The sequence below is a fragment of the Felis catus genome, chromosome A2 (assembly GCF_018350175.1).
Source record: "Felis catus isolate Fca126 chromosome A2, F.catus_Fca126_mat1.0, whole genome shotgun sequence".
Taxonomy (NCBI): domain Eukaryota; kingdom Metazoa; phylum Chordata; class Mammalia; order Carnivora; family Felidae; genus Felis; species Felis catus.
The window spans coordinates 39,585,131-39,816,223 of NC_058369.1; the positions used below are offsets into that span (position 1 = coordinate 39,585,131).

The window sequence follows — 231,093 nt, forward strand, 5'->3', positions numbered from 1 at the left end:
TGGAATTTGGTTTTTGACACTGGGGCACAAGCCTGTACACAAATATGCTGTCAGGACTGAGGTCACTCCTGGGTGCTGTGTTGGCTGGCCCGTGTTAAATGGTAAGAGAATAAAGGATGAACCAAATTGTCATTACCAAGTTAATACTGCTTGGAATCAGCCATTAGTATTTCAATTTGGGGGGTAGCTCCCGGTGGTTTGACCATCATTAAGATTTAGGAATTACAGAATTTGGACTTTAGCCGTATCATAAATATGGATAAAATGCTCGCTCACATTTATTTCCCGTAAACCTGGAAATAACAACTTTCCAGCTCAGTGGTTCTCCAATCTCACTGTGTATGCGAATCACCTGGGAGTGTTTAAAAATGTCCTATTGCCCAGCCCTGACTGTCCAGAGCTCAAGAAATAGAATCAAGGGCCAAGCCCGGTCATTCATTCATTCATTCGTTCATTTATTTATTTGTATTTTTTCAGGCTTATGTATTTCTGAAATGAAGCTCCTAACTAAAGCTCCCCCAAGTTATTCTGATGCATAGCCAGGGCTCACACCCACTCTTCTTGTAGCCACGTAAGTGTCTAATAAAATGAGAATAATTAGAAAACTTTTAAGTTTCCCGTTATATTCTGAGAAACATTTTCACCCTGAACGGGCTCGTGAAGGATCACGTTCCGGGATCCCTGGGAATTCTAATCAGTAACATTTGTCCCCTGCTTTATAATTTACTAAGCGCTTTCACACACATGGCGCCACCCGGTTATGATTATTTATTAAGTGTCTATCATGCCTTTTCTGCTAGAAGTTCAAGGTGGTGGATTCTCCTGCCCATTCTTAAAAGAATTCCATTGATGAGGCTTTTCTTTTTAGAATTTTAAATAAGGCAGAGGAAAAAAAATGTCAGAAAACGGGGCAGAAATCTCACTGGAAAATTGTGCTTTATGTAATGACACCAGGACTCCTTGCACATTATATTCGGAGATTGGGCTAAATTCAGCCTCAGAGGGTCACAGACCCTCGGGGTTGAAGTAATGATGAGAAAGGAAATGGGGAAAATGTGAGTTCTAAACCAGAGCTTTTCAGATTCTAAACTGCATGTGAATCACCTGGGATCTTGTTAAAATGCAGATTCTGTTTCGCCCGGTCTCCTATGGATTTGAGATTGCGCATTTTTAACAAGCTTCCAGGTAACACCAGTGCTGCTGGTCTGCAGATTACATATTGAATGTAAAGAGTCTAGAATTAGGGACAGGCAGAGGGAAAGAGGTCGGGAGATTTGCCCCCCAACCCTATTCCCCCAGGTTCTGCGACAAATTTAGATTTCTCATTCAGAAAATGGGGCCGGGGGATTGGTCTAGATCAGAGATAAATAAATACTTACCCCTTATGACCACTCTCCCAGATGTCGTGGAAAGACAGAAGATCCTGGAGACAGAATGGGCATGATTTCTAGTCCTACAGCCCAGAAAATGCAGGTGGTATCTTCAAGAAGCACGTAGTTAATTTAAGTTGTCACGTATTGCAAACCATGACCCCCATAACTCTTTCACACGGATGTGATTGTCAAAGCAATTGGGTTCAGAGTTCGTCCAGGTATGGTTAAGTTTTGATGGGGAAAGAAGTGGCCGTAGTGAGAAAGCCTGATGTACCAAAAGCCCCTTTGAAGAGAAAGACGCAAAAAGGGAGGGAAGGAGTCCAGGAGGAGATCGGCAGGGGAGCCACAGGGAACACACTTAACCCTCTCCCTAGTGTGCTGGCCCTTGTATTATCATCTGGAGCCTTGATCTTCCTAGGATTTCTACTTCAGCTCCTAAACCTGGACTCCTACCATGGAAGGGACCTCTCTGGCCCATCCCAAGCAGAAGAACAAAGACCCCTACGGGAGAGCCTGCCCACATTCTCCATTAGAACCCTGGAGGTTCAGTTGGTTAAGTGACTTTGGCCCAGGTCATGATCTCACGGTTCTTGAGTTCAAGCCCCGCGTTGGGCTCTGTGCTGACACCTTGGAGCCTGGAGCCTGTTTCGGATTCTGTGTCTCCCTCTCCTTCTGCCCTTGCCCTGCTCAGCTCTGTCTCTCTCTCTCTCTCTCAAAAATAAAAATAAACATTAAAAAAAACTAAAATAGAACCCAGTATCCTTTCCAACCTTGATTAGTCCTGTCTAGTGCTGGGAGTGTGCTCCTAGGACTCCTGGATGGACTTCTCTGCCTCACTGCCTGGAGTTAGGCTATAGCATCTCCTAATCTCACAGGGAGATGATTTTTATATCAATTGAATAGAGACACTATTCAGTGGGCAGCCGTCCATGGGCAGAATTTATCAATGCTCTCCTCATGCGAATACCTTGGGGATTACATGGCTGGCACTGCTTTTAGACTTTCAAGGTTAAGGAAGATATTCCCAGCGGGAAGAATATATATGCTTCAGAGACAGACAATGTGCCAAAGCACTGCCCTAGCCACTTTAACTTTTACCTCATTTAAGCACTGCAACACTGCAAATTTAATGTTGTTGTTCCCACTTCACAGATGAGGAAACTGAGGTTCACAGAGGTCAACAAAACTCCCGCAGCTCACAGAGCTGAAAAGTAGATGACCTGCCATCTGATTCCTGGTTCATCAGACTGCAAGCCTGGGGCTCATAACCCCTCACCTCACTGCCTCCTAGACACTGGACTTGAAGGGAAAAATCTTTGGAAGCTGAGAATGAGTGAGAATGATGAGGCAGAGTCAATTTTCTTCTGTCTTCCTAATTTGGAACAAAACAGGTGCCCAGGGCATTGGAACACTTCTTACAGTTCGTGGAAGAAAGGATGTGGCTCTTCTGTTTCCAGGTGCTGGCAACCTCATTTTAGAGGTCCTGAGTTACAAACAGATGACATAGAGAGGGTGCCTGGGACTTTGACTACCCCCTTGAGTCGGGTCTAGGTCCTTGTACATAAAAGGAGGGATGCCCTTAGCAACTATCTTGTGCATACCCCCAAACTCTGCAATCAATTCAAACATGTTTTGAGTACTACAACCTGCCAGACAGTGAGACAGGCGCCGAGAGGTAGATGCAGGTGAGCAAGGCCGATGAGCCCCCCTCTGTGGGGCTGGCCCTCTGGCTGGAGGAGGGGCGGGGCAGACGGTCACAAATAAGACACTTCATGTGTAAGGAAAATAACGAAAGGGGACGTCGCCCTGTCCTGGGGCCTGAGGGACCCCATCTCTCAGCAGCAGCCCCATTGGACTGAATTAAACTTAATCAACCCTCCCTTGCCTACGGGAGCTTGAACCAAACTAGAAGGCAGGCCACTTTTGTCACTTGCAGTCATGGCTGCTCTGCGTCTCACTTGCAGAACCACTGTCTACGAAGTTGTAATAAATTCCCTACCAACTTGGCTAGCCGCTGATGTGCCAAGCGCTCTCTTGGGCCCGGCAGAGAAGGGCCAGGCACGTACACGCGTGTGCACACGAGCACACACCCACGCACATGCACACGCACACCGCCTGCTGCACTCATTACTTTCCCATTCCACGTCCTTCCTCCTCTCGGGTGAAGCCCGAGGATGGGATTTCTTTCACAGCTTGCCCTGGAGATGCCGTTAATGCAGTGTATTTTAAAACCATTTCCGGGGCACCTGGGTGGCGCAGTCGGTTAAGCGCCTGACTTCAGCCAGGTAACGATCTCGCGGTCCGTGAGTTCGAGCCCCGTGTTGGGCTCTGGGCTGATGGCTCAGAGCCTGGAGCCTGTTTCCGATTCTGTGTCTCCCTCTCTCTCTGCCCCTCCCCCGTTTACGCTCTGTCTCTCTCTGTCCCAAAAAATAAATAAACGTTGAAAAAAAAATTAAAAAAAAACCAAAAAACCATTTCCTTTGTTCTTAGGGGAACACACTAAGATATTAACGGTGGTAGATTCGGGTGGGTGGAATTATGGGGGGGGATACCTTTTCTTCTTCCTTTTTTTTAAGTTATTTTTATTTTGTGGTTTTTTCACAATGGGCATGAATCACCTGTGTAATAAGTTTTCTTAAAGAAAGAAAGAGGACATCTCTTCTACTACAATTGCTTTCTAATTCGCCTAGAATTTGCCCTGGAAGACAATGAGGCACGTGGCATGTTTAAGGCTTGTTGGCACTGTGTGGTGTGATAGCAAGGACCCTGGACTAGGCACTACAACGCGCAAGTTCAATTCCCAGCCTTCCAGAACTTTCTCACTTTGAGACACTGGGCAAGTCATTTAACTTCTCTGAGCCTTCATTTCCTCATTTGCGCCATGGAGCAGTAATAGCTCCCAGAAGATGAAATTGATCCAGTAATGTCAAGTGGGATCATCATTATTATTATTCATGTAACTGAAAATCAGCCAATTTCACACTCACGTAGAAAGAAGAGAAAAGCCATGATTCTGGGAAGTGTAGCCTGGTCAGTCTCAGCTGGTATCAGGGTGGGGGGAGTGGGAGGATGGGAGCCAGCACCGGATGGTCTCCTGTGAGTCTCACGGACCCGTATTCATGCCTTTGGATGGTCCTCTCCCCCAGGGAGTACAGCTGACCCGTGCAACCAGTAGGACATTGCAGAAGCGACAGCATGTGACTCTGAGGCTGGCTCATAAAAGGTATTATGATTCTGCCTTACTCCCTCTTGGACCACTCATTCGGAGGGAAACGGGAAACTAGCTGTCGTGGCATGATGACATTCAAGTGGGGCCGTTGGGGCGAGGAACTGAGGCCTCCTATGAACTGCCATGCACCATCTTGCCAGCCACGTGAGCGGGCCATCTTGGAAACAGAGGCTCTCAGCCCCGCCTACATCTTGACTGTAACTTCTTGAGCAACTCTGGACCACAACCACCCAGCTAAGCCACTCCCTATTTCCTGACCCACAGAAACTGTGTGAGAGAATAAAAGTTGACTGTTACTTAATACTATTAAATTGTGGGGAGATCTGTGACGCAGCCACAGACGATCAAGCCTTCAGCGGGCAGCTACGTAGGAAGGCTAGGGACCTGCACGCATGGCTTCGGGAGGAGTAATTCATTCCGAGCCCATTTAACTTCCTACCATGATGAAGTGACCCCGTGTGTGGATAGAGGGGGTGTGGGCAGTAAGTGTATCTCTCTGGTCTCAGGAGGGCTTTTAATTTGATACCACATGCCACTCTCATCAACACGAGGGGAGGCAGGGTCTTAGTGGCGGTTCATTGATTTGGCCTCAGGAGAATGGATGCAAGAACTAATTCAAGACTTGAGCGAGGGAAAGGAATATACTAATAGCAATACAAATATCAGTAATAATAGTAATACTCTTGACTACTACTCATTTTAACACTGCTGATACTTGTCATCAAGACACCTCCCCATTGGAGAGCCCAGGTTCTTCAGAATTCAGTAATTATACTTTCCTTTGATAAACAAACTAGTTTCAGCCCCCACTGCAGTGCTTTGACAAGTCTCCTTCAGAAACTCCACAGATTTCCAGAAAGGTCTGCCTTGTCTGATCAGTGGGGGCTGCGGCCTTGGTCTGTACCGCTCCCTAGTCCTTCTCCATCACCCTCTGCTCTTGAGGCTCCATCCCTGGTCTCCCGCTCTGTACCTGCTGGACCAGCTCACTTCCTCCATGCCTCAGAGCCTTATGAACACAAGGTGGGGTCCTAAAAGTTTGTGGATAATGGGAGGGATATTACAGCCCGGCACAGGGGATTGATTAAAATGGAATCTACAGCAGCTTGGTCCATGAGCTTCTTGGTGATGCCCGCGACAGGGGTTCCCGTCGCTCTGTGCACACCCTTGCTGACTGCTGCTTTCCTGAGCCACGTCCCTTTTTCTCTGGACCCCCTCAATCTCCCTTCCTCCCATTCCCAGCCACCCCTCGCTTCCTTCTCACAGGCTTGCCGCCCCCACCTCCAAAAAAACCTGTCACCTGTTCTGCAGACAAGCTTCCTCTGTGTGATGTGTTCCCACCAGGGTGGTACAGACATGGTTAAACACCCGGGCTGTGACGCAGGACAAGATGGCCCCTGCTGGACTCCCAGTTCTGCATTTTCCCTTCAAATCCTTCCCATCCCTGTTTTACGGGTGACAAAACTGACTTCCAGGGGGATTAGGTTTTGTGCAAGGACCAGGGTGAATAAAAAAGATCTGGGACAATTCCCAGGCCTCTTCCAGGCAGAGGGAGAACTAGGTTGGAGATCGTTAGTTGAGGGCACCTGCAAAAGCTAAATTGAGGCTGCCTGAAGCTTAGGAGGAAGGAAATGTATGTAGAGTTAGTTCCTAGAGGGCTTATAAATAGGACCATTGCTCATGAGTCCTGAAAAGTCCCAGGGCCAGCCTTCCCGAGGAGAGGGAAGGGGGCGGGGTCACATGCCCTCCTGAGGTCATTTCTAGCTTAATGATTCAGGCGGCAAAATCCCAGTGTGGGTTTGGCTCTCCTGAATGTACTTTCATTTTGCATTATGATTTGCCACTCGAGCTGATGAGAACCAAATTGATGTCATTTCCCTCCCAATAAGCTCTTGACCAGAAAACATCTATTTCTCCACCTAACAGGGATTTTTTTTCCCCCACCCAGTTTCTACAAAATCATGTTGCCTTAATATTTGCCTTCTTTTTTAAAGATAGCATTTGTCAGGGCTTCTCATCTGGTTATAAAAGTCATGTGTGTTCACTGCAAAAGAATCTGTAAGGCATAGCACGCTAAATGAAAAAAATAAAAATTATACATACTGTCACACCCATAGACAAACAATAAAAACTGTAGTATGTTTTATGTTTTCTTCCAGTCTTTTCCTCATGGGTAGGATAATTTCTTCACCCTAATTGGATCAAATGCCTTAAAAAAATTTTTTTTTAAGTTTTTATTTATTTATTTTGAGAGAGACAGAGACAGCGCAAGCAGGGGAGGGGCACAGAGAAAGGGAGAGAGAGAATCCCAAGCAGGCTCCACACTGTCAGTGCACAGGCTGGCACGGGGCTCAAGCTCACGAAACCAGGAGATCATAACCTGAGCAGAAACAAGAGTCGGATGCTTACCCGACTGAGCCACACAGGCACCCTTGGATCGACTGCCTTTTTTTAAGACTTCTATTAAAAGTGGGGAAGGGGGGCACCTGGGTGGTTCAGTTGGTTAAGCGTGTGACTTCGGCTCAGGTCATGATCTCGCGGTCTATGGGTTCAAGCCCCGCGTCGGGCTCTGCGCTGACAGCTCAGAGCCTGGAGCCTGCTTCGGATTCTGCGTCTCCCTCTCTCTCTGCCCCTCCCCTGCTCACACTCTGTGTCTCTCTCACTCAAAAATAAAAATAAAACATTAAACAAATTAAAAATAAAAATAAATAAGCTTTAAAAAAAAGTAGGGGAGGGAAGGATTATATGTCCTGGCTTTAGGGGAAAATGAGTGTTAATAAATAGCTTACATTTATTATGTACTGACAATGATCCAGGCACTTTATATGCATTGCCTTAATGCATGTAAGTCCTTTATATGAATTGCCTAACTGAATCCTCACAACAATCCACTGAGGAAGATGCTAATACCGTGCCCACGTTACAGATGAGGAAACTAAGGCTCCAAGAACCTTAAGTAACGTGCCCAAGAATAGCTAGTTCATGGCGCGGGTGGGATGGTAGATTTTTTTGCCTCTACAGCCTGGGAATATTAACCTTTATAGTACACAGAGAGTTTAATCTCTTTTTTAGCAATAACTGCCACAACCGGAAAGGCCATAATGGAAATACTGGCGTGCTTCTTGTTTAACTGGGAATATTTTAATGGAACCACAATACATTGATGGAACAAAGAGCATGCTCCCTGCTGACCTTTCATCACACTTTGCTCTTAAACCATAGAGGGAGAAAGGAGATCCAAGGGAAAGGTCAGAAGTTTATTAGCTAGTGCTGCTACAAGCTTACACAGGCTTTCCTATAAGCTGTTGCTATTTTAGTATTTGATGGCTGTCTAACATGTCCCTGGGCACGGGGGCAGCTGACACATGCCAGGGCTCAGTGCACATGCTGTGAAGTGACTGCTCATTCTTGCTAATGGCCATCCATGGAGCACCGACTGGGTTTCTCTCAGGCACCGTGCTAGGCATGGACTCCAAATGGCGATCTGTAAAACCAGCCACCGTAGGTGCAGCCAAAGTGGTGAAGTGGTATTATAATTATCACCACCCTGCCACCTATCCCCCCGCCCCCAGTCAGGAAATGAAACACTGTTTCAAAATAATAGCTCAAAATGTTATATTGGTTAAATAGCATATCTGTTAGGGTGCTTTGATTGCAAGCAACAGAAACTGACTCTGGCTGGTCTAGGCAAAAAAGAGGATATCTTGGAAGCATAGTGGAGAGTGCACTAGAGCAAAGGGAAGGCTAAAGACTCGGGCGTGGAGCCATCAGGCACCCAGCATCTCCAGAAGGTTCTTGGCAGCAGAAAGTGCTCAAAAATCTCACCCAGCTGCCTTGGCTGGAAAGAGAACACTCCAACTGTTCTCTGTTTTGGGCCTGAATCCATGATTCAGATTTCAGAGCCGGAGCCCTCATTGGGCTCACTGGCAGTCACGTGCCGGGGGAGGGACGGGCACCTGGCTAACCATTCCGTCAGACAAAAATGGAGAGCTATTAGCAGAAGACAGGCTAGAGGCTGGGCAGCTGACAAACAATGAATATCCTTGCATTTCTTGAGAATGAGGAGGGTCAGCTACAGAGGCTATGGTAACACCTATTTAAAAAACAAAAAAAAAAACAAAAACCTTTTCTATCCATTTCTCTCACATGCTGAAGCTGCTCTAATCTCTCCAGTTACGTGCAGACCTCCCAGATATCCAGCCCCGTGTACCCTTGCCGGGCGAAATGTGATCTGAACACCAGCAGCAACTTCGTCACCCGGGAGCATGTTAGAAATGCAGAGTCTCAGATCTACTGAATCAGAATTTGCAAGATTTTAGATCAGAATTTTAGATCAGAATTTAGCAAGATCCCCAGGTGGTTCTGATGCAGGCTAAGATTGGGACGCACTCTTACATGCATTTTCCTCTCCCTCTCCCCCCCTTCTTTCTTTATTATAGATCAACCTAGTTTCTCACCAACCTAAAACAATACCACCTCTTCAGCAAGAGGGACGACGTGGGCTGTCAACTACAAGCTTGCCTCTGATAGAGTGACAGAGACGAAATGAGAACATATGCATGCTAATAATTTTTGTCCTGTAAACAAAAGGACCAAACAGACACAGTCTGTGACCTTGGAGTGCACGTGTTCTAGAGGGAGGAGCCGGCCAGGCAGTCCAAACAGATACTGAGGGCTTCCAAAGGCCATGGCACGGTTCTCAGGGCTGAGCTGGCTTCGGCACAGCCTGATCTAGTGTGGATCCCGGGGACAAAGGGACAGAATGGGAACTTAAGTTTTACTGGGCTGGACAGATACATTGGAGGTCCCGCGGTACTTTGCGTGCCCTCCCAAATGCCACGCTGAGATATAAAACTGTGGCTGGCTTGTCTTCTACTCAAAGAGAGCGAACGGGGAGTGGGTCCCAAAGAATCACAGGGTGGGGCGTGCACGGGCCTCTAAAATGTTGTTCTGAATGTTGAGTTTTAAAAGCTCTGGAGTTCAGGTACTGCTTTGTGGCCTCTCATCATGCTGGTCTTCACACCATGCAAATAAAACAGGCACGAGATTTCCCCCAAAGTTAGCAATCTCCTGTGAGTCATTTCGCAGGAACTTGGTGGCAGCCACTTGGCTGAAAGCAGCTGTGAGGAGGAATGTCCAGGCGGAGTGGCCGCAGCCACGGGTGTGGTTGTGAGTGTGGCTGGAGCCTGGAGACAGGCTGTGGGTGTGGTCACAAACAGGGGCGTGGCAGTGGGTGTGTCCGGGCCGGGGCATGCTGTGGGCGTGGCTATCGGGCTCAAGGGGTTAACCCCGGGAGACCCTGCTGGCTGGCCTCATCTCAGGAACCGCAGGGACTTGAAAAACCGTGCTCTTGGTCCCCCAGAGCAGGTAGAACTCTAGGCAGAATCAAAGTAGAACTGAGCTAAGGATGGACACAGGCCCTGAGTGGGTGAGGGGGGGGGGGGGGAGGCGGGCAGCAAAAGATCAGAGAAGAGGTCCCAGTCACATACCTTGGTGCTTTCTGGGTCCTCTGGTGAGAGTGGGGTTTGGCATGCAAATGACCTGAAACCACCCGGACTCCTTTCTACAGGATACGCGCATTCAGGAAGCCCAAGCTGACAATGTCTGTGGCAGAGAGCCTGACGTTAAGGTTGCCCCTCCCGTGCATGGGGCAGCAGTATTCTGCACCAGGATCCTAAGCCCCCTCTCATCATCCAGATCCCTCAGGATGCATGAAGGGACCTACACTATCCCACCCTCTTTTCCATCTTCTGTCTTCTTCAGGTCTCCCAGCCCACGGGGTAATCTTGTCCCCTTCACCAGGAAGAAATAGCACCCATTTCCCCTCTCCCCCTATTGCTACTCCCTCCCCGCCATGCCCCCATCCTCCCCCCACCACTGTGGCACACGGACCCTGTGAGCTGTCACCCGACCAGGGTTTCCCCTCCACCCCGCAAACAACAAAGCTAGTAATTCCGTTTAGGCTCAGCTAGAACACGCTATGGTGGCGTCCAATGAGTTAATGGTTGCAAAAGCTTTAGAAAAAGACACTCCTGCTCCTAGAGAGTATGATTTACATTTCTTTGACATTCTCCACTTTCAAAAGCCACTTGCAAATGCCAGTACTTCTAAGTTTTATTTCTGATACTTGTACCTATAAGGAAAGGCACCTCTCATAAGAAAAAAAAATCCCTTTAAACCATGGCACTTTACGAAGGAAGAAGAGAAAATGCAAAGAGTAATAGTGATGAAATAAACAAGCAAATTGGTTTGTGAAGTAGCCCCGGCCACAAGTTCACATCTTTCTAGGAGCTCCTCCGACACCGATGGTTAAGGTTTACTGAGTACTTGCCGCCAGAAACTCTTCTAAGCACTGTACCTATGGTATCTCAGGTGATACTTGTAGTAAATCTAAGCCACTGCTCCTCAAAGGGGAGTTATATTGCTTTCCCCCTCAACCCTTAGACATATTTGGCAATGTCTAGATACACTTTTGCCTGTCACAACTTTAGGGGAGGGTGTTGTTACTGGCATCTAGTGGGTCACACATCCCATGATGCTCAGGACAGCCCCACCACAAAGAATGAACTGGCCCAAAATGTCAATAGTGCTGAGGCTGAAAACCCCTGCTGTAAGAGATAGGGGAATCATCATTCAACCCATTTTACAGATGAGGAAACAAGTACAGAGAGGTACTTCCAGATACTTAGGTTTATGATCAAACATAATTGGCAAAATGAATGCAAACAAGGGACTGAGAAAAAGTTTGCCAATATTTGAGATGAACTAAGAGAGGGAGGAAATGGAAAATCGTTCGCTTTGCACCTGTCCTGTGATTTTCTTTGTCGGGGTGATGTGCATCCATGGATCCCACTGAACTGATTCGCTGATATCGTTCACACGCAGGTTGAGCTGCCCAAGAAGACACTTTGGGTGAGGGAAGGGACTGCTTTCCAAACTCACTCCTCGCTTCCCTCGTTACTATCAGACTGTTTTCCAGGTTCACAGCTGCACGTCTCATTCTCTTCTCAATCTGCAGCCTCTACTTTCACCTTGTTAGGTCCATTTGTGATTGCTCAGGGCAGAGGTGATGGAGAGAGGCATCTGCCCTCCTGACCCGGCGCATTCTCACACTAGACAGCCTGCATCTACCTGGGGATTGTGGTGGACAGGGTAGGTGGCCAGCTGTCTCCAGGTCTCTCCTGGGTAAAACCTCAGAATCATCGCAAATGTTAGCTGATGGCCTATCAAGGAACAAGGCCAAATGGAACTAAAAAGAGGGTAAGAGCCTTCCATACGGAGTATGATGAAAAAATGCTCATGATATTTGCAGTGCAAAAGCCAGGTCGGGGGCACCTGGCTGGCTCAGTCAGTAGAGCACACTGCTCTTGATCTTGGGGTCATGAGTTTGAGCCTTACACTGGGCACAGAACCTACTTAAAAAAATTAAAAAAAAAAAAAGCCAAGTACAAAATTGAATGTACATTGATGACGACTTGTTAAAAAAACTTTGTATTTTTGGATGTTCCATTTTCTAAATGAATATATATATAACATTTATCAGAAATAAAAAATAATTACTTTGACAAGAATTTTTTCAAGAATGTCCACGGAAAGGCATGAACAAAAATGTTCATGGCAGATTTTGTGTGTGATAACTGAAATGGAAACGAACCAAATGGAGGGTAGAAAGGCAAGATAAATTGAGGGTATTTTGCTACAACAGAATACGACATAGCAACGAAAAAGAACATCCACAGCTCCATGGATGAGTATCGGAGACGGGATGTTAAACAAAGGAACTCAGAACACAGGGAACACGCGCTGTAGCATCTGATTTATAGGAAATTCAGAAACAGGCAAAACTTATCTGTGGTGATGACTGTTGACGGGGAAGGGGCACAGGACAGTCTTGCAGGGACAGGTAGCTGGAAAGGAAGGTCTGGGTGCTCTCCCCTTTCTCACCCAGAACCACTGGGCTGGCTCTATATTTGCATAAGCCACTCAGCAAAACAAAACCCCTGGAGGTGACAAGAATCTGCTCCCTTAGAAGGCAGTGTAGCCACAATTTATTCAAGCCTGCTGATAAATTCAGTGTATTCAAACTCAAGCCTAATGCTGCCTTGAGGTCTTACCCAACAACCCTAAACCCATATTACCCCCCCGCCCCCCACCACACACGCTGCCAGAGGAGTTCCTATCATTACAACTGTATTGGGGATCCTATTTCACCAACACTTTGCCTGTGTATTTTAGTTTCCCGCTTGAAACTATATTTTCTTGCCGCTTCCCAGCTCCAGGGCTGAGCCCGGAGTTTTAGTGCCCTAGGGAAAAAGAAAGATCAAAGAATAAAGAGACCATTGATCAGCATTAGTCTCCAAACTGAGGTTCTTGACCTCTGCAGAGAGACAATGGCCTTGAAAGCAGGCTTTTTGGTGGGGAAAAGGGATTTCTCAACCACACAGTTCCGCTCTAATAAAGCCAGGCTGAAGGTTCTAGAGAGGACTGCCTAGCCAGAGTGCTTCCACACATCCCAGGGGACTTGATCCCCACTGCTCTTGGAGCAGCCTGGTTAGGATCTTGGTGGTTGGGATTCCCGCCGCACCCCCCCCCCCAACCGGCTTAATCCTGCAAAACAGCCCGCTAGGGTACCAGGTCTCCTCCAGGTCACCCAGTGGGCCATACACATATTCTTTTCTAGAGGTGCTACCAGAGGAAAAAGGTAGACAGGTGCCACCCCAGATCACGGAGTTTTATCATTCCCAGATATGCCCCAGACCTATTCATGCCACTCTGGGAAGATGGCAGGCAGGAAAGGAAAAGCTGAAGGCCACCGATAAGGTCAGATGCCTCTAGGGAGAGGAGATTTAGAAACATCTAGAAAATAAGGGGGGGGGGGGTGTGTGTGAGAACATCAGGCTAAGTGCCTCACATCCCAGGGCAGGGTAGAAGGAAGTCTGCCACCCCTGGGGGACTCGCCTCTGGCTTAACGCCCTGTGTCCCTCCTCCCAGGAGCGATGGTGTGCAGGTGGTAGCAGGAGGGTGTGGAGGAGTCTGAGGAAGATACCCTGGGCCCCTGGAGCCTGTTCGGGGCATGCGGGGGGCCCAGAATTTCCATGGTAATGGCAAAGCTGGCCTGTAATCGGGAGCAGCAAGCTGCCACAGGCAAAGAATGCGAAGCCAGGAGCACATAACCTGGACGCTGGGTGCTGGCCAGGGTCTGTCCTGGCCCACAGAACGCCTTTGTGCTAACCAGCAAAAGCCTCCTTCTTCTGGCAGACACAGCCTTACGGGCTCATAGCTTGGTTAGCAAAGCAGTGGCTACATGTCAAACCCTTGGTGGGTGCGCTTGTGTAGGAGGGAAAGCCACACCCACGAGAGATGGCTCTGGTTTCAGAACACTGCCACAAAAAGCTAGGCAGATAGCCCTTCAACCATCCCCCAGTCCAGGTATTCGCTCAGACCAATCATTCTAAAGGAAACCTTGTGAGGATCTTGGTTCCCAGTCCACTTCCTACCTATCCCCCATATGCCCTGGTTCCGTCTTAAACGGCGAGGAGGAGGGTTTCCAATCATGGGGATGGAAAGACAAGGCTCAGAACCCTGGCCGCATTCTCCCCCTGCTCAGCCAGGTGCTGATGGAACAATCTCACAAACTGTTTAAATTATCTGGCATAGGGGTACCTGGGTGGCTCAGTAGGTCAAGTGTCCGACTTCAGCTCAGGTCATGATCTCCAGGTTCATGAGTTTGAGCCCTGCATCAGGCTCTGTGCTGATGGCTCAGAGCCTGGAGCCTCTTTCAGATTCTGTGTCTCCCTTTCTCTCTCTCTGCCCTCCCCCGCTCATGCTCTGTCTCTCAAAAATAAATAAACGTTTAAAAAAATTTTTTTAATTAAAAAAATCGTATTTCATCCCCTCACTATCTAGCTGGGTGGAGATATGCAAGGCAAAAGACCTATTACAGAAAGATAAAGAAGTTACATTTTCTTTGTACCTCCAAGCATCCGACAAGCAAAACTGTAACCATGCTAAACAATATTCTCACTTTTGTTATCTTTCTGGGAGAGGCATTGGCGCCTCTCACAGATAGGGTGAATGGATGTTATAGTCTGCCCTAGAGCTATCTTGGATTTTGCTGATTACCATGATCATTATTTTTTTTTAATTTTTTTTTAACATTTATTTTTGAGACAGAGAGAGAGCATGAACAGGGGAGGGTCAGAGAAAGAGGGAGATGCAGAATCTGAAACAGGCTCCAGGCTCTGAGCTGTCAGCACAGAGCCCGACACGGGGCTCGAACCCACAGACCGTGAGATCATGACCTGAGCCGAAGTCGGACGCTTAACCGACTGAGCCACCCAGGCGCCCCCCCCATGATCATTATTAATAGCACCCCCTTCACTCTCAGAAGTGTCTCAGTGCAGACTATCAACTACATGGTCACTTACTAATAAAGGCACAACACATGTCAGGCCTGGCTGATCTATCCTTCCTTCTTGTAGCCTAATGCCACATAAGAAGGACAGGCATGGTGGGGCGCCTGGGTGGCGCAGTCGGTTGAGCATCCGACTTCAGCCAGGTCACGATCTCGCGGTCCGTGAGTTCGAACCCCGCGTCGGGCTCTGGGCTGATGGCTCAGAGCCTGGAGCCTGTTTCCGATTCTGTCTCTCTCTCTCTCTCTCTGCCCCTCCCCCGTTCATGCTCTGTCTCTCTCTGTCCCAAAAATAAATAAACATTGAAAAAAAATTTAAAAAAAAAAAAAAAAAAGAAGGACAGGCATGGTGACTGGGCTTGGAGAAAGGGAGATCATTCCAGGCTGGAGAATCCAGACAGGATGAATTTGACCTGAGCCTTGAGAGAGTGAATTTAGAGGGCAAAGGAGTAAGCCTTATACATAGACAGGTGAATGTATAAATTACCTACTGCTGCATCACGAATTACTATAAAACCTAGCAGCTTAAAACAAACGATGAATCCTAGCTTGCACAGTTCTGTGGATCAGGAATTTGAAAGTGACTTAGCTGGGTGGTTGTGGCTCAGGGTGTAGCCAAGATACAGGCTGGGGCTGTAGTCATGTGAAGGTTTGACTGGGGCTAGAAAATCAGCTTCCACGATGGTTCACTCATATGTCTGTGGGCAGGAGTTCCCCACCATGTGGCCCTCCCCCAGAGCAAGCGTTCCAAGAGAGAGCAAAGCAGAAACTGCAATGACTTCCGTGACTTTGCTTCGACGCCACGCTCCATCCTTTCTGCAGTATCTCATTGATTACCTAAGCCAGCCCTGTACAAACGTGTGACCACCAAGAGGTGAGGATCACTGAGGGTTAGCTCAGACTATGGCTGCGACACAGACTATGCGCTAAGTCACAGAGGCAGGAATAGGGAGCGTCTGCTCAGAACATTAGTGATGGGGCAGTTGTCCGGAACAGTTACCGACTTCCCACTATATTCAACACCAAACAGCGCTCTCCAGCCAAAGTCCAGCAATCCAACCTTGGAGAGTATTGATCTACCGACATGTGTGAGGAAATGGGAATTTGGATTCCCCTTATCCATAGCTGAAATCTAGAGCAAAGCACTAAGAAACATTTTAGTTTTGTTAGAACGAGAACGCACTCTATGTAAAGCACATTGTGGTCCTATATAGGAGTTGAAGATGACTGCTTTTTAAAAGTACACTCCTGGGGGGGTGAGGGGTGGGAGGGGAAGCCACACTGGAAAACAATCTTTGAAAATTCATTTTTCTTTTTATTTATGGACATTTTTCCCATTAAAAAAATGATGTAGTGCTTGTGTAATTTTTAAAAGATTAAAAAGCATGAAAAATATGCTCTGCACAGAGCTACAATCATTCTCCTCCGAAATATGTGACTCTCCTGAAATAAAGGAGAATGAGTTTCTAGGAGTCTGCACTGAGCAATGAAATGCAGCAAAGGGGGAATCCACCGTGGTTACTGGCTGCTGGCTCTGGCTAGGTCAGCATTTTAAGCAGGTTAAGGTAAGGCCTGGGCATTTGCGTTTTGGAGTTGCAATTGATTTTTGTTTTACTCTGTGATCCTAGAAATACTAGCCCTTTTCTAGATTTTTCTCCATTCTTAGCTAATGTGTGACATGTCTTATATCCTTGTTTTAAAATGCTTTACTACTTGAAATTGGCTTGGATGTCCTTTTAGAGAATAGTTTCTCCATGCTCAATGTTTATTTATTTAATAATTATTTTTTGGTAATTCCCTAGGGATATCATGATGCCATGGCAGACACAGCCCAGCAGCCCACATGGACCTTCCAACCTGGGGGGCAAGTAAGTGAAGGGAATACTGCCTTGTGATTTCATTTACAGAAGATGGGCCTGAAGGGAAAACCAGCTATCTGTAAATCTTATGGGGCGTGGGGGGGAGGGTGTTAGAATTAACTGGAAGGAAGCCAGGATGGAGATATTAGATTAGCATATAAACACCATATAAGTCTAGCAAATAGCTACATAATCCCTGGCATCATTTACATCTTATGTGTCTCTATGGTTTCCCTCTTGTTTTTCTTTCCTCTATTTCTATTGCAAACACATAATGAAACAATGTGAGTTATTAGGAATACATCATTCTGGAGGCTCCTGGGTGGTTCAGTTGGGTGAGCATCCGACTTCGGCTCAGGTCATGATCTTGAGGTTCATCAGTTCCAGCCCTGCCTTGGGCTCTGTGCTGCCAGCTCGGAGCCTGGAGCCTGCATCTGATTCTGTGTGGGTGTCTCTCTCTCTGTCCCTCCCCCACTCCCACTCTGTCTCTCTTTCTCTTTCTCTCTCAAAAACAAAGAAACACTAAGAAAAAAATTTTGGGGGTCGCCTGGGTGGCTCAGTTGGTTAAGCGTCTGACTCAGTTTTGGCTCAGGTCATGACCTCATGGTTTCATGAGTTCAAGCCACGTATCTGGCTCTGTGCTGACAGTGGGGAGCCTGCTTGGGATTCTCTCTCTCTCTCTGCCCCTCCCCTACTCATGCTATCTCTGTCTCTCTCAAAAAAATACATAAACTTAAGAAAATGTTTTGAAAACAATTTTTTTAAATAATAAAAGAATACATCATTCTGCAGGTTAAAAACCAACCCACACATGTCCTGGGTGCTTACTGTGTGCCAGGCACAGAGCTGATGGCCTCACTTACATTATCTCAAGTAAGTCACACAACAACCCTAGCTGTGGAGTAAGTTCTGTTTTTATTCCCATTTCACAGATGGGGAAACTGCCACCTCTGGAAGGTCAGCACACACTTTCAAAGTCACCAGGTTACTAAATGGCAGAACAGGGATTCAAACCCCCGCGGGCCAGAAATTCTTATCCCCCACGGTGATGGTGCCAGTTCTAACTTTTGGCTTCAGTTGCTTCGGGGGTCTGTCTCGACATCACCCAGAAAAGAACTTTAGTCGTAGCTCCTATGAACTGAAACGGCAAACTGAAAAAGAGGAAAGAAAACAGCTTGAAACCTGTTTCAGACCCTGCATGAGGCGAGGAACAGAGTCAGCGGAAATGAGAAGCCAGCTGGATTCAGCGACTCCTCAAGTAAGGGGGGCCGTGTGAACTAACTTAATTGGATGATTATTTCAATTATCTAATTAAGAAAGATTACAGCTGAACAAAGACAGAGAGGGCCTCCAAGGTGATAAAAAAAAAAAAAAAGTTGATTAGCTGGGTTGGCCCTTGGCAACCCTGGGAGGTGGAAGGGACTCCCCGTTGGATGCCATGGCCCTTGGGACAATTAGCCACAGAGAGCCCCTCCTTTCTGCCCCCATTCCTCCCCAGCTGAGAGCTGTCTTCCACTTTACTGCCTGAGACTCAAGTGGTCAAGTAGCCGGCATTCTCCTCCCTTCCTTCTTTCTTCTTCCTTTTCCCTGCCTATTTGTTTTGTACTGGTTTAGTAAACAAAAACAGTATAGATTTCCCTGTATAGTTTAGGACAGAGGTTATAGTCTGGTTACTACTATCCATCCCCCAGTTCCGCTTCCCCATGTATGGCCCGCGCACTTAAAATAAATTAGGGGTGACTGGGTGGCTCAGTAGGTTGAGTGTCGAACTCTTGGTTTCAGCTTAGGTCATGATCTTACGATTTGTGGGTTTGGACCCTGTGTAGGGCTCTGCACTGGGAGCACAGAGCCCGCTTGGGATTCTGTCTCTCCCTCTCTCTCTGCCCCTCCCCCACTCGCATGCATGCGTGCACATGCACTCTCTCTCAAAATAAATAAATACACTTAAAAAAAATTAAATTATTCATCAATATTTAAAAGTCAAGGATTTCACATAAAAGTCCAGATCTCTGGCTTGATTTGAACAAATCAGATCTGACAACACTGGGTCCACCTTCTCGGAGGCCAGGTTCAAAATATTTAACACAGTGTGTATGTGTTGGTGCTGTCTTATCAGAACAGACGCCAGGCATAAGCCACCCAGACGCCATAACCATGAACACTGGTGGGAAGGTGGGGGGTCTGCCCTCTCAGACCAGCCATGTTCTCCAGCTCCCAGGGCCTCTTTCGGTCCTATTGTCTCCTTGACATTGAGGTGAAGGTCACCTGCCATTTATCGTACCTGCTTGACCCACTTATAGTAAAGAGGGAAGAGACTCTTTCCTTAGCTTGACCTTTGTCTCTCAGTTATATCATCAGCCTGGCCCAAGTTGGCTTGTTTTAGGGAGCCTGTGGCTTTTATTCTTTAATTTAACAAATATTGGTTGAAAGACTTCATTATGCAACACGATAGAGCAGAGAGAGCTATTAAGAACTAGGCCAGAGAGCCAACAGTTCTGGACTCAAATCCTGCCTCAATCATTTGCTAATTATGTAACCCTGCTTCATTTCCTGATTTTGAAAGGAAGAATTTAGAACTTGTCTCAATACCTGAATTTTCAAAACACCTGTTTCATTGCTACAGCTGTGAGCTTTACTGTGAGGACTACATGGGAAGAAATAACAAAGGACCTAGCACGGTGCTAGGTAAGCACAAAATGGCAGCCAGTTTAGGGGGAGAGCACTAGCTGTCATGATGGTGCATCTATGATATAATAGGCACTGTGCTGTGCACCCACGTGTGTTATTTGTTCCAGTCCTCATGAGCTCCCTTCTAAGGTGAATAACATTATCTCCATCTTATGGAAGAGGACACTGTCCATCAGACATTGGATTCTCTCCTTCAGGACCCAAGAGTGGTGGGGAAAGAGAAGATGTGCACACAAAATACATAAGGTGGTTAAAAGATAAACGTATCCTACCAAACAGGGGGCGGGGGAGTGTAAATTCACCTAGCAGATGAGAAGAAAGATTACTTATTGCTGGGAAATAAATTATACTAGAATAGTGCTTCTCAAATTTTAATGTGTATACAAATGACCTGGAGATCTTGTGAAGAGAGAAAACAGATTCTGAGTCAGAGTCTAGAGAAGGGCCAAGATTTGGGGTTTCAAACAAGGCCCAAGATGATGCTTTCCTGCCGGTCCATGGACTACACTTTGAAAAACAAGTTAGTTGTGGCCAAGGTACTGGTGACCAGTCATATTTCCCCATTTCTCTAGCCACAGTGAGTGGCTAAGACACAGGCATGGGGACCAAACTTGGCCAATTATAGTATTTCCTAGGAATATACGTGACTGTTGGGGGAGAGCAGTCCTGTGCTTCTCTTATGGTCATTAAGCTGGAATGAAGAAACCCTGGGTTGCCTCTGGCTGGGCTAACCCATACTGTATAGAGAAGTGTCTTTTTTTTTTTTTTTTTTTTGAGAGAGAGAGAGAGCATGCACACATACACAAGCAGGGGAGGGACAGAGAGAGAGAGAGAGAGAGAGAGAGAGAGAGAGAGAGAGAGAGGCAGACAGAGGATCCAAAGCGGGCTCTGTGCTGACAGCAAAGAGCTCAATACAGGGCTTGCACTCATGAACTATGAGATCATGACCTGAGCTAAGGTTGGACACTTAACCAACTCAGGTGTCCTGAGAAAGTGTCTTTGTGGAGGGAGTGAATGATCCCATCAGAGTGAAGTCACAAAAGAGAAACCAACAGAGAGACGATGAGAAAAAGAATCCTGATGACATCATTTGACAACATGGCGTCTCTAAAGCTAGTCTCTGGTTTTCCCAAGGACCAATAATTCTCTCTCTCTCTCTCTCTCTCTCTCTCTCTCTCTCTCTCTCTCTCTCCCTCTCTCTCTCTCTCCCTCTCTCTCTCTCTCTCTCTCTCTCTCTCTCCCTCTCTCCCTCTCTCTCTCTCTTTCCCTTTCTCACCAGTGAGCTGGATTTTCATCACTTCCAACTCAAAAAGTCCTGGGTAAATATTAGTGTTAAATTAAATATTAGTACTAATTACTGTAGCATATTAGTTACCTGGTACAGCTTAACGATTACCCCAAAATGTAATAGCTTAGGGTAATAATAAACATGCAGCATCTCCCACAGTTTCTGTGAGACAGGAGTTGGAGAGAAGCTTGACTATGTGGTTCTGACCTGCCATCCATCTCCCATGAGGTTGCAGTTAGGATTTCCACCCGGGCTAATGTCATCTGAAGGCTTGACTGGGACCAGAAGTCAACTTCCAAGGTAGCTCAATCATATGGCTGGCAAGTTGGTACTGGTTGTTGGTGACAGGCCCAGTTCTTGCCCAGCAGACCTCCCCTTCAGTGTCCTTGAAACATGGTGGCTGGACATAGACAGAAACAGAGAGAACCAGGAAAAATTATGTTCTTTTTATGACCCAACCTCAGGAATCACACAGTGTCACTTTTTCACATTCTATTCATCAGAAGTGAGTCCCCATATGGCTGGTTAATTATAGAACCAGGATCTGGATTCTTGTTCTGGCTTTGCCACCAATAGACTGTGTGGCCCTGGGCAGATCATTCCATGTCTCTGAGTCTTGGTTTCCTCATCTGGCAAATGAGGAGGCTGGATTTGACCCATTTAGTCTTAAAATCCTTCAGTGTCTCTACCAAAGACACAGAAGGCCATGTATATCCTAGCAGGAGCCTAATTATCTTTGTCTTCTGTTGGGCCTCCTATCTTTTGAAAAACAACTCTCGGACATAAAAAACCAAGACGTCTTTCAACTATGAATGTAACTTGCCTCATATCGCAAGCCCTGAACCTCATGAACCAGGACTTGTTTCAACTAGTCACCTTATTACACAAACGTGACCATGTAAGAGCCAGAGGAACATGTGAGTTTTAGCCAGGGCCAGTGGGGAATAATTACCACCACACTGTTGCTTAATGAAGTCAAGCTTCAGGTGGTGGAGATTACAGCCCAGAATAAAGGATGAGCAGGCACATGACAACCCAGTTTGTGAAGTATTGGGAAGGAAGGGAGACCCTACTACCGTTAATAATAACAGTGATAATGATAATGCCTTTAATTGAGTGATTATGGATGGCAGGAACTGTGCTAAACATGCCTTTTTATCTCTTTTTGCCCATAACAACTTCATGAAGAAAGAAATATTAGCACCATTTTATGGGTGAGGAAATACACATTAAGAAGAGTAGGATGAATTGTACAAATCCACATAGCTAATAAGGGGTGGAAATGGTATTAAACCTGGGCCCACTAGATTTATAAGACTGTGCCCTCTATCATTATCCTTAACTGCTTGTTTCTTGTGGGTGGCCAAATAGACTCTCAAAACCCAAAGAAAAGTCTTAAGAACAGGTCTGATTTTTTTGTTGTTGTTGCCATTTTCAATTTCTTTTTTATCATAAACTTTGGCTCTCTACATTTTAAAGGAAGATTAAAGTCTAAGAGTTACTCATTAGTATAAAACAACCGTGAGGTCCCCCACAGTGTGATTCTGTATCTGACCAAGGTAATTAAATAGACTCAGCCTTAAGTCCATCTACTTAAAATATTCAATCAAGGGAAGCCTAAGGTGGTGCCATGAACCAGGTAGGTGATGCCAAAGCAGCAGGTGACTCTAGAAAGGAAAGCAGAATTAATCAGAAGAGTCAAGGCCAGATGGGTAGCCAGGATATTATAAAGAAGGGAGGCGTGGGGCCCCTGGGTGGCTCAGTCGGTTGGGTGGCCGACTCTTGATTTCGACTCAGGTCATGATCTCACGGTTCATGGCTTCCAGCCCCATGTCCGGCTTCACTCTGTGCTGTCAGTGAGAAGCCTGCTTGGGATTCTCTCTCTCTCTCTCTCTCTCTCTCTCTCTCTCTCTCTCTCTCCCTCCCTCCCTCCCTCTCTGCTCCTCTCCCGCTCATGCACATTCTCTCCCTTTCCCTCTCAAAATAAACAAGTAAACTTAAAAAAAAAATAAAAAAGAAGCGAGGCACTTGAGGGGCCAATGTTGGCAAATATAAGGTGCTGGATCCAGACTCAGCTGAGGCGTCAAGAGCTGGGTGAGTAGCTGGGACCCTATTATACCCAAGTCAGCACAGAAACCCCCAGTAGAAGTCGGAATGAATAAGTGCCAGGGGTCAGGGCAAGCAGAAATCAGGTTGAAGGCTAGAAATCAGGAGGGAATTTCACTATATACTCACTAATTTGGATGTAAATTTTAAAAAATAAAAAATTTTGCAAAAATCAGGAGGGAAGCAAAATCAAGAGTAAGACCAAGCAGTCAGAAGAGACAGGCAAGGAAATGCCAGGCCCATGGACAGGAAAAACCAACTGATGAGGACCCTGAAGACACAGTTTCGTCATCGACAGAGAACTTGGCAAAAGGACAAAGAAAAACTTGCAGTTCTGCTCACGGTGTGTTAGTTTGGACCAGCCCTCCTCTGGAAAACAAGAAAACTTGCTGAATAAATTGAGTATCTTAAAAGCACTTAAGAGTTAATGATACGGTAAGAAACCAGCAGGCCAAAACTGAAGGGAAAACAGGACCCTAAACAGATAAGGGGAGCACAGAAGTCACTTGTGAACCAAGAGCATTAGCTGATTCCAGCAATGTGAATTTTTGTTTTGATGGTCTTGTGGGAAAAAGGAGGCAGAAATCAAAAGGGCAGGCTAATTAGAGACCGTCTCTATAATAACAGAGACCTGTCCCCCCTCTCCCCCCACCCCCCACCCCGCCATGGGCCTGTACCCTCAGGGAAGAGGTGAACCAGAAGTAACCTATGCTTTGTGGATTTGCAGCCAGGAACCAGTGTCTGGTGTTCTGGGAAACCTCAAGCCTCGAACCTGGCTTAAGATGATCCCCAAACACCTGACAAATTCAGACACACATCCTCTCTGGAGGAAGGTACCTTTACCCAAGACTTCAAATTACTCCTACAATTATTCTTCAGGTACAATGAACAGCATATAATCAAAGATAACCAGGGATAAAAAGAAGCAAGGCTCTATGAAGAACAAGCAGAAATAGCAGCCAGCAGAAATAATCCTGCAATGAGTTTATAGAGTTATCAGGAACATCTTATAAAGTAGGCATGCATAATATATTTACAGAAATAAAAGACAAGGTCAAAGATAGCTACATGGGACAGGAAAGTATCAAGTCACCCACTAGATTTGAAAAGAACCAAATAGAACCTCCAGCAATTAAAAAAAAAAGCAAACTAACATTAAAAAACTCTCTATTTTAGAGACAAAACTATATTCCATTAAGGATACTTCTTAGAAACAAGTCTGAGACATGGTAATAGAACGATTTGGGGTGTCAAGAAAGGAAGCACCCAATTAAATGTGGCTTATATGATAAAGAATATTCACTATCTTATATAACAAGAAATCCAGTGGTTGGGCCGTACTAGGGTTATTTCTGTACAGAAACAGTGTCATCTAAGACCCTGCGTCTTTGCAGCCTTCCATATCATAAACTTCAACGTGGTGGCCTTTGTCTTAGACATATCTCCTCATGATGGCAAGATGGCTGCAACAGCTCCAACTATCATGTCTCTGTGTTACCACATTCAAAAGCAGAAATAAAAGAGATTTCCCCCTGTGCACCTCTCCTTTATCAAGGAGAAAAGACCCTCCCAGAAGCAACGCCACCAGAGTCTCCCTGATGTCTAACTGGTCAGGCATAGATCACATGCTCTAGCTGCAAGCAAACTGGGAAAGTGAGTTGCATTTTCAGCCTTTGAAGCAGGAGGTAGATTCTGCAGCTTTGGAGAAGAGGAGGGAACTGCTGCAAGCTCAGCAGTTTTGACTCCATGTAGGACCACAAAGAAGGGAGATATGGTGATGGAGAGAAGAGGAAGATTCTAAAAGTGAAGCAGTCTGTCTTCAGGAGCACCGAATTCCCCTTTGTATACCATTTTCCTTCTTTTGGACTCTTTCCCATACATTATGCCCTTCTCTAATCCATTCTCCCAAGATACGGGAAGCCCTTTTCTTTCTTTTTATTCCTGATGAAAGAGGGTCTTAAAAGGAATTCATCCAGTAGTTTAAATTAGTTTTCTGTATTACCACTTCCGTAAGAAGCACCAAGAAAAGAGCTGAAAGGAATCAGTACCACAGTGGTATTCCAGACACCGTTGGATTGATGAGGGGTAGAGAGCAAGATAAGAAGGATTTGGGGACAGTGAGGTGAGGGAGACACCATCTAGTCACTTGGGAATCATGCTCATACGCAGCCTGTGAGTCACTTGACTAGCCTAACAGAAAGCTGAGATACCACTGTGGCCACGAAGCCAGGAGCTCCAGCCTTCAAGTCCAAAGCCTGCACTGTCAGTCCTGCCTTAGAAGCCGGAGGCTTGAGGGGAGGTACTGCCTCCCTTGACCCCATTTTATTCATCTGGAAAACAACAAAAGTTGACCCAGCAACCTTTAAAGATCCTTTTGTTCTAACGCAGTACCCAAGCCAAAATCAAAATCAAAATCAAAAAGTAGTAACAGTTACAAAAGAGGATTCAAAAGAAACTTAAACACCTGCTGTTGCGCTTCCCTCCTTACAGATCTGCTTCTGAGCTTTGGCTTGATTCCCGCCCCCCTCCCGCCCCCCTACCCCAGGAGCGAGGAGGGAGGGGAAGGGTGGAATCTTAGAAGGACAGGGAGCCTCTACCCAGAAATCCAGACTTTCATCCTTTCACTTCGGCAGAGGGAAGGGAGAGGGTCTCTCTTCCAAGAGGCATTTGTACACAAAATCCTACGAAGGAGCCCTGCCTCGTTCAGATGTCCCTATTTTACTGGCCACTGAAGGAAGGGGGAGGTGGCAGGTGATGGATATTTCTATGATTGGCACCTCCACCAAAACAACAGGAAATAGGATCTGCTATTCCCGTAATTTTCTTTGGAAAGACAAAAGAAACGAAGAAAACGGGAGAAAAGACGTCTGCATGGTATAATTTGCCCCACTTACAAGACCCAGAGAAGTCAAGCACGTTGTCCAAAACACACAGCAAGTAACTGTTGCTGCTAGATGCAACCTCAGATCTTTTGTGCCTCCCGGGCGCGGTCTCCTTCCCCTGTGCCTCGGTTCATCTCCGTAATCACAAAACCGTCTTCTTTCTTTACTATATATGAAAATTCTCTGTCGTCATTATCTACTAAACTAGATCAAGAGGTAACTTTTATTCATTTGTAGGTCACCTCCTGTTACTGGAAAACTGCCCCAATTTAACCAGTGATGTGCTCAACAAGGCATGGGAGGGGGCACTCACAGACAGGGGGCCGGGCAGTCACTGGGCAGGTAGCACCAACAACCTCGATTCACGCCCTGCTTTTGAGGAGAGACGACAGGACAGAGAGGGAAACGGGGAGGGGGTTTCCAACAGCCATCATGGTCTTGGGTTCTCATAAACTACTCCGTTGCCTGGGAAGTTGAGAAGCATGATAATGAATGGTGATTTTTTTTAATGTTTATTTTTGAAAGAGAGAGAGAGAGAGAGAGAGAACGTGAGCTGGGGAGGGGGAGGAGAAGAGAGAGGGGGGACAGAGAGTCTGAAGTGGGCTCTGCTCTGTCAGCACGAAGACTGAGGTGGGGCTCGAACTCATGCACCATGAGATCATCACCTGAGCTGAAGTCGGATGCTCAACCAACTGAGCCACCTAGGCACCCAGAAAGGTGGGTTTTCAACAGAGACATTCCCCAACCTGACTGATGATTCACATGGGGGAGGGGGCACTTACATGTAATGGGCAGAAAATCTGCTAATTGTGCAGGAGATACAGAACTTTTTACCGTCACAGGAGATGTCAGAAGCGGAGGGCACATCCCAGCTGCTCCTTGTAAAAGCATCCAAACGCCTTCTGTTATTAACCGACATCTATTGAACCCACCTGTCTCCAGTCCCGAAAATCGCCCCTGCCTGTGCTCAGTGTTCCCAGTGCTAGTCAGGGCCTCTTGCCTTTATCCACCAGGTCAGCTTTAGAATTGGTCCCTTCTGGTGACAAGCGGGAAAATTCCAGCAAGGAGGAAAGAGTGGTAGGAGAAGAGGAACGGGTCCAGTGGAAAGAGAATAGTCCTACTGTTAGCCCAGAATGTGCTGTCGTTGGTCCAGATTTAGTGGAAAACAGGGGATTTGAAAGGTTTTATTAACCAGGTTGCTCCTGCATCTCTGAGTGGGCAGGGGACATTTTAGCATGTCTCAGCCAGGATTGGGAGACTTCAAGTAGCCTTAGAATTGGGGTATAAGCATGTGCGTGTGTGCGTGTGTGTGTGTGTGCACGTATGCACGGGTGTGATGGAGACCAGAAGGTGGACCAGACTTCACTTTTCAGTAACTATCAGTTAATAATTCCCTAGTCACGCTGTCTGCCCTTGACCAGTGACACCTCAGGATACTTTTGGATACTTTTGGATGCTTTTACAAGGAGCAGGATGGATCTCAAAGAGGAACATTTCCTGAGCTCTTATGTTATGGCAGACAATGTGATTTCACTGCCCTTGGTGACCCATACCTTGATCCTCAGCAGACTTGAGGGGACCCTAAAGTAGGGGGAAGGTCAGCCTGGCTCCTCAGGGCCTCATTACTTGGGGCTACCAGAACAGTCCAGTACCTTGCTTCACCCCAAAGAGCTCCGTCCTTGATATCAAAGTCAAATCCAAAATTCCAGATCTGGAACAGAAAATGAGCACAGCCCCCTGAGCCTGAAGGCACAAGACAAGCAGCCAGGAATCATAGGAGCCTTTCACTTGACTCAGCCCCCTTGTCATCTACCACACGATGACCCTGTCCACACGCCTGCCCTTTCAGCAGCCAGCTTTTGCTTGCACACTTCCCTTAATGAGGAGCTCACTACCTCACTTAGCCAATCAATTTTCACACATCTCCAACTATACCTTCCTAAAGGGTTTTCTGCGACAAACCAATCCCCACGGGCTCCCTAGAGTCAGGAAACGACTGGTAAATACATCTGGAAAGGGCTGTTTGTGATAATACCTGCTTAGTGATCTATATACCACAGCAGTATATTCAGGGCTCTAAAAAATACAGCCGTTGAGAAACTTGTTTAATTTTGCTTAACTGAAAATTTCTCAAATTTATTTTACTACACAATACATCCTTCAGGAATCTACAACCTTCCCATAAGAACCCTGTATCTCGGAAGTGCTGGGTCAGCAAGCTTCCCCTGGGGTTGGAATCTCTCTTTCCCAGGGTTCCATCAACTGGCTTCATTGCTAAGCTCTGGGGGTGTGGAGAACAAGCCTGGCCCCTCTACAGATTCGAATAACAAAGGTCTAACTCTTACCAAGCACTTGGGTGGGGGGCAGACACTGTGCTGAGTGCTTTTCATGGGTTACGCCACAGCCCCTGTTTAACAGATGGAGAAACTGAGGCTTGGAAGGGTGAAGCGGGGTCACACAGCTAGAAGGTGGCTGGGCTGGAAAGCAAACCCAGCACCACACACGATAGTTAGAAAAACACCTGGCGGAACATTTGGCACGTGGTAAGCCTTCAGCGAATGTTATCCGCGTTACCTTGCTGTTACTATTATTGTCATTATCTGACTGAAGAGGAAGTACTCCTCACGACGCCTTGTGCCTTGCTGGAACCTTCTGTTCTCCGCATTAAACGTTTTTGACGTCCTGAATGTTTTCCCTTGTTCGTCTGACGGCTCTCTCCCACCACTTCTGCACCCAAAGTAGGAAGGACGGAGCACCGAGGCTGGGAGGCCTTTCCTAGCTGAAAGCAATCTTCCATTTGCTGTTTCCACAGAACCATTTTCTCTGTCTGTCAAATCCTCTGAAATATGGTGGAAATAAATCCTTCAGGAAGACCAGTGAAGGAGAGCAGAGGGAGCTGGGGAGAAGCCGTAGGGAAGATGATCATCTATCTCCTAGACCAGGGGTCAGCCAACTACAGACCACAGGCCGGATCCGGCCAGCCCCCTGCTTTTTGTACCTAAGGTTTTATTGAGACACGGCTATGCTCATTCATAGATGTATCAGCTACAGCTGCTTTCTGCACCACAAAAGAGTTGAGGAGTTAGGAGAGAGACCTAAAATATTTACTAGGAGGTTCTTTACAGAAAAAGCTGGCCCACTCCCGCTTTATCTTGTGGGGAGGAGAAAGGTAGGCTGGAAAGGTTTTTGATGAGCCAGGTGTCTGCCTTTCCTTACGTTCCAGATGCTCTCGGAAAAGCCAGCTGGGAGCTGCTGGGGCCCAGAACACTACAGCTTAAAAGAACTTGCAAGTAAGAAAGGTACAGCTCTCCACCAAGGTTAACCTTGAAACCTATTCGTGAAGGATCAGGGACAAGATAGGTGGATGTGGAGTCCTCTGAAGGCCACCATATCACTCCAAGGCTAGGGATGTTGGCTCTCTGTGGATCAGGGTATTGACCTATCTGAAGACAGATGCGTCGGCCAAGTGGGGTTTGGTCAGCTTTGTTCACTTAGAGGAGCGAGGTTAATGCTGGCAGGACTCCATTCAGGCATCGCTCCAGGTTAGGGGAGACCCCCAACGGATGGAGTATCTCAAGTGGCAAAGCCGCTTATGACACGTTGTGGGCGATCTTAGCCTAATGTTCTCGAACACTCAATTCACCCAAATAACACCCTTGTTTCAACTCCATGATCTCGAAGCAAACTTCGGGCTGTGACTTGGCCGCTTCCCATGTAGCTCTGCCAACAGAGGGGGGTATGCTGCACCCTAATTCCCCACATGGGTTTCAGAGTGACTGAGAACCTCCTGAGATTGTGTGCATGGTGTTGTTTATGTTTGGGAGTGCCCACAGTCCCGAGGACAGGAGCCTTCATGGTCACTATCATCAAAAAGGTCTCCACGAACCTCAGAGACCTGGCATTTATTCGCACAAGTGTTTCGATTAGGGTTTCCTTCTACTTCTCCGACTGAGGGCAAGAACTCTTTTGGTTCCATATGCCACTTTCTCCAGCTCTCAGCCCTGTGCCTGGCTCATGGGACATGCTCACTAAGTGTTGGTCACAGCAGGAAATGAAGTAAGGGAAGAGGAGAGGCCAGGAGGAGGGGGAGGAAGGTTAGGGTTTGACATGCCAGCCTGAGCGTCCCGGTCCCCGTGATAGTTAGGATTTTCATTGTAAATTAATAAACTGACCTTCTGGTTTATGTAAGAGTCTCATGAGTGTGGTTAATAGATTCTCCCTTGGGGCATAGATTGCTCTTGGTGTGCTGCCTACAAAGCTCTATGACCAGAACCTGGACCTGGATGAATCCACAAGTCACCCTGTGGGGCTCCTTGGAGACAGATTGCTGGCTTGTTCGCCCCACGGAAAAGGAGGGTTTTAGCGTCCCCTAATTGTGTTACTACTGCAACAATGGCATTTGCTCCTCTTCTGGCAGTGCTGAGGACATTTGAAGCCCGTTCCAGGGCCTGGGCCAGGGTTGGAACCCAGTAGTTCTCTTTTAATGTTTACTGAACAAATGGGTGCTGTAATATCTTGAATAACTGAAAATAAATGTACATTTGTTTTTGTTATTACATCTAAAAATACGACTGAATAACCCACAAGGTACTTGTTATAGTCTGTGACAACAGACTTTCTAAAGCAATAAGCCTAACAAGAAATTAAAAAACAATCATTGCTACTTTAAAAAAATTTTTTTGTTTGTTTGCTTAAGAGAGCAGGGGAGGGGCAGAAAGAGAGGGAAAGAGAAAATCCCAAGCAGGCTCTGCACTGTCAGCACAGAGCCTGATGTGGAGCTTGAACTCACGAACCATGAGATCATGACCTGAGCCAAAATCAAGAGTCCAACAGTTAACCCACTGAGCCACCCAGGTGCCCCAATTGTTGCTACTTTGGAAGCACAGGACCCATTAATATATAAAGGAGCCCAATATGGCCCCATTTTGAGGGAGGGGGTCCCAGGCCTTGCTTGACACAATCTTGGTGGCAGCAAGTTACAGCTTGGTCAGTAGCAGCCTCCAGCCTTAAAAAAGAATAATTTCAACCTAAGATTTAGCTGAGAATTTCTAGGGGGCTAGTGACATATCTGAATACTCTCTGAGAACTGAAAGAGCGTCATGCCTGCCTTTGCTGAGTTAAGTAGAACTATATTTTATTCTCACACTCTCTTTTCAAGGCACACACACATGCACATGCACACACTTATACACACACACTTTCACTACACATACACACATGCAAACCTTTATTTCTTCTGGGAAAAAATAGTGCTACACGTATGGTAATATATTGGTTATCTATTGCTGCATTAAAAAATTACCCCAAAATGTCAGCAACTTAAAGCAACAAACAGTATCGCACGAAGTCTCTACAGGTCAGGAATCCAGGCGCCAGTTAGCTGAATGGTTCTGGTTCAAGGTCTCAAGAGGACTCATAAGGGTGCAAACTGTCACGTGGAGCTGCACTCTTCTGAAGGCTCTGTTTCCAGCTTGCTCATACGATTGGTGGCCGGCCTCAGCTCCTTGCTGGCTGTTAGCCAGAGGCTTTAGTTCATGGACCACTCCATAAGGCTGCTCACAGCATGGTTGCTCGCTTCCTCCAGAGCAAGGGAGGCAGGGAAACAGCAAGAGAGTGAAAGAGACGCAGGTTTTTATAGCCTAATTTTGGTAGGGGCACACCCCCACTTCTCCAGAGACCATTGGTCAAAGAGAACAACTGTAATAGAGTATACGACAGACATACACAAGGGTGTGACTATCAGGAGGTGAGGATCGTTGGGGGGCCATCTTGAAAGAGACAACATAGAAAATTTAAAAATACAACTACAAATTCTTTTGCACCCCCTCCTTCAAAACGTAGAAACTAGGGGCGCCTGGGTGGCACAGTCGGTTAAGCGTTGGACTTCAGCCAGGTCACGCTCTCGCGGTCCGTGAGTTCGAGCCCCGCGTCAGGCTCTGGGCTGATGGCTCAGAGCCTGGAGCCTGTTTCCGATTCTGTGTCTCTCTCTCTCTCTGCCCCTCCCCCGTTCATGCTCTGTCTTTCTCTATCCCAAAAATAAATAAACGTTGAAAAAAAATTAAAAAAAAATGTAGAAACTAATGTTCCTCCCTCTGAGTAAGAGCTGGACCTAACGACTTTCTTGTAACAGACAGAATGCAGTGGATTGAGAGCATGTGATTTCACACAGCCAGGGTCATAAAAAGCATTGTTGCATCCACCTTTCTCTCTCGGATCACTCTTTCTGGGGAAAGACAGCCTATATGCTGAGAACACTCAAGCAGCTATATGGAGAGGCCCACACAAGAAGAACAGAGTCATCTTTCTAACAGCCAGAACCAACTGGCCAACCATGTGAATAAGCCATCTTGAAAGTGGATCCTCCAGCCCCTGTCGAGTCTTCAGATGATTATGGCAATGGCCAACAAATTGACTACAACCTCAAGAGAGACCCTGGGCCAGAATCACCCAGTGAAGCTACTTACAAATTCTGGATCTACAGGGGCTCCTGGGTGGCTCAGTTGGTTAAACAGCCGACTTCGGCTCAGGTTATGATCTCGCGGTCCGTGAGTTCGAGCCCTGTGTCGGGCTCTGTGCTGACAGCTCAGAGCCTGAAACCTGTTTCAGATTCTGTGTGTCTCTCTCTCTGACCCTCCCCTGCTCATGATCTGTCTCTCCCTGTCTCAAAAATAAATAAAACGTTAAAAAAATTAATAAAAAAATTAAAAAAAAAACAAATTCTGGATCTACAGATAATGTGGGATATAATAAATGTTTATTATTGTTTTAAGCCATTAAGTTCCGGGGTAATTTGTTATGCATTAGTAATTAATACAACATGTTTACTGAATTTCAGGGTTCTTAGTTGCAAACAACAGAATCCACCTAGTTTAAACAAAAGAGGGATGAATTCAAGGAACTAAGCAGTTCACTGAATTTCTGGGAGGACTAAAGAATGAAACTTGATTTAACAAAGCCATGACACTTTCTGTGGAGACCCTTCTGCTATACACTCTAGCGACAAGTGCTGCCACCAGAATTGCTGCCATCTTGCCTCTGTAAGCTGGATATCTTGACCAACCCCACATGAAGAATGGATTTTACATGCGCTTACTTGCAAACCAAAGCCTGTGTAAGGATTAAGTCAAATGTCTATACCTCATTGTGATGTTTAATTTTATGTCTCAACTTGGTTGGGCCACAGTGCCCAAATATTTGGCCAACCATTATTTTGGATTTTTCCATGAGGGTATTTTCAGATGAGATAAACATTTATTTGTTTGTTTTTTTTTTAAGTAAGTATGGGGATATTGTATTGTATTGTATTTTTTTTCCCCTAAGAATTTATTTAAATTCAGGTTAGTTAACATATAGTGTAGTGTTGGTTTCAGGGTAGAATTTAGTAATTCATCACTTACATATAATAGCCAGTGCTCAGATGAGATAAACATTTAAATGAGCGGCATCTGATGAAACCAGATTGTCTCCCATAATGTGGAAGTGGGCCTCATCTAATCTGTTGAAGGCCTGAATACAACAAAAGTCTGACATCCCCCAAGCAAGAAAGAACTCTGCCAACAGATGGCCTTTGGACTTGCATTGCAATATTGGCTCTTCCTGGGTATCCATAATCAGGTAGGCCAATTCCTGAAACTTCTTCCTTCTCTTCCTTCCTTCTCTCTCTTTCTCTCTCAAAACAAAACAAAGCAAACAAACAAACAAAAACCCAGAACCTATTTGTTTTATTTCTCCTGAAAATTCTATTACTACATCTAGTTACAAGGGAGGTTCAGAAAAATGAGTTTCTGGCTTAGACATTTTCAGACCCGTAAGATGAGAAATTCTACAAATAGACAAAAGGTGTTCTAGTTGCTGGGTGGCCAAAGAGTCTAACCAATATTTGCTATATTTATTATTTAAATAACCAAACATAAGCCATCTCTTCTATCAAGTTAAACTTTTCCTCCATAACCATCTCTCTTCTCAATCCACAGAGAAGCACACAAAAAATAGTTTGATGTATGTATCTCAAGCTATTTTTTTCCAAGCTGTAGACTTTATTTTATTTGTTTGTTTACTTATTTACTTATTTATTCTAAGTAGGCTCCAGACTCCATGTGGGGCTCAAACTCACAACCCGAGATCAAGAATTGCATGCTCTACCAACTGAGCCAGCCAGGTGCCCCCAACCTGTAGACTTTAAATTAATGTATTTCAGGCGTGCACCTGGTAAGATTCCAGGGAATTCTACTTATATTTAAGCCTTTGCTCTACAGACACTTCAGTCTTTCTTCTGTATATAACTTCTTCCTTTAATTATGTACATTTGTAAATAATGAATGACATTTCCCTCAAGAGACTTTCTAATTTTATCTGTTGATCCAAATTAAAGTCTGACCATAATTCCTTCTCTAGGGAATGATATTGTAAGCCTGTAAGTAAAGTTATAAGCATCATAGACCCAAGGGAGGAAGGTGGTAGTTCTTTCTTGGCAAGAAAAATCCCATGAAATCTCATTAATTCAGATTCCTTAAGGTTGGAATTTGTGATTATTCAACCTTCCCTGGTTTGGAGTTTGCCTTTTCATTTTCTCTGAGCAAAGTGATTAAATAAAAAAGTCAAATTGCAAGGGGAATGTTTCAGTAGCTACAGCTTTAGATGGCTTTAGCACACAATTTATTTGGGCCCAAATGGAATCTGCTATGTGGAAGTAATTATTTTTTTCCTAAGTTGAAAAGCAATGATGAGGACTGATTCTATCATAGAATCTTCAAGAGTTTTCTGACAAGATTGCGGTAAAATTTTGTTCCTTGCTTTAAACAGCAAAGCTGGAATCTATGTGGGTCTTTGGACTCTTCTAAGAAACAGCATTCACCTAGGATTATGATTCAGGAACAATCCATGATCTAATGGAAGTGTCCAAGAGAAAAGAGACGCCAAAATGATTGCCAAAGTTGTTCTCTAAAAAGAAATTTACTAAAGAGAGAGCAAGCAAAATTAAAGCACAAGAAGATTATAATTATGAGTTCTTTGAGTATTTTATTTTATTTTTTAAAGATTTTATTTTATTTATTTATTTTTTAAATATATTTTTTAATGTTTTTATTTTTGAGACAGAGAGAGACAGAGCATGAGCAGGGGAGGGGCAGAGAGAGAGGGAGACACAGAATCCAAAGCAGGCTCCAGGCTCTGACCTGTCAGCACAGAGCCCGACGTGGGGCTCAAACTCACGGACTGTGAGATCATGACCTGAGCTGAAGTCTGCCGCTTAACCGACTGAGCCACCCAGGCGCCCCTAAAGATTTTATTTTAAAGTAACCTCTACATCCAATGTGGGGCTCAAACTCAGAACCCTGAGTCACACACTCCACTGACTGAGCCAGTCAGGTGCCCCATAAGTTCTATGGATATTAAAAAAAATTTTGTTATATTTATTTTTGAGACAGACAGAAAGACAGAATGTGAGCAGGGGAGGGGCAGAGAAAGAAGGAGACACAGAATCTGAAGCAGGCTCCAGGCTCTGAGCTGTCTGCACACAGCCCTACACAGGACTCGAACTGACAAACTGCGAGATCATGACCTAAGCCGATGTCGGACGCTTAACTGACTGAGCCACCCAGGCGCCCCAGTTCTATAAATATTTTAAAATTTAAAAAGCAGCTATAATAATGCCTGTCAAGATTCTGAACTTTGAAATAGATATAATTCCTTAGGTATGAAAGAGAAGCACTTAAGACTCATGCATTTCTTTTTAAGTTAACTCTATGCCCAACATGGGGGTCAAACTCACAACCCTGAGATCAAGAGTCATAGGCCCTGCTGACTGAGCCAGTCAGATGCCCTGAGGAATCATGCATTTCCAGTAGAAAGAGCCCCTGTCCTGTAATCACGGCCTGCTGTTGCTCAGTGAATGGGTTCCCATGTAAAGAAATGGATCCCTTCAGCTCTTAGGAGAACTGGGCAGGGTCTGGGGCCAAAAGAGTGCCCAGGAAAATCTTTTGGCTTCATATGGCCTTATTTCTTTATTTTATGAGCTATACAGACATTTTCATCTTTTAGCCGCCCCTACGGACAAGAAAAACATTGGGAGGCTCTGTAGGAAAGAGAGCACAGTGGCCCCTTCTTTCCAAAGTAGCCCCCAAGAATAGCCTCTCTTGGTAGCTACGTGGAGTAACAGCCCGACAACACCTCATTTTACATGCTATGGGCATGGTGTTGGGGGCCCGATTCACTACTATTCCACAGGCTTCTCAGTCCACACCCTTCTAGATCTGCAGGTTTGTTTTTTTTTATATTAGAAGTGATTCATTCTTGCTTTTCAATGCAAACATTCTAGAAGTTAATAATTAAAAAGTGAAACCCCCCACCGCTCATCTAGAGTGTTAACTATGTGAAGAGTTGAGGGTGTATCTTTCTGATCCGTTTCTCCACGCATGGGCAATCAGTAACTTGTATCTTTTCTAGATCAATCAGCCTGTGAGCTACCTACCTCTTTAGCCATCTGCTTATCTATCCAAAATTTACTCACATCTGCCAGGGGTGAAGGGGGTTCATATGCCAGGCAGTGATTAGTCTGAACATTCAGTGGTACAACGTGAGATTCTTTCTGGTATGAGACACATAAAACATAAAATGAAGGAATCTTATTAAAGAAAAAAAAAACCATCTATAGGCTCCCCTGGCATACAAGTTTAGAAACCCGGTCTCACTTCACTTACAGCATGATTCAGAGGCTCTAAGAGATCCTCAGGACCCTATTTCTCTCTCTCTCTCTCTCTCTCTCTCTCTCTCTCTCTTTTCTCTCTCTCTCTCTCTCTCCCCTCTTCTCCATCCTTCCCCCACATTGACTTCATTCTCAGACTCCAAGGATGGGCAAGATGGCTGGCTACCAGCAGTCTGAGGGGTCCCATGCCCTTCCAAGTTCAAGTCAGGTAGAAAGGGGACCCAACACAAGTGCCATCACCTCTCCCTGACTCTGACCACCTTCTTAAAAAGAGTCTGGATATCCTTATTGCTTGTTACTCTTATACCCCATAACCCTGTTCTTTGTTTTTTTTTTTTAAATATTTATTACCAATTGAAATTAGGCTGAGGATTTGCTATAGTTGATTCTCTGCCTGCCCCCACTAGAAAATAAGCTTCCCCACAGCAGCATTCTCACCTATCTTGATTCCTACCTTATGTCCCAACTCCTCTCAATAAATGTCCCAACTCCTCTCAATAAATATTTGTTGAATGGATGAAAGAGTTAGTCACTGTAGCAAGAGAAATATCAGGCACTGATTGGCCAGGTTCGAGTCACATGACCCCCCCCCCCCCCCCATATACCTGGAATGACAGCTGGGGAGAAGATAGTACTTCAGAGGAATATCAGTGGACTGTTAGCAGCAGAAAGGTGATTGGAATGGATGTGTTGAGCGGCAAAACCACAGAGGTCCACCATGTCAGTGAAGCATTATACGTGGATTTCCCAAAAGTGAGACAAAATACCGTAGTGCTATATTTGAATGTGGGGTTTGCCGCTTATTAGATGAATGACTTTTTGCAAGTCACTTTGCTTCTCTTAGCCTCGGCTTCCCTCATTAGTAAGATAAGATAGACCTAACTCTTCATGTGACAATTAGCAATAACGTATGTAAGGGGCGCCCTGGGTGGCTCAGTCAGTTAAGGGTCTGATTCTTGGTTTTCAGCTCAGGTCATGATCTCACGGTTTGTGGGCTCAAGCCCCACATTGGGCTCTGTTGCTGACAGTGTGGAGCCTGCCTGGGATTCTCTCTCTCCCTCTCTGCCCCTCCGCCATTCATACCCTGCCTCTCTAGCTCTCAAAAATAAACACTAAAAGAATTTAAAAAAAATGAAAGAAAGAAAGAAAGAAAGAAAGAAAGAAAGAAAGAAAGAGAAAGAAAGGAGGGAAGAGGAGAGGGAGGGGGAAAAGAAGGAAGGAAGGACGAAAAAGAAGAAAGAAAGAAAGAAAGAAAGAAAGAAAGAAAGAAAGAAAGAAAACATGTAAAATGGCCAATAAACAGATTTACTGTCGTTTTTACTATTTTTTGTGGCCCTGGTTATCCACTTCTAGTGATCTCAGTCTTTTGATATTTTAGACAAAATCCAATGAAAACACATTCAAAAGCCCCAAGTGTGAGGGAATAAGGAGTTGGTTAAATGGCCACTCTACTTTTTTTTTAATATGAAATTTATTGTCAAATTGGTTTCCATACAACACCCAGTGCTCATCCCAACAGGTGCCCTCCTCAATGCCCATCACCCACTTTCCCCTCCCTCCCACCCCCCATCAACCCTCAGTTTATTCTCAGTTTTTAAGAGTCTCTTATGCTTTGGCTCCCTCCCTCTTTACCTTTTTTTTTCCCCCCTCCCCTTCCCCCATAGTCTTCTGCTAAGTTTCTCAGGATCCACAGAAGAGTGAAAACATATGGTATCTGTCTTTCTCTGTATGACTTATTTCACTTAGCATCACACTCTCCAGTTCCATCCACGTTGCTACCAAAGGCCATATTTCATTCTTTCTCATTGCCATGTAGTATTCCATTGTATATGTAAACCACCACTTCTTTATCCATTCATCAGTGGATGGACATTTAGGCTCTTTTCATAATTTGGCTATTGTGGAAAGTGCTGCTATAAACATTGGGGTACAAGTGCCCCTATGCATCCGCACTCCTGTATCCCTTGGGTCAATTCCTAGCAGTGCTATTGCTGGGTCATAGGGTAGATCTATTTTTAATTTTTTGAGGAACCTCCACACTGTTTTCCACTATACTTTTTTAAAGCAAATTCTCAGAAATTTTAACCCTAGGGTGGTATCACTCAGATACTGAAGGCTGCTGGCAAACAGTGATTTGGCTGAGCGACTTTATAAAAATATTTATCTACTGGCCAGGCTGGGCATTAACCAATCGGAATGACCAAACGGCTGACATGGAATGGACGCTGGCCTTACGCAACATGTCTAACTGTCCCAGGTTGCACTAGTTGGAGGCAGGTCTAGCCAGGAGTCACTTTTGGTCAAACCATCATTGGCATCTGGTTACACAGCTTCACATCAGGTACGGTCAGTGGATGTTCTTCATCACCATTTCCGACTGGGGTATAACTTGGCATTTGTGATGTCATGGATGAGAGAAGCCCATCCCACTTCCCCGGGCTTTCCCACGGAAAACCAGACCCTGGTCTTTAGGGCGTGCCTGCTTAGCTAACCTGACCAGACAGTCAGGGGAGTCTATGCACACGCTTGGTGGCTTGGGGGAGCTGAGAACTGCCCAGCAGCTGGAGCCAACACTCAGTCCTTAAATGATGTGGGCGATGGCCACAGTCCTGGTGGGTTATTAGAAACCAAGCAAATTTTACTGAAATCAGATTTGTAAGTGCAGCATGCAAATAGTGAAAAGTCAGATCACTGTTAATACCACTAATGACAGCTCTGACTTTTCCTTTAGACCATTCTCTTGGCATTATTATAAAACCACTGAACTGGAAGAATCAAGTTTCTGATTTCCCAGGCAGACCTATTCCCGGACCTTCACACAGAAAGCAAACTCGCATTGCCAGCCCAGAAACTTCACATCGTCTCCTCATTAGTAACCACCTTTAAGCATTATATTAATCTGCAGCCTTAAGACTGTTCTCAGTTAATTGAACTCTTTGCTGCTAAAGTTTAGCTTCTTTGCTTTTTATTACCACTTTTCAACTACTTGAAATTTAAGTCATTCTTTAAAAAAATTGTTGTAAAACACACACAGCATGAAAGTTACCACTTAAATCATTTCTAAGCTTACAGTTCAGTGGCATTAAGTACATTCACACTGTTGTGCAACCATCACCACTGTCCGTCTCCGGCACTTTTTCACCTTCGCACACTGAAACCCTGTCCCCATAAACAGTAACTCCTGCTGCCTCCTCCCCCCAGGTCCTAGAAACATCGTTCTACTTTCACTCTTTGAATCTGACAATTGGAGGGACCTCATGTAAATGGAATCACACCACATTTGCCCTTTTTTGAATGGCTTATTTTTTTTTAAGTTTATTTATTTATTTTGAATGGGGGGGCAGTGAGAGAGAGAGGGGGAGAGAGAGAATCCCAAACAGGATCCACACTATCAGTGCAGAGCCCAACGAGGGGCTTGAACTCACGAACAGCAAGATCATGACCTGAGACAAAATCAAGAGTCGGAGGAGACTTAACCAACTGAGCCAGCCAGGTGCTCCCTGGCTTGTGTTTCACTTAGCATGATGTCCTCAAGGTTTATCCACATCGCAGCATGTGCCAGAATTTCCTTCGTTTTTAAAGCTGAGTTGGGGGGCGCCTGGGTGGCTCAGTCGGTTAAGCCGCCGACTTCAGCTCAGGTCATGATCTCGCGGTCCATGAGTTCAAGTCCCGCATCAGGCTCTGTGCTGACAGCTCAGAGCCTGGAGCCTGTTTCAGATTCTGTGTCTCCCTCTCTCTGACTCTCCCCCATTCATGCTCTGTCTCTCTCTATCTCAAAAATAAATAAACGTTAAAAAAAAAAAAGTTAAAAAAAAATAAAGCTGAGTTGGTATTCCATTGCATGTTTACATACATGCCATATTGTGTTATCCAGTCATCTGGATGGACATTTGGGTGGCTTCTACCCTTTGGCTAGTGTGCTGCTAGAACATGAGTTAAGTCAGCTTTAAAGGTTGTTATTTTTGGGGTGCCTGGCTGGCTCAGTTAGTGGCGCATGCAACTCTTGATCTCAGATTTGTGGTTTCAAGCCCCATGTTGGATATAAAGATTACTTAAAAATAAAAACTTTTAAAAGCAACTAAAATAAAATATTGGTATTTTTCCCCCACAGGAATTTGTTAACTGGATTCACACCTTGAATATCGGTTCTCACTTCTGTGTTGAACGTTCCCTACAATGCCCTCCCAACAGGATTTACTATACATGAGTTTTAAGATGCTATGGAAAGTTAACCGTACAATTTATTTTTTTATTTTTATTTTTAAAAATTTTTTTTAATGTTTTTATTTATTTTTGAGATAGAGACAGAGCATAAGCAGTGGAGGGGCAGAGAGAGAGGGAGACACAGAATCTGAAGCAGGCTGCAGGCTCCAAGCTGTAAGCACAGAGCCTGATGCGGGGCTCGAACTCACAGACCACGAGATCACAACCTGAGCCGAAGTCAGAAGCTCAACCGACTGAGCCACCCAGGTGCCCCTATTTTTATTTTTTAATGTTTATTTATTTCTGAGACAGAGAGAGACAGAGCGCAAGCATGGGAGGAGCAGAGAGACAGGGGGACACAGAATCCGAAGCAGGCTCCAGCTCTGAGCTGTCAGCACAGAGCCCGACTTGGGGCTTGAACTCACAGACCGTGAGATCATGACCTGAGCCAAAGCCGGACGCTCAACCGACTGAACCACCCAGGCGCCCCTTACCGTTCAATTTAAATCCAACAAGATCCCAGGTGGCCTCTCTCAAAGCCTTTCAGGCGCCTCCCTCTCCCAGCAAATGTTTGCTTGCAGCCGTTGTCCACAGAGGCACCAGAAAGACAATCCTTACTTTTTCCTGAAACTGGAGCGATTTTCATTTTGTCAGTAGTTGGTCAATAAAAGCTACAAGGGAAGATTTTAGAAATGGGTAGCCAGGGGATGATTTTCTTCTTTCTTTAAATACATTTTTTTTAAGTTTATTTATTTATCTTGAGAGAGGAAGAGAGGGTGCAAGCAGGGGAGGGGTAGAGAAAGAGGGACAGAGAGAATCCCAAGCAGGCCTCCGCTGTCAACATGGGGCTCCAACCCATGAACCATGAGATCATGACCTGAGCCAAAATCAAGAGTCAGACACTTAACTCACTGACTGCCCCTGATTTTCTTTTCTTTAATTTTAATTTAATTTAATTTAATTTAATTTAATTTAATTTATTATTATTTTTTTTTATTTAAGTCTTCTCTATACCCAGTGTGGAGCTCAAACTCATGACCCTGCTCTCAAGAGGCATATGCCCTTCAGACTGAGCCAGCCAAGCGCACCCTCAGTCGATGACTTTCATTTTTTCATACTCTGGTATGTTCCATATTGTCTACAATGGTCTTGTTTTACTTTCCTAATGAAAAAAGAAAATATGGGTTTTCTTTTTATTGGTTTTCAAAAACACACTTATGCATGAATAAATCCCCTTCTGAAATAGGGGCCAGCAGGGACACTTGGGTGGCTCAGTCTGTTAAGTGTCCGACTTCAGCTCAGGCCATGATCTTGTGGTTCACCAGTTCAAGCCCCGTGTCTGGCTCTGTGCTGATAGCTCAGAGCCTGGAGCCTGCTTCCTATTCTGTGTGTGTCTCTCTCTCTGCCCGCCCCCCCCCAACTCTGTCTTTCTGTCTTTCAAAAATAAATAAACATTAAAAAAAATCAAAAAATAAATAAAAAGTTGAAAAACAAAATAAAATAGGGGCCAGCAAACATTTTCTATAAAGGGCCATACAGTAAATATTTTGTGTTTTGTGGCCCATCTTAGGTTTCCTGGTCTCTGTCACAGGACTCAATTCTGCCTTTGTAGTGTGAAAGCTGCCACAGGCAAGATATAAACAATGGGTGGGGCTAACGTAACAATAAAACTTTATTTACCAACATTAAACTTTGAATTTCATGCAGTGGGCACTTTTTTAATTATTAAAAACCATTTATAGCTTATAAGCTGTACAAAAACACTTGTACTACTGGTCACAGTTGGAGAATCCCTGCTCTAGAATGAAAATAGCATAGATAAGATAAAAAGTGGCTTTTAAATTTCATACCAGTTCCAGTCTTTTCCAGGCCTTCTCATATTGCTGTTGAGTTTTTTGTTTGTTTGTTTGTTTTTTACATTGTATTATGGAACATTTCAGACACATAAACAAGCTAAGAGAATAACATAATAACCCCCATGTATCCACCACCCAGCTTTGACAATGACAAACTTATGTCCAACCATGGATTATCTACACTGCCACCCACCCACTCCCTCATCTCCCTCATTACCTGAAGCAAATCCCAGACATGACAAATCCGTAAATATTGTAGTGTGCATTTCTAAAGATAATACTACATTTAGAAATATCCTTGTTACACCTAAAAACAAATAACAATAATTCTAACTTTAAACATGCTAAAGCACAATTTCAAAAACGTCTTACATAACAAAACACCACCAGTGACATTTAGAAGTTCAAAAAAAAATTTTTTTTAAGTCTATTATTAAAAAATGGGGCATCTGGATGGCTCATTCCCAAGGGCATGCAATTCTTGATCATGGGGTCTTGAGTTCAAGCCCCACGTTGGGTGTAGAGCCTATTTAAAAACAAACAAGTAAGGGGCACCTGGGTGGCTCAGTGGGTTAAGCAGCCGGTTCTTGGTTCCAGCTCAGGTCATGATCTCACCCTCCCTGAGTTCCAGCCCTGCATCGGGCTCCCTGCTGACCGTGTGAATCTGCCTGGGATTCTCTCTCTCCCTCTCTCTCTCCGCCCCTCCCCTGCTCATGATCTCTCTCTCTCTCTCTCAAAATAAATAAACTTTAAAAAAAATCAAAAATCAAAAATAAAGAAACACAAATGAATTAATTAAATAAACAAAAAGTCTATCTAGAAGCTCATTAGAGTGTAGCGGTTTAAGGTCTGAAATCTACAACTGGACACCACTTAGTAGTGATATGGCATGGGAAAGGTGCTCAACCTCTCCACGCCTCAGTCTCCTTATCTGTAAAAAAGAGAATGCTGCCAGCACGTGCCTCATAATATTGCTCTGAGAAGGAGACGAGCTAACGCGCCTGACGTGCCTACGGCAGTGCCTGGCGCACAGTGAGCGTTGGCCGGGTGTTGGCAAGTGCCATTCACTTCCTTCTGCTGTTTCTACTTCGTCCTCATTAAGGTTGTTGGAAAGCACAGAAGCACCCTGGACTCGTTCAAGCGGGCAGAGGGGGGTGTGTTTGGGAGTTAGTGTGAGTCTCCAGGGATCTTACAGAAACTAAAAACAGGAAACAAAGCACTACCAGCCCTTTAGGGATGAACTGGAAAGTCAAAACTGGGACTACTTGGGGGCTGTACCGCATTTCTCGGTTTCCTTCTCTCGCCTCAGTCCCTCCACTTGCCACTCTTGCTGGGCAGCTGTCCTCCATTTGCCTTGTGCTTGGCCCAACATGGCCCTGCAGTGCGGAGTACCCTTCATATCTGCCTAGCTGCAGCTTCTACTACGGACTGCCAATCGTCTCTATTATCTCTTGGCATTCCGAGTCCTGGGAAAGGACCGATGGGCTGGCATTTGATCCGAGGCCCTTGGCTTCCAGTTAGGTGTAAGAGGCCACAGTCATAAGAGCACAAGTGACCATTTTTGGAGACTCTGGTAAGCAACTTAATCATTGAGGATAGGCCAGCTTATGCTGTGATAACAGGTGATCTCAGCGACTTGAAGGTCGAGCAGGTTATTTCTCATCCGCAAAAGGGTCCATCGAGGGTGGGCTCGGGGTCTTGCTCCCTCTGGAGCCCAGGCTGCTGAAGCAGCCCCTCGCTGGAACCATGGCAGAGGGGAAACAAGTCCTTGGAGAGAAATCACGCTGGCTCATGCAACTTCTGCTTTAAACATGTTATTGGCCAGAGGAAGCCCCATGGCTGTGCTTAACTTCAAGTGGGCAGGAAAGGACGATCTTACCATGTGGCGGAAGAAAGCAAGAGCCGAAGTGTGTGTGGACGCCTCCTGCATACCGCAGAGGGGAGGGCACCCACCTCTCACCTGTGTCCTCTTCTTACCGTCCAGTCGTGTGTATAAAGGCACTCAGGGAGAGCTACACCTAGTTTACTGCAAAAGGATGCCAACACTTTCCTTCCTGGACTGAAATACTCATTCTAAGGGCAGCAAAGTCTCTGTGAAAGCAGAAACAACCCTAACTCCATTAACTTTTTCGCCCTGGACCCATTTTTCATTTCTTAAATCACTGAGATTATTTCATTTGAGACCTCTCCAAGTGCCTCCCATTTTTCTTGAGAGAAACAGGTTGAAATTAGTCAGAACAGCCAGAACAGCCCTTGACCACTGCAGGGTGACTAATTGCGCACCTTTCTGAATTAGGCTGGTGTTTTCTTTGACAACTGTTGTACCGCTGACTTAAATTCTGTCAGAGCCCTCCGTGACCCTGGCTCTGCTCCCCCAGTGGAGGTGTTCACTCAGATTTTCCACATCTTCTGAATACTTTCCACTAGAACTCATCTTGTTTTTAATGTACCACCTCTCAAATATATCTCTTCCAAGTTGTTAGTGTTCAATAGTAAGGCAGCAACTTGTCTGCTGCCTCAGAAAGCCTAAAGCCAGCCCTGAGCACCATGTTTTCTTATTACAAAGTCGGAGTAGCAGGGCCAAAATTTACACCTCAAGTCAGATGTACAAAATGCGATTTAGGGGCGCCTGGGTGGCTCAATCGGTTATGCGTCTGACTTCCGCTCAGGTCATGATCCCGCTGCTCATGAGTTCGAGCCCTGCACTGGGCTCTGTGCTGACATCTCAGAGCCTGGAGCCTGCTCTGGATTCTGTGTTTTCCCCTCTCTCTGCCCCTCCCCCGCTCACGTTTTCTCTCTCTCTCTCTCTCTCTCTCTGTCTCTCAAAAAAAAATAAACATTAAAAAAAATTGTTTTCAAATGTGATTAAAAAAACCTTCCATTACCTGACCTCATTTAACCCTGGAGTCCCCATTTCTATAGACGGTGGACAAAAATGTAAACTTGATAAGAGAAGGTCACTCCCCTACTTCTGGCTTAAAATGGTCTCTTTCAGGGTTCAAATTCCCTACACAGACTGTCTTTCTCATCTTAAGAGGATTCCATACTTCTTACTCTTTCTCAGGACGGCACCTATAAACAACCACATGTCCTGCCACAGTAGGGTGAACACACACACCGCGGCATAATCATACAATGAAATAGTAGCCAGCAGTGGAGAAAAATTGAACTCCTACCTACAACAGCATGGATGAATCCCCAATGGATGACTATTGAATAAAGAAAGCCAGACAACAAACAGCACACATTGTATGATTCTACTTACATGAAATTCAAAAGCTACTCTTTGGTAATCAGGTGAAAAAGTGATTATCTTTGGCAGTGATGAGGAGGGAGCACAAGATACTTTTCTAGGGTGCTGGCATGGTCTGTATCCTAATTTGGGTGGTGGGTACATAGGTGTCTACACAGGTAAACATTCATCGAGCTCTATGCTTAGATCTGTATATCTATGCGATATCTCAATAAAACGACACCAACCAGGACGGCATCTGGATATGTGGGAAAGCTTAACTCCTTCTGGGTAGTGGAGAAGGAAGTGCTCATCTGTGGAAATCCACTGGCCTTCTGCAGGGGGAGGGGTGGGGGTGGGGTGCTATGGAAATGAGTCCTTGGCAAGTATCTGCTGAGGAGTATTTGGTTCCACTTCTTGTAGAAGACTCACTGCTGAAGTCTGTGCCTTGGCGTTCTGTTGTGAGCCCCTCATCAACCCCAGACCTCTGGCTCAGTATTCTCTGAGCACTTCAGCCCCTCCTCCCCCCCAGGTGGGAAAGCCCCAGGCCCTAAGGAACTCTTCTCAGGCTCATGGCCCTGCTGCCTCTCTCAGCCCTTTCTATACCACGGACCTGGAGCCCACTCCAATCAGAGCCTTCTAGAGGAGGGACTTTTTTTGCAGCGCCAGAAAGGGCTTTTTGCTTACCCTTCCTTTATGATAGCAACTGCCTAGGACATTTCTTGTCTGGGCCCAGCTCCCTCCTGCTTCCTGGGACAATAGTGAGACGCACCACAGGTAAACAAATGGTACTGACATTCACAAGAGGTACATTGGAACACGTTTGGAAATGTAGTATATCCATTACTTCTGGTTTCTTTTACACAGAATCTCATTTCTCTTCATCATGTGACTTGGATGATTCAAATCAGTGTAGCTAGAATAGAATCACAGTATTTTAGCAATGAAGCGGTTCTTAATTATCATTCCAGATTCTAAGTGGGACAGTTTCTCATTGTGTGGTCTTAAGCACTGCATACATTTAGCATCCCCGCTCCACCCCCCACAACATACACATAAATGCTACTCATCAATCACATGGTCACCAAAAATACCACCCCTCCCACCTCCCCCCCCCCCCCCCCCCCGCCGCCCCCGGAAGGAAAGGGTCTTGGTCTAAATTGTTTATTTTAGAGATAAGGAAACTAAAGTCCAAAGGAAAAAAGATGACTCGGCCAAGTCAATGACAAAGCAGGGATTAGCCCCCCGATCTGATTTTCAGTGCCGTGAGATTTTTAGGACACCCCTCTGACTTTCAGTTCAGGTTTGCGGAACTAAAACAAGGCACTGCCAGGGAACTTCTGTTTCTTACTGAATTTCTGCTTTCCTTTCTTGCAGTGGAACTGCCCATCACTTCCTCTTTCCCTCCCTTGACACTGGAGGTCCAGAGCCCTCCGTTTTCTCAACAAGAGCAGCGATGGCAACACGTGTGAGAACTTGCTGGCGGCCGTACCTAGAGCGGACCTGCCCTTCTATCCACACTTTCCACCCTGATCACTTCATACAGGTAGGCAAACACACAGTCTCGCCGTTCCTTCGCTGCCCGCTGCTTCCCACCAAAAATTGACAAAAGAAGGCAAGAACACACCTACGTCTGACTTATTCTACCTTAGATGCAGAAAACACTCATTCCTAATGCCTGTGTTACTCAGATACCAAGAGCATGATGCTGGCAGGTGCACAGCAAAATGAGAAGGAAGTTTAGCAGAGCTATTGAGAATACAGGAGTTAGAGCCATTCATTCACTCACTCACTCATTCATTCATTCATTTTTCATTTCAGGGTTTATTGAGCACTTGCAAGGAAGAGCCCCATTCTGGGCATCCGGTAACAACCTGGCAAACAAAGCCTCTGTCCCCTTATGGATTCTACACTCTGGAGTCTTAGTTCAGAACCTGGCTGTGCTGCTTACGAGCTGTGTGACCTTGGGTGAGTTGCTTTATCTCTCTGAACTTCTACCTCTACATCAATAAAATGAAAACATGGAAAACAGGATTGTGATGATTAAGAGTAAAACATGTGGGAGAGGACTCGCCCAGCTCCTGACACAGTGCTATGTGCTATGCAAGAGATAGCTACTATTATTCCTAAAAATGTAACCTTCCCTGGGAGAAGTCTCTGCATCCTTATACCTACAATCTGAACATGAAGTTTTGGCTGAGAATTCTCCAATTTTCTCCAAATTATGTATAACCAACCTACTTTCTCCAAAGTTGTTTAGTTGTAGAACAGAAACCAAAATATGTATACACTACACATGCATGTTTATATTTAAATTTGTATTTAAATTTAAATCTGTATTTAGATTTACATTTATAGTGTGTGTGTTTTATCTGGCCTTGCATCCCAATGTCTGTATTATAAGGTGAGGACAGCAATGATTTCTATTTGCAGCACACTTTCAAAAGAGCCTCGGGTAAAGAAAAACATGACATGAACCATGAGTTTTTAAATATTCTATTCTCTTCCCTGGGCCTCCGCTCTTGACAGACACTTTACCTTATTTAGCCTCTGCCGCCTGGTCTTCAAACCTCTAAATAGATCGGTTATTTCAGGCTAGCCAAACCCTCGAAATTATTTGCCAGCAGCCCTTTAGAAACATATCCCCCTACTGGGAGCAAAAGCAGCCAGAGAAGGACTGTGTGTTTGCTCTCAGCCCCCTCCCCTCTAAGCCTTGGCTTAGGAAGGAACTACAGGCGAAGGAAGGAGCCCGGCTTCGAGGTCATTGCCAAGTTTGCCACATCCCCGGTAAGCTACAAAGCCTGAAGAGCCTCCGTTTCCCCGTTTCCCCATTGGTGAAGTCGGGGGCTTACACTTAACTTTGGAGAGTTATTGGGATAATTGACTGATGATTAAAATAGTCACTCATTAATGACAGTTAACAATAGATAAGACCACGGGTCGTGAGATTACACCCCAGGGATTAGCTTTAAAAGCAAACTCCCTGGGAGAGGTGGTGGGTTTTACAGTCACATGATGGTGTAAGTACAGGGCATACCTGGACAATTTCTGTAAGTCTTTTACAAGGAGGGAAGGAACAGGGAGGCCTCTCCAAGCCCTCAGGTGCAGACAGAGAGGAGCACAACACCGAATTGGCTAGCGCCCCAAGCAACTGACCAGAGCACTTCCATCATGGTTGGCTTTGTCTCCCTCTGGCACTGGTAGGACTCCTTAAAGCCCATCACAAACCAACAGAAGAAGGTATGGTTCTAAAAAGATGCCTCTCTCAGCAAAGCTGAACATTTTAGCTGAACATGTCCACTTGCTGATTTCAGTCTGCAGACCTTTCACATTGTTCTCCAGATGGCCCAGAAACTAGCTGCCCACACTTACGGCTCTAGATCTCTGTACAATTTGAAAAGACTTCCTTACACGATTTTCTCTTTCAACAGTGTTCACTGAGAGTGAACTATGTCCTAGGTGCTATCTAGGATTTGTGACCGTGTCAAGGGAGGCTCTCTGGGGAGATGGCATTTGAGCAGGGACCTCGATGAAAAGAGGAAGTGAGCCATGAAGAGCTCTGGCAGGAACATCCAGGCAGAGGGAAAGGCAGTGCAAAAGCCCAGAGGCAGCAGGAGGTTATGATTCCCACTCTATGCATGAGGACACTGAGGCTTCAGAAGATTAACCTGCCCAAGGCCCCCTGACAGGTAAAAAGAAGACCTTGATCTTGAACCCAGCTACTCATCAGTTATTTCAGACCTCTTAGTACTCAAGTAACTGAATTACATTAACCCAATTATAAAGTTACTTGTTCCAGCTTTCTCCTGAACCAGGGGCCATCCATCATTGCGGGGGTAGTCATTATTATCAATGGCAAATATTTACTGAATGCTTACTACGTGTCAGATGCTACGCTAAGAGTTTTACAAGTGCTATCTCATGTTAGCCTATCAAAAAATCTATGAGATGGGGCACCTGGCTGGCTCAGTCCGTAGAGCATGTGACTCTTGATCGCAGAGTTGTGAGTTCAAGCCTCATGTTGGGCTTAGGGATTACTTAAAAGTAAAAAGGAAATTAAGAATTTCTTTTTAATGGTTATTTATTTTTGAGAGATGAAGAGAGACAAAGCACGAGTGGGGAAGGGGCAGAGAGAGACACACACACAAAATCTGAAGCCAGCTCCAGGCTCTGTGCTGGTAGCAGAGAGCCGGATGCGAGCTTTGAACTCACCCACAGTGAAGTCACGACCTGAGCTGAAGTTGGACACTTAACCGACTGAGCCACCCAAGCACCCCCCCCCAAAAAAAGGAGAACTTAAAAAAAAGCAATAAAAAAGAAATCTATGAACAAGTACCAGTGATATCGTCATTTTAAAGATGAGCAAACAGGCCTGAGGCTTTCCACTGAAACCGGGCTCCAAGAAACTTTTGCGAGGCCCAGCATTGGGGCAAAGTTGGTAGTAAGGGAGATGGGAAAGGAACACTGGGAGACACAGAGACAGTGTCACCGGGGCCCCCGAGAGCCATCAGCTCTGCTTTTACAGTGTGTTTCCCCTCTGTGTGCGCCTCCCCTCTCGGAGGAAGGTCATCCTGCTTCTTTGCAAGAAGGTTTTCAGAGACGCAGAAGGAAAGCTATCTTTATTCAGGAGGGCTCCAAGAAGCAAAGACGATGCGGCACATTTTTAAAGTTTTTTTTGTGAAATCATTGCGCGCTGAGAGTTCCACCCAGCAGTGGAAGCCAAGGGCTCTGGAGTGAGACAGACCTGGGTTTGAATTCCAATTCCACTTGGGAGCTGTGGGGCCCTGAGTAAGTCATTATGCCCCTAAAACTTCTGTTTATTCCTCTTAAAGCTTCCATTCATTCTTCCGTAAGATGGGGGTTAAAAACATCTACATTATAGTATGATTAAGATTAAATTCAATAAGTTATTATATATCAAGTTCTTAGTCCAGAGCAAGTACCCAACAAATGAAAGAGATGATGATGATGATGATTTCTATCATTTTAAAAGCACCTCTGGTAGTTTGGCAGGTTTTTCAAACCTAAACATAGTCTGGGCCACCTGGGTGGCTCAGTTGGTTGAGCATCTGAATTCAGTTCAGGTCGTGATCTCATGGTTCGTGAGTTAAAGCCCCACATCGGGCTCACTGCTGACAGTGCACAGCCCACTTCAGATCCTCTGTCCCCTCTCTCTCTGTCCCCCTCTCCCCTGCTTGTGCTCTCTCAAAAATAGACATTTAAAAAAAAAAACACTAAACATAGTCTTACTATGTAATCCAACTGTTGTACCTCTTGATATCTGCTCATACAAAATTAAAATGGTGTCCATAAACAAACCTGCCCATAGATGTTCATAGCAGCTTTCATAATGCAGTGCATAACTGACAAAACTTGGAGCCAAATAAGATGTCCCTCAGTAGGTGAATGGATGAATAAACTGTGGTACATCCCAATAATGGAATATTATGCAGCACTAAAAAGAAAGGGGCTAGCAAGCAATGAAAAGACACGGAGGAATCTTAAATGCACATTACTAAGTGAAAGAAGCCAATCTGAAAAGGCTACATACTAGATGATTCCAATTATATGGTATTCTGGAAAAACCAATCTATGGAGACAGTGAAAAGATCAGTGGTTCCCCGGGGGTAGGGGTGGACAGACCAACAGGCAGAGAGAATTTTCAGGGCAGTGAAAATATATGTATGACACTATAGTGATAGATACATGTCCTTATACTTTTGTCTAAAACCTCAGAATATAGAACATCAAGAGTGAACCCTAATGTAAATTATGGCCTTTGATTGATTATGACGTGTCCATGTAGGTTCACTGATTGTAACAAATGTCACCACTCTGGTGGGGGGATGTTGATAACTGGGGAGGTTATGCGTGCGTTGGGGCAGTGGGTATACGAGAATGGTATAATTTTCCTCTCAGTTACCTGTCCTCGAAAATAAAGTATACCTTTTTTTCTTTTTTTTTTTAACATTTATTTATTTTTGAGAAGAGAGAGACAGAGCATGAGCGGGAAAGGGGCAGAGAGAGGGAGACACAGAATCTGAAACAGGCTCCAGGCTCTGAGCTGTCAGCACAGAGCCTGACGTGGGGCTTGAACTCACGGACCATGAGATCATGACCTGAGCCGAGGTCGGATGCTCAACCGACTGAGCCACCCAGGCGCCCCTAAAGTATACTTTTTAAAAACTCCAAAAAGATAAAGAATTTAAAATAAAATAACAAAAGCCATGGTTCCTTTAAAAAAAAAAAAAGTACCTTTTGATGTAATCTTCTCCATCAATCCACTTCTGACCATCCTAACCACATTATTAAAAATATATCTCCCTTTTCAGAATTCTCATTGCACTGCAATTTGTCTAGCAATTACCATTTTGGTTACACTGAAATTATTAGGGGATTTATCTTATTTCTTTTACTATAATACACTGGAAGGTTCTGGCAGGAATGACAGCATACTACTCAGGTTTCTATATTGCATAGGGATGGTGCTTAAAAAAACATAGCTGTGGAATTTAATCACTGGAGTCTAGATTTCTAGTGCTGATAAGGTATTAATTAGCCACACATGACTATTTAAATTTAAAATTAAATCAGTGTAAAATTAAATTTAAAAATCAGTTCCTCAGGTGCACTAGCCACACTCCAAGCTCTCAACAGTCACGTGCAGCTACTGGCCGCCATATTAGATAGCTCAGGTACAGGATATGTCCATCACTACAGAAAGTTCTACTGAACAGTGCTCTATTCTAGAGCATCCTTGTTCACCTTTTTCATATAGTCCTTGAATTAAAATTGTGTTTACAATGCTTATACTTTATTTTCAAATTAAATAAAAACATTTTCTAAAATCCTGGTTGAATTACCCCGACTGTGCTCTCAAAATACAAATGACCCCTAAGACAACCTGGCTCTTTAGAGAAGTGGCTGATTCCAAGTCTAGGGCAAGAAATTTTTAAGATAAGCCTGGCCATCGAGTCATATCAGAAAATAAGGCAGATATCAAAGACTAGTGGGGTCCTGTCAAAAGGATTCAGGAGTCAACTTAGAGAAGATCCCAGTGGCCAGAGGATGTGAGGATTAATAAGAATTAACCACAAAGGACTGAATCACCCTGCATATGTAAAAATTCATAAGTTCATAAAGAACAAAACAAAAACCCTTTCAGTCCTTCTGGAAGATGAGAGGGAAACAATTTCTTATTTTTGAAATCTGGTAAATAAAGGGGAAGAGTCTTTCCTGTAGGAATTGTTCCTCAGGGCAACCACAAACAGATGTTTATGGAAGCAATTCCAGGGGAGAAAAAAAAGAACAAGTGGAAGATTAGAAGATCCCATTTTGCAAACCCCTGCTGCAATAATGGCTGGGGCAAACAATCATCAGCGTCTGCTAAGAGCACAGAGGGACCTTGAGGCACAATGGGCCTCCTGCTGTAGGAACACACACTTATATGAAGTCACATCTAACGTGAATGAGACCTGTAGGCCACCAAGAGGCAGGATCTAGCAGCCAATCTTAAGGAAACGCAGGCAGTGAGGAATGTGTTCAAGGACACCAGGGAATCCAGACCTTGGAAAACTTTATGGTATAAAGGGGGAAAAACAGAAGAGGTGGGAAGCTGGAGATTAAAATAAATTGTAGAGACACCTGACATAGCAACCAAATGCAACAAGCAGACCTTGTTTGGATCCTGATGTAAACAAATCAATTGTAAGAAAGTGAGAGACAGAGAGACAGAGAGAGAGAGAGCCCTCATGCATCTGCAAGAACTGGAGAAAGTTCAACAACGAGGAACTATTCGGTTATATTAGGGAATTATTACTGATTTCTAAAGTGTGATTATGCATTTTGGTTATGTCTTTTGTAAAAAAGTTCTTACCTTTTAGAGACACACACTGAAATATACAGATAAAAATGACACAATTCTGGGATTTACTCAAAATAATCCAGGGGGAAGACAGGAAATGGATGGGGGGATACAGACAAGATTGGCCAGGACTTGGTGGTTCCTGAATATGTGTTACATTTTTCCCAATGAAAAGTTCATCTCTCTAACTCAGTCTCTGTTTTCCCCGGCTCCATCCTGTAATCGTTTAAAATAAATTCTCCAGGGGCGCCTGGGTGGCTCAGTCGGTTAAGCGGCCGACTTCGGCTCAGGTCATGATCTCACGGTCCGTGAGTTCGAGCCCTGCGTCGGGCTCTGTGCTGACAGTTCAGAGCCTGGAGCCTGTTTCCGATTCTGTGCCTCCCTCTCTCTGACCCTCCCCTGTTCATGCTCTGTCTTTCCCTGTCTCAAAAATAAATAAAATGTTAAAATAAATTCTCCAGGATGGCATTCTTCTGGTCTAATTTTGACGAGTGGAGGGGCTTAGGCATAAAGGTTCTGAGGAAAAGGCAGTCTCTGAACTTATCAGAGGGCTGTTGCATTAGAAAGCTCTGCAGCCAAGTTCCCCCCAGATGGTAACCGGGTTAAAAGCCTCACTATCTGCTGGGGTGTTCTCTCTCTCCCTGCATATTCTAATTCACCAACCAGATTGTCATTCAAGTCACATGCAAATTACATTGTTCCAGAAATTTGCAGGTCAGCCTAGAGGGGCTTTCAAGTGCAGGCGGAGGTGTCTCCACCTCCTCTCCTCCCCCTCCGGTGCTACCCCCTTCTATTCTTTCCACTTTAACAAAACGTACAGAAGTACAGAAACTCCTCTTTCAGTGTATAACTGAGGCTACCCTCTGGGAGAGCTTCTTCTGCCCCCGCCCCGGCCTTCCCCCTTCCAAGGATGAGTCAAGATCAAGAGCTCAAAGTTCAAACCCCCAGCTGGAAGGAAGGAAGCTTCTTTCACAAATCAAACTCCTGGGCACAGGTGAGCACTCTTTTCTAGGAATCTTTCAAAGAGGTTACAAGGCCTCAGTGGCATAGGACTAGTTTCTATGTTCACATTTTCTTCCAGGACGCCTGGCCTTTCTTCTGATTCCTATTCCGTAAGTTAGGATCACATTTCACACCGACTCCTGTGATTATTCCCAGTGAGGCCACCGGGGTTTCGGATGTTCCGGCACTCTTCAATTACACGTTTGCAGGCTCTCTCAAGGATGGTGTGGCAGACAGCTAGTTATCCCCCTGCCGATCTATCCTGTCCTTTCAGGGTAAAGACTGTCCAGGTAAAGACGACATTTCCCAGCCTCCCTTGCAATTTGGCAGGGTCATTAGACTTAAGTTCTAACCAGTGGGCTAGAAAGACCAATTATGGTACCAGTTTGGAATTCTGTCTTGAGAAAAAAGTCGATGAGTGCTCCTGGTCCTTCCCCCCTTCTACTGGCTGGAGAAGATGAGAAATGGACTCACAAGAAGGAAGCATGAGTTGAGAATGGAGTGGTCCCACAGCCCTGAATTGCCACCTCTGCACTGTGACACTGTGGCATGAGGGATATGACTTGTATCTTGTGGAAGCCCGGAGAACTCTTGGTTTGGCAGTTTACCCTGTATCTTAACAAATACAGACGGCTACCTACGACCTCTGGGAACCAATTCTACTTGGACAACTCTAAACACGACTTTATTTCCAAGAACCTGAAGCAGCTCCTTCCCATCACTTTCTTGTCCCAATTTCCTGTCCCTGAAGCCATGCGGTGCAACGCAGTCACTTTGATGATGTGTCTGTCCATGGCTATAAACTCAAGATTCACTTTGGGAGGCTGAAATTTTTCCATAGAGCACTCCACACGAACCTCTCCTCTTGAACGTCAAATGACAAGGAAGGTTTGGAAACATCAAGGAGCAATGGGCCTCTACTCCTACTTTCCGAGGTCCCTAGAGCTCGTATCTTTATGGTTCTTCCTTGGAAAGAGCATTTCCTTCCCACCAAGAGCCAACAGCTCGGCCAACACTGGCAGACATACTCCATTACAAGTAATAATGGGACTCAAGCACTTTAGAAGCTTTTACTAATTGAGCTGCTGAATATCCCTGTGAAGTAGGTAACTATTATCATCCCCAATTACTGTCAAGAAGCTGAGCTGCAGAGATATTAAGTGGCTTGCCAGAATCGTGCAGCAGAGTTGCAAGCAGAGTAAGTTCTCTGGTAGAGGCTGAATTTCAGCCCTAGTCAAAGGAACCAGAACTGTCCTGGAAATCAGGAGACCTGTGTTCCGGTAGTGGTTCTGTCATCAACCACTGAGTAGAAGTCATTTCCTCTTTCTGTGCTCAAGTGTGTGCACGCGCGGGTGTGGGTGTGGGTGTGTGGGTGTGTGTACGTGCACGCATTCGTGTGTGGGTGTGCATGTGTGTGTGTGTGTAGTCTGAATAATCTGCCCACCCTCCGGGCTTTTTCCCACTGAAGGCGGAAGCGGAATTTCAAAGGAACAGACATCCCACTGCTGATTCTCCCAGGAAGAAGTTAATCCTGAGACAGGAAATGAAGATTTAAAGGAGAAAACTTTCTCTTTAATGGGGAAGACTCCAAGGTGAAGAAAGGCCTGTGTTGGGTTAAAGTACGGTTCCCAGGATGTTCAGGGGAGTTAGGGGCTGGCCCGGGACACACGGTGAAGTGAGGAGCGGTAGGGAGTTCAGGGCCCCTTTCCAGGCCAAGGTGGGGCTGCTGAAGAAGGTGACGAAGGGAACACAGCCCAGCCTGGCAGTGCTCAGTTGAGGCCAAGTTTATGGAGTGATGGGGCAAGGCCAGCAGCCCAGGAAGGAAAAATGTGAAAGACTGTGCTCAGAGGTGCAAAGTGGTACTTTGGGAAATGTCCCTAATCCACAGGGACACTGAGAAGAGCAAATTTCTCAGCATGAATGTTGTGTGCGCTGTGCTGTAAATATTTAGAAACAAACAGGAGGGGCGCCTGGCTTGCTCAGATTCGTTAGAGCATACAGCTCTTGATTTTGGGATTGTAAACTTGAGCCCCACCCTGGGCTCAGAGTTTATTTAAAAAAAAAAGCAAAAGAACAAAAACAAAATACTTTGGGAACAAACAGAAGTCACAGGCTGCATGGCATGGGACACTCAGAGATCTGTAAGCCTCCTTTTCACTGAGACACATGAGCCAGAGCCCTGTGTGGCTGGAAATCCGGCCCAAGGCCTCGGGAGGAAGTCTCACTCAGGATTTTCACCCCCACCGCAGTCCACACTGGCCCCAGCTTGTAGGTAATGGCTGAGGTTGTGCTTAGGGCACAGTGCCTTCATTCATTGGAGGTCTGGTGAAGTCCCAGACTAAGAAAATGGGAAGGGGTGTCTGTGGTCTCTCTGTTCTATTCCCAGCTTTTGTTTTAAAGGAATTAAACTCAAGTAAAGTTTGGCTGACTCACTGCACACTCAATGCATCGTGACAAAGGTCAACACTACCCCAATCCATATCTGTCCCCCTGGAAAGTTCTGTCACTCTAGAAAATTTCCTCAAACTCCTTTCCAGTCAATCTCCTCACCCTTCAACAAGCAACTGATCTTTTGCTTTCCATCATCTTTGTGTAGTTTGGTCTGTTCGAAAACTTGTTAGAAATGGAACCATACCCGGGCGCCTGGGTGGCTTAGTTGGTTGAACACCTCACTTCAGCTCAAGTCATGATCTCACGGTTCATGGGTTTGAGCCCCACATCGGGCTCTATGCTAACAGCTCAGAGGCTGGAGCCTGCTTCAGATTCTGTGTCTCCCTCTCTCTCTGCCCCTTCCCCACTCCCACTCTCTCTCTCTCAAAAGTAAATACATTAAAAAAATTAAAAAAAAAACCCTGGAACCATATTGTTTGTACTCTCTACCCATTTTTAACATGCAAATGCTGTTTTCAATTATGTGCCAGGAGTAAACATGGCATGCCTAGAAGATACCAAGACCCAGAGGCTATGCAACTCCCCTAGCACACCTGACGAGGCAGAAACAAGCTGGCAGAGATTAAATTTCTCAACCTTCATCTTTTGCTGAGTGTCCAGGCTGATCTCTTGCTTCCCTCAGTCCAAAGTCCTGAAACCTCAGGGCTTGCTTTGACCTCAACTCCCCTCCACCTGGCCCCAACACAGACCAGTCTCTGTACCCTGAGGGTCCCGGCATCCTGGGCTATATTGGGCTAGAGTAACAATCCTGATGCAGGCATAGAGCTTTGCTAAAGCTTTAGAGCTAATAATATTTACTACCATTTATCGAAAGCTCTCCAAGACACCATGCTTTATGTTTGCATGTATCATCTCAGATAATTTTCACAGCCCCTCCCCCACTCCTGAATTATTTCAATTTTACACATGAGGAAACTGAGGCTCACAGAAATTAGAATGGGGCTTCTAAGACTTTCATGTGCAAATGATTCACCTGGGGGGTCTTGTTTAAATGCAGATCCTTATTTAGTAAGTCTGGGGCTGGCCTGAGGGTCGGTATCTTGTAATAAGCTGCCAGTCAACACTGACGGTTGTTGGCTCCTGGATCATACTTGGAGTAGCAAGGGGTGACATAACCCCTCTGAGGTCACATCCAGCCTATGAACTCTGAATAGCTGCTTGCAAAGCTGGTGCTCTTAACCGTTCTGCTTATGTGGTGCAAAGAAGAAGAAGGAGGAGAAGGAAGAGAAGGACGGGAGTGGGAGGAGGAGCTAAAGAACACTGGGGTGGTGGTGTGGGCAGATTGAACAAGTGAATCTGGAGGTTGGGACCCAGGGAGAGGAAGCATGATGGTGGGCCGCTGGGGCCAGATTAGAGAAGAGGAATGGCCACCAGTCCCTGGAGGTGAGATGGATATAAAGTCTGGCCATTTAAATGTGTTTGCTATGTTTTGCTATAGGTCCTTTGATATAGCCCTGACCCTTCAGCAGCGTCTTTCACTCACATAACCTTGAGCTTGAATTGGTGCAAGTTTGGCCAGATGAGAACCGGGCTAGGATAGAACATATGTGGTAGGCAAAGATGGAGAAGGGAATCTAAATGGAAAGTCAGAGCCAAAGGAGGTTAGGGGAGGGGAGGCCCCCTTTGCCCCTGCCCCAATTTTCCATGAGAGAAAATCTGGGTCTCTCACTGTGCTTGAGCTGGGCACTCAAGCTCATCTTGTTCATAATTTTAAGAGCAGTTACAAGATTTCACATCTGTTACTTCATTTATTACACATAACAGTCTTGGGGGGCCAGAGGCTACAAATCACCACTCCTTTTTCAAAGACTCAGAAATCAAGGTGTGGTGGGGGTGGCCACTGGAATTTTCTCCGTCACCCAGTTGCAGGGTGTCAGAGAGGGGCCAGAAATGTGCTTCTCAACCCCCTCTGGGAATCAGAATCAGCTGGGAGTGTTTAAAGAGAACCTGTTGGGGCACCTGGGTGGCTCAGTCGGTTTAGCGTCTGAGTTCGTGGGTTCGAGCCCCAGGTTGGCCTCTGTGCTGACAGCTCAGAGTCTGGAGTCTGCTTCGGATTCTGTGTCTCCCTCTCTCTCTCTGCCCCACCCCTGCTCATGCTCTGTCTCTCAAAAAAACAATTTTTTTTTTAATTAAAAAAATAAATAAATAAAGGGGATCTGTTGCCTGGATCTCCACCAGCAACCTGATTCTGTTCATTTAGAGTTGGGCCCGAGCATCAGGACATATAAGCCCCCCACTTATCCGAGGAAGATACATGTCAACACCCCAGGGGATGTCTGAAACCACAGACAGTACCGAGCCCTGTATCTACTGTTTGTTCCTGTACATACATACCTATGATAGAGTTCAGTTCATAAATTAGGCACAGTGAGAGAATAACAATGACTACTAATAAAATAGAACAATTCTAGCAATGTAATGTGATAAGTTATGTGGATATGGTCTCTCTCTCTCTCAAAATACCTTTTTGTACAGTAGTAATCCCTCATTTCCTGGTGACAGGGAGATGACAAAATGCCTGTGTAGGAGATGCTGTGAGGTGAATGATGTAGGCGCTGTGACGTAGCATCAGGCTAGTAATGACCTTCTGACACTTGGTGAGAAGGAGAATCATCTGCTTCCAGACCACAGTTGGCCCTGGGGTAACTGAAGCCACCGAAAGCGAAACCACGGGCAAGGGGGAACTACCGTATTTTTCAAAAGCTTCTCATTGATTCTAATGTTCAGTCAGAGTGAGAGCCCCTACGCTGGCTGATACACATAAAGTGCTCACCTCAGTCAGCCCAAGGTCAGCCACAGCTAATGTCAGCAGCTGGGAACACTTTCACCATACAAACTCAAACCCCATGATGCCATGCTGTCAACCATGGTTCTCAGACGCTACTAATCCTAAGGATCACCTGGCTTGTTAAGACAACTCCCTGGTCCTCACACGCACAGTTTCTGACCTAGTAGGTCTGGGCTGGGAACTTAGAACGTGCCTTTCTCACAGGTAGGCTTTCCAGGTGCTGTTGGCCCAGGGATCACACTTTGAGAACCGGTTCTACAAACCAAGTAAGGGAAGGGGACTCTTTTCCATCTTTCTGGGTGAAATGGCCAGGCTGGGGCTCTTCCAGTGGCCTGCCATGACAGGTGGAAGGATCTGCTGTCCAGGCCACCTTTCACCAGGTGCATTATCTAGTTAGGTGTGACTAAAAATGGCTCGCTGGTGACTGACCTTCCAGGACGGGGGCCTACATTTGATGGCTAAGACTGAGAGAAAACACCCATAGCCTAGGCAATGCCGTCTGGCTCACATGATTAGGGACTACTTGAAAAAGAAAGGGACTAGGAGGGGGGAGGAAATGAAAATCTGTAAAAGAAAATCTCTAGTGTCAAAGGTTCTGAACACTCTCACAGACACAGAGAGACATAATGATATACTATCTATCCTTTCAGTCCAAGGGAAGCGTTCTAGAACCTTCTTGGGATTTTCTGCTCTGATGGAAAAAACCAGACGCCACCCCCATTTGAAGCCATGAGTTGCATTACGTGCAACCTCCCACCACCTCCACCCTGACCACAGCCTGATCAGTCCTATTAGCCCCAAACTGCCACCTGTAGGCCTAAGGGAGTCCAGCAGCCAATGAGGAGGCCCGGTGCAAGAACTCTGACCAATAGGGAAGCTCTGTGGTGGGCAGTGGCTACCTGTCCAAGTTAGAGCTACTCTCTGGGGGACACACAGGATGACGGTAAAGCAGCAGCAGTGGTTAGGAGGTGAGACAAAAACAGAGGGAGGGCTGAGAAACTGGGTTACCAGGAGGACAGAGTCTTCAGAATAAGCAGCCCTTGTGAGGTGCTGACAGGGTGGCCAGGTCACTAGTACTGCTGATGTTCTCAGCCATGTTCCCTACTGGTTTCTTGCCCACAAAGTTTGTTGGCTAAGTAGAGCTAATGACCTCCTCCCCCTTTCGCCACCCCACAGACCAGCGATGGAAGTCCGGGTTTAATTCAAAGACCCTCATGGGCCACAGTCCCCAAAGGTCATGCATCCATGTGTTTTCTCCTTGACTTCTTCCATGTGGTTAAGCAAAAAGACCGAGGACAACCGCAGCCATTTCTGCCTCCACACGTTTGCTCTCCTCTGTGGAAGTGCCTTCATCTTACCTTCAGACAGATATTCTCACCCCCCACTGTCTCTCTGGTCATTGAGGTGTAAGACTGGAAAATCAAATATGAGCTACTTTGGTGCTATGTCATAGGTATCCTATGAATTCAGGGAAAAAGGTTCTACAGCATAACTCACCAGAGCTTTCTGCACTGAGATGCAGGTGGAGTCCCAGTTAAATATGGATATTTGATCCACAACCCTTTTGGTTCCCAGTGAAAAAGAATTCCAATTCAAATTGGCCAAAAAACAAAGGGCAGGCATGGGGTAAGGCACACGGTGGGAGGGGAGAAAGGAAGGGGGAGGGTACCTTTTCTTTAGAACATCCCACTGTCGCTGCATTCGGGAGCTCCAACACTCTCATTAAGACTCAATATTTCTCGGGCACCTGGGTGGCTCAGTCGGTTAAGTGTATGATCTCACGGTTTGTGGGTTCGAGCCCTGCATCCGGCTCTGTGCTTAACACTTGCTCAGAGCCTGGAGCCTGCTTTGGATTCTGTGTCTCCTTCTCTCTCTGCCCCTCCTCTGCTCATGCTCTGTCTCACTCTGTCTCTCAAAAATAAATAAAAATAAAAACAAAAAATTAATAAAGAAAAGACTCAATATTTCTCCATTCCTCACCTCTAGTTCTCTTCATTCTTGAGTGGTAAGTACCACCATTAGTAACTCAAGGCTTACGTTCTACCAGTAGAAATAAATGGACGCCTTCTTTTCTCTTAGATCAGGCAGGAGTCCTGGCAAGCCTCCATTGGTCACAAGTCTATCACAGCACCTGCTTATGGACTGGTGATGCCTAGGTTTTGTGCCTACCTCTGGACAGAGAGTAGGCAAGGGCTGGTCCCCAAAGGAGGGTTGGGATCCTATTATCAGAAGAATGGAGAATGAATGCTGGGAAGGCAAAACCTATAAATGCCTTCTTCAGTATTTTCCTTGGTTTCATTCTCTCTGTCTTTATCTTTGCCAAGGAAAGGTGGCCCAAAGCAGGATTTGGATAGGTTGATGTCTTGGCCAAAAAGCATCTCCATAACACCACCCAACATCACCAGTTCCTGTGAGGCTGGCCATGTGTTTTCTGGCATGGATTCTCTTTTGTCCTTGCTTCTTTCTATAATCTAGAACACAAGTATGAGGATCTAACATTCCCTTGCCAGTTCTATCTCTAATTTGTAAAAGGGCACTCCGTCTCCCTGACTTCTCTCCAAAGAGACTGAAGACTGTCCCCCATACATGGTCTCAGGGCACAAAGCACCTGTACCAACAAGGCCCCTGGACACTTCCCAGTAACATTGTTTCCTTGAGCCCCACCCTGAGGCTTCTAAAGCTACAAGGGAAATCCAAGATTTCCCTACATTCCAAATAATGTCTGCCTTTCCGTTTTCTGCTGTAACAAAGCTTAAAACAAAGGCAAAGATATAGGGAATCCTTTTTGATAAATTCTTCAAGATAATGTCTTCTATCTATCCTGAAGGAATTAATCATGCATACAAATCTTATTAAATTACAAGCATATTAATCCCTCTATCATTTATAAAGGAAAAGAGTTGGAGACCATTTAAATATCCAACCATACAAGAATCAGTAAACAGCTAAGGTACATTCACCGCCATTATGCAGCTATCACATAGGAATACGATGCAACCAATAAAAATAATGTAGAAGGATATCCAACGATGTGAGAGAATAGGATATGCTGCTAAGTGAAAACAGAAGAAAATGCTACCTTCCATTTTTAAAAACTGTGAGCACACTGTTATTGGCCGAACTGTGTCGCCCTCAAAAATCATAAGTTAAAGCCCCAATGCCAATGTGATTGTATCTGGAGATCCAGCCTACAGGGAGGTAATTAAGGTTCAACGAGGTCATAAGAATGGGGCCCTGATACAACAGGATTGGTTCCTTGTAAGAAGAAACATCAGAGAGCCCACCGTCTCTATCTCTCTGCCATGGGAGGACATGGCGAGAAGGTGACCGTCTACAAGCCAGGAGGAGAGTCCTCACCAGAACGTGGCCACCCAGATCTGGGACTTCCAGCCTCCAGAAATGTTGTTTACGCCACCCAGGCTATGATATTTTGTTCTGGCAGCCTGAGCTAAGATACTCATGTGTACAGATGGCATGAAGCCATGTTAACAGGGATTATCTCTGTGAGTAAGATTACTGGGGACTTTCAGCTTCAGCATTTTAGTTTTGTAGGCTTATTATAGGGAACAAATATGATTTTTATAAATGCACAAAATCAATGCTATCTTTCTATACGTCAGTAATGGTCACTTATGGGTATGACAGAATTAATACATGTTCAGTGAAGAAACTGGTGGTTTTATGTTCTTTTTGCCGATCTGTACTTTCTAAAATATCTACGATAAGTAGATATTAATTTCATTTTTCAAAAAGTTATTTTCACACAGATTTTCCCCTTACACAGTAAATCATCTCTAAGGGATGCCTGAGGCGCATTTGTGTGTGTTTGTGTGTGTTTGTGTGTGTGTGTGTGTGTGTGTGTGTGTGAGACAGAGAGAGAGAGAGAGAAGGAGAAGAGGAAAGAGAGAGATAGAAAGGGAGAGTGAGACCTTGAAAACCCATATCTTAGAATTCTTACACTCAACAAGCTTCAACTGACAGCCACTGCAGGTCAGGTGCCGATCTGTATTTTTTTTCTTTACTACTGCAATAGTTTCTTTTTATCATGGTGTAACAGTATTACCACACACTTAGCAGTTTAAAACAACACACATTTATTCTCTACCATTCCATGGGTATCAGGAACCCTGGCACGGCTTGGCTGGGTCCTCTGTTTAGGTTCTCACGAGAGTACAGTCAAGGTGTCAGCTGGGGCTGCATTCTCATTAGAGGCTCGACTAGGGAAGGACCTGCTTTCAGCCTTCTTCAGGCTGTTGGCAGAAATCAGTTTCTCATAGTTTAGAGCTAAGATTTCAGATTCTTGCTGGCTGAATCTTGTTGGTCAGAGGCCACTGTCAGCTGCAAGAGACACCACAAGGTTTGTCCTTTCTACAGATGTTCCCCAGCATGGATGCTTGCTTCCTCCAAGCCTGCAAGGAACGTAGAGACTACAGCAACACCTGACGTCCGGTAATCACATACACGTAATCATGTGTACTAGTGTGTAGAAGCAAGTCACATGTGGGGCGCCTGGGTGGTTCAGGAGGTTGAGCAACCGACTTTGGCTCAGGTCGTGATCTCACAGTTTGTGAGTTCGACCCCACATCAGGGTCACTGATGTCAGTGCAGAGCATGCTTCAGATCCTCTGTCTCCCTTTCTCTCTGCCCCTCCCCTGCTCTCTCTCTCAAAAATAAATAAACATTAAAAAAATAAAAGAAGGGGTGCCTGGGTGGCGCAGTCGGTTAAGCGTCCGACTTCAGCCAGGTCACGATCTCGCGGTCTGGGAGTTCGAGCCCTGCGTCGGGCTCTGGGCTGATGGCTCAGAGCCTGGAGCCTGTTTCCGATTCTGTGTCTCCCTCTCTCTCTGCCCCTCCCCCGTTCATGCTCTGTCTCTCTCTGTCCCAAAAATAAATAAAAAAAAGTTGAAAAAAAATTAAAAAAAAAATTTAAAATAAATAAATAAATAAATAAATAAATACATAAATAAATAAAAGAAGTGAGTCACAAGTTCTGCCCAGTCTCACGGGGATGGGACCCACAAGGGCATAACCACAGGCAGATCACAGGGCCACCTTAAGCATCTGCCACAAATGCTATATTTAATTTTATCGAATTCGATGCATTTGAAAAAATGAAACAATGTAAGATTTTTTTCATATTCTGTCTGAGACCATTATTTTTACAGGGCTTTAATTCTCTGCTTATCATATTTTTTGAGATTCTCATTCATCTTCTCTTTAAATTACTACGTAAAATTTTTAATGAAGTATAAAAATATCTCCAGGAAAGAGAACAAATCATAGATGTATACAGTTTGAAGACTTTTCATAGGGACACCTGGCTGGCTCAGTCAATAGAGTGTGAGACTCTTGATCTCAGGGTTGTGGGTTTGAGCTCCACGTTGGGTATGGAGATTCCTTAAAAATCAAAATCTTTATTGAAAAGAAAAAGATTGTTCATGAAATGATTGCCCCCACATAACTGGCACAATGGATCAAGAATCACCACGTTCCTGGCTTTAGAAGCCCCCTTGTGCTTCCCGGCAGGGCTACCCTCTCCTCCTCTGCTAACTTGTTCATGCCTGTCGACCCCACTTATTGAGTTGTCCCAGAATAGGGATTTTTAGGCTTAGGAACAAGACCGGCTCAGCCAACCAGGACCAAAAAGAACTTTTGCTACAGACCCAGTGCTGATAGAAATGATGCTTTGGCTCAAGCAGGATTGAGCCGCTGGCATTTACAGGCTGATGACTTCCTCCCCACCGGAGAAATTGGAAGGAAAAAAACAAAAAACAAACTGTGTTGGAGGGAATCAAAGGCCAAGAGAGGAAGAGCTACTGTGGGGTGTTCTTCGCCCCTGGAGATGTTTCTACTTCCAGACTCACGTGAATTACTCCCCAGGGAAGCAAAGAAAGTTTGCAGATGTGAGTGGGGGAACTAAGACTTCTCTGGGGCAGCACTGTCCAAGAGAAATATAATGCAAGCCATAGTATGCTTGCATTAAATTTTCTGGTGGCTGTGTAAAACAAAAGAAGAGGAAATAAGCTTTAATCCTTTTAATGATTAAATATTAAATAATAATTTAATTTTAATAATTTTTTTATTAAAAATATCCAAAATAATATCATTTTAACCTAAATCAGTGTAAAATTATACATGAGATATTAATGAGATATTTTATATACAATGAGATGTTTTACTTTTTTATTTTCATACTAAGTCAAGGAAATCCAGTGCCTTAGGTCTAGAGTTTCACAGGCCAATTCAGACTAGCCACGTTTCAGTGGCTCAGTAGCTTATGTGCCTGATGACTATGGTATCGGTGGCCCGCAGAGTTCTAAGGATATGAGAAAATAAAAAATGCTGATTTTTCAAATGCTTCAAAGGTAGGTTCCAATGATAATCAAGACCCATGCATTCATTCATCAAACATTTTTGCATACAGGGGCTAGAAAGAACTCAAAGCTTCTGCCCTTAAGGACCTTAAAATGGAGCAAAGGAGACAGACGTGAATAGACCGTTATACCATCAGGGGGTGAATGCAGTGCCAGAGAAAAGCAGGAGGGAGCAAAGAGATGACCATCTACATGGCAAGGTGACTGGACAAACAGGCACCCTAATATTACCACCCATTACAATCAGTTAAGATGCCTCAAACTCTCATCATTCAGTGGGCTCTGTGTCACGAAAACAGCCAGGTTCGAATACAAACACCTATTCGGGCAGGGGAACATGGAAACTCACGCAAGCCCATTTACGTGCATTATTGTTTGAAACAAGATTTATTTGTGTTATTTAGCAGAAAACAAAGCCGGAGGGTGGGAGAAAGATCTAAGACTAAAGGCTCAACTGTGGAACACTCGGATCCTAGAAGGCTCCTAAAACACGACAGTAAAAGGGGAAAATGCATTGAAAGTGCAGATTTAAATGTCAGGAGGAAGCAGGAAAGGTACATGACTTTACACACGGAGAAAGTAGCCCAGACCAATGTCTTTCTTTTTCCTAACATGTCCTATCCACCTAAGTATGCATCCCTAAATAATAGACGACTGTACTTTTGAGAATCTCATTATTAAAAAAAATTTTTTTTTAATGTTTATTTTTGAGACAGAGAGAGAGAGCGCAAGCTGGGGAGGGGCAGAGAGAGACAGAGGGAGACACAGAAACTGAAGCAGGCTCCAGGCTCTGTCAGCACAGAGCCCGACACGGGGCTCGAACTCACGAACCATGAGATCATGCCCTGAGCCGAAGTCAGACTTTTAACTGACTGAGCCACCCAGGCGCCCCTGAAAGTCTCATTATTAAAAGAGAACTGACATACAAAAAATGGCACATATTTAAAGTGCAGTTTTTGAGGTAGATATCATTGTTGTCTCAGTTTGTCAGATGAGGACAGTGAGGCTCACAGAGGGGAGGCTGGCCTTTCCAGGGTCCTACACCTGTGAGGGCAGGTTTGTCTCCAGGGCTCCAGCCCAGGCCCTGTCCTCCCTCTCTGTCTCCACTCCAACTCCCCTGTAGGAAACCAGAGGTGACACTATCATGGCCCTGGTGAGGCTGGGATGGGAGACTTCCAGGCGGGCAGGAAGACTCGGGGTGACTGGGGGTGCCCAGAAGTCTGGGAGACTTTATTTGGGCTTTGTGTTCAGCCTTCTTCTTCACGCTCATTTTCCTTTGGCCCCTCCCCCAGCAGGGAATGGAGTGTAGACCCCAGGAACGGAGGGGAGGCACCCATGGCTGAGAAGCCCAGGTAACAACCACTCATTCTCCCAGGTAAAGTGCCAATGAAAGTCTGTTACAGTTTCACTAACAAATGAGTGTGAAAACATGTTGGGAATTTTCTGGTTATCCTCATAGTATGCTGGAAGAGAGAGGCAGCGGGGTGCAGTGTTTAACCATCAGCCTGTGGGTTCGAATCCCACGTGTCCCTCTTCTTCTGATGACCCTGGGGAGGCTCATTACCTCCCTGATCTGCCCGAGTTTCTCCCTCTACTGTGGGATCCCAGCATTACCTACTCATGGAGTGGCTGGGAAAACCCACTGAGAGGAAGCCTGTAGAGCATTTAACTCCGTGCCTGGCCCACGAGAAGGTTTTCAGAAGGACCAGCTGCTATCAGTAATGAAAAATAACACTACATGAGACGGAAAGCAAGAGGAGAGACCTCGGTCTCCATCAAACCTTCAAGCATGTGCCCCACTGCCTCTGTTCTGGAGTATTCCAGCAGGCATGGAAGGAATTCTTATGGTGGTGGTGCCTGTCAGGATGCAGGGGACTCCTCAGGAACCTAAGGTGGAGTCCTCAGAAGAACCACGGGCCATGGGTATGGACACTCGGGAGGGGCCGAGAGGGGCAGGTGCATTCTCTCTCCAGTTCCCTGAGACCAGATGCCGCCACTCTGACTTTCTCCTTCCTTCCCACTTTGGCTCTGCTTCCCTCCCTTGCCCTTCCATCCTCCTCCCTCTCAGTCCTTTCTCCCTCTCTGGATTTGTTAAATTCCCATGGCTGCTGTAACAGCTCACCACAGACTTGGTGGCATAAAACAATGGAAATTGATTCTCTCCCAGTTCTGGAGCTGGATCTGAAATCAAGGTGTCCACAGAGTTGGTTCTTTCTGGAGGTTCTGAAGGAGAATTGGTGTCTTGTCTTTCTCCTTGTACAGGCCACCAGCAGTCTTTGGCATTCCCGATGCCTTGGTCTGTGGACACATCACTAGGACCTCCGCCACACTCTTCACATGCACCCCCACCCCCGGTCTCTGTATCAGAGACCCTCTCATCTCTGAGGACACCACTCATTGGATCTAGAGCCTCCCCTCAAACCCAGGGTCATCTCATCGTAAAATTCTTTTTTTAATGTTTATTTTTGAGAGAGCGAGGGAGGCTCAGACAGAGAGAGAGGGAGACAGAGGATCCAAAGTGGGCTCTTTGCTGACAGCAGAGAGCCCCACGTGGGGCTCGAACCCGTGACCTGGGAGACCATGACCCAAGCTGAAATCAGACGGCTAACGGACTGAGCCACCCAGATGTCCCAGTTATCTCATCTCTAAATCTTAACTTAATAACATCTGCAAAGACCCTTTTTCCAAATAAAATCCTATTCTGAGGTTCTGGGTGACTGTATATCTTTTGGGGCCACTATTTAGCTCACTAAACGCTTTTTCTATTTTCTCTCCAACCCCCAATTTTGTATATCCACCCCCTTTTCCTCTCCCCACTCCTTTGCCCACCCTCCTTGTTCCTCTTCCTCTCCCTCTTCTTCCCCTTCTCTCCCCTCTTTCCCCTCTCTTTTCTCTCTCCACTGCCTTTTTAAAATAAAGCTTCTCTGGGGTGCTTGGGTAGCTCAGTTGGTTGGGCGTCCGACCTCGGCTCAGGTCATGAACTCGCGGATCTAGGGTTGGAGCCCCGTGTCAGGCTCTGTGCTGACAGCTCAGAGCCTGGAGTCTGCTTCGGATCCTGTGTCTCCTTCTCTCTCTGTTACCCGCCTCCCCACTACCCCACCACCCACCCCCACCCACTTGCACTCTCTCTCTGTTTCTCTCTCAAAAATTAAAATAAAGATTAAAAAAAATTTTTTTAAATAAGACTTCTCTTCGGTGCTTCCTCATCATTTAGCTTGTACTGGCCAGAACTTCACATAAATTGTCAGACCGGATGCCCAGCAATAGCTAGTCTAGAATTTTTAATTTAACATTCTTGGGAGGACAGTTTTGACTGGGTGAGCCTGATCAGGTGTCCAATCAGCTGTGGGCTTAGAGGCAGGGTTAGTTACCAGGTGCAGGCAGGTCAGTCTGGGCCCCCAAGGAGGACCCGCCTGTCAATGGGTCCACTGTATGTGTAATCAGAACTCGCTGCCCAGTCGCTGCGGGTCATGGGGCATCAACAGAGCTTTCAGATACCTTTTTCTGCCAAGATTTAATAAACCTGCTCCATCTGGGCCTGTATTCAATGCCATGAGGCATAGTTTTTGTAACTTGCTTGATTGTGAGAATCATATGATAAAGGAGGGTGTTTTGTTAAAAACAGAGATTACCAGGCCCGCCTTCTCTGGACCGCATTCTAATAAACACTCAAGGAGATTCTTACCAACAGAAAATTGTGGAAAACAGAACCATAGCGCAAAGTGTCTTTCTTTCTTCTTTTTTTTTTTTTTAACGTTGATTCATTTTTGATAGACAGAATATGAGCAGGGGAGGGGCAAAGAAAGAGGAAGACACAGAATCTAAAGCAGGCTCCAGGCTCTGAGCTGTCAGCACAGAGCCCAAGGTGGGGCTCGAACCCAAAACCGTGAGATCATGACCTGAGTCAAAGTCAGATGCTTAACTACTGAGCCACCCAAGCTCCCTGAGCACAATGTCTTTCTTTAAAAATTTTTTTCAATGTTTATTTTTGAGAGATAGAGAGAGACAGAGCATGAGCAGGGGAGGGGCAGAGAGAGAGGGAGACACAGAATCCAAAGCAAGCTTCAGGCTTTGAGCCATCAGCACAGAGCCTGACGCGGGGCTCTAACTCATGAAAGGTGAGATCATGACCTGAGCCGAAGTCAGACACTTAACCAACTGAGCCACCCAGGTGCCCCACAATGTCTTTCTAATGTCAAAGAGTTTGTCTCACTGTTCCCAGCAAATCTATCCCCTGATAACAGATTGCTGTGAGGTTCAACCAACCTGAAGAGAAAACGTGGTAACAACGCACAATGCCACAACTGGAAGCGTGGCATGGCGTGGTGAGGAATGTGGGCTTGGGGCTGCTGCACAGACCAAAAGTTGCTGGCCAGTGGCCCGCGGCTACGTGACTTCTCTAAACCTCACGTCCACTTGTAAGATGGGGGACGACGATATTCTCGTTGGTCTTTTTGTGAAGATGAAGGACTGTAATGAACATGAGGCGTGTGTTTTGAGCATGTCCTCTACGGAACACGTCACATGGGCCATGTCTTAAAGCAGCCAGCACAGCACATGGCTGTGGCGGGGGGCAGCCACCTTCTCTGCTGGGTCCGGAGCTGCTGCAGCCGCCCTGGCCAGGTAGAGAGCACCCTCTCTTGAACAGAATTGTTCTCTCTGCGGAAGAGAGAGATGGGGTGTCAGGGAATGAACACTGGGTTAGAAGCGACCCACTGTGTCTGCCACATCTTCTTAGGGGCATTTCCAGCAGCGTTTGGTTTTGTTTAATTTTTGTCATAGAAATTCTCAAATCTACAACAAAAGAAGAGAGGATCATACAACGAACCCCGTGTCCCCATTGGCCAGCTGCAACGATCGTCTTCCGCCATTGTGATTTCACATCTCTCCCTTCCTTACCACCTCCCCACTGCCCCCACTAGAATACTATAAAGGAATCGCTTCACTTTTTTTTTAATTAAAAAAAAATTTTTAACTTTTTTTTATTATTTTTGAGAGACAGGGAGAGACAGAGCATGAGCGTGGAAGGGGCAGAGAGAGAGAAAGGGAGACACAGAATCTGAAGCAGGCTCCAGGTTCTGAGCTGTCAGCACAGAGCCTGATGCAGGGCTCAAACTCACAGACCGCGAGATCATGACCTGAGCCGAAGTCAGGCGCTTAACCGACTGAGCCACCCAGGTGTCCCTTAATTTTTTTAAATATTCTTTGAGAGAGACAGACAGAGCATGAGTGGGGGAGGGGCAGAGAGAGAGGGAGACACAGAATCTGAAGTAGGCTCCAGGCTCCTCCTGGCTGTGAGCACAGAGCCTGACGTGGGTCTTGAACCAAGGAAGATCATGACCTGATCATGTAAGATTGTAAGATCATGACCTGAGCCAAAGTCAGACACTCAGTTGACCAAGCCACCCAGGCACTGCTCTTCTCTTTTTTTTTTTTAAATAGACTTTGTTTTTTTAGAGCAGTTTTAGTTTCACACCAAAATGGAGCAGAAGGTACAGAGATTTCCCATATAACCCCTGTCCCCATACACACAGCCTCCCCAACTACCAACATCCCCCCCCCCCCCGGCAAACAGAGGCACATTTGTTACAATCCATGAGCCTACACTGACACATGGTTATTACCCAGAACCCAGAGTCCACACTCAGTCTTGATTGCACCTTCTACGTGTTTGGACAAATGTATAAGGACATGTAATTGTTTCTCTTTTAAATACCCCGGTATTTCTGAAAGATACAGGCCCTCATTACATTATGAGCACCTCACGTGATGCAGTAGAAAGCATAGGCACCACCTATAAAGGAATGTTGCCACAGGTACTGAGCCTGACACAAGATCTGGACTTTACGGGAGCTACAGGGAATTGGGGTGTGTTCACTGTCACCCCCAGATTACAATCAGTTACGTCCATTAACGTGCCATGTTCACAGGGCAAATAACCCACGTTTTCTTTTTTTTTCTGTATTTATGTATTTTTTATGTTACACAAGTTTTTCAGGGCACCTGGATGGCTCAGTTGGTTGAGCGTCTGGCTCTTGATATCGGCCCAGGTCATGACCCCAGGGTCATGAGATCAAGCCCTGCATTGGGTTCCAAGCCGAGCATGGAGCCTATTTGAAATTCTCTCTCTCTCTCACTCTGCCCATCTCTCCTGCTTCCATGCTCTCTTTCTCTGTCTTAAAAAAATATATATATTTTTTTACAGTAAGCTCTAACCCCAATGTGGGGCTTGAACTCACAACCCTGAGATCAAGAGTCACATGCTCAGGGCACCTGGGTGGCTCATTAGGTTGAGAATCCCACTTTAGCTCAGGTCATGATCTCACAACTCATGGGTTCAAGCCCCGCATCGGGCTCTGTGCTGACAGCTCAGAGCCTGGAGCCTGCTTAGGATTCTGTGTCTCCTTCTCTGTCTGTCCTCCCTGCTCATGCTCTGTCTCTCTCTCTGTCTCTCAAAAATAAATACAAACATTAAAAAAATTTTATTTTAAGAGTCACATGCTCTACTGACTGAGCCAGCCAGGTGCCCCCAACCCCCACTCTGGGGTTTCTTTTTTCACCTAATGAATAGCCTTTAAAAAGAGAGAGAGGTGGGGCGCCTGGGTGGCGCAGTCGGTTAAGCGTCCGACTTCAGCCAGGTCACCATCTCGCGGTCTGTGAGTTCGAGCCCCGCGTCGGGCTCTGGGCTGATGGCTCAGAGCCTGGAGCCTGTTTCCGATTCTGTGTCTCCCTCTCTCTCTGCCCCTCCCCCGTTCAAGCTCTGTCTCTCTCTCTCCCAAAAATAAACGTTGAAAAAAAAAATTAAAAAAAAAAAAATTAAAAAAAAAAAAAAAAGAGAGAGGAAATTGTTAAAGACCATAGCAGACTCAAGCAGATGCAGTGTGGGGACTGACAGAAGAATTTAGCCCCTGATTTGAACGAACCAACCATGAAGCTATGTTTTTGAGATGATTGGGGGAAATTGAACAGGCACTTTGTACTAGATGATGAGAGTGGATTGCCATTAGTTTGGGGGGATATTATAAGGGCATGTGGTCAGTATTATTGTTGAAGTCCTAACTGGCATTTCCTTTGACATAAACACACAGGGAAGAACTTTGGAGTGACTGGTTCAAGACCTTGAGCCCAGTCTGAGCTCCGCCAGTAAATTGCTGGTTGTTGGGCCTCAGTGTTCTCATCTGCAAAATGTGTAGGCTGGAAAGGATTTCATCACCTTCTACCATCCCAACCTCGACAATTTCAATTCCAATGTCATCTCCACCCTCTTTGTGCTGATACCATCATCAGGTCAGAGAGGTCAGCTAGGATGAGCTCATGGTTTACACAAACCATGCTTCTATTTATGTGTCACGGTAACTTCATTTTTTTTTTTTAGAGACAACGTTATTGATTCCCATTTAGCTTGTGGGCCACTCTGAGATTCTTATCTTCCTTCATCCTAAGAGCCTGCCTCTGCTCAACCTGGATCCAGGGAATGACATTCCTCTCTATTAAATGCCTCTCTGATTCACACCTCCCCACTTTTCCACATTGTCAAGGTTATTTTAGCTAATATGCTGCATTTATTATTTATTATTCAAATAGCTGTGATTGCTCTAACTCAAGATGGGTAGATCCCAGCCTGGCTCTGGTGGCCATGGACTCACAACAACAAAAGTGCTTTCTAGGGGCACCTGGGTTGTTCAGTCAGTTAAGCATCTGACTCTTGATTTCAGCTCAGGTCATTATCTCACGGTTTCACAGTTTGAGCCCCGTGTCAGCCTACGTTGGCAGTGCGGAGCCTGCTTGGGATATTCTCTCCTTCTCGCTCTCTCTCTGCCCCTCCCTCACTAGCACACGCACTCTCTCTCTCAAAAATAAAATAATAATAATAAAAGTGCCCTCCCATTCCATAGAGTGGCTCAATCTTTTAAAGCACATTTTTCATGGAAGATGGTCTCCTTTTATATTCAGTCACTCTGGAGTGACATAGGCATTCTTATTCCCATTTCACAGGCTGAATAATTAAGGTTCTGGGGAAATGAAGTGACAACTCAAGAGACGGGAGCTTGGATTCCAAGTCGTGAATCACCTTCATGACCTTGGGCAGGGCTGAGGCCCCATGAGGCTACGGTGGAATTGACTACACACGGGGATATGCCCAGGCTAACCCAGGCTGATACCTGTCGCGCCTGTGTGGTTATCACCTGTGACCCCTTTCGCTCTAAAATGTCTTCCAGCTTGGTAGATAAATTATGCAGTTCCCTACCTGGAGCCCTGGAAGAGGAGGTACATGGACCAAACCAGTGGTTTTCAATCCTGGTGGCTCAACAGAGTCACTGGGAGAGAATGAACTTGGAATACACAGACCTCACCCTAAACCAATTAAATCAGAACATTTGCCGGGATGGGCCCTGAAATTGTATTTGGTTCGAGCTCCCCGGGGGATTCTAAGGTGCAGCTGGAGTTGCAACCACGGCAGGTGGTCTTGCCCCCAGGCAGCAGCACCAGGGAGTCCCCGACAAGGATGAGGCTCGGGTCCCATCACAGACCCCCTGACGGCACCGCAGCCTGCATTTGCGCACATCCCCTGGGCACTCACGCCATGCTCCAGCCTGAGCAACACTGCTGTATGGGCGCTCGGAGCTAAACGACTTGTCCCGTACCGCTTGGCTCCTGGAGCCTCACTGGAACAACGGCTCCCAGTTCTGTGTTACCTCAGCAGGTGGCTCATGGCCTGGGTAACCGAGAGGGCTGAGGTCTGGACAGACCATGATGTAGGCTGGAAGGGGAGCCCAGATGTCATGAAGGGATAACATGGCCAACTCACTCTCCAGAATGCGTGTACCAGCAAGAACAACACTCTGGTCAACTGACTTGACCATCTCCAGCAGCTTAGGACACACAAAAAAGGACACACCCGTTCTTAACACTCACATTACTGATTCCAAGCCTCCTCCTGTCTGATCAGCAGCATACCTATTACCTAACTTTCTCTTTTGCCCTATCTGTGCCTCCTGTTTTCTAGAACCCCAGGCCCTCACCACTCCAGAGGGATCAGCATATTGCATCTCTGGCTGCTGCCCACACCAGCCATGCTGAATCTTGAGAGGGAATATCACAGTGTCTGTATAGTCACTGCTGGCCAGAGAGCCCCAAGCGGGGTTCCATGTTCATAGAGCTGAACCTTAAACTCAGAAAGTGGCTGACACTCCCTCTTGCCCCGAGGTGATTTCCTCTTGGGCGGGGGGGGGGGGGGGGGGGGGGGGGGGGTCCTTGGGATCTTTCCTGGGTAGTTGACCTCAGGTGTCATCTCTGCGATCAACATAGCGCTTGCTACTGCTAAGCCTCAAACGTGTCCTCGTGTTCTCCCAAGAGGCTCCATGGCCGTCATGCAAATGTGCCCGCCCACTCCCTGGAGCTGTGTATACAGAGAAGTACAGAGGCGGACAGGCATATTAGCAGCCCTGCAACGGCCTCGGGCAGGGGCATGGGGCCCACACCTTACATTCCTCAGAGGGGCCCTACTGTCTCCTTTGAGACACCCACACTTCTGTCTGCTCTAAAACTATGGAGGCCTTATTCCAGGCCAGGCACCGTGCTGGTCAACAGCAAGCTTGATCTCTCTGACCAAAGCCCTCCACTGGCTGCCCATTTTACTCAGAGTAAAACCCAAGGCCTGGGCTCCCCAAGCAATCTCCCTGCTCCTTTTCTCTCCGCCTGCTTTTCCTGCTGCTCAGGCCCCGCACTCCCCTCCGGACACATGCACTTCTCAGGTTCTTTTTTTTTTTTTTTTAATTTTCTTTTTAATGTGTATTTATTTTTGAGAGAGCAACAGAGAGACAGAGTGTGAGCGGGGGAGAGGCAGAGAGAGAGAGAGACACAGAATCCGAGGCAGGCTCCAGACTCTGAGCTGTCAGCACAGAACCTGATGTGGCGCTCGAACTCACGAACCGTGAGATCATGACCTGAGCCGAAGTCGGATGCTTAACCGACTGAGCCACCCAGGCGCCCCATTTCTCTGCTTCTTCAACACACCAGGCATACTCCTGTCTCGCGGTCTTTTCCCCGGCTGTCCCCCGCCTGCACCTGTTCTTTCCTCAGATCCCACAAAGCTGTCACCTCTTTAAAGCCTTGTTTCAAGTATCATTTCAGTAAGACCTACCCTAACAATAGTCTATTTAAAATTGCAATCAGGACCCACACTGCCAGTCCCCTCTCCACCCTCCCAATCCTCCTTGTCCAGATTTAATTTTTGTAATTGTACTTAACTTTCAATCACACTACATAATTTTCTTCTTCTATGCATTCTTTATTGTCTGTCTCCCTCTGGTAGACTGTAAGTTTCATAGGATTAAGACTATTTCCCCCTCTATTTGCTCACTGGTACGTCCCTCAGTAAGTATTCATGGAATGGATGAAATTTCAAAGCCCCTAGATGTAGGCAGAATTGTAGTGCCCATTTTACAGACAGGAAAACTGAAACTCAGAGAAGTCACCTGACTCGCGGAGGTCATGGAGGACCCAGATACTAGCACCAGGTCACACACACTTCAGAGCCAGTCACTGGGCTAGTTTTAAGGATCTCAGAGCAAGCAACATGTGGATCCTTTAGGCAGAGTCCAGGGAGGAGGAAGTAAATTGAAATTTGCTTTGTGTTTAGGGGTGGAGGTGGAAGATGCTAGAAGAGTGACGATAAGAAGGCTGAAGGAGGGTTGCGGTGACCTGGAGTCTTCGAAGTAGTAACCTGCGGTTGGAGGGAGAGTGTGTCGCTTGAGGTCAGCAACCAGGAACAATACCAACACCTGCGGTAACAAACCACCTTCCCACCTGGGCGTTTACAACAGCAAGCCTTTGTTACTGCTCCCCAGTCTGTTTGTCAAACTAGGCATGCCCAGTGATCTGGGCCAAGATCTGCTGATCCCCACTGAGCTCACTCCGGTGTTAGACCGTCTGTGGGGCTGCCTGGGGCTGAGTCTCTCCCGGGCTTATGTGTCTGGCGGCCGGCAGGCTGTGGGATGGGGCGGTGGGGGTCTCTGGAGCTGTGTCTCCCATCCTCCGGCAGGCCAGCTCGGGCTTGTTCACACGGCGGCACAGCCGTTCCAAAAGAGGAATGGAAGCATTCGAGGCCACCCAGACTAAAGCAGAACCAGCCCCATTCCATCCACTGCAGGCTATTAATCAGGCGGTGGCACGGGCTCAACAGGTGGGGAAATAGGTCCCCCATAGGATGTACTGCAAGGAAAGGGACGTTGTGACCATTTCTGAAAACCAATCTCCTACAGGTTGGCTTAGCGTAACTGAAATGCACTCTACAAAGCAACAGGGACAAGCAATAGATAAATAATGAGGATGAGGGAGAGGGGGTGGACGGAAGGAAGAGATGTGGTGCCAGAAAACTAGTTTATTCATTCCTTTGACAAATATTCAGGGAACATCTGCTGCAGGCCCAGCACTGTGCTGGCCCTGTGAGTGCAGCAGGAGACAGACCTGGGATCAGGCCCTCTCGGGACTGCATGTTGGAGCAGGACACAGATAAAGACACCCACCCTGCAATTCACCATGAGCGAGGCTGTGTCAGGAGAACTGTGGGCAAGTGTCAAAACTCCCAGGGGAGGCACCTGGCCATTGTGGGAGAAGGGACCAGGGATGGCCTCCAGGAAGAAACCCTTAAGCAAGGTTCGTGGCACTAACCATGCCAGAGAGGGTTGGGGAAGAGAGAAGGGCATTCGAGGCAGGGGAACAGGATGTGTAGAATCCCAGACACGAGAGGTGGGTGTGCCCTGTTGACTGAGCGTGGCTGGAGTCAAGGAAGACCGGAGCTGAGAGAGGCAGACGGGGACATATGCGAGAGAGGCTGAGGGGTCGAGACTGCACGTGTAAAGATTTGTAACTGAGAGGTTACAAGATCAGGCTGGCATGTAAGAAAGACCACTTCCCTGTTAGTACAGAAGGTGAACTTTTGGTTTTGGCTAAGAGGGTGGGTGGAGAAGCAGGGCAAGGTGAGATTCGGGAAGTCTTGTTAGACCCTTTGAGTAATTCAGGCATGAAATGGCAGATGGAGAGATTAGAGAGAGAGGTTTCAAAGAAAAAAGCTCCCGGATGGATAAGTGCCACAAGGAGACAGAAAATTCTAGAATGTTGTCTGGGGTTTCTGGCTTCAGCCAGAGAGATAGATGGTGGTACTATTTAACAAGACAGAAAAACTTGGCTAAAGGAAGTCCCCTTTAATTGAGCACAAAATTTGATTCTAAGCTTCCCAGCAGCAAAGGCAAAGAGAAACCAAGATAAATAACCTCATTTCGATGTTTCCTAACAGGAAGCACTGCCGTGCACTGTGGAAACCAAACTTCCTCATAAGGTATACAAGGGGAATCTACCAAAGGGATCTCCATGGAAAGTACCATGAGCCAAATACAGACAAGATCCTTACAAAAGGTGCAGAAATATTCTTTGCAGGCCTGTTCTGTGTATATAGAGAACCTGATATGAGCTGAGAGCCAGTGACCATGTAGAGTCACTTGTGGGAAGACATTGTAATGGCCTCTGAGTATCCCACTTGCCAAAGATTTTTGAGCTCCTGGCATTTAGAAAAGTGAGAGATTGGATACAAACAGAAGGAACTTACAAATACATTTTATTTCATAAGCTGAAATTAAGAGTCCATGACCTTAGTGTATAAATTAATGCCCCAGGATCCATTTTTTTTTTTTTTTTTTTTTTTTAGAAAAAGAGAGAGAATGGGAGAGAGAATCCCAAGCAGGCTCCATGCTCAGCATGGAGCCTGACGCAGGTCTCGATCTCATGACATTGGGATCATGACCTGAGCCGAAATCAAGAGTCAGACCCTCAACAGACTGAGCTAACCAGGCGCCCCTTAAAGGGAATAATGGGGAAGTCCCAATTCCCGCAAATGCCATTAACACCGCAATCAAATAACTTAGAGCTCTGTTTTTAAATGTCGAAGCAATTAGAACAAAACTACTGTATTTTTTCCCCGGATACTAAAGTAACTCAGCCTTACTATAGAAAATTCGGGAAGTTCAGAGAAGCCAAAAAAAAAAAAAAAAATTAAAGTCACTTCTAGTCGCAGCAAAGATGACAAACCACTGTTGATATCGTGGTGTACTGGTCTTCACAGGTATTTTTCTGGAGCTAACTATAAGGAAATATTTTTCTCCTTAAAAGGTTGGGATAAGGTGAAGCTGCATCAACTCTCTTACATCCTGCTTCTTCCACTCACGTTTTCCAATGACAAACAGAAGCCTTTGTTTTAAGGAAACCTAGTGTTTCAATGACCTCACTTAATGTGTCCAAATTTCTATGTGTTCTGTCTCTTGTGTGGACATTCGTGTACTTGTTCTGCTTTGTGCTCACTAGCTTCCTGAAAATGAGAAGAAAGGTTAGTGAACTTGACTTTTTCTTGCCAAGTACTTAATTGTGTCATTTATAATAGAAATCTTGGGGCCTGGTATTTGAGCAGAAAGAGAAAGAAATATGCTAATGCGTTGTGCTTCACAGAGAGCACAAGAATAATTAGCCAGCCCAAGGCCACTCCTGAACAGGTTGTGGCCTTGCCGCCTCCTTTCCTGGGGAACATTCTCCTCTGATAACTGTTCCACGGGGATGCAACCTCCATTCTGCCTTTCTCTTCTATCATGGTACATGGCAAAAAGGCCACAATGCTTTATTGCTGCTCCCATCAAGAGATGAAGTCTGTCTCCTTACCTCTTGAGTCAGGGCTTGCGATCTGCTTGGGTCAATGGGAGGGACAGATGTGACAGTGTGTCGGTTCTGAGCCGACAACTTACGAGACCTTGCAACAAGGTGCTTCCTTCTTCCAACATGCGAACAGTCCTGGGCAACATGCTGGATGATGAAAACCTCATGGAGAGAGGCCCCAGGCATCCCAGCCACGGCCATTATAAACCAGCATCCCCAGCTGACCATGGCCCCGATGTAACCACCCATGTCCAGCCCCGCCCAGAAGAACAAGAATTCGTGACTTATAAAATTGAGAGCTAAATAAGTAGTTGTTTTGAGGTTGGTAAGCTTTGGGGTAGTTTGTTACACAGAAAAAGCTGACTGATGACGGTCACTGAGCATATTTGAAATAGATTTAAGCATATCATGGTGCATAAGAATCTGAGAGTTCAAATGTTATGCTGATGAGACTGGAGAAGTCCCACAATGGCAGGTACCACATCTGTATGTTTTGTTTTCTAAAATATTTATTTATTTATTTATTTATTTATTTATTTATTTAGAGAAAGAAAGAGAAGAGCAGGTGGGGGGGGGCAGGGAGAGAGGGCGAGAGAGAATCCCAAGCAGTCTCTGAGCTATAAGCACAGAGCCCAATACGGGGCTCAAACCCACGAACCAAACCATGAGATCACGACCTGAGCCAAAACCAAGAGTCGGACACTTCACCGAGGCACCCCAGGCACCCCGCCACATCCGTTTTGATTGCTGTGGTAGCTTCATGTCTAGCACAGTGCTGGGCACACAGTAGGTGGTGCCTCCATGATAATAATGGCATTTATTGAATGCTTACTACGTACCCATCACCATGCAACATGCTTTCATGTTGGTTATATTATTTTGTGATACAAAGAAAATGTCCTTCCCAGAGGCGCCTGGGTGCCTCAGTCAGTTAAGCGGCCAACTTTGGCTCAGGTCATGATCTCATAGCTCGAAGGCTCATGAGTTCGAGGCCTGCGTCAGGCTCTGTGTGGACAGCTCAGAGCCTGGAGCCTACTTCTGATTCTGTGTGTCTCTCTCTCTGCCCCTCCCCTGCTCACGCTCTCTCTCTCTCTCTCTCTCTCTCTCTTTCTCTCTCAAAAATAAACATTAAAAAAAAAAGAAAATGTCCTTCCCAATGTAAAAAAAAAAAAAAAAAGACGTCTACATCCTAATCTCCAGAACCTGCGGATATGACACCATATGTGGCAGAAGAGACTTGTAAGATGTGACTGAGTTAAGAATCTTGAAAGGGAGGGATTATCCTGTATTATCTGGCTGAGTCCAGTGTCATCTCCAGGGCCCTGACATAGGGAGGCAATAGGGTCAGGGTCAGAGAAAGGAGATGTGACTGTGGAGTCAGCGTGGAGTGAAACATTCTGGGAACGGAGGAGGGGCCACCAGCCCAGGAACGCAGGCAGCCTCTAGAAGGTAGAAGAGGCCAGGAGATGGATTCTCCCCTAGAGTTGCCAGAAGGGACACAGCCGTGCAGGTATCTTGGTCTCAGGCTTCATCCCTCCAGGCCTCTGAGGCAATAAATGCGTGTGCTTGGTTTAAGTCACTCAAGGTGTGCGTGTTTGTTACAGCAGCACTTGGAAACTCATACAGATTCCATCCTCACCGTCCCTTATAAAGTAAGCTCTACTGTCAACATTGCTGCTCGACATAAGAAGGAACTGAGGCTCGGACAGTCTAAGTCATTTGCCGGGCTGTGAAGTTGCAGAACTGGATCATACCTGGTCTTCCAAAATTTACCTGTAGAGCCTCCCAGTGAGTCAGAGAAAGAACACTGACTATGGAATCTGGGTGGGAAAAGCACCTCTATAAAAATAAGGATGAGGAACTGGACCAGATGACTTCAAACCACCCCTTCCTATTCTGATTTTCTAGGATTCTAAAACATTGAATTGGCACTTTTCAGTGTCAGATTCACAACTCACAAGAGGACCAGGCAGGACTCAGGGGCTCAATCATCTCTGGAGAAAGAGTTGGAAGAAAGCTCTGGAAATACAGTATGGACCATATCAAACGAGGACTTCTGACAAATATAGGATTGTCGCAGGGCTGGTAGATCATGCCACAGCCCCTGAAATCCACGGAGTGAGCCCTGTGGCTGCCTCCCCACCACCTATCCACCCAGCTCCACTGTGTGGCAGCTCAGGGCTTGCATCGAATTGACCCAGCCCCAGGCCCAGGATGGGCCGTGACTGGCCCAACCCTTCAGTGTAATCTCATCTCCTCTGCCACAGTGATTGATCCAAGTACTGATTAGAGCATTAACTGGGACTTTGGTTCAGTGAATGGAGAAAGAGAGGCTATGTGTTTTGCATTTGTTCTTGAGAGCACCGTGTACAGGTATGAGACCTGGGGTTGTTGTACCCACTTTGCTACAGTGAGGAAGCCAGTTTGAGCGCAAGACCAGCCCCAGAGAAGGGCAGAGCTGAGACAATTACACAGAAACTGAGCCAGGTCTGTGCTCAGACTGTACCTGAAGTCTAACCTATCTCTGGACTTTGAAGTTACAAAACCCGATAAACTCCCTTGATGGTTCTAACATAGTTTTGGTGTTTTGGTTTTTATTTCTGTGTGTTTTAAAGCAAACCTATCCTAACAGACACCAATCAGTCACTTCTAAGATACCTACGTAAAAAAGCAGCCACGGCCATCTTTCCTACAATTTAGCTTCCTGGGAGAATCATTTGGTTCTCGGTACCTCTTTCCTCGTACCTCGCACCTTCCCTATCATCAACCCCAGCTCCGTGTGTCCTTAAAACCTGGCCTGAGCCTGGTCAGCTCGTGTTGAAGACAATTTTCCTACTTTATACAGCACGTATGTCTTTGCTCTCTGTTCCACCACTGATGTCTCTTTTCGTCTTGTAGTTCTTCATCATGAATCCCAGCTGGCCTAACATGCTGGTCTTAGCTCAGCTTGAAGCCTCTACCTACAACCCACATATTGTTGGTCAAAGACTCTGAGCCCAACCCACCCCTCAAAGGGGGAATGGGAAGGCCGGACATTCCCCCTCTTTGAAACTGGACGAAATGGCCCCACCAGAGAGGACACTGCTCAACAGTCCAAACTTGGGTGAAGTGTCAAGCAGGCTAGAGACAGGAAGTGAGGGTTCATCACAAGCAGAGACTAGGCTGGCAGATTTGGGATGCTTATGGGGAACAGTCTCATCTGGGGATGGAACCAGGGATGGAAGAATAAAGAGATCTGGATTCTACTCCCAGCTCTCCCACTGGCTGGTGAGATCTCAGCCAGTTTGCTTCCCTTCAACCGAGCCTCATTTTCCTCATCTATAAAATGGGTTTAAACTAGATTAGGGAGGGGCTCCTGGGTGGCTCAGTCGGTTGGGCATCCGACTTCAGCTCAGGTCACGATCTCGATATCGCGGTCCGTGAGTTAGAGCCCCGCGTCGGGCTCTGGGCTGATGGCTCAGAGCCTGGAGCCTGCTTCCGATTCTGTGTCTCCTTCTCTCTCTGCCCCTCCCCCATTCATGTTCTGTCTCTCTCTGTCTCAAAAATAAATAAACATTAAAAAAAAATTTAAACTAGATTAGGGATTTTAAAACCTGGAACTCATGTTCAGGGGGCCAAAGTTTTCTTTAGAGGATTTCTGTTGTTTTCATTATATTATCAAAGGAATATGTAACATCAATTTTAAGAACTACAGGCCTAGATGACTTTAATTGGCCACTGGCCATCTGTGGTTCTAGATGAGGGACTACAGTGGAATCCCTCTAAGGATCACAGCCATACGCAAGCGCAAACAGTGCAAGTCACGGAAGTCAAATCGCCCTAAGGTGTTAAGGCCACAGGGAGCTGAGGGTGATTATAAGGAAGGTGAGTTTTTTCAATTGTATAAAAAGTTCGCGGTTGTATTTCCTTTCAGATTGCATATACCACCGTGTACAGGAATTCTTAGGCACGCTGACGTTGAGACCCACTGAGCTAGACTTGAAGTAGAAACAAAGAGCAATTCTCCATGCAGGTGTTTAAGTGCTCAAACTCCTCTTCTTTAAAAGAATTATTACCTAGACCCTCCCCCCCCCCCCCCCGCCCCGCTGCCCCAAAGCAAAATTTACTCTGTAAAATAAGTTTTGCACCATTTCTTGGGTATGGAAAGTGCTGGGGGAGTGGAGGACAAGTCCCAACACTGATGTGGGGAAGTGGAGAAAGGCTCCAGAGCAGGTGATACAAGTGTGTGGAAGGGCGCCCTGGGCAGAGGGGAGTGTGAGCAGAGGCATGCAGGCATGGATGTTTGGGTGCTAGGGGAACACGGGGAAACTTCTGGTGTGTAAATAAGCAAAATGCTGGGAGATTTGAGTGGGGAGAGGGGTGGGGCTGAATGTTCCAGGTTTTGTGAGCTTTGTTAAGGGCTTAAGAGCCCCTGCAGGGACGCAGGGCAAAGGGTATATACACACAGGTGGGATGTCAAACAAAACTCCTCTGGGCAAACACAGCTCTGGGCTTCCTGCAAGGACCTCAGCCTTGCTGGGTCTCAGATGCCTTGGGGACCACCTGCCTGCAGAGTCTTTGCTGGCTCAGACTGGAGGATGGGCTGGGAGAAAATTAGGTCCTCTTCTCAGAGGAGTTAAACTCACTCATCCAGGGCTGGCTGACTAGGTTATCAGGGTAGCCCTGCGAAGATCAGTGGAAACTGTCTTTTTACTCATATGACAGTTCTCTATTTGCTGTACCACAAATAACCCCAAAACATAGAGGATTCAAACAATACACACTTACTATCTCAGTCTCTGCGGGTCAGGAGCTTGAGAGCTGCTTAGCTAAGAGCTTCTGGTTCGGGGTCTCTCCTGAGGTTGTGCCCAAGATGTCAGCTGGGGCTGCTGTCATCTGAAGGCTTGACCGGGGCCTCCTGATGGCTCACTCACGGGGCTGTCGGCAGCAGGCCTCAGGTTCTCTTCACGTGGGCCTCTCTGTATGGCTGCTTGAGTGTTCTTATGACCTGGGAGCTGGCATCCTTCAAAGAAGTGAGCCCAGAGAGCAAAGAGGAGGCCACTTGCCGTTAGGCCCTAATCTTGGATGTCACATATTGTCACATCCTGCACATTTATTCATTAGAAATAAGTCTCTAAGTCCGGCCCACACTTAAGGGGTGGGAATCAGACTCCACCTTTCCAAGGGAGGAATATTAAAGAATATTAGACGTATTTTAAAACCACCACATCCCATTAGAGATTTTAAGAATGTTCCTCATTGTTCCAGGTAGAAACAGTATCTCTAGAATAATGGTTCTCAGATTTTGATGGACATACAGACCATCTGGGGGTGCTTGTTAAGAGAGAAGGCTCCTGTATCCAGCTCTGGAGTGAGGCCCAGAAGATGGCAATTTAGGATAAGTCTCGCAGGGCGTTCTAACGCAGGATATCGAGGTCCAGGAATCTGTATGTGACAAGCTCCCACAGTTACTCTGTTGCTGGTGAGCCATAAAATTCCTACCATTGGAGTGGCAAGATCACAAATTCCAGTACAGTTGGGAATAACCACGTGGATAAGTCTGGTCAAGGGCTAAAGCAGGGACGGAAGGGCACTTGGGCACAGCTCCCCAGACATACGCCCGTGACAGGCAGAGCTCAGCAGTCACAGCTCATTCCTCACTTTCTTGGATGCAGTCCCAGGGAGCTTCTCGACCCAGCCCTGCAGACAGCCTCCTCCCATCATTCAGAGACTAGAAGCCTATTTGCCATACTTGATCTACAGCCACAGGTCCGGGAATCTGCTTAGTTCAGACGCATAACACTGATTTGGAAAATCTTGGCAAGAAAGAGATTTCTCTAGCATGCATGGAGAAAGAGCTGAGCATAGCTATTATCTATTCCATAACTGGATGGGGATGATGGGATGGGCGGGGGGATAGGACCTCGGGGGCGGGAGGGGCACTTGACCGGCACCGAGCCCTGGGAATGCGTGGTCTGAATCAAAGGTTGGAACAGTTCAGTGAGGGGCTCGGCACAGAGGCATATGCTTCCGCCTTGATGAGGAGCTGGGGGTTTATGAGATGGCCCCGGGGGTGGCCCTTTTGTTGAGCTCTGTCTGGTTCTTCACTGGCGCTTTCAGGAAACTTGCCAGGAGCCCCTCTGCGTTTCCAGTCATTGTCTGGGCCCCTCTTGCCCTCTTTATGTGGGATGGTTTATGTCTGCCCCTCAGCCCCGGGAGGAAGCCGACACAAGAGCGGCTAAGCAGCTGTCGGGGCCTTTCTGTTTTGAGCTGGGACACTATTGTCTCTCTCTTTATTTCCCATAAGGAGCCGTGACCCAGGTGGCTATGGAACGGCTGCTCGGTGGCTCAGGGCAAAAGGCAAACGCAGCCATCACACAGCATGAGGGGCAGGTGAGGGCACTGCAGACCCATCATTAGCAACTGCAACAAAGCCCAGGCCTCCCTCCCAGAGCCTCCTGCAAGTTCACCTCCACCGCTCTGGGTCTGACCTCCCCAAGGTGGGTGTGGCCTCCCCTGCGGGGACTCTCGCCCTCAGATGCATTTCCCCACGGCTTTCCTCGTGCTGGGTTTTTACCCCAGCTTCAGATCAGAGAAACTGTTACAGGCCTGGCTTCACATGGCATCGGCTTGAACCCCTGGAAAACTTCCCCCCAAACCTTCCTCCCCTCTTCTGCTCCAACTAAACTGTTTCTAAGGCAGTTGTAACTATATAATACCCATTCTGGCCGCCCCTCCCCCCACACACTTAGTCATGTTCCTTGTTTAAAAAAAAAAATAGAAAATGCACCTTACACCCAAAGATAGAGATTTTTATTCTGAAATATTCCTTCCAGACTTTCTTTCTCTCTGCATGTGTACATGTGTGTATGAAACCATTGACATTTTGGGTTTGTTTGTTTCTTAAGGTTTGTTTGTTTTTTTTTAAAGATTTGTTTATTTTTGAGAGAGAGCACAAGCTAGGAAGGGGCAGCAAGAGAGGGGGACAGAGGATCCCAAGCAGGCTCTGCTCTGACAGCAGTGAGCCTGGTGCAGGGCTCGAATTCATGAACTGTGAGATCATGCATGACCTGAGCCGAAGTCGGACTCTCAACTGACTGATCCACCCAGGCGCCCCAAACTATTGACATTTTGGTGGGATAATTCTTTGTAGTGAGGTCTGTCCTGTGCATCACGGGATGTTGAGCAGCATCTTGAACCTCCTCCGCCACATTTGTGATAGCCAAACCTGTCTCCCGACATCGCCAAACGTCCCTCGAGGGGCAAAATCACCCTCAGTTTAAAAGCACTGTTTACAGACACACACACACACACACACACACACACACACACTGCAGTCAGTCATATTGCAAACACTGCCTCTTCTCTCCTCCTTCTTCTCCTCCTTCTCCTTTCTTTTTTAATTGACTCAGCCACTAACCCCTTCCGTATCAACTATTAGAAATCAACAGTGTTATTTGCAATGATGGTAGAGATGCCCATCAGCTGGTTCACATGTGACATAATTTGTAACATCAATCCCCGTCATCGGCCCTTGTATACAAAATTGAAATGAGTCAGTACACCCTGAGTTAAGCATTTTAATTTTTTTAATTTTTAAAAATTTTATTTTATTTTTAAGTAAACTCTACACCCAATGTGGGGCTTGAACTCACAACCTGAGATCAAGAGTCACATGCTTTACTGACTGAGCCAGCAGGTACCCTATAAGCTGCTTTAAAAAAAATTTTTTTTTTAGTTTATTTATTTTTGAGAGAGAAAGAGTGTGTGAGTGAGGGAGGGGCAGAGAGAGAGAGGGAGAGACAGAATCTCAAGCAGGCTCCACCCTGACAGCACAGAGCCTCACGTGGGGCTTGAACCCACAAACCTGAGATCACGAGCTGAGCCCAAATCAAGAATCATATGCTTAACCTAATGAGTCACCCAGGCGCCTCCTATAAGCTGCTTTTTAAATTTTAAGATGTCACGAACATCTTTGCACATCACAGCTGTGGGATGTTGACCAAGTGATTCTACCTCTCTGAACCTCCATTTCCTCATGTGTAGGAGGGGCATGTGCTGTGGGAATGAGTCACCAGAATGGGTACCTGTGCACCCCCCACCGAACGCCCTCAACCCAGGGCCACGACTGCAGTTAAAGTCCTTGTTATGTTTGCTATGTCCTGGCTTTTCAAAGGCTTTTAGTGCCCACCCTTTATTTGGAGACGCCGTACATTTTTTAGTTTGCCCCTACTGATGGACTTTTAGGTGGTTTCCTAATTTCCAGCATCATAAATGACCCTGCCATTAATATAATCATAGACAGTTTCCCCTGACGCCTTGGGAAACCAGTGAAAGAGAATGTAGTCACCCACCTGTCCTCACTGGAACCTGTGAAGCAAAAGACAAATTGTTTTCTTCATGGCCTGGTTCTAGAAACTTTCCTAAATGTGAGGCCCCACCCACCCTGCCCCTTCAGGGCCTGCCAGGCAATTAGCCCGTCTGCTCTCCAGTTGGGGTGCTAACGCCAGGCTCCCCTAGGCCAAACCCGGGATTTTTTTTCCTTGCTTTTAAGTCAAGCTTAATCCTCTTCTTCCTGCCTTGAGATCACCCGGGCTTGTATTTAAACACCTGTGAGATTTCTATTCTTTTCTATTTGTTTTTAAGTTATGGATGTGCAATATTTTGATGGATGCAGTGTGTGCGTGAAAACATTTGCACAGTTTAAAGAGCAATAGTAAAATAAAGACTCCTATATCCAGCACCCTGGTCAAGCAACAGTACATTTGCTACCCATTAGCACCCACACATGCCTGTCTCTCCCACAGGGAGCTTTCCTGAGGGCCGTGGAACAGAAGGGGATGGTCCACTGGGGACCGTGGAGTCGGGGAACCAGATTCGGCGCCAAATTCCGTTCTGCCCCTGCTTGTCCTTTGAGGTTCTGACGCCTTGGGCACATTACGTAACTCTGAGAGCTTGGGTTTCTTGTCACTGAAGTGGAAGATTGTTATGCAGATTAAATGAGATGCTTCTTTTGATAAACCCCAAGTCTGGTGTCTGGCACCAAGTAGGTGCCAAAGCACAGAAGCTGTTGTTTTTGTTATGGTGAGAGTTTCTGAACAGGGGATTCAGAACCGTGCCCCCCTCCCCCACCACCTCGCTCTGCCAGCCCTGAGCCCTGTGATTCCAGGCAGGGCACGTCCTGGGGCTCAGCTTCCTCAGGTGGGAAGTAAAGAGGACAGACTCACTGGAAACTCTAACTTCCTTTTTTTCCAGCTCCAGCCCTTTGTTATCAAGCCAAGGAGAACAGGCTACGTTGAAGCAAGAACTTAATACCAAGGACTCAGTGAACAGTGCCCTTAGCTGGACCCTAGAAAAAGATAAAGCGGCCCAAGGTGAGTCACATGGCCAGGAGGTAATAATCTGGTTAATAATGACAATATTGTAAGCACTTACTCTGGGGACCCTGTGGTAAGAGCTGCACGGGGGGCCATTTATGTCCTCACTGTGTGTGATAGATTCTATTCTTTGATGCCTATTTTACAGATGTGGAAACTGAAGTTCAGAAAGGTCGTGCGGATGGTCCACAGTCCTACAGCCCACGACTTTCTGATTGGCAACCAGCACCTCTCATAATGTGCGCCGAAATCACGTGGGGGTCTCGTTGAAAGGCAGACTGTGATTCTGCAGGTCTGGGGTGGGGCTCAAGGCTCTGCATTGCTAACACGTTCCCAGCAGTGCTCATGCTATCGGTCTTCTCAGCAACTCACATGCCCCCCCGCCCCAGAGCCAGGCTGAGGAAGGAGTGGGGCCTTCAGATTCCCTGGTTTCGACGAGCATAAACTTCATTTTCCGGAATCTGCCTCCACTTGGTGACCTGCAAAGACCAGGTGAAGAATGGAAGAGAGTCTGGGGGTACACACGCGGATCGTGCAAGGTAAAGGCAGAGCAAAACCGTGAAGAGCTGAAGGGCAGGGCCTCGTCCTCAATCTCTCCTGGCCTGGCAACCGCCAGTCCCCAGCATCCAGGCACAGAGCGTGTCCTCAGGGCTGGCCTGCGACAGGCTACCGTAGAAGACTGCTCAGAATGAGCTCGGCTTCCAGTTCCAGACTGCTCCAGGGCCCACCTGCCCCAGCCTGATGATCTGGGCACCACCTTTCTGTCGAGGTGAGACTGGGATACAGTGATGTTTTTGAATTTTAAATATTTATTGTTTTAAACATTTATTGTTTAAAATATTACTTGAAAATGTTTCGGGGCACCTGGGTGGCTCAGTGGGTCAAGCGTCCGACTTCAGCTCAGTTCATGCGTTCGAGCCCAGTGGTGGGCTCTGTGCTGACAGCTCAGAACCTGGAGCCTGCTTTGGATTCTGTGTCTCCCTCTCTTTCTGCCCCTCACTGACTTGTGCTCTCTCTCTCTCTCTCTCTCCTCTCTCACTCTCTCACTCTTGGCTTCATCTCCCATTTGGGGTTTGCTTCTCTACCCCTTCCCAGAGTATAAGAACTTTGTGGGCAGGGATTCTGCCTTGCTTCTCTGAGTCTACCTTAGAGCACCAGCATGGCCCTGCTAAATGCTCAAGAAACGACTCTGGTTAACGTGACCATTACCCATGTGGGAATCCTCGAGCAAGTGACTACACATGTGGTCTTACAGTGGCATCTCTGTCTCCTCCCCTCCCAACCCCCTTCCTCTTTGCTTGCACCCCTGTCCTCTGCAGCCTCTGGGACTTCTGGGGGTTATTGGGTTTCTCAGTGTGGGAGGTCAGATGGCGAGCATGCCTCTCCTTTAGTAGGATGGGATTCTCTTTCTGCCATGGCTGAGGTTGTACAGTCTCTGCTATCATAATCTTGGCTCTCATTCACACATTAGCTATGAACTTGTCCACTCTCTTGCTCCTCTGGGCTCAATTGCCCACCTTTCCTGAGGTCAGCTGGCTTTCAGAGGCAGAGGACTCTCAGGTGTGGTGGAGGTCTGCCAGTGGCCGGAAAACAACACTGGGGGACAGAGTTCCCAAAAGGAAGGGTCTAGAAGCGTGGTAAGGTCTTGCTGTGGATCCAGTGATAACATCTGTTTGTCCCCAGGTCTCTCTTCACTCTGAATCCCTGGAGACCTCCTCTTCTCCATTTCAGTCACAAATTCCTTCCAGTCCCACAGAGACGGACGACACGTTGGAAATCTCCCTGCAATAGAAAATGGCAGCACGTCTTTGCAAAATTCCAGCTCACAGCAGCATTCGGTCCTGATTATTGCTCTACATGGTGGTGATGGTGCAGGGAGGAAGAGTCATTTATTCACACCCAAAGAGTGGCTATTTTTATTACATCCCGGGACAAGAAAAATTAGGGCTCGGCACACTGCTCGGGACTGCTTCTGACAGACGAAAAGGGAAACGTTTCCTGTTGACGAGAAGAAGTTTCGAGTTTCTCCCGCTGGCAATGTTTATTTTTTTCCAGACTTTTGTTGAAACCTCTGCTTTGTACTGCTCCCTGCAGAGGACAAGGACTCGCGACAGGAACTCACCGTTCATTTTTGACCACACACCTGCGTGAAGGCGCTGGACCTCCGCTCTCCACAGATTCCCATCTTGGGATAACATTTATTTTGGCAACCACCGCACTTCATCCCGTAGGTTGTACCTGGCAAGTCTGGGGGCGGGGAGAGGAATTTACATAAAGACTATTACAAGAAAGGCGATCTTACAACCAGGTGGACCGTCCGGAGGAACAGCAAAACACGATTTCTCCCCAGCACATCATCCTCTGGCGCAGAAACACAGGCATTTGGAACCCCTCATGGCTCCAGTCCCCCTGGATCCCTTCCTCCCACTGCTCTCGGCTCCCAGCCCTGCCAGTTCCCCCAAGTATTCTCCCCCTTCCTGCTCTCCCCCAACCAGGGTCCCGGCTTCATGCTGAAATAGTGGCAGCAATTCTGTCCTCCTGGAGTCCTGGGAGGGAAAACAGCTCCACGGAGAGGCAGGCCTTTCTTTGACAAAACTGTGGTGTGTTAGCGGACAGGGACACCGCAGTCTCCTTTCCCGGGAATTGTATCGCTGCAGAAAGGAACTGGGGAGGCAGAACACCTCACCTGCCCCTGATGCTGCTTTGGCGATATCCATTGACATGTGGAGCTCAAGCGTCGGACACCGTGACAGGGAACGGGAGGCAGCTTGTCCAGGGAACAGCGGGGAGGAAGGGCCGTGCCTCAGAGCAGCCCCGATGGGAGGGGGGCTATGGTATTCAGGAGAACGCTTGTCTGATGAGTGTTCAGATGAGCAAGGTTACGGCGGGAAATACTCTCAGATCTGCCACGTGCTCCGAGGTGACCGGGTATGGGACAGCCGCAGAGGCCACAGAGGCTGTGGGGTATAATCGCCGCTGACCAGTTGGTGTTGGGTGAAATTATGTAGTTTTAATTCCACGAGACTTTTAAGCCTTCGGTCCATATTCACTGCTTTTGGTGTAAAACCTTCAAGCTCAAAAAAGGCCTTCAGTGAATGCAGCCCTTGCCTAAGTGCTGACACAGGCACCTTCATGTGCATGTATCCTGATGTGTGGGGGGGGGGGGTCTTCAAAGGGCCCTGCGACGTGGTTTAGTGCCCAGTGTCGCTTTTCGAAATTCGTAACGATATCTGATCAAGCAACTTATATTTTCATTCTGTACTGGGTCCCGCAAATGACGTAGCGGGTCCTGAAAACCAAGGACAGCCACTGGACCTCCCTGACCTCACTTTTCGGTTATGCTTTCTTTTCCTTTCAGTGAAAACAAAATTCTGGAAAGAGCAGGACCAACCGAAATGAGTAACTGAACCAACAGTTACCTGCGCGGTGGGCCCGGAGGGGAGGATCACCCCTGCCTGCTCCAGGGTTCTCTGGGAAAGGAGTGTGGCACTGTGGTAGGACCCAGCTGCGTACCCTCAGCTATCTGACCTAGGATTCAGGGAACCTGCAAGCCCCCCAACCGGGGTCAATATTCGTCCCTCTGCCAGAAACACGGGACTAAAACTTCTCCACCCCTTAATATTAAGGAACCCGTTCCATTCTGTTCATTCGGCCTGAATTTAATGGCTATTCACTGTGCCCACAGGGTACTGTGTTAGGGCCAGGGCGGGGAGGGCCAGTGGGATGGTATATATATATATATATATATATATATATATATATATATATACTCCCACTGCTACAAAGGATGTTATTGGGACAGGAGGAGAGATGTGAGTATGAACTGAGGAGAGTACTATTATGTCAGTGTTAGGTTTCTTGGGTGTGATCACGGAATTTCTGATTACAAAGCAGAGTGCCCCTTTTACTGGTAGACACATGCTAAGGGTTTACAGGTGAAATTTCATGAAGTCTACAACTTATTTTCAAATGGTTCCAAAAAATACATGCACACACATGCACACGCGCACACACACACACACACACACAGACATAAAATGTATCCGTTTTGTAAGAGAAAGGTATGTTCAACTTATAAATGTTTCCCAATGTAGACTCTAAATACATGTTTGTCCTGAATATATTATAAAATATAATAAAATAGAATTATAATAAAAGTATAACATAATTATATACATTATATAATTACAGTCTTTATAAAAGTACAAACATATATATTGAGAAAGATTGAGAGAGAGGAAGAGGGCGAAGAGGAGTGAAAACAATTGTGGGAAAGTGTTATTGATTGGTGAAACTGATTGAAAATGTTCAATTTTCTTTGGTTTGATATTTTCCTAAAAGAAACGTTGGAAGGGGAAGTGCACTATCTATCCTGGTAAGGTTATCATCATGGGGAGGCAGGATGTGGTCTATCTGTCTTACTTTGGGTTTTCTCCAGCAGCGGATCCTGAGATAAAATTTGGAGTGCAAGTCAGGCCAATGGGGAAAGGCCAATGGGGAAGTGAGATAAGGCGAGGCGGCCAATAAAGAGAATGTTACCAAGCCAAACATTACTGGGGAGCAGTGGGGCCGTGCGGAACATCCCAGAAGAGAACTGGGGCATTTCCACATCAGGGCAGTCACAGGCTGGAGGCTGCAGCAGCCTGAGAAACGCTCCCCAGACGTTGGCAATCAGGCTGGGCATGGCCACAAGGCCTGGCTTCTCCTCCTCTTTCATCCATCTGTGCGGTCATCCAACCTCAGGGCCAGGCCCTGTTGTAGGCGCTGGGGAAATCATGTTCATTAAGACAGTTATAATCCCCACTCCCACAGGGGGTAAAAAAGTGGGGAAGAAAAATAAAAGCTGGGTATACAGAAATCTACAACAGTGGCAGGAACTACAATTCATCCATTCATCTAGTCCTCAAACGGTTACTAAACACCTACTCTGTGTTGGTCATAATTCTTAACGTGGGGATGTGCAGATGGAGTAAAAACTGTGAGTCCTTAAGCAACTCACAGTTTGCTTGTTTGTTTGTTTTTAGGATTTTTCTTTTTTTTTTTTTTTAAGGAAAAAAAAGTCTCATCAAAGTCCTTACTGCTCCAGATGGGTGATGAGGCATGGATATCCCGCTGCAGGGACAATTAATGAATGGGCCCATCATTTACATTTGGTTAGAGAAGCCCCTCTCCTCCCTGTCCCCTTATCCTCACGGCACCCAGCATGCTAACTCTGCCTGTGAAATGACCTTGAGGGACATCCTTCAGTGAACTGCTCCTGAAGGAGATGCAGCAGAAAAGGGTACTCTGGCTCCGCTCCTGAGACCCTGGCTTTTCTGGGTGGCTTGGCACCTGCAAGAGCCCAGGTGGCCCCAGGTGGAGAAGGGGTACCCACGTCCACCTGCAGAAATCACACCCCCTCCATTTCTGCCCAGCTACCCCTGGCACTCCCAAACATTGCCCCCTTAACATGTAAAAAATGGAGATGTCAATAAAATGTGGCTCAATCCCCTCCTAAACAGCAGATGAACCATTTGTACAAGAGTCGTCATTTAACTGGTGTTGGCAGAATGTTGTGTGATTTCAGCATCGAACACTGCTCTTCAGTCATAGCATCTGTCCGTCAGGAAACAAGGACAGAGACGCCCTTGTGGCACCCATTACAGACATCAGGCCCTGGGCTTTGGGCTATTATTAAACAAACAAAAAGCAAAAACAAAACAAAAAAGTCAGGCAGAAGGTACAGCTTTGAGGATTGCAAACCTACTAGTCTGGGTTGGTTTTTTCCCAACATGGTGTGGAGTGAATCCTTTACTCTTGGTCAAGCCTTCTCTGCTTTCCTGTAATTTGGATCAGGGGTGGGTGGATCTAGCAGTTTTTAAAAAGAAGCTTGAGGAAAGCCATCCATCTGAGTCAGGCCGGTGGTTTCGGATGGTGCCAGGCTGGTGGCAGGAGAAGCAGCCGTGGGAGGTCAGGTCAGCCCCCTCCTTCACTGGGCCAGCTCTAGGCAGTCCACACGCAATAGTGTTCTGGGCTCCACCATCTCCTTGGAGGTTTTTTGCCTTCCATTTGCAAACAATTTGCCTTGAGTCTTACGGGCTCTGCATCTAGATGTCCAGGCTGTGCGCCTCCTCTCAGCAACTCCCCCCCCCCCCCAACAAAGCTGGACCAGGACCATCACCTCAAGCTGGGTGTCAACAGCAGCCCCCAGCTGGCCTTCTCCTCCCTCTAACTTCTGCACACATAGCAGTCTTGGGAGCCTCCTGAAATGCACATCTGCCTCTGGGGCTCCCCTGCCCGGGGCCTGCAGCATTTCCTGTGCTCCTTGGGATGAAGCCCTCCACCCCCACCCCGTGCTCTAGCTCCTAGCCTCATTTCTTCCTTTCTCCACCTCTGCACGCAGGCAAACCCAGCTCCCTGCTCTGCCCTGAACACACCGAGACGTCCACCAATGCCATTCCCTCTACTGGGAAAAGACTTCTTCTGTCCAGTCCCTCTTAACACTTTGAACCCCTGTTTTCCATTGAACCAATTTTTCCTACTGTTTCAAGACCTGGCTCAGATGCCACCTCCTCCAGGTAGCCTTCCCTGAGCCCTCAACACTTGGGTGAAGTGCTCCTCCCACCATCAGTGACCTGGTCCCTGCCTTGTTCCCGTGTTCCCCCTCGACTTGACGGGCTCTTTGTCTTATCTTTAACTGGCAATGTTTCACAGAGCTCCTGATGGAACACAGGCTCAATAAACGCATTCAGGATAAGCGGGTGAATAAACGAACATCAGGCATTCAGTCCACCCCTGAAATGGGGGTTCTCCATCAGTGCTGTGTGGAGTGTCCTCGACCCACTGGTTACCAGTTTGCAACAAATTAAGTATAGAAATTGAGAGTCAGTATTCAGAAACCTTTATAACAACTTAACTGAGCACTTTCATGCCTGCGCAATCTAACAGTAAAAATGTCGGCTTGTACTTTGTATGCCTTTGTTATATCTGCTTCTATAGACATTTTTTTTCTTCTATTTTAGGAAAGTATTTGTCTGCAAGGGATTAGACATCTAAAACAAAAGAATTCTTTACCAGATAATTTGAGAAGTGCTGTTCTATACCCTTCCTGGGGTGACAACATAGAAGTGTGGGGAGCAGAGACAGATAATGTAGGCACGTGTGTGTGTGTGTGTGTGTGTGTGTGTGTGTGTGGTGCTTCTGGGGTGGGGGAACAACAGGAAAGGGAAGGATTAGAAGCTAAAACATGGTTGAACGTGAGACTGCAGGGAATGCTTTCCCATATGATGCCACCCAAGAAACTTTCTCAGAATCCAGCATTCCGGACAATAAACAGCTCATAGAACAGTCTTCTGAACCCTGAGCCCCAAAAGGGAGAATCAATCACGACTATTAAGATCATCTCATTCGCCTAACTGACCCAGACAGCCCCCTGTCATGGGGTCCACACCATCAAAATGTGTCCCTCTCACTCACACCGGAGACATGATTTTTAAATGTTTCCTCACTTTCCCCAAATCTGGCTTCCATTAGAGAACTATTTCCCAAATTAACCTCTGCACCCTCTCAAGTAAAGAATGCAGGAGATTTCCACCAACTATTTTCTCCTGTTTGGAACATGCCACATGCGTTTAGAAGGAGGCAGAGATTTCCAGGAGAAAAGCGGTAGCGAAGGCATCATTCCAGTAACTGCTCTTTGGAAATCTGCACAAAGTTTTTGTAATGATAGGCACCTCTCCGCTCCCCAAGTGGTCCCTCACGGTGCCATCCTGAGGCTAGCCTGTAATTGATGCTAAGGAATTTCACATTAAATCACCCTCGAAGTGCTGAGCAAGTAGAAAAATGATGTCCGTGGAGCCAAGAGGCTATGTGGTTGGGGACCCAGGTAACGGTTGAACTTTATCTGTGTTCGTGAGGAGAGATCGAATGAGTCACTGGTGGCCCCAGGAACACTGAGTTATCATTCTCCACACTTGTTAAGAAAAAGGTCAGAACACAGGGTAGTGATCATGCATTCGAGGCTCACATTCAGTCTCCCCAGAAACGCTTTTCTTAGCCATGCCTCCAGAATCAGACACATTGGGTTAAACACATGTTAGTGGAAAAGTTCAGGGCCCAAAGTGTAATTTCAGAAACTCTGAACCAAGTTCCCAGCTCGGGCATTTAGATAAACGGGCACAGACAACGAGCTTGGAATCACAAGCAATCCTATTCTGGATGGGCTTCTGTTCCCAGCCCTATATCCACACCCTTCTGTCCTAATCTGCGTGTGGCCATGAGACTTCATTTGAGCAAAGGGACGAGAGCAAGTGTGACCAAGTCAAGATCTGAAAAGTGCTTGTGTCCTGGCACTTGCCCTCCTCTGCTGCTCTTTGGGACTCCAAGGCTAGCCCCATGTGAACGGGCTGAGGCTAGCCCACAGGAGGATGTGAGACAATGTGGAGCAGAGATGAACCATCCTGGATGAGGCCCTTCAAGACCAGCTAGCCTGTGCACTGCCAGATATGTGAGGCCACACTAGCCCCAGCGGAGCCTGGGGAGAGCAGGTAGTCCAGCCCAGACCAGAGGAACCACACAACTCACTCACAGAATCCTCCAAAATGACAACTGTTTGTTGTGTTAAGCCAGTAAGCAAAAGCCAACTGATAACACGTTCATTCATTCATTCATCCGTTCATTTATCCATTTGTTCAGTTAACAAATACTTGTTGAGTGCCTCCTGTTGAGTCACTGTGCTAGGCACAAAGGCAAGTGGGCTTTGGCCAGGAGCTTTTTTGAAGCCAAGGATGTAGCTTATTTGTCTCTGTATCTTGGGCCTAATATAGTCTGGGATATAGGACATACTCGAAACTGTGGTCTTATACATACATGACTCGGATAAATCCTTGGGGGAGAATTATAGACCCCACACCTTAAAAGCACATATTACTTAACTCAGCAGTTCCACGTCTGAGAATTTAAGGAACTATTTTTTGATGTGTGCAAAAATTTAATTACAAAAATGTGCTATCATAGCCTTGTTTACAGTAGCTTCATTTGTTTTGACTGAAAACACATCGGTTGCAACTGTGGTTTCATCTCTGGCCATCTGATTGAAAAGAATATCACCAATCATAGGTATATGGATAATCTGTATTCATGGTGAGGGAGATTTATGGCTTTTTTGTATCTTTAGACACAAAGTATTTAAATATTTTTCATAAATATTAGGGTTTTTTTTATACCTTTGACATTCCTTTTTTTTTTTAAGTTTATTTTTATTTATTTTTTAAGAGAGAGATAGAAAGCAAGTGGGGGAGGGTCAGAGAGAGGGAGACAGAAGCCCAAGCAGGCTCCGCATGGTCAGCGCAGAGCCCGATGCGGGGCTTAAACTCACGAACTGTGAGATCATGACCTGAGCCGATCTGAGCCGAAGTCAAGATTCAGACGCTTAATTGACTGAGCCATCCAGTTGCCCCTCTACTTTTAAAATTTCTAAAACCCTTTCAGCCAATTAAGCCTGTTTCTGGGCTGCTAATAAGACAAAGCAAAAAACAAGTTCTGTGTCCATCAGTAAGGCATTAAGTGGCCACAGAAGCACACAATGGACGTTTACATTGTATATAATATGGTAGAGACAGGGTCGATAACAGTGCTTCTGTTTACATCAAAAGACGGTCAGGGTTCTCCAGAGGAACAGAAAGAGGGGGAAGGAGGGGTGGGGGGGAAGGGAGAAAAGTTTTTAAGGAATTGGCTCAAACGATTTGCGGCGGCTGTCAAGTCTGAAATTTGTACGGCAGGCTGAAAACTGAGGCGAGTGTTACAGTCTCAAGGCAGAATTCCTTTTTCTCCAGGAAATCCCACTTTTTTGCTCTTAAGGCTTTCCACTGATTGGATAAGGCCCACCCAATCAAGGGCAATCTCCTTTACTTGAAGTCAACTCCTTGTAGATACTGATCACAGACACAACATACCTCGACAGCAGCATCTACACTAGTGTTTGACCAAACACCTGGGTTCACGGCCTCACCAAGTTGACACATAAAATGGAACCAATAATGTCATGATGTAAGTTGAAAAAAAAGGCTTTTAAAATAGAATACTTAAGGCTTATTTTTAAAGATAAAAATAATAACCTATATGTACAGAAATCAGGAAAGGTCTACACACAGATGTTAACAATGGTTGTCTCTGGGAGGGTTGAGTAATTGTTGGGTCTCTCTCTTTTTACCTTGCCTGGTTTTTTGTTTGTTTCTTGTTTCTTTTTTCTTTTTTTTTTTTTTTTCCTGGAAAGAGAAGGCTTTGCTATCGAATGAGAACAAATATAGAAAAGAAACACCAAATTAAAGAAAAGAATGTTGCCGATGCCTTTTAGCCAAAGCGCCACCAGGAATACACTTGTCATTGAAGAAGTGGGCTTACTGTTGCCCTGAGGAAAAATGCACACCGTGTGTGCTACAAAGAACCCAGTGCAGGATCAGGGCTTCGGATGGGTAATTTGGGTGAAGGTGAAGGAAGCAGGCTCCCTCAGAGGGCAGGGGTGACTCTGTGATTGGGCATGACAGTAAATTCTACCTCTGTGGACAGCACACGACAGCTGTAATGGATAAAGAAGCAGCGGTCACTCCTGCTCGCTGAGAGAGGGGAGGTCTGGTATTTTGTGGGTTGCACAGTGACCGTGTTTTTCGGTTCACTTTATTACGGTCACAGTGTGACCTTGGCTGATGTCGGTGTTCTGTGAGACCGTGTCTGCCCAATAGGAGAACAACATAGCCTAGCTGTGAATGGCAGACCAGTGCCCGGATGTCAGAAATTGCTTTTTTCTTTTCTCAACCCAGCTAGGAAAAAGAGTAGGAGCTTTATTTGCGCTTTTAAAAAAAGAACAGTTTTATTTTTAGCAACAGATTCTTTCTCTGTTGGTTCAGCCATGTTTTCCTGAAAGTTTTTATTTAGCAAAGTGAACCAACCAAGACTAATTTTTTGATCACTGGTGCACATGTCATAAACTTTGAGGGCTCTATTCGAGGCATGCAATGACAAACACTTAAATTGTTTCCAGCATGCAGGGGATGGTAGCTTATGTTGTTTCCTTCTCAGTCTGATCCCAAACAGAGCAGCCCTCTGTGATTGGAAATATGGAGACATTTAAAAGTAGAAAAGTAAGAAACAAACTAAAACTTCACATGAAAAAAAAAATGGAGAGAGGAATTGCTGAAAGATGCATAAAAAACTGCAAAATCATTCCAGACAAAATTTCCCCTTGGCACACATAAAATCTCCTCTTTGCATAAACATAGTGACTAAAACTTTTCATTATCAGTGGATTCAACATCTCAACCACACTGGCAGCTTAATCAATTTACTTTTGGCCACACTGCTTCTGACCAGATTGTCTGCTCTGATGTGTAACAGTAAAATACCCAAGATAAACGAAACATCCAACAGGAAGGTTAGGAAAGAAAGTGACATAAATCACAGCTCATCAGTACGACGACTGTCAGGCGTGCCTTGAAAGCAGTGCATACACATTTATTTTGAAAGGAGGAAATGAATCCTTGTAAACAGTAAGGAAAGAGTTACAGGTGCAAGTAAGCCTGATTTAGTTGCCCAAGTAGCCAACTCTAGGACTTTGACCAATAGGGACGGACACTCCTTTCTCTTAAAAATCGCCCACATTTCTACCGTTTATTCAGTTCATCAAACCTAATATTTCCTATTAGGCTGGCTATCTCAGAGCATGAATATCAGGTGGAAAAAAGCAAATCCACTTAGTTCCAAAAGGGTAAGGGTGGTTCCAATGGTATTCCACCCAGTCAAGTCTCCACAAAGAAGAGGACGAAGCGTCAACTCACGTCAACTCAGGAATGAAGTGCTTTCTTTCTCCCCGAGAGAGATTTGACTCTTTATGTAAGCCATGATGCCCTCCTCCCCCTGGACTGTGGTTTAAAGAAAATGTCTCTGAACAGCTTTACTGAGATATTGTAACTGACATACAATAAACCGCGCATTTGATGAGTTTTGATATATTCGTATAACTGTGTAACTATTGTTACTGTCAAGGTAAGGAACATATAGGGCGCCTGGGTGGCTCAGTCGGTTAAGCGGCTGACTTCGCTCAGGTCATGATCTCACGGTCCGTGAGTTCGAGCCCCGCGTCGGGCTCTGTGCTGACACCTCAGAGCCTGGAGCCTGTTTCAGATTCTGTGTCTCCCTCTCTCTGACCCTCCCCCATTCATGCTCTGTCTCTCTCTGTCTCAAAAATAAATAAACGTTAAGAAATTTTTTTTAAAAAGATAAGGAACATATATATCCGTTCTCTCCCAAAGTTTCGTTCTGCCCTTTTATTCTCTCCTTCCCGCTGCCCCCCACTTCAGGAAACCACTGAACTGCTTCCTGTCACTACAGATTAGTTTGCTTTTTCTAGACTTCTATATTGTTGTCAATGTCAGCAATTCTTTCCTTTTGATTGCTGAGTACTATTCCATTGTAGGGAGGTACCACATTTCGTTTACGCATGCACTGGCTGAAGGACACATGGATTATTCCCAGTTTGGGGCTATTAGAAGTAAAGCTGCTATGAACATTCATGCACAGGTCTTTGTACGGACATAGGCTTTCCTTTCTCCTGGGTGAATACCTAGGAGTGGAATGGCCAGATCATATTTAAGTATGCTCTAACCTTTTAAGAAACCTCCAAAGTGCAGGACGTGAGGTCTTGACCTTGTGTTAAACCAAGGGAGAAGTCCACAGGAGGGCTGCCCCTTACGTGTAAAGGTATGCTATGAGCGTGTTGAAGAGGAGCCCTGGGTGGAAATAGGGGATTGGTTATGATTATGTGGGGACCAGCAGAGGTCCACAGGGAAGTGGGGGGCGCCAGTCTGATCGGAGAGCTGGGGGCCCTACACCTATTCCATGCTGCCTTTAGCCCAGCCTGCGGATGGGGGTGCACGTAGAGGGGGAGAATTCCAGCGAGCTGCTCTGACAGCGCTGTTTTGCTGGTGTCAGTCAGTACTTGTTGAATTAGTAAATAAGTGTCAAGGGAGGCTGAAAGGGAAGAGGCAGAGGGCTCAGGTTCTGAAGACAGAGAAAAGAGCCCGTGAAAGAGAAGAGCAGAAACGTGTTGGCAGGGCTGACACAGGCTGTCATTTTACAAAAGGCCTAGAATCGGTATTGCAGTGCCTTTTCGATGCTGGAGAAATGACATCTCTAAGGCTTGCCGTCTCAACCCCGCAAAACAAATTGCTTTCTTTAAATCTCAGGGTAAAAGAGGTAGTTGAGGTCTCTTGGGCCTGTGGCCAGTGGGTTTTCTGATGGGAATCCGTGATTGGATGTAACAGAGAATAAGCCAAATAAAGAGGCTACCTGATAGGCTATCTTCTCATGGCCTGCCATCTTTCCCGGCCCAACTTCCAGACCAGCTGTACCTGTCGACACTCTCTCTGCCTCTCCCATGAACTGGGATCACTGGCTTGGGGATCTCTGCTGCCTTCCTAGTCCGATAGCCTTTCTCAGATCTTGTTCTCCAGGTCTCATGGCAGCATCTGGTCCTGCCACCTGTCCCTTCCCGGCTTTCTGTCTTTCCAAGGCCTGCAGGCCACTGCCCTCCTACCTGGCTCTACCCTCACAAGCCACCTGCCCTGGGAAGCCAGACTCTGAGGTGGAGAGGATTAGGGAAGACTCTCAACACCAACACTCATGAAAGGGAGGGGAGCAAAGTGAGATTAGGCCAAGGGAGAAGTTGAGCTGTGACTAGGTCTTGGCAAAGTCCTCAGCCAGCCTCACGGGGAGCTGGGGAGCTGGCACGGACCTTCAGCACCTCGAGCTGGAGCAGAAGAGCCAGATCCTTGCAGTCTGTGGAGATCAACCACCGGATGGGGGGGCGGCCCCTGGAAGCAGGCGAGGGCTTGGGTGAAGCAGTGTTCAGCCAGAGGCCATTCTGACAGCAATCCCAGCAGCTGGGACAACCAACTCTTCCCTAATGGGGGGGGCAGTGGGTGGTACAGGACAGCATCCACTGTCCCTGCCTGCTCTCCAACTGCTGCTTCCTGGTCATGGTTGACCCCTTAACCCTGGCCTCCACCTCTGGTCTTCTGCTCTTCTCTGTTTACAATCTCCTTTTTTTGCAAATCAACCACTAAGAAGAACCAAGAACAGTAGCTAACATTTATTGGGTGCTTGCTATGATAGAAGGCAGGTGCTGTTGTCCTGCCCATACATAATATCTCATTTAAGTTCTCAGAAACCCAATGGTTTCAGTGGCATTTAAACCTCATTTTATGGCCAAGGAGCGTGCCAGAAGTCTTCCTAAGAGAATCGTTTCAGCCATGACCCCTCCTAGCTCAAACACCTCTGATGGCTCCCAGTTACAGTCAGAGTAAAAGCCCAGTGTCCTAAGCCAGCATCCAGCCCTCCACTATCTACCCTGAGCCTGCTTTTCCACTCTTGCCAAACCGCTCCCTTTGGTAGTACCTTAACCCAGTCTGCTCCAGCCTGCTTCTAGACCATTAGGCTTAGCTGCCTATGCCTATCCGCTCATTCTTCCCTCATTTCCTTATTCACCTGCTCTTTACTATAGACCTCATAAATGTGATGTTGTGTGCTTGGTGCTCTGGACACAGTGCTGACCACACACGGCCTGTCTGCCCCTTTGGAGCCTTATAGTCTAACAAGAAACTTGGACAGGATTCAAATATTTGCCAGAACTTTGAGCAGTGCCAAGACAGAGCCTCAAGGTGTGTTTAGAGCTTAAGAAACATCCAACAGAGCGGTATTAAGCACCCTCCAGGAGCTGGCCACTCTTGGAAGGTCATGGATATGCCTGCTTATATTAACCACCCTGTCTTCATATCCTACTTTCTTTCTCTCTCTCTCTCTCTTTTGAAAGTTCATTTTTATTTATTTTGAGAAAGAGAGAGAGCACACACATAGGCACATGCAAGGGAGGGGCAGAGAGAGGGAGAGAAGGAATTCTGAGCAGGCTCCAGCTGTCAGTGCAGAGCCCGACACAGGGGCTCAAACTCAGGAACTGGGAGATCGTGACCCAAGCCGAGATCAAGAGTCAGATGCTTAACCAACCGAGCCACCCAGGCGCCCCCTATATCCCACTTTCTTCATGGGTCTCTATCCAAGCATTCCTGCCTTTTAGGTCCTCCATATCCTCCTCCAAGCAACTAAACCACTCCATCACGTGCAGGCTTGCTTTCTTATTGTTAAGCACCGACTCTCTCAGATCAATTTTCAGACTCTTGTTCATAGTAGTTATTTACCTGGGGCCTCACTCTGTGTCAGGTTCTCCACATGCATTAGCCCTGCTCACTAATTACAGCAACCCCACAATAACCCGCTTCTTCTCATCTTTTCCTCCCCCTCCCCCCCCCCCCCCCCCCCCCCACTGTGTTAGTTCCCTCAGAAGCTGATCCGGGAGCAGCTACTCGGGTACAAATAGTTTATTTGGGAATCGAAAGAAATATGGGCAGGGCGGTGAGGAAGGTGGTCAGTAAAAGGCGTGGTATTAAGCAAGGTAACCTCAGGGGAAGCTGGGAGCTTGACACTGCTGGGGACATTCTGGGGAATGGTGTGGAATACCTATACTCAGAGTCATCATACCCACGGGGGCAGGGAGTCAGGGCACAGACTCACCAGCTCCCATCAGACGCTGGGTGGTTGAAAGCTGTGTGTGAAGGTGGGATCGGCATTAATTCCTGGGCACTTCTGGCCCCTGCAGGGCAGATACAGGGGCAGTGAGCAGCTAGAGAAAGCCCTCGGGTGAGGTAGTGCAAGCACGGGGGTGCACAGAAGTGGTTAGAGTTCGGGGCCTATTGCCCCATATTACAGACAAGGAAACTGAGGCTTGGGGAAGCTGGCCCAAGGGCACCTGGCTAGGAAGTGTCAACGCCAAGATTCGCTGGAGTCTTTCTGGCCCTAAAGCAACACCACCTGCCACTTGAGAGGCATTATCTTGTCTTATCCTTCAGTATCCCTTCCAGCCCTTTGCACAAGACTACAAACCCAGTGGAGATTCCACAGCCGCTTCCTGATGGACGAGCCTTAGTGACCAGGAGCTTATTAGAACCACAGAACAACGAGTTCCTAAATGTGCCTCCTTCCTTCATAATCGCGGGTTTTATCTCCCGGCTTCCCTTTTTTATCCTATCGTCTCTTAGGCTTCGTCATTTGAAAATGGGGAAACTGAGGACCCAAGCGTGGGCAGGTCCTTCTCACGAAGCCGGGGCCAGAGCGGGAGTTGCTACTCTTGGCCTCCAACAAAATCTAAAGGCCCGGCCGATCCTTGTTTTCCTTCCATGAAATTTCCCCTAACTCGATTAAAGAAAAAAAAAATCAATCAATTTACATGGTAACAGAAAAGGACAGGGTCATGTATAAAATATTCCCCCATCTGCACTGGAGGGCACGGCTTACACGCTTCAAGAGCACAGCCAAAGGCTCTGGGGATTTGTTTTTCTTTCCCTGACCCGAGGACTCTGATCTCTCACTTAACCTCTGACCTCTTCAATTCAGATAACCAGGGAACTGGCAGCTGGGGCTGGGGGCGCTGGGAATGCCACCCTGCCCCGCTGGCTCCTCCGTCTGGCCATGGTGCCAGAACAAAGGGAGGCAGCGCCCCCCCCCGCCCCGCCCCCAGCACTTCAGAGCCCCGCCCCCAAGACTGCAACCAGCTCTGTGGAGACCCCGGCTTGTAACCACTTCCCCACCAGGCCCCCCACCTGGCAGCACAGGGGGCCGCCTCATTACAGCTAATGCCATTTAGAGCCTGCTTTGTGCAGCAGAAAAATAATAAACAACACGAAGCCCTTGCTTTGACTCCATTTTCAAAACTCAAGCTAAAAAGGGCTTCACTGAAGATGATGACCTCGCCTCCCTATAGGCCTTTTTTTTCTTTCTCAGGCTTCATTTCAAACAAGGCCAGAGCCTGGATTTTTAACAGCAGCTACTTAGAGGTGGGGATGAGCCACTTGTTTGAAATTGAATCAGCTGTTTTTATTAAACCATATATTTTCATTCTTGCCAGCGAAGCCGGGAGAGGACTTTCGAGCCCCTCTGGTATACTCTGCGGCTCATTTTCATTGGAAGGACAGCGGCAAACCTGGCCCCGCAGCCCCCAATCACCGCTCTCCAATCCCACAGCGCCGGCCGGCCCCAACCCTGTTGTAACCCCAGAGACGATGCATCTGAAAGACCACTACCCCCAAAACTCTTCTTAAAAAAATTTTTTTTAATGTTTATTTATTTTTGAGACAGAGAGAGACCGAGCATGAATGGGGGAGGGTCAGAGAGAGGGAGACACAGAATCTGAAACAGGCTCCAGGCTCTGAGCTGTCAGCACAGAGCGCGACGCGGGGCTCGAACTCACAGACCGCGAGATCATGACCTGAGCCGAAGTCGGCCGCTTAACCGACTGAGCCACCCAGGCGCCCCCCAAAACTCTTTTTTAAATGAGAGGCCCTTTGGCCCCTTACCCCCACTACCCAGCCCCTACATCTCAGCTCCCCCATGTTTCCAGCTCGGTGGCCGCTACCAGAAGTGACTTGCTGGTGACTTGGCTCAGCAGTGACCACCACGGTTGTTCCCGAGAGCTACATGACTACTTAATCTCTGCTTTGGCAAGAGGGTATACGCTGCCTGCTAGACAATTAGATGTGGTAGCAACAGACATTTCTTTGGAGGTTCCAGTTCTCAGATGTACACCGTGGGCCATTCATTCATTCATTCATTCATCTTCTTAGAACAGTGCCTGGCACACAAGGACAGCATGTCTGTGTCATTCATATTCACAGGCAACATTTACCAGGGGCTTCCTATTATGTGCTGGGGCCTAGAGATAAAATGAGACCCAGCCCCTACTTTCATGGAAATCATACTATCAGAATATGGAACATACACTGGAATCACCAACACACTGGAATCACCAAGGGAGCTTTTAAGAAAAGCTGATGCTGGGCCCCACCCCCAGAGGTTCCAATGTAATTGGTCTGCAACGTTTCCAATGCACCATCGGGCCTCAGAACCACTGTTCTCTAGGGAAGGGCAGACAACAAACAGCTATGCCCCAGGGTGAAGAGGGGAGGAGTAGGGGTGGGCGGGGGGTGGGGGGGCTCTACACAGAGGAGCAGGTTCTGACCCCGAATGGAGTGGGGAAGGCTCTCTAGGGGAACTGAGACCTAAAAACATAAGTCAGCATGGGCCATGCCAAGATACTGGCAAAAGAGAATGGGGGAGAAGAGTCTAGAAGATGTGAGCAGCACAGGTAATGGCCCAGGTGGAAGGTGAGCATCGAAAGTAGGAGACTCTCCAGTAATTACATGTGGCTGGAGTTTACAGGGAGAGAAGTGATAGGGGATTCGGGGGCGGGGGGGACTATGCCAGAAGGGTAAGTGCACAGGGACTGGTAGGGTCTGTCACCTGCATAAGGGGTTTGAACTTGCTCAAGATCAGTGGGGAGGACTGGAGGGAAATTATTAGCTTTGCATTTTAGAAAGCTCCATGTCTATGGAATGGACTGGCGGGCAGCCAGACTGGAATCCAGGTGAGAAATGACAGTGGCAGAACAAGGGATGTACTGGTCTGACTTCGGTAAGGCTCTCCCAGGCGCAGACCATGAGAGACAGTGTAGGACGGTGTCAGAGTTGTCCTACTTAAGGAATGAAGAAGCTGGGGTATTTGTCTGCCAACTTTTGCCTGGCATGGGCACGAGGCTGCTCCTTTCGGGGTTTAACTCGGCACCATTCTGGCTTGCCCCATTCCTGCCCTCAAGAATGGTCTGGCCAAAGAAAGCTCCCTGGCTAAGAGTCCCAGGCACTAGCTATAGGAAGCCATCCGTGTGGGTGAGAACAGGGAGTGCCAAGGGGGACACGCGCAGAGCTTCCACAGCGGACTTCACCCAGGGAGCCAGGGAACGAAAGACTGAGGCCAGTTACTCCTGGAGAGGCTGGTGAGTGTGGTGTGATTGATGGGTGGGGATGGCAGTGAGGAGGGGCGGGGGAGGGGGCCAACCTCACAGATGCTGGTTGAGTGCTCGAGCAATTAGAAGGGAAGCTTCAATAAAACCCAGGGTAAGATGAGCACAACCATGGGCAGGTGCCAACCAACACTCCCCTGAGTGTCAGCGCAGGGCGAGGGCGGGACTGTGGAATTCTGGTTGTTTGAGCTCCCTGGACTCTTGGTTTCCAGGATGGAGGAACATGCATTATTTGTAGCAGACTCACAAAGAACCTTAATGGGCTACTCTGAACCAGCTCTCATTCTGGGTCACTCCCTCAACCCTAACTTTGTGCCTCCTTCCTTCTCCTCTCCCCATGATGTCCTCCCTGACATCATCTTTGGTCTGCTTCTCTTCCCTATCCAATTTCTCATGCCCCATCTAATCAGCTGCTCTGTTGCTTGTGAATTAATTCAGGGCAAGGAAAAGAAATCCACTCAAACCAACTCAAGTGCAGGAAACCAACTTACTGGAAGGAACAAGGTCAGGGGAAGGAACTGAGGGCAGGAAATGTGGCCAGGTTCCCTGCTGGTTCAGAAGCTAGGACCATGAAGCCCCCAGCAGTAGAGAGAAGGCCTATCTCATTTTTCTCTGAGGCCCCATGTTCTCTCATCTTTCCCTCTTCCTGTCCATCTGTTCCACTTCTCTCTCATTCCTTTCTTCTCTGTCTCTAGTGTTTCTGTTTACGTCTGGCATTATGTGGCTTTAGTTTAAGCCAATATAAATGGATTTCAGTCTTTATGTCAATTTTTAATTCTCCGGAGAGAATAATCTGATTGGAAAATAATAAAAATAAAACAACTCAAACTGGCTTTTGGACAAAAGAAAATTTATTGGCTCAGGCAACTTAAAAGTAGTGTACACTTCAGGCATAGTTGGATCCAGGGGCTCAAGCTCTTTCTTTGGAAACGCTTGACTTTTAGCTCCATTTTGCTTTGTGTGGGTGTCATTCTCAGGCAAGCTCCCTCTAAGTGCAGATCCTCCAGTTTGGGAGCCCCAGGATAAAGAGGACTTCTTTCTGCCAGAAGTTCCAATCAAATTCCTAGGACTGACTCTCCCCGAGCCACCCAGGATCACAATCTCATTGCTAAACCAGTCACTCTGTCCAGCAGTTGATTGGCCAGACCTAGTAACATGCGCACTCTGGGACCAAATGGATGAAGAGTGGGAGAAGGATGTTTCCCCAGAAGTAAAGGAGGGGCTGGTATCAGAGGAAGGAAATGTGGATATGAATAGGCAAAAGTAAACAACCAACATGGCCATGGGGGTGATGCCAGGCCTCTGCCTACTCCCGAGAGCTCTGAACAAGGCGGTTTCCTTATGATGATGTGGGAAGCAAAGCAGTCACTGAACCCTCCTGTCAGTCACTGAACCTTCTTCGCTGCCTCTGAGTCACGGCCTCTTCTTGCTCCCAGGCACCAGCCAGTGCTGACCACCACCCCCTGTGTGCACTGACATGGCCATTACCATTGTTAAAATATTGCACTATTGCTGTATCTGCTGGTAAGTATCCATTAGCCTGAGTGCTCCCAACCCAGGCTACCCAGGCCCCGCAGATTGTCATTGTGTAGCCAACAAAGAGTTAATGCTGAACACAGCAGGAGGGGGAGGGGAGGCACCAACACCTTGCTGCAGGCCCTTCTGATTGGCTGATCTCATGACCTACCAGCCTTTCCATTGCTCTGGGGCCAGCAGTTAAATATTTCAGATATCATCCTGATTCCAGCAATAGTTTCCTATCTGTTCTTCACTCCACTCTGTCCCTCACACCCCACAGTCCGTCCTTCGCAAAGCTACCCAAGAGTCAGCTTCCCAAACCCTGCCCTGAGCTTCTCACTGGCCACCTTCTCATTCCCCCATGCTTCAAGTCCTAACTCCATACAGGTGGCAGCCTGCCCCGCATGATCTGGTTCCAGCCTCACCTTCCATCCGCTCCCACTCAAACCGCTTCCCCTATGTGTATGCTTCTCCATGCCCCTCTGCCCTCACTGGATGGCAGCTTTCCTCCATCTGATATACTTTACCCAAGTGTTTACAGTGATCCCACGTGTCCCACATGGGCTTGGAGTAGGAGACAGAGCGGGAAGCAGAGAGAAGCAGGACAGACAGAGGCTCTGAAATGCAGACAGAGAAGCTCAGCCATGGGGGCTGCTTGATCCCAACTTGAAGAGCTCCCTGGAGGAAGATTCCTGGATGTTGAGCAGGAAGCATGAGAATGAACTCAAGGAGGTGCCCTGATGCACCGTGATTCTGGGGAAATCAGCCTCAAGCCCACCTCCCATTGCCCGAGTACCTTCCACCTGCCAGCTTGGGAAGCACTGACCCCTTCCATGCCTGATCTCACCTGGTCCTTACCTCCACCCTGTTTTGGTAAGAGTGCCTGCTCCGTGCCCATCATGGATGGGCATGATCCGGCTTCCCTACCAACCCGCAGGGGCAGTAGGTGGGTCCCCTCAGGGAGCCATTGCACAGGCAGGCTGCAGCTTATATACAGGTAAATACGGTAATCTTTCCTTCCACCTCCCTGCCACAGCAGCAGGGATATGAATTGATTGTCAGAAGCTGTTTAAGGGCCTGTGATTGAGGAGATGATCTGAGATAAGCTGCTCCAGTGAAATAAAGGCCAACAGCTGCCTGCTTCCACGTCAGCCAGCCGCTGTGCTTTTCTCAAAGGCAGCTCTGTGCTTCGGCACCCACCCCCACTCCACCCCACCTCCAGGAGGCAGGGAGCACTCTCCTCACACTTTGGGAGGAAGGAGACCATATCTGGTGACAGATGAGATATTGAGGACTAAACCGGAGCGTGTAGGAGAGCGCAATAGTTGGGGCTGGGTACATCAGTTTCCTTTTCTTCGTGGATGGGGTCTCAACTGTGGATTCGAATTTCATGGGAATCTTAGCATTGGACAGAAGGAGGGGTTGGGGAGACTCAGCCCTGCTCAAAGCCAAAGCATGTGAATTTCCTAACTTCATGTGGAGCCTTTCACACAGAATCACTTCTTGCGTCTGAAATGCTCATCCGTCCATCTGTCCGTCCATCCATCCATCCATTTACTTATTCACTCATTCTACAAATACACAATGTGTAAGAGCTTGGGCTTTGGCAGCTGACAGATGCATTCAGCGGGTTTGGTCACTTACTAGCTATGACCTCAGGCAATTCACCCAACCTCTGGGAGTCTCTGGATATCAATGCCAACCTCAGAAGACTAGTTGAGAATTAGTGAGATAATGCCCACTTGGGATGGAGCCTGGTGCCTGCATGTACAAGTGAGCATCTGCTGTAGGGTGCCAGCAAATGAAATAAGTGTACAAGAATTTCAAAACAAAGTCACAGAGCTCTTTGAGGAGTTCATAGGACACACACGACTATGCCGTAGAGGGCATTCATGTTACAAGAGCTACAGAAGAAATGACATGGCAAGAGATGTCCTCCCATTGAAAAAAGGAGGAACAAGGAGATTAGGAGTGACATTTGAGCTGAACTTTAAGGGACAGGTAAGGAGAAGAGGTCTTTCTGGGAGGAGAGGGCAGTGCAAACACAGCCATACTCTTAGCATCTCACTCCGCAAAATATGGCTCACAGACAAGCAGCACCTGCGAGCTTGTTTGGAATGCAGACTCCCGGGCCCACCTAGACCCCCTGGATCAGAATCAGAGGTGGAACAACCAGGAGATTCAGGTGCAGATGGGTTTGAGGCGCTCAGGGCTGATGATCTCTGAGCTCTGTGAAATGCCCTTTTGGCAAAGACAGGAAGGAGGGACGATCTCCCTGCATGTTTGGGCTGATGGCAAGGGCATCACGCCAGGCCTTTGACTGGACATGCTCCCAGAATCAGGGACCCTCAGGAGTGTGGGGAGCAGAGCCCCAGAGGCACTTGGAGGGTAGGTGCTTCAGGACAGAATGTTCTCTGAAGCCGCATCTGAGCCTGCAGGCTCAGGAGACTGGGGTGCAGTCTTGGCCATTCACCTGCTCACCCTTTTATTCCACAAGCTTGTTTGAGGCACTTTTATGGGCCAGATGCCATGCCAAGTTCTGCCCTAGCAGTGCTGTTAGCCCTGAGGCACGTCACCTTCCCTCACCCTCAGTTTCCCCATTTGTCAAGTCCAGGTAGTTGTGGCTTATTACCTAAAGCCGCATCCACTGCAAACATTTCTGTTACCTGCTCCCTCACTTTCTCAGTACTTCCCTCTTTTTCTCTGCCCCTCCCCCACGACTCTCCATGCGCCTTCCTTCACTACGGCAGGGGAATTCCCCAGCCCTCTCCTTACACTGGGTTCCCAGGAGAAGACCACAAAATGAAGATTCATGTGAAAGTGACTTATGAGGAGGTGGGGAGGGGGGAGGCGTGGGAAACAGTACGGGGGACAAAGAGGCGCCATCCTGCAGGAAGCATCTCAGAGCTGCCCTCATTTGCACTGCCAGGGCGAGGGAGCCAGCCGCGCCAGGACATCCCAAGCACTTCCAGCTCTCTGAGGGCACATGCTATGCTGCCTTCCAGCAGCATGAGGACAGCCCGGGAGTCTCATGAGGGCCCTTGGGGCAGGTTGGGGGCAGGGAGACCCCGGGAGCTGGTGTGCAGGAGAACCGCAAAGAAATCCCGGTGTATAGAAATGAACTTAAAAAAAATTTAGGGGTGCCTGGGTGGTTCAGTCAGTTAAGCATCTAACTCTTGGTTTCAGCTCAGGTCATGATCTCAGGTGCATGATCTTGCGCCCTGCACTGGGCTCTGTGCTGACAGCTTGAGATTCTCTCTCTCCCTCTCTCTCTCTCTCTCTCTCTCTCTCTCTCTCTCTCTCTCTGCGCTTCCCCTGCTCTCTCTCTCTGTCTCTCAAAACAAATAAATAAGCTTAAAACAAAATCTGGGTATATGGATACAGCGCCGAATGCAACCACTATGCTCCCTAAATAATTACAGGCCAGACTGAACTGAGGTTCTTAGGGCACAATAACAATAATGACGTTGGACTAAAGCTTCTCCTTTATCGAGCACTTACTTTGTGTCAAGCACTGTCCGAACGCAGTGACTACACAGTACCTCACTTAACCTAGGGGACAACTTTCTCAGGGCTTTTCAACTTTCCTAACTCCCACCCCACCCCCAGCCCATACAACGCCACGATTTCTTTGATCGTTCCAGTTACAAACAAAACAATTAACATGTATGACGACTGTAGAAGCTTACTATGAAACCAGAAAGGAGGAAAGTCTTCAGGCAAGCCAGAGCACTTGAGAAATCTTCACCCCACCCACCCTACAGACCTCCACTCATTGCCAGGGTTTTGATAATTATCTGGAAGGCAGAATGATTTGACTTCCCAAAAACTTGCACTCAGATTTTCCATCGGTCCTTTAATGGGCCTGGAAAATTTTGTGCAGCGTTGGAGATACACAAAATCACATAGACTAAATTTTATGGCGATTTAAGTCATTTTTCAAGGGTATTTTGGACTCTACATGATTTCCAGCTGACTTTAGAATCCAACCCTGTGTTAAAACGTAAGTCTGCGGCACAGTAAGTATTTCGTCACACAGATAAGAGAACACAGGCACAGAGAGGGGACAGAACTTGTTCAGGGTCACACAGCTAATCAGGGAGGTGGTGGGATTGTGAACTGTGGCCAAGTAGGTACCAAGGCTGTGTTCCTCAGTGCAGGGCCGTGCTGTGCCTGATGCGGAAGAAAGAGGGGCCCTCGGTGGTACTTTCTGGAAACCGTGAGGGGGCTGACCACTCTGGACAGCGCTCTGAGCAGCCCTTGGCTCTTCCCTTCCTTGGCTCCAGAGAGAGGAGATAATCCCTCATCCATCTTTTACCCAGCCTCCTGTGGTCCCTATTGGCAGCAGCTGCCTGACACTGTCTCTGAAAGATGTTTAAGACTCTGCCAACCCAGTGTTTAATGCATGCAAAGCCTTTTCCAAAGAAGTCACTTAAAAAGATTACAGAGGACAGGATTGCCCCTCCCGCCTCCAGCTTAGGGAGACTTTGCAGCTGGCCTGGAGCTAAGCTAAGGAAGCAGAGTCTTTAGCAGCCTGAAAATAAAGTGAGCCTTCATTTGAGAAATCACTCAGAATACCAGCTGCAAGGGCTCAGTTCATTGATGTATTCACTGACTATTTGCCGCCCATCCACCGAGTGCGTGCCCTGCGCGGCGCCCTGGGGATAGTCTGGGGACACGGCCCCCGTCCTCCTGGAGCTTACACTCTAGGGCAAAGTGTCCACTCTGTCAGGAATCCTTTCTTTCTCATAAGCTTCTGCTTGGGGTGGGGGTCCTCTGCCCATCTCCCCCCCCCCCCCCCAGAGAACAGTTCAGATGCCTCTTCGCTGCCCCAGCACTTTGGCGAAGCATACGAGGTTTGGTCAGCCCTAGGGAAGGCACCCCCTTCCTATCTGGATGGAAGAAGGGGGGAGAAGAGGAGAAGGAATGCACTATGCATGCAGGGAAGAAGGAAGAAAGGAAAGCAGCTGAGTGTGAGAGGAAGGGAAAGGAAAAGAGAAACGCTCAGGATGACGGCACTTGCGAACGTGGGGCTCAAAAGGACTGGCTGCCCTCTCCCTTCCGCCCAAGCACTCCAGGTACTGAAAGCACCAAGAAATGAAGAGAGGGTTGACAGACCGGAGGAGACTGAGAAGAAACATACTCTAACCTTGCAGCTCCATTCCCCAGGGTCCTGAGTCTACTCAGAATTTTTTTTTAATGTGATAAAATTAGCGGTCCTGTGCATGCAAACCAGTGCCCTGAGCCAGGGGTTAGTAGCCTCCAGCCCGTGGGACGAATCCCACCCACTGCCTGATTTTGTAAATAAAGTTTTACCGAAACACAGCCACGCTCATCTGCGTATCATCGATAGCAGCTTTCATGCTGCAGTGGCAGAGTTGATTAGTCGTGACAGAGACTGTGTGGTCTGCAAAGCCTAAAATATTTACTAGCTGGCTGTTTACAGAAAAAGTTTGTTAACCCCTGGGTGTTATTTCTAGGATCTCCAGCTTCAGAGTTCTAAAATTGCTTATCAATTCTTCAGCACTTCCTTTAAATTCACTCATCAAATATTTATTAAAGCCTACAGTGTGAGAATATTCTCTTTTGGTTGCAAGTGATGGAAAATTCAGCTCAGGTGGGCTTAAGCCAAAAAGGGGGGAGGGGAGGGGAGAGAAGAGAAGATTATTGTCTCCTGTAGCTGGAAAGTCCAAGGATTGTAGCATGAGCAAATCTGAGCCCAGAAACTCAAACAGCAGCAGCATGCCATGGTGGTGAGAAGCGATTCGCTTCTGAACAGTAGAGCACTGCAAAGGTGACAGGATGTCACTTCCATAATTAAGTTACAAGAGACTGTCCCCTCTGCCTTGCTAGCAGACTCTATTGCCTTTTCTGATGCAAGCAGCCATATTGGAGAGAATATTTCCTTCTTCGTGTGGCAAGAAACTGAGGGCAGCCTCTGGCCAATAGTCAGCAAGGAACTGAGACCCTCCATCAAACAGCTCTCAAGGAAACTGAACTCTGCCAACAACCACGTGAGCTTGGAAGCCTGTCCCAGTTGAACCTTTGGTTGACCCCAGCTTTGGTTGCTACCTTGATTGCAGCCTGGTGAAAGAGCTTGGGGCCAAGGACCCAGGGAACTGTCCCCAGATTCCTGACCCATTGAAACTCTAAGATAACAACTGTATGTTGTTTTAGGCCAAGTCCGTGGTACTTTGTCATGCAGCAACAGATAACTAATGCATTCCCTAGTCTCTGAGGGAGGCTGGGAAGGTACTTTTTAGCTTGGCATGTTGCCATTACCACCTGGATTGGGGCTATCTAGAAAAGAAGAGGAGAATGCATAATTTTGGGGAAGCAGCAGTTGTCTCCTAGAAGCCATGGAAGCATTCCTGGGAGGAGAAGCACCAGTCTTGGATTAGGACCGTGGCAGGTAGTGACGGGATTCCTGGTCCCTTACTTCTTGAAGAACTGGCTTCCTTCCGCCCACTAACAATTGCCTATCGCCAGTTTTCGAGGTCCTCTTAGCCCCTCGCATACATGACCTGGTTCCCACACAGAGTTCCTGAACAGGAGCTCAAATCAGAAACACAGGCACAGCAGGAAAGCAGAGAGGACGCAAAGGCAGTGGCTACTTCAAAATCACACATTTCCTCTTTTTCTACCCTATTGATCTCATTTATTGTAGGATCTGGTGGCAAAGTGAAATCTCTTTACTGGACAGTACTGCATGACTGTGATTCCAGATGCAGAAATGAGACTTACCCTTGGAGGCATCTGCAGAAATGAAAAGAAACCCAGGTCCCTTTAAACAGTACAGATTCGGGGGTCTAGACATGAACTTTACGGTTAAAAATCCAGCAAGCCCAACCCCTTCGAGTCTTCTCTTGGGGAGTTTGGAAAATGCATAATTTTAAGTGAGGCTGAATTTATGAGCATTGTAGTTATAGCAACAGACACTTCAGCTTCTGGGAGGCAGGTCCATGAGACTGTTACGTAACAGTCAACTTCGTGGTAAAAAATGCAGGAACACTGAGACCGGTAAAAAATATATAATAGGACCCAGAGAAAAGGGCAGTGGTGGGCAAGAGGGAGAAAAATGAAGGCTGGAAAGGCTTTTTCAAAGAAGAACATGATGAATCTTTTTGTGAAGGAGCGAGAGCTTCATTTCGCAGGCTCACTGCTGCCAGCTCAGGCATGTAGGAAGAAACTCATCAGACAAAAGAGCAGACAAAAATATGGATGCAGCACTCAGGGGCCTGCCAAGCTGAGGATTAGGAAACAACAGAAAACACATGGATGGTGGAAGGAAGAGCCGCCTTGGATCTTTGGACCATAGAAGGCCAAAATGAAGGCACTGGCCATTCTCGGGGTGCTCGCCAGCCTGTCGCTGCTGTGTTTGCCTGTGGTTTCCCTGATTCTGTGGGGGTTCCTACTGTCCTGGTGACCCTTTTCCTTGCTTGAGAGGAAGGAAAGTGAAGGATTCGTCTCCCCCCAACATCAGAAATCATGTTCTCTGCCATATGAGCCTTGTCTCCACACTGGCACGAAATTAGAATTTCACAGTGTTGTTAGCATGGACAGAACAGTGTTTGGAATCAGGCAACACGGTCTTGCCCTGGCCCCTGCTTTAAAGGGCCCCTCTGGTCTCTTGCCTCCCTACACAGAGTCCACGGGAACAAGGGGATATGCCCATCTGGGTCCCATGCCTGGGATTCTGTAATTTCCGGCTCAGTGGTCCTGACCCTGTTTCCAGGATGTTTCCAGGGCACCTCTTCCCTTCTTTCTTATCTGGGAGACCAAACCTTCCATCCAACATGTATGCTCCAAGCCTGAGTTCATTATGGGGCAGCTGGGAGTATCCACAAGCAAGCGAGTGCATGAGCGAGGCTCTTCACCATGTAGAACAGGGCCAGGGGAGAAACAATGTGAGCAGGCAGGGTGCTAGGGATCGGCTCTTCCCAAATTCCACATTCTGGCATGGAACGCCAAGGATGCTGAGAAATCTAAAGTCAGTCCTGGTGCCCCAGGGGATCAGGAAGGTATTATCTGTCAGGGGACTGGAGGCTAGTATGTATTTTACGGAATATCTTGCTACCGAGATCTACAATTTTGGAAGGCTCAGACTCAGACATAGTGTACGGGGGCCCTCATTTGTGCTCTTGCTCCAGGATCCCCAATATTAGGGGCCCAGCCTGAACAGAGGGCTTGTGGCTCGGCTCTCTTCTGCCCTGCTCAGCTGCCGCCATCCTGGCAGGGGAAGGAAGGGCACTTGCGAGTGTCAATCCCTTTCCCCCTGTGAGGCCAGACACTGAAGGGTATTTCTGCAAACTGTAAACAACAGAAAAAGCCCACTGGCCCCTTGGCTGGAATGCCCCAGGGTAACTTCTTCACAGCCCTGCCCCACTGCACAAGACACACACTGGCTGCAGAGTTATGATCTTGCTTCTGACACGTGCCCTCTCCTCCACTGACATCAGCCAGGGCCCCAGGCTTTTTCAAAGGAGCTCCCCACACCACCCCCGCCCTTGGCCTTCCAGAGCTGGCCCATGCAGTGGATGCAAAAAAAACAGTCTCTTGTCTCAGCCTAGACCCTAGCAAGAAAAATCAATAGCAATTTGGCCCCTGGCCAGCCTCCCATTACTCCGGAGAGGCCAGTCTTATTTGCCATCCACCAGATAAAGGCAGAAGGCTGGAGCCTTCAGACAGGAGGCAGCCCAAATCCTCCTTCTAGGTGATCACGGCATGGCCTGATTTACAGCCTTGCGAGAGGCTCTGGCCTCAGGTGCCCCAGCCAGGCTGTGTCTCCAGCCCTGGGGATAACCCAGAAGCGTGTGTTTAGCTGTTAGGGGTGTAGCCATGGCCCTGGCCTGAGCCCCAGCCCTGCCTGACTGTGCTTGGTAAATTGATGGTATAGGCCTCTGGAAGTCTATTTGCTCATGAGCTTTGAGAGCCTCTGGGAGATGACCCACCCGAAGGGACAACAGAGCTGGGAGCCTTAAGTCTGGCCCCAGGACAAAGCTTTGATTGTTAAGAAGTACACAGAGACCATGAGGTCTTGTAGGTTTTATATTCCAGCCTGCCATCCCATGGGCTTGTGTCAGTCCTGGGATAGGAGGGAGGAGGGGGTAAAGGCTGTAGGGGTAAGGCCTTTCGAGGGGAAGGTATTTTTAAGCCTCCTTTCTCATACCTACTTCCCTCAGAAGACACAAAGAAGAATGTTTAGTTAGTGCTCATGCTGTGTCAGGCACTCAACTCAGTCCTGTGTCCTCATTTTGCTTATACTACTCCAAGCTTACAAAATAGTACTTCTCTCATCAACAACATTTTATGGAGGAGGAAACCAAGGCACAAAGAGTGTCACTCAGATAGGAGAAAGGTCAAAGCGGGGTTTGAACCTGGGCAGTCTGGCTATAGCCTCTGGTTTTAGCCACTGAGCCACTAGACCTCATTGGTCTGCTCCAGGATCTGAATGGATCGGGTTAACAGTACAGTGGGTTTACAAGAGATCATTAAAAGATCAGGACATGACTGTAATTCCTATCTTTCTTTCCGTTCATGTAGAGAGGATGCAAAAAAATATCAGACTTGGGGACCAGTAGGTAGTGGGGGGAGGTAAAAGGGGCAGAATCTACCAGTTCTGGGTTGAAACCTAAACATTTAAAACTTAAAGAGTGTTCCCCCCAAATTCATGTCCACCTAGATATTTGGAAATCGGGTCTTTGCAATTGTAATTGGTTAGCATGAGATCACACTGGATCGGGGTTGGCCCTAAATACAGTAACTGGTGTCCTTCTAAGAGAGGAGAGAACACACAGAGGTACACACGGGGGAGGAGACCACATGAAGACAGTGGCAGGGATGGGAGTGAAGCAGCTATAAGCCAAGGAACTACCCCCAAGGACTACCAGAAACTCCGGAAGCTAGGGGGAGACAAGGAGGCAAGGAAGGATCTTCCCCTAGAGCCTTCAGAGAAGCGTGGCCTTGCTAACACCTTGACTTCATCCTCCTGTGAAGTCTCCAGAACTCTTGATAGAGCAGATTTCTGTTGTTTCAAACCACTCAGTTTGTTGTCGTGTTTTAGGGTAGCCCTAGAGAACACATACACTGTTTAGAAGAAAGAAGGCGTTCCATGTGGCCCAGCCGAGCTGCTAGGGTTGTCTGCGTTATAATTGGGAGCGCATGCTCCAGCTACTGACAAGCGTGTCTTTGCTTCCAATTGGCCATTCTTCCTTGTGCCTATCTCTCTCTCATATTGGTGAACAGCCATCAATTTCTGGCTGCCCAGTATCCATTCTTCATTCTAGCCACACCAAGCTTTCTTTGAGGGAAATTGTCTTCTCCTTGATGCAGGGAAATTCCTGGAAACCAACTCGCACTACAAAACTCAAAGGGACAGTCATTCCCTCTCCCTCCCCTAATGTGGCCGGAGCACAGGCCCACTGTGTAAGCTCAGTCAATTGGATTTTCCTTCCTGAATCATTGCATAATGAAGGATTGAGAGGGAGGCCATCTGAGGCAGAGTGGCATGCTAACAGCTCCTGCTTGGAGATTGCCGCTGTCGTTCATGTTGCCAGCTTCTTAAGGGGCCCCACTTCCCGTCCATATCTGAGTTCTTTGGCACAGAACCCATTTTCCATTCTAACAACATCCAGATTTGCCTTTGGAGAATTACCTTCCATCATTCTCCTATATGTGAGTTAGAGTTGACTTCTATTGCTTGCAACCACAAATACCACCTGATACACTCAAGAAGCTGAGGGAGGGGAGGCAGAATGTAGGTATGTGGGGGACCCCTGGACAAAACCAAAAACCGTTCCTAATACTATATAAATTTTTCCAAATTCCTATACCACTGAGGAGAGTATAAATTGGTATAATCACTTTGGAAGTCTTGCCAAACCTAGTTGGATACAAACACTCACACTTAGTGGATACTAAGTTTGGGAGTGTCCACTAAAGCTGAATACATGCATAGCCCATGGCCCAGAAATTCCACTCCTTCTCCCCCTCTCTTTCTCTCTCACACACACAAACATACAACAAAAAATGCACGCGTTGCATATATATTCACCAAAAGATATGATTATCATGGCAGCACCATTCATAGTAGTCCAAAATTGGAATCTACCCAAATATCCATCTATAGTGGAATGGAAACTAAATTGTGCTCTATTTCCACAGTGGCATACTATATAGAAATAAGAATGATAAACTACAGCTACACTCATTAATATAAATATATCTCAGAAACATAACTGATGAGCGAAAGAAATTCAACTTGCAAAAGTCTAGGCTCTATGGTTCCTATTTACATCGAGTCCGCAAATGGGCAACATGAATGCACAGTGTTAGAAGTCAGGAGAGTGGTTACACTTGGCATAGGAGAACCTTACCAACCGGAAGAGTACAAAAGGAAGAGTCCATGGCACCAGAAAGGTTCTAGTTCTTGATCTCAGTGCTGGTTATATGATGGGTTCATTTTATGAAAAACTTTCTGGAGCCGCACACTGACGGTTTGTGTGCTTTTCCATACGCATGCTGCCACTTCCATTTGGTCCCTCGAGGACTGTGGAAAACTTAGCAGCTTCATCTCCTTTGAGAGCACCAGCAAACCATACACAGGGAGTGAAAGCACCCTCCACTCCCCAGGAGGAAGCAGGAATGGTGCCTCGTATTCCCAGGATGCCCAGGAAAAGGGGACCAGAGAGGAAAGGACAGAAAATGGCTTATGCTACGAAGTACTGACATATTCACGAGCACATGCACAGGGTGATTTATATGAAGGCTTATTAGGAGGGGATTCTGTAAGAAGTCAGGGTCCTGACTTATAAGTAGGGGCCGGAGCTACCAAAACCCTGACACCCATCACTGGTGCTGATCTGGTAGCTCAAGGCAGACATGAGCATCAGAGATCTTTGGCAATGCCATTCCTCATAAGTTAAAGATGATGTTAATAAAGAAGGATTTAGTCCAAATAAAACCCAACCCCTATAGGCAAGGAAGTATCTAATGTCTTTACATAAAATAATGCATTTGATTCTCTCAGCATCCCTGTAAGACAGCTAGACAAGTTGGAGACAAGGTCCCATCATGAAGTGGCAGGGCACCATTTTAATTTTAAGAACATATATATTAAAATTATACCAACTTGAGTTCAAATTCCGACTCTATTATTTACCCTATTACTTACTAATTACATGGTCCTTTATTTTCTTGGGCCTCAATTTCCTCATCTGTAACATGGGAACCATAACATCACTTTCTCCATTAGATGCTTGTGAATATTAAACAGGATCATTCACATAAAGTTCTTAGTGGCGTGCCTGACACATAGAAAAAGACTCCATAAAGGATAGTTGTTGCTCATATGTTTTCTTATTACTGATAATCTTATTTCTTCTAAAGAGAAACTATAGAACATTAAGAATGGTATTATCTTTTATAAACTTTAAGATAGAGTCTGCTGAGTACAATTCTCTGTGGTGACTTCTTTGAACAAACTTTTATTCTCATGTAACTCTTCAGAGTTAATAAAGACAACATTTCGCACATGCCTGGGACACAGTATTTTGAAATACTGGCCACCTAGCTCTACTGGCTCACATCTGCTGGATCCAAATTGCTTCTTTCTGTCAGGAACTCATCTGGGCATTAATCCTTAGAGGAAGGAGGGAGGGGAAGGGCATGACCCTTTTTCCCATAGGTGTCATCTGTGATAAGAGGAGAATGAAGACCCCCTAATTGATTCCTACTTTGGAGACTCCAGGATGCAATGGAAAAGTGATTAAGGACACTGTGGAGGAAATGTATGGGGTTCAATTGTCACTTCTCCTAAAAATATATAAAATCTAGCAAGTTTTGCATCTGTTTTGTAATAAAATCTCCAAGAGAATGGAACATAACAAAAAAGGGCAACGGGGTGTTTCAACCAACAGTGTGACCTGTTCTAATTCGGAGATTCTTTTTCTCTTTGCTAACATCCCTAACTCTGATGACCCACTTCCAAAGAATAACCGGAAGGTGTAATTATGCAGATATAATACACTTCTTATATTTCTAAGATGCAGCATTTCTCACTTTGTGCTCTGCAGACATAACTCTGCAAAATGCTTTCTGAAAACAGGGTTCGAGGATGAAATAAGTGTGAGGACGTTGAATACTATTACCGAGAACATTTTGTGGTTGTCTCTCCAGCATCTGTTCTCCACTCTTCCATTGTTGATCAGGGACCTAGGAAAGAGCCTGACTGTAGCAGTGTTCCTCCTTCCGGAATGGAGTTTGTGGTCTAGGCCTCAGCCAATCAGCAAGTCATAGTTCTCTGGTAATAGTGATTGGGTCAGAAGTGGGCACATGACACAGAACCAATGAGATACAATAAAGCTTTTGCTAGGTCTGCTGGGAAAAGGGCAAATGCTCTTTGCCATTGGCTTATGTGGTGAAGTGGGATACTGGAACTGCGGTAGCCCTCTTCGAGTTACGAGGGGGTAGCCTGCCTGAGTGTGGAGCCAGCATGTAGTCGCTATAAAAGTGTGCCACTCAGATCTCCTGCTCTTAGGAGAAGAATGGACTAATGGCCCAGCCAGTGCTTTCTGAATCTACCATCATCTTGTGACAAGACCCTTCTTCCCATGGCTGCTCCCAGCCAATGGCTAGCATAGCAGGGATACTAGTGCAGGCTTATTTCTGTGGGACACGGACCCACCGCCACATCACCCTGCAAGGGAGGCTGGAGAATATGGTGTTTATCCTGGGCAGCCATGGATGCAGCTTGAAACGTTGAGCTTTGTAACTAAAGAAGGGGCAAAAGGAGGCTGTGGACAAACAGCAGTCTCTGCCATTGTTATCTGGTTCTTCGAACTTTCAGAGCACTCCTCTGGAAAGAATCACAGAAGACTCCCTCCCTCTTCTTCCCACTCTGCCTACGTTTAATTACTCCTGGGCAGTCTTTCTTTTCAGTGTCCCTTTTACCCATCCCCCCATGCTACCACTCAAGTTCAAATGTTCTTTTTCCCCTGTTATAAAAATTTCTTCTTGCCTCTTCCTTTGTGTCAAATTCATCCTTGTTAAGCCATCAGATGAAGCTTCTTAAACACCACTTTGTACACTTTTCTTCCCATTTAAGCCATTGTCTATGGGGAAGAAACAACCTCTTTGGTCTTGCTTGTCCCACGGGCTCTCCTTGATCTGGCATTTTCCAAACCACTGAAACTCATTCTCACCACGACCTGAAAACCCAAGGCTACTTCTCTTCACCAACATACTGCCTCTCACCGGCTTCTCTTTTCGTGTCTACTCCCTGTTGTTTGCCCCACGTCCTTTCTCCTTCTTGACCTTCTCCTGGACTGTTGTCTTTTGAAGACAAAGAATCTGACTATGTTGAGTTATGGGTGGTGAGGAGTGGATTACAAAGACACATATAGCACATTGGGAGACTGGGATCTTAAGAGAACCTAGGAAAGGTGAACCCTTGAGTCTCATAGACACTGGAATGGCCTTTGAGATTTGGCAAAGCAAGATGATTTATTGGTTAAACTGTGGACTTTGAAGTCCAACAGGCTAGGTTTGAGATCTGGTTCTTCTACTTAGTAGTTGCATGAGCTTGAACAAATGACTTAAGCTTTATTTCCACATTTTGGAGATAGGATAAAGATAAAACAGACTCTGTAGGGTTGTTGGGAGGCTAAATACATTGTTATATATAAGCCACTTAACCCAGTGCCTAGAAAATGGAAGGTGCTCAGTAAATGCAGGTAGGTCTTGTGCCTGAAGTCCATCAGGGAGCCAAATCACCTAGGCCCATCCACAGTGAGAGTTGATGGATTCTCACTCATTTCCACCATTTCCACTACTCAATGATTCCCATCTCCATTTCTCTGGGTGTTCTCTAGTTTCTCCACTCACTACCTACTGATTCTTTCCTTATATTTCGGCCTCACATCCTTGGATTGGCCACTGCTCATGGGAGCACCTCTTGCGCAGCACTTCCTGCTCCTGAGCAGCTCCAATGGGCCGTCCCCGGTCAAGAGTACACTTCAGTCCAATGGCACACAGGAAAGGAGGTCTGTGGTACATGCACTGTCACACCCCTTAGCAGGGTGGGAAAAGGGGCCTGTGGGCATGAACTGAGCTGCTGGGTATGTGGTGTCACAAATACCTGCTCTGTAGTTCTACTTCTGAAAGCACAGATGGAAGGAAATGACCCTCATCGAGGTTCAACCCCACCCAGACTCTGGGCATTTTCACATAGTCTTCAATCATTCAGGGCTGCATTAGAACTCTTCCATTCTCCATTTTAAAAAATGGGGGCCATTCCTCTATTTAAAAAAAAAATCCTAAAAGTTGTACTTTGTAACTGCATTGGTATAAAGATGAATATAATCTGGGATGGATTCATTGTTATATATTTACTATTGTTATTCTTTTCTGTTTTTTTTAAGTTTATTTATTTTGAGAGTGAGAGAGAGCATGAGCAGGAGAGGGTCACAGAGAGAGAGGGAGAGAGAGACTCCCAAGCAGGCTCCACGCTCAGGAGGCAGCCTGACACTGGCATGAGGCTCGATCTCACAAACTGACATGACATGAGCTGAAATCAAGAGTAGAATGCTTACCTGAGTCACCCAGGCACCCCTCTCTTCTGTTTTTAAAAGACAGTAAAGTCACAACATGGGTCCCTAACAGTATCTGGGCCCTGTGTACTGCATCTATTGGGCCTAATGGAGAGGTTGGCCCTGTACCTATTACATAAATGTTTATTGAACATCTACTATGGACCAAGAACTTCTCTAACTTTTTATTTTTTTAAAGCAGGCTCCACACCCGAAATGGAGTCCAATGCAGGGCTTGAACTTGCTACCCTGAGATCGAGACCTGAGCTGAGATTACGAGTCTGGTGCTCAACTGACTGAGCCACCCAGGCACTCACAAGCACTTCTCTAAGTACAGATTATGCAATCGTGAAAAAACAAGAGTCCTGTCCTCACTGGGCTAATTTTCTAGCATAAGCTCTAGATCATTCCTCAAAACTTCCAAAGAAGGAATAGAGTTTTCTGAGGACTTTTTCCTCTAGTAATTACAGAGAACTGGGATTAAAAGGATCCTTTCTCTGTTCCTTTCACACTTAGTCTTAGGAGGAAAAGACAGAGCCACTGGACACAAAGATCAGGACACAAAGAGCCACTAAGCAAAGATCAGGCACAGTTCATTTCAGTTTCTGAGAACAAGAGGAGGTAGTACACATTTCCATCCTGTGGGGCTCCCTCCCCGGACGGGATCCCCTGGAAGGCAGTGCGGGGTGGCCGGTAGGCAGCAGCCTCTGGATTGTTAAGATTTCAGCCTAGGCCCTTCCTGGCCGTGAAGGCTTCGGGCAAGTTACTCTCACTCCACCTCAACTTCTGTAAAGTGTTCCCAGAGTACAGGATTTTTATGAGGAGGAAAGGGGAAAACTCATTTGTAGCATAGTGAGATCTCAAGAAATACTAGCTATGAAGTCATATTACTGAGTGCCAGAGACTCAGAGGCTATCTGCACATGACGGCAAAGAGTGATCTGGTCCATTAGCAACGTCGGCCAATGACAGCTCATTTATTCTGCATCTGCAACCCCAAGAGTAGGCTCAGGGTAGAACCAGTGCACCAAGACAAGGATGGCATTAACAGTGGCCTGCCTTTGCTGAGGATACCATGGGGATGGGTTCTTGGGCTGATTACTAGACTCAGAATTTCCTTTAATTCTCTCAAGCCAATGGCGAGGTAGGTGTTATCATTCCCATTTCACAGTAGACTTGAGGGTAGAGGGGAAGAAGCAGCTGTGAGGACTGTCCTTGCTTTGGCTCTTCCCCTTTTAGCCGGAGGTGGAGGTGGAAGTGAACATCAGTGAGAGACACCCCGGACTTCAGGGAAAACCCAGCTTGGTGTTGGTATAAATTAATTCACACATTTCCCAACTCTGTGGGTAGGTACTTTGTGGATACATCACCAATCCAAGGAAAGAAGTTTCTGGCTGATGCTAAAATAGAATCTAGGACTTCCTGGGCACATCACATTTCTCAGACTCCGCAAGAGCAGTTGAAGAGCTGTGAATAGAGCTTAACCCTTTCCCCTCTGAGCTGAAGAGGCCAGTGAATGTTTGCTTCTACCAAACCTTTGGAGTGGTTTTTGTCACAGCTGCTGAGGACAATAGCAACAGCCATGGAGAGATTTCTAGAGGATGTTCGCACCTCCACCCCTCAAAACGGTAAACATCAAGCTCTTGCAAACCACATGGTGTATCATTTAGAAGCCCTTGCATTGAATCTCTGATTTCAGTACCCACCCCCCCCCCCCAACCCCACCTCTCACAGCTCAGCCTCCATGTCTCCCTGCCTGGCCCTTTGCTCTCTACTGATATTTAACTGTTTTGAATTCCTCAGTAGACCTTTCTGGTTTTCTTTTCTATGTGGCTTTTCAAGACATACCTCTCCTTGTGACACTCCTCTCCAGCTAGCAATCTTGCTTTTCAACTTCCTGCTTAGGTGGCCTTTCTAGCAGATACTCTTCTCTTCCAGAAATCTCCTGTTGCATACTAAACCACTCCCAAGCTTAGCAGTTTAAAGCAATAATTTATTATTATTGTTCGTGGTTATGCAAGGTGCTGTGAGTTACCTGAGTTCAGCTGAGTGGTCTTGCTTGCGGTCTTTTTATGCAGTTGCAGCCAGATGACCAGGGCTGGAGGTGTCTGAAGCCCAACTGGGCTGGACAGCCAAGATAGCTCCTTCATGGACCTGTCCATTGCTTGGCTGAGATGGCCACTTAGGCAGTATCTCTCTGTCTTCTTGTGAGGGTTTCACAAGGCTAGTTGGGCTCCCTCAAACCATGGTGGTCCCAGCATACTCAGACTTTTTACATGACAGCTGGTCTCTCCCAGGTCGTGTATTCCACAAGACTAAAGCAAAAGCTAGGTTTGTTATGTCCCAGCCTCTGAGGTCACAGAGGACCACTTCCACTGATTTCTATTGCTTACACCAGCCAGCCCAGATTCAGTACAGGGAGGGCCTATGCAAAGGTCTGAATGCTGAAAAGTAATGGTCACTGGGAGGCCATCTTGAAAGCTGGCTACCACACCTTTCCTGTCTCTCCCCTTCTCTGTGCTCCCATGGGATTCATGTACACCCCTAGCTCAACATCTCTCTTAGGGCACTATGCATGCTTGCTTTTTTTTTTTTTTTTTTTTTTTTTTTCTCCCTGATTCACTGTGAGTGCCTTTGTTTAGCTGGTGAGTTTTGAGACTTTCATGCCAGGTCTAGTGCCTGGCCTTCACAGAACACAACTTCACTTCATGGACTTGAACTATGCTGTGACCTAGAGCTCCATCTGTCTCCAGTCTACTCAAGGCTCCAATCAAACGGTGCTCTCACCTCCCAACTAAAGAAGCCTCCCCTGAAATTCAGACCTAGTCCAGTCCAGTTGCCCTCCAACAACACAGAGCCAAGCATTTCCTTTTTCCTGCTTTGACAAGTTAATTTGGTTCTTGAAAAAGATACCAATTGATAGCCCCACAGATTGAGGAATATATGTCTTCCTCCAGAGGGGTCCCTGTGCACCAAGAAACCTGGGTGGATGCTGAAGAGGGCAGTTGAGTGTGGGCATGTGTGGAGACCCAGCTGTAGACCTTGATTCCCAGGGGCCAATCCTGCCCCTTTAGAAAGAATCAGGTGGGGAGGATATTTCTTTAACAAAGACATCACCTCTAGGCACAATCTGACAATCTGACAACTTGCCTGGCTTCAAGCTTCAGTTCTGCTTGAGTTATTCCATCTTTACTAGATCTGGGGTGGATTGGAGGTGGGAAGAAGAGTGAAGAGAAAATCCATCTCGATAATGGAGACCAAGGGAAGGATTATGGGATGAGCTGGGACAGAAGAGAACTGAGAAAAAAATGTCCTCCTTCAACAGGCTACTAGGGTAATGCTGGCTATCTCTTGCCCTTGTAAACCACACTCATCCACTTTTCTCCAAGTCATGGCCCCAACCTTCTTCTTTAGTAACAATAATAACTACGGAAAGAGATGCCAATCAGTGAGTGCTTAATATAGGCCAGGCACTGTGCTAAGCATTTTTTGCATATTACCCCTCTGAATCTACATTGTTCTGGGAGATTGTTGTCTCATCTATAATTCCCTTCTCCCTTCCTTCAGTTTACAGAAGAAATTAAGAGATCTTTGGAGAGATGGAGGAATTTGGCAGAGATCAAAGATCTTGGAAGTGGCAGAACCTAGTTCTTATCCTGGCCTGTCTGCCTCCAGAGGCTTGGTGCTCAAAATGGGTCTGACAGCATCATCACCTGGGAACTTACTGGAAATGTCAATTCCCAGGCCCTAAGTAATAGATGGATCAGGCTCTGCCTTTGAACATGACCAAGTGATTCTTTCATACTGGAGTGTGAGTGGTCTCAGCCTCTCTCCTGCAGATGGAAACAGTTCTGAGACCACTGGCTTGGCATACTGGCATCAAGTGAGCCTTGGCTGACTGCCAACTATTACCCAACACATGTCAGCAAGAGCACATGTGACTGGCTATCTCCACATGGGGCCTGAAAATACAACAAACCCAGGTTGGCACTATCAGGCATTGTGGTTAGGATGGCTCTTTCTGCAGTCCCTCAACATAACTCTACCAGTAGAAGGAAACTCCCTCTTTGTTCTTTTTAATTATTTTTCTAATAATGTATAATTTACATGCAACTAAGTGCTCAAATCTTGGTTATATAACCACCACCCAGATAAAGATAGCAAACATTTCCAGCACCCTAGACAGCTCCCTCTCCCAATCAACACCCTCCTTAATATTCAGTCTTCAACCTCCATCATCATAAATTCACTTTACCTATCCTTAAACTTCAAATAAATAAAGTGACACGGAATATTTTCTCTTGTGTCCATGTGACCATGAGATCGTTGTGTTATATCAGAATTTATTCCTTTCCATTGCTCAGTAATATATACCAGTTTGTCTATTCTAGTGTCGATGGACATTTGGTTGTTTTTGGTTTTTTGCTGTTATTATTAAAGGTGCTATGACTATTTTTGTACATGTGTTCAGCTGGACATGGGCACTCATTTCTTAGATAAGTTCACAAGCGCTGACTTGCTTTATTCAGCATATGGTAGGCTTTATTAGTTACTGTCAAATAGTTTCCCAAAGTGCTGTACCAGTTTATACTTCCACCAAAGGCATGTGAGAGTGAGGACTCCTTTTAAGTTCTGGTCCCAAAGCTAGTGAGGATTCCATTACTCTGTACTGAGTTGTTCTCCTTTGCAAAGGGAAAGAAAAGATTTGCTACTAATTTCCTATCTACGAGATGATGGCACTACACATCATTTGAAATCAATAGATTGTTCATGCATGTTTGTTTGACGTCAGATATCAGATGCAGAGCCCTTTTATGGAGCGCCAGAAAAGACACTTGATCCCAATGAGCTGCGACAATTGAAACTTTATAGCTTCTGCTCACATTAGAAAAAGGTCCCAAAGATATAATCAACCTTTACAAACATATGGGGCAAATTTCAGGGCAGTACACGGGGAATTCAGGTCACAACTCACATTAATGATAACCTGAAATAATAGGAGCTATGTGGATAACTCCTGCACGGCAAGCAGAAATTATACCCCTGAGGTCTTCTCTACACCAGAGGCCATATATTAACACACACACACACACACACTTTCCCTCTGGGGCCCTCCAGTTTACTAGAAAGAGCCAAGGCTTGGGTCTCAGAAATGAGGGTTAGGGGCACAACGTCCATGCTAATTGTTCGCTGACCCTCGACCAGCCATTTAGCCTTTCCATGCCTCAATGCCCTTTCTAATAAAATGAGCAGCCCAACCTGCAGACTTCTCTCTTTCCCCTCCCTGACTCTTAGCCTACCCTTTCTTTTTCTCCACTCATTCAAAGAATCTTTTTATTTTGAAATCATTTTAGTCTTACAGAAGAATTGCAAGAATAGAAGAAACTCCCTTATCCTGTTTTCCCAGGTTCCATTGTTAACATTTTGCCATTTTTGTTTTATCACCCCTTCTGTCTAAATAGAATTTTTCCCAGAAACATTTGAGAGTTCACTGTAGACAAGCCCCTTTACCCCTAACACTTCAGCATCAATTAAGAGAAAATGGCATTTTGTTTAATATCGACACAACGCTATCATTCAATACACAGCCCATATTCAAATTTTACCGATTGTCTGAATAGTCTGTTGTAGTGCTTCTGCTCCTCCCCATCCAGGATCGTGCATTGCATTTAGCTATCATTTTTGTATAGTCTCTTTTCATTAGAAGCAGTGTTTGAGCCTTTCTTTCTCTTTCATAGTAGCGACATTTTGAAGAGTGCAGACCAGTGGTTCTAGAGAACGCCCTTGAACTTGTCACTCTACACTCTTACCACACTCAGATTTGCACATCCCCAGAAATGATGTTTTCTTTCTACCAGGCTTTTGTTTGAGCTAACCCTTCCACCTGGAATCCCCTTTCTTTTCTCTTTCACATGGGAAATCTCCATTCAACCTTTGCTGAGACCTTTTCTATGGCCCCCTAAGGCTTGGATAAAAGCCTCCATGGGCTCCCATGATACCCCAAGTGTAGCCTTTCTGAGCATCTGTGTTGTCTGTGTGGTGAGGAATCATTGACTACTACCCAACTTGGGACTCTCATGTCTGTCCAGGTCAGACTCCCTCTAAAAAGTATAGGCATGAAAGCTTTGAATATTCGTCCTTCACCCCAACATCGTCCACTATATGCCTAGGGCTCCTCTTTGATACAAGGGTAACCTGGGGCAGACTGGTTCTGTCAGAGGTGGCACGGCCAACCAATACTGGGGAAGCCCTCTGTAGACAGACCAAGGCTGCGGACAACTGCAGATCACCTGGGGTATGTGTAATAATGACATTAACAAGAGCAGGAGTTTTAATAGCAAATACTTAGCACTTACTCTGTACTATGTCTAAATTATTTACCGATAATAAATCATTTACTGCTATGAGGTAGATATTTTGGTAATGTGTTGGAGGTGACTTGTACTGTTTCATGAGAGCCAATTGTTAAATATTTATGAATTTCACCATCTGGTGTTTAAACCATGGATTGCTTGCAGTTGACCACTGTGGGAGTATTTATACCACAGCAATCAGCAAATGCTAAAAATTATTACCTTTTTGGCAGGGATGGGGGGGTTGGGGTGGAGAGCTGATTTACCAACACAATAGATATTGTTATTAACCCATTTTATAAATGAGGAAACTAAGGCATAGAAAAATCATGTACCTTGCTGGAGGTCACATGGCCAATGTTAGTTATCTACTGCTGTATGACAAACTGCCCCTGAACCTAGTAGCTTAACACTACAATAATTATTATTTCTCACAATTTCTGTGGGTCAGGAGCTCAGGCAGGGTCTAGCAGGGATAGGTGGTCTCTGCTCCACGCTGTGTGGGGCCTCAGATGGAAGCCTAGAAAGCTGCAGCCTGGAATAATTTGAAGGCTCACTCACTCACACGGCTGGCAATTAAGGCCGCTTCTGCATGGATGCCTAGTGAGGGCTGTCAGCTGGAATGCCCGGACGCAGCCTCCGCATGTGGCCTCAGCTTCCTTACAACATGGTGGCTGGGTTCCAAGGGCAAGTGTCCCTAGAGAGAGAGGCTGCCAGATAGCATCTAGATCCTTCCTATGATTTACCCTTAAAAATCACACAGCATCCCTTCTGCCTACTCCTTTGGTCAGGATAGTCAGAAGCCTCTGTGTCTAAGGAGAGGGAGTAGAGCCATCCTTCTCAGTAGAAGTGCCAGAGAAGATCCTGGGGGCAGAGGTGGGGGATCACAGCCATTTGGGGAAGATATAGTCCAATACAGTTATGGATGAAGCAGAGATCTGACCTAATAGGTTCTGGAGTTCATGGTCTTTTTTTTTTTTTATAAATATAATTTTTAATGTTTTTTATTTATTTTTGAGAGAGACAGAAAGAGAGAGAGAGAGAGAGAGAGAGAGAGAGAGAGAGAGAGAACACCAGTGGGTGAGGGGCAGAGAGAGAGAGAGACAGAGGATCTCAAGCAGGCTCTGCGCTGTGAGTGCAGAACCTGATGTGGGCCTTGAACTCACAAATTGTGAGTTCATGACCTGAGCCAAAATCAAGAGTTGGCTGCTTAACCAACTGAGCCACCCGGGTGCCCCTCTGGAGTTCATGTTCTTAACCAACCAGCTGCACTTTCCCCCAGTGAAGGCGGGGAGCAGTTGGCTGGAGAGGCCTGCAGGCTAACAGGACACTGAGTATGGGGCCAGTGCCCCGTGCAGGACTCCATCTCTTATCCACCGAACCCGTCCCAAAACCCCTTTATGGACATCCAGCCTAGGGCACCAAGCTCACTCAGGTCCATTCTAGCACCTTTTATCCACGTCCTAATCCTGTTTGTTTTGTTTTGTTTTGTTTTGTTTCCAATAGACCTTGGGAGCCATTAAAACAGTGCCAAATTCATTCGTTATCAGAAAGATGTCCCTGCCTTCCTTCCTTCCACCACTCTTGTATTGGGGTGACATACTTGCCTGCACTCAGTCATGAGTGGCTTCCTGGAGGAGGGCTTGCCTTCCTACCTAAAATTCTTCCAAAGCAATAAAGAAAAACGTAAGTTGTGGCTTCCCAAGGGTGAGTTGAATAAATGTATCCTACATTACTTTCCACACTAGACCCTGTGAGTCTCACTGACTCACCCTGTTCCCTCAGGACCTGCCATGAAGTGGGTGCTTTATTTATTTTATGAGTGAATTGATAATAAGAGCAAACATGTTTTGAGGGGTTGCTCTGTGCCAGGTACTGTCTTAAATGCTTTACAGGTATTGGCTCATTCAATCCTCACAAAAACTCTATGAAGCAGGATAATAGTAATCTCCACTTTATAGATGGAAAACTAGACATAAAGAATAACTTGTCCCAAATCACAGAGCTAGTGACTGGTAGAGTCAACCAAACTACCTTTCTTGATAAAAGGTAAGGAAGGAAGGAGGGAGGGAAGAAGGGTGAGAGGGCAGAAGGGAGGAGGAAGGAAGGAAGGAAGGAAGGAAGGAAGGAAGGAAGGAAGGAAGGTAGGAAGGAAGGAAGAAGGAAGGAAATGCATTATAATTTTTATCCCAGGCTAAGGCATTTATCCCTGCTGAAATGTGAACGTTGCTATTTGGAGTGTCATTAAAAACTTTTCCTACCATAGTGCCTGAAATTCCCATCTTTATATTCATGTCTTTGTATTAAGGTCCTCAGATTACAAATATCCTTCAACAAGGACAGCATCAAGACCATGGCAAGCACTTGCATGTGTTGCTATGTTCTACTTCGCACAGTTGGCCAGGGTTCTGAGACTCTGGACCATCAAAATGGCAAGCATGGGGAGATGGAAGGGAAAGCATCCATCCTTTGACCAAAATTAAAGAATATGAGCAATGCTTTGAGAAAAAAAAAAGAACCCCAAACTCTCTGCTTCGATGAGACATCATCTCAGAGGACAGCACAGTAACAAAACATTCTTTCCAGGGAAAATGATAAGAAAAGGCAGGGCTCTCGGAGCAGGGTAAGGAGAATCTCCAAATTCTTCACCTACATCATGGCTCAGACAGGGCCTCCTCCTTCCAGGCTAAGGCTGAGGAGCACAGGCTGGAAAAAATTTACTGGTTAGAGAAGCCCAGAGAGGAGACTGAAGAACTGTGAGAGAGGATTAACTCAGGGACAAAATGACAAGAGGAAAAATAAAGATCAGCCATCAGTGGCAAGTTGGTCATGGCAGAAGTCTCACATAAATTGAGCAGCAAAATAATGAGAAACTTGGAGGCCAAAAGGTGAGCTGGCAAACCCAGGAGGCATAGCCGAACTGGCCCCAGAGAATCCGCGGAGCCTGAACACTGGCTAGCCCACGTCAGACAAGAGACCTGTTCTTGAAAAGTAGTATGCGAGTCCAACATTCGAAAAGGGAGGCATATTATAAACCCAAAGCAAGTGAATCATGGCACTGGTGGGGGTTCCCTGAGAAGCAGCCCCTGACACAAGGATTTAAGTGTGAGTAGTTTATTGAGAGGTAAAAGTGGAAAGAGCAGGGAAGTGGAGAAATGAGACGGGCAGGGTAGGCAGTGCCTACAATAATGGTGAGTTATCAGTCAGCAAGCACTGTAGGCCACTGAAGCTTAATTCCATAGGGAATTTTGCAGGTGCTGGAAGGCTGCAAAAACCATACTCCTAACTGCCCAACAAGAGGGGATTATGTCAACAAATAATAGGCCACTCTCAAGAAAAAGCCATGGAGAAAGAGACAGAGAGAATGTAATAGTAATTATTTACAAGTAATTTTTCACAGCAAATCAAACTTTTGCTTATCTGCTCTTCCTCAGATTTTTTCCACAAGACACACAGATTGCTTGTTTAACAAAAATGATAGACGTTCCCAGAAAAGGAAAAAGTGCAACTGTTAAAAGTTATAGGAGAATTTACCAGGCAAAGGAATTCTAAGGCATATCCTTCTGAAAAACAAAAGCCCCCTCCAATAAGGCCAGCATGGCTCCCTAGTTTATGTTTGGCACAAAAATACGGTTTTAGGGGCGCCTGGGTGGCGCAGTCGATTAAGCGTCCGACTTCAGCCAGGTCACGATCTCGCGGCCCGGGAGTTCGAGCCCCGCGTCAGGCTCTGGGCTGATGGCTCGGAGCCTGGAGCCTGTTTCCGATTCTGTGTCTCCCTCTCTCTCTGCCCCTCCCCCGTTCTGCTCTGTCTCTCTCTGTCCCAAAAATAAATAAACGTTAAAAAAAAAATTTTTTTTTAAATACGGTTTTAAGGAAGGGTAGGATATTTCCATTTAGACAGCTGGCTTATGGCCAGGTAGACCTCTACCTGTTACCTAAGAAAGCCAGATAATTCTGGATTCGACAGGCACACAACCCCTTAGTCCAAGTTGTTCTTCTGGCCACTTCTTGTCATCTCAAGATGAGGCACCACCACTCTGTGTACCCCCAGTCTATGTGTAGAATCTGAAGACTCAGTCTGGGGCCCATCTTGCCCTACATTTCTCAGCAGGCCTGCAGTCTGGGGCCCAACCTGGCAAGCTGGAGCCTGTTTACCAAGGTCTAGCCAAGTGACTGTGACAGATCCTGTCGGGCAGGGCCAACCTGTTCAGTGTCACGTGCCCCATAGGAGTGTGGGAACATCCCAGCTTCTCCATCATCCAGGGGCATAGAGTTCCTTCCTTTTGGATGGTGGCCATGGTGGTTTTGAATATTCCTGCATAGCCTAGTGGGGCTTGAATTATCTGAGGATCATGGTGAGGTGAGGTTGGGGGATGTATTATCCTTCCACGTGCAAAGACCCTCAGCTCCACACGTAGCAGGAAAGCAGGCCCAGTGCCACTTCGCTCTTCTCCCATCAGTCTAAAGGGTCTCTTCCTTCATCCAGGCACCAACCTCCTTGCTCCTTGATTCCCCTATACTCCCAAAGTGGCCAGTCCCACCTATCCCCTTCTCCTCCTCACACATATGCATTTTATTTCCCTCCTCTTGAAAACTTACCATCAAAGTGCACATTTTCTCAGTGCCTATTTTCAGCTTGATATTCATAGAAGAAAAATACCTAATCAACCAATTCATACTAAGTATTAATGAATAAGAACACTTAATTTATTGAGCTAAAGGAGTGAATCTCTAACAGCTAAATTTTACCATTTGGTAGCAGGTCAGTAGGCAGAAGTTTGTTTTGTTTTGTGTAATGCCTTCCTAGAAAAAAAAATCCCAATCCAAATTACCTAGCAATGGGGAACTGGGATCCTCAATTAGAGTAAAAACAAACACTGCCAACCAGAATCTCAAAGACATATAATCTTTTGGAACTTTAAGGGAGTTTGGAGACTAAATAATAATAAAAAATGATAATAATAATAATAATCACGTATTGAATAATTTTTATGCTATATAAATTATGTTATCTGATTCAACCCATACGACAATCTAATGATGTAGGTGCTGTGATTCTCATTCCTGTTTGACAGATGAAGAAAGTGGTGAGGTGCTTGGAGAGGGTAAGTAATTTTCCTAAGGTTACAGGGCAACTAAGAAAGCTATGGTTTGAACCCTGAAAGTCTGGCCTCAGGGTCTAGACTCTTGTATTATGTATTACTGTCTTCCACCTACTCTTTAAACCGAGATGGCATAGGACTGGAGGTGGGAAGGATGATGAGTGGATGGCCAAGGGTAGAGTCTTCCTCCTTCTCAGCACGACTTCTCTTTCACCAGAAAGCAGGAAGTGCAATTCTATGAGTCATAGAGGGCAGAAGGATGCAGCAGAGATCCTGACAGTTACTTCTACCTAATTGGTATTTAAATGTCTTTTTCACCATGACAACTTTTGTTCAAGTGAAATGTTACTTGGAAGTCCAATATGACTGGCAGATAAAAGTGAGTTACCCTGGTTGAAGGTGGGAGGGGCAGCCCAAACTTGAATCGTGACCTTATGTTGGCTCCTGAGGCTCTTCCATGAAAGCCTACAACCCGAAAAGCACATTTTGGAAGGCTATACTAACCACTATACCACCAACGCTGAAAAGCACATTTTGAAAACCACTCCCTGTCATAGATTGCAATAGCAGCCAAAATTCTTTGCAGCTCTTTCCATCAAGAGGTAGAGTCCAGGGGCGCCTGGGTGGCTCAGTTGGTTGAGCGTCCGACTTCGGCTCAGGTCATGATCTTACGGTCCATGAGTTCGAGCCCCGCGTCGGGCTCTGTGCTGACAGCTCAGAGCCTGGAGCCTGCTTCCGATTCTGTGTCTCCCTCTCTCTCTGCCCCTCCCCCGTTCATGCTCTGTCTCTCTCTGTCTCAAAAATGAATAAAACGTAAAAAAAAATTAAAAAAAAAAAAAAGAGGTAGAGTCCATTTCTCCACTCTTAGCGTTGGAGCCAGACTTGGTTTCAGCCATAGAATTCTGTGGGGGTAACGTCATGCCAATTCTGAGTCAAGGCCTCAGGATATTTCACACTCTGCTGTACTTGCTCTTGGTATCCTTCTACCACCATGTGAGCAAGTTCAGACTGGCCTGCTGAATGAGAGAGCCCACATGGCCTCTTTCATCCCAGGCAAGGCCATCATCAGCCAACTCACCAGCCGATCATTCCCGCCTGAGATTAGCCCAGCCCAGCCCAGACCAGAGGACTGACCAGCTGAGGGCAGCCCAAAATGCTGACCTACAAAATTGTGAGCTAAGTAAATGGTCTTATTTTAAGCTACTAAATTTTGGAGTGATTTGTTATGCAGCAACAACTAACTGATACAGTTCCCTTTAGAAAAATCTCAACATGATGCCATGACCTTCCTCCCAGGTCTCAAAATGCGGGGAAATGCACAGCAAGGAGTCCCTCCCCAGAGCAGGCCCTACATTTAGCAATCCACTTACACTTCAGAATGTGGTAGGCACAGGAGACCCATCTGCCCTAACTTCAAACAGAGTTACAATTACAGAGGGGGAAGAAAGAAGACTCTATTACTTGGCTCCAAGGGGCTAAACTTCCATCTAGAGAATTCTGTTCAGAACGCACCTGTGTGGAAAAAGGGAATGTCCCTGTTCACCACAGGTGCCTCCAGGCTCATGGCATTCTCAAAGCTGGGGCGGGGGAATAAGTGGCAAAGAGAGGGAGAGAAAGTCTTAAAGGTTAAACTTAGCAAATTAAAGTTGCTCAGAAAACGCCAAAGAAATGTAAATGAAAATTTTCAGCCACAGTAGGAGAAATCCAGGCCCAAGGCCCCGGGTTGATCTTTCAGACTGCCGGGCACACTGCAAAGCTGTCTCCATTTATTTACTTCTAATTGAAAGCTGGCGTGCTGAGGGTTACTCCACCCAGGCGTGAAGTGTAGCCATCCGTGAAAGATTTCCCAAGACCTCTCCCTTTGCAAAGCATCCTTCATGTGCTTAAAAGGGAAAATGTCATGGGGACACTAAATTAAAACTCAGTTTTGTCTTTGAAAAATAGATTCAATCCTCAGTAGGATGTGGTTGGAGAGATACCAGCATTAGCATAATTCCTTAGTGAACTTTATAGGCCAATCAGGAAAAAAAAAAAAAAAAGATATTCAGAAATCTGCCAGAAAAAAAAAAGGTCTCATGGGGGCCACACATGCTAATCCTCACAGATCGACACTCTTGGGCCTGACAGTTGACAATGGGTGGTTTTCTTGAGGAGATTTTACCTCTTACAGGGGTGGATTCAACACAGTTGGTCAGCTGGTGGTAAATACCATACAGGAAAAACAAGTTGACTTGCTTTCAAGCTTGTTAGTTATATACGAGTTCATTAGTTCACTCACTCGCTCTCTTCATTTATTCAGCACGTGCTTATTGGGTCCCTGAGGCGTGCGAGGCACTGTTTGGGCTACTGGACATACAACTGTGAATAAGATAGGCCCCCTCAAAGCCTACAGTCTACCAGGAAGGAGAGACAGGCAAACACGTTAAGACAGTTCTCCATTTACATAAGGGCTCCCTTTGGGAAACCTTCTGTGAGTCAGTTTTGGACATAAGCCAGAATCATTTATAACTCTGGACCCATTCAGCAGGTGTCCATACCATACAGCAGAAGTGGAGACATCTGAGCACACACAGGGCGGCCTACTTAGGCTCCAGCCTTTCTCCTCAGGCAAACTTTACCATTAGCATGTAGAGGTAAAGAACATGGGCAGTGGAGCCAGGCAGACCTCTGCCTAAGTTCCGGCTCTGCCTTATCATTGGTGTAGTCTTGGGCAAGATGCCTGCCTCTCAGACCTCAGGTTTCTCTTTGGTAAAATGACAGCAATGGCAATACCAAAGCAGAGACTGCCTATCTCATATTCATTCTCCCTTTCTTTCTGAGTAACAGAGTCTTAGCATTACTGAAGGCCAGAGTGAGTCCAGCTGAAAGACTACTTTGACTAGCTTCCCTTGTAGCTGGGTATGACCATGTAGCTAGTTCTGGCCCCAGAAATGTAAAGGGAAGTTGTTGAGTAGAATTTCTGGGAACGTACTGGCCGTAAGCATGTTCACATTAGCAAGATGGCACTTTAAGAAATCTGCTGGCTTTCCTCCTTTTCCTCATTGTCAGGAATATAGACATAATGGCAGTAGCTACAGCAGCCATACTGGACCATGAGGTATGAAGATGAAACCCCTGAAGAAAAACTGAAGAAGCTTGAGACGCTGATGATCATGGAGTACTATTAAGTCCATGGCTGCCAAGCTACAGGCTTCTTTTGTGAGAAAAATTTGTATCTTTTAAAATAACTGTTATTTCTGGTCTCTCACTGGAAACTGAAGGCAATCCCTAATACAAGTAGCTGTGTTACTGTGTGAACTGAATGAAGCCATTCACGTAGAGGAGTGAGCCCGGTGCCTCACCCACAGTGAACTCTCAGAGCAGAAGAGTTCACACTGTGATTCCACATAGGAAATGCTTACATCGTCTTGGTCAGTGCAGGCTGCTATAACAAGATATTGGATTGGGTGGTTTATAAACAGGCATTAATTTCTTACAGTGCTGGTGCCTGGAAATTTCAAGGTCAAGGTGCTCACCAATTTGATTTCTGGGGAAAGCCTTCTTCCTGGCTTGCAGATGGCTACGTTCCTGCTATTGCCTCACATGGTAGAGAGAAGGAGAGAGTTCTGGTCGCCATTCCTCTTCTTCTGAGGACAGCAGTCCCCTCCTGAGGTCCCCACTCTCATGACTTCATCTAAAACTAATTACCTTCCAAAGACCTCATGTCCAATACCACCACATTGGGAGTCACGAATTTCTTGGACATCAGTTCATAACATACATGGACATCAGTTCATAACATACATAGGCATCAATTCATAACACACGTGGGTCCTATCAGAAACTTTAATTACAGTTGTTTTTTTTTTAAGCTAGATTAGTATGAGTAGGAAACTTCCTGGATTATAGTTAAGAGTTCTGAGGTTATAATAAAGGGAAGTCAGGATCCTGGATAACTGAAAGTTCAGTGTGATGATGGGGGATTGGAGATTGTGTCCATAACCATTTTTCCTAGCAGCACTTAGATGGGAGGGCCTGTCATTCATCAAAGCCACTACTAATTCATGAAAGTAAAACCACATCATCCGATTAAGGAAAGAAGAACTCAAATAATGAAATCAATGGTCAAATCACACATCCATCTTGTGTTGCCTTCTTTGCTTCATAGATGACCAAAACTACAGCAGGAGACCATATGGAGTAGTTGGTGCGTGCCGGGCTCTATCCTTGGTCTTGCCTTGGATTGAGGTCAGTCAGGGCCAGCAGAAGCAGAGTGTATGCTCAAACTGGGAATTTTGAGAACTCAATAGAGAGACCATTTGCAAAGGTGTGGGCAAGATGTAGAGAAACCACAGAGAGAGTGTAGCACCTGTGGGTCAGTAACAATGGGGCTGTCAACCCCCCTCCCCCAGCCTAAAGCCATAAGGACACAGAGCAGGTACCAGATGCCACAGAGAAGGCAACCAGGCAAAATCAGGGTCTTTGATGTGAGGACATACCCAGCTCACAGTGACCCTACAGAAGTGAATCTGACCTCACTCCCCTCCTGCTCCAACCTCAGATTTCTCATAGGCTGAAACCTTTCAGAAACCTGAAAGCAGGGTCACCCTGACCATTCAGGTCACCCTCCCAGATATAGCAGGATGGAGAAGGGTGGAGTGTGAATCTTGAGGGACCATGGCCTTATTCTTTTCATCTTCGGCAATTACTATATGAGGTAGACACGGTTATTGCCTCCATTTTACAGATGAGGAAACAGAGACCGAGAGAGAGAGGGAGATATTTAACAATTTATACATTTGAAAACATATAATTTTGTAACGATGTACAACTCAGATTCTTTAGAATGAGACAGCAACCTCCTATTACTGAAGCTACTCCAAATAAGATATTTCTATTGAAATGTACATAGGTCTACATCAGAGCTTAACATCCCACACCCCTATGAGATGTATACTCTGATTACGTATCTTTTACTTTGAAGAAGCAGAGGCTTAATGAAGTTAATTAAATCAGGTGACCTCTAGGATCTTCTGAAATCAAAACAGTATTTAATCCACTGATTACTTAAACCATTACTTTTGACTTATAAAACTACAAAAAGCCTCCACTTTCAGATCAAAAAGGAAGAAATAAAACTGTTCTTATTTTCAGATGATATGATGGTCTATGTAGAAAATCCTAAGGAATCTACAAAAATCTCCTACAACTAGTAAATGAGTTCAACAACTTTGCAGGATAGAAGATACACATACAAAATCAAATGTATTTCTATATACTAGCAATGAACACATGTAAACCAAAATTTAAAATGCAATATAATTTTGGGGTGCCTGGGTGGCTCAGTCGGTTAAGCATACGACTTTGGCTCAGGTCATGATTTCACGGTCCGTGATTTCGAGCCCCGCGTTGGGCACTGTGCTGACAGCTCAGAGCCTGGAGCCTGCTTCAGATTCTGTGTCTCCCTCTCTCTCTGACCCTCCCTCATTCATGCTCTGTCTCTCTCTGTCTCAAAAATAAATAAACATTAAAAAAAATTTTTTTTAATGCAATATAATTTTAAACCACTCAAAAAAAAAAAAAGAATGACATACTTAGGTGTAAATTTAACCTAACAGAACTTTTATCCTGAAAACTATGAAACACTGAGGAAAGAAATAGAAGAACATCTAAATGGACAGACATACCATGTTCATAGATGGGAAGACTCAGCATAGCAGAAATATCAATTCTTTCCAAAATAATACACAGGGTTAAGGCAACCCTATCAAAATCATAGTAAGACTTTTTATAGATAAAGTCAAGCTTATTTTAAAATTGATATGGAAAGGTAAAGAAACTGCAAAGCTAAATCAATTTGAACAAAGACTACAGTGGGAGGAATCACTCTGCTTTTATGGCTCATTATATAGCCATAGCAATCAATACTATGTGCTTTGTTGGAGGGATAGACCCATAGATCAATGGAACAAAATAGAGAATCCAGAAATAGACCATTATAGGTATGGCCAACAGATTTTTTACACAGGTACCAACGCAATTCAGTGAAGAAAAGAGTCCTTACAAATGGTGCTCGGGTAACTGCATATCAACAGGCAAAAGAAAAAAAAAATTTTTACCTTGATCTATACCTCACACTTAATATAAAAATAAACTCAAATGCATCACATGAAACATAAAACTCTAAATCTATCAGGAGAAAACATAGGAGAAAATCTTCAGGACCAAGGGCTTGGTGAAGAGATTGTAGACTTGAGATGAAAAGCACAATTCATAAAAGAAAAAAAAAATCAATACATTGGGCTTTGCAAAATTTAAAACTTTCAGTCTGGGAAAGACCTCATGAAGAGGATGAAAAAGACAAACCACAGCCTACAGGGAAATATAAGCCACATTTCAGACAAAAACTCCTATCTGGAATATATTAAAGAATTTTCAAAAGTCAACAGTAAAAGAATAAACAAGTCAATTAAAAAAATGGGCCAAGGACATGAAGAGACGTTTCACTGAAAAGGATATATGGATGGCAAATAAACACATGAAAGGATGTTCAATATAACTAGCCATTAGGGAAATGAAAATTAAGACCACAATAAGACATCACTACACACCTATCAGAGTGGCTAAAACAGAAAAGAGTGATGACACCAGTTGTTGGCAAGGATGCAGAGAAACTGGAACATGTATACAGAGTTGGTGGGAATATAAAATAGCAGAGACACTCTGGAAAAGTTTGGCAGTTTCTTCCAAAATTAAATGTGCAACTACCATACAATCCAGCCATTGTACCCTTGGTGATTGATCTCAGAGAAATAAAAATAATGTCCACAGAAAAGCCTGTAGCAGCTCCATTCATAATCATAGCAGCTTTAATCCTAATAGCCAAAAACTGGAAACAACTAAAATCACCCTTGGTAGGCGAGTGGTAAAACAAATTGTGTTATATCCATACTTTGGAATACTATGCAGCAACAAAACAGAACAAACTATTGACACATGAACAATTTGGATGGACCTCAAGGGCACTGTGCTGAGTGAGAAGAGACAGTCTCCAAAGGGCATATACTATATACTCTTACTTATATAACATTATTGAAAGGATGAAATTATAGAGATGAGGATAGATTAAGGGTTGCCAGAGTTTAGGGATGGCACAAAGGGCGAGTGTGTGACTAAAAACGGAGCACAAGGGAAATCATTCTCTTTATTTTTTAGTTACTTTCTTTTGAGACAGACAGCATGCAGGAGGGGCAGACAGAGAAGGAGAGAGACAGAATACCAAGCAGGCTCCACACTGCTGTTAGTGTGGAGCCCAATGTGGGGCTCGAACTCATGAACCGTGAGATCATGACCTGAGCTGAAATCAAGAGTCATACGTTTAACTGACTGAGACACCCAGGCACCCCAGGGAGAGTATTCTATTGGAACAGTTTTCTATGTTGATTGCAGTGGCAGTTACAGGAATCTGCACTTGATAAAATGGCTTAGAACTAGACACACATATTGTTCTATTGTCAGTTTCCTGGTATTGACATTGTACTATAGTTTTATATATGTGTGTGTGTGTGTGTGTGTGTGTATAAATATATATATGTGTGTGTGTGTATATGTGTGTGTGTATAAATATATATATGTGTGTGTGTATATATGTGTGTGTGTGTGTATAAATATATATATGTGTGTGTGTATATATGTGTGTGTGTGTATAAATATATGTGTGTGTGTATATATATGTGTGTGTGTGTATAAATATATATGTGTGTGTGTGTATATATGTGTGTGTGTGTATAAATATATATATGTGTGTGTGTGTGTATAAATATATATATGTGTGTGTGTATATATGTGTGTGTGTGTATAAATATATATGTGTGTGTGTATATATGTGTGTGTGTATAAATATATATGTGTGTGTGTATATATGTGGGTGTGTGTGTATAAATATATATATGTGTGTGTGTATATATGTGTGTGTGTGTGTATAAATATATATATGTGTGTGTGTATATATGTGTGTGTGTGTATAAATATATATGTGTGTGTGTGTATATATGTGTGTGTGTGTGTATACACATATAAAAGTCCCCACCATCAGCACCAAAAATGCGTGCTGAAATTCAAAAACTCTTTCTACTGAAATGTACCACTGCAGTAAATCCTTCCATTCAGGGACACTGAAGTGGTTGACATTTGCGAGAATAGCACAGATAATCTAAAATCTGGAGTGACCATATTCTGCCCTTCTGAATGCACTCCCAGCCATCATGCCTAAAATTCCTTTTTTCATCCCTTCTTTGCATCCCAAAACTTTTTGGTGGGAAAGATAAAAGCTTTCCCTGGAGCCATGGCTCTCCAAGTACTACTGGCCATGGGATTAGTTGGAATTCTGTTGGTACAAACTAGAAGAAATCCAACTCAAAGTGGCTAAAGCTAAAAAGAAAATATATTAGTACATGACCTATGATAAGGCTGGCTCCAGGTATCGATTGATTTGGGGCCCAGAGGATGTCATGAGGAACCAGCTACCCTCTCTGTCCTGACTCTGCTCCTTGGGGTAGGCCCCATTCTAAGCTTCATGTGGTTGCAAAGTAACTGCCAGCAGCAACTTGGACCACACCCTTCCAATATCAAATCCAGCAGAAAAGCACAATTCCACTGATCAGTAATTCTAATGAAAATCCTAGAATTGAGTCTCTCAGGTTCTAACTGGCATGACAAGGATTGTGTGGTCACTATGACCAAAAGAATGTAGTGTTCCAATCGGCCTCCTACAATACGTGAACTGGAGCTTGGCAAAGGAAGATCCCATAGAGGTATCAGGGCTGCTGCTCAAAGAATGGGGAAGAACATAGGGGAAAACAGCCCCTGTCTACCACACTCATCAATACCATTGCCAGAAAGATGAACAAAGGGATTGGGGAACGTGTATGTAAACTGCTCTCTCCACCTCCCTGGCAGTTCCCTCCTACCCCAGGCTTTTTCCTAACTTGGGGAAGGGCTGCAAAAGTAAAATATATGCCCAATACAATCACCTTGAGTGTTCCACTCAATTCCTGGAGAATTCCTTTCCTTGTCCTCAGTCTGCGTTGGAATGTTGCCTTCTCCATGAAGTTCAGCCATCCCTAATGAAATCTAAACCTCCCCAGCGGCCTTCCCCCCAAATTTTCCTCTTCTATGAACTCACAGTACTTCATACATACATTATCTTCATTACAGTGTTTTTTATGTATCAAGATTATTTATTTACACCCCAGTCCCTCATATTTTACATTCATACACATACACACACTCACACCTAACCAGATTAGAAGCTGTTTGAAAGCAGAGATTTGTTTTATTCATTCTGAGTCCCTAAAATGATGTATAACATGTAGAATGGTATTCAGAAATGTTGGATGGATGGATGGACAGATGGACAAGTGGGTGGATGGAAGCATAGGTGGATGGATGAATGGATGGAAGGATGGATGGATGGGTGAATGAATGAATGGAAGGTTTCTACAGCCTTGACCATTAAATAAAGTAGCAGCACTCATTTGGGCATTTAGTTAATTAATAGCATTTAGTAAACTCCTATCGAGTATACAGCAGGGACAAACAAATTGTTGAAAATAAAATTAAATCAGTAAAGAATAAAGCAATCATATGCTTATTCTGCTCGTTTTAAAATAGAAAACTCCTGAAATAAAGACAACGTGCATTGTTTATGGATTCTCGTGAGAAAGTATTATCAGCAGCTAGGGAAAAGCACAGCCCAAAGGGCTAAGAAGCCACAGTGATGTCTCGAGAAATTTGTGCTAAGTTTGTTCCCTTGAACGCAAATGCCCAGCATGGTCCAAGGGTATACCAATGAGATGTGAGGGGGCAACTGAGAGATCAATTCAAAGAGATAGAAAGCCTTGGCCTTGACTCTTAACTCTGCCCCTTACACAGGGAGCTGTCAGGTGATTTGACTACTCTGGGCCTCCATTTTCTCACCTGTAAAATGGGGATGACTACCCCCTGAGCTTCCCAGGTGACTCAAGACTTAACCTCCCTGCTGTCCCTGATTCCTCCCTCATTCTCCTGCATGTGCAATCCACCGGCAAGCTCCACAGTGAAATACTTCCAGAATCCAACCACATCTCTCCCACTTCCCTGCTGGCACGTAGGTCTGAGCCACCATTAACTGTGACAAGGACTCTCGGTATCCAATTCCTGAGGCACCAGCAGTGACCGGAGGAGGCAGTACAGCGGGCCCTACGGCAAACAGTTTTGTGTTGGTTCCCGCATTTGGAGACCCACATCCTGAGGTCTGCCATAGCTTCCTCGCTTCCTTTGCCTTGTCTTAGCCCTTCCAACCTCTGCACCCTCTTCAGAGCGATGGTGTAACGCAGGATCAAGGCCTGGCCTCTGCTTCCACTGTGGCCCGTGAAGCCCTCTGTGCCTGGCCCAGCTTCCACTCAACTCCACTTTCCGCCTCGTGCCATCTAGAGCTCCAGTGTACTGGCCCTCAGTCTCCCTGGATGTGCCAGGTGTGTTCCCACTTTGGGACTTAGCCCTCGTTCTTCCCTCTGTATCTTGGCAGCCTGATCCTTGGTGTCCTTCAGCTCTCAGCTCAGTGAGGGCTTCCCTGACCACCCATGCAAATAAAACAGGCCTAGAGTCACTCTACCACCTCCGTCTGTTTCATTTTCTCCACAACGCTGATACTACTTGAAACTATGTGTTTGCTTAACGGCGCAGGAACTAGAACGTATACTCCACAAACGCAGGGATATCCTTTGTCTTATTCACTACTGTGTCTCTGGGCCCTATAATAGAGCCTGGCACATAATAAGTGCTCAATAAGTATTTGATAAATAAAAGAAGAAAGGAAAGGAGAGGGGGCAGGAGGCAGAGAGGGAGCTATCGAGACTATCAAGACTCCATTAGAAAATTCTCATAAGCCACTTAGCACAGTACCTGGCACTCGGGAACTACTTAATACATGGTGTTATTGTTCATTTATTAGAAGAGTGGGCAGTGTGCGTGTGCACACATGCACACACACACGAAAACACTTTGCCCGGATTCACCTGGCGTCTGAAGAGAATGTTCGAATCCTCTGACGAAGCAACATCCCCACTGGCTCCCCTGGAACTAATGCTTGAACCTAGTTCAGACCCCGGGGGTTTGGAGTTCATTTTCTTTTGGCAATCCGTCGCCTTTTCTTCTCTAAGGGAAAAAAATAAAATACAAAAAAGACACTCACATAACATCTTGGAGATCAAATGGCTCTTGGAAAACTGCGTTTTGATGAGTGAGGGAATCAAAACCATATGGATTAGATTCTCCTCAGATCTCCTAGGGGGAAAGGGGGGCGGGAGCAGGGGAAGGGTAGGATGACTGCAAGATTCAGCATTGATTTTTATGAACACAAAGCCAGTTCATGAAGGATGGTCTGAGATGTAGCAGGTCGTTCAAAGCAGTTTGTTGACCACATGCCAGCTGACTCAAAAGAGAAGAGGAGGAAACATAAAAGTTTTTTTTTTTTTAAACACTCCTGTTTCTTTTCTTCTGATATTCCCTCCCCCACAGGGGCTGACTTTGGGGTCTTGTCAGTGACTGGCAAAGAGTAGTGGCTAGACGTTAAGTTTGTACAATTTCTCCCAGAAAGCAGCCTCTACCTCTTTCTCAGAGGAAAGAGTCTAAAATAATCTGCTGAAGCCAAATATTTGTAATCGGGTACTTAGAGGAATGCCATTCATTTTTTTTTTTTTAATGGTTGTATTTCTATCTGCATTTTGCTGATCTGGGCAAGTTGCAGAGGACAGACTAAGAGACTGCATACAGCATGATTCACACTGTCGTTTGCTGGGAGAGGAAGTCACGAGGAACAAGTGCTTCCAACATTTTGACTTAAATCACAGAGAAACCTCAAAAGCAGTTTTCTCTGTGCTTATCCTAATCTCCTGAAAGCAGGTGACACGGCTGACGACCAGCCTGTATGATGCACGGGTCACAGGGAACACTGACTGACCATTTACATAGTACTCATTTCATCCTCCCCACCCACTTCAAGGGACGTGCTCTCACTGTTTTCATTTTACAGAGGAGACTGAGGCAGAGAGGGGAAGCAGCTTAACTAAGGTCACACAGCAGGTAACTGGTGGAGCTGGGATTTGAACCAAGGTTCTGCCAATGCCAGAGCCTGTACTCCTAACCATTATTTCCCTCCGAATAGCCTGCACTTTTGGAATCTGTATCTTTACTTTTGTTTTTCCATTCATTTAAAAAAAAACCTTTCTTGCTGTTCCCACCTTTCCTCCCAGCAACCTGCCAAAATAAATCCCCCGCCCTCTGTGCTATGCCCCATGTGTCCATGGATCCTTTTGGAAGCTCCCAAATTGGTTGGGACCTCTCCCACCTCTGAACTCCAGGAAACCTGGTGCCTCCCTGGGGCTGCCCAGCCCATTCTGCGTCATAAACGCAGCCTAGCATGATGATTAGGTACCTTGCTTTTAAATGATGAGACACGCCTGCATTTATTCCCCTGCCGGGACACTCTAATTTACAAACCACTCCGAGAGACTCAGCTTCCTCATCAGAGGAAAAATAAAATGACCCGGTGTGAGCAAGCCACGAGCTAATATATGCAGGGCACACAGCAAGCATGCAATTCATGTCGGCTACTGTGTTCTAGTTCCTTGGCCGCCTGTTTGAGCTCTCCCACCTGACTGTAAATTCCTCCAAGGAAATGTAATAGTCACTGATTTAGGCAGTGATTGCATTAGGCATTTCACTAACTGGGTTTAAAGGAGAGAGGAGAGAGGGGCGGGTGGGGAAAGGAGATGGAAAGACAGCTCAGAGGGAATAAGGGCAGCCCCTCCAGACCGAGTGCTTGTCACGGGACAGCGGTTCCAGGATTAGCACATCCAATCCTCCCGGCAGCCCTGGGAGGTAAGTGCTGTTATTACCCTCATTTTACAGATGAAGCGACTGAGGCCCAGGGGGTTGAGTGACCAGCCCATGGCCAGTCAGGATCTGAACTCCAACACTCTGAGTCCAGAGTCCAAGGTCTTAACCTGCTAATCTAGACTGCCCCTAAAAAGGGGGGATTTTAAAGGTTTCAAATAGCAATAAACAAAAAGGCTGGAAGTATCCGGTCTCGATTGATGGGTATTTAATGGGTAGAAATGTTGGGCCACAAGTTCACCAACACTTTGCCCGGAGTTTATCCAGTGGGAAGGAAGCACTGGGGGTTTCCCCCCAAGAAGCCATGTGGGTTTTGTGCACACACTCTTGATAAAACAGACAAAACTCTGGCTGAGGTGATGGTTCAGGTGGGATCCATGTATATATTTTATCATGCTTGTATGTCATTTCATGTTTTTTTTCTTGAAGGACTTGATTTAACACATACCTCAAGGTGAGGTGAGGTAAATAAATTCTAAGATTGGAGAAAACGCAAGAGATCACCATGTTGGGGGAAATATCTAAATTAGTCCTAAGAAGGTGGTGGTGGGGAGTGTCAAGGAAGGCTTCCAAGGGACGACTGGGTTGAGACCAGTTGGCTTAGTGAGGAACACACCGTAGGTAGGTTCACTCAGTAGCCATTTCCAAACCCTTTCTCTTTTTGTGCTCCTTGATGGAAGCTTGAAGAGCTAATAGTTTCCTAGCCTCCCTTGAAGTCAGAGGGGTCCACATGACCAATTTCAGCCACTATAATTCTAACAGAAGTCTGTGGGAGGATTTCCTGGAAAAAAGTTTACTTTCCTCGTGACCGAGACAGAAAGGGCAGGCTTAAGCCCTTTCCCATTCTTCCTGCCTTGAATGCTGGTATAATGGCTGGAGCTGCAGTAGCCACCTTATGACCATGAGGCATCAGGGTGTAGACAAAAGGCCAGGAAATGGCACAGAACCAGCCTTGTCATCATTGTGCTGCTGAAGCAATTCTGCCTACCTCTACATTTCCTGTTACATGAAAAAAAAAAAACAAACACTATTTGAACCCCTCTAAGTCCTATTTTTTTTCATGACTTGCAATCAAAAGCATTTCTAAAGCATCCGCTAGGCAAAGTAGGAAAATAATGACAAAAAAAGATGAGGCGTTCAAGGCAGAGAGTCCAGCATGTGCAAAAACCTGGCGGAGAGAAAGACTAGGGCATATCTGAAGATAACAGATACCATGTAAGTGAAGTATATGTTATTGGTGCTGGGTGCTGAGTTTTGGGTGCTGGCTGTGGTGAGAATGACACTGGAGAATCACACAAGGGCGAGGGCTACACATGCAGGGCATTTTACAGCTCGTAAGTTTAGAATTTGGACATTATCTCTAACAATGGGGCACCGTGGAAAGCTCTGTGCGTGTGTCAGCAGCTGAGATAATGTCACATTCTAAAAAGACCCTTCTGGCCTGACCTCATTCATTCAGTAAACACTTCGTGAGCATGGAAAAGTAAATTGGTAGAACCACTTTGGAAAACTGTTCTCAGGTATCTGATGCCCCAGCAATCCCACAACTAAGTACACATCGAAGAGAAATGAATGCACATGTCCACCAAAGGATCACTCCAAGTATGTTTATAACAGCTTTACTCATAATAGCCCAAAGCAGGTGGCAACCCAAATGCCCACCACGGCTAGGACAGCCAAATGATTTGCTGGCATCCTTGCGCAATGGAGTACTACAGAGCAAGAAAAAAACGAACTGTTGCCACAGGCAACATGAAGGATCAGAGGCCTACTGGTGAGCAAAAGAGGCCTGCAGAGGAGATGGACAGTTGTGTTAGTCTGTGCCCTTCAAGGATATACCAAGATTCAATGTCTAAGAGGTGATTAAGGCAAACATCTCTGAGGGTAAATGGAGGTCACTGGGAAAGACTGGGAACCAGCAGACTGTGGTGCAGGTCTGCTCCCTATGAGGGCAAGGAGGGAGGAAAGGAAGAAGGGAAGGAAGGGACTGTGTAGTTCCCTAGACCACAGTGTATATTTCCAAGGAAGCTCGGCAAGGCTAATGGGGAGTCCTTGAGCCAAAAGTGCCAGTCAGATGGTTCGCTATCTCCCAGGAAATACCCTGCATGAGACTTCCTGCCACATCCAGTTAAAGGTAGCAGGAGCCAGTGGGAAGAGTGTTCTCCCAGATATGAGATGACATATTTCAGAGCCCAGCAGAATCAGCTGTAGGTCAGGCTCCACAGTCAAAGATCTACAAGATGCATTTTCATGGCCACAACATCATACACTTCCATAGATGAAGGTAAGAACAGGCAACATCAGTGTTCAATGATAAAAGAATGCTGGTTAATTCTAGAATAAGTAGGGTTGGGACTATGAGAGAAAGGGCATGGGGAAGCCATCTATGGTGACTGGAAGTGTTCACTGTCTTGATTAGGGATGGTGACTGTGGAGTAAACATCTTTCAAGGCACCACCTAGGGTTGTGCACTTTGTAGGAAAAAATAAGAAGTTCATACTGAGCAAGCACTATCAAATGCCATGCTCAGCCCTGGGCACCCAGGGGTGACTAGAGCAGACAGGGATTCTGTCCTCCAAGGGGCAGGAAGCAGGAAGCATGGTCCAGCATGTGAGCCTGCAGGGTCCCTGCTGAGGAGAATACTGGCAGTGAGCCTGGGGCATAAGATACCGTCTACAGATGGTCAAGTCCAAGAAGCATTTCATCAAAGACTCTTGAAAAGACAGAGTAAAACCAAATGACAGGCTTTGCAAGAAGTAGAAGGAGATATAGGAAACCAAGTCAGGAACCATCAGAACTGCTTGCAAAGGAAACTGCTTTTGGAGAAATCAGTTACGGAAAAATTCAGTGTGACTATTCACTGCTGGGACATCAGGGAGCCCTGAGCCCGGGGAACCACATCTTTCCTGAAGTCAAGCTCCTCTCCTCTGTGCTCACGAATCAGTTTCCTTTGGTTTACAGGATCTACTGGGAAATTACATTTGATATTTTCCAAAGCCCAGAAAGGGTTTCACATGTTTGTGAGGAGTGCTGGGAGGCAGGTAAAAGAATGTAGTCTCTGGACAGAAGGGGTGTCATTCAGGGCCTCTTAGAACGAAACTGACCTATCATTTGGAGGAGATGCAAAATGGAACTCACCTTGTTCTGGAAAACTGAGGATGTCTCCTGCGAGTTCATTGCTCACAGAAAGTTTTCTGTGGAAAAGCGCTGGTATTGATCATTCCTTAAGGAACAGTTTCAAAAAAGCAAACTCATTCCAAATGACTTCTGTGTTTTGCGAGTGCTTCTAGTATCAGCCCTTAATTTCCAACCCTTTTCAATTTAACATGGTGATGTTGACTATCAGGCTTTGAAACAAAACATGTAAATATATACATATATTTTAAATTTATTTCAAATCACCATGCCCTCAAAATGTGAGCCTCCAGAAGGAGGAACTATGAATAGAACATTTTACACTTGTCTAACTTTTCCTGAGATTTTTTTTTAACTGTCCTATCTTTTCAGTCTGTGGTAAATGCCAAAAAAATACCTCTCCAATAATTTACTGTGCTGAGATGGCAGTGTAATTGAGTCACCCAAGTTAAGCACTTCAGGAAAATTTCCATCAGGTGCCATCATGTTCTCTGGCCTAAGCTTTATTTAAACTCACTGGATCAATCTGAATCAATTTGACATGTACACACTTCAGGGCATGGTTAGTTTCAAATCAATTAAGCTCCTCATGACTTTATGATTAAGAACCCAAGGTTATAAAACATTAATATAAAAATCACAAATTGTAAAGTGAAAAGTAAAATCTCCACCTAACATTTCATAAAAATCACCAAATCATTATGTAAGCTTCATTAAACAAACAAGGTAAGAGTAATTAGGTGGTAAATTGAGTACAGCGGTTTCCAAAGGCTCTAATTGGGACGGACCAAACAGTTTAATAACAACAAGGAAGCCAGGGTCAAATGCAGCCTTTGCAGAATGTGGACCTGAAAAGGACTCCTCCGTGGTCTGGTGGTCCTTGGAGGAGGAACACACGAGAGTTCCCAGGAAAAGCAGAGAGTGGGCTCAACACCTTCTGGCTCTCCCCTAACCTTGGTCAGGCTACCCTACACCACCGGACACATCATAAGGACCTACCCTTGGCTGGAGCCAGCAGGCAGCCACGTGAAAGCATTTTAAGGATCACAATGTAATGTGATTCTTCCCTTCTAGAGTTACTTGGAATTTTTCTCTCCTGGTTTTGGAGCTCAGAGGAAGCAAGTAAAGAGGAAGGAGTGAATTCAAGTTTACATTAAAATAATGAGGACTTCCAGGCCCCTTGATAAGTTTGGTCATTTTCATTTATCTTCACAACTCCCGTGAGGATGAGAGGGGTTCTCTTACTTCTCACCCTGTTTTAGACACTGAAGCACAGAAAATTTAGGTAACTTATCCCACAGTCACACAGCAAGGAAGGGGCAGAACCCGGGCGTGTGTGATTCGGAAAGATGAGTTCTTCACCTCTGCAGGGTGGAGAGGCCTCTTGCATGCATTTATTCAACACATACCGACTGAGGGCCTCTGCCTCCTCTGTACCAGGTGTTTCTGGGCTAAAGATCAGGGCGAACCAAACAGGCAGGTTCTTGCCCTCACAACGGGCTTTCATTCTAGGGCAGAGTGGAGTGAAAAGTAAATAAATAATCTGATAAAGTCAGAGTGATAATGCTCTGCAGAGAGTGTTCAAAGGGTACCGTGATAGTGACGGGTGGCATCTTTCACTGGGTGGTCACCTCTTAAGAGAGGGCATATGAGCTGAGGTATGAACGACAAGAAGGTGACAGCTATCCTGAGTTTAAGGAGACAGACACTCTGTTCCAAGTGGGGAGACAGGTGCAGAGGCCCCAAGGAATTAATAGGACCTTGGCACCTGCCTCCTCTCTTCATCTGTTTTCTCTCCCCTTGAATCTGTATGTGTCTCGTGACTTACTTTCACCAGTAGAACGTGGTACAGTGACAGTGTTTTGGTGGGTGAGCCTAGTATTCTGGCAATTTCCTATTTCACCCTCTTGGAACCCTGACCCAACATGTAGAGGGATCCAGCTACAATGCTGGCGAGGCCATACAGAGAGAAATACACACGAGGCTGGCCCTAAGCTAAGGAGCCAATCATGTGAGAGAGGGTCTCCAGCCCCAGTAAAGTTCCCAGCCAAACGCAGCTCCGTGAGCAACCCCACTGACACCTCAGGGGGACAGATATGAGCCTCCCAGCTGAGCCCAGCTAAGCCACAGAACTGTGAGAAAGAACCCACGGTTGCTGCTACAAGCCACCAAGCTTCAGGATGGTTTGTTTTGTAGCAACAGATCATTAAAGCAGCTAGTGTGACTAGGGTTAAACAGAGCAAAGGGGGGTGGTAGAGGGTGAAGCGAGACTTCACTCTCCACCAAGAGCTGGATCTGGTAGGACCCATGAGTCAGAGTAAGCAGTTGAGATGTCATTCATGTGGTCGAGAGCCACCAGAAGGTTCAAGGGGCATGACAGGATCTGATGATTTATATATTTTTAAAACGTATTCTGGCTGTTGTGTGGTGAGGGAATAGTGGGGTCGGAAGAGCAAGAGAAGAATCGAGAAGACATCGGATAGGCGGCTACTGTAGGAATGCCTGCAAACTGAACCAAGGTGGTGGCGGTAGAAATTCAGTGAACTGATTTATGGCGTGTTCTGGAGATAGAGTCAAGAGTACGTGTTGCTAGATGGAGTGTCTTGGGACCGGCTGGCTGAGGATAACTCCCTGATTTTAGGTTTGAGGAACTCAGCTGATATCATACAGTTCTCCAAGCATACTCTCGGGTGCTCTGACATCTGGTGATGAGAGGAAAGGAGATTCAGCCAGAGGCAATGAAGGAGCAGCCAGTGAGGTGGGAAGAAACCCAGAAACTCTAACGGTTCCCAGAACCTAGGGGAATACAGTTGTTAAAGGAGGAGGACGAATCAAATGAAGTCAATATTGATAAGGACAGATAGGACCATTGGTTCATGGAACCAAGGGAAGTCACTGGTGAGCCACTGAGTCATTGCTAACGCACGAAGGAACTGTCTAGAAGGATTATACATTTCATCAGAGTGGCACAGAACAGAAATTTGTTCTCACACCTCCCTAGTCAATGCCATGATAGTAGCTAAAGCCCCAAGTCTTTGGTTAATACAGGGGTGGAGAAGAGGCTATTAAGTATGCTGAATTGACTGATTTTAAACTTTTAAAGAGAACGTTTTCCCACAGATGCCATCAGGAAGAACGAAGGCTCAAAAGGGAGTATATAGAAATGAGTTCTAGGAATGCGGGACAAAAATACAAAGTAAGTTAAATTTGATATGCATCTTCGATACATGGCTGAAAAATATCCTGGGGAAGGGAGGCAAGGGCAGGATAGCCGGGCAATGATTAGGAACAATAAGGTCATTCCTATTTATCCCGTCACTGCGTGGAGACACTTGAAGAAACAGGTTGTGCAGTAGGGGGGAGCGGCCCGGGGTCAGGCACGGAGCTGACCTCCTCCTCACACACACACACACACACACACGCGCGCACACACACACACACACACACACACACACACACACACCGTGAGCACCATTAGTGCTCTTATCTCTGTTTTGTTGATGAGAAACTAAGGCTCGCGCCAAGGCCCCAGGGCAACTAAATGACAGAGTTCAGGTTCAAACCCCGGCTAATGTGACTTGAAAATCTAATATTTTAACCCTGCTTCCTTCAGAATGCCTTCTTTAATCACAACAGAAGAAACCAGGGCACACTGTTATGCATGGAGAATTACAGGCTGCAGTTGGAAGGATATTTCTCCATTTTTTTTTTGACAACTAAAATTAACTTCTTTGTCAGGTCCCCAATTCTTGGGGCGGCAGAAACAAAATCACTCCCATTTAGGAATTTCTCTGACTCTCCCCCAGGCTGACCTCTCAGTTCTGGAGGCCCTCGGGAATGCCAAGGCACGTGAAGCTTCCGTGTCCCCTTCTGTGCTCCCCCTGGCACCCTGAGTCTTTCTCGGGTTCTTTCTGCCTGAACTCCCTGATGGGCCATCTCTACCTAACTAATTCCACACTAAGCTGGCCGTGGGAACCCTGGGGGCTCCCCTCGACTATCCAGGGAATGGAGTCACATTAGTTATGTGATTCTGGGCAAGTTATTTAAGTGCTTTGTGCCTCAGTATCTCTATCTGTAACATCAATGGTCTTAAAGGGATGTTAGAGAGTTAGAAAAGAAAATATTCGTAAAATGCTTAGGACAGTGGTTGGCACATGACAAATGCTTCACTGAAGTTAACTGTCATTGGGGGTGGGCGGGAAGAAAACAATGACTCTCACTGACCAAGTTTTTGTCTTATGCTTGGACTGTAGCTTTAAAATCCAAAATGCTGGAACGTTAACCCTTTTATTCCCTTGATTCTGTAGCATCCTTTCTTTCCCTGGACAACAAAAGCAAATTGTCAATGGGGTGCCTGGGTGGCTCAGTCGGTTAAATATCTGATTTCAGCTCAGGTCACGGTCTTACCGTTGGTGAGTTTGAGCCCCACATCGGGCTCCACACTTCTAGTGCAGAGCCTGCTTGGGATTCTCTCTCTCCGTCTCTCTCTGCCCTCCCCTGCTGGCTCTTTCAAAAGTTAAATAAATAAACTTAAAAAAAAAAAAGCAAATTATCTGGCTCCACACATTTGGGACTTTGGGGGTGGGGTGTGGTTTAATATCTCAAAATCCCACCCTACCTAGTCATAGGTGGACAGTTCTGTTTGAGACCCTCTGAGTTGTCCTGCAGTGACCCCCCAATCCCCACTATCTTCCCGCCACAACACACACACACCCATCACTATCTCCACTGCTGCTGTCTAGAGGGTAGAATTCTCTGGCATATAATTCCCCTACAACTCACACAGTTTATCTTTGGAGTCATATCCATTCATTGGATCTTTATTATGATCTTTGGGGAAAGAAAACCAGAATCTGCTCTCAGCTACCACCCTTTTCTCTTTTAACAAAAATTGTGTATACTCACAAATTTGTTCATAATTGTGACACTGGAGTTTTCCATTCTACAGACTTGTGTGTAGAGATTAGACTAGAGGTCTGCCATGCATATCTCTTAGCCACATGTTCAACATGTAAACATATTACCCCCAAAATCAAATCTGCTAAAATAAATCTTTTGTGCATTATGGAAAACTTCAAACATATACAAAAGTCAAGGAGCCACCAATGTTCAGGCACTCATTATCCTCAACTCATGGCCAATCCCACTTCGTCCATCCCTAGCCATATATTTTGAAGCAAACCTCAGAGATGGTATCATGTCATCTGCAAATGTCACTGCGCTTCTAAAGACTGAGAATGCTCTTTTACAACATGGTACTGGGATCACAACTCTGGTAAAAAGTAATGATGATTCCTTAATATCATCAAAAAGCCAATCAGTGTTCAATTTTTTTTTTTTTAGCAGCATCCAGTCTGATACATCAGGGTTGGGATTTGCACCTTGCAAATTGTTTTAGGAAACAGCCGGAGGCTGTCCGGGTGAATGATTCCATCCCTCCGTTTTCTTCACAGACAGGAACGTCATAGCCAAACCCACAGTGGGTTTTGCCAAGAACTCCAAAAAAGACAATCACGTGTCAAATAACCATGGAGACGCGGTTACAAAAGGAACACTTATTCCTTGCTCCCTTGTTTAGCTGCTGAGCACTGATGCAGGAGGCAGGCACCGCCTGGGGCTGCACACACCTGACGGTGTGCTCCTGGTCAGCTCCGCCTGAGCCTGCAAGGACTCGTCCAGCTGCTGTCAGTGTCAGCGCCGGGGATTAGCGTGCCCTCCTGGGGGAGTCCAGCTGACCGCAGCGCTGGAAGAATCGGAATCTCCAGACTGTCCTTGTTAGTTTCTTCTAATGGTTCAGCAGCAGTTTGATATGAATCCAGCAGAGGACTTATCTGAGGTATTATTATTATTTATATTATGTTTCATCCGGTTCCAATGCTGATTATTTACATGACGAGCCTCATGATATTAACCTAAGGGCAGTTCCAAGCCTAGTCCCTTGAAGTGACTGCATTCTTCGATTTGTGGCCTACAATGGCTTTCCTTTAGACACCTTACATAAATCAAGGTGCTGGTAAGTCAAGAATGAAGTGATCCTATTATTACTTTAAAAAAATACGTGCACAAAAATAGTCTGCTAACAGTTGCTCCGGTGCTCTGCCTCTGTTCCTTAGCTTTCCTGCTTCTGGGTCTTTTTGCTTCGGCTCTCCCAGGGCTGCAGGAGGTAGGAAGGCCTGGAGTCGCAGAGTTAGCACCCCCAGTATCAACCAGTGAGGGGCCCATGTTGGTGGATAAAAGCCCCAGGTGGGATAACTCTGAGGGGTGTTCTACAGCGCTTCCCAGAGGTTCCAGACAGGCCTGAACCCCCGCTGTCCACAGAACTAGCTGATTCATTATCAGCAGCCCTCCCTGGACCATCTCATTTCCCCCATCCTCCATTAGTGCTTCCTACCATTACCTCCCACTGCAGGGTGACCAGTTCATCCTGGGAAATCCCCTAGTCCCAGATAAACCAGGACAGGTGAATACCTTATCTTCCAAAAAATAAACAAACAAACAAATAAATAAATAAATCACTTATACTCAAATTCTAGTTCCAGGGTTGGCTTCTGGAGTATCTGAACCTAAGACAATCCCTACAGACAGAAGAGTCTGGAATGAAATGCACCTCTTTTTTTTAAAATATAATTTATTGTCAAATTGGCTAACATATAGTGTGTACAGTGTGCTATTGGTTTTGGGGGGTAGATTCCCGTGGTTGCGATGCACCTCTCACCTGGGTATTCATTATGAATAGAGCCCACTGGTGTTGGGCAGTGGGGCAATGGGGCAGTGTTGGGCTCCGTAGGTATTTGGGTGTGGGAACCTATGAGAATGGTTTCTCACCAAATCTGTAATTTGACGTTTTTACGAAGAACATCATTTGTCTGCTCTTTCAAAAGTACATAATAAAAACTTGGGGTTTTATAAGCAATTGGCAAATATTTGTTTTATCACTTTTCACGAGTCATCTTCATTTAAGTGTTTTTAAAGAAAGGAAAGAAACCAGATATTAAAAAAAAAAAGTTTTTTATGATGACTCAGGGCAGCGGTTTGCAAATCTTTTTTTTTTTTTTTAACGTTTATTTATTTTTGAGACAGAGAGAGACAGAGCATGAACGGGGGAGGGGCAGAGAGAGAGGGAGACACAGAATCTGAAACAGGCTCCAGGCTCTGAGCTGTCAGCACAGAGCCCGACGCGGGGCTCGAACTCACGGACCGTGAGATCATGACCTGAGCCGAAGTCGGACGCTTAACCGACCGAGCCACCCAGGCGCCCCGTAAATCTTTTAAGCCTACAAATCTTGTGAGGCAATGCTACATGGGTCCTCCAGTTACAACCAGTTACAAGTGGAGCTGCTGGCACTAACACAGGGTTCTGGGGCTGGAGCCCCGCCCTTGCGGTTGCCCCGCCACCCCGTCCGTCCCCCAACCCTCTTCCCTACCTCAGGTAACCACTAAGCACTTCCTAGGAAGCCTGAGGTTTTTGTTGGACCCCAGCATGCAAACCACTAACATAGGGGATTACTGAATGGCATGAAAAAATATCACTAACTTTTTACTTTAAAACATGTTAGAACATGAGAAGGGCAGGGCAAAAAAAGAGCACACACATTCTGTCTTGAGTTTGTGGGGGGAAAAAATAATAATACCTGTATTCATATACATTGAGAAAAGGCTGGGAAGAAATACACCAAAGATGTTCATGGTGGTCATCTCTGGGGGACTGGATCCCCATGACCTTTTCACTTTCTATTCTGTGCCAGCGATCTATTACCTCCATTTTCCACAGTGGGTAGGAATTATTTTTCAGGCGAACGAAATCTCAACACATGATTTTAAAGAGGGGAGGAGAGGAGGAAATATATTCCAAAGTCACATGCAGACAACAGCAGCATCAGACTAGATTTTCATTATTCCTAGATACCGATCTGAAGAGCAGGGCCTTTTTCAGTCGGAGAGGGTTTAGCCACTGAAGACTGCATAACACAGGTTATAGCCTGTCAATTCCATGCCCAGCAAGGTTTTTGAAGCTTTTGATAATGATATATGAACATTGCCCATAAAATAAGCAAAGCAGGGGATAACTCTCCTGCCCCCATTGCCATGCAGTGGTTCAGCCAGCAAAGTAGGCGGTGCCTCCTGTGACTGTGGGTATGGTCAGGTCAGCCGCATGGCCAAGGAGCATTTGAAAGGAGACTCGAAGCTTTGCCAAACCTGAGGCTATAGTAGAGAATTAGTGTTTAAATCTGTATTTCCCCAACTAGCTGCCCATCAGAGTCACCTAGGGAGATTCTTACAATTGGATTCCTGGCCCCACCCTCGGATCACCTGATACCTCCTGAAGAGGACTTAGGACCTGCATCCTAAACAGATATGGCAAGGGCAATGGGGATACTTATGGGACAACTTCGTGAAGTTCATCATCACGGCTGGTTTGTAAGTTCTAGGAAACTTATATGCCTGTTTGCTGCTGTGACCTAGATACTGTGTGCACAACTCCTGGTGCTCTAAATATTCAGGGAGGCAACTATTTATGGAAAGTTCACTCTGTGCCTGACATTTTGCTAAGTAGTTTCAAGTCCATTCACCTTAATTATAACTCAAAATACACTTCTATCCATTTTGTCAAAGATGAAGCAGATTCAGAGGGGTTAAGAAACTTGCCCAGTATCACCTAGAAAGAAAGAGAGGCACCACTGGAATCCTGGTCTGTGGCCCAAATGCTAGCTCATCTCATTCAGCTAACACACTTCTAGAAAGTTCCATGGCTTTTCCTTCCTTTTCCTGGGAGAAAAATGGAACCAGAATTCTCCACTCACCTTCCTCATCTCCTATCCTCTACCTGCTCCTTCACTGGTTTACACACCCGCACACATGCACACCCTCTTTTAAGTTTTACCTGCATCGAAAACAGCACCAGAATCCTACCCCCAGGACGTTTTATACAGAGGTTTATTCTCACAATTTTCTCAGTTCTTGTTAAACATGTCTTTCCTAAGCTACAGGAAACCAGTTGTTCCTTGATTCCATTTTAATTCTCCAACTATTTGAAAGCAGTTGTTGTAAACCATCCTAAGCAATTTGCCTGTTCAAATTACAAGGCATTTGATGGTGGGTCCTTATCCTCCACTAGTCACAAGGCCTCAGAGGCTACAGGTTTCCTCCCCTGACCTCCTCACCAGATAGTGTGATGCAAACAGACCCATCTTAGACCAAATTCCACCAAAAAGGTGACAGTTGTTAGCAAGTAGTCACATACACAGACCTCTGACCCATTCTGTAAGACTGGGGACATCTCAGTCCGCTGTCCTGTAAGACACGTCAACAGCCTCTTAGATGAGAAGTTCATTTGAGGCAGGCGTGACAGTACTGTCGTGCAGTACTTAGCTAACCTACTCGGGCAGGTGATAAAATCAACCTTTTCACGTCCAGATACTGGACCAGGTGGACATCCAAGCTCAGTGCCTTTCCAAGAGAACACGTCACTGTTCTCTCTAGATTCATTCGCAAAGTTCAGGCAAAGCAGATGCACCACGAAACATTTCTAGCCATCTACCTTTCCTGAACACCCTTATTTTCATCAATGAAAAACCATTTTAGAAATCCATTATGCTAATGAACACACCCGTGGGTGCCGAGCTAAGACAGATCGTTGAAGCGCTTATAGTAACTTCCTCTGGGGTGTGGGACTGTGATCTTTCAAATGTTAGCTAACTGGCCCTACAGTGTAAATGAAGGCTAATGCGTGTGTGTGCGCACACGCACTCATGCACACATAACATGTTATCTATGCTTTAGCTTTAGAAGTGAATTACAGACAACACATACCAGCATAATAGCCACCATTTAATAAGAACTCCCTGTATGCCAAGTACTGTGCTGAATGTCTGACCAGGAAGAAAACTGATCTCGTTTCATTGCCACTGAGGAAACTGAGGCCCCAGGAAACCCAGCTAGAAAGGATGAGCTAGACTCATACTCTGGCGGACTTGACAGCTATAAATCTTAACCGCTCCAAGAGACTGGTTGCCTGTAAGTTCTTCGAGGCCTCTTGGGAATCCCTCAGTCATCATCACCAATAATTTTTCATTCATGGCTCAAAACTTTCAACAATAAATAAAAGCCCAATCCCTGGGAAATATTCTACTGCATGACTTCTGAGCATAGTTGGTTCTGAAGCAGGCTTGGGAACTCCTCTGGGGGTGATAACTGTATTCTACCCAGAAACATGCAGCGCAGCTGGCTCTCAGTTTCCAAGGCCAAGGGTGGCCACAATTTGAATCCCCGCCCCCTGCCACCTTCCCTGTGAAGCCTCAGCATGGAAGCCTCCTCTTCTGCACCCCTCGGCTTAGTGTCTGTGTTTGAGCACATCAGATGCCGCAAGGCACTGGGGAGAAGGGCAGCCAGTCACAGCCCAAAGCACCCTCCCTCCCTCCCAATAACTATCATAAACTTCAGAGTTGCCAGGGCAGAGAGGAGAGGGAGTGCGCTGGGGCTGGTGAGGCACCATCAAAATCTCGATACTTTACAATAGGAGAGTTGAAAGAATTTGCTGATGGATCAACATAGAGTCTACAAGAAGAGACTTTTAAGACTTGCAGCCTGAGCGCAGAAGAAGCTAGTTGTCACTAACAAGATGGGGAAGACTGAAGAGTAGGTTCATGGAGAAACAGTGGGACCTGTGAGGTTTGAGAGGCCTATGAAGTATCCCAGGTGTATTAGTTTTCTATTGTATTGTAACAAGTTACCACAAATTTAGCAGTTAGAAATGACACCATCAACTCACCATTCCGTAGGTCACAGTCTGGGTAAACTCAGATGTTTTTGCTGCTCAGGGTATCAGAAATTTGAAGTCAAGGTGACCCAGTTCTTGTCTGAGGCTCTAAGGAAGAAGCCATGTGCAAGTTCATGTTCATCGTTGAGAGAATTCAACTCCTTGCTATTGTGGGTCTGAAGCTCCTGGTTCTTTGCTGGACGTGAGTTGATGGCTACTCAGCTTCTAGAAGCTGCCTGCATGTCTTGCCATGGGGCTTCCTCCATCTTCGAGCCAGAAAGGGTGGGTCAAACCCTCCAGCTTTGAACTCTCACATGCACTTCTGTCACCAGCCAGACAAAAACTCTGCCTTTAAAGGGATCTTGTGATTGGACCAGACCACCAGGAATATCTCCTTTCTTTAAGGTCAGCTGCATCGTATAATACAATCTAACCAGGGCAGTGCCGTCCATTACATTCTCAGTCCTGAAGGAGAGTGCACACCAGGGCGGGAGTGAGGGCAGAAAATCATGGGGGCTTTCTTAGAATCCTGCCTGCCACCCAAATGGAAATGCAGAGGAAGACCGTCTCCTGCAGAAACTTCCAGGGCTGAAGAACAGAGGAGGAGGGGGAGGGGACAAGCCCATCTGGATGTCTTTAACCTCTGGAACTTGAAGCACTCAGGAAAGAAGGCCTGGCCCTTTGAAGCGCCCCACAGAGCCGTGTGTGTGTGCCCCACCGTGGGCCTGCCCTGCCAATCCTCCTGCAAGGGCCCCGAGGCATCTTGGCTGCAGTATCCCCGTGTCTGGCAGGTGAGTCAACAGTTGGCTGCTCTCCTGGGCTTTCTTGGAAAGGGCTGTGTTCCAGGTTGGCAGCTGTGCTGGCTGGGAAGGAGGAAAAGAGAAAAGCCAAGTTCTGGGGGCGTTGCTGCCAGGCAGGACACCTGGACCTTTTCCCCCTCGGCCCCTGAGAATGATGGCAAGAAATTTCACTATCACTCCAGGGAAGCCGGAGCCATAATAAAGCAGGGTGGTAAAGCTCTCAGGCAGTGGAATCCAATCAGTGACCTAGTCTCACAATTGCACCATCCGTAAAATGGGGATAGTTGCTAGTAGCTTCCACAAAGGGGCTTGTGACAATTAAACAGCATGGTATCTGTAAATCATTGACCACAGTGGTTGGCATATAGGAAGTACTGACAAAAGCCCACACAAAAAATACTATTAACAAAGGGGAAAGGAATGGCAGATGGAGGCTGTCCAACGAGAAGGGATTAAAAGGAGGAAGGGATCAGATAAAGAGGTCAAGGGGACAGCTAACCCCTTTGATAAGAAACTTTCATAATATTGGAATGCAAGTTAGTTGTTTCTATAAAGACTTATGAATATACAAAGGACAGCTGGTACACCCCAAGGCATGATGGATTTTGATTGAGCCACACAGTAAATCTGGATATGTTTCCAAGGCTCCTAGGTAGCCAGATAGGGCTTCTACTTCCTGTAGAAATTCAGGAGGGAAGAGAGGGACAAGCAAGGGGCAGACTACTATGTTGGTATGTTGCATGCCACATTTGATTGCAAGTAACATACGTTCACGTGAGCTTAGTGGGGTGGGGTGACATATATGAGGCATCAACTGTGGCTTCACCCTACACTTCTGTATGCACTAGATTTCCTTGCTGCATCCTGAGGACTTCATTTCCTACCTCCAGCCCAATCCAACTCAGCCAGAATTGAGTGGGTTATTCCATAAGGAACCAAGCAAAGGCCTTATACTCAGGGCAGCACAGTGGGAAAATGAAGATCACAGCCTCTGCCAGCTTTGCTCAAAAACACTGAGAGTTCCTTGACTTGACATTGAGGCATTTCTCTTACCTGACAAAGACCACCAAACCCTATCAGTCATCCAGTTTGCAGGGATGTGTCCCAGGGACAACACCTTTCCCCATCCAACGGCCAGGACTAAAGCTTCCCAGGACAGAGGGGCCCACAGAGACCTCTAGGTCCACTGAGAGCAGACAGCGGCATAAAACTAAGGCCTCACCCCTGACCAAGGTGGATAAGCTGGAAATAGTTCCCCCCTGAGTGGCAACTTTGAACATGCTCATTCTGAGGCATGACACACACCCTGTGGACAGACACCCAACAAGAGGAAATCAAGGAAGCCAGTCCCTGCCACTGCCTGGTTGTCAGCTCCTTCCCCTTGTCCCTTTACAGACTGGCCTGTTCTCTCTCTCTTCCAGCTTAAGAAAGTGCACGTGGCATTGGGGTCCCTGCCTCAACCTGGCTCTACATGATCTCTTGGTTCAAGCGCTGAGAACTATCTAACTAGAGTTGTATGTCTCTCAGTTCACATGTTTGAAAGGCAGAAGCTGGTTTGAGCCTATGGATTGATATCGGTTCGGTTTGCCTTGGATCTAGTTAGTGGTGAGGGGTAGAGTATGGGGGTCACATGGTATAGGCATGGCTGCCTCTTTCTTCCAGTGGGGTTGTGGGTGACTAGATACTCAGAAGGGAGATAGGGTGTGGCAAGTACCCCAAATGTAGCCACCACAAATAGCCCCAACCTAATTTAGATTTCATCAATTCTGATACATCATTACAGAGTTCTTGAAATCTAATCCATTCCAGAACATTTCCAGATGGGCCAGAAGAGAATGCATCTTTGTATCCTCTCTTTCTTCCAGAATCAAATTTTTGGTATTATTTCGAAACTAGATATGCAGAAATCCCATCCTGCAAAACACAATCTTTTGTGGTTAATTGAATGATTATCTCCCATTTTTTTTCTTTTCAACAAGTCTCAGTTTTCATAGGTGGGCTTGTTGAATGCGGGGTCCACCCACATGGATATTTCTGCGGCACGAGGGCATCATGGAAGAAGCCACTTAATTACAGCAGAGTTAATGGCCTTGTCTGGGTTAGTAGTAAAGCCAAGTGCCACTTGCTGAGCCTTTAACTCTTCATTAACTCAAATCCCAGTTGTAACTTTCTGCTAGGGCCCGGAGTTCTGACTTTGCTTAATCCACTAGATAGAAGTAGAGCAACGGGAGAGGCTGTAAATACTCTGTCAGGGCATGAAGAATAACAACAATAAGGCATTCATATTAGGAGAGGAGATTCATTCATCACGGTTTGTTTACCCTCTCAACAACCCAGTAGATTTGCTGTGGCTGTCTCTGGGGAAGCAGCTGGCGTAAGGAAATCAGATTGCAGAGCAAAGAATGTGAGCTCTGCAGTCACATGCGCCTCATTTCACATCCTGGCCAAGGCCCTTCACTTCTGGGATGGGGCAAACCTGGATGGCAACTCTGGTCAGTTCCCATACCCTGACCCTAGTGAGAGAGCTTGAATGGCAACCTGCTTCTTTTGTCCTCGGTTTTGCCTCTACAAAATGGGGGAATGATAATATTGACTTCATAGGGTGATTGTGAAGCTTACATAGGATCACATATGTGAAAGCCCCTTGTATCTACTAGGTACTTATTATGTTTGCTTCTTTCGCATTATAACAGACTTCTTCCAGGTTTGAGCTAATCCTCTATTAAGGTTTCATGGCTGACCAAGACAGAACAAAGAGAGCTAATGGGGATGGGGCCCCTGGGTGGCTCAGTCAGTTGAACGTCCGACTTCAGCTCAGGTCATGATTTCTGTTTGTGAGTTGGAGCCCCGCATTGGACACTGTGCTGACAGAGCCTGGAGCCTCCTTCGGATTCTGTGTCTCCCTCTCTCTCTCTGCCCCTCCCCCACTCTCTCTCTCTCTCTCTCTCTCTCTCTCAAAAATGAATAAACGTTAAAAAAAAAAGAGAAAGAGAGAGAGAGAGAGAGAGAGAGAGAGAAGGGGGGAAAGCCAGACTTAAATCATTCTTGTGAGAAAAAAAAAGTCTCTCTCAGGTAGATCCTACCTCAGGCTTGAATTTCATCCTCTTTTCCAGACCCTTCTATTGATGTGGCAAAAGTTACTCACTGTCCCCTAACATTACACTCCCCTAATTCTGTAATAATACATTTCCCACAGACACACGAAGTTTAAGTTGAACATACAGCCAATGAGAGAGAGAGAGAGAGAGAGAGAGAGAGAGAGAGAGAGACTACATTTCTGAGTATCCCTTGCAGATAGCCATATGACAAAGTTTTCACCAATGGGATGTGAGAGGAAGTGAAGTTTGCAATTACTGAGCCTGACTGAGCTTCTCTTTTCCCTTCCCTACTAGCTAGAATGTCAATAAGGAGCTGGTCAACTGACCTTGGCCACATAGATGAAGACAACCCTCTGAGCAACAAGATAGAAGGAATCTGGGTCTCTGGACAGCCCCATGCAACAGAGCTGTCTGGGACCATCACCTACCTCCAGTCTGTTGCATGAGAAAGAAACATACTTCTGTTTGGTTACAAACACTCTCTTGGGGGAGTGGTCTCTTATTACATCAATTCACTCCACTCCCTAATTCACAATCTACTCCCTAACTAAAAATCCACCTTACCTGATTGGAATTCATCTTTAGAGCTTGCCTTGAGCAAGAATGGTCTGGAGCCAAGATCTCACCTACACTTTAGGGTAGATCAGACTTCATAATCTGGCTACTTGTAAACCAGATCCATCCCACAGACATGCTTTGGTTGATTCTTACGATGTATTTTAAAATTTTAGATCTGTTGTTGCAGCATCTGGGTGGCTCAGTTGGTTAAGCATCGAACTCTTGATTTCGGCTCAGGTCATGATCTCATGGTTTGTGAGACTGAGCCCCATGTCTGCCTGCTTAGGATTCTCTAATTCTGTCCCTCCCCTGCTCATGCTCCCTCTCTCTCCCTCAAAATAAATAAACACTTTTAATAATTAAAAATTTTAGGTTTATTGTCAGCATTTATGAAATTGAGAACTTTCACCAAAAACCCTAAATGTTCAGCTTTTCTTGAGAAATCAGAAGGTCTGGCAACCCTGGGCCACATTCTTGCTTAGAAAAATTCAGGCGCTAGCTTGCTTCAGTTCATCATGGTCAATGCCTGTCAGAGTCTTGACGGTTTGGGGCCTGATACCTGACTTCTAACACCCAAAACCTATGTCCCTTTGCCTAAGTGCTTTCTCTGGCTCCCTGGAGCCCGCCTAGCCAGAGGGGCTAGAGACTGAAGGTACTACCACCCCCAAAAGACTCCAATCAACAACTGATGGGAGTTGATGTATAAATATCACAGCTCCCCATTCCTCAGATGGGATAGCTGGAGGGCACCTTTCCATTGGCCCCTAGAGTTTGAGTCCCAGTGTTCCAGAGTGGTAAGCCACTCCATAATGCACCTTTTATTGACTGGCTGCCTTCCCTTCCCTATCCCAGTTCCCAGGTCTCTCCCAACACTTCCCAGAATCACCTTCCAAATAAACAGCTTGCACTCAAATCCTACTCTCAGAATCTGCTTTCTGGGGCAGCCTGAGTCACCAGTGCCCTTAGTTTCCATGTGATAGTTAGCATTTAGCACCATGCTGCACTGTGATTTTTCTCCTGGTGAAGAAATATTTATCTGTGTTTGATCTTTATTAAAAGTGAAAAGAAAAGGGAAAGATGATTCCAGAAGCCAATGTTTTTCAGAAAATAGGTGAGAGTCTATCTCTGTAGAAGTAAAGAATATTCCTGAATGTTTAACATGCAAATACTGGCCTGCTTCCTTCACTGACGTTATCTGCCTGACCCTCAGACGGTCATGTTTGTGATCCCTGCTTTACAGCCCTGAAAACTCTTGTTAAAATTCAGGAGTCATTAACCCCTGACTTTGAATGGGGCTCTGAGATTAGCTAAGTGGCCGCGTGGGAGCATATTGAGGGAAGAGGGAGGGAGATACCTAAGTTTCAAGGACTGAAGTTTAGAGGAAGGGCCAAAGGAAACCCTGGCACTTCAGCCAGGCAAGGTGGGCTCAGTGTGGCATCAGGGTAGGGAGCCTGAAGAGAGCCGAAGTCTTTCCTGAGCCTGTGAAAAATCTCTTCCACCACAGCATCCAAGAGGCTGTATCCACACCCTCCACCAGAGCTTGGCTCTCTTTATTCCAAAACAACTTTTTTTTTTTTTTGAGAGAAAGAGTACAAGTGGGGGAGGGGAGTGGAGGGAGAATTCCAAGCAGGCTCCACGCTCAGCATGGAGCCCGATGCGAGGCTTGATCTCACAACCCTGGGATCATGACCTGAACAGAAATCTAGAGTTGGATGTTCACCCAACTGAGCCACCCAGGTGCCCCTCCAACACAACTTCTGGGTGTGTCTCCTGATTTTGCACGAGTTCCAGATGGGTGGTAGCTATCCCTATTCTACTCGTTTTTCCCAGCACCTGACAGAGGGCTCGCCATACTATGGGCAACCAACTGAACCAGCTTGACCCTAGATTGAGTGGTCAGAAGTGCTATGTAAGCCAGGGGGCACTGTGATTCAATGTGCATTTCTCTGTTGGAGAGCTGAAAAAGTTTTTTGGCTGCTCTGTAGTGATAAAGACTGAACTAGCTAGGCCCACACTATTTAAACCCAGGAACATGGGCTTTTTGGAAAACTAGCTATCTCTTACCTAGTTTGCAATCAACAGGATTAAGAACGTGGAGAATCAGACTGTCCAGGTTCAAATCCCAGTTCCCCTACTTACTTATTAGCTGTGTGACTGTGGGCAAGTCACTCAATTTCTCTGTGCCTCCATAAAAAATGGAAATTGAATGAGCTAATGCATGTAGAGTGCTTTGGACTGTGCCTGCACAGAGGAAGCACTTAAAATATGTTAGCTATAATTGACTCTGATTGGAGACAACAGGATCCTGGCTAAAAAGAAAGCCAGGATAGAAAATTATCTAAAGGAATATGCTAGTTCTAGCAAAGCCCTAAAGCTAGACAATAGGCACAAAGAATCCACATGTTCCAGAGCAGGGCTTCTGACCTTTCTTGTGTTGGCATCTATTCAAGTGATGCTCCCTTTTTAGAATAATGGTTTGTATGTATGTATTTATTTATTTATTTATTCATTCATTCATTCATTCATTCACTCTAATGTTTATTCATTTTTGAGAGAGAGACAGAGCGTGAGATGCAGCGGGGCAGAGAGAGAGGGAGACATAGAATCTGAAGCAGGCTCTAGACTCCCAGCTGTCAGCGCAGAGCCTGACACAGGGCTCAAACCCACGATCCGTGAGATCATGACCTGAGCCGAAGTCAGAGGCTTAACCAACTGAGCCACTCAGGCACCCCAGAATAATCGTTTGTAAATGCACAAAATAAAATACATAGGATTACAGAGAAAGTCAGTTTTATGGCTATCAAAATACTAAACAAATTTATGATACAGTATTAGCCGTGCTCTGTTACTAACACATTAGAAAATAAGATCCAGCAGTGGGTCTAATTACTACTGTAATTTTTAAATAGAGATGAGCACAAAATGTCATTTTCACATATCAATGTATTTCAATGTAATGACAAAGTCATAGGCACTACTAATATAATTGTGAACACAAAGAAATGCCAACCTTCATTTCCAGATTAGCAAATGTAAAAAATAAAGCTTTTCCCAATACAAGAGGAACCTCTTTCCTAAGGAGAGCCAGAAAGAGCCCAGAAGTGCATCCAGGCATATTAAAAGATGCCCAAATTGGCTAATATTTCTTCCTTCCTTCCATCCTCCCTCCCTTCCTTCCTTCCATCCTCCCTCCTTTCCTTCCTTCCTTCCTTCCTTCCTTCCTTCCTTCCTTCCTTCCTTCCTTCCATCCTTCCTTCCATCCTTCCTTCCTTCCATGTTTCCTTCCTTCCTCCCTCCCTTCCTTCCTTCCATTCTTTCTTCCTTCCTCCCTCCCTTCCTTCCTCCCATCCTTCCTTCCTCCCTTCCTTCCTTCCTCCTTCCTCCCTTCCTTCCTTCCTTCCATCCTCCCTTCCTTCCTTCCATCCTCCCTTCCTCCCTTCCTCCCTCCCTTCCTTCCTTCCTTCCTTCTCTCCACCTTGTACAAACAGATATGGGGAATCCAAGAAGGACTGTGACTTCTGGAGGAGGGGAGTGTGTCTCCTTCATCAAGCCAAGGGAAGAACACTCCAACAGAGTAGCTTATAGAGATTGAGGGTGCTCTCAAGGGGAGCCAGGGGCCTCATTTCCTGGTTGGAGACCCATGAACAACAGCCATTTCAGACCTATACAAGAAGGGCCGGGAGATAACTGGAGAGAGTGAGGTGGAGAAAGGGTGCAGTCAACCCTCCTACCACTAAGGGTGATGAGGCAGGGAACCTCCTTTGGTGAAGAGGACCCCACAGACTTGAGTCTCAACCAGGAAGGTGGCCCCCAGGCAAGAAGACCCCAGAAGCTAGTGGCTGGGGGCAGAGGGGGGTGTTCCTGATGAAGGGGAAGGAGGAGGAGGTCAAGCAAAGGTGGTTCTCCAATGTTGGGGCCCTGCACATTGAGGAGAAGCCCCCCACATCCCTCTCTGCCCACACACCCCCAAATGCACTTCAAAAAAGTCACAAATGGAGTCATTTGGAGCTCACCATGCGTGCAGACGAACCAGTATTCGCTGAGAGAGGACTCGCGCAGTTCTGGTTGAGTAAAAACAAACGTGTTCCTTTTCTCCAGTCCCTTTTTTCTGTCCCAGCACACAGGGCTGCCGCATACTCCATGGAACACCCTCACGTCATCTTCTGTGTGCAGGCCATCCCAGGGCTGTGCCACAGTGTCAGTGATGTTCCTGGGGTTGCCTGAGGAGAGAGGAGGGGAGAAAGAAGGGGGAGGAGAAGGGATCCTTCAGACAGACCAAGCTCTCTCTTCACTTCAAACCCCTCGGGCCGAGTCAAACCTGTGCAGGGCAGAGGGAGGAAATGAAACTAGAGATAAAACTGGACCTTTCTATATCCAAATAGAGCAGCAACCTATGGGATCCACTCAGCATGTCATCAGGGGATGTGGGGAGGAGACAGATGCAATTCACGTTCGTGCCTCATCATCTTCAGACGTGTCAATACATGGAGTAGTGTGCCTTTCATTAATTTTGCAATTCAGACACCACCCAAATGCAGTCATGGGCCCTGGGAGTCACAGGGAGATGCATTCCTTTCTTATCTGAAAACATCAACACCCTCCTCTCAGGAGACTGATCCCCAGAGATGGAAACACACTGTAGAACTGCCTGGCTGAATGTCCCTTTCTTACTGGGGACCCAACAGTCCCTCCCATAGGGGCCCCAACTGGCTTGGGCCTGCCCCAAAGGCAGCAAAACACCTTCATAATCAGAGGCTTAAAAAGAAGATGAAAAGGAGCACCTGGGTGGCTCAGTCGGTTAAGCGTCTGACTTCTTCTCAGGTCATGATCTCGTGGTTTGTGGGTTCAAGCCCCCTGTTGGGCTCTTTGCTGACAGCTCAGAGTCTGGAGCCTGCTTTGGATTCTATGTCTCCTTCTCTCTCTGCCCCTACCCTGCTCATGCTCTCTCTCTCTCTCTCAAAAATACATAAACATTAAAAAAAAAAAAGTGAAAAAAAAAAAGGGGGGAAATGAAGGAGTCCACTCCTTCAAGGAGACAATTCCAGCTCCGAGGAGTCTCGAATGTGTAACTGTCTGTAGAAAACTTCTGTGGCACATGAGCTCTGATGGAATGTTCAACGGCTGTTTCTAAGGTCTAGCAGTAACCACACTTTTCTCCAAAGCCAGGAGAGGCCGCTTAGGTGCCCAGGCACCAACAGAAGGTCAAGGAAGTTAATTTTCCCAGGGACAACCCTCCAGTGGGGGTGGGGAGTGGCAGTCAGTCTCCGCTCCCTCCAGTGGGACAATGCAAAGTACATTTCATGTCTACGGTTCCCTGCACATTACCCAGTGGGTAACCAGAAAATAAGGCATGTTCTCAGCTCTTCTCCCTTCTCTCTCTCATTGCCCCCTCATTCCTGCTTCCTGGATCACTTCCCAAACAAACTGCTGTACCCATGCCCTTAGCTCATGGCCAGCTTTTGGAGGAATCCAAAAAGCTTAAGACAGTAATCCTCCCTATAGCTGAAAAAAAAATCAGGCTTCCTTAAAGGGTCCCCCACACACCTGCATGGCTTCAGGGCTGAGGAAATGCAAGTCACCGGAAAAAAAGCCAAGGAGTGGGGGTGGAGAAGAATCATGGCAGGTGAGGAAAATCATTTAGAAATTATAAAATTAAGTAGCTTTAAAAAGAGAAACCTGGTTGGGAAATTACTGGAAGAGCACAAATTGAAAAATGTTCTCAAGACAGTTGAGAATCTGTCAACTGACAAGAGACGGCTTTGTGAAGAAAACGAACCAGAGCAGGGTGTCAGGCAGACAGATTGGCCCAATTAAGGGCAGAGAGGCTGGGGAGAAGGAGTGAGTTATCGCGTGGCCTCTGGGGGGTCTAGAAAAGCTATTCCCAGCAGAATAGATGGGCCCATACAGGAGGCTGGTGAGAGCCTCTGGGGTGTCTGCGTGCTCCTTCCCTACTGTCAGGAGACTGTGAATGAACAGGGACAAGATGCTGTGTCTCCATGTCCTTTGAGACTGGACCGCTGATCACGTAAGATTCTCTGGAATAAAAGGGGACAGGGTGGGTACTCTATGGGAAGCCCCTCTTGGAGATCCGTTCATGCAACAAGTATTCATTGAGTCTGTTGACGTGTGGTGCTGCAGCCTGTTACGGATGGCGTTCCTGCCCCAGGAACTTTGCAGTCCTTCAGGAGAAGGAAGCATCAAATTCTTGGGCTAATATTCACTACACGGGGAGGGCTAGTCTAGATGCTTTGTCTCCTCATTTAACGTTCACAGAAACCTAGGAGGTAGGAACCACATGATCATTATTTCAGAGATGAGGAAACATAAACACAGAAAGGTTAGGAAAATGGGCCAAGGTGACAACACTGGTAAGGAGTAGAGCCAGAACCCAGAACCAGACAGTCCAGCTCTCAAGTCTGCACTCTGACCCACTACAGTTTAGTCTCTCCTATATTAAAGGATCTGACAAGTTCCGCAGGAGGATCAGCTACAAAATGTGATAATGCAGAGCCCTAGTTGGTGGTGGGGAAGCTAATCTCCTCTTCCCATGGCGTCCCAACACAGAGCAGTTGGGTGATCCCCAAGGAATTACAACCTCCTTGGTACCTGGGTCAGAAGTAGGCCCCCACCAGGTTTCCTGCTAAATGTGCCATGGTGCTTCCAGCCCAGCACTGGGATAGCTGCCTCCTTTCCCTGCTCTGTGACATCACGAGATGGGCACTGACCCTAGCACTCCCTTCACACGTGCCCAGGCCTCTGTGGGGGGCAGAGGGTGGCAGCAGAATCGGGTCCCCCTCCCTTGCCCCCTGCCAATGCCAACCAGTCATGGTCCTGAACTCCATGATCTGGGTACCCTGATGACACGGTTACTGGGCAGGGCAGAGAACGGGGAGCCAGGGGAGGGAAGACGGCAGCTACGAGCTCACCGTTTAGGAGACAGTAAGAGGCACAGTCTTGAAAGCTGAGACGCCAAGCCTCCGGCACATGCTCTATTGTCTCCTCAAACTTCACTTACAAAACACAACTTCAAAGATAAAATTATGAAGAATTTTAAGACCGCAGCTGCAGGGCATGAAACCCCAAATGTAAGAAGCCTGTGTGGCTGCTCTGCCAGCACAGCCATGCTCTGGCCCTGCCTGGAGTCAAGGGAAATGGAAAACAGTTGGACTGTTCCAATACAGTCCTCCACACTCACTTCGGCACAGAATCCCCTTTGAGGTTAACAGCCCTTAGTGCTAGTGTTCATGGACCTCCCTCTTAAAATGCTACATCACTTCACTCAAACTTCATAATAGCCACGTGGGTCAGGGAAAATCAGGGTTGTCACCATTCTTCCGAGAGGGAGAAACTGAGGCACAGAGAGGCAAGTGTTTTTCTTGAAATATGATAGGTATTGGTAGGTATGGTAGGTGTTACAGTAGGTAAGAGGCAGGGTCAGCTCTCAAAACCAAACATCCAGCCTCCAGGTCCTGTGCTCTCTCCCTGCAATGCACCAGCCTTCCCAACCCTCCAAGATGCTTTTCACATCCCCTGTTTGTCGCTCAGGAGAAGGCCGTAATGCTGGCAGGTTGCCATCCTGAAGCTAGTATTTATTAGGAAATCTCCAGGCATGCCAGGAAATTACAGACCAGCAAATTAGTTTAGTCATTTCACTAGTTGAAGGAGCTCTTCGCAAGCTCTGTAAAAAGCTTTTTCAAGAACAAGTTGTTAGAAGGGGTGTTTTGGTGCCTTAAAGACACCATGTTATCTTGGGCATCCAAAGACCTCCTTGAGGAAGAGAATTCCCATCAGACTAAGAAGAAATTTTAATGACCTTGAAAAATACCACACCACAGGGGCACCTGGGTGGCTCAGTCAGTTGGGTGTCTGACTTCGGCTCAGGTCACAATCTCGTGGTTCATGAGTTCAAGTCCTGCATTGGGCTCTGTGCTGACAGCTCGGAGCCTGGAGGCTGCTTCAGATTCTGTGTCTCCCTCTCTCTGTTCCTCCCCCACTCGTGCTCTGTCTTTCTCTCTCTCAAAAATAAATAAAGCTTAAAAAAATTTTTTTTAAAAACACCACACCACAGGTGTGGCAGCCAGCCTTCAAGATGGCCCCCAATGTCCCCTGCCTCCCAGTATTCACAACTTTGGGCACCCTCTCCCACCCTGAACAGGGATGAACTGTATAAACAGAAGAATATTGCAGAAATGACATTTGTGACTTCAAAGATGAGGCCCTAAAACTATTGCTTCCATCTTTCTCTCTCTTGGATCACTCAATCTGGGGGAAGCCAGCTGCCATATCATGAGGACACTCAAGCAGCTCTGTGGGGAGGACCTAAAGTCTTCTTCCAACAGCCACATGAGTAGAGTAGGGCCATCTTGTAAGTGGATCCTCCAGCACCACTCAAGCCTTCAGATGACAGCAGCCCTGGCCACTGGTTTGACTTCTGCTTCACAGAGCACCCTTGAGTTAAAACTGCCCAGCAAAGCTATATCCCTGCATCCCTGACCCACATAAGCCACAAGATAATACATCTCTGGTTGCTTTCAGCTGCTAAGTTTGGGCTTTGTTATGCAGCAATAGATAACTGATACATTTCATTAAAAAGATCATGGGAAATCAGCTGCTCTGAAGTAGAAGGGGAACGAATTTCTTGAGTTGGATATAAACATAGTCACATCCTTCAGGTCATTTGTTCTCTTCTTGCTGCCACCATCACTTCAAGAAAGCCCCAAGGGACACAGCAGTCACAAATTTCGGAGGGAGAAGGAGAGGTAGGGAAGGGGGACTCAGGTCACTATCTGAGGCTTCTACACAGGATCGCTAAGGTGGCACATGGCCCTCTGTGGAGCCACATGAGGCCACCCCCCCCCCCCACAGGTAAGAAGCAGTATATACTCTAGTAATGTATCTTACAGCTATGAATTGTTACCAGAACAAAAATCCCAGTGAGTGATTACTGAGCACTTTGCATGCTGAGCACCTTACATTTGCTTTTAGCGCTTCAGCTAAATTAGCACTCACAATAACCTAGGAACGTCATGCATTGGGCACAACACATCCATGGTGAGTGACAAAACCCAACTCAAACTGGCATAAGCCAGAATGGGCATTGATGGATTCATTAACTGAGAAGTGCAAGGGGTGTCCTAGGCTTCAGGGACTGTTGTATCTAGGGTATGGAGTTCTTTCTTTCTCTTATTCTCCCCTTCTACCCCTTAGTCTCTCTCCTTCTCTTCCTCCCCTAGTCATCTCCCTGATTTTTGTTCCCCCAGGAAACTTGGACACCAGTAGCTCAAGCCTATGCTCTAATAATCTAAAACCAAGAGAGGCTCTCTTTGCCAACAGCCCCATATCAGATCCCATGGCAGGTCTCTGATTGGCCCTACTTAGGCCACTTCTTTATGCCGATCCTGGGGACAGGGCCATGGGGCACAATCATTAGTTAGGCCTGGAACACGTGTCCAATGGGGAGATGGGGCACAGTAATTGCCAGTCCCACCAGAACCACATGCAATGGCAATTTCCTACTTAGCATGAAAAAGGGATGATAGGCAGACAAAAAAGCACATTTATGATCATCATCACCATCATCGCTTTACAGATGAGGAAACAGGCTCAGAACAGCTGCAAACCCCTGCCTGGGGTATCATAGCTGGTAAACAGCAAAGGCAGATCTGGCTGACTCCAAGGCCAAAGTTCTTAGCCATGCTCCTTCCACCTTCCTCATCCCACAGGGTCTTCTGACCCATACAGGAGATCTGCAGGCAAGATGATCTCCCTTGCGGAAGCCAGAGCAGTTACCTGATGCCAATCCAGGCCCTAGGACTAATTCTGCATCTGACACAATCTGCTTTTTCCCAGCCTACCTAGTTCACCTGGGGCTAGAGAAGGCTCACCCAAAGTATCTCCTGTCCTGACCTTGATTGCATCAACAGCCAAACTGACTATGACCATCTCCGCCTCCAGATGAAACTATTCTATAATATCCCCTTGCTTTTGGAGTAAAGATCCAAACTCTCATCTCAGATAAGAGCTCTGAACATCTGACCCCTGTCAACCTCTGGCTCATTTTTTCCACTCCCTGTCTCAGCCACACTATTCCTGTCAAATTCTGTGAAAGTGCCCTTCTTCCTCCCACCCCAAGACCTTTGCATATTCTGTTCCCTCTACTTGGTGTGTTCATTCCTCTTCTCTCTGCCTAGAAAACTCATCCTTCACATCGGCTCCTCAAGGAAGCCTCCACACCTCCATTGCTGGGGTCACTTCCTCTGCCTAGGTCCCCATGGGAGTGCAGAGCTTTCACTGAAGTCATGAGAATACATTCATGTGGGATCTGTAGTGAAAATCTGCCTCTCACACCAGACTGTAAACTCATCAGAGCAAGGATAATGTCCCTGTTTCTATTCATTATGTCTAGCACTTAGCCCAGGGCTTGACCCAAAATAGACCCTTAGAAAGCATTTATTGAATGGATGGAAGGAAGGAAGGAAGGAAAAAAGAGAGTGGGGAAGGGAGGGAGGGAGGAAGGAAGGGAGGGAGGGAGGGAGGAAGGGAGAGGGAAAGGAAGGGAGAAGGGAGAGAGAGGGAGGAAGGGAAAGAAGAGAGGGAGGGAAAGAGGGAGGGGGAAGGGAGGAAGGAAGGAAAGGAAGGGAGGAGGGAGAGAGAGAAGGAGGAAGGAAAGGAAGCAGGGAGGATGGGGGGGGGGGGGCAGGGAGGGATTGCCATGCCTCAAATTAAAGCTCACGGAGTAAATCACAAGTATTCCAAGATGTTGATTAAACTCTTAAACTAGGATGAATGTGAAGAACATGAAACTATTACAAGCATTAGAGGATTTATTGGCTGAGCCTGGCTGCTTTTCAATATTATTCCCTTCGTTCTCATTGCATTGGAACCACAGGGTGAAAGTCGTGGGGAGAGGGAGGAAGGGGAGGAAAAGGAACAAGAAGCAAGAAAAGAAGGAAAGAGAGTAGGGAAGATGAACAGGTAGGAAGAGTGTACAGGGGTCAGGGAAAGAGGGAAGGTTAAGGGGGGGGGGAAGAGAGAGAGGAAGAGATGAAGGCATAAGAGGAGGAGGGAAGGAGATGGAGGAAGGGAGAAGAGGAGGAGAAGGGAAGAAAGGGGACAGGAGGAGGTAAGTACAGTGAGTCAGAGGGAGGAAGGAAAGAAAAGAGGGAGGAAGAGGGAGGAACCCATCTAAGTCTGCTAATTCCAAATAAGCAGGGATAGGAAATAACGCAGGGCGATTCTGGCAAGCCCAGCACCGAAACATGCAAGCCCCACCCTCTTCAGGAGATGTCATGCTATGGGTCTCTGCCAATGGCAAGCTGTCAGCCTGGAGGCTGGACAGAAAATACGAGATCCATGGAACTGAAGACTTCAGGTGGGAAGTATATTCAGAAGCAAGAAGAAGGAAACCAAGATAACAGCTGATATAGGGAGGGAGGTGGAAAAAATAAGGAATGTGTCACTCCCTCCCTCTGCCATGGGTGACCCACTGGGTACCCTCATCACCTCGGAGGCTTCTGGACCTCTGTTTTCCCTTCTGGTTGTGTTGACAGGATGAAGGGATGTTTATTGCTAACACAGCAAAATGTGGTCCAGCGGCCGGGAATCTCCCTGGCATGATTAATTCATGTTCTGAACAAACGAACACGAGTTTGTACCGTTGCAGTGCTTGTTGTACACGTGGGGTGGTGGGGCCAGAGGGCGGGGGACATGGAACCTGGCACTGGCTGTCAGCAAGTGCAGTGCACACTGATGGGGTCCCCACAAATGCCCCATCTCCCAACTTGGGCTCTTGGGAGCATTTCCTGTCACAAATAATAAGCATGTGTGTTGCCTCTGGGGGTGAAAGAGGGTCTCCAGCACAGGATCTGTGCATTTCAGGTAAACGTCTTTGAGCATGGATGGGTTAGCAAAAAGGTAGGAATACACGTCGAGACAGTGAAAGGGATGATTGCAAAAATGAAGGGGACATTCCTCCGGCAGGAGCAACTTGGTGAGTGAAATGTCCAGTGAAATGCCTGAGAGGAAATCAAGTAAACCCTCTTCCACCAACCCACCCTGAGGCGTCTATGTCTTGGCAGTTTACTCCTATTGGGACCACTCATTCAGCATTAGAACTTATACAGGCCACTCTGACCAAAAAAAAAAAAAAAAAAAAAAAAAAGAGGGGGAGAATTTACTGGCTCAGGTAACTGAAAAATCCAGGGATTCAATGTTTTCAGGCACGGCTGGATCCAGGAATCCAAGAATTGTCATCAAGATTGTTTTTTCTCTCTGTGGCCCTGGATTTGCTTTCCTCTGTGCTGGCAAGCTCTCTCCAGTGGAAACCACCCCTGTCTAAAGAGTGCTTCTCTTTCCCCAGAGTTTCCAAAAAATCTCAGGTCTGAGTCTTATCGATTGGGCTTGGGACATGTGCCACCCGTGGAACCAAGGATAAGGGGTCAGCCCTCCCCAGATCGGGATGCTATTAGCCAAATGATGGTAAATGGCTATTGTGCAGACAAAAACAACAGATGTGGCCACAGAACTGTGTTGATAGCTGAAAAATGAGAGCACCCCTCCCCCAAGAATTTAAATACAAATGCTGGTTGCTAGGGAGGCAAGCCAAGGACAACCCACACATAGGTTATTTTCTGGGACAGAGAGAGCTGAATGGAAAAGATCCTTCCTGGCTCTCCTTTAGGAATTCATTTGACAAATCCAACCCAGTGTTTCCAGAATTACCAGACCTGGAAGGAGGAAAGTAAAGGCTTTACTAGAAAGCTATTCATTCACGCATTCATTTATTCATCACTCTCACCCTCTCTTTCTCCCACAGCTCTGTCATCTGGTTTCTTCCTGTCTCCCTCAGGGGGGACTGTCCTTGTGAAAGTTGCCAATGACTTTTCTTTTGTTCAATCCTGTGGCCAATGTCCTCCTTTCCTTCTGTGATTTCTCAAATGACTGGGTACCACTGACTGCCACCCTCTTGACAACTGCTTTCTCCATGGCTCTTTGCTCCTCTGTTTGCTCATTCGCCCACTGAGAACACACGCACTGTTGTGGCTTCTGTTTCCATCCCCTTATCCACCCCAGTCCAGAGTCGCGGCTCAGACCACTCTTCTGAGTCTTGGTTTCGTGAATTCAAGTGCCTCCTGGAAACTTCACCAGGTGATCCCCTTAGCATCTTAGACTCATCATGTCCAAAATACTCCTCACAGCCATCCCCCAAGGCTACTCCTTGCCTAGTGTGCCTTGACTTGGGGTCTAGTACCACCAGCCACCCACTTGCCTAACCCAGAGACCACGAACTAGACCAACACCTCTCTCACGTTCACATCCATTTAATCGGTTGGAACTCCTTGGAAATATCCACCCACTTCTCACCATCCCCACTGAGAGTCTGGCCCCCAACATCTCATATCAGAATTTCTGCCAACAGTGTCCCAACTAGCCTCCCACCTTGTCCCACTCCAATCCATCATCCACTCTGCACTCAGACATGTCCTTCTAAACACAAATTTGAACCCAGGCCCTGCTTGTTCCTCTAGGCTCACTTACCTTTTTCCACTCTTCTCTCAAATTCGACATGCCTGCCACACCGAATGACCTACCTCCAATTTGCATAGGCTGTTCCCTCTGCCTGGAGCACCCTTCCTCCTGACTCTTCTCTCAGCTTCCTCTCGCTCATCGTCCAGGTCGCCTCTGCCAGCTATCACTCTCTCCAGGACCACTTCTAGACCAGTAGAGTGGTCCAAGACTTAGTTATGTACCTTTTCCGCATGTCCCCAAACACGAATGAATGAACGAATGAATGAATCAATCAACCAATCAATCAACTCTTTAGAGAAGATGGTGATGGTACTCAAGTTCTTGATGAAAAGGAAAGTTCACAAGAGGAGAAGGGAAATCTATGTGTCTATTTTTAGCCACTAAACACTTTCTTTTTGACACTCACTTTCCAAACAAAAATGTATTAAGTTCTTACCTTGAGTCAGCTACAGCCGTGGTGGTCACTGAGCTATAGTAGCAAACAAGACAGACACACATCTTGCCCCTTAGGAAATTATAATCTAGCAGACAAAACAGATCCTAAATAAACAGTTCAGCAAAATGTAATGTGTACTAGCCTTAACCCTCTTGTAGCAAAGCAAATTTTCCAAATATGGCTTCACCAATATATACCCCCTTCAGTATACTCTCTCACAATGTAACTGACACTCCTCTATTGAGATGTGGGGTCTACCTTCTCCTCTTAAAACTAGGTGGACTTTGGAACTGCTTTGACCAATAGAATGTTGTAGAAGTAACACAGAGTGACTTTCTGGTCCATCAAAGGCAACACAATTTCCACCAATTAATCAATATATGTATCTCTCCCCCCATCGCCTCATCTCTCAACTCTTCCTTTGGAACCCCATCCACCATGTTTGTAAGGAAGTCCTGAGCACATGGAGAGGCCACGTATGGACGTTCCAACCTATAATAGGTCTCAACCGACAGACAGCATCAACCTCTACTCATGTGAATGAACGAGTCTTTAGATGAACTCAAGCCCTTGGCTCTTCCAGCTGAGTTCCTTGACACCATGGAGCAGGAAGAAGCCATCCTCATTGTGCTCTGTCAAGGGCCCAATCCACAGAATCTATGAGCATAACAAGTGACTGCTTTATGCCACGAGGTTTTGGAGCAATTTTTTCTGCAGCCATGGCAACTATATTACTTCTCTAGGCTTACTTGCAGAAAAGAATACTAGCTGAGAAATAGAGAGTAAAATATACCGCCATTTCTGTCTTTTAATAGCTGTTGATATGCACTGGCTGTGCAAACTTGGGCATGTCATTTCCCATCTCTGGGTTCTTAGTCTTCCCATGTATAAAATAAGGTGATGGGGCTGGATGATTTCTAACACCCTAGGAAGCTTGAAAATTCTATTAATGGAGATTCATTTATGGGACGCCCCAATCAAAACCATGTCAGTTGATATGGCAAGAGGTGAACTCTTTAATTGAAATTCCTGATTTTGTTTAAATATCTTTCTAGAGGGTGAACTCAGCTAAAGCCATTAGAAAAACAAAAGGATTCCTCTAATGTATAATTCATGAAAGAAGAGTGGGTTTGACCCAGTGGGTCATTTGGAATAAAAATGCCATAAAAATAAAATATGTTATCCTTCCCCTTCTGCCTCCTTCATCCCTTACACCAGCTAATGGAGGGGAAAGAGTGAATTAAACTGGAGTTCAGGTCAAAGGTTTAGTTGATTCATTCCAGAATGGTCATTCCCTCCGGCTGCTCCAGTAACGACAGACACTGCAGATGTTGACGAAGGTTTTGTTCCCGCCCCAGGACCCCCCCCACCCCCATCCTGAGTGATAAGGCCTCTCCTCCTTCCCTGGGGAGATGACCTCACCTTCTAATGGACTGCCCAATTAGGAAGCATATGAGCCTGTTGAGAAGACACCCTGTCCGCTTCAAAAGCTTTGGGGAAATTCCCCAAGGGGCCAACCTGTTTCACAGAGCAAAGGGAAAAAAAGTAGACAGCCTGTAATTAGTATAATAACCTGTTCGGATTCCACCTGCCTGTGATTTCCCCAGCTTGTTCATCCATTCATGTATTCATTCACTCAGGCAACAAATATTTACAGAGCAGCTGTGATGTGTAAGCCCTGGTGACACGACAGGTCCCCCAGAAGGAGCTAACGATTTGTGTGCATGCGATTGATTAAGAAAATGCTCCCAGGGGGCATCTGGTGGGGAGATATGGAGGGAGGGTAGGACAGGGAAGAAGAAGTTGCCAAGCGAAGGTTGATTTCAAGCAAGTCCAAGCCTCGGCTTGGTCCTGAAGGGAGCTCCGCAGTGAAACGTACGCCTCAGGATTTGTCCCAAGTCAAAGCAGGGGAGCCAGGCTTTCACACCTCTGCATCAGTTATTGGTATGGTCTGCCCTCCTAGGAACACAAATCCCAGGCAACCGGGTGCTCTACAAGAGCAGACAAAGTAGCTCCAAAAGCCTGTGGACAGTCCTTCAAAAAAAAAATCACAGGTGCAGGCCAGTAGAAGTGAAACACCACAGAAGCCAATAGCAGACATTTTCCACTCTTCCATCCCCAATATTTCAGCAATATCTCACCTCATGGTTGCAATAAGGCTGCAGCAGCTCCAAACTTCCCACCCTCTCACAATATCCAAAGGCAAGAAGGGATGGAAAGAAAGTAGTACCACCTACAGATCTAACTTCAGAGCAAGGAAGATTTCTCCTGGAGGCCTCCAATACACTTTGCATCACGTCCTCTTTGCCAAAGTGGGTCAGTGCACGCTTTTAAACAAATCATCGCCAAGAAGACACGATTACTGTAAACGGTTTCTTGGATTGAGGAGGTGACTTTTCCTGAGCATCTTGCCCACCTGCTTTATACCTGATGGGTTTTTCTTAGCAAGGAAGAGAAGGGGATGGCTTTGGGGCGGACAATGTGCTATGTGTGTGACACTAGCCAATCAGAAAACACCAAGCCCTTTGGACTACAGTGATTGGTTCAGGGATAAGCATACTACTCAAGCCAAGCCAATCAGAATTAGTCCTGAGAATATTGCGTTAGTTGCTAGGAAGAGGTACTTACTCACTGAAAGTGTCCTAGGCAAGAGTTGTGACAGCCATCTTGGCGTCATGAGGAGCCTGAAAATAAAACCATCACAAGAAGGAAAATCAAATGGAATAAAGAGTGGTTGAGAGAACAAATCTGGATTCAGAAACCCTGAATCCGGGCTTTCCCAGAGCCAACTCTAGACTTGGGCAGGAAAAAAAAAAAAAAAGTCCCTTCTTGCTTAACCCAGCTTGGGTGGGTTTTCCGTTCTTTGCAAACAAAAGATTCCCAAGTGATACAAGTGTGGAACAATACAGACCCAGCTTCTGCACTTATGGAGTTCAAAGTCAAATCGGGGAGGCAGGTGCTGAACAAGTTACAAGTTACAAGTTACAAGTTACAAGTATAATCTGAGTTACAAAGGTCAAATGCAGAGGACAGGCAGAACACATGAGATAGAGGGGCCAGTCTGGTCTAGAGTCTAAGAAGTCTCCTTGGGGTGGTGTGGTTCAAGCTGACACTGGAAAGAAAATGGCTATGTTTTCCAACTAGACTCCTCCATTACCCCTTGACTTCCCAGACATAGCAGGGAGCAGCCACTCACTAGGGGAGCCCACGGATTTCCTTTCTCTCTGACCCACCCCTTACTCTTTCATCCATTCTTTCAGTATACTAATTTGGTCAGAAGCTGCCAAGAATGATCAGAGTTGTTGTTCTTTTTGTTTTTGTTTTTTTCTTGCGCTCCTGCAAAAGCCTTTAGTTTTGGAGAAAGACTGTGATTTCTTTCCTGTGCAGAAGTGTTTTCTTTTCTTCTTATTTCCTTCATTGCCTGCGTGAATTGGAGTGGACAAGTCAGGCCTTGAGGTAGTGGCAGTTAAAAAGAACTCTCAGCCCCATGCAAGTCATTGGTGCAGCTGAGAGGAGCCGTATATGGAGGAAACCCTCCAGGAAACGTGGAACTTATGCGTCCTTGGATAGAGAAACCACCCTCTGCTGTCTCCTAATCTGGCCCAGGGATGTTTGTTCTCTGGCATCATTCACAAACTCAGAACAGAGAAAACCCTAGTGCCACTGTCTCTTCCTAGCTACGCAGTCTCAAACAAGGCTCTGAGCCTCAGTTTCCTCATCTTTGAAATGAGAATAATAAAATCTGACAGACTTTATTAGCAGATTTTAATAAAAGTCTGCGAGAGCTACCTCAGAGGGCCCAGGGGAACACCAAAGGTGATACACATAGTGAATATGCTGACAGGCACGGTCTATCATCCAGACATGATCTGCGATGGCACACTTTTGCTCATCAGGGGTCCTCAGGCCCTGTTCTCCAGCCCCAAGCAACGGGACCGAGTCTCTCATCCGTCCTCGCTGACCACACTGCCGGTGCCCCGGTCTTGTGTCCAGCACAAGACTTGCAACTTCCGTAGCAAGCACTGGGCGAACATGGCTAAGAGGAAGGGTCATTGCTGTGGTTTGCCACCTCAGGTGGGGAAGACTTGCGTTTGAGGGCCAGCATTTCCACTGCTTGAGGCTGACGGGCTCCTTTGGGAGCAATTCAGCCACCAGGACCTTCACCTTGATTCCAAAACGGAGGAGGTTGGGCAGGTCCTCGGTGTTTCACCGTCCACTTTGTAATGCATGTGAACCGCCTCCAGAGGCCAACTCCGTTCACCCGATATGAATGGGGCCCCTGAAATTGTGCCATTCAGTTTAGGGTTGATACTTGAACACAGCTACTCTGCCAAGATATGCAATCACCATTTGAGCCAGTGGGGGTCTTAACACATCAGGACGACCTCAAGGAGCAACACCGGCTTGGAGTAGGAGTCAGGAGGGGCGCCTGGGTGGCTCAGTTGGTTGAGCGTCTGACTCTTGATTTCAGCTCAAGCCATGATCTCATGATGGTGAGGGGTCCTGAGGTCGGGTTCGGTGCTGAGCATGGAGCCTGACTGATTCTCTCCCTCCTTCTTTCTCTGCCCCTCCCCTGCCTACAACAGGCACATACCCTCTTGCTCTCTCTCCCTCAAAAGATTTTTTAAAAAAAATTTTTTTTCGAAGTAGGAGTTAGGAAACCAAGTCTGAATGTCCATGGGCAATGCTGGTCTCCACTCTTTAGACATCCCTGGCTTTGCAAACAGTATTTCCAAGCATCCCTGGAGACAGAGAAAGCATCCAGATGGGCTCTGCATACACAGCCCCTCCACATCCTAACTTCAGGGAGAGTAGCCCAAGACCTCAACATTTTATACTATTTTTTATTTTATTTTACTTTATTTTACTTTATTTTATTTTATTTTATTTTACTTTACGTTATTTTATTTTATTTTATTTTATTTTATTTTATTTTATTTTATTTTATTTTATTTTAGAGAAAGAGAGGGAGAAGAGGAAAGGGGCAGAGGGAGAGGCAGAGAAAATCCCAAGCAGGCTCCACACTCAGTGAGGAGCCCAACGCAGGGCTCAATCCCACGATCCTGGGATCACGACCTGGGCAGAAATCAAGAGGCAGACGTTCAACCAATTGAGCCATCCAGATGCCCCACGTCCTCAACATTTTAGAAGTGGGGCTCTGAAGAAGAATGTATTTGAAAGGAAGGAAAGAAGGGAGGAAGCAGCACAGACGATTAGGCTACTGGTTGTCAAATCTTATCTCCTTTTTACATCTGATGACTTGGCCATAGCCAAGAACCTCCAACTGACAATTTTGTTCTAAAGATTCCAAAGAGAGAAAGTCCTTTCATGGCTGAAGTGCGGTAAATGGGTCAGCTGTTTCTTAACCCAAAACAATGCAGGTGGTTCTGAGGTGAAAGGCTCTTCAGAGCAGCAGTTACTTCACTTTGGTGTCCACACAGATCCCTTGGCAACTTACTAAAAATCCCGATTCCTGAGCCCCTGCGCTCCAAGGGTAGTGACTTCGAGTTGGGGCCTGGGGCCAAGAGCAGGGCCTGGCGTCCCCTCTGCCACCTGCAGCTCTGGCACTTGGACCACACCAGTTAACCCTCTGTGCCTCAGCCTTCTCGTCTGGGAAATGAGTATAATCATGGCCATACCTTACTTAAGGTTCGGGAGGATAAAATGATTAAGTGTAAAGCCCTTAGAACAGCGTCCAGCACACAACACGTGTTCAATAAATGTGACTTCTTACTAATATGAGGGTGGAGTCCAGGAAGCCCTGGGTGATTTGACAAGCAGCCTGGATGATTCAGATGCGGAAGATGCAGGTTATCCTTGGAGCACCTTGGATGGACAAGCGCACGGAGCAGCCTCCGTCACCTGCAGGCAGCTCCTTGCCCTGGGGTAAGAAACAAGGAATAAGACACCCGTGTGCCACTGAGCCATCTGTGTGTCTGAAGAGGCAGCAGCTATTTTTTCCTCAAATGGAAATAGCTTGTTATTCCAATTAGATGTGTAAAACATGCTAATTACCCCCCCAAATCAGAAAGGTCAGAGATGGAAAGAAAAAAAAAAACCTATAAATAATCCCCAAACCCGGAGAAAATAACTGGTAATGCGTTGTTTCTATGCCTACACACATGCGCGCACGGGCACGCACACACAGATTTCTTTTTCTTATACCAAAACCACCATTTTCCCTTTAATAATGTGACAGGAACATCTCACCATGTCAATAAACATAGCCCCGTGACATTCATTTTCATGTCAGTCAGTACTCCAAAGGATGGACATAATGTTCTTTAGCCAAATCCTGTCAGACATTCGGGGTACTTCCTTTCTGGCCGGCTGATGACCAACGATTGTGGGAACACTCACATTGACCGGTCCTGTGGTGCCCTGTGTGCTTTTCCCTCAGTCACGACGGGCGCAGATAGATTTTGCTGTGTCGGCCTCAATTGCAGTGCAGAAAGTTCTGAGACCAAATGGTCCCCAGTTTACGCCATCACGTCAGGTCCACTGGCTTCAAATCCAGCTCCACTAATCAGTTCTGTAACTTTGGGCGGTTGATTAACTGCTAAGGACCTCAGTTTCCCGTCTGTAAAATGGGGACCCTGGGGAAGTCTCAGCAGGGTGCCTGGCACCTACAAAGGCTCAGTCACTTACCAGGCACTTACCAAATATTAAGTGAACTGAAATGTCACTAAATATCACTGCTCATTAGTCAAAACTTAGGATAAGTTCCTAAGGTCACAAGGACTACATTTTTATTTTATTTTATTTTTTATTAAAATTTTTTTTGAGAGAGAGTGAGAGAGAGCAAGTAGGGGAGAGGCAGAGAGAGAGAGAGAGAGAGAGAGAGAGAGAGAGAGAGAGAGTCTGAAGCAGTCTACACGCTCAGCTAAGATCTCCACTCAGGGCTCAATCTCACGACTTTGAAATCATGACCTAAGCAGGAGTTGGAGTACCTGGGTGGCTTGGGGTACCTGGGTGGCTCAGTTGCTTGAGTGTCCAACTTCGGCTCAGGTCATGATCTCACAGTTCATGGGTTCGAGCCCCACATTGGGCTCTGTACTGGCTGTGTGGTGCCTCCTTGGGATTCTCTCTCCCCTCCCTCTGTCTCTGCCCACCCCCCACTCACATGTTTTTTTTCTCCCTTTTTCTCTCCCTCCTCTCAATAAATAAACTTTTTAAAAAAGTAATAATAATAATGACAAAATATTAAATACAAAATAACAGATAAATGGAAGCATTTGCTCTTACGTTAAGTTCTCTAAAGAAGAGACTTCTGTGGGAGGGGCACCTGGATGGCTCAGTTGGTTAAGTTTCCAACTTTGGCTCAGGTCATGATCTCACGGTTTATGAGTTCAAGCCCTACATTGGGCTCTGTGCTGACAGCTCAGAGCCTGGAGATTGTTTCAGATTCTGTGTCTCCCTTTCTCTCTTTGCCTCTCCCTGCTTGCACACACACACACTCTCTCTCTTTCAGAAATAAACATTAAAAACAAAAAAAAAGTTGGACGCTTAACAAGCTGAGCCACCTTGGCAACTCCCAGGGCCACACTTTTTTAAAGACTTAATTCATACTATCAAACTGGCCTCCGGTAACACCATACCACCCACAAAACATAAGAATTCTGGTTTCTCTTTGCCCTCACAAACACAGTTAGGCACTTTCTGAGCTCATCTGTCCCGCTCCTGTGTTGGCGGTAAGAGCCTGGAACTGTCAGAGCGATTCCTTGAGGCCACAAAGCTGAGGCCCCTCAAGTCACATCTCTGTAAGGAAGAGTGAGATGGCTGGTGTCCCAGAGGGGTCGAGAAGCATCCTCCCTCTCTCACTCTGTGACTAAACCACATTAACCTTGCCTGGACACCGGAGTCACGTCTGTCAAAGTGTATCAGCAGAATATTCAGGCATCTCTATCTCAGATCCTGCCGAGGCCACCCCTGCCTTCAGCCCGGTTCGACTCTCAGAGTTTCTGGAACCAGAGCCATCCCTTCCCAGCGAGGACTGAGGCCTGCAGTGATGCTTCCTTGGGTCTCTCAGCGATGCAGAGCCCATGCCCCCAACACGGTCTTTCTCCTCTCTCAGCTGTGACCAGCTGGTCTGTTTTTCAGCCGCCAATGGCTAATTCCGGGATTACACTCTCTAAGTTGATGAAATGTAATATCCACAGTGTAAAAGCTTTAGACTTGCTCCCAGCAGTGAAGCATGGGGCACATTTCTCCAGGGGCTGAAGATCGAGTTTAGACCGTGGTAGAGCATGGCCTGCCCTGCTGAACCCTTTCACGACACACGGCCCCGTGAAAGTGAGGGGAAATTCTGGCCAAGAGGTATGAACTTCATTACAACATGTTCTTGGTTCCTGAGGAATTGAAGAATCTGCTCTCGGTCACGTTCTCTAAATGTGTGGAGAACGGACAGGGGGTGGAAATTTCTTCCAGGTGCTATGACATTCTCTCCCCAAAGTTTTACCCTCAGAGTCCATTTAGGAAAGGGGATTTGAAGAGCATAGAAAGAAAATGCTCACTCATTCTCAAAGGAGGAGGCTATTTTTCATTTTCTGTGGCGACTTGACACCTATCATGAAACAACGTCAGCCCGCAGAAAGACCTTTTTTAGGGCTGGTTTTATAAATTTCTTTCTCAGCTGAGGAATAATGACATTTTCCCTAGATTGCTTTTAAAAAGGGCACTCAGAGGAATCTAACACTAAGAAAAAGGAAGTATTCGTAGCAAAAATACTAACAATAACAATAGCCATAATTTACGAAGTACCTAACACGTTTAGGTCATTCATTATAGTGTTCACCTTCATTAAAACTCTGTAGAGCAATAGCCCTAAGACGCAGGCTATATTCTTATTTTATAGGTAAGGAAAGTGAGCTTAAAGAGGCAAAACAATTTGATCAAAGTTGGCTAATGTGTTTCTAACCTTTCATTAAGATGTACATTAAAAAAAAGTATACAGGGGCGCCTGGTGGCTCAGTCAGTTAAGCATCTGGCTCTTGACTTTGGCTCAGGTCATGATCTCATGGTTCATGAGTCTGAGCCCCACATTGGGCTCTGCAATGACAGTGTGGAGCCTGCTTGGGATTCTGTCTCTCTCTCTCTGTCTCTGTCTCTCTCCCTCTCTCTCTCTCCCTGCCCCTCCTCTACTCGTATGCTCTGTCTCTCTCTCTCTCAAAATAAATAAATAAACTTAAAAAAAAAGATACATTATTAGGGTACACATTACCAGCTGGATAGATTTCACCATCCATATAACCACACACATCCATGTAACCAGTAGCTCAGCTGCAGATTCCAAGACACAGAACATCATTATCAGCCCCCTCAAGAGCCCCTCTCCTGTTCTTCCCACCCACTAACTCCCAAGGGCAAGCACTGCCCTGACTTAGACCATAAACTCATCTTGCCTGTGCTACGATGCACATAAACGGAATCGCGTGGTATTTACTCCTCTGCCCATAATCTGCTTCCTCCGGTACCGTGTCTGTCAGATGCACCACGCGGTCGCGTGCGCACTAGTTTGTTTACTCTGGATGCAGCATGAACTCCATGGGATGGACGTCTGTTCCGCAGCTGAACGTCTGGGTTGCTGCCGGTCGGTGGCTCTTAAAAATGGTGTGGCCATGGGGCGCCTGGATGGCTCAGTCAGTTAAGCATCTGACTTTGGCTCACAGTTCGTGACTTCGAGTCCTGTCTTGGGTGAGCTCGAGCCCCACTCTGGGTGAGCACAAGCCCTGCTTTCCAAAGTGGCTACACCTATTTATACTCCCACCACAGTGGAGGACAGTTCCAGTTGCTTTACGGACTCATTGAGACTCGAGTCTCTTTTGCTTTTGCTCTACACATTCTGCACATTCTGCTGGGTGGATGTCAGATCACGTTTAGGCACAGGCACACAGCATCAGATGCAAACATTTCTAGAGCCAGGCCGAGCCCGGTACTGGGCACTTGGAGAGTGCTCGAGGGATATCTGTTTAATTGATTAATGACCCCAATGCTCACGGTGTTTGTTTTTTCAACAGTGTTTTGCTGTTGCCTCTCCCTGAGTCCCAGACTCCTGAATAGCACAGGCCCCACCTTCTCCAAAACTACCCAGCGAAACAGCCTGATGTAACACCCTCGGTTTCTAAGACTTACAATCAGTAGTAAAAGGAGGCTACGGCTGGCCATGAGTTGACTCAGGAGGAAGCAGGCACTACCACGGGAGGTGGGGTCCCAGGTGCCCACCTGCAGCTAGAAGTAGGAAGACACGGTTCCCCTCAAAGAACAGTCCCTGGAGCACAGGGAGGAAGAAAAACAAGAAGGAAGCTGTGCCAACAGCCCGACACACGTGCACTAACACATCCTACGGGAGGGAGGAGGTGGGGCATTCTGTGAGCTAAGGACAGAGAAGAGTCTCTTAATTCCCTTGCAAATGATACGGGTTCATTAGGGCAACTGTTTCAGAGGAAATCAAACAAATGACTGTTCCAATTTTAAATACCTTCCTGAGAACAGGATTAAGTATGATTAAGACAATTCTATTTATTGGGGAAAATAGACGGCTGCCCAGGGCCCACTGCCCTACAATGCACCTGGGCTGAGTTTTCCTTTATTGCTTCTTTGTTACCCTGATGGCGACGTCTGGGGGAAAGAATAGTCACAGTGACAGCATTTCGGAACACTTAGTATACACTAGGCTCTGCCCCAAGCACCTTGCTGGAGTTGTCCCATTTAACCTTTGCTAAGCTCCTATAAGGCAGGGACTGTTCCTGTCCCCATTTAAAGTTGAGGGGACTGAAGCTTGGAGAGGTAATATCTGAAGATCAAACTGCCGGTTAGTATGTGGTAAAGGAGGGACTTGAATTCTGGTGCTTTAACTATCCACGCTGTGTAACAAATTACCCCCAAAACGTAACAGCTTAAAACAACAACCATCTGGGCAGGGGTCAGCTCCACGCAATGTGGACTGGGGTCACTCTGAGTATGTGGCTGGTGGGGGAGTTCATCTGGAGGGTCTGGGACAGCTTCTGTCTCATGACCGGTGCCTTGGCTGGGAGGCTGGGTGGCTCAGCTGGGACCGTCACCCGGAGGGAAGAGATGTGATCGCTCCGGTGCGGCCATCTCAGGGTAACAGCACTTTCCCATGACAGCCCGGGACTCGGAGTGTGCTGAGGGAGCAGGTGGAAGCTGCCCGAGGCCTGGGCCCGCAGCTGGCACAGCATCGCTTCGAGCCTGTCAGAGAGCCCGGCCAGACCCAGGGCAGGGACATAGGCATGACCTCTCAGTGAGAAGAGTATCACAGAGTTCCTTCAGTCTACCATGCTTTTGTCTTTGCTGGATTCCAGAGCCCCGAGCCATAAGCATGAACATACACTGCCTGACACTGTCTTCATCGTACGTGGCACTTTACACACCTCCACAGATTCTTTTACTTGTCTTAGAAGAAAAAGAGAGAGAGAGGAGAAGGCAGATGAGAAGGAGGAGGGGGAGGAGGGGGGAGGAGAAGGGGAGAAGGAGGAGGAGGAGACAGAAAGGAAAGGAGGGGAGAGGTGAGTACAGAAGGGAAGGGAAGGTAGGAGACAAGCATTTCTCGCATCCTGTAGATGAAGACACTGAAGTTCAGAGAGAAGAGTGCCTTGTCCAACGAGGGTGGCCAGGGAGGATGAACGTCAGGATCTGAAGCCCTCCTTCTCTCCTTCCTTCACACTTTCTTCCTCTGGGCCCATGTATGCTTCCCCCTGGCAAGTCCGCAGCCATACTTTTCCCCGTTCCCAAACACAGCCTTTGGCCCTTCACTTCTGGTTACAGAAAGCCCGCTTTCCAGAAGAGGCTGCCCCAAGCAAGGTGCTCGAAGAGCTGCCTCTCCTCAGTGGCAGCTCCGGTTTGATCAAAGGGAGATGACTCATAGCAGGGATCAGCAGGGATGGCAGAGAAGGTTTTCCTCCATCTGTCCACCCTTAAGGCCCAATTTCCTCCGAATTGCTTCAGGGAGATACTGAAACTATAGATGTCGCTCAGCGACAAAGAATATATTTATCCGAGTGGCTCTCCAATGCAGTGGGCAACTTTAAGATGTGCAAGCGGGACCCAGAAAAACACTGACGCGTCCTCAGAGCTGTCGGGGCGCGATCTCTCATCGTTCACACCCTGACATAATACAGGAGCCGCTGTGTTGCTCACTGTTTATTGCTGTAATGTGTCAGCGTGGGTAACAGAGAGCAGGCAAGGAAGGCTTAATTATAAAAAGGAATCTTTTCAAGACACTTTCATTCCCTCATTGTTTTTTTTTTTTTTTGTCCTGACAAGAACTCACACACATACTCACATACAAATGTGAATCTAGTTTAATTTGGGGCTCTCAAAATTATTGTTAATGTGATTTCTCAATACCTTGTGGTTCAATCTTAGAGTTTCACAATCTGGCTAGGATTTTCTTTTGCTGAAAGCAGTGTAGCAAAGAGGTTGAAAGTGGGGATTCTGCAGACATCCTGCCTGCCTTCGAGTCCTGCCCCCACCCCTCAGCAGCTGGAAGGCCCTGGCTCACTCATGCCCGTGCCTCAGTTTCCTCAGGTGGGAAATGGAGAGAGATGTAGAACCTCTCTCCCAGAGTTGCTACGAAGTTATAAGAGGCAAATATGAAAAGAGCTTAGTATAGTACCTTACATACTTAGTGTTCATGTTTATTAAATATTAGATATTTCTGTATCGTTATTATTAAGTAGCCCAGAGAGTTCAAACATCTAAAGAGCTATATACATGATGTGGATATGTGCGTGTCTCAGTGTCAAATGACCAGGTATACATGCCCCTGCCAATCATTCTTAAACATTTGGATTATTATAAAAATAACTTGTTTATTCTAGAAAAACTTTTAACATAGAAAAGTAGAAAGAAAAAAATCACCACCGTCTATCATCTATCATCTACAGAAAAACATTTTTCCATACTTTGGCCTATATACTTCCAGAGCTTTTTAGTGTGCATGAATATATTTTTTTTCATCAAGTACTTGCTTTTTTATAACTTGCTCTACTCACTGGTGGCATATCATAAGTAGACAGCATGTCATTCCTAGACAGCATCACAGGAAACATCTATGTAGTCTTCTGTCCCCTGAATGTTTTGCTATTCATTTAATTAATCCCCTACTGTTGGATATGTAGGTTGCCTTCGTTATTTTTGCAATGTTAAAAACAACCCTGAAATGACCATTCTTGGAAATAAGATATTGTGCACTTCCATGGTCTATTTCCTTCGGATAAACTCCTAGAAATAGAATTTCTAGGTCAAAAGTTCTGCACATTTTTAAGGTTATAGGCGGCACCACTGCATCCTTCAGAAAGGATGCATCACTCCCCCCAGTGGTGAATGAGTATTTCTTTCTCCTATCTTTATCACCCCTGAGCACACCTTGCTCATTTCTTTCAACAATCGTTTATTGAGCACTTACAGTTTTCCAAGCACTGCTGAAAATGACTAGAACAAGTCCTTTTCTCTCTATGCTCCATCTTCAAAGATTCCATATACTCAACTCTGAGGATGGGGTTTCAGAGTGGCCCCTTATTCTCTCTGCTTGAGTGTCAGAGAAATGGGACTGTCTGGTAGGTGGAACAGGGTCCGAGACAGAGCTTCAGTGTCTGGATTGTGACGAGCCCATTCTTTTGCCCTTCAGCTGGGAATAGGCTAGTTCTTTTTTTTTTTTAATTTTTTTTTAATGTTTGTTTATTTTTGAGAGAGAGAGAGAGAGAGAGAGAGTGAGTGTGGGAGGGGCAGAGAGAGAGGGAGACACAGAAACAGAAGCAGGCTCCAGGCTCTGAGCTGTCAGCACAGAGCCCGATGCGGGGCTTGAACCCATAAACTGTGAGATGGTGACCTGAGCCAAAGTTGGACGCTTAACCAACTGAGCCACCCAGGCACCCCAAGAAGGTGCCAGTTCTAACACCCCTTATCTAACTGCTATTGTGTCCTCTATGCCTTGGTCTGCTCTTCCGGTCTAAGCTTTCTCTCTAAATGTGTGGCAAGAGCTTCTACCCAGACAAGAGGGTTTCAATGCAAACGCTGACTCTAGCGATTTAGTAGTGATAACCTGGCTCTCTGACTGAGGACTCTGAGGCTAAGTTTGAGATCATTTAAAAGAATGGTGTGGTCGATTAGTGATGTCTGCCACAGACACAGGAACACAGGAGACTGGTACGTACACCTATCGATGCTATCTGTTATTTACTCTCTCTCCAGGCGTCGGCTGCCCTCAGGTCAGATCCTGCTGGATTCATGTGTCATTTTCCCGTACTTCTGCTCTCCCTTGCTCCTTTCTTTTTCACACTCTCCCTGATTCACTTTCTCTTCCTTTGTTTCCATACTTCATATACATTCTTCACCCCCTGTAGGTCGACATCCTATAGACAACATCCTTGTTGCACTTAGCTTGCCAAGAGAGCACTCTGTTGTGCTCTCGCTCACTCCCTTGTTCTCTCTTTATTTCTCTGCCTCTCTGTTCCTACAGATCATCCACTAAGTTTACCTCTCTGTTTTACCAGCAGCTGTTGGGGGTAAACAACACCCCCCAGGCCAACAATACATTCCTGATGAAAGCACCACAGGAGGAGCTGTTTCCCTCAGGAAGCCCACTGTTTAGGAAGGAGGGGCCCGGTGCCCGGAGAGAGGCAACAGGAAGTCACCTCACAGGAAACAAAGCATATCATTTATGGCGCTTTATTCACGTTAAAGCATTGCCGGACTGCTTCACAAGCTCCCAGAGACTGGTAACATGTCACTTGTAGAAGCAAGTGATTCTACACTTGAATAGTGTGGAACCCTATAGACAGAGCTCAAACAGAGCCTGACAAGGTTAACAGTGTATGGGCACAGTATTACATTTCCCATAAACAGATCCCCTTAATGAGCTCTAGCTCTGGATCAGGCATTGTGCTAAAGGTCTGAACGCGTTATCTTCTTGACTCTTCTCATCAGTCTGGAAGTTACCACCATTATCCCCACTTTGAAGATGAGAAAACTGAGGCTCAGGAGTCTAAGTAACTCACCCCCAATCTCTCTGCTGTGGAGTGGAGGGGGCCTCCAGCCAGGTCTGTGCAGTTCCACACCATAAATTTCTCAATAAACATACTGCTCCCTGGGCATGTGGTAGGGCTAGGGGAGTGACAAAACATCCCACCTATCCATCCCAGCATAGCAAAGAACTTAGAAATAAGGAAGATAAAAATCACCATCTGGGAGTTAAACCATACAGTCGGCCCCTAAGAGATCAGATCAGCAAACTGTAAGGTGGTTCTCAAGGATACCATGGCATCTACGTCTGTAGAAATGAAGGTATTTGCATATTTAAAGAAAAAAAAATTGTGTCCCTTTGAAGGAAGCTTAGCTACCACTAGTGGAAGCCCTCAAAAAGAGGATTAAAAAAAAAAAAAGATTTAAAGTATGCCCCCCCAAGCACCACCTGGGGGGAGAGGCAGGTATTCCAAGTTTGCTCTGACCAGTGGCATACCCTGTTAGGCTACTCATTCACTAAATTTTATTTATACTGCACCTGCTATGTGCCAGCCGCTGTGCTGAGCACTGTCCTGGCACTCACGGACCTGATGTCCTAGTCAGGAGGCAGGTTTACTGTGAACTAATGAAGTCTGAGCAGGGGGGCCCTCACCTGCCTGGGCCTATTCCAAGAGCCCTTATAGAGCGTTTGTGTGGCCATGTGATTTTGTGAAATTTGCCAGTGTGAGACACTTCAACAGCCATCAGTTAAGCCCACTGTCCCCACTTGTCTTTCCTGTCTGTATTTAAAATAAATATTCACTTTTGTGTTCACTTAATTTGGTTCTCCAAAAAGCAACCCCCGGGACAAGGACAAGAGTACACTTGGGTTACCTGGGAGGTACAGGAAGCCCTGGCAGGCAAGTGGGGACCAAGACCAGGAAGGGCAGTGGGCCCGCAAAGGCTGCGTTATCAGGCCAGCTCCCTGTGTGAGCACCTAGAGCTTAATCCCATGCGGGCCTTTGGGGAACAGGCTGTTTTAAAATATAGGTTTTAATATTATTTAGGTGTGGAAGGGCCAACAGATCAGCAGACGACTGGGACTGGTTAGCTTGTTACTCACAGTTCCCAAGAAGACAGGGCAGGCCACGCCACGATGGGCCACACGAGGCACCAGCTTCGGTCGGGACACAGAGCATGGGGGAACTACGGAGAGACTTTACTGTGGTTTCTGTGAAATAGAAAGGATGAGGCGGGATAAGCAGGCTTATGACTAGCCTGTTTGAACCATCTCGGTGGGCTCTGGGACATAGGGCTGTCCCTACCTGTCTGGTGCATGGCCCTCAGGTGATTAGGGCAAGGGGACAGTGCAGCCTGCAGTGGCAGAACCCAATGAAGGAGGCGGTTGAGGGGAATGCACTCTGGACTGGTTGGTTTGCATTTGAAAGATACACTCCAGGGTGAGTTTTTCCTCTTTGGCTGGCCATGGGAGGAGCAGCAAGCTCCCAGATGTTGCCACAATACAGAAAATAAAGACATGGGTGAATGTGCCTGGTAGAAACCAATCACAGCAGCCAACCACGGATCAGGCCCACTTTGTGGGCAAGGCAGTCACTGGCTGAGGGCTTCTGGGGATGGTGGGGGGAATTGTTTCCCTAGCACTCTTGGGGGGCAAGAAGCTTTGGAGAAAGAAGGAGGTCCTGAAGGCTGAACCAGCTGGAACGTACTCAAGTGCCAGGACCTTGGAGGGGGGGGGGGCATGGGCCGGAAACCAATAACCCTGCTCTGTGCACCTAATTTTACACTTATAACTGTACGTTCTTTTTTGTCAAGAAGGCCTCCAACACTGTAGAGACTCTGGGCTCTACAAAAGTGCGTCTGTCTCTGTGGGAGACAATCAACCAATATTGTTGATTGTTATGGGCAGAACTTTGTCCGCACACAGATTTGAATACTGAAGACCTAGCCGGCAGTACCTCAGAATGCGACTGTGTGTGGAAAGAGGGTCTCTAAAAGGTAATCAGGCCATTAGGATGGGTCTTAATCCAATGACTGGCGTCCTTCTAAGAAGAGATGAGCACATGAGAAGAGAAGAGACATACACAGAGGAAAGGCCAAGTGAAGACATGGAGAGAAGGCGGCCATCTGCAAGCCAAGCAGAGACCTCAGAAGAAACCAACCCTTGCCAACACCCTGACCTTGGACTTCTAGGCACCCAGAACTAAGAGGAAAGAGATTTCTATTATTTCAGTCATCCAGCCTATGATACTTTATTACAGCAGCCTGAGCAAACTAATATGAGTTATTGAGATATGACTGGCACACACTGGTGTCGAAGAACCTCCCTTCACTGGATCTGGCCTTCCTCTGTGGCCTTGGGGTTATTTAACTTCCTACAGAGCAGGCCCCAAGCAGGGTGGAGGCCACCGCACTCTGGAAGACTCATGTTCCTTCTTCTTCTTCTTCTGTTTTTTTTTTTAAGAGAGAGAGTGAGCAGGGGAGGGGCAGAGAGAGAGCCCAAGCAGGCTCCACACCATCAGCACAGAGCGCGATATGGGATTTGAACCCACGAACTGTGAGATCGTGACCTGAGCTGAAATCAAGAGCCGGAGGCTTAGCGGACAGAGCCACGCAAGCAGCCCAGGCTCACGTTCCTTCTAAAGAGAGCAGACATCCTCAGTGCCAGCTGACTGTTCCCACATCTGCTTTACCCAGAGAAGCCAGAAATCTGCATTCTGTATGAAAACTCCCTATTTCTCAAAGTTGGTAATGAATTCAAACATTTAAAAAAAAAAACACTCTGGAGGCCAAACAAAACAACTCTGCAGGCAGATTGCACTAGCACCCACAGTTTGCAACTTCAGGCTGTATTTCTTTCTCGCAGGGAGCCACAGAGTGCCCATCCACTGGACATTTCTGTCTTGTTGTCAACGAATCACTTGGCATTGACCCAGGAGTCAGATTAACCGGGTTAGAAATCCCAAGTCCGCCAGTCACTAGCTGCAGGAGCTCGAGCAGATCCCATCACCTCTTGTGCCTCAGTTTCCTCATCTGCAAAGTGGCAGCCTGGGTAGATGACTTGTGAGCATCAGAGGCATGGTCCACAAACAGCTGGGTGTGCAGCAGGCGTCCAAGAAGTGAAAGCTCTCTACGCCATCCTCACTGGTTCGCTTTGTTAGCGGTTGTCAGCCTCCCGGGAAGCCTGAAACAGGCAGGACTGAGTCTCTGAGCCCCTGGGGCCTGTGATAACTGAATCACAAGGTAAACATCGCCTGGTCAGGACCTTGTCAGGCTGCTTGCCATCCTTTCCTAGGGATGACCTGACCTTGAGATACCCTCCTTTCCAGGGTCTGCACACTGAAATAAATCATTGTTGGTTTGGTATAACAGGGTCCACGGTGCTGAGCGTTTAAAGGCAGGCACTTTGTCCCTGATTAAAAAGAAAAAAGTCACTCTTTCAGGGGCATCTGGGTGGCTCAGCCTGTTGAGCATCTGATTTCGGCTCAGGTTATGATCTCACAGTTCCTGATTTCGAGCCCCCATTGGGCTCACTGCTGTCAGCGCAGAGCCCGCATTGGATCCTTTGTCCCCCACTCTCTCTGTCCTTCCCCTGCTCACACTCTCTGTCTCAGAAATAAGTAATCATTAAAAAAAACAACAACAGGAAACCAATTTGACAATAAATTTCATATTTAACAAAAAAAAGACTCTTAACCATAGAGAACAGATTGAGGGTTGATGGAGGGCGGTTGGTGGGGGATGGGCTAGATGGGTGATGGGCACTAAGGAGGGCACCTGTTGTGATGGGTACTGGGTGTTGTATGTAAGTGATGAATCACTGAATTCTCCTGAAACCAATGCTATGCTCTATATTAACTAATTAGAATTTAAATAAAAATATGAAACAACAACAACAACAACAACTTTAAAAAAATCACTCTTTAAAACGTAAACCCTGACACTCACTTCCCAGGCATTGGATCACAGTGTTAAGGGGCTCCAGAAGGCATCCCGGGGTCTGCCGTTAGACTCACTGCAGCACATACGTTCGTTTTTAATTCCCAGCCAGACACACGAAGACGGGAATATACTGCCAAATATTGATCTTGCGAAATGAGACACAAATCAAGCTAATTCTGTCCACCCAGGCTCCATTCCCACAGGTGGGCTAGAACAGCTGACAGAGCCTGAGTCTTCCTTTTTTTTATATTTTTCACTTTCGGCCCACGGATCAATCTGAGAACACAGGCAACGGTGTAGATTCGACGAGCACGTTCTTACATGAATATGGGGAATATTCTTGTGCGCGTTTTGCCTGCTAGAAGGGAGACCGCATAGCCACGTTTTGGAACTGAGGACTTTGAGCAAGCTGCTTAACTCTCTGAGCCTTGGTTTTCTTATCTGTGAAACGAGCAAACAGTATTGCCGACCTCCCTGACAAGAGGAATTCACAAAGGGTATGTGAACTGTTTAGGGCAGGGTTGCACTTAGTTGCTACACTGTGTCCTGCCCTGAGCTAAGCACTTTCCTTGGATTAACTGATTTAATCCTCCCAACACCCTTTGCATATGGATGACCATTAGCCTCATTGTACCACCAAGAAAAGGAAAACACAGGGAGGTGAGGAAAGTCACACAGCAAGCTGAGGGGAGAGCCAGGATTTGCATCCCGGGGTCTGGTCTCAGTGTGCGTAGTCTTAACTATAACAGGAAGGTAATTTATTTTCATAAATTACCACAGATTTATTTATCTGTTCAGCAAATATTAAAATAAGAAATAACTAAAAGTGGGCTGAATACTGTTTATAAATTTAAGTGCTGGATGTCCTATGGGCAGAACAAAGAGAACTGAAGATGGCCTGTGGAGCCAGGAAATAGCTTTTTGGTTGCATAACTGGCCAAGCCGGGAGGAGAATACAGAGATGTGGCTAGGATGGGGCTTCCACACCGATGGCATCAGAATCCCCCTGGAGGCTCGTTGAACCCAGCCCCACAGGAGAGCTGGGGTGGGGTCTCTACACTGGCATCTCTCCCTCTGCCCCCACCAAGCTCCCTGCCCCTTCTCCAGCTGGTCTGGGGAGCACACTTTGAGGGGAGGAAGCAAAGAAGGGGACGAAGTTAGAAATGGCTCAGGGAGACAAGACGGCAAGGCCAGAGGCCTCATTTCCTAGTGACTCCAACCCCTGAGATCTGGGATAGTGTTCTCCCCATCCATTGGGCAAAGAAAGGAAATCGGGTCTTAGAGCAGTGAATTTGCTTGCCACAAAGCTTTGCAGTGGGAGAGGCAGGATGCAAAGCCAGGTCCGGGATGAACGGAGAGCCTCCCCCAAGAGTCCGGGGGAGCCAGCCACAGGAAAGGAGGACCACGGCATGCGTCTCGGCCTCCTGGCACTCCATAGCACAGTCTCACGCTGACTTTCAGGTTCCTGAGAGCTGTGGTGCAGGCAAGCAGAGCTGAAGAAAACCAGCTCTGTCCATACTGCCCGCCCCGTCTAGGGCGCTGCTCCTTCCCCAGGGCTCTCCCTGCGGGTGGTGTTTGGGAGCAGGATGCTCCGAATCTGGGATTGTTTTCCTGCTTCTCTCTGGCTCAGGAAGCCGAACAGCTCAGGTATTTCAGGGCAGGACAGATCCCTTAAGAGTGTTGTAGGAGGGGGGGACCTGGGCGGCTCAGTTGGGTAAGCACTGACTAGATTTCTGCTCAGGTCATGATCTCATGGTTCTGGGGATGGAGTCCTGTTCGGGCACCGTGAGCTGTGCGCTGACAGTGCAGAGCCTGCTTGGGATTCTCTCTCTCCCTCTCTCTCTGCCCCTCCCCCGCACTCTCTCTCTCTAAATAAATAAACTAAAAAAAAAAAAAAAAAAAAGAGTGTTGTACGAGGAACTAAAATTTGGGGAGGTGATAGGGGCACGGACAATATTACCCTTTGATCCTTACAGCCTTTTAATTCTGAGCTTCCAGAAAGGAGGCTGCTTTTGCAAAAATCATTATAATAATTCAAAATTTTCAATCTGCTTCAGTAAAAACAAGGCAAAACATTCACAGGATCAGACACTAATGGGTGCTCCAGGGGTTCACAGTCAATAACAGTAGTTACTGGGTTGGGGGGAGGGTTTCCTAAATGCTGTGCCAAATATTTTTTCTTCGTTATCTTATGTAGATCTCATGATTGGATCAATTGTTCTCAGGGGTGGATGTTTTGTTTTGCTCATTTTACAGAGGGGGAAACTGAGGCTCCAAGGGATGGGGTACCTTGTCACACACACAGTTCACAGTGGCACAGCAAGGCTTCAGGTGGAGCTGATGCCCAGTCCCCATTCTAGTTTCCCAAAGCTGTAGAATCTTCCAAAGTTGCCATCCTCCTGTACCACACTCCTCTTTCTTCTCTCCTCCTCTAGAATTCAATGGCCAAAAGAGTGGGCCCACTGGAATCCGACCTGGACTGGAACCCACACTCCTTGGGCACATATGAGCTGTGACCTTGAGTATACACCCTTGAATTAAGCAAAACAGGGAATTTACTGGTGGTATAACTGAAGAACCCAGGAATATACCAGCTTTCAATTTGGTCTAATCCAGAGGCTCAGATCTGTTTTCTCCCTCTCCACCTCTTATGGCTATGCTTCCAGACTTTTGGATCGATTCTAGATGGGATTTCCCTTCACAAAGGCAACATGGCTGCCACATTTTTTGCCCCACATCTTCCCAGGTTCCTGTTCATTAGGAAAGCGCCTCAGCCCTAGCAGTCCCAGTAAAGGTATGTTATGTTTCAGTGGTTCTAATGGGGTCTCTGCTGAATCCTGAGCCAATCCGTGGGGGTCAGAGGATCGTCATGAACTGAGTGGCTTGGGCCGAGGCATGAGCTTTAAGTCTGAGTCGGGGATAGAACCGCCTCCCAAGCACATTTGCTGACAGTGGGGAAAGGGGTGGTTCTTCCAGGAAATTAGGGAAGAGTTAGCACAAGTCTGAATAGATTTCAGACATGCTTGACAAAAGAGCAACTTCTCCATGCCTCAATTTCCCCTTCTGTAAAATGGGAATTATTGTAGTGTCTTAGCTCAGGGTGTTGTAACAAAATATCACAACCTGGGTGGCTTAAACAATAGAAATTTACCTCCTCCTAGTTCTGGAGGCTGGAAGTCCAAGATGAGGGTGTTAGTGTGGTTGGGTTCTGATGAGAGCTCCCTTCCTGGCTCCCTTCTCACTGTGTCTTCACCTGGCCTTTCCTCCATGCACACAAATGGAGGGAAAGAGTCCATGTTTCTTCCTCTTCTTGTAAGGACACTAATCTCATCATGGGCACCCCACTCTCATGATCTCATTGAACCTAGTTTCCTCCCACAGGCCCCATCTCCAAACACTATTGGGGGTTAGGTCAACATATGAATTCGGGGTGAGGGGATACAATTCATTCCATAGCTGTTAGCATTTACCCTATTCAGTTAATGCAAGAATTAAAAGATAATACTGTAAAGTTTCTTATAGCATTTGGCCCTTATTAATTAATGTGCCAGTTAATAAACTGTAGCTTATAGATTATACATTTTTTGTTTTAATTATGTACAATGAAATTCATCTATTTTTATTTAATCAGTTTATTTATTTAAGAGAGAGAATGAGAGAGAGAGTGAGCACGAGTGGGGGAGGGGCAGAGAGCGAGAGGAGAGAGAATCGTAAGCAGGCTCCACGCTCAGTGCAGAGCCTGATGTGGAGCTTGATCCCAAGACCCAGGGATCGTGACCCGAGCTGAAATCAAGAGCTGGACGCTCAACCAACTGAGCCATCCAGGTGCCCCCAAATTCACCTATTTTAAATATAACGCTTGATGAATTTCAGTAATTCTATGTGTCGGTGTAACCACCATCACAATCAGGATGTAGAGAGCACCTTCACCACAGAAGCACCTTCCAGGACCTTTGCAGTTGGGCCTCTCCCGTGACCCCCAGCCCCAGGCAACCACTAACCTGCTTTAAGTCACTGCAGTTATGCCTTTTTTTAGAATTTCATCTAAATGGAATCACAGAGCAGTTTTCTGTCTTTCGTGTTGGACTTCTTGCACTTAGCATAATGATGTTGAAATCCATTCATGTTGTTATTGTGTATTAATACTTTGTTCCTTTACATTGCTGTGTAGTATTCTAGTGCATGGATAGACTGCTGTTTTTTTAACTATTCGTAATTGATGGGACTCTTTCTAGTTTTTGATTATTGTGAACCAGATGCTAAGAGCAGTCGTGTGCAGTTCTTTATGTGAACATATGTTTTCTAGACTATAAGATTTTTATGGCAGGTTGTCTGGTTTATTTCACAGTGTTCAGAAGATGTTTAAATGTTTAAAAATCATTTGTACCAATACCTGCTACAACATAAAAGCCAGACATGACATGATCCTACTTATATGGAATGTTGAGAATAGGCAAATGGATAGAGACAGAAAGTAGATGGGTAATTGCCTAGGGCTGGGAGACTGGGGGAAAATGGAGAATGCTCGCTCATAAGCTTTGCTCTAAAATTGATGTTGGTGATGGTTGCACAACTCTGAATATGCCAAAAATCACTGAATTGTACACTTTAAATAGCCAAGCTATGCTGTGTGAATTCTATTTTAATAAAACTGTTAAAAATTATTGGTTAAATGAATAAAGGATGAAATAATTGGATGATTCCATGTATGAATGAGGACTCTTGTTTCCTGACTGTTTAATCACTCCAATACCCTTTGGTATTTACTTGTAATTCAGCACAGGTATTGGACATCTATTAAGTGCCAGATATGGTGCTAGGGGCAGAGGGTTCAAAGACAGAGGAGACAAAGACACACACTCGAGAGATGGAAACAGACTAATTGCAGCTGCAGTAGCTAACAATGATACATCACTTGCAATGCTGCATTCACTTATATATTCTATATTCTGATTATAAATGCATATATATATATATATACATATATTTTTTTTTTTTTACTTAATCTTCACAGCAATCTTGGAGGAAGGTACTAGCATTACTTGCATTCTTCAGATGGGAACACTGATACAGAGAGGGTGAGTAATTTGCCCATGGTTACCCAGTTAGTAAATGATGCTTCTGGACTTGAAGTCCAGGAAGCCTGGCTCTGTGTCCATGGCCCTGATCACTGTGCTCCACTGTCAATTCAGGGTGACAGTGCTCCAAGGGCAAAGGTCCCAGCCATGGCACAGTGTGAGAGCTGAGGGCACTGTCATGTCTCCCCTTGGGCTTGGGCTCTCAGCCCTGCATCAGCCTTTACACTTTCTCCCTTCCCCACTTCCTCCCCACCTGGTCAGCCTCTGGCCCCGACCACACACTGCACACTGAAGAAGGGGCCCCGCCTCCCAGACCTACCTGTGACATCAAGTACTGCCTCATTACCTCTCTGTTTCTATTCCTCTCTCTTAACAGAACAGAAACCACTTGTTATGGACTGAATTGGGTGCTCCATAAATTCATATGTTGAAGTCCTAACTTCCAAAGACACTAGGTTTGGAGATAGGAACTTTGAAGAGCTAATTAAGGTTAAATGAGGTTATGGAGGGGAGGTTCCTGATCTAATAGGACTGGTGTCCTTATCAGAAGAGGGAGAGACACAGGGAAAAGGCCATGTGAAGACAGAGCAAGAAGGCAGCTGTCCGCAAGCCAGAAAGAGAGGCCTCACCAGAAACCAGTGCTGCCAGCACCTTGATCTTAGATTTCCAGCCTCCAGAACTGAAAAATAAATTTCTGTCATTTTAAGTCCCCCAGTCTGTGGTATTTTGTTATGGAAGCCCAAGTAGACTAATACATCATGACATACCTGCTCCTCTCAGAGTGGAAGCAGGCCTGGCCCTGGCTGGGAGACACGGTGACCCTGGAGAGTAAAGGTCTGCAACATGGGCCCTTCTTGGAAATCCCACCAGACAGCAGGTCTCGTCAAACCAGTGCTGTGCTGCCACTGGTTCACAGATACCCGAGAGCTGACTGTAAAATTTTCAACAAACACGGTCATTATTAAAAAGTAAATTACATAAAAATTTATTAAATAAATTATATTAAACATAAAGACAATAAATACTCAAAACCACCCCTTCCTAAGTATTTTACTACATTTTACTGTCGTGTATCTACACAGTGGTAAACCACACAACCGCACATCTCTTCCTAGATCCCCATTCAGGTACATCGCGTTGGTGGCGTAAAAGAGGTCAATTTGCAGGTGTAGATGTATTTGCACCACACACATTGGCAAACACTTTAACTCAGAGCTTCATCTATTGTTTTGTGGATTGTCTCAACTTAAGAAAGTGATTGAGAAAATGTCAATAATCAGGTGCATCACGTATATAGTTGTTAAGTTGCAAATAGCACAAAAATCAAGGAAATATTCTTGAGGTAATCAAACACTGCTATCCAGTTCAGCAAAGAAGTCACTCATGCCACTGAATGAAAACACGTCTTCACTGTTTCACTTCCATTTTACTCTGCAACATAAGCAAAATCATCAACCAGTCCGCCTGCTGGAGTTCCATCCATTTGTCAGTTGAAATTGTTGGCCAGATACTGATAGAGGAGGTGGGCAGAAATCAACAAAAGCATTTTGTGAAAATCATTTGCCAATGTGGATGTACAATATTGTTTGTTTAACTTATACTAAATTGTGTAGTGTATTTATATACTCCAATTGCATAGTATGTTACATTTATTTATGCAAAATTTCATACTATACATTACTAATATTAGTTACATGTACACTAAATATATAATATTTGCAAGTACACATATATATGTACATGTGCAAGTACATATATAGATATCTATGTACTTTTGGTGGGGGAGGAGAGGCATTTATTAGGCACGTAATTTTTTAATTTTTTTTTTAACATTTATTCATTTTTGAGAGACAGAGCACAAGCAGAGGTGGGGCAGAGACAGGAGACACAGAATCTGAAGCAAGCTCCAGGCTCTGAGATGTCAGCACAAAGCCTGGCTCGGGGCTCAAACCCACGAACTGTGAGATCATGACCTGAGCTGAAGTCGGACGCTTAATCGACTGAGCAACCCAGGCGCCCCAGGCACTTACTATTAAACACTCAGTTGCACATTCCTGTATTAAATCCTCCCTATTTGAGGCGACTGGGGACCAGGGAGTGGAATGTCTGCCCCAAGTCATATACCTGGGGCTGCTGACCCCCTACCCTGGGCTGCTGCTCCCACCTCATTCCAGCACCTTGGAAGTTATGGAAGGACAATCCAGAGAGACGGGAGGAGTCCCTGGGATCCCATCATTTCTATTTGTTCCTGAAATCCTCTTGGTGCCATACACATAGAGCTAAGCCATAAATCCTAAGAGGTGCATAATTTCATTATTCTTATTATGCTTAATTAAAACAACGCTGAGCCTGGGTTAGTGATTAACTTTCTCTCCACCTCCCTCAGACTCCCATTAGGGTAATTTGTTTCTGAACCCTCTGAACAAACACAGGCCAAGATTTTGTTTTTCCTCTATTTTGGTTATTCTTTATGATTTTTTTTAACCCCTCAAGAGTGTGGCAGACTTTTTGTCAAACTTGTCCATCTTATTCTTTGAGATAAACCTTACTTGAGAAAATGGAAAGGAATGAAGGGCATGGCAGACTTTGGTTCAAAAATAGGTCTGACACCATTTATGAAATGAATAGACCACCTACACCCTGGGGAAAAAAACAATCACATTACATATATCTGAGAAAAACAATTAGCATATATAAAGAATTCTTTAATGTCAATAATAAGACAGACAATCCAATTAAAAATGGACAAAAGGTGTGGGGAGCCTGGGTGGCTGTCAGCTGAGCATCTGACTCTTGATTTTGGCTCAGGTCATGATCCTAGCATTGTGATACTGAGCCCCATGTGGAGCTCCATGATCACCATGGAGCCTGCTTAGGATTCTCTCTGTCTCTCTCTTTCTCTCTGTCTCTCTCTCTCTCTCTCTCTCTCTCTGTCTCTCTCTCCCCCCACTTCCCCTCTCTCCCATTCATGCTCTCTCTCTCTCTAAAATAAAAAATTTTAAATATGGGCAAAATATTTGAACAAACACTTCACCAAAGAAGATGTACTATTGGCGAAGAGGCTCATGAAAAATGTTCATTATCATTAGTCATTAGGAAAATGAAAAATTAAGCCATGGTGAGACAATGCTAGACACCCACTTCAATGCTTGAAGTTAAAGAGTTTAATTTCAAGTTAAAAATACTGGCCATACTAAATGATGGTGAGGATGGGGAACAAAAAATCTCATGTACTGCTGGTGGGAATGCCAAGTGGTCCAGATGCTTTGGGAAACCATATGGCCATTTCTCATTAAGACGGTGACCATACAATGCAGCAATTTACCCAAGAGAAATGAAAACGTATGTCCACATGAAACTTGTACCTGAATATTCACAGTGGCTTTATTTCTAACAGCCGACACGATCCAAGTGTCCATCAACAAACGGATAAAGACACTGTAGTCTAATCATTTAATAGAATACTCCTCAGCACTAAAAAAAAGGAATATACTCTTGATATATACAGTAACATGGAGTCATCTCCAATAATTATGCTGAGCAAAAGAGCTAAGCATAAATGAGTACCTGCCATGATTCCATTTTACACCACATTTTAGAAAAAGCAAAAGTAGGGGTTCCCAGGGGCTGGAGTGAACAGACTACAGAGTAGCACAAGAGAAGTGTAAGGGGTGATGGAAAAGCTCCACACCTTACTTGGGTAATGGATACATGGGTGTATCCACCTGTCAACTGTATGTTGAACATGGGTGCATTTTATTATATGAAATTTATCCCTCAACAAAATTGATTCTAAAAGTACTAGCTGTGGAACCTTGGGCAAGTTAGTCTACTTTTCTGGGCCTCAGTTTCCTCATCTGTAAAATGATGATAATGACAGTTGCTACATCATAAGAATGAAAGAAAAGATATGCAAGCACTTAGAACATGGGTGTGCACAAGAATATTGGCTTGCTTTCTTTGTTGATTTTGGTTTTCATTACATTATAAATGGCCATATAATAAGTATCCCTTCGTTCATCCATTCAATAAATATTTAATAAGGACCTACTACATTCTAGGTGTTGTTCTAAGCACTTGAGATACATCAGTAATCAAAACAAAGAGTCTTGCCTTCTTGATATTTAAATTCTACTAAGAGAAGACAAACAGTAAGTAATAAAGATAATAAACAAATTATATATAAAGTTACAAGATAATAAATGCTGTGGGGGAAAAACGAAAAAAGGGAATACGGTGACAGACAAGACTGTTGAGTCAGGGCTCATGCAGCCTGCAATTTTAAGTAGTATAGCCATAGGTTTTACTGAGTGGATGATGTTTGAGCAAAAAGTCGAAGGATACATACTTTGGAGGGAAAGGAAAAAATACAGGCAGGGAGGCAGGGAAGGAGGAATCATAATTTCCCGACGTAATCATTTGTCAACTAAAACTAAACCTGATGGGCATTAATTCTACAGGGTTGGGTTGGGGGATGGGGGCGGTCACGCTCTTTCTACTGTACCAGTTCGATGGCACGGGAGCATAAACACGGAGAAGGCGACGAGTGAAGAACGGTTACGGATCACAGGCAAGGCACGTTGGCACACTGAACCCGAAACAACCAGATTCAAAAGTCACCTAGGCCACCTACCCACTAGCTACGTGACCTCTGGCATTCGACCTCTCAGAGCGATAACGGTCCCCGAAGAGTGCAAGAAGGATCAAAGAAGACAGCACGGGGATGAAGGTGCTGGCATGACTCCCGGGGGCTTTCTTCCTGAGCCCCCTCTGGATCTGCACGGCTGCCCCACCTTGCTCATCCTCCTCATCTGGCCACCGCAGCCCCGGAACGACAATTACTGCGCTGTTCTCTGCAGCCCCGCCGCTGCTTCCCCGACTTGCCAATTAGCATGGGTAATTTCAACACCTCTCCGACTAGATGATTTTAAATTCATATTCAATAATTTATGGAAATGAATGCTGGTATTTTCCCCTCTTTTTTTTTTTTTTTAAAGCACTTTAAAGAGACGGCCCAATCTTCTGACACTTGACACAGCTGATGAGCAATCTGCCCGGTGGCAGAGTGGTTCCACTTTTGCCGGAGCCCGGCCTCCCGGGGAGACCCAGGAGGAAAGAAAGCTTTCTAAAACATTTCAATTGTAAGTGGAGTTCATTAGTTTGGATCCCATTACAATAAATTATTAGCCACAGCTTTAAAGCTTAACAAAATGGACACCGCAATGATTAGAGTCTCCTCTGTTTGCACAAAGACCCTATAATAAACCTACACTTGATGGTAAGAACAGCATATTGGCCCTCGACCGAACCAGTTATTTGTCCCAAAGGGGAAAGCCAAATTCAATTGTCAACACCCCCCACCCCCCGCCACCCCACCTTTTGACAAAAAAAGTAGGAGATGGGTCTCTTCATTTCCTCAGAAGAACATTACCACTACGTCCCCGGGCAACTGTGATCATGGCAGGTGCCTGCTCAAAACTCACCACGGTCTCCTATCACTCTGAGGAGAAAGTTCTGTCAAAGAATAATGTTCTGATGAGGAAAACGCCACTCTTTTTTTCCTCCCAGTTCTATTGATAATCGACATATAACATTATATTATTATATTCATTTTTAAAGTTTATTTATGTATTTTGAGAGAGAGAAGGGGAAGGGCAGAAAGAGAGAGGGAGAGAGAAAGGACCCCAGGCAGGTTGCAAGCTGTGAACACAGGGCCCTGTGTGGGCCCAAACCCGTGAACCATGAGATGATGACCTGAGCCAAAATCAAGAGTCAGTCGCTTAACCAACTTGAGCCACCAACATTGTATTAGTTTAAGGTGTACAACATAATGATATTTACATATATTACAAAACCATCACCACAGTAAGTTTAGGTAACATCATCCAGAACTTTGGCATCTTGTAACTGAAAGTTTGTACCTTCTAACCACCTTCACCCACTTCACCACCTCCCAGCTCCTGCTCTGGCAGCCATCAATGTGTTCACTGTTCCTGTAAGCTTGGTTCTTTTAGATTCCGCGTATAAGTGAGATCATACAGTAATTGTCTTTCTCTGTCTGGATTATTTCACTTAACATGATGCCCTCAAGGTCCTTGCATGTTGTCACAGATGGGAGAATTTTCTTCTTTTATATGGCTGCACAATATTCCATTGTGTGTGTGTGTAAATACATACACAATGTGTATATGTAGATACTCACAATGTATGTATACAATTGTGTATGTGTGTGTGTGTATATATATGTGTATATATATATATATATATATATATATATATATGCGCCACATTCTCTTTAACCATTCATTGGTAAATGGACACTAAGGTTTTATGTCTTGGCTATCGTAAATAATGCTACAATGCACATGGGGGTGCCCTCAAGACAGTGATTTCTGAAAACCCAACTCTTACACTGATGAAGAATAAATATGTGTCAAACATTGATTTACTCATTAATGACAGAACTAGTGATATTGTAGAGCTGGTTCCAGCAGCATTTGATACAGTCCCTCACAAAAAGTGTACAGAAGTGAGTTTTAATTGACTTGCTCATCTTCCAAGCTGGAGGCAAAACTGACTAACGTCCTTCACAGTGAAGTGATCATCACTGGGGTTACCTTTTCTATGAGACAGAAAGCACTGGCTTCTCTGCAGAGGACAGCTATCTATAAGCATACATGTAACCTCCCGGAGATCAGCCCCAGTCAGTTCATAGCAAAATCAAACAAAGGTACAATCCCACAGACAATTAAGTCATTCTTGGGTGGGCCTGGTAGATAATGCTCTAGTCTGACACTGAAAGAGTCTATAGTCTTCCTTTTTACCATATTTCTAAGTTTTGGACAATTTTTCTTAACAGTTCTAAGTCTTCAACATGGCGGACAAAATGAGCTTCCTCCTCTGCTCCTAGCCCTGTCGGTACTGCTGCCCGCCTGAGGCAAGTTCCTTCTCATTTCTGGACCACACAGCTGCTTCCTTGGATGGAATCACAGACTTCTCCCTTCCCCAGGTCTACTGTACTTGAGGTGTCTCAGGTAAGTCATTTCCTCAAGGGAATCTTCCTAACTCCCTTAGGCTAGGTTAGCCTTCCATAGGCCTAGTGGTTGAAAGTCTGGCTCCCTTACTGGAATAGAAACCTCCTGAGAGTAGGGGTGCTTCTGCTTGACTCGTCACTGGATACCTGGGGCAGAGCTACAACCGGAGAGACTAAGGCAGAGGGTAAAGAGGGTGGCGGCACCCTTGGGTCATAGCCTAGGGCTCTCTCTGCTCAGGACCCAGAGACTCCGCACTTGGGGGTCTCATGTCCAGTTGAGCCACCGACGTTCCAGGAAGTTCATGTGAGCGCAGGCCAACAGGTCACAGGGACACATGGGACCTCTCGGCCAGGTGGCCTCCCCCTGCAAATGGGAGGGATGTGACTTACCTCCTTGGGCCCATCTCTCAATCTTATATTTGGGCTCTTGAGCAGAATCCAGGAAAGCAGTGTATTCTTCCCGGCACAAACTCAGGGTGACGCTCATGTGATTACGACTATGACAAATTGCGACGAGACACCACGGGATGATTGAGGGCTTCCTCTAATCACACCAATTGATATAAATTACTACGTCGGCCGCCCCGAGCGGCATCTGTGGGATTTACACCTCATTAGATCGGCGGTGACAGAGGAAGCAACAGGGTTGAGCCCTCCCCTCCTCAGGAGCAGTCTCTGTTCGGGGCAAACACGGAAAGTGGCAACGGGAGAGTAACATCAAAAACCTCCAGTGAACAACGGCAACAGGGCTGGACGAAATAGAGACTAAAATAGTCACAATTCTGTGTCTGGGGGTTTCTGATCTGAATCAGCTCTTTACACTTCTGTCAGACTCCTTCCTCCTTCTGTTCTTTCTGAGGTCACGCCAAAGCCCCAAGACCACAGAACCAGGTGGCCCGGGGAGAGCGCTGACAGGGACGCGACTCTGAGGTCTGGGGAGGCAACAGAGGCAGGAATCCAGCTTTGCTGGGGCCCATGCCAAGCACGGTTCCAACCTCCCATAATATCCACCGGCCGCCCTCGGTAAATAAACCATGGAAGGGAACGTACAGCTGTGTGACAGACAGGGCTTCCAGACAGGCCCCCAGACCTCCAGCCGAGCCTCGGCCCCCTGGCAAGCCTCCCTCCTGAGCTGTGAGCAGTGCCGGGCCAGCTCCCTGCCAACCCTCCGGAGGCCCATAGGATACAAACAGGAAGGCAGGAAGCCAGGAAACCTGGATTTCCTTACGGGCTTCTAGAGGCAGAGGGGAGGAAGAGATGGGGGCGGGGGGGTGGGGTGGGTGGGCAGGAGATGAAGCCAGGCCACTGGTTTAGGCACACACATCAGAGCCAGGAACAAATCCCAGACTTGATTACAGGGTCAGGAAGTTTTATGTCACAGTTATGTTTTAGCAGTGGTGGGTGTTTTGGTTTTTTTCCGGAAGCGGTCCCTGTTTAGACTGTGGGAGGACAACGTCAACAGGTGGATGTATCAGGTGATGGATGGGGACTAGGTCACAGACAATAGCTCGGCTGATTACATCCGGCGGAACAGAAGTTATGCTCACCTAGAAGGTGCCTAGAGAGGATGCTCTCCCTGCCCTGCCCGGATGCCCTGTGCACACACCTGCAGTCAGAGCAGCTCATCAGAAACAACCGTGACCCTCCAGGAAGGCCTTCTGCCAACTGGAACACACAGCCTGCCTGCAGGGCCGGCAGAGGAGCCCCGGGAAGCAGCCCTAATGATGACTGATGGGGCAGTAGGATGACTCAGGCGATGCTCCCTACTGTGCCCCAAATGTATCCACAAGGATAACCATCTTGATGCACACCGGGATGGTTTCACCCCTTCCCTGTCTTCCCTACTCCCTACCGGTGCTTCCTGGGATCACCTCCCGGAAGACTCACACTGCAGTATTTCTCTCCAGGTCTGCTTCCAGGAAAACCTAAACCAAAGCAGTGCCTTTGCAAAACTTACTAAGGGGCATCCACGGGTGGATGTGAGCTCAGGGGTGCAGAGCTTGGCAAGAAACCCTTCTCTGGTCTGAGTAAGTCCACACCGTGGTACTGATGGACAGGTGACGTGTGGGCTGGATTTCAGACCCCACCCGACTCCTGCTGTGCATCTCTGCCCAGGAAAGAGGCCCCTTGGCAGCCATTAGCATATTCACCACTTCTCTCTGCTTGGCTTCACGAAGGAACAATTTACCACTAATCTATTTTTGAGGCATATCGGAAATTCCAACACATACTCATGACAGTCTGAACATTCCTAGGAATTCAAGGAACAAACGGGGTGCGAAAGAAACAGAACAGGGCTTGAGCGTGAGTGCTCTGAGTTCAAATCCTGCCTTTGCCACTTTGGGGCGACCATTTCAACTCTCTGCAGTTTCCATTTCTGCAACTGAAAGAGAGGACATGATTGCTTGGGGCATAAGGTTAGGAAGCAAACAACCAAACACGAGGGCAGTGTCTGGACACCAGAAGATGTCCTTTCACACTTAGCTCTCCTCATTCCTCTTGCTGGACTTCTGAAGCGGTCAGGGCCTGACTGGGACCCATGGGCATGAGTCCCCGGAGCCCCCTGACATTCAGAACCAGGTCAGCCCCCAACTAGTGTTGAAGGCTCACTGCTGTTAAGGGCCAAGAGGTAAAAACGTTAATGGAGAGGAGGCCACCAACCAGGTGGTGATGACAAACCTCACTGTCCCATCTGTCCTTGACCTCCTCCCACTGCAGGTTGGGCATGAGAACAGCTCCTTACTACTCCTTTGCTGAGTGAGGTGATGCATGAACCAAGGCCCCCGAGAGACCCCACGCCAGGTGAGAGGACCAAGCCTTCCCTCTTTATTTCTTGACTCTTGTGCCCCCCGAGGGTAACATCCACAGCTGTCCCTGGGTTTCTTAGCAGGGCCTAGTGGGTTTGGCACAGCCACAGGTCTTCCTCACCTGGAGGTGCTGATTTGAACACAAGCAGCAGACCTCCTTACCTGAGCGCACACCCTGCCAGGCTTAGTACCGTGACCAAGAGAAACCACCAGTAAGACCTGTGAGAAATAAGACTTCCAGAAGCCTGGAGACCCCTCGAAAGTACCTCCTCCGGCTCCCCATATGCACAGTCACCCAGGCAAGGATGCTCTGTCCAGTAGGACACACACACACATATGCACACACACACACACACACGCACAACAGACAACACGTGGCCACAGAGTCCGGCTCTCACAAACATGTTAGAAACCAGGAAAGAATAAAAGGTGTGGGCCTAAAATATGCAAAGAAAAATATGCAAAATCAAAATGAATAAATGTGGGGAACCTGGGGGAGGCTCAGTCGGTTAAGCGTCCAACTTCAGCTCAGGTCTGATCTCACTGTTTGTGAGTTCAAGCCCCGTCTCTGGCTCTGTGCTGACAGCTCGGAGCCTGGAGCCTGCTTCCAATTCTGTGTCTCCCTCTCTCTCTGCCCCTACCCCACTCACACACTCTGTCTCTGTCTCTTTCTCTCTCAAAAATAAATAAACATTAAAAAATTTTTAAAAAAACAAGATGAATAAATGTTTCATTAAATGTCTACAGACACTGGGTCCACTGGGTTCACTATCTAGTTTTGTTTTCATAAAGATTTTATTACGTCTGAAAGAAATTCATGATTTGGTTACCTTGTTTTGCGTGAACTTCTAAGGAGGCACGATGACTGCTTACAAAACATAGCCAACAGTAAATTAAATGAGTGACTGTTCATAGCCAAATAAGTTCAAAAGCAAATTCTAAAAATTATTTTTAAAAAATGCAGGGATCCCTGGGTGGCTCAGTCGGTTAAGCGTCTGACTTTGGCTCAGGTTATGACCTCACAGTTCCTGAGTTCATGCTCTGCATTAGGCTCTGTGCTGACAGCTCGGCACCTGGAGCCTGCTTTGGATTCTGTGTCTCCCTCTCTCTCTGCACCTCCCCAGCTCATGCTCACACTCTGTCTCTGTCAAAAAGAAATAAACTTAAAAAAAATTTAAAAATGTTGCAGGCCACTGCACTCCTTTAAATAAATAAATGAATAAATCTCCATATTGATATGGATGCATTATGATATATAATATACAATATGTATGTATATGTATGGTATGTATTATATAATATATATAAATTATATACATATGTGATAATGGTACATTATAAGGTTTGATCTAATATATCCTGTAGGGTCAGGTTCTAAAACTAAGAGTAACTAGGGCCAATAAACATCTTGAAACGGCTTGCTATATGTCAATAGTTACAACTATTGTTAGTTCTCAGGGAACTCTTTACTATTGTATACACCTTCCAGTGAGGACCCTATTATTTTTTTAACCCTGGATATGCAGACTTGAAAGTCAGTCACTGGTCACTAAAGATGTACACAAATAACATCTTCTTCCTTAGAATTAAGAGACTTCACGACCACCAACCCATAGGCCTTCCTCCCTCTGGCCTCTTATCTTACAGATACGCTGTTTCCTCCAGAGATTTCAGGAAGTAGGCTGAGTTCACAGGCAACTTAACCTCTTTTTACACATCTCTGAAATCTTACTGCTGAGCCCCTTAAAGTCCCCCCCCCACCTCCACCGGAGCAGCCACCATGCATGTGCAAGCTATCGCGGCCACCCCATCTTCCAACCTTGATTCTCAGAGGCTGCACCCTGTGGGCCCTCCACCACTGAAAGGCCTTCATTCCCCACAAAGCCACTTCCACCCCATCACAGTTTCTGCCAACCTCTTCAGAGCAAAAGATGCGAGGGGCCATTAAACACAGGCCATTAGCAGAGACTGAGCCAAGTGGCACCAGGGAAATCCCCTCACAGTGGGCATCCTTTAGACTTTGGTTTTCATGCCACTTCAAGAAGCAAATTGATTTCAAATGCACACTTTAGAGCCTCTTGCTTACCCCATCATCTCTCCAATTAAGGCAAAAGCCTCAGGGCAGCCGAAAATTCATTATGAGGAACCCACAGGAAGGCCTGGGTTGGAGGTGCCCTGGGCAGCTTCTGGGCCCAGGGAGATGCCGGCAGCGCAACTGGACACAGATGGGTGCTGGGTTTGTCGATGAATAATTCACACCCTCTGAGAGCCCTGCTGATAGTTGGCATCGAAGAAGAATTCTTTCCAAGCCTGGCCACTGTGCAGATGGGTGGGGGCTCTGAGGCAGAGGCCATGACAAGCTTGGGAGGGGTGTGGAGGTGGGGAGGGGAGAAGCTGCATCCACTGATTGTGCTTAGGACCCTCTTCCAGGATCTCCAGCAACAAACAAGCCACTTCCCCAGGATGGATGGTGAGTGCTTCTTATCAACACGGCAAGCCACTCGGCCTGGCTCCCGGAGGGCTGTTGAATGAGGCAAGAGCCGATCTCTCTCCACCTCCTTGCAAAGCTTTGCTCCTTGATCTCCTCTACCTCCTGGTCCCAACCAGCCCTTAGGAAGTCACTGCTGGTCACATCTCACAGAATCACAGGCTCACAGAAGTACAGAACTCAACTGAAGAAGCATTAGGTGTGTATGATACGCCAGGCCCTGTGGTAGGGCAGGGGATACAGTGTAAACAAAATAAAAAAGACCCACATTCTCATGGAATTTACATTCCTTTGGACAAAATCACCATAAATCAGTATGGTCTAGTCTCCTCTGCTGGAAGAAAAAAAGAAAAGGGATTGAGGTCCAACTGTGGGTTTAATGCTGTGCTAGGAGCTTTATATTTCTCATTTAATTTTTTCCCCCAACCACCTGGAAAGATGAGATTATGACTCCCATTCTACAGGAGAAGAAATGGAGGCCCAGATAAGCTTAGTAAGATGCCCAAGGTCACAGAGCTAGTAGGTGAGAAATCCTGATCTGTCTTCACAGCAGGTGAAGTGCATCTATCAGGAAGCCTCCCCCCTTCTCTAGCTCATATAATCAGTCTCCCTTCATTTGTAACTGCGATGTTTAATAACTTTGTGAACCTGAGCGAGGGATGCAGTTTTCTCATCTGTAAACTGGGGTTGACAGCACCTATCTCCCCAGATTGTCGGGAAGATTAGAGGTGACCAGGCCTATAGACCCTTTGTCCAGAGGGTGATACTGATAAGTACTCAATACATGTGAGCCATCCTGAGTAGTAGTGGTGGTATTTTAATATTTGATTTGATATGAACAATCACACATAAGGAGAAAATGAAAAATTATAGGTGGCAAATAACCTTAATAAAAGAATAAAAGTGTACTAAGTCAGAGAGACTTACTATGAGCACACTAAGTCAGATCTACAGAAGAAAAAAATGGTTGCTGTATTATGAATATCGTAGGTGTTCAGCAAGCTACTGCCTTCCGACTCTTCTTATCATAACCATAAGATATGGCCAGGAGGAATTCTGAATTGTTAGGTGTGCAGCCTGATCCCTCGTCCTATGCTGGCTATGATGACCTCAGTGAGTACTGCCCAGAATGGCTATGGGTGACAGTGCCAGGGACGGATTTTTCAACCTACAGGGCTCGGCTCAGATACAGTAAGTGCCATGGGCTCCTTGTTTAAGTACTGGTGATCTAGAGCCAGTCTTGGTTTAAGCTTAATACCACAGCCTCTTGTTTTCCTTATCCACGCAAAAGGCCACAGGGTGATAAGCTACGCTCCTTTAGTGCCTTTCAAATACCTTTTCCACCTTTTGTTGTGTATCACCTTTTGCTGCCTAACAACCCATGTTAAAACTGAAGTGTTTTCAAACCTCTATCGTTTATTTAGCTCACAAGTCTTGGGGCTGGCAGTCTGGGCTGGGCTCAGCCGGGTGGTTCTTTGGCAGGCCTCATTCTCAGGGCTACTGTCAGCTTCCAGAGAAGCTTGGGCAGGCTGGTCTATGGGGCCTCAGTGGGCACAGCTCATCTGGGCTTTCTGTATCATCCCACAGGCTAAGCTGGACTTGTTCACACGATGGCAAAAGAGATCCGAGAGTTGCAAACTGTTTATGCATCACATGTGCAAACATCCTGGTGGTCCAAGCAGCTTGCTCTAAGTCCAGAGTCAGAGCCCGAGGGCATGGAAAATTACATGACAAAAAGGGCTGTGGGCACCAAAGGAAGGCATCCAACACACCAAGGAGCCTGGTAAAACCATGCATTGTTCAGGATGTATTTGGATACAAGTAACAGAATCCTACCCATGTCAGCTTGACTTAAAAAAAAAAAAAGGCAATTTACTGGCTTGGGTAATGGAATGATCCAGGGTTGAACTAGCTTCAGGAATGGCTGAACACTGAGGTTGATATGATATCAGATCTCTCGCTCTCCCTCTCTTTCTCTCTCTTTTCTATCTCCTTCCTTCTTTCTCCCCATTTCTGCTTTCTTGTATAGGATATTCCTTTTCCAGGAAGATTTCACCCACATGATTGCAAAGATAAACATCAACAGCTCGCAAATAGCTTCCTTCCAGTTTACCAGTTGAGAAGAAAAGCATCATTTTTAATAGCTTTGGTCAAAGTTCTGAAGAGGACTTTCATTGGCTGGCCATTCATCTGCCCATCCCTGAACCAATAATTGTGGCCAGAGGTACAGATATTTTCATTGGCCAGACCTGGGCCCTGGGTCCAACCCTATGATAGAATTACAGGGTACAATCAGCCCTTAAGATAGGCAGGGAATAAGCAGTATTATTACAGAGAAGGTCAGGAATGGCTTCCCTGAGAGGATTCCAGACAGGTGACTCAGGTGATTATGGGAAGATGCTTAGGATGACAAGTTTTTTTAAATGCTCAAAAAATAAAACAAGAAAAGGTCTCCCAAGATAAAAGGCAATAAAAGTATTCTCCCAAAAGTGGGAGAAGAATGTGTTATATGGTTATATGTGTTACATGTTCTGGAAAGGCATCTCTGGTAGGCTTTTTACCTCTTGGTCAAAAATAACCCACTGAGACAGGCTTGACCTGCTATGTTATCCATCTCTGGAATATGAAATCTCTCAGTTTATTGTTTCCTGGACTTTGCAAAAAGGGCCCTTCCTGCAAAACCTCCTCCAGGACGGTTTGGAAAATCCCAGAAGCCCTAGGCCTGGCATCCAAGATGCTACTGGAGAGGTATCCATTTCCTACTTCTCCTAACCTGGGAGGTCAGCAAACTTTTTCTGTTAAAAGCCAATTGTAAAGTATTTTAGCCTTTGTAGGCCAAGAGGCCAGCTCACAGCTATTTTGTGGGTATTTATAGAACAAGAGAGAGAACAAATTTGTACAAGTTCTTTTCAACCGCTTAAAATATATTTAAAAAATAAAAAATATAGTCCATTTGCAAAGCTGCACAGAAACAGGTGGCAGGATGGACTTGACCTTAGAGTGCCAGTTAGTCCATTCCTGCCCTAAGCCATCTAAAGTGGCAGGAGGGAAGACAGATACTGTAGGATCCAAATCAGAGCCACAGAAAGAGAGAAGGAGGGAGGGAGGAAGGAAACCAGTGATGGTAGGTAGAGTCTGAGAGAGAGACTGAGGAAGTCTGGAGGGAGAAAGAGGACTCTTTTGGGGCAGTGACTACAATAAAACAGTGACAGAGAGCAAGAGAGTGAGGTTACGCAAGAGAGAACAGGAGAAGATTTGACAATATTTGCTGTGCTTTGCGATGAAATTCACAAAGGACTCCAGTGAATACTCAATTGCTTTTTGGTTACTGTGGTACTGGTACTGGGTTGTCTTCCCCTCCCTTTCTTTATATGATCCACACCTGAGTCTGGGGCCACAGCTTTATGTGGCTTTCTTTGAGCTACTTCCCAATATTCTATCTCGGTTAACACTCCTCTCCATCCCAGTCATCCCAAGTAATCTGGTTCCCTCACTCATCACATCCTTCCACCTGGGATACACTCTCCCCTCCCCAACCACCCTCCACTTGACCAACTCCTGTTTATCCTTCAGAGATCGTTCATGACTCCTGGAATCTCACTGCCCTGTGTCCTCACCCTGCAAAAGCCTGAGGGCCTCTTGGGTTCCTCCCTTCAAAACGGGGCCACTCCTGCCTGTCCCTGTTGAAAGCAAGGCAAGGCAGAAGCACTTTTGCAAACTGTAAAGGGCTAGGCATGTGGAAGCTGATATTTGGCCCATTTTTGGTCTTCTCTGTGTAATCCTCTCCAGGTGATACTTTCATGGTCCCTTCGAGCCAGATCTCCGCACGCACAGTGTTACTGGGAGGGGAATGATACACCTGTGATTTGGGGATCTGCTTCCCCAAACAACAGTTTAGTCAGCTTGGGAGAAGGGGGAGAACGGGGTGGTGCTGACCTCTCCCTTAGAGCCTCCCCAAATTCCAAGTGATTGTTTTTACATATCAGGAAATTCTGAGTGTGCCATGCTCAATTAAAGACGCAGGTGTCTCTTCTCCCCAGCAGCTTCCAGGCTGCTACCTTCTCGAGCTTGGCTCAGAACTCCATCTGAACCTGCCTCCTATAAATCTTAAATAAAACAGCCCCCTCAGTCGACAGTAATTAAACAGAGACTCCGCCGCGGCGAGCTTGGCATCCACACCTGCCACTGGGATCCCCTTTCTCCAGGCACCTGCGCTCGGCGGCCATCCCACCCCACCCTCCCCCCCGGCCCGCTCGTGCGCACGCGCAGTCAGCTCGAGCGCGCGCCGCCGCCTCCGGCCGGCGCCCGAGGAACAGATGGAGCAATCATGCTCCTCATTCCGCCAGAAGGGCCCCGCTACTCTGGGGGGAGTTCTGTGGTTGTAAGACACATAATTAGACACGTCAGTGGACAATGCGGCGGATTAGAGGGGGTGGGCTCGCATAAGGGAGAACAGGCATCCTCATTGATCTGCGGCGCGCCGAAACGCGCGGCGCTCCCACCCACGCCCGGCCCCGAGGGAGCAGGGGCACCGCGATCGCCTCCGGGTGGGGGGGCCGCCTGCTGCCGCCGCGCCGTGGCTCTGCCGGCCCGCTCGAGCAGCGTGTGCCTTTGCTCTTCCTTGTTAAACACCGCGCCGGGCTGATTTCTTTGCAAAGGATGCCACTCCTGTGGACGTGTCACCTGTCAAGTGTCCAAGCACGACACGGTGGCAGTGGGTCCCGCCGCTGGCGCGGTAGGAGAGAGCGCGACGGTTTCAGCTCATCCACCCGCAGCACAGCCCTAGTCCCTGACTCCCCCCCACCCCCACCCCCCGGGGTGAATGCTTCAAGAAAAGCCCACTAGAGCAGACACGCGCTGGAATTCACCCGCACCGCCCCAGAGGAGCCAGATAAACTCAGGCCACCTCACCAGGCTCTACAAAGGGCTGCACCTAATGAGGGGAAGAGCCGGGCCTCCAAGGGGAAGATGGGGTTTGCACCTTGGGCTGCCTTTTGGCTACATGGGTGACTGGCAAGTTACTGGGCCTCGGTCTCTTCTTGTTTTGTGGGAATAACCTCCACCTCTCAGGCACTTGTGGGGTAAAGTATGTTTGAGCTGATCTCCTTTGTGAAAATCAGAGACTCTTTCAGGGTAGTTTGAATAATCAGGGTGTGTCAGGTGGGTCTTCTGGGAATGGGAAGCCAAGAAAGGATTGCAAGTGCAAACTCACTGAAGGACGAGGGGAGGAAAGGAGTAGAAGAGGAAGGCCCAGGGCAGCAAGGACTGGCATTTGTGGAGGGAGGGAGACTCCACACCACCAGCCATGCAACCTCAGAAAGTCTGGAAGGACAGCAGAGAGCCTAGAGCAAAGAGCCTGTGGGAAGGGTCCCACATGAGACAGGAATGGCCCAGCTCTAGCACCTGGCTGTGGCTGTCGGTGGCTAGGAGCAGTCTGGGGAGAGTGCGGCCTCCAAGTGAACGCTGCATCCTCTTCAGGATGAGCTCTCTCACCTTGTAGAGCGAGCTCAGTAGTGCACGGCCATGGCTAACCCCAGCACCATGGGTGGCCACATGACTGAGACAAAACCCCCCAGCACATTCCACTTTATTGGCCAACTGTGAATGATTCTGAATTTACCTAAACCGATCTAATTAGACTGAAAACGAGGACAATTGCTGGCGATGCTGGAACACAGCTAATCACTTTTCTCGTGGACGTTAACAAGAAGTAGGTAGCTCTAGGGAATCCTGGCAGCCACCTTGGGACATGAGACTTATCTAAATTGGGATGAAATCAACCATTTGAGGATGGTAGAGCAGAGAAAACTCCAAGAAACAGGGCTCTGGTCACATGGTTGGGCAGCTGGGTTAAGTGTCTCCTGAAATCCATTCTCTTGCTGGACTTCTTTCATGAACTAATAAACGCTCATTATTGTTGGAAGCAGTTTGGTCAGTTTTCCTGTTTTATAAGAAAGGATTCCAATCTGATCAGCAATATGGGAAATGGATGCCATCCGAACTCCACAAGTAAGAACAGTCACAGGGTCAAGTCTAATGGAACTGAGATGAGAAAAGGGTGGCACAGGGATTCTAGGCTGCTCTGGGACCTCAGGGCAGAAATGTTTGAATCTTCATGTTAGAGAGTAATGTGACTTAACCGCACGTGTCTGCAGCCTTGGGTGCCCAGCCACTCTCTTTGCCATGACCATAACCCTCTCCTTGGTATTTTCTCCACTACACACATTCTTCTAATTCATACTTCTCCTTCTGGAGTCTGCAGGGCTGACTCCAGACCCACTTCGTGACTCAATGAATCTCTCACCCTCAGCAATTACTGCCAATGGCCTGATCTGCTCTGCACTTCCCCCTGCAAATTTCTGAGAACACAAATCTGATTGTCCCGGCTCTTGCCTCATTACACAACAAAGAGATTCTGTATACAGTGGAGGCTGGGTATCAGTATTTCTTAAAAATTTCTGATGGTTCAAGTGTGCTGCCCAAGTCACTTCAGTCAAGTTTTCCAGGTCCACAGAAGGCCCGGCCTGTCCTTGGGTCAAGTTCAACTTCAATCCAGTCAGCTAAGAGCAGAGCCTCCTCCAGTGGGGGGTCTGTGGGTACAGAACTAAAGTGTAGACAGGTCCTGCTTGACATGCTTAAAACAAGAGAAGCCTCACACAGACTTTGGCACAAGGCAGTGACTCAACGTGTGACAGCGGTTAGTAAAGTCTAGTCTCCTCTCTAATTCAAAGGTGTACTGTCTTTAATTTTATTTTTAACGTTTATTTATTTTTGAGAGAGTAAGACAGAGCACGAGTGGGGGAGGGGCAGAGAGAGGGAGACACAGAATCCGAAGCAGGCTCCAGGCTCTGAGCTGTCAGCACAGAGCTGGACGCGGGTCTCAAACTCAGGGACCTCGAGATCATGACCTGAGCTGAAGTCAGACACTTTAACCCACTGAGCCACCCAGGTGCCCCAAAGGTGTACTGTCTTTAAAGTACACTAGGCTGCTGCTGTACCACAGCTGAGGAAGAGCTGCTGAGGAGGCAACCTACGTCAGCTAGACATTCATGCTTGGCAAATACACTGCACCACAGGAAAATTCTGATTAATTCTATTTACATTGGAGAGGAATTTCTTCCATTGCAGTAAGACCTATTGATGCAGCTAGGAAAAGTCCTATTTGGGGAGGCTGTTCAGTGACCTGGGGAAATACTCACGACCTCATGTTAAGAGAAAAGAAGGGATACTGGGGCGCCTGGGTGACTCAGTCAGTTAAGCGTCGGACTTTGGCTCAGGTCATGATCTCGCGGTCCGTGAGTTCGAGCCCCGCATCGGGCCCTGTGCTGACGGCTCAGAGCCTGGAGCCTGCTTCGGATTCTTTGTCTCCCTTTCTCTCTGCCCCTCCCCTGCTCTCTCTCTCTCAGAAATAAACATTTAAAAAGTTTTTTTTTTTTAAAAAGATATAAAATTTATATAGTGCATGATTCTAATTCTTTTTTAATGTGAGTATATAAGTATACACAGTAAGAAAAAACACTGGAAATAGAGACACCAAACAGTAACTCTGGTTCTCAGGGAGAAGTTTTTCTTGAAGCTAAATATGTTCAATTTAGAGGACAGACTTTTATTTTGGAATGTCCTTTTACTTTTTTGATGGTAACCTGCTTTCACGAAAGGATGATTTCAGTGGAGCACTGGCTGGGCAAGCATACTGTATGGTTGATACATGAACAACACGGGTTTGAAAGGCAGAGTTCCACTCATACACACAGATTTTTTTCACTTAATACAGTACTATAAGTCCATTTTCTCTTCCTTATGACTTTCTTAACATTTTCTCTAGCTTACTTTATCATAAGAATACATTAGATAACACATGTAACAGAAAATATGTGTTAGCTAACTACGTTATTGGTAAGGCTTCTGGTGAACAACAGTAGGCTAATAGTTAAGTCTGGGGGAGTCAAAAGTTCTATGTGGATTTTCAGCTGCATGAGGGGTCAGCACATCTGACCTCTGTGTTGTTCATGGGCCAAATGAATATGCAAAATAAAATGTTGGCAGCTCTACATCAGCAGCCCCTCTACATGCTACCGTGGTTTGTTTTTCCTAATTTTAATTTTATAGAAGTCTGAATATAAGAACCTGGAACCCACTGCGCTGGGGCACAGCCTCGCAGGAATCCCACTTCCCCAAGCTGATCCCTTTAGCTTTCCCTGGATTCAAGGCTCTTCTGGCAGGACCTGGCCCTGACTGAGCGACAGTTCAGAGGAGGGAAATAATTTCCAGCCAAGAAGAATGAAGGGTGACCTCCTGGAGGCGGCGGCATTTGAATGGGGCCTTGAAGGCTATGAGATGTCAAGCTATGCAAACTGACAGGGAGAAGAGAAAGCGATGCATGAGCAAACATGTCAAGGTGGGAAAACACAAAGCATAAATACAGTAAATATTTACTACATATTGTGGAAGAAGCTCGATGCGAGGCACTCGGTTGCAAGAGGGCTACTGTGTTCAGAGGGGTCCTGGGCCCGTCATCAAACTGCTGGAACTTCAGGCTGGAGGCCCGTGAGCTGGGCTCTCAAGTCACTCGGCCATTCCTGCTGCTTCTTCCCCTGAATGCTCAGCCCAAGGAGAGAAGGTGGGAAAGGTCTCCCTGGAAAGAACTTACAAGACAAGGGCATACCACTGCCATCCCTTAAAATCCCGGAGACACAGCCTCCAGCACGCGGGCCTAGCTGGACAGAGGAGGCTTGCCCAGTAAAATCGCTGCCTGCAGCGCCCCTGGAGAAAAGCAGAGTACCACCGAGTACAGCCTTGTGGCAAGACTTCCCAGAGGCGAATCCTTTCTGTTCGTTTTTCCCCAAGGGCTTAGGCATCCAGCTCCACATTCATCCTTTTCCTCTAGCTTATCTTTTCATGACTTTGGAGAGCAGTCTTCCTTATCTAGGAAACAAATGGCCTCCACGGAGAGCTCAAAACAGCGAAGTCATTTATCTGTCTGACATGTGTTTCCCTGTTTGTTTTCTCCAGCCTTGACACAAGAGTTGTGTCAACTGTGGATGGCTGTGCCCCAGTCACTTGAGAGGCATGAATCAATTTCCAGCTGCATTTATCACTTGCTGCCTTAAATCAAGTCTAATCAATGCTTCCTTCATTTGGTATGGATTGAAACTATATATAACACGCTCAGAAAACGGCCGGGAAAGGGAACAGATCACAAACAAAAACTCCGTTGGGGATTTAGATGGAATGATGTTAAGGAAACATTTGTAGAGTTTGATTCACTTTAATGGAGATGCCTGACCAAACAGATACAGAGATTTGTTTATGAAGTTTAACTTCAATGTACCTGACACGCAATGTCATTTCATGACGGATCAGTCTATACGAGGGGACTTTTGCATCTTCAAATATTTTATATACATTATGAAGATTAAGTATACATCTGAGTAAGGTTTTATCCCTCTATGGTCTTTAACTCCTATTTTTTTTTTTTTTGTCACCATTGACTACATGGGTCAATTTTTAGTTACAAGATGTAAAATAATAAAAATCTTTGTATTAAAATACATATCCAGGGGGCGCCTGGGTAGCTCAGTCGGTTAAGCTTCCCACTTCAGCTCAGGTCACGATCTCGCGATTTGTGGGTTCGAGCCCCGCATCAGGGTCTGTGCTGACAGCTCAGAGCCTGGAGCCTGGTTCAGATTCAGTGTCTCCCTCTCTCTTTGCCCCTCCCTCGCTCATGCTCTGTGTCTCTCTCTCAAAAATTAAACATTACAAAAATTTCAATAAAAAAATAGATATCTAGGAGCCCCTCTGATATAAAAAGTTTTTTTATGAAGTCTCACAACAAAGAAAACTTAACCCTCTCTCTCCTTCCCCCAGTTCTTCGTAATAGAATTTGATCCATACAACCAAAGTGGATTTTCCACTAGCAGGTGTGAAAACCGCCCCACAGCTGTTCAGCTAACTCAGAAAGTGGTAGGGAGCAGCCCTGTCTCATTTGTAAATTAATCCTGTGCCAGTGAAAGATGATATCAGCATAGTTACTGGCACCTAAAACCCATCATGCCCACAGCAAGGCCTCGGATTATTCTTCAAGGATAATGGCAGAGGAGAGACAGAACATAGAAAAATAGGTCAATGATAATGCGAACCCAGAAGATGAGGCAGTGCCGTGATTCATTGACATAATTAATATTTCTATCTAATCTGCTGAACTGTGTAGACTTTTAGCACTGGCATGCCTCTGAAGCGATTAGCAGGGCTGACTCATTTTCACAGTGCCAGCTCCCCCAGTGACCTGTTGTCAGGTAGCTGAACAGAGAGCCCTGTTCAGCTCTGGGAAGTCCGAGAATAATAACAAACCCTGATGTTGGTTTGATACTTTCCAGGTCATAAAAGTGTTTTGAACATACAGTCTCATCACCCTTTAAGATAAGCAAGAAAAAAGTTGTATCCCCATTTTCAAAAGGAAAAAGGAAGTTCAGAGGTTGGTGTACCCCCTTGGGGGCTGGTCAACACCTGAGCTCTAGCTCTGGAACTCACTTCTTTGTCTCATCAACCCCAAAGCCTTAGTTCTTCTGCTGACCCGTGACTGTCACTGAGGTCCCCTTCTGTTCTTTCCCCAACATATTTTTTTCTCCCATCACCCAGGGTTCTTGGGAAACTCCTACGGTTACAGGAGATCCCTAGAGTTGCTTGGCAGGTTGTCTAGTTTAAAAAAATGAAATAAGAGGCAGCACCTTTGGACTTGTTTTGGGTTACAGACATGGTGTAGTGTTCTTAACTCATCTTAAACAAAGACAGGGTAATGTGATATAACAAAGCTTTAACCCTCTGTGAACAAAGAGAGGGCAGGTGAAAGAAACACTACAGATTTGGAGTCGACAATTAAGGCACCCACTCATGTGGTCTTTGATACTCATGAGAGTTGTTTAATGAGCTCCTCTGTTCTGAGGATTTCTAGGATGGATCATGTTTGCTCATTCTTTTGGGGGGGGGGGGGAGTAACAGGCTTTTCCACCCATGGCAAGTCTCACACAGAAGTAGATCCTGTGCAGATTCCTAAGTTAAGGGCAGAGTTGATAGAAGGAAGAACTTCCATGGCTTTAAACTTTTTGACAAGAGTGGATCTGCTCAACTTGACATTAGTAGAAGTAAATGAGGGGAGTAACAGATAATGCATCTTCAAACTGGCTTCAGGTAATGTGCCACTGAGAAGAAATGCGTTTTCAATGGTCATAGGCATTTTGAAGCTCTCCAGGGAGCCTGAAAAAAGTCTTGAACACATTCTGACAAAGCTGTTATAGTGTTCGGGAGTTAACATGCGTGTCGAATGGCAAAGTCACCCCAACTATCCTGTTAATACAAACTGAAATTTATATTGGAAATACAAATACTCACAACCTATATAAACCCAGAGTAAAAGGGAGCATACCCTTTCTTGAAATAAAAATGCTGAGATTAATACATATCAGATTTCATTTCATTTCCTCCCTAGAGCAAATTGGTTTATTTCATTTATTCATTCATCCAGCCAATATTTATGGAGCGCTGAGAATACGGGCACTGATGATTCAGTGGTAACCAGACACGGCAGAGAACCTGCTCCCTGGGAGCTTACCCTCAAGTGGGAAAATTCACATTTAAAATATGAATGGAGACTTACGCTTCCAATCAAGATGGAGTAATAAAGACCAGATTTACTCTCCCACCCAACATAACCAAAAAAGAAAAACAGGATAATACACGTAACCATGGTTTTCAAGACACTGGACGGCAGGCAGTGAAAGCCTGTGATCCTGAGGGACGGGAAACGAATACAGTGAGCCGCATCATCACCTGACCTGAGGCACTGTCCAGGCTGCACAGGGAGGGACAATGTAGGCAGTCCCCAGGGGACCCTGGAGTTCAGGAGACAGAGCTGAGGGTGAGGGGACACTGAGGCAGCCAGCGTTTGCAGGACAGAGTACCAGAGAGGAGAGAGCCGCAGAGAAGCCCAGATACCTGGAGAGGGGCCCCTCTGATATTCATGAGAGTACCTACTGCTAAGAGTGTGGAATCGTGGGAAGGCAGCATCTGAAAGTATTAGAGGGAACCGTGCTCAGCACGCATACAGGGGCCTATTTCCACCCGCTAGACTGGAAAATTTGTAATTCACAGGGCAATGGGAAAATCTTTCCTTAGTACCAGGAAATAGTTTGTCCTAGGCTGAACACTGTTCCAGACCTGCCTAACAAATGACATGAGCAAGACCCACAAAGATCACACTATTTCCAAGTAACTTAACTGCATCCCCAAACAAAGCCACAGAACGTAAGAATACATACATATTCAGCCAGGTAAAATTTATAACGTTTGGCACTCAGTCGAAGATTACAAGGCATGCAAAGATGACTCATAATGAGGACTTGTATCCAGAATTTATAAAGAACTCTCAAAGCTCAAAAATAAGAAAACAAGCAACCCAGCTTTAAAAAGAAAAAAAAAAGGCAAGAGATTTGAAAAGACACTTCACCAAGGATTTGTGGATGACAAATAAGCATATGAAAAGACGCACAGCAATAGAAGCCTTAAAAAATGCAAGTTAAAAGCACAGGGAGATACCATCTCACACCTAATAAAACGGTAAAAATGTTAAAGCCAGATCATACCCGGTGATGACAAGAATGCGAAAGACCTGGAACTGGTGGAAACGTGAA

The 231,093-nt window shown here is 46.3% G+C and overlaps 4 long non-coding RNA genes across 7 annotated transcripts; 3 read left to right on the forward strand and 1 right to left on the reverse strand.

Moving 5' to 3' along the window:
• Positions 1-9,896: 9,896 nt before the first annotated feature.
• Positions 9,897-17,926, forward strand: LOC123383750. The gene is made up of 3 exons (XR_006593901.1): positions 9,897-9,966; positions 16,813-16,878; positions 17,802-17,926. It is a non-coding gene; the product is annotated as an uncharacterized LOC123383750 (long non-coding RNA).
• On the reverse strand, positions 17,766-172,931 carry LOC109496654. 3 transcript variants are annotated; one of them, XR_002152881.3, is made up of 4 exons: positions 172,131-172,931; positions 163,674-164,524; positions 21,053-21,245; positions 17,766-18,020 (listed from the first exon to the last, which is right to left on the reverse strand). It is a non-coding gene; the product is annotated as an uncharacterized LOC109496654 (long non-coding RNA). The 3 variants fall into 3 exon arrangements; XR_006593897.1 differs by lacking the exons at positions 163,674-164,524; positions 172,131-172,931 and adding an exon at positions 26,616-26,737; XR_006593898.1 differs by lacking the exons at positions 163,674-164,524; positions 172,131-172,931 and adding an exon at positions 25,549-25,631.
• Positions 47,149-48,175, forward strand: LOC123383749. The gene is made up of 2 exons (XR_006593900.1): positions 47,149-47,372; positions 47,648-48,175. It is a non-coding gene; the product is annotated as an uncharacterized LOC123383749 (long non-coding RNA).
• LOC109496652 lies at positions 158,530-218,670 on the forward strand. 2 transcript variants are annotated; one of them, XR_002152877.3, is made up of 5 exons: positions 158,530-158,741; positions 206,016-206,079; positions 212,939-213,113; positions 215,831-215,914; positions 218,350-218,670. It is a non-coding gene; the product is annotated as an uncharacterized LOC109496652 (long non-coding RNA). The 2 variants fall into 2 exon arrangements; XR_002152878.3 differs by lacking the exon at positions 206,016-206,079.
• Positions 218,671-231,093: the final 12,423 nt, after the last annotated feature.